Source organism: Engystomops pustulosus, chromosome 2, assembly GCF_040894005.1.
Source record: "Engystomops pustulosus chromosome 2, aEngPut4.maternal, whole genome shotgun sequence".
Taxonomy (NCBI): Eukaryota; Metazoa; Chordata; class Amphibia; order Anura; family Leptodactylidae; genus Engystomops; species Engystomops pustulosus.
The window spans coordinates 61,070,343-61,311,271 of NC_092412.1; the positions used below are offsets into that span (position 1 = coordinate 61,070,343).

At 42.0% G+C, this 240,929-nt stretch overlaps 5 protein-coding genes and 1 long non-coding RNA gene across 15 annotated transcripts; 3 read left to right on the forward strand and 3 right to left on the reverse strand.

Moving 5' to 3' along the window:
* Positions 1 to 20,778: 20,778 nt before the first annotated feature.
* PIP4K2C (phosphatidylinositol-5-phosphate 4-kinase type 2 gamma) lies at positions 20,779 to 43,596 on the reverse strand. Of its 3 annotated transcripts, none has more exons than XM_072134879.1 (10): positions 43,234 to 43,596; positions 34,451 to 34,548; positions 30,693 to 30,789; positions 29,141 to 29,287; positions 27,059 to 27,205; positions 26,539 to 26,577; positions 24,911 to 25,024; positions 22,237 to 22,483; positions 21,986 to 22,089; positions 20,779 to 21,617 (listed from the first exon to the last, which is right to left on the reverse strand). In XM_072134879.1, exons 1-10 carry the CDS (start codon positions 43,579 to 43,581, stop codon positions 21,537 to 21,539), a joined length of 1,422 nt encoding a protein of 473 aa, XP_071990980.1. In that variant the 5' UTR covers positions 43,582 to 43,596; the 3' UTR covers positions 20,779 to 21,536. The 3 variants fall into 3 exon arrangements, with proteins under 3 accessions (XP_071990980.1, XP_071990982.1, XP_071990981.1); XM_072134881.1 differs by having other exon boundaries at positions 43,563 to 43,581; XM_072134880.1 differs by having other exon boundaries at positions 43,527 to 43,545.
* Positions 43,518 to 59,185, forward strand: LOC140117794 (uncharacterized). Of its 3 annotated transcripts, none has more exons than XR_011853080.1 (4): positions 43,518 to 43,857; positions 45,742 to 45,795; positions 45,887 to 45,966; positions 58,874 to 59,185. It is a non-coding gene; the product is annotated as an uncharacterized lncRNA (long non-coding RNA). The 3 variants fall into 3 exon arrangements; XR_011853082.1 differs by lacking the exon at positions 43,518 to 43,857 and adding an exon at positions 43,890 to 43,968 and having other exon boundaries at positions 45,742 to 45,799; positions 45,890 to 45,966; XR_011853081.1 differs by lacking the exon at positions 43,518 to 43,857 and adding an exon at positions 43,892 to 43,968 and having other exon boundaries at positions 45,742 to 45,799.
* On the reverse strand, positions 48,332 to 132,324 carry KIF5A (kinesin family member 5A). Of its 5 annotated transcripts, none has more exons than XM_072134877.1 (30): positions 131,858 to 132,324; positions 93,034 to 93,121; positions 92,250 to 92,323; positions 92,025 to 92,129; positions 89,252 to 89,300; positions 85,367 to 85,422; positions 83,219 to 83,306; positions 81,848 to 81,972; positions 79,442 to 79,546; positions 79,197 to 79,345; positions 78,723 to 78,871; positions 77,274 to 77,449; positions 75,716 to 75,784; positions 75,126 to 75,332; positions 74,280 to 74,426; positions 73,811 to 73,999; positions 73,457 to 73,574; positions 72,334 to 72,392; positions 71,509 to 71,615; positions 70,803 to 70,904; positions 69,962 to 70,022; positions 69,797 to 69,868; positions 68,534 to 68,638; positions 64,652 to 64,672; positions 58,775 to 58,991; positions 58,118 to 58,271; positions 54,621 to 54,703; positions 52,148 to 52,175; positions 50,892 to 51,012; positions 48,332 to 49,637 (listed from the first exon to the last, which is right to left on the reverse strand). In XM_072134877.1, exons 1-29 carry the CDS (start codon positions 131,981 to 131,983, stop codon positions 50,934 to 50,936), a joined length of 3,108 nt encoding a protein of 1,035 aa, XP_071990978.1. In that variant the 5' UTR covers positions 131,984 to 132,324; the 3' UTR covers positions 48,332 to 49,637; positions 50,892 to 50,933. The 5 variants fall into 5 exon arrangements, with proteins under 5 accessions (XP_071990978.1, XP_071990977.1, XP_071990976.1 ...); XM_072134876.1 differs by having other exon boundaries at positions 71,509 to 71,618; XM_072134875.1 differs by having other exon boundaries at positions 72,328 to 72,392; positions 131,858 to 132,323.
* A 7,147-nt stretch (positions 132,325 to 139,471) lies between these two features.
* Positions 139,472 to 166,965, forward strand: DCTN2 (dynactin subunit 2). Of its 2 annotated transcripts, XM_072134884.1 has the most exons (15): positions 139,472 to 139,732; positions 141,930 to 141,998; positions 156,245 to 156,304; positions 156,418 to 156,514; positions 158,383 to 158,444; positions 158,648 to 158,746; positions 158,865 to 159,025; positions 159,397 to 159,547; positions 159,684 to 159,749; positions 159,828 to 159,866; positions 161,402 to 161,479; positions 162,066 to 162,137; positions 162,362 to 162,464; positions 165,646 to 165,737; positions 166,335 to 166,965. In XM_072134884.1, the coding sequence occupies exons 1-15, from the start codon at positions 139,697 to 139,699 to the stop codon at positions 166,419 to 166,421; spliced, it is 1,272 nt and encodes a 423-aa protein (XP_071990985.1). In that variant the 5' UTR covers positions 139,472 to 139,696; the 3' UTR covers positions 166,422 to 166,965. The 2 variants fall into 2 exon arrangements, with proteins under 2 accessions (XP_071990985.1, XP_071990986.1); XM_072134885.1 differs by lacking the exon at positions 156,245 to 156,304 and having other exon boundaries at positions 139,473 to 139,732.
* Positions 153,105 to 156,187, forward strand: LOC140117795 (uncharacterized). The gene is made up of 2 exons (XM_072134883.1): positions 153,105 to 154,083; positions 154,903 to 156,187. The coding sequence occupies exons 1-2, from the start codon at positions 153,123 to 153,125 to the stop codon at positions 155,985 to 155,987; spliced, it is 2,046 nt and encodes a 681-aa protein (XP_071990984.1). The 5' UTR covers positions 153,105 to 153,122; the 3' UTR covers positions 155,988 to 156,187.
* An 8,126-nt stretch (positions 166,966 to 175,091) lies between the features above and the next one.
* On the reverse strand, positions 175,092 to 207,495 carry MBD6 (methyl-CpG binding domain protein 6). The gene is made up of 13 exons (XM_072134886.1): positions 206,909 to 207,495; positions 192,136 to 192,315; positions 191,679 to 191,815; positions 190,600 to 190,702; positions 189,919 to 190,087; positions 187,582 to 189,252; positions 186,711 to 187,411; positions 185,741 to 185,933; positions 185,426 to 185,604; positions 184,395 to 185,141; positions 181,885 to 181,937; positions 181,594 to 181,669; positions 175,092 to 180,786 (listed from the first exon to the last, which is right to left on the reverse strand). The coding sequence occupies exons 3-13, from the start codon at positions 191,789 to 191,791 to the stop codon at positions 180,715 to 180,717; spliced, it is 4,077 nt and encodes a 1,358-aa protein (XP_071990987.1). The 5' UTR covers positions 191,792 to 191,815; positions 192,136 to 192,315; positions 206,909 to 207,495; the 3' UTR covers positions 175,092 to 180,714.
* Positions 207,496 to 240,929: the final 33,434 nt, after the last annotated feature.

Genomic DNA, 240,929 nt, shown 5'->3' on the forward strand with positions numbered 1-240,929 from the left:
TGTAGAAGGGGCTTAAGGTATAAAACTTTTTTTTTTATTTTTTTTTTTTATGTTTATCATTCTTTATTGTGAAAAGATTTCAGAAAAAGTGGTATACATACATTTTATAACATTTAAAGTTACATCTCATTAGATAAATAACTTGTATCAATAATAACAATGAAACAATTGTCAGACATTAGTGTGTAACCAGTGACATGCTCAGGTAAGGCGCAGGTGGTAATATGTTCCAGAGTAATGTGTCTAACCTTCTTTACATGTCAATATTTAAGTAATAAAATGTCTGCAAACTTCTTAATAGTAACAAAACTGGGTAAGGGACATTTTCTGTATCTTATGTCTGTCTTTCTCTCTAAAAAAAAACTGTTTGGATATTTGGAACCCTCTTTAACCCCTTTCCCCCAATGCGCTTTTTGTTTTTGCATTTTCACTTTTTTCTCCACTGCCTTAAAATTCCCAAACTTTTTAATTTTTTTATGTACAGAGCTGTAGGAGGGCTTGTTTTTAAAACTTGTATATAGATTTCCTTTACTAGATTTTAAAAACCTCAAACCGTTTGTACAAGAAAAAAACCTCTTACATACTTAGAGGTATGTGCCTGTTTAAGATATCATTTTTTGCAGGACTTGCTGATGTTATCACTGCTACTGTTTTGTGGACTTATTGTAATTTTTTAATAAACATTTGCATATATACATGCATCTCCAGGTTAAGCACAAGATAGGTTCCATAGGTTTGTTCTTAGGTTTAATTTGTATGTAAGTCGGAACTGTATATTTTACAATTGTAACTCCAGACAAAATTTGGATTTTCAAATTTTTTTTAATGGGACCAAGGATTAACAATAAAGCTTCATTCCAGACACCTTACAGCTGATCATTGCAGTATGGGACTATAGTAAAGCATCCAGAGAGCTTCACCAGACGTCACAGTGGGCAGAGGGGTCCGTCTGTACCTCTGGGTTGTCTGTAAGTCGGTCGTCCTCAATTAGGGGACCACCTGTATTTGCATATACATTTATCATGTGATGCAAAATGGTGAAAAAGTGGCGATTTTAACATTTGGGCCCTATTTTCCTTTTATATTTTGACACCTATTTTGTTTTTTATATTTTGACACCTCTCTCCTGTCCCCCTGCTTACATCAGATCACTTGCGCTGTGATCTCTCTTCATGCGCAAGTGAAGACCAGAAAGGTTAAAATAAGACAAAGGCAGTTTTGAAATGAACATACAATGGGCTTTTGGAGCCTGTCATCACATAAAAATGATCTTCAGGATGACAGGTCTCTTTAAAGGGAACCTGTAGTTTACTCTTACCCTAGTATTTTATATCCGTCTAGAATACCTGCTTATATATACACTCTTGCCCATTTACCTAGAAAAAAGAGCAATGTAAAAAATAAATGGAAAGCTGTCATCTTTTGCCAGAGACGAGTCATGCCCAGAGGCTGGAGGGGGACCATTCATTTAGATTATCTTGGGTTTCTTGGGTTCTACAGCAGCTAGTACCTTGGTTCTGGTATCATATTAATGAAGAGAATTTCACCTTTCAATCCACATCAGGTTAGTGGTTGTCAGCCAAAATATGACTCTTCTCTGCTCATTTTCCCATAACTTTGAAGGAGATTTTTCTATAGGTAAACTGGGAGATTTCACATAGAAGATGGAATTCTAGAAAGATCATTTATTTCTGTAACTGTATTTTGTCTTTTACCTGTGACAACACAAGACGTTTACAGGTTATTAGGTGGATGAGACCTTTTTGATTCCTAATGGCCAGACCATTTAACTATTGCACTTGTAACTTGATGGGCAATGTTCCCTGCAGAATGAAATACCAGGAATCCATTAGCCCTGGTTCCTATTGTTAATGTTGCTTTTCCCGATGAATAAGCTCTCCTATTTCCTATGACAAATTTAGTCTATAAAAATGCACAGGAGAGAATGTTTATTGAAGGGATTGTTCTTGGTACACCTTCAATAAATACTCTTTATTGCTTCCACCGCTCATTTTTATTATGGTAAACTGTAAATGTAAGTGAAAAATGTAATGATGTGGGCATTTAAGAGAATGAGATCATTGTTTATGATAAGATGTGGATATAATGAGTCCATTTATTAGAAACGGCACCAGTAAGTAAGGGCAAATACTGCGGCGTCCATCCAGACCTCAGCGCCTGACCCCAAGCTCTGAGTTCATATATAAATTAAATCTACATAAAACATTAATAAATAGATTGTTTTACCTAATTCCTATTGATCCAGTGTTACTAGTATTATAGGACTGAATTTCCACTTCTTATAATTAGAAGCAGGCAGTAAGCCTGTCATTAGACATGTCCATCTAGATCTGCGGTGGAAAATCTGCAGTATATGACACAACCAGGTGAAGGTAGAAGACCTTTTATCAGATCTAATCCTCTAATCAGATCTAAACTGACTGATCCTGATTTTACATCCATGTAATTGCTGATGATTTTACAGGTAAACACTCAAGTGTCTATATTATAACAATATCATGTAATTTAGGCAACACAAGTGTCTGGAGCAAAAACTCAAGATTGGTGCCGAGGGTGAGTGCAGTTACCCAATAGGTAAGGTGGTCAGTAACCTGTCCCCTCCATATATCTTGGACCTAATTAGCCAACACCATCCAACCAGATTCCCAAATTCTCACCTCCTGCTTCACTCTGGTACCATCCACTCTTCTCCTGGATGGCACCCACCTTGCCCTGGAAATCTCCACCGAATTGTCATATTGTTCCCCACCTTTCAATCTACACCCCTTTTTGTGACCACTCCACCTTGTCACAAAAGTGTAAAAAAAATGGTCTACATAAATGTGTCGGAAGGTGTTTTAGATATTTCTTTGGTGCAGGTGTAATAATGAATTCCCCCCATTGTGATGGAAGGGGTTGTCCAAGAATACTGGGTACAATGGCTTGACCACAAGTGCTGGCCAGTCTGTGACTTCCTTGAACCATGGTACACCTCCTCTTTTTTATCTATTCTGTTTTTATTGTTTTAGTTGAACAGTATATCATCTATTCGGGGCCGGTTCTAGACAAAGTCGGGCCCTGGGCAAAACTAAAAGTGGGGCCCCAAAATAAAACTATTTTATGACCAGTCACAGTCAGCAAGAGGCTCCATTTAGTATGGTAAAATAAACTGTAATATGGGAGAATTCTATAGGAGATAGATAGATGATAAATGATCAAATTATAGGAGATAGATAACTAGACAGAAAGATGATAGATATATAGACAGGAGATAGATGATGAGCATCTTCACCCGCGAATTCAACCAAGGGGTATTAACCATTTCACTGCCTGTTAACCATTTCACTGTTGCGTTATTGACCAGAGCAATTTTTACAATTTTGACATTTAAAAATAAAATCGAAATTGCAGCCTAAAAGAATTAAAGGAAACCTACCATTTAGAATGGCAGGGGTAAGCTGTAAGTACTGAGCACCAGCTCAGGGTGAGCTGGTGCCGGTACTTACTTTCGTTAGTGTTATAAACCGCGGTATCTCGGTTTTAACACTTTTTAAACTTTAGAGCAGAAGAGGCTTAGGCGCTGCGTGCCTCTTCTGCTCTAAAGTTTAAAAAGTGTTAAAACCGCGATACCGCGGTTTATAACACTAACGAAAGTAAGTACCGGCACCAGCTCACCCTGAGCTGGTGCTCGGTACTTACAGCTTACCCCTGCCATTCTAAATGGTAGGTTTCCTTTAAAGTAAACCCAACAAACCACATATTTTCTGAAAGCAGACACTTGCCCCATTTTCAAAATTGCATAAAAGAGTTTATAGACATAGTCGCCTTCGAGCAATTTTGATTCAAACTGAAACATTTTATAAAAAATACTTAAAATGTGACTTTGATAGCAAAAAATGTGCTCCAAACAGAAAATATTTACCTTCACATCTCCTAAATGTAATAGATGGACATGTGTAGAGTTCACAAATGCCCCATATTGGTACGTTCACATACTGTATATACTCGAGTATAAGCCGACCCGAGTATAAGCCAAGACCCTAATTTTACCACAGAAAACTGGGAAAACCTATTGACTCAGTATAAGCCGAGGGCGTAGTATACAGCCAGCCAACCCGCCCCGACGTAGCATACAGCCCGTCCCCGTGTAGCATACAGCCTGCCCCCTTGTAGCATACAGCCTGCCCCCGTGTAACATACAGCCAGCCGCCATGTAATATACAGATAAAAATAATAAACTTAATACTCACTGTCTCGTGTCCCCGATGTTCCTTGCGGCTCCCGGCGGCTTCCGATACCCTTCGCGGCTCCCAGCGTGACACTATGATGCAGCGCTGTCGTGGCAACAGCGTTGCATCACAGTGTGCGACAGCCGGCAGATCGCATGGAAGCGACTCTGCCGGCTAAAGGAGATAGAAGATAGAAGAGTGAAGAAGCCCCTGGGAGCCGTGAGGAACATCGGGAACACCGGAGGGTGAGTATAAAGGTTTTTTTTTTAATCATTGACTCGTGTATAAGCCGAGGTGAGGTTTTTCAGCGCATTTTTTGTGCTGAAAAACTCAGCTTATACATGAGTATATACGGTAAATAAATCCATATAATATTACTAAAACTGTAATAACTAGATATCTGCTTTTCAGCTACAAATTTTAAGACAGTCACAACCTGCAAAATATAGCAATAAAACAGAATAAAACCTATATAATTTTGAAAGCAGACAACCAGGCAAAGCATTTGGCAATTAACATTCAAAATTTCCTATATATACAAATCCAGATACTTATATGAAGAAAATATACTTTCCTAAAACAGTAAGATGTGAGGAGATCATACATATCCCACAACAAAATCCACAGGGGACACCAAACAATTTTTGCTGAAAATTGCACAGATCTATCATTGTATGCTTCCTTACACAATGGTAACCCAAATAAATAACAATTTATCCATAAACCAGGCTAATGAGATAATAAAAGTCACGTTTAGATGTCGCCATTGTATTAGCCGCACAATAACAGAACCCTCCGCGCTTCATAAGAATTTAAATGAGAACGTCATAACATAGGTGTAAATAATGGAGGATGGTGGGAAATAAAAATTTCACATGTGTGTCTTTTAGCTTTATGGACATGTTCTGGGTTACGGTGTTAATATATAATAGCAAAATTATGGGAAAAAACTCAAATGTTCATCGTATCAGTCAATTTTCACAAAAAAACCCGAAATTAAAGGCAATAAAAGAGAAAGTGTGTTCTTAGATAGTTCTGCATAGAGAAGGGTTAAAAACATGAACATTAGTTGATATTATCCCTTCTCAAAATGTAGTAACATATAAAGTGAATATTTCCATTATCTGTGAGGTGCAGCAGCTCCTGTGTGCAGCAAATTCTCCCTGTAGTCTGCTGGCTAAGAATCTGAAGGGGGCTACACTTCAGGGGGCTGTATCTCTGGCTCTGTGACACATAGAACCTCACTTCTTTTTTCCTATGAAAGAAGAGAGTCTCCTCTTATATATGAATCTATATTTGTGTTTCTAAGTGTCAGGAAAACGGAGCTATTAACTGTTAAACTGCCGCCGGGAGTGATTTATATATATAGAAATGGAACCTGATATTCTCACTTTAAACCAAAATATCTTTGGATCCATGGCACCTAGAAACAAAATTCAAGATTCATGTGAAAGAAGAGATTCTCCCCTTTCAGGAGCCCCTTGCAATGGGTAGGAGCCCCTACCCATAGCGCCGGCCCTGCATCTATTACAGCACGCAGTTAAGTATGCAATCAGCAGTCCTTGATGCTCTTCTAAATTGCCTATACATGGCCCAATTATAGATTAAATTAAGGCTAGACAGACAGAAGGGGGATGCGGGTAGGAAGGTGATGGGAGTTTTCTCTTATCCGCTATCTTGGACCCTAATTGGCTCTGTCTAAGGCCTCATTCAGACTCCCCTCTGTGGGGATCTACGATGGCAATGGCAGGCCGATGGCGGTACTTTTCCATGCCGTACACCAGGAAAATATAGAGCGTTCTCTAACTTTCCCTGTGTGTGCGGCCATGCGCCGCTGTTTTCTATGGAGTGGGTAGTGGTCACCTAGAGAGCGCAGAGCGGTATGTTCGCCCATCGGGCATACCGCCGTGTGAATGTACCCTAATATGTAGTAAATGATAGCATCCAAATTATACAAGTATACCATATACAGTCCACAAGATCTGTCTTGAAGAAATGTTCAGTTAGGTGTCCTAGCTTGTCTCTTTTGTCACAAGTCACACCCGATGGTCCGAGGAGGCCACTTTACTGACCAAATATGGTCCCACAACCTTTGGCACTTTTGACCGAGTCTTCAGTGGAAAAGACAGGAACACTAGCATGGCACTGGCAACAGAGTAAATACGCTTTTTTACCGTAGCCCCCAGGGAATCCTGAAGAATCCCTTTAAGTAACATAGATTTACAGGACCCTTGGAATCCATCGCCGATGATCTGTTACCTCCTCTTGAAATGCCAAATGGGCTTTTAACATGTTGTTTGAGGCTAGTGATATGCTGTGAGGGTATATATAATATGTATTATGCCAATAACAGAAAACTGTGGAACACCACTATTCCTCTGTTTGAAGGAATTCCTAGAAACATACTGCTGGTGTCATATTAAAGATAAGAAGCTCATCTTTCAGATCAAACTCATGGTTCCAAGCTACAAAACTGGACTTAGAGGCATTTAAAAAAATAGGTAGGGCTAAATATTTATCTACAACTTTGTCCTGGTGTAATTTTGAAGATAAGGATCTCATCTTTAAGGTCACCCCAGTAGAATGTTTCTAGGTGCTATAGAACAGAAGATATCCATTTGTGAAGTGACACTACCCCTGCAACCGCTAAACTTGATCTCATGTGGAGGTGAGAAGAGTCATATTTGCCTGACATTGGGGGATAGGTAAACAAGTGAGATTTCACATAAAAGAGGGAATTCTAGAAAGGACATTTCATACCTTACCTGAGGAGACTAGTAGTTTAGTGGGCTAAAACCTGGTGACAGGTTCCCTTTCACTTCAATTGCATATAGAGGTGTAAATTTCCAAATCAATCTGCCAAACAAAGTTAATAAAATTGTAGTGTGTTTTACCATATTACAGTGGTACAGCCTCCAAGGTACAAGCTCTTTGACATCCAGTGAAACACAAAAGCCACACAGCTTGCTACTTTTGGCATCTCCATGTGATGATCTTCTTTTCAGTGGCATTTTTTACACAGATTAGCACTGGTGAATAACTGAGTGAAAACCTTAGAAGCGATGACAAAGCCACTTCTTTCACTGTTGTCTGAGTAGGAGGGATATGACGTATATGCTGCATACTTGCTTTGTTATATTGTGTTATATTACCATCATTGAATTATGCTGTGAGACACAGAATAGCATCAGATGATTCAAAGAAACAAAGCAAAAACAAGTCATGGCCCCTGGAAGAGGTGTCTTCACAAAAAGAGCAGTTTGAGACAGAATTTGCCATAGACATCGTATATAATACAAGGTGTTGGAATAAATGAGAGGTGAGGTGCTGGACCACAGCACAGGAGAGAGGTAACTATTACTCCTTTACCAGACAACCCCTTTAACTTTAGCCATTTTATAGCAAAACAGTGCATGGGTTAGTACAGCTCAGCTCCCACTGAATGAATGAATATTCAGCTACAATAACACCATCTTAAGGGCAGGTCATCAATAGGAAAATCCTGGAAAAACTCTGTAAAGCACTGGAAACAATCATTGTGATATTGACAGGTCTGTGCCCGTGAATCTATAGAGATGTACAATCTTCTGATGAGGTTTTTTGTGTGCTGGAATGATGGTTTAAACTTTTGGGATTCATAGCTCATGTATTACTATAAAACGAGTTACACACTGGACTGTAGGAAAAGGGAACCTACCCACGGCTTCTTCCAAGTCATAATTTCTTGGGCCCCCTTCTTTTTAATATCAATATTAGTTACCCCATAAAGGGCTTATACAGCAGAGTTTCAATATGTGCAGATGATGCTAAGCTGTCCATAGTTATACTGTAGTTACCTATTAACTCAGATCCAATGGTGGGTCCTAAGCTCTAAACAATCTTCACCTCTTGCTGCGTCCTCAGCACGCTCCTGATAAAGCTTTTACTTGCATACAAGCTGTACTCACGCTGACGGCTTATTCTACCTCAGTGCATGCGCAGTAGCTCATACTCAGTGGCAGAGAGTAAGCGTGTATTATGACAGCCACTGTCACTGAAGGGACTACTGCGCATGTGCTGTGCTTGAAGAAACCAGTGCCGTGAATACAGCTTGTGCGCAAGCAATCAGTAGCACGCCGAGGACGCAGCAGGAAGAAGAACTGAAGAGGCTACTGGTGCGTGGAGTGGCCTTTGCTCCCACAGTCCAGAGAGGTTTCTCCATGCCCTAGTAGCCTCTACCAAAAATGTGAACATTAGTTTGATAAAGTTGAGAAAAGGTTAAGAAAAGATAGTTAAGGGCTAAGCATGTTAGGAAGACCGAGCCTTCAAATTTACCTTAAAGTGTAACTGTCATTTCCAAAAACTTTTGATATGTTGTAGGGCAGGTAATTTTAAGCCCTTTTGCAATTGGATTCGTTACCCGAATCTTGCTCCTTCCTCTTGTATTCTGCAGACTTCCCCTAGATGGCAGTGACTGCTCAGATAGCTGTTAGTATGGACATTCCGTCTTCATAAAGAAGCCAGACTACGGGAGGGAGAGACACGCCCCCCTTCCTGCACACAGCTGTTACCTCATGTCTCCCTGCACATAGCTGATTACCTCATGTCTCCCTGCACACAGCTGTTTACCTCATGTCTCCCTGCACACAGCTGTTTACCTCATGTCTCCCTGCACATAGCTGATTACCTCATGTCTCCCTGCACACAGCTGTTTACCTCATGTCTCCCTGCACATAGCTGATTACCTCATGTCTCCCTGCACACAGCTGTTTACCTCATGTCTCCCTGCACACAGCTGATTACCTCATGTCTCCCTGCACACAGCTGTTACCTCATGTCTCCCTGCACACAGCTGTTACCTCATGTCTCCCTGCACACAGCTGATTACCTCATGTCTCCCTGCACACAGCTGATTACCTCATGTCTCCCTGCACACAGCTGATTACCTCATGTCTCCCTGCACACAGCTGTTACCTCATGTCTCACTGCACATAGCTGATTACCTCATGTCTCCCTGCACACAGCTGTTACCTCATGTCTCCCTGCACACAGCTGATTACCTCATGTCTCCCTGCACACAGCTGATTACCTCATGTCTCCCTGCACACAGCTGATTACCTCATGTCTCCCTGCACACAGCTGTTACCTCATGTCTCCCTGCACACAGCTGTTACCTCATGTCTCCGTGCACACAGCTGTCACCTCATGGCTCACAGCTCACAGCTGATTACCTCATGTGTCACTGCCCCAGCAGTCATGTGCAGGGAGAAGCCCTCACTAATGTAGTGACCAAGCACCTAACTCTTATGTCTCCTCGGCTTTCCCTACACCTGTATACTGTATAAAGATGCCAGGGGGGCATCGGGAGGCGAGTACAGTGTTTGTTTTTTTTCCTAAAAGAATTGTACTAAGGGCAGGGGCTGGGCAGGCTGTATACTACAGGCGGAGGCTGGCTATATACTGTATGGCTGTGACCAATGCATTTCCCTCACTCAACTTATACTCGAATCAATAGGTTTTTCCATTTTTTTGTGTTAAAATTAGGGGTCTCAGCTTATACTCGGGTCGGCTTATAGTCGAGTATATATACGGTACAACATGTGACGTATTAAAAATCTCAAAATCACTAGTAAGTTAAAATGTTCAAAAGTTCTAATCATATAAACCAAAGCATGTGAAAAAAATGGGGCTGATCCTTAAAATACAAAATGGCTGCATCCTTAAAGAGAACCTGTCAGTGCGATTTCACAGATCCTTAGTGACCCGTGGTTTAGTGCTTCAAATCAACCTATATGAGGTTCTTCTTTAAGCCAGGGACTAAACACATTGCAGACATTCGAAAACTTAAAGGGGCTGGTCCATGAAAGGTAATTCTTAATTTTCAATCTCCTAGTGGTGTTTTCTACAATAAAGATCATTTTTAACCATTTACTTTACAATTTTATTCAGTGATAGGAGCTAAAACAGCAATAAAACTCATGGTGATGATCAGTGTAAAATTCCAGAGAGTGGACAGGGACTCTCTTAGCAGACACATTGGGGCTCATTTACTAAGGGTCGTGTTGCTCACTTTTGTCGGACTGTGCACCTTTTTCAGGGATAACATGGGCTGCACAGGTATTTAAGAAGTGTCTCCGCTGCACTGGCTTCCATGCGACACAAATTAGGGGCTGTGCCGTCGGAGAGTCCAACTGATTCAGACTGAGCACGGGATTTAACTTTCAAATTGTGTCGCACGCCCAAGCGCTTAGAAGCATCACTAAAAAGATGGTGAACCCTGTCGGACGTGAGGATGCAGAGAAGAGCTCAGTGCAGCGTCAGACAGGAGAATAATATGTCCTCCCGAACCTAAAGTCAGAAGATTAACAGTCGGATCCCTGGGCAAGCGAAATTGTGTACACCAGGACTAATAGAGACAGGTTGGAATGATATCTGTGAAATGCTGTATATTTGGTAATAAAAGTGAATTAGAGAATGTGTTATTTTGTTATCCTGAGTACATTTAAGAATCCTGTCTTCGTGAAAATACCCCATTAATCTTAGTTACCAGATGCAGGCGGCTGCTGCTAAAGCTACTGCAATTATGGCAGGCATCAAAAGAGGAATAGATTCTCATGATAATACAAATCGCTGGTCAGACCACACATGGAATATTGTGTACAGTTTTGGGCACCAGTGTATAAAAAGGATATAGTAGAACTGGAAAGGGTGCAGAGAGCAACCAGGATTATTAGGGGAATGGGGGGATTAGAATACACTGACAGATTAAAAAAATTGAGGTTATTCATCTTACAAAAAGGAGGGGAGACCTCACTACAATGTACAAATACCTGAACGGACAGTACAAGGATCTCTCCAAAGATCTTTTTATACCTAGGCCTGTGACCAGGACAAGGGGGCATCCTCTACGCCTAGAGGAGAGGCGATTCTACCATCAACATAGACAAAGGTTCTTTACTGTTGGGCTTCTTGCACATGGACTTGTGCTCTGCCTGGGCTGGCCCCCCAGTGTACATTCTGCTGAAGAGGTGGAGGGGTGAGCTCTCATTAGGGAGGCGTACTGCCGGGCCGTTCTTACAGCATGCGCTGTTTTTTCCAGCGATGGCATGGTACTATGCCTTGCACAATGCACTTCTATGGAGGCTGTATGCTAGCTGCCATAGGTACGGCACCATATATGTTCATGCGCAAGGGGCCTAAGAGCTGTGAGACTGTGAAACTCTATACATGTTCAAGAGAGTTGACGTTGATCCAGTGAGTTATTCTACCATATTGGGGTCAGGAATGCATTTTTACCTACTGTGGGCCAATCATAGGTTCTTCCCATGGAACACCACTTAAGGATTTGATAGAATACTAGATTTCCTTCACAATTTAGTGGCCTACAATGTGAGGTAATAATGATAGGCAGACGTGCGGCCCAACTCGGTGACGTTGCAGTGACACAACATGTGTCCATCGCACCGTCCCCGGGAGCCATAAAAGTCCATGGGGGCAGCGATCTGGTCACAAATCATGGACCCCACAACAGCTGTCTGAATGAGCCCTAATGGTGTTAGAAGTTGGGATGTACGTGTTTTAATTGATGCCGATATGTCTGTATATATTTTTAATGTTGTTTTTTAGGGGGCGAATGTCGTTACTTTCTGGTTTTATACAACCTGCATTTTTAACCCAAGTTTGTGAGGATATGGAAATTGATTATGAAGGATCACGCTGGGGTGATCTGCACTGTGCATGTCTAACTCTTGCAGTTGCTCAAAGATGTTGCTAGCCTCTGGGCGACAAGGTTGGTGTGAAGCAAGTTTAAGGAGATGGAATGCAGAGACAATGGGGGTCATTTACTAAGGGCCCGATTCGCGTTTTCCTGACGTGTTACCCGAATATTTCCGATTTTCGCCGATTGTACCTGTATTTCCCCGGGATTTTGGCGTACGCGATCGGATTGTGGCGCATCTGCCCCGGCATGCGTGCGAAGGAAATCGGGGGCGTGGCCGAACGAAAACCCGACGTATTCGGAAAAACCGCCGCATTTAAAAACCGAAGATGTGTCGCTTGGGACGTGCTTACCTTCACCTGGTCCAGCTCGGTGTGTTCTGGTGCGTTCAGATGCATTTCAGCGCAGCAGCGCCACCTGGTGGACGGCGGAGGAACTGTCATCATAAATCCCAGCCGGACCCGAATCCAGCGCAGAGAACGCGCCGATGGATCGCGAATGGACCGGGTAAGTAAATCTGCCCCAGTGTTACTTTTCCCCCAATGTGTTCTCTTACATTTGACCTCAGATCTTTCATTTATATAGCAGAGAGTTGAGTGACTTCTGCTTGTACTTGAAGCTTGTGTTGAATGCTCATTCATACTTTCTTCTACACTAGAATGAAAAATGTGCAAAAAAGGAGGTACCACATTGCACCCACAGATGGCGCTGGTGAATATGAATACATTTTCCTTATTTTATTTCTGAACAATTTGGATTTACTCTTTATGTTTTTTTTCTCCTAGATGTCGGTTAAAAATAATCACATTCTCAAGCCTTAGTACATGTTTAGGTTTCTCGTGGAAAAGGTAAAAATACCTGTAGATATGATCTGAACATGTAGTTTATTTCCTGCAGTGTGTGCACATTCTGAGCCTACAGGTTCCCATTCATCTTTTAAGAAAGCAGTTTCAGGGTTTTTTTTTGTTCCATTACTTGTTTTTCCATTTACAAATTTTCTTGGGGCATGGAGGCACGCTGTGCTCACAGTGCTTGGTATGGGGATCGGAGGGCTGCCCTACAGCCTGGCAGGTCTCCAGCAAGGTGTGTGTGCAAGAAATATGGAGGGAGAGGCTGATGCAATGGTTCTCCCTGGGGCAACCCCTGAGTGTCCGTAATATATGTCCCTGGGTGATGGATGGGGAGCCCGTGGTGGTACAGCCAGTGCAGACTGGGATTAGTTGTGTCCAGTTGTGGAAGCTGCAGCTCTTGTCCTGGGTTTAGCTGTATGTTAGCCCTGATGGTGGACTGACACTGTCTCTCTCACTCTGTGTGACAGGATGTGCTTTCTAGGGAGGGCTAGGGCTGAAGAACTCCAGTCCCTCCCTGTCCAGGTGTTTTTATTATCCTGGTCAGGTGGTGGCTGACTCTCCAATCACACTCCAGATTACATGGTGAAATACAATTGGCTGATAACTTACATCCACTTTATCCTGTATGTACAGCTGCTAATTACCTCAGACTTACTGAACTATCCCTTAGGCGAGTTGTGCAGGCTCACCTGCTGGGGAGAGCCAGATAGAGGGCCCTATTTGCAACTACCCATGCCTATGCTTTGGCAGGGGTGTTGCACAAAGATGGATGGGGGCTTGCTTTCTGCAAGTACAAATTGTACTTCTGGCATCATTATTATGTGTGATGGACAGAGAAGATGAGTAAACTTACAGAGAAATTAACAAAATGATTCCATTCTTGTTTCCTGTTTATATATCCTAGTACCATATCATCACTATGTGCATTATCCCTGTATTGTAGCATCAATGTGTTTATTATCACTGTAGTGTGTCAACACTGAATCTGTGTGTATTGTGACATCACTTAAAGAGAACCCGTCATGCAAAATAACCCCCCTAAATATATTTTCATAAACTGCCATTAGAGAGCATTACCCCTATCCCTTCATTGTCCCTCTATATGCCTGCAAACTTCAGCAATGAGGTCCTAAAGCTGTATGCAAATGACCTGTGAAATGTCCAATGAGTCATTTGCATATTCAACTGTCAGGCTTATTCATGAGTGGGAGGCACAGCCATACCCCCAGTGCTTGACTGACAGCCTGTATAATGATGTGAGGCTGTATAATGATGTGCTTCCTGGTGCTGGTGGCCACGCCCACTGCAGCCTGTGTGTGTATAGGAGAGATACAACAGCTCCAGGCAGCCATGTTATAGCAGAACATGTCAGGTACCTTTGTAGATGAAGTCTGGTGTCTCTGTGTATTAGGAGGATGCAGCATGTCAGCAGACACTAATTATGCTTTACTATACATTACACACAGACCTGAGGAGGAGAGGGGAGGGGTAACAGGAGTGACATAACTGCCTCTGACCATGTGACCAGCCTCATTTACATAATAAAGAATAGATGATTTTATTATGATTAATGTATGAAATAACTAGATAAAGGCTGGGATGGCATCCTTGTGAGCTGCTCCAACAGGTAGAGGTGACAGAACTAGTGACACAGACCTGATGACAGGTGTCATTTAATGTATTATCCCTGTACTGTGACATTACTGTGTTTATTATCACTGTACTTTGATATTAATTTGTGTATATTACCTGTACTGTGACATACACTGTATGGATTATCCTTGTACTGTGCAATCATGGTATCCAGGGGTAGGTTCACAACCGATTCGCTTGGGCAAGCTAGTTGTTAAAGAGAACCCCCTAAACTAAATATATTTTCATAAACTGCCATTAGAAAGCATTGCCACTATCCCTTCATTGTCCCTCTTCATGCCTGTAAACTTAAGCAATGAGGTCCTAAAGCTGTATGCAAATGACCTGTGAAATGTCCAATGAGTCATTAGCATATTCAAGCTGTCCAGCTTATTCATGAGTGGGAGGCACAGCCACACCCCCAGTGCTTGACTGACAGCTGCTCCATGTAATGGCTGCTCCAAGTGCTTGCTGGTGGCCATGCCTCCTGCAGCCTGTGTGTGCATGTGTGTGTGTGTGTATGGGAGAGATACAACAGCTCCAGGATGCAGCCATGTATATAGCAGAACATGTCAGGTACATGTGTAGCTGATGTCTCTGTCTCTGTGTATTAGGAGGATGCAGCATGTCAGACACTAGCAATGCTTTACTATACATTACACACAGACCTGAGCTGGTGGTGGAGATGGGAGGGGTTACAGGGGTGACATCACTGCCTCTGACCATGTGACCAGCCTCATTTACATGATAAAAAATAGATGATTTTGCAATGATTAATGTATGAATTGATTAGATAAAGGCTGTGATGGATCCTTGTGAGCCACTCCAGCAGCTAGAAGTGACAGAGACCTGATGAAAGGTGATGACTTGCTCACCAAGCCAAACCTGGTCAAAGAGCCGGCTCTGCCTACTGCAGCGGAGCATAAGAGCTTTCATAAGAGCTTTGAACTCCGTCTCTTACACAGCTGCCATTATGGGGCCATCAGTTTTGATGCTGTTTTTACTGTAATACTGGGCTTGGTTCTGGTGCTATATATGTATAGAACTTGGTTATGGGCTGTATTTAACATGGTCCAGGTTTTGGAACTTCACATCACAACATTTTAGCATTTATGGATTGGTAAAGGGACTGAATATGTCTATATGTGAGTTAAGTCATTTTTGATAATATATAAAATATTTAAATAGTATGTTTTAATAAAGTGCATTTAAAATATTGGAATTGAAGGGGTTTACCCACGAAGACAATATTAGCCGAATTAAATATACTCAGGATAACTAACACATTCTCTAATTCACTATCAACAAAAAATACAGCATTTCACTGATGTCTATCAGTCCTGTTGCTTACAATTTTGTTTGTCCCTGGTTTCAACCATAAATCTTCCACCTATGGTCAGATAATGCTCATGAATAGCTTTTGATGTCTGCACACTGCAGTACTCTCTAAATCCCACCCCACCCCCTGCATGACAAGACCAGCTTGGACACCGGAACTTCCTGCCAGCAAGAAGCATGCACACACTTACTCTTGCTACACGCAGATAAGGTAGGTGTATATAGGTAGTGAGTTAGCAGAGGTAAGAGTTTCTTTGTTCTTATCTCTGCTCAGTCTCCTCTCTCTTTTTCTAGGTTTCAGATACTAGTAGAATACAATGTGAAGCTAAATAAAAGTGTATATAAACCTGTACCCTTATTATCTAGGCACAATTTCAGAACACTATCTCACAGCAATAGAGGAATCATGAAGTGTCTTAGAGCAGTGATTTTCAACCTGTGTGCCGCGACACAAGGTTGAGTGTGCCGCGGGGGAAAGTTGCCCGAACTAGGCTGCCCCGGTGTCGAGCTGCCGCCGCGCCCCCGTATTTCTGCCCCATACTTACCTCCAAGCCCCGCGTCGGCGATCCGCCCGTCTTCTGTAGCTCCTGTACCGCGCGGCCCATGTCACGTGACTGACGCGACCTGACGTCAGGTCGCGTAAGTCACGTGGCCAGTGGCGCGCGGTGCAGGAGCTACAGAAGGTGAGCGGATCGCCATTAGGAGTGAAGGTACGCGGAAGACATCAAGGGTAAGTATATAGGGTTATTATTTGTATAAGGAAGGCAGCTAGGGTTTTTTTTTTTTATTAGTAAAGGTAGGCTGGGGCTTTTTATTTGTTAAGGGTGGCCTTTAGGGCCTTTTAATTAGTAAAGGGTGGCCTTTAGGGCCTTTTAATTAGTAAAGGGTGGCCTTTAGGGCCTTTTAATTAGTAAAGGGGGGGCTCTAGGGCCTTTTAATTAGTAAAGGGTTGCCTTTAGATTAGTAAAGGGGGGGCTCTAGGGCCTTTAGATTAGTAAAGGGGGGGCTCTAGGGCCTTTTAATTAGTAAAGGGGGGGCTCTAGGGCCTTTTAATTAGTAAAGGGGGGGCTCTAGGGCCTTTTAATTAGTAAAGGGGGGGCTCTAGGGCCTTTTAATTAGTAAAGGGGGGGCTCTAGGGCCTTTTCATTAGTAAAGGGAGGCAGCTAGGGGCTTTTTATTAGTAAAGGGAGGCAGCTAGGGGCTTTTTATTAGTAAAGGGAGGGCGCCAGGGGCTTTTTATTAGTAAAGGGAGGCAGCTAGGGCCTTTTTATTAGTAAAGGGGGGGCTCTAGGGCCTTTTAATTAGTAAAGGGGGGGCTCTAGGGCCTTTTAATTAGTAAAGGGTTGCCTTTAGATTAGTAAAGGGGGGGCTCTAGGGCCTTTTAATTAGTAAAGGGGGGGCTCTAGGGCCTTTTAATTAGTAAAGGGGGGGCTCTAGGGCCTTTTAATTAGTAAAGGGGGGGCTCTAGGGCCTTTTAATTAGTAAAGGGTTGCCTTTAGATTAGTAAAGGGGGGGCTCTAGGGCCTTTTAATTAGTAAAGGGGGGGCTCTAGGGCCTTTTCATTAGTAAAGGGGGGGCTCTAGGGCCTTTTCATTAGTAAAGGGAGGCAGCTAGGGGCTTTTTATTAGTAAAGGGAGGGCGCCAGGGGCTTTTTATTAGTAAAGGGAGGGCGCCAGGGGCTTTTTATTAGTAAAGGGAGGGCGCCAGGGGCTTTTTATTAGTAAAGGGAGGGCGCCAGGGCCTTTTTATTAGTAAAGGGAGGCAGCTAGGGCCTTTTTATTAGTAAAGGGAGGCAGCTAGGGCCTTTTTATTAGTAAAGGGAGGCAGCTAGGGCCTTTTTATTAGTAAAGGGAGGCAGCTAGGGCCTTTTTATTAGTAAAGGGAGGCAGCTAGGGCCTTTTTATTAGTAAAGGGAGGCAGCTAGGGCCTTTTTATTAGTAAAGGGAGGCAGCTAGGGCCTTTTTATTAGTAAAGGGAGGCATCTAGGGGCTTTTTATTAGTAAAGGGAGGCATCTAGGGGCTTTTTATTAGTAAAGGGAGGCATCTAGGGGCTTTTTATTAGTAAAGGGAGGCAGCCAGGGCCTTTTTATTAGTAAAGGGAGGGCGCCAGGGGCTTTTTATTAGTAAAGGGAGGCAGCTAGGGCCTTTTTATTAGTAAAGGGAGGCAGCTAGGGGCTTTTTATTAGTAAAGGGAGGCCGCCAGGGGCTTTTTATTAGTAAAGGGAGGGCGCCAGGGGCTTTTTATTAGTAAAGGGAGGCAGCTAGGGCCTTTTTATTAGTAAAGGGAGGCAGCTAGGGGCTTTTTATTAGTAAAGGGAGACAGCTAGGGCCTTTTTATTAGTAAAGGGAGGCAGCTAGGGTCTTTTAATTTGTAAAGGGAGGCTTCTAGGGGCTTTTTATTAGTAAAGGGAGGCAGCTAGGGCCTTTTTATTAGTAAAGGGAGGCTGCTAGGGGCTTTTTTTTAGTAAAGGGAGGCATCTAGGGGCTTTTTATTAGTAAAGGGAGACAGCTAGGGTCTTTTAATTTGTAAAGGGAGGCTGCTAGGGGCTTTTTATTAGTAAAGGGAGGCATCTAGGGGCTTTTTATTAGTAAAGGGAGACAGCTAGGGCCTTTTTATTAGTAAAGGGAGGCCTTTTATGACTGTTTTAGTGTCATTTTGTGCTATTTTGGTTGGTGGTGTGCCCCAGGATTTTCTAAGTATAAAAAGTGTGCCGCGGCTCAAAAAAGGTTGAAAATCACTGTCTTAGAGAGTCCCTGCCCACACTCCAGGATTTTACACTGACCATCACTGAATTACAGTAGCTAACACAGCAATAAAACTGAGTAAAATACTAAGGGGGTTAAAAATTATTTTTATTTGTGTAAACATCACTAGGAGACTAAAATTTCCCTTATGGGCAAACCCCTTTAACCAAAGCACAAGCAAGGTGAAAAGGAGGGTGGACAGAAGGGCACATTAGTGAAGACTTATCAAATCTTAGGCTAGCTGCACACAAACATGCTCAGGTAGTGGATAATGACCCCTAAACTGGTCAGTGCCCTAAAACCGAGCACAGAGCAGTGGATGAGAATTCTTGCATCAAACAGGAATATGATGTAAGGTCTCCATATTTGCCAGCAAAATTACATCTCCTGCATTATAAGCAGTGCATAAAACAGCATTGTATGTCTTCCTATTTCCCAATATGTTCCCAATTTCCCGTATGTTTCTAAGTACAGTTCACTGGAGAGAAGACGAATTCTGGATTCAAATATGTTGTAAAATATAAACTACCAACTCAATTGTCAACATTTTCTTTTAAATGAACAAAAAGTTGTGAAGTGGGTGGGGATATTAGTATTAAACCTGTTATGCCTGAATAGCAGACATTTGATAAAGTTGCAAAGAGGTTTATAATCTTGTCCTAAAGAGGTGGAACAGGAAGTGGAATAACAACCACAGGACAGACTAGAGGCATCACATCTATAAAATACCCATCAATTTAACTTATATCTTGAAGTCAATGTAGTCTCCAGCAAAACTTACTTTAAATGATAAATTCTCCTCAGTGTCACATATAAAATGCTGTTTTCAAGGCAGAAGAAGCTGACAAGTATTAACAGCTCTGGTAAATCATTGGAGATAAATCTTTTCTTCCAAAAATGAATCATACACGAAGACCTGAATCAAAAACAGTGCAGATATCCAATGTGGAATTGTAGAAGTGCATCATCCCGATTTCATTTTCATTAAACCAGAATGAAATACGCAGAATAAAAAACTCCCCCCAAAAAACAAAAGCAGGGGATGAAAAAAAAATCTGCAGTCAGTCCTGTATTCCACAGCAGATTTTAAATAAAATTTTATATCAGTGCATAACAGGCATTGTCAGCATTCGAAAGCATCCGATCAGGGGACGTTGGACCTCTCCTTCAATTCTGGGACTTGAAAAAGGCGCTGGCTTGCTCAGAACGTTTTTGTTAAAACGTTGCTTTCGAATACTGTACACTGTCTACAGGAGAGCAAACAGTGGGATCTGGCAGCGGCTTTGAGTTTCATTACATGCTTCAAAAGGAGTTGTGCCCCTTTATGCACAACCCTTAAAGATGAGTGTAAGATCACACCATTGATATGGCTTATTACCCTTGGTAAAATGAATAGGAGCGCTCTCGGTCTCTCCACTCTTTCTATATTCAGGCATTGTCAGCAGGTATCCTGAAGTTACCCATACATCTGATATATAAAGCAGATTGTGCGCCCAGTAAAGGAAACTGCACTGTCACATTTGCAATCCCTAAATCTTGCACAGGCGACCCCCTGTGACTTGGGGAGCATCGCAGTCTATGTTTTCAGTGGAAATTTTCACCCTGCACTTTACAAAATCTGCTTAATAGCACAAGTCTACATCCAAAGCTGCAGCCACCCATCGCTATATCATCTCTGATGACTGCAGCTCTGGCCGTGACTGGAGTATCAATTTGTCAATAGATCATCTCTGATACTCCAGTCACATCCAAAGCTACTCTCTTTGGTTAGTGATTTTAATGCGCAAAATATTTTGTTAACGCAATCTATTTTGTTATAGCAAATATCAGTTATTTATATAGGTTGTCTGACTATTAGAAAAAAAAATAAATAAATAAATAAATAGCTGTTGGGCTGGGGAGGGGGGTTCTAAAAAACCAATAATGCAGCTTTACTCACCACCTCCACCGCGCCCTGGGACCCAGGTTGTGGTCTGGCATAGCCATGTCTGTCTGTTAGCAGGGGCACAGCAGCTCTGCTCTGGTGAACTTCCAGGTGCCTGTCACACCCTCCTGTCCACTCATATCCCTCTTCTCCACTCATGGCCCTCCAGGAAGCCGCCCCATGGACCTGGCATGGAGTCAGGTAATGTATATGTTTTCAATCAAAAATCAATGGATTTATTCATAATGCTGACAAAGACATTTTTTGAATGAATATGCCAGAGGCTATGGGATCCTGTTGAAGGGTTCCCTTTAAACACAATGAAAGGGAAACCAAGTGTTCAATACAAGAAAACACACTGGAAACAAATAGAAGTTTTTATCCTGTAAAATACACCACAATAAGTCAGCTCCAAGTAATGAACCCAAAATATGCACACAAAAGATAAATTATGACATATGAATGTATACATCTATATATAAACAAATAGAATTTACTAAGAACCTGAAAAAGCTGATAGATATTTAGTTTTTTTGTACAACAAACCCCAATGTAAAGGCATTTAGAAAAACTGCAAATAACAGGGGCATATATAAAAGCTAAAGGATTATAAAACACACTTTTTGGCTCCTTCTCCCATCAATTTTGTTATGCCAAGAGTTCTCTTAGAAGAAAGGAGGGGAAGCGAGCAGGAACCTGAAACTAACCCAATAAAATCAGAACCAGAAGTCCACCTTGTATTATATGGCAGCTATGGAACTATTTCCATATATGGTCCCTCATATGGTTTTGTGGCCACCCCAAGGTAACTGGGTCTACTGCATCATATCTATAAAACCTGCACACAACGTTCAGAGAATTTCTTATGGCAGATTCTGGTGGTAACAATATGGGAAAGGCAAGTGTAGTGTTGGTACCCAGACATTTACAACTAACACTACTACTAGATTGAGATATTTTATGCCCAATAGACATATGCATCTTTCTCCAATTCCTGGGCCCAGAGTGGGCTGACATTTTGATTTCAAAAAAGGATTGTGCCATCAGCAATCGGAAGTTGTGTCAGAGGATTTCTTGGTCAGTCTTTATTTTCCTTGGATTTTTGAGTTAGGGGTGATGATTTAGGCAAAGATATTTGTTACAAACTCCAGGAATCGTTTTCCGTATTGATCTGGATGCACAGTAGAAATCTCAGCGCCGGCCTAAACACAAAAAAAGTAAAAGCATGCAGTATTACTGAGATAACAGCTGAGCCACAAACTAATATATAGCCAATGACTGATGTGGAAATGTAAAGCACTTATGCTGTACAGAACACAAGTTGTACTCGTTAGATCTTCCAAGGTCCTTATTCAAGCTTCAATAAATCTTATCAAGTTAAAAGTTTTCTCAAAAGGCTCCTAGATGAGAGCAGCCATATCTCCATAGTTCCTTGATATCATCTGAGGAATATAGTACACACAACCATGCACTCCCTTCTGATGTAGCATTGAAGTCCACAGCAGATCAGACAAAGCTTGGACTCCCAAAAACATTCAGGAACTACCCAAGGATTTAATAACATATTTACCCCATGCTTCACAGTTTTGGCTGCATGAGCGGCTTTCTTCTTTGCATCGTATTGTGTAAAAATGTCGATCAGTCCCATGAAATAGACTTCTTTCTGCGGAGCACCTGTAGGAAAACAAAGCAGATTCATATACAAAAAGAAAATCAAAAATTAAATGGAACCGGTTGAGGATAACTTATAGCTGCAATTCTACACCTCACAAATCTCCACGAATATTAACCCATTCATAAAAATAAATAATGGACCCTTACGCTCAGAACTTTTAATGGCATACACATCGATCATGGGGTCAAACTCTCCTGGGCCTAGAGGTTTATGAGAGTTCAGGTAGCCGGCTATTCCTTCAGGAGATGTACCATAGGAACCAACCACATGAACAGTTCCCTCATTTTCGGCCTCCTCCTCCTCAATCTCTTCTTCCTCCTCTTGCTCTGCTCGAACTACATCATTGATTCCCAGCAAGAGACTGTAATCCATAATTTTTAACTGCACCAGAAACTATAAAAGCAATAAAAAAAAATAAAAGAATCACAATAGTAATGATGTAATAGGTAAAGAATGGAAGTAAAGTGCTACTTGTTTTAAAGGTATTGTTTGTATTTGGAATCTATGGCATCCATTCTGCATGGCTCCCTGGAGCACGGCCACCATCCAATCCCATCCCATGCACGGATCAACTATAAGATAAACCAATAAAACTAAACTTTTTTTAATGGACTGTGAAAAAGGATGATACATGGACTAAACACGGCCAAACAGTGGAGACACTAAAGAAAAACTGTTCACACTAGAAGAACAAAAATAGTGAAGTACAATAGTGAAGTATTTAAGGAATAACGGAAAAAAATCCTTGAGGTCTCAGGCTACCTGAACATGAATATGCTTGATCTGTGGAACATGACCCATGTGCTGGTCAGATCCCACTGATCAAGCACAGTGCAATGGAGGGGAGTCCTTGATCATAGTGTTATATGATAACACCATGTCTGTCGGCTGATCAGCTGCTAAAACTAACACTGATTACAGCCTTAGGTCTCATGCACATGACTGAAGTCACCGTACGGTCTCTTCACTCCTCTCTCTCCACAGGTACCAGGTAGCCTTAAAACTGGCAAAAGATAGGACGTGACCTATATTTTGCGGTGAGGCTCCCTGGTCATGCCACGGTGCGGCGAGACACTAGATGTCACAGGGTGCCATAGGAAATTATGGTTGTGTGCAAGGGCCTCAAGCCTGCTGTTTGGCCGGCAGACAGAGTCCTTGCATCTAAATTTACTGCACTGTATGTGTTCCATAGGATTGAACCTGCACACAGGTCCGTTTCTCTCTACCATACACAGTCGTGTGCAGGGGGCCTGAATGCTACATTTTCCTATTGCAGATGATGATACAAGTTCAGCATGGATGATGTTGTTACTGTTGTAAAAATGGCCACCCATGAACATAGGTGCAGACAGCACCAAAACCTTTGAAATTTACATTCAGCAGGAGTTTTACTTTTTATGTACAAAGATTTGATTGTCAAGAGAAAAAAAAAAAAATCAGCCTTTCATGTGAGAATCACAGATATCTAAAACTGCAGCCCTGACACATGAATGTCACAAGACCAGTGGTTCCCGGCACTAGTGTTCTATATATTCCTACAGTGACAATATTTTCTTCTAAGTGTAAAACATTGTATGAAAGGAAATTTACAATTCGCCAGAGGACACAGAAATGGAACGATATGTATGAGAAATGTTTTCTTATACAAAACAAGCAAAAACAGATACAGAAAATGTCAAGCACGTTGCCCGCTGCAATAAGAGATGTAACCTTTTTCTCTTCATTTTATAAGTTATGTACTACCGTGTTGTACATGAAGAGTCAGAAGCAGCACTAAAAATAACTGCAGGTTATAGAGCTATAAAATATTATTAGATCATAATTATTTCATTAAAACTCTGTTCACACAGCCATTGGGTTTCCTTTCCATAAGCATTGGATTCTTATTCCTCCTCAAAGAAGAAAGAAGGGAAGATTTCCAAAGAAATTCTAAATTCAAGGGTAATTTGAGTCACAAAATGTTCTTGCATATTTTGCATTACATTTACATAATGCATGGGACACTTCTCACTTGGTACAAAAAGAGCTGTGGCTTTCTGAATGTATTTAACTACTAGCAGAGGTTTTACCTTGCGCCTCAGGCCAATCCCCATTTGCCATGCTTTCTGGTAACCATGGGAAACCGTATACAACAGCTGGAGATGACCGGAAGCTTGTTGGGAGGAGAAGTAGTAGAGGAGTGCTATAGTGATACAGGCATTGTTTGAATTGTTGTCAAAGGCTCCCTCCAGCTGTGCTACAACTTTGTCTGTAACCTCACAGTTATGCTTTAATAGTATTGATAACATCCTTGAAACAGATTCTCAAATTGAAATATGGGTGTTCAACACCTAGCACCCGCCAAAGTTCTCAGCTGCCGATTATGAAACAGCTTCATTCCTTCTCTAGTGGTCACTGAGGATTAGTTTCCATTTATTTCAATGGGAGAAGGCGGCTGCTTCATGTATTGGCTGCTGCAAACAGTGCAACAACCTCTGTAGCGTGAGCCTCTCCAATGAAGTTCACAACTACTGCGATGCCTTGAACCTTGCATTGCACAGTAGAATGAACTGTGGCTCTATATACTCCTTTATATGTCCAAGTGTACACTAACCTTCAGTATTATTATATCAGTCCCCATGAATTCTCCAGTGTCCTTTTTCTAGATTGCACTGCCAGAGCAATGGGCAAAACTGAAATGTGGCAATGGTGTTATACATGCAACTTGGTTGTAATCCTGCAATTTTTTGTTGTGCATCAACACGTGTGATAGTAGCTTAAAACAAGTGGAAAAAGAACGTTACAGAAAACATTGCACCGAGCATAAAACATTCATGTTACCTCAACATCCCGCTTCAGTTTCTCCATGAAGACTTTCTTTTGTTCCTCATCGACATATACTTTTTGGTTAATATTTAGAAAGTCCATGTCCTTTAAAGTTGGAAGTTCCTTTATCTTATGAGAAAATAAACAACAAATTGTATTTTAAAATGAATATTTATTAAACTTGGATGTTACCTTAAAGGGCCACAACCTCTAAACTTTACCAGGCTAAGTACAAAGCCCTAGTCCTGCTGCCGGCTGGTCCTGTGACTATCAGGCCAAGTACCATGTGGGTGACCCAAATAGAGCCCGGTAGTTACACTGGTAAAGTTAAAGGGGCATTCCCATTACAGCAAATTAAGGTTATTGTTTGTATTATAAAAAGTTAAACAATTTTGCTATATACTTTCTATATCAATTCCTAACGCTTTTCTAGATCTCTGGTTCTTTAGAAAGCTTCTATGTTTACTTCCAGCGGAGAGAAATATGACCATGGTCACACCGGTGCACGGCTCGTTATATCACACAGCTCTGATTACTCTGTATGATAGTAACGAGCCGTGCACCTGTGTGACCATGGTCAGATTTCTCTCCACTGGAAGTAAACATAGAAGCTTTCTATAGAAGGACATCAAGCAGAGATCTAGAAAAGCATTAGGAATTGATAGAGAAAGTATATTGGAAAATTGTATAACTTTTTATCATATAAACAATAACCTTAATTTTCTGTAATGGGAATACCCCTTTAAGCGATTGTGGCAAAACCCTTTAAACACACATGTATATAGGAACAGTAAGCTCATGGGGAGAGTACATTTGGTTTCAGTGGAAGATAACTTCCTATCAATCATGACAACTATAAAGTCAATACTTGTTTGATAAGTGATTAATTCATTGAATTTCACACAGATGTGCCCATCTTTGTCGTCCCTTTGAAGGCCTTAAAATGGTATTCCAGAAAAAGTCTCATTAAAGTTGGCACGATTGCTACAAAGTCTACTAACTATACAGCTAAATGTACAATCTTCATGTAAAAACTTAAAACCTTACTAAGTAGAACTAAGTAGGAACTATAAAACCTAACATTTTATCCAAACAGTAACAGTGTCACAACATTTCTGAAAGGAAAATGTGATTTCTGGAACTTGTGCCATTTATAGCAGCGCTGCCTCAACTTTCATAAACGCCGAGATCCAAATAAGGTATCCAAGTCATAAATTCTAAGCAGCGCACTAAAAATCCTACTGTGCCCATAACCAGGCAGGGGGGAGGAGAGAGAGGAAAAAAAAGAGTATAGGAAATGTCAGAATCCCAGACAACAAATGTCATCCTGGGTATCCAAAGACAGACAGGATTACAAGGCAACACTTCTATAAAAACATTACAGGCAGATAGCACAGGATCCACTAATGGCAAACAGGACACCGTGCCTACCCCTAAAAGATACTCAGCAATGAGAAACACAATAATGATTCTTATTCTACAAAAGGAAAAAAAAAATCAAACATGCAAATTATGGAAACAAAACGATTTGTTGTAGCAAAAAGTCTACTCAGACACATTTTAGCACATTTCTTAAAGCTTACAATTCAAACTACCATTTTGACGATGAAAAAAAAAGGGGCGAGGAAACTGAGGAAACATACCTTCTCTTTATCACTTGCCTCTCGAGACACTAAAGATCCCTGCAAGAGACATACAAAATATTAAAACAAGGAATGGAGCAATGTACATGTTTTGCACATTTTATTTTATGACCCACTCCCGCTTCTCTCGAACAGGTCTCTCGAAAAGGCAGTCCCAGGAAAGTGGGTATCTGATCAATGGGTCCCTTAGCAATTGTCAGAATGTGGGACCAAAAGCCAATAGGCCAATAAGCCACCAGGTGGAGGCTTTGCGAGTTGTTTGGTCATCGTTTTGCAGACAATTGACTTGTTCACAGATTGTTGCAAATATATTTTAGTCCATACTGCTCATTACCATTGCTAGCACGTGCCATACAAATTATATCCCCCCCCAATCATTTTGTAGAAATATCTTTTAGATAATATTACAAATGCATCCATCTTCTTTGAAGTGGATGATGACATGAAGTAAACAGCCTGCGGCTGTAGGGCTGTGCACCGTAAATACATGGATGCGAAAAGCCATAATTCACAAACTCACCTTTAGATCATACTTCCTGTGAACTGTAAGGCGATGGCTGAACATATTTCTCATTACCAGCATGTAAAAGTCTTCATTGTCTACACTCAAGCGATACATCCCCAAAAACTGAGGCAGAAGTGTGCTACCGTGACATTTCACTATATGCTAGAAGACAAAGACACACAGAAAAAAAAAAAATTAAGCTGAACTTGTGTGCGAGATATAAAGCAGTAGTGTAGGAAGTTATTTTTATATCTATCTGGAGTAATAGTTACAATCACGTACATACAGCAATGATATGATGATATGTATCTATTTATTAGCAGCAGGGACAACCTCTCTACAAACCCTCATGGTGCCTAAAAGAGGGTGTCTGGAGACTGAAAAACATAGCTCCTTTCCTCCAAAAACAGCTTCTCTCCTAACCATGGATAGTGAGTGATATTGCAACTCCAGTTACATTCATTTCTATTTTAGCGAAGTTGCAATACCATCATAAACCATGGTCATGTGTAGCACTGTGTTTTGGAGGAAAGCAGCCACAATTAACAACTTTCAGACAACCCCTTTAAATAGCCTTTTATGTGAAAGTAATAAAACGAAATAAAACCAAGATATCCCATTTATTTTATGCAACAAGGATAGCTGCCTTCTATGTGCTTTTGGGTATAAAGTTTCTCATAAAGACACTTATTCTTTGGATACACACACCGGTAAATATCAGACATATGGAAGTACCATATTTTCAGACTATAAAATGCACCACAGATTTAGTCATCCAAACAAGAGGAAAAATACATTTGACACCTAAAAATTCCCCGTTGGTCACACACAACTACAGCACACAAACACTGCTAACTACATCCATTCACTCTCACACTCAGGTTTGCTACATCCATTCACACACACACACACACACAGGTCCTTCTTCATACCCAGTCCCCAAGCAGCAACCATTTCTCAAGCCTTTTCATGTTGCAGTAAGAGGTCAAGATGGAGCCTGGGGATGGGCCTAAAAGACCTTGCAGTGATGCAGGAAGCATGTTATCAGTCACATACTTCTGCCATCACTCTGCGTCCTGCAGTACTGTAGAGACTTATGCCAAAATGGCAGAGAGAGAAGTGCAATTAAGAGAATCTAATCCATCAGAGACCGGCTGAAATGCTTTGTCAGCTCTTAAAGAGGACCTGTCACCTAAAATTTCGGCACTAGGTAAGATACTAAAGTAAGCAGCTCCTAGTGCTTGAACAAACGGCACAGTGTTCGAAGGATGGCGTTACCAGAAACCCCTAACACTGCGGCGGGGTACAATGTAAGCATCGGATCGCTCGCAAAGCGCTCCGATGTATTCATGAGGGGGCACGGTTGGGTCATGGCCTATGGAGCGAGCGGAGCGGTCCGGGGTAGAGGCAGCACCTCGGACCGCCCCCTCATGAATACATCGCTGCAGTGTTAGATATCGTTATCGGAGGTTTCCGGTAACGCTATCCTAACATTGCAGCGTTTGTTTAAGCACTAGGAGCTGCTTACTTTAGTAAGCAAACTTCTAGTGCTGAAATTTTGGGTGACAGGTCCTCTTCAACCCAAACCCCCGGGAGAGAGGTCAGAAGGGTCCAGCAATGCTAGATCCTTCTAATTTTAATTTTAAATGTTTTTCTTGCTAAAAGTGCTTCTTATAGCAGACATTTGGGCATATACAGGCGGTCCCCTACTTAAGGACACCCGACTTACAGACAACCCATAGTTACAGACAGACCCCTCTGACCTCTGGTGAAGCTTTCAGAATGCTTTACTATAGTCCCAGACTACAATGATCAGCTGTAAGGTGTCTGTAATGAAGCTTTATAGATAATCCTTGGTCCCATTACAGCAAAAAATGTTTAAACTCCAATTGTCACTGGGGCCAAAATTTTTTTTGTCTGGAGCTACAATTATAAAATATACAGGTTCGATTTACATACAAATTCAACTTAAGAACAAACCTCCAGACCCTATCTTGTATGTAACCCGGGGACTGCCTGTAGTGTATTTACAGTTGTATGCAGAAAGCTCTGCCCAGTGTCTGCACTGGAGAGGTGCAGGTTTTCGGTGTCACTTACTTGGTGGTAGTCTGATAGGATACTGTGCATGTTTGCCACGTCTTCACTGGAGATCTCCTTTACTGCCAGAGTCTTGTCATAAGACAAAAGAAACCTTCCATCATGAGCTTCATTTTCAGTGTACGGGGAACTACGTGTTAGAGAGACCTAAAAGAAGCATTAGAGATCAGATGTAGGGGACCTAAAATCATTGACAGAAGGGAGGAGAAACCTCCGGAGCATAGAATAGACAATCTCATCCATATATAGAAATAGATCAGTTTTGCATCTATTATAGTAGCTCTGGAATCATCCGAGATTTTCACAAATCTCAGAATTACCAGTTTTTTTCTTTTTGAATTTGTTTACCACAATGTAAAAAAAATAAAGGCGGCGGACCGTTATACCCCGGCATAATGCATTCCACTTACCAATATGACAGAATAACCATAAAGTGGATTAGTTTTGTGCTGGGACATGCCTTAAAACATTTTCCTGCTGCCACATCTACACTGCAGCTGCTAGAAATGCAAAGACATTTCATTATTCAACGATAAGCTGATTTGCTTTAATAAGAGGATTTTATGGATTCTTTTCCAAAAAGTAAGACAGGCTCATGAATATAAACTACTTGGCGGGCAACTTCAGTAGGGTTTAAAACGCAATAAGAGCATAAACCCCATTAAAAGACTTCAGAGATTACAAGTCATGAACTCAGCAGTCCCAACAAAGCACCACAAACTCTTAGGAAACTCTAGTTATGGCCAACGCTTTACTTACAGTTCAATTGCATTGAAGTCAACAAATCCCTTCCACTGGCTGCATATACATATGGCATCATATCAATTTCAGAGATTATTACACACAGAAAAATCTGCATTTGAACCACAGCAGAAATTTCCTGTGGGAGAAATTCTACAGGATTTTTGGCCCATGAAGAGCTTAGCCAGATTCTTGTAACATCCTGTTAGTCACTGACTTTATTGGGGACCATTTTTGCATGCGCTGTAAGGATAAGTTCACACCTGCGTTCAGCAGGTTCAAATACACCTTCTATTATTAAATCCAGGAAAAGATATTGCAGCAGTCAACTTTACTGTGTAAAGTAGGTTTTGCCTACTCTCATTGTGCACATGTTGATTGATCCATCAATAAAAGAGTTTTAAAAAAAAAAAAATATTTAAATAACGAATGGACCATGGAAGGTCCATTAAAGTCTGGGAAAGCCCAGACGAAGGTGTGAACAGGACCTAACACACAGGAGGGTTCCTAAGAAGGATGGAAGGGTTGAGCCGTCTCCAACGCCTATTAATATTGCTGTGATCCTGTTTTATCTTCCTTGTTTTATGTAGAGTTGTTATACGTTATCCCAATTCTGCTTACCAAATAGTTTAATATAGGTCTCACCTATAATACGGATGTGGTAATAGCTGGAAACCCAACATTATACATCACCTTATTAGAAAGAATACTAAGAATATATATTTTGTTGTAATTCATGCTGTGTTCTGCAACAAAACTAGAACAGATTCCTGGTATATCAAGTCCCAAGCGGCAATACTTTTCAGCTTACCTGATAATCAATGTCATCTATTCCAAAACGCTCCCGAAGATTTCGGAAAACTTGAGGACAGTAGTCTTTAAATTTGAAGTGACTAGGTAAATTCTCTCTAAAATACAAAAAGTCAACACAAAAAAAGGAAATTGTAAAAAGCTACTTAAAGAGAAGCCGTCAGGCAAATTAACCCCCAAAGCTAAATATAGCTTTATAAACTGCCATTAGAAAGCATTGTCTCTATCCGGTCATTGTCCCTCTACATGGCTTTATATTTAAAGGGAACCTGTCACCGCTGTTTGAAAAAATTAAGTTGCGGGCAGGTTCCCGTAGAGCCCTTATAGCATAAGGGCAAGCTTTCTTCAGGTAATAAAATCGCTGCTCCAAAAAGGGAAAAATGAAAATTTACTCTCTGCCTGGTAACCAGGCAAAGAGTCTAGTGAGTCGAGGTGGGGAGATACATACATGCGAGTCCGACGGCTTGCTCACAGCTCCTTGCCCTGCGTCATGCGGCTGTTGGCTGAATTATAACACATATGCCTACGGTGCAAGCGCGGAGGCAGGATGCTAAGCAGTAAAGCTGCGCATGCGCCGTAAGCATGATGGCTCTATGGGAACCTGCCAGCAAATTAATTTTTTCAAACAGCAGTGACAGGTTCCCTTTAAGCAATCAGGTCCTAAAGTTGTATGCAAATGACCTGATAAATGTCCAATGAATCATTATCATATTCAAGCTGTCCAGATTATTCATGAGTGGGAGGCACAGCCACACCCCCAGTGCTTGACTGACAGTCTGTATGTGACACTCCTGGTGCTTACTTTTGAATTACTTCAATTCGCAGATTAATCAAGTTTGTCTGTTTTAGTCCGCACACTGGAAGCAATGACTAGACGAAGTCTAAATGTGTAGGGAAACGCCAAATTGTCATATATATACACACACACACACACATTTTTTCAGTAGGGAAGTGCACCACATAGAGCTAAAAGTATACACCATTACATTCCGGTTTTGGTTATTTTTCATATATTAATATTTCACATATTGCAGAATTGGTGATTCATCTAAAATGCAAATATTCACCAGAACAGAAGTGTAACGCTTGGCTACAGGTCCCCAAGATTTGTGGCTGCCAGTCAAAAAGATTTGGGTCTGGAAGTAAGAGTTCGCCAATTAAGACTGCCTTAGAGGGGTGTGGAGACTTATAGCCATTGGTTTTTTTTTTTATTTATGTCACATGTATATGTAACAAAGGATTACTCAGCAGACTAAAAGTTCTACATATAACTGGAGTCATGTGAATACATCACAGTAACATCAGGCAGAGATGATTTCCAAGACTGATCAGAACTCATATGGAAGGCAGAGAAACCCATGAGAAAGCATTGTTATGCAAAGAAAAAATTAAAGAATATACAGTACACAATCCATTATTTATACTGCAAAGTCAAACCAGACCTGTGAAGGGCACTTTAAAGTTGGGTTTTAATGTGTATACAGATTAGTTTTTCAGTGCAGCAAAGGAAAGGTCATGTCTTCTGGTGCACAAGTTTTCTTCTTTTTATGCTGCCCAGCATGAGGATACACCATTCCTCAGCACAATGAATGACAATCCCTTGCAGAAAAATGGTGCAGAAAAGAGAAAACCTGCGCACTAACCTGGTGCAGAGAGAAAGTCATTTGCATAAAGATAAAATGATAGATTGCTTGGAAACGGACGTGTCTGGTAAAACACCCCAACAATGCTAGTTTTATTTGAGGGCGAGTTGGGTGGTGTAGACTCCCTTTAACAGACACCAGTCAGCTAACTAAAACAAACTAACTGCACTTACTAATGAAATAATTTACCTAACCTCTTCCAGTTGTGGCACTTGAAAATCCTAGCTTAAATCGGAACATACCAAAAAACTGTGGCATGTAGCAGACTGATTGACGGACGAATCTTCCAGCGGTCCGGCGTATTCACTCCAGTCTCACACCAGATGCCGGCTGTGACTGCCAGGCCTGATGCCGAATTCACTGCCCCCTCATGAATACACCAGGCCGCTGGAAGAGAAGGTCCATCGATGTGACCACTACGCGCCACAGCTTTTTGGTATGTCGCGATAAAGCTAGGATTCTCACAGTGCCATAACTGGGATAGGGCTAGGGAGATTCCTTCATTAGTAAGTGCCGCTCGTTCGTTTTATTTAGCTGACAGGTGTCCTTTACATGGGTTAGTTGTGGGTGTGTGGCTACTCCTAGTATTGCTACTGCTGGATTCAGACACTCATTGTATGGATGCTTTCATCACATAGGTGGAAAGTAAAACTTCAGCATATAAAGTAAATAGGTTAATGTAGGACAAAGCTAAATCTGTACAATGGTACAAGTTATCCAATGCCCCAAATAAAAACATTCATTTTGCACATACATGCACATACTGTATGTGTATTTCTAAATGGAAAACAACTGGGTATTACAGGAAAGGGAATTGAAGGATGAGAACGCCATCAGAGAAATCTCATGACAGACTGGCACAGGCCCTTGTCAGGGTATGACTGGCACGTCAGATAGCAAACCTTGCATCTGGATTCCAAACATTTTTGGAAGAGACAACTTGGCAGAGAACAGGACATTCTGTATCTGTACTCTCCACTGATAACTATAAGCAGACCCGCTCTCTATATATGCTCTGCACTGAAATCTGTTTTGTAAAACTGCTGGGCAAATGCTTGACAAATAAGAACAGAACAGGCCAGTGAGCAGCAGTCGGTCATTATAACAATGAAGTTGTCGTGTATCGAGTTTTCTTCTCACTCGGGACTCCTGACGGATTTAAAATGATTAATGGAATTTCCAACCCCAACAAAGTTCTACTCAGTAAATCCAGCAGACACATGCGGCCAATGTTGTCAAAATAAATTCACTATTTTGTAACTTCCCCAAGTTTGTATTCACATGCTGCACTTTAATTGTGTTTAATTGCAATTCAAAGGCTGCAGGGAGGGGCTTGGCCCAATTGCCGACGTGGGTACACCAAAGTCCGGAACAAGCACCACATGTTTTATGTTGTTTAGATGCAAGTTACATTTGTGACCCAAAAACACAGGTCCTTACCAAGCTGTAGTTAGTTAGACAAATGGTTTCATACACTTATAAGGTATCAGCGACTATTAGACTACATTTACACAAACATATGCCCGCACTGCTATGGCCAGGCGCGCATACGTCTGGCACCATGGAGAGAAGCAGGGTTGACCCCTCCCCTCTCCATAGTGATCCATGGTGCCATAACACGGACATGTCCCATCTTTTCCCCATGTACGGAGGGGTGCGGTGCCGCACGTGAGCAGCAACGCTCCGTGCGGCCATTGCCGTCTATGAGGGACGTATGTCCGGCCACAAGCTTGCAGCCGTACATTCCTCCCCCATGCTGTCATGTGAATGTAGCCTTAAGGAGTCTCCAGATTTGATGTTTGGTCATACAATTGTTTGAGTATGTCTTTGGATCACTAGATCAGTGGTGTTTTTTGTGTAATTGCAATACCATCTTATACAGATGAAAAAAGTTTGTAATACTACTCTTGAAAAGTAGTTTTTCCCTCTAGATATTTAGTAGAGGGTTAACAGGTCCTATGCAGGTATCATATCCCACAGTGCAAGCTCTATACAAGCTGCACTAAAAGGTAATAAATCTGACTTCATTGCTGGCCCAGGTTTGCCTAGAGCAAAGATGAAAAGCAAATATGATTTGTGTAACCACATGACAATTGTTCTGTTTTCATCAACCAACCTGTTAAAGAGGTGATTTGTGACCTTAATTTTTGAGTTTGCCTTAAAATCATCTGGTAAAAGCATCACTGGGACAGGAACTTGATTCAGCTCATTGACCTGGAAGACAAAAACATGTATCAGCAAGGGTCTTCTGCAGTCTTCCCCCTACAAGAAACTCTAATTCTATACCCCAGCCTGAGGATATGTAGATCTCTGATCAATAGGATCCCCTGCAAGTACCCCATGTGAATGAAACATACACTCACCGGCCACTTTATTAGGTACATCTGCCAACTGCTCGTTAACACTTAATTTCTAATCAGCCAATCACATGGCGGCAACTCAGTGCATTTAGGCATGTAGACATGGTCAAGACAATCTCCTGCAGTTCAAACCGAGCATCAGTATGGGGAAGAAAGGTGATTTGAGTGCCTTTGAACGTGGCATGGTTGTTGGTGCCAGAAGGGCTGGTCTGAGTATTTCAGAAACTGCTGATCTACTGGGATTTTCATGCACAACCATCTCTAGGGTTTACAGAGAATGGTCCGAAAAAGAAAAAACATCCAGTGAGCGGCAGTTCTGTGGGCGGAAATGCCTTTATGATGCCAGAGGTCAGAGGAGAATGGGCAGACTGGTTCGAGCTGATAGAAAGGCAACAGTGACTCAAATCGCCACCCGTTACAACCAAGGTAGGCAGAAGAGCATCTCTGAACGCACAGTACGTCGAACTTTGAGGCAGATGGGCTACAGCAGCAGAAGACCACACCGGGTGCCACTCCTTTCAGCTAAGAACAGGAAACTGAGGCTACAATTTGCACAAGTTCATCGAAATTGGACAGTAGAAGATTGGAAAAACGTTGCCTGGTTTGATGAGTCTCGATTTCTGCTGCGACATTCGGACGGTAGGGTCAGAATTTGGCGTCAACAACATGAAAGCATGGATCCATCCTGCCTTGTATCAATGGTTCAGGCTGGTGGTGGTGGTGTCATGGTGTGGGGAATAATTTCTTGGCACTCTTTGGGCCCCTTGGTACCAATTGAGCATCGTTGCAACACCACAGCCTACCTGAGTATTGTTGCTGACCATGTCCATCCCTTTATGACCACAATGTACCCAACATCTGATGGCTACTTTCAGCAGGATAATGCGCCATGTCATAAAGCTGGAATCATCTCAGACTGGTTTCTTGAACATAACAATGAGTTCACTGTACTCAAATGGCCTCCACAGTCACCAGATCTCAATCCAATAGAGCATATTTGGGATGTGGTGGAACGGGAGATTCGCATCATGGATGTGCAGCCGACAAATCTGCGGCAACTGTGTGATGCCATCATGTCAATATGGACCAAAATCTCTGAGGAATGCTTCCAGCACCTTGTTGAATCTATGCCACGAAGAATTGAGGCAGTTCTGAAGGCAAAAGGGGGTCCAACCCGTTACTAGAATGGTGTACCTAATAAAGTGGCCGGTGAGTGTACGTAGAACCTGGGAACACCGGGACTCGCGGATATAGGGAGAAGTGATAAACGGTAGGCAAAATAAAGTGTGCGGGAGTTAATTTGATTAGATTTTGTAGCAAAACACATACACATTTGCAAAAAGAACTAATGTTCTCCGTAACTCAAACCATACAGCATTTTGTGTTCATAAAAGTGTTATCTACACAACCAGTGCCACATTACTCTGCAGTTTTGAAGCTTGCAAGTGAAAGGACATTGTGTTGTTGTACCCAAAAGTGTTTGTACCAAGATTTGGCATGTTTGTGAATCCCAAGGAGGGTTGTGGTAAAACAGAGGAGCATTCAAGTTGATACTCCACTCATATCTGCTAGCAGGATGATACAGTAACATCACAGCTAGTCAGCATAGTATCTCTCTATGTAATAAATCTTCTTATATTAGTTTTCCATGGCCTCCTTTCTTCTAAACTCAATTAATTAGCTTGTAGGGCTCTAGGGTGTTAAAAGTTTTTAAAAGTTGATTTTAGAAGGAAGGAGGCCACAGATAACAAATATAAAGATATTACCATAGTCACGGTGCCTGGATCCATGAGTAAGTGTCTCTGGTATATCATGATGGATTTTTATGGTCGATTTTCTTTAAACAGGTTTAAGGGGTTTGAAAAAAAAAAAAAAAAAAAAAAAAAAAACACACCTTATCCACAAAAATAGATAAACTGACCCCAAGGCATCCAGATAACAGTGGTCCTGTCCTTACTAAGGGATGGAGTGGCTTGCAATGCTCCATTCATTAGTAATTGTCAGAAATAGAGTGAATAGGAGCACTGGAGATTGCCAAGTGTTGTGGTCCAGCACTCATACATACACATGCTGGACTTGCTGCTCCACCCAGCAGTCTGAATGAGATTTTTTTTTGTTCTCGTTATGGATAAAAGAAGGGGGTTCAGCATTTGAGCCCTCACACATGAGCTTGTTATTCCCCATCTTGTACATAGGAGACAACATGGAAACTTTGTACAACCCCTTTAATCAGTTTTTTGGCATTAGTTGACCAAAATAGTTTATGGGCACTAACCTTTAGTTTTGGTATTCCTGTTCAGACTATGTGGATTTTAACCCCAACATAAAAGGAAAAGGGACAATCAAATTCTTACCCTAAGGACAGGCCATGAATATATTAATCCTGGAGAACTCCTTTAACCCCCTTAAGGACCAGGCCCTTTTTCGTTTTTATTTTTCACTCCCCACATTCAAAAATCTATAACTTTTTTATTTTTCTATGTAAAGAGCTGTGTGGTGGCTTGTTTTCTGCGTAACAAATTGCACTCCATGCCGTGTACTGGGAATCGGGAATAAAAAATTCTGAATGCAGCGAAAATGATAAAAAAAGATATTTGCGCCATTTCTGGTGGGCTTGGATTTTACGTCTTTCACTGAGCACCCCAAATGACATGTCTACTTCATTCATTGGGTCATTACGATCACAGTGATACCAAATCTGTATAGGTTTTATGATGACATTTTCAATGTTTCTATATTTAGGACTGTACAACCTTTTGATCACTTTTAATAGAATTTTTTATATTTTTCAAAATGGCAAAAAAATGCCATTTGCAACTTTTGGCACTACTTTCCATTACGGGGTTAAACGCAGTGAAAAAACTATTCTATTTTGATAGATCAGGCATTTTAGGACGCAGCGATGCCTAATGTGTTTATGATTTTTACTGTTTATTTATATTTATATGACTTCTAGGGAAAGGGGGGCGATTAGAATTTAGTTTTTTTTAATATTTTTTTTTTTTTATTTTTTTTACCATTTTTCAGACTCCCTAGGGTACTTTAATTCTAGATTGTCTAATTGATCCTTTCATATACTGCCATATTACAGTATGACAGTTTATGGGGATTTTGCACACCATCTATTAGAACGTGCAAATCGCACATTGTAATAGATAGCCTAAAACATGATAGCCTCGGGTCTTTGTGTGACCAGAGGCTGTAATGGCATTGAATCGCTGCTCCCCGATGACGTCACGGGGAGCGATGATTGGAGCCAACATGGCGGCACCCACGTGTCGCCGGCCCCTTAATGCCGCTGGCAATCAAAGGGTCGACACCTGCGATCGGTGCTAGCCCATGAGGCTTCTTCATACTCCCCCATGCGCAGCATTACGTACAGGTAAGTCTTATTCCGCTATGGGGTTAAATAACTGGATACCCATGTAATATATGGATGGAAACCTATGATCATATTAACTCACTCTAGTAGAGCAGAGAGTCACAGTCTGTCCGGACAAAAGTGGATCTCTTAAAATTGTGTAATTGAATTTTGCAAAACATCTTAGAATTTCTTTGCCAACATCCAAGCCTGTAAAAGGGACATTAATAAAAATTTGGGTGGACAAAGTGTCATGTTATTGAGCCAAATAAATCCAGGACCAGGCAGGAAGTTACTCGGAGCTTGGAAAGATAAGAAGTGCCAAGCGAAACAACTCCCCAAAGTTACACATTCCCTGTTCTTTATTGGTACATTGGAGGAATTATTCCTGGGAAGTGTCCAGGACTGCGCTGAGGTTTCCAACTTGTGACAAGGTTTGCTTCATGCAACCATTTAGAGTAACAAGCTAAATTTAGAAAAATTCTACACAAACCTACATACAAGTCACAGTCGTACGACTTGTGTTTACATGGTCTTCCCTAAGAAGGTGCGTCGTGCCCTTCCTGGAGTCATCTGCTGCATCTGTAGGTATATGCATACAGCACACATCTTGTCAAATGCAACAATCTTCCATATGTTTAGGTTGAGGACAAACATTTGGCACCAACAGAGTTATTTGCAGGATTGTAACAAAACACTGAGACCTAGTTAAACAGACCTGAATACTGAGCAGCTGGCATGGGCACCGGGTACCAGACAGAAGAACTTCCTATAGCAATTACCATAAAGAGCCCTTTATAGTCTACAATAAATAATTCACTGCCCGCGCCTCACCAAACACGCGATTACCCGGAAGCAACCTGGCCACCAGGGGTGACACTTTCATACGAAAAGTTAGCATTTCTGCTGTGTTGTGCTGGTATACTAACATTTGTAGGCTGCTCCAAAGAGTAGGGTAAACTACACTGACACAGTATAAAAGACCTCACTAATCCTCACTACAACCACTGCAGGAATTAAGCAGCGGGAGGACGTTACAGTATGTTACCAGAAGTCGTCTATATCACTCAGATGGAGGGGTTTTCCAGGTTCTCATCCACTAGAATCAGTAAACTGTGGAGCTTGTATAATAATTATTGACCTGCAGACAAACACCTACAAGTGTTTGGGTTTAAAGGGGTATTCCGGGATTATAAAGGTCATATAATGGTATACATAAGTGAATAACAACAAAACTCAAGGTCACAACACGGAGCTTAAATAGTTGAATTTTATGATTCACAAAATGTTATGGGCTTTCTAAAGATGCTATCACCAAGATGGCCACCACTGGAAACTACAAGTCCCATGATCCTTTAGTTCTCAGTAACTCCTCCTCTCGCTTATGCTCTGCTCCCAGTGATGCTGTAATAGAATGTCCACCTCGGTTACCATAGTAATGATGGGTAACTGCCATCACCTCACTGAGATGGGTCTCACCAAGACACCAGCCATACTGGATGCACTGCAACCAACAGACTACATGATGATCACATGACCTGCCCAGGCCGGTGCAGGACATGTGATGGGGACATGTGACCAGTGGCCACCTTCTGTCCTGTGTCTGCTCCACGTGGAGGAAAATCAATGGACGGATTAAAAGGCCAGTAACATACAACATCATTTTTCTGCTTAGCAGAGCAATATTTTAAACAACTAATTACAAATGGCAGCCAAATTTTTACAGAACTGTACGAAGGCTTGTTTTCCAAAGGACAAATTGTACTTTCTACCGCTGCCATTTAATATTCCATGCACGGTTCTAGGATGTGGAAAATATTCAAAATGTGGAGAAAGTGACAGAAAAAAGTGCCATTTTCTTACTGGCCTTTTTTAATGTGTGGTGTCCAAATGAAACAGCCCTCTAACGCCTCCCCAAGTACAATCATGGAGATACCAAATAGGCATTAATTCATAATGAAAACTATTAAAAAACTAAAACATTTTAAAGAAAAACATTTCTCTATTGCCATATTATGACACCTGTAACAGATGTGAAAGGGGTCATTTTTTGTGGGATGAATTGATGTTTTCATGGCCACCATTTAGCGATTTGCATGACTTTTTCGATTTTTTTAATGGGTGGTGAAATAGCGGCAATAAATTTATATTATGCATTTAACTTAATGGATACCCAACATTTTTATTATAATAAGGATACATTTATTTGTATTTGCACTCTGGAGAAAGGAAGGATAGCCATACCCTCATAAGGTCATGGGAGCGACTACAATCGCATACACTATGGCAGTGGCAATCAAAAGGTTAACACCCGATCGTGGATGTTAGTGGAGGGGTATTGGAGGCCTCTCCATACCTTCTTCATGACACTGTGCAGCACTATTACAGCGTCATTTATAAGACAGTGTCATGAAGAAGGTATGGAGAGGCCTCCAATACCCCTCCACTAACATCCAGAGGCCTCTTTTCAGCTCATTTGCATGTCTTTTTTAGGTAAGGGGGAGACTATTAATATAAAAGAGGGAATGCTAGAGAGAATATTCCTTAAAGGGGTATTCTCATTTCGGTAAATTAGCGTTCCTGTTTGCATGATGAAAGATAATACATTTTTCCAATGTACGTTCTTTATCAATTCCTCAGTTTTTCAGATCTCTGCTTGTTGTCATTCTATAGTAAACTGCTATGCTTACTTCCAGTGGACAGAAATGTGACCGTGGTCACACGTGCATGACTCGTTAGTATCATAGAGTAATCAGGGCTGTGGGCTGCAACGAGCGGTGCACCTGTGTGACCATGGTCACATTTATGTCCACTGGAAGTGAACATAGAAGCTTTCTATAGAAGGAGAGCAAGCAGAGATCTAGAAAAAAGGGAATTTATATAGAAAGTGTTTTGGAAAATTGTATAACTTTTACTTATACAAACGACATTTATTTGCTGAAATAGGAAGACCCCTTTAAGAACAAGAGGTTATCCCAACTCTGGTTAAAAATTCATGTCTTCATGCAAAAGTATTTAAACTTTTTCCATAAAAAGGGAAAAACCATTGACGTGTTTCCGGCAAACATGTAGCATCCATTATACAGAGTCAATCATCATTGGAAGACTCTTAGTAAACAGTAAAAGCTCTAAAGCTTCCAACTCCCAGCAACAATTCCTGGGTATTCCTGCATTATATCAATGGGGTATCAAGCATCATATAATATGTACAACACATTGCTCCAGGGATCTGACCCTGGAACAATCATAGTCTCCATGAAATCCTATTAGGCCTACGACAAGAGCAGGGTATAGAGAAGGAATAGCGCGGAGCACTAAGCGTTCAAGCAAAACCAAGAGAAGGAGGGGACTGGAATAGGCTCCACTAAAGATCAAATGTGTTCATGGGGCACCACTAGCATCTAGAACCACAAATACATCACAGTGTTGTGACTTCTGTAATAAATGAGACCCATGATGTGGATGTTATTTCTTTGGTGCCTCTTGCACACAGCAGCACCACTGCAGCTCACACTTCAAGAATGAATGAATGAAAATGTAAGATACAAAATCTACAACAATAAGAGGATCTATGTCCGGAGCAGATCTGCATCACTGGCTCGCAGCTATGCATCCCTCTCCTCTGATCCTGCAGTTTTGTGAAGCAGGGGAAAAAAAAAGTGATTATTTCTGGTGGGTGAACGTTCACTATGACACCACTACTGAAAATATACAAATGATTGACCCAGAAACCAGCATTTAACCTTGACTAAACGAAGGCCTACAAAACTGAGAGAACCGGCATAAAGAATACCAAGCAAACGGCACCACAGTTGGCAGGTACCTAAGGGCCTACAAAGGGTAAGATCGAAAATCCAGGGGCATTCAACATGTAATACTCTGCACTAAAAGCCTAGAATTGCCACAACAAGGTTTATTATACGTCAGTGCAAAACTGTGTGTAGCCGAGGCTTCTGACCTTGCAGAAAAGCGGAATCCTCTTAATACTTATCCAATTAGTATCCGGAAGATATGATGCCGTGCCAAACTATGCCCCATCAGACAGCCCTCAGAGCGACCAGATACAGCACCAGAGACCTACACAAAACGGCCGAGCGACAACCAGGGGCCGCCCCCCGGGGACACCGAGCGACAACCAGGGGCCAACACCCCCCCCCCCCCGGAGATACTGAGGAACAACCAGGGGCCACAGCCCCCTACCCCCGGGGACACCGAGCGACAAGCAGGGGCCACCAAGGGGATACCGAGCGACAACCAGGGGCAACCCCCCGGGGACACTGAGCGACAGCCAGGGGCCATACCCCCCCCCCCCCCCGGGATACCGAGCGACAACCAGGGGCCACAGCCCCCCACCCCTGGGGATACCGAGCGACAACCAGGGGCCACCCCCCCCCCCGGGATACCGGGGGAGACCGAGCGACAACCAGGGGCCACCCCCCCGGGGACACTGAGCGACAGCCAGGGGCCATACCCCCCCCCCCCCCCCCCGGATACCGAGCGACAACCAGGAGCCGCCCCCAAGAAATACCCAGCCACACAACGCTAGCGCACTTTAAAATGCCTCCAAGTGAACCGCTCCAGTTCATGAAATGATCAGACATGACCGGCAGGCAGTCAACCCTTACCCCTGTACCCCATCATTTTACGCTTTATTATTCCACCCCTACGGTCTATTTAGAATTCCTGAACTATTCTCCATACCATAGTGAGATTTACTAAATAACAATATATATATATAATAACCACGCTGCTCTATACTATGTTTTCTATAAATTCACAGGACACACTATACTATGACCATGTAATAAGGTGGTGCATTAATATATAGGTTCACTAGACAATAAGCTCCATATAATTGGGGTGCGCCACACTATGTTGTATCACACACTTGCAGTCACACTGGTGCCCCCTCCTAACATACATGTAACACACTAATAACGTCCCATAGCTCCCGGCAGCAGGGACAACAAGTTTTCAGGGGCCCCGGCACAGCCCCACACAGGGGCCCCGGCACAGCCCCACACAGGGGCCCCGGCACAGCCCCACACAGGGGCCCCGGCACAGCCCCACACAGGGGCCCCGGCACAGCTGTATACAGGGGACCCTCCTATCCCCCGGTCGGGTCACAGCTCTACAGGTGCTCAGCACTTCTCCCCATCACCCGGGGTCGGGCCTCACCGAGTGGTTGACTCCCCACATGAAGACACTGACGAGCGGGTCGCTGGCCCGGAACACCTTCACTTTCTGCTGCACGAAGTGTTTCTTCTTGGTCTTAGTCTTGGCTGTGGTGGCGGGGAGAATGCTGACAGCTGCCGAGGAAGTAGCGGGCGCCGCGTTGGAAGACATGTCAGCACCACGGGGCCGCCAGCCGCCACGACCCCCGAGCCTCCTCCTCTTTCTCTTCTTCTGTCCCAAGCGGCTGCTCCCCCTCCCGCCGGGGCTGCTGCCGCTCTCCGCCCCTTCTAACTCACCTGGGCGCCGGGCGCGCCTGCGCAATAGCTCCCTACCTCCACCCAGCCGGCTCATGGGTCACGTGACTGCCCACCGGCCGCGCCCGCCTCACCATGGAGATTTTATCCTAACTGGAATGTCATTCAGCGGGAACCATGTTGGTTGAGGGCAGGATAGTGTATCACCTGCCCAGTGGTGTGCGCACTGCTGCCTCCTGGGGCCAGGCTGTGTAATCACCGCACTGTGCCGCTATCAGACAGGAAGCTCTAGTAGTTGTTTGTTCCCACCATATGTATCCGCCAATGCTTCGAGGAAATGTCATCCCTGATTCTTACTGGACATCACTTACAGGTTTTATCCAATAGATTTAAAGGTGTTGTCCAGCTGTTCAAAGAAAAAAAACTCCTTAAAACCTTGCAGCGCTGGGGTCGTGGGTTCTAGTCCAAGGTCAACATCCGTAAAGTAAATCAGTAAACATAGTAGCTCTAGTTAGGATATAGAACACTAAGGCCGGCGGCACACTAAGGGTTTTGAACCCGTTTTTGGGGCGTTTTTAAGCAGTGCATTAAAAAACGCATGTGTTTTTAAAAAAATGCATGCGTTTTTTGAAAACGCATCCATTTTTGACCGGTTTTACCAATGATCTTAAGTAAAACGGGTCAAAACCGCATGCGTTTTTTAACGTTTTTTTTAATGGACTGCTTAAAAAACGACCCAAAAATGGGTTCAAAATGCCACTTGGGCCGCCGACCTAAGGCAGGGGCGCTGATAGACAGCAGTAATCAGCTCTATGGGCGCATGTCTATACAGTTCATTATGAAGTCATGTAATATCTATTGGGATAGCGACTCCCCAGTGACAACAGTGGAAGCTTTGGAAACTGCCAGTGGTGCGGGGACAACAGTATTCCTGCCCTGCACACAGATCCAAAGCGTCTTCAGTGACTCACACAGGACGGGTACCTATACTGTCACTGGGGCTGCTGCAGGCCTGCATTGTGTCAGCAGTGCCACTGACTTGAGGACAGACAAAGTATGGGGGTTTGAGCGGTCAATGGGCCTTGTGGGCAGCCCATTCTGCCTATATGAGGTTTCCGCTATTGATTTTACAATTAAACAATACAAGACACTGGGTACTGGTTACAGATCGCATGCCCTATCGCATAGAAACGCATATACATTCGGGCCATGGCAAGCCCTGTATGCTTTGATTCCGTTTATAAACTGTACAGTGCGGTCACACAAGGCATTGTTGGTGCATTTTTTAGTTTCAAAGTTTTATTGAATAGAAAAACAGAATAGTGCCTTACAATAGGTCACACCATAACACATGCTGAATTTTTTAACGCACTGAAAACACATGTTTTTGATTGTTTCAATGCATTTGGTAGGGTACGTTCACACTTTTTGAGACAAAGTTTTAGAAACCAAAGGCAGTGGGGATCATAATGGGTGAGAACATATCATTAAGAGAAGCTGCTCCTCCTCTTTTTTCACTCCACCAAACTGGTTTGGACATCAAAAACTACATCTGAAAAACTGAACATATGAATGCACCCTGAACTTGAGGCAGTTTTTTTTGTTGAAGTTTTTAAACCCAAAATCAGCAAAAAGAAACAGAGCAGAAAAAGTTAAAAGTTCTCCCCACTTGGTGCCACTTTTGGTGGCATAAAATGAAATTACAGTGCACATATTTTGGGGGTAGATACAATAATGGACTAGTGTATGTACCTGTTTATTTTTTGTTTTTTTTACATCTGCCAACTGTAACATCTGTGCCCGTTAAGGCCTCAGCACCTTCCTCTGCCTCTGATTTTGTACTTAGTTTGCATTCTGTCCTGCACTATTCTGAACACTTATGTTTTAATCGGTTTGCACCACCCCTGTCTGTCTCCTGTTCACTCTGTTCTGTGGTGCAGACAGTAACAGTAGCTGTGATGGACAGGTGCTTCCTCCACTAATATTCCATCCCTAGTAGTCTGTTTTGTCTGGGGGCTGATCCAAACACTCTTTGGACCGTGACTCTTAATACTATTGTCTGCCCACTTCCCAGTGATTTTTTTAAGTCATCCTTGGAGCTTGCTAATGTTTCTGGACTTCCATATTTCGTATTTCTTAACCTTGGCTTGTTGGTTTTCTGACCATGTTTTTCTGTACTGCATAGTCCTCTTGGTTTTGACCCATATTTGTACGACCATTCTTCTATGTTTGTTTGGTCTCCATCTTTACACTTTAGCACAAGTACGGAAAGTTGACCAGTTGTCACCGATCGCCGGGATAATATCTGCAAGTAGGTAGGGACAGCTGAGTTGGTCTAGCTTTAGACCTCACTGTCTGTGCCTGTCCTTTTCATTCCCATCTTTTTGTCCATTTGCAAACAGCAGAATTACACTACCTTTGAAGATACTGTATCAACGGTGTGCCAGGCTTCTCGGAGCGGAGCGGCGTGGGATACCAGCAGGTGAGTAAAGTTTTACCTATTTACTTTTTGTTTTTCTTTATATATTAAAACTCGGTTTTCACTGAACTACTACGAGCTCAAATACATTTCTCAGTCTTACTCTGAACGTAGTATCACATACTCTAATACTGCATGGAGATGCCTCTGTGCCCAGGGCCCTAACAAGGGCAAAGAAGCATGGTTACACCCCTTCTTCATTACGTTTTTAATACTATTCCCAGGCTTCCCTACTACTCCTCTAAGTTTCCTTGCGCGTTTGTTCCCTTTGATTTTGTTGTAACATTGTTTTCTATGTAATTCATCAAAGTCCTGTGCAACCAAGTGTTTTGTATAATTAATAAAACCCTTTAAAAATTCAGCCTAACACAAAAAGTGCTAACCCACTGATAAAGTAGACATGAATGTGCATGTTCTTCAGCAGTGGTGATCCATGATCTCTCCATGTCTTCATGATCCATTTACTTGTAACATTTTTTTTTGCCTTAAAGGGGTTATCCACTTTCAGCAAATAATTGATATTCTTTGAGAAATGAAAAGATATACTAGCTTTTTTTTATATTTTCCAATATACTTTCTGTATCAATTCCTCTAGATCTCTGCTTGCTGTCCTTCATTGTTTACTTCATGTGGATAAGAAGGTGTCCGTGGTCATGTGATGTCACACAGGTGCACGGATCATTATAACACACAGCTCTGATTACTCTCAGTGATATAAGATCCGTGCACCTGTGTGACATCACATGACCAGGGACAGCTTCTTATCCAAAGGAAGTGTGAACCACAATTCATATGGAGTGCAGCTGTAGCTGAATTGCAGTGTAGACTGTAACTTCGTGTATGGACTGTCCCACACAGGCTCACCACCAGGGGAGATACACACTTCTATCACTTAGGCTACATGAACAGGATGTATGTAGAAGGATAGGACATCTTTCACGGCCCTGTACGCTCGTACAGGCCCTGAGCCCATAGCGATGTATGGGGGACGTATATCGGCCTTATATACGTCAGCCGTATATACGTCCCCCATACATGTGTGTGAATGTAGCCTTACAGTGTTGATTAAACAGATTCCTGTTACATAGTTCTAATAAAGGCTTCTACTTCCTGACTATATAATTACAGTCTCTTAGATAATTTATGAGATTATACTAGTGAGATTATATACTGTCCCTCAGTAGGTCGATATAGTCCTAGTTTCAACTGTAATGCTGTGCTGATACGTGTTGGAGAAATAAAGTGTGGGAGATGTGACGCCCAACATTCACAAAAACGGAAATCCTGTTTTCACTAATCGAATGAAGCTGCAGGTTGACTCCAATCTAGCGTACGGTGGGGATACCATTACACAGGCCCCCCAATCGGCTTGTTTTCCTTTATCTTGTGCAAATACAGAATTTTGATGAATTTTTCAGCCGTACACTAAGCCAACTATTATACTACACCAAATGTATCATTCTGCATCAGACACAATGATAAATATGTCACAGTTTGTGACTGTCCTACCTAACTTACTGGCCTACATTTATAGAAACTAGTAAAGTCTTTACTATGTGCAATTCGTCTGTGTAGTGTGCTGGGTGCGGCAGATTCATGAAAACTGGTGCATGGGCTTCATTAATCTGCCACCCCCTGCACTGCTAGGCACTATTTGTTTGGTGCACTTAGTTCATACTGAACTGTGGCACAGAGAGAACTGTGGTGCACGTCAGTCATAAATGTGGTGCAAACTCTGTCTAAGCACCAACACGCCCCTTTAGGTGCACATTTTTTCTGTCTTGCTGGACACAAAACTGGCGCAAGCACTTTAAAAATACAAGTGTAAGCAGTTTCCATGTTCTTTTCAGTGCAAAGTCAGACAGAAAACTGGTGCAAACGCTTTTAGACACATCCGATTAATCTCCTCCAATGTGTTGTGAAATAAAATTAAATTGGGGATTTTGATAACATATTTTTCTTTAACACTTTGCTCTCTATTGACTACAACATGAAACAGGTTACAGGGCCCTACTCTATTATATAGGAGACTCCAATGAATCTCTCTTCTCTACCAGCTTGACATAAACATATAATGCAGGATCCATCAGATTCAGCATGCTAATACCAATGGCATGTCCCAATGTTAGTGTTTTTTCCCAATAGACTAAATGGATAGCTAAAAAATAATTTTGTCTCAATGCTATTAAACCACTTATTACCTGAATGTGTATATCAAGGTTGTTTCTTTATCTGAATCGTATGTAGAGCGCTCCTTTGGTTCCCCCTAGCTGGATCATCAGATCCATGTAATGTTACTGACAAATGTTGTTGTTTCATTTTGTTTTTGAGATTCGTCGTTTTCAAAAAACAAAGTTATAAAACAAAATATGAGTTGAATTATCTTTATTGTAAATTGCCCAATTTGATCTATCAATAAAAAATAAAACAATAATAAATAGTATCTGTAAATTCAAGACACAGACATCCACCGGAGACAGGACACTGCAATGAATCATGCTCACTAAAAGGGAAAGTTTCATTACTTATATACATATACTTATATTGATATTTTATTAACTTCTGCCAGTACTAGTTTTCATAGTGGAAGAGTTTTAAGGTGGCCATACAGACTAGATAGATGTCAGCCAAACTGAATGATTGCAAAGGACCATCAGCCATCTATTATGTAGTAGGGTTGCACAAAGATTTTAATTTTTGACATTTTCTGTATTTCGATACCGATAATCTTCAATACTACGCTGCACTTAGCATCAGGTCCCTCCTGCTCATAGTAGAGAATTTCCCGGTCCTCTATATGACAGTAGGCATTGCATGGGCAGTGCCTAAAGTTTCAGAAGGGTGGGTGACCACAAGTGCTGCTTGGTGCTTTTTCATGAATATTGGAAGAGGTGGGTGTGGTAATGGATGTCCACCATGATGCCCACACAAACAATGTATGGTTGTCTTATACCACACTACGAACCAGTATCAAATTCCAAATTCTGGTATTGTGACAACTATAATCTATAGGGGGCCTCCAGACTGTCTTGCAATGACAGATGTTGGGAAAAAGATGGAACTATGATCCTTTCATTGTCAGCCACTACACATAACACTTAGGCAAGCCCACAGCTATCTAATATGTATGGCGCCTTATTCTCCATCATGAAGTAATATGCAATTCTGCACTCGCTGCAATTAATATTCCCCTGAGGTTATTATTTGCATTAGCTTGATAAATACCGGGGATTGAATGCAGAAGGATTGTAAATGGTTCTTAATCAAAAATAAAATATTGTTTTTCATGAAAATTTCCCTTTCCCCCATGTCGCTCATCCAGCATATTATCGAGGCCATAGCACTGAAAAGACAACGTTACATAATTTTTATTGTCACATTTTATTCCATTCCTTTGGATACATTACTAACCCCAGGTAAATGACAGTGCGTGAGTGGACGGGTATACATTAAGTTCTCCTAGAAGATTGAGATTAAAACACAAGTGGGTACATGATTGAGTGCATTGCAAAGGTATAGAATAAACATTAGCAGCTGTTAGTATACAGTACGTTAACAGAGCACGGTAGAAAGACATTGAGCTAGAGTCATACAGGGAAGATAATGTTTGGCAGCAGAGGCCACAGGAAGCTAACTTGCAGCATGCTGGGAATAAGCTTCAGTTCCTTTGGAGACTGGAAGTGGAAAAGAAGGAAGATAAAGCAGAGAGATCAATAGATTAGTGCATTAGAGGTGAAAGAACAGCGGTGTATTCCCGGGTCGGAAACTATTGTGTGCTTACTCTATCACCACTTAGCTAGATCTGAATGTCATCTGTGCAGGCTAATGCAAGCTGCTAAACCAAAGAATAACCATCAAATATAAACCATTATATACTTTGTGTTAAACTACCCTAAAAATGTACATTATGTTATATAAAATAAGGATGTATTCCTAACTTACACATGACACATAGAATTAGTGCTAGAATAGAAGATAGTGGCCCAAAAGTAGTGCTTCACTAATGTGCAGAGAGCGGCAGATTATTGAATACTGGCGCAGGTTCTCATTAATCTGGCGGTCACTGCCCTGTTTGGAAAGTGTGCACAAAGTATTTTTTTGGCACACCGTTCGATTTTACACCGAAATGCCCCTCTAGGTGCAGAATTTTGTGGTTCCAAGTCAGACAGAAAACTGTCGAAAACACTAATAAATGTGGGCCAATATGCCAGTTTTAAGAAATAACAAGAAGAAACCCGATATATCACGGGCTACTATTCCGGTTTGTATGAGGGAGTGTATCTAATATAACGGCACTTTCTGAGGGTTTAAATATATATACTAGTGTTTATTCTACTTTTTATAAATAATTGGAAGTATTTTTAAATTGGATGCTATAAGAGTTTTGTATGTTAGAAGAGTATTTAATAATATGGAAGCGACGCAAATGCCTCGCCCCAAAAGAAGCCGGTAGTGGCTAAACCCAGTTGGGGCTACATGTTTACTGGCGACTAGATGATTTTATATCTATAATATACATATTTTAATGTTCACTTGTGAGTATGAAGAAATAAAATATCCTCTTATTTTAAGCATGATTGGTCTGCCTCTAGCCTCGCAGACCTTTGCCTGGATTCCCAGGTGGAGTTTGGCGTGAACGGTGTCAGAGACAAAAGAAGGAAGAAAAGACACATTATATTTCTGAATTATTTCTCTTGTTTGTTCTATTCTGGGTGTGGTGAGCAAGTCTACGCTTATATGGTTTCCATAGCAACACTTAAAGCAGGGAGAACTGAGACTGGTAGGGAAACTTCAAAGTCTTGTTGATGGAGCAATGGCTATTAGTAAGTTGAGTATTATTACTTATTATAAATAAATAGTGTTTTTTAGGTGTATGGACAATCGCTTTAAAGGTCAGTGATATGTAAACCTCCCTTCAGTTGCCTTACCTGGAAGTGCAGGTGAAAAGACATATCTAGTGAATCCTGTTATTAGCTGGCTGCAGTCTCCTGGTGAAGGGGAAATAACTGGGACTGTTCATCAGCCTCACAGCCACATGGCAAGTCACTTCTGTAATAGATAGGGTACATTGAGTTCTCATAAATATTTAAAAAGGAATGTTGCATATAGAAAGTAAGACAAGTAAAAACAGTGACTCAAAAAACAATCACGATTGTGTTTATGTGTATGTATATATATATATATATATATATATATATGCAGTGATGAAAAAAATTGAATGAATTACTGTTAATGCACAATTTATTGCCATGCATAAAGTAACATGAATAAGAGGAGAAGAGATGAGCGGTGAGAGCAGTATTGCAGCTCTGGGTCATGGTTTACATTCCAACACTGAAACACTCAAGGCTTTCTTCTTCATATTCATACGACTGTTTCTTATTCCCACACAGGTATAATGGTAGGTTTGCTGGCAGCTATGGAATTGCCCGTGATTAGGAGGTAGGAAAATTAGATTTCCTTCGGGGCATGGAGCCATATGTGATTACAATCTGTGTACAGGGTTAAAGAAGGTCAGCACTGTATTATAAATAGTTGGTACAAAGTCTGGTGTCTAAGCTGAAATAGCCAAACCTCTTATATGTATGGGGCTCTCCAACAAAAGGCTGATATGGAGGAAGATAAGGGTCAGGCAATGGGAAGTTATTGGGAGATAAGCTGCTGCCAAAAGACTATCTCCAATCACTACACAAGCACTTGGGGGGTGGGGGGGGGGCATTTATTATTGGCTTTCATCCACTTTTTTGGAGTTATCTCTTTCTTCCTTGCTGCACTTTGTGAGTTGAATTACATAAGAAGTACACTTTACAATCCTACTATAGGTATTAGTTTAACAATGCAACACAGACATACAGTAAGTGTATATATAAAAGTTATACACTTATTGTATGTCTGTGTTGCATTGTTAAACTAATACCTACAGTAGGATTGTAAAGTGTACTGAACCGTGCTAATGGTCAGAGCATCACCTAGGGGGTTACTAGCCTCCCGACAACTATCTGGATTTTCATTGTTACTAGAGGAGCCCCATGAGCGCCTGTTTCCTTCTTTCCCTTTAGTTCTAGAGCATTATCTAGTCCATATCAGTGCATCAGCTTTTAGCCCAGTTCCACCCACTTCAAGCAAATCCCAGTCATGTAGAGAATAGTAACTCCTACAACAAAGATATATGCCTGTGACTCACCGGTTATCATTGATGTCTGTAGCGTTGCCTGTTGTCAGCAAAATGAGTAAAAAGAGCAGCATGTTAAACATTCTCCTAATACATCATTTATCTATGAACTGTACAACCTTTGCTTCCAGAGTATATGCCATAGAACAATATAGGATAATACACTCAGTGCCTTGTTAGTAAATATAAGACGATAGCAGGGAAATGTTTGGGCATAACTGAGATCAATAGATCATTGTTCTACATAACTTATCTTTTTACATGCCTTGCAATAATTCTCTGTCTTTACCCTAGTATAGCAGCTATATATCTGTATACATCTATATAGCTTTATATCTAACACGGGGGAATACTACAATTGAGGCTATTTTAGATAAGCTGACCTTCCTGATGAGGAACATTTCTTTCCTATCACTGCAATCTAATACAGAATGTGGGTAAAGAAGATTCATCCTCACAGTCTGCAGCACAGTGCCCTGTTTGCATGGGGCAATGTGCAGTGACAATGTGGAAACTTTATGGCCACAGCATACACTATTGTAACCTGTCACCAGGGGTGGGATCCGACTAGGTAACCATGGCTTGGGCAAACTGGTTGTTAAAAACATGACGGGTTCGCCATGGCGAAGGAGGTCAATGAAGGCTATGCTATGTGATATACTCACTAAAATAAAATCCTAAAAATTACCCCGGTGTGTGCCATGTTCTCTCTATGGATTAAAACGGATTGAAAATCCCACATTGAGCACCACCCAATCAATGGTGTGCGGTTACTATTGGTCTAGGCGGCACAGGATCAACATCAGAGGAAAAGCAGAAGGTCAGGGCTGGCAGCGGAGGAGCGTAAACGGGAACAGGTCCGGGGTCACAACAGAAATTCAATACACGAGCACAGGGCAACAATACAAGCTTTCTCAGAGGAATACAGCACAAAGATCCAGAAGGGTGTTCAGGGAGAGGCCGGCTTAAATGGTATTCTGGGAAATGGCCAGCGCCAAATAACAGCGCGCTGGCCCTTAAATCCTCTGAAGCCGGCACGCCCTAGGAGTTGGGAATCCGTGCGCATGGCCGAGGAAGCAGAGACAAGAGCAGGGATAGGTAAGTGGATGCCGTAGGAGACCGGGGCACATGGAGGGCCACGGGTGAGCCTGCAACCCAGGACATGAATCGCGGGAGCACCCGTGACAGTTCTTTTTCTTGTAATTTTATGTTTGTTTTTGTTTTGCCTTATTGCATGCATTTTGAATTGTCGCACTGCTGATTCATTTGCGCCTAATTTGTCGCAAATTATTCCCCTACAAAGCAGATCTCATTTGCAACCAATAGGGAAGCTAGATTGAGAAAGGGAGGGACAGAACATTCCTAGCTTCATTTTTGAACAAATAAGTAAATGCATGTACAATGTCCAGACTACATTTTGTTTTAAGTGCAGAGAAAAAAAGTTAAAGATGTGTAAAAAAAAAAAAAAAAAAAATACATTTTCTTGCTCAAATGAGTCTCTCTAATATTTTTAATTATAATTTATAGGAAGAGAGTCCGATAACATTTTTAGAGGCACACATTAAGATTGACAATAATCCCACTAAAAAAGACCACATCCTATAGAAAATGATGAAAGTGTCACTTGAGGACATTTTAATGGAAAGATGATGAAACTTTACATTTTAAAACTGCGCCGAAGTATTTTTTCATGTTGGATCCAGCTAATTTTTCATTTTGGAAGCGGAGACCTTTGTTTCCAGTAATGAAAAGGGTGTTTTTTTTCAAGTGCACCTGCTCAGAGCAGGTGAATTTTTGCGTTTTTTTAGGCGCAAAATAATGATAGATGCAGTGCAAACATCTGCAGCACAACCATTCACTATGTCAGATAAGGCTCAGACACTCAAAACCGCTAAGTTTGGAACTTTAGTCTGCACCCAAAATAGTTGCAAAATAGAGACAAATTTACTAACTGCGCCAAAAAATTGCACAAAAAAAATCGCCAATAAGAAGTGAAAAAATTATGATAAATTTTCCCCATAGTTCCTAGCAACGTGATTGTGATAATCTCCATATATTTGTTTTCCAGGGCCTTCTTTCTTCTAAAATCTGAAGATCTAAAAACTTTTAATTGTATGCTTATAAGGCAAAAGAGCTATGGGTGGTGTTACCAGAGCCCCTCTGTGCTGTAGCTTCACGAGCTGTTACACTGTGCAGATGAAGGGTGAGACAGTGTAACAACCTGTGAATCTACAGCACAGAGGGCTTCCAGTAGAACCTTTGTGCCTCATTAGCACAACTTTAAACATGTATTTTCGTTAAAAAAAAATCAGGTGACAAATAACAAACATAAGAAGATTACCACAGTCACGGTGCCTGGATCTATGAACAAATGTCCCTGGTTTATCATGATAAATTTTGATGGAAGATTTCTTTTACCAAAATTTATAAAAATGCTAAATTATTTCAATAATTCTCTGCCTTCCCTGTGCTGTAGTTGTCTTACCATTATCCACATTCATCTTCTGGTAGGGAAGCAGGCTGCTAATGGAAGAACTGCTTCTTGCAGTGGAACATGGGTTGGTGAAACTAGTGATATAGAAAGTAATCCAGTGTTAGTGCTGTATATAATCTTTGTATAAATAGTAAATGCAAGATGAAATTCTGCAATAAACAGATCAAATATCAGGGAAAAGAGAGAACTGTAATGACATTTAAAGGTTAATTGTCATTTCAAAGATTTTTTTTTTGCAAAACCCTGTAATATATGTTATCAGAGCACAATGCCTCGGCTTATCAGCCCTCTCCCCCCTGCTAAGCTGCTTAGTCAAATTCTTAGATCCATGCTTAGAGCATACAGAAATAAAGTCTATCTTGTGCCTATACAGGTTTCACAGGGTAAAATACACTCACCGGCCACTTTATTAGGTACACCTGTCCAACTGCTCGTTAACACTTAATTTCTAATCAGCCAATCACATGGCGGCAACTCAGTGAATTTAGGCATGTAGACATGGTCAAGACAATCTCCTGCAGTTCAAACCGAGCATCAGTATGGGGAAGAAAGGTGATTTGATGCCTTTGAACGTGGCATGGTTGTTGGTGCCAGAAGGGCTGGTCTGAGTATTTCAGAAACAGCTGATCTACTGGGATTTTCACGCACAACCATCTCTAGGGTTTACAGAGAATGGTCCGATAAAGAAAAAACATCCAGTGAGCGGCAGTTCTGTGGGCGGAAATGCCTTGTTGATGCCAGAGGTCAGAGGAGAATGGGCAGACTGGTTGGAGCTGATAGAAAGGCAACAGTGACTCAAATCGCCACCCGTTACAACCAAGGTAGGCAGAAGAGCATCTCTGAACGCACAGTACGTCGAACTTTGAGGCAGATGGGCTACAGCAGCAGAAGACCACACCGGGTGCCACTCCTTTCAGCTAAGAACAGGAAACTGAGGCTACAATTTGCACAAGCTCATCGAAATTGGACAGTAGAAGATTGGAAAAACGTTGCCTGGTCTGATGAGTCTCGATTTCTGCTGTGACATTCGGATGTAGGGTCAGAATTTGGCGTCAACAACATGAAAGCATGGATCCATCCTGCCTTGTATCAACGGTTCAGGCTGGTGGTGGTGGTGGTGTCATGGTGTGGGGAATATTTTCTTGGCACTCTTTGGACCCCTTAGTACCAATTGAGCATCGTTGCTATGCCACAGCCTACCTGAGTATTGTTGCTGACCATGTCCATCCCTTTATGACCACAATGTACCCTGTAACATCTGATAGCTACTTTCAGCAGGATAATGCGCCATGTCATAAAGCTGGAATCATCTCAGACTGGTTTCTTGAACATGACAATGAGTTCACTGTACTCAAATGGCCTCCACAGTCACCAGATCTCAATCCAATAGAGCATCTTTGGGATGTGGTGGAACGGGAGATTCGCATCATGGATGTGCAGCCGACAAATCTGCGGCAACTGTGTGATGCCATCATGTCAATATGGACCAAAATCTCTGAGGAATGCTTCCAGCACCTTGTTGAATCTATGCCACGAAGAATTGAGGCAGTTCTGAAGGCAAAAGGGGGTCCAACACGTTACTAGCATGGTGTACCTAATAAAGTGGCCGGTGAGTGTATGTACGAAGTGGATGGTCAACATTCAAATGGGGGGGGACACCTTATAGACATGAACAATGTCTCATTTTAACATATTCTAAAGCTAGGCGAAGCCTAAACCAATAAAGTTGCCATAAGAGGTGTCTTACCCATGGGCCAATCGACACCGCTCCAGTACTGGGGATAGCACCATCCCCGGCGTGCGTTTCCGCTGGAATCGCCTTCATCTGGACGGTGCGTCGGTGACTGTGTTATCCCCAGTACTGGAGCGGTGTAGATTGGCCCATGGGTAAGACACCTCTTATGGCAACTTTATTGGTTTAGGCTTCGCCTACCTTTAGAATATGTTAAAATGAGTTGTTCATGTCTACAAGGTGTTCCCACATTTGAATGTTGACCATCCACTTTGTACATATTTTACCCTGTGAATCCTGTATAGGCACAAGATAGACTTTATTTCTGTATGCTCACATGTATCACTGGAGATAACTCCTCTTCTGTGTACCATCATCTATGGCCTGATATCTTAATTTATAATTTATATTTAATTTTTTATATGTTTTCATGAATAAAGATTAATATGTAATACAAAAGAATTAATTTTTGTTGTCTTGATGCCCCGTCGTCCACAGTTTAGTGGGGGGCATTAGTGGTATCACTTTAGTCTTGGTGTCCATGACATTGCAGCGTTGTTGGAAAAGTTTGCTTTGCTTCCCCATATACATGGAGCAAAGATGCAAGAAATTAACTAAACACTGGCCCACATTTATCAAAAACAGTGCAAACATTTTGCCAGTGTATAGTGCAGAAGCCACCAGAATCAGGAATTATGCCACATGTTCTTCATGAATCTGGTGCCCCCTGCACTGCTCCGGCAGAGTGCACCAACTTCTTTTGGTGCACCTTTCAAATAGAGCGTGCAACACAATTCTGTCAGACACTGCATGATTAATGTGTCCGACTGTTCATCGGAACGCCCGTTTCAGTGCAGAATTCTGTGTTGCGTTGGGTACGGTGCAGCTTTATAAATACCTGTGCAAGCATTTTGCAATGGAAAGGATGTGACAGAGTAAGACAGAAAACTGGTGCAGGGGCTTTAATAAATGTGGGACACTGACTCTGATGCTGCATGACTGGGGACATACAGTTTAACACTAATCTTATTAGGTCATAAAAAGGAAGTAAAATGGTTCATTAAGATTGATGTAGCTTGCTTAAACACTGAACAGACTAAATAAATTACATGAAACTGGCGGAGTGCAGCATTTTGGAATATTTTGGATGTAGCAGTGCAACCTACAAATGACTGTGGGGCATATTTATCATAAGCTGCAGCTAAGTGTGCCAATGTATGATGTTGTCCCTGACCTGTGGCAGCTACTGGATTTATCAGAGGCTTCCTGCCAGGCAGGTGTGCTGTGCTGCGCAAGGGGGAAGTTCTATGCCAGGTCCAGCGTGTTGTAGAATTGTCCCTGTCCCCTGGCAGCCGCTGGATGTATCAGAAGGCTCTGGCTTCCTGCGAGGCAGGTGTGCCATGCAGTGCCGAGGGGGCATATCTATGCCAGGTCCAGCCTGTTGTAGAATTGTCCCTGTCCCCTGGCAGCCGCTGGATGTATCAGAAGGCTCTGGCTTCCTGCGAGGCAGGTGTGCCATGCAGTGCTGAGGGGGCATATCTATGCCAGGTCCAGCCTGTCATGGAATTGGGCCATAGCTAATGCCTGGTCAGGCACAGGCTAAAGCTTATGCGCATGACACAGGGAGACAATTATCTTGCAAAGTAGAATTATTTGGATATTAAACAATAACCTTTCCCATCTATTGCCACGGACACTGTAAGACATAGGATAAAACTAGAATATAGATATATAATATAACATTTGTGATACTTACTATGTTTCACTGGTGGGGCTGGATGAAGAATGCATATACATGTTTTGGTATTGCTGAAAGATGTTGTTAGTGTAACTAACGGAATCAGAATTACGGACTCCATAGGGAGTGGTGGGGGAGGAGGCAGGATAATGTCCAGGCCTGATTGGCTTGGCTGGAAGAGAGAAACGGTGATATATAAAATTGCTTTGATGTAGAAAAACCAAATTGATTGTGTAATGAAAAGCTAAGCAATTCTTCAAACTTCTCTAGATCCTTGCTTGCTGTCATTCTATAGTAAGTTTCATAGTTTATTTCCTAAAGATAAAGACCGGACTCTGGTCATATGGTGTCACTCAGACGATCAGCTTTTTACAGTAATCAGAGTTGTGCACCTGTGTGACATCACATGACCAGGAACAGATCTTTATCCACAGGAAGTAAACAATAAAGCTAACTATATAATAACAACAAGCAGAGATCTAGATATTTCTATTGGAAAGTTGTATACATTCTTATTATACAAACAATATGAATTGCTTGCTGAAAGTAGACAATCCCTTTAAAATATGAGTAAAGTCTGTGTAGAACACTCAGGTATCCAAATTACACTATAGGGGCACATACTGTTTCCGGTTTATATAGATGGCAAAGTGCAATTTATGTTGAATCTCTTACCAATCTGTGCAGTGTGTGTGCGCTTCACTGTATTCTTGTAGCGTACAGCCTCCTTGATGCGGTCCACCTCTTGCTGATACCGTCTCTTGTCCTTCATAGCTCCTTCCTTGGCCTCCTTCAGTGCACCCTCCAGGGCCTTAACTCTCTCAGCCGTAGCCCGAAGACGTTTTTCCAGTTTAGGAAGCTCACAACGAAGATCTGCATTGTCACGAACCAGCTAGATGGCAGCACAGAAAGTGAAAGATTACCAGGATGCATATTTGAGAATAACAACATCCATAGAAAATAGTGGATTTTTTTTCTAAGAGTTACTACCATATCCAAATGACAAAATCGATAATGCCATATAATTTGTTTGGTACAGTGATGTGGATATTGAGATCCATAAAATTATATATTTGAGTTATACTACATAGTATTAAAAATGATTAAAAAAAAACAAAACTTAGGCGCTGTATTTCACTGTATGGCTTCATATATTTGTAGTAAATCACCAACATGGCTTCTCATTAATCCTGCAACATCACCAGTAAAAAATTCCAGCATCGATTTTATACCATTGGAGCGACATCTGGCAGAATATGGACCCGATCTTTATATTTAGGAACACACCATGTACATGTGAGATACTTCAGGAAGCAAAACAAACAATACATTTGCAAAATATATTAAAATACTTTTCCTTTACTTTAAGGCACATACTGCACATATGGAGTCAAGTTGCTGTGCTGACCATATCATGCAAAGTATGGCAGTGGAGATGAGCATCACCTATTGTGAATGCTGTGTTTCTAAGTTATCTAGATACAGGTGTTCATGTTATTACAATCCTGTTTGTGCTGAGATGCTGAAAATTGATCTCAACAAAACAGGAAGTGTGAGGCTTCGGCCTACTGGCAGGCACAGAGAGCTAAATTAAATAGAAATTTTAACAAACATCATAATTTTTTTTTTTATTCAAAAATGTCATTAATAAATCTAATTAAAAAGATGATTAAAACAGTGGAACATTTTTCATTTACACAATCTATAAATCACGGTACTAATCCACAGAATTTAGGAAAAAGCTTCCATTTTCCGCCTGTTGCTGTTCCTGAGGCATTACAAGTCTCAACATTCTAACTAAATATAGAGGACCAATTTTAAGTAACAGCAACTATCTGTAATGTAAGGAACTGAGGAACCTCCATCACAGAACAGGTCACAATTCACAGTAGGGTGGGAAGCTGCACTATTCGTATGGCAAAAAAGACACCAAAATGTTAAATGATGTCCATAAGTGAACTCAGCATAGAGGTGTTTCTAGAGGTTATTTTATACATTTCACTCTCATTTAATACATTGATCAGTATTTTAAGCATACTAAACAATTTAGGTGTTTCTGCTCCAAGGGGGAGATTTATCAAGCTGTCTGCGCCAAAATTCTGGAGTAATTTATGTCTGAAATGACTTGCGCCTCATTAAGGGCTTTACACAGTTTTAGGCACTTTTCTGAGTACCAAAATTGGTTTTGCCTTGGGAAAAGAGCATGGCTTTGCGCCAAATGTCAGTGTTACGAAAATGAATAAATTTGGCACATTGAGCTATAATAGACCAGGGCACTGTACGGCCCAAGAGCCCCATCTGGTTTGCCTGAGCTCATTGGAAGATTTGAGCTTTAAATAATCTTTAAATAATGCTGCAGCTAGGTCCTCCATGTTTTCATTGAATCATTGTATTGTTTTATTTACTGTTTTCTTTTGTAGGGATAGGTTATATACCGAATACATTGGGGCTTATTTACTAAGGGTCAGCGGATTGCACTTTCGTCTGATTTTCTGACGTTTTCAGGTCGTGCACAGTTGTGACAGATATTTAACAGGGGATTGTGTCGCACGCGATAGGATTCATGCAACAGAAATTGGGGGCGTGCCGTCCGACGATCCGACTGATTCGGACTGAGCGCGGGGATTTAACTTTCAAATTGTGCCACAAGACAATGCATTTATATGCACCAGGAAGAAGAAGGTAAACTCCGTCGGACCTGAGCGGGGAAGCGACACATGCAGGATATCGGGCGCACGATCTTAGTGAATTGCGGCATTATTGTCGGACAATGCACTTTCTGTGAACTCCTCCGGACGGGTAAGTAAATGTGCCCCATTATGTAGGTATTGGGTAGTATATTAGTGCAGCCTTCTAAAACCATTCCAAGTTCCCATGTGGCCCCATGGTAAAATGAATTGTCCACCCCTGAACTAGACCAACTAAAAATTTAGCAAAGTACGACTCAACAGTCTTAAACAGCTTCAGATTTAACAGTCAGCATCAGACACAAAAAAAAATCTAGCATTACAAAAGACACTTGATAAATCTCCCTCAATGGGGCACATTTACTAAGGGTCCATGGAACGCGATTCTGTCGGGTTTCCTGACTATTTCTGTTCTGCGCTGAATCGCATAGGGGATTGTGTCGCACGCGATCAGATTGTGGCGCATCGGGACGCATTTCTGGCACAATATGACTCTTATCTGCTCATTTTCACATGACTTTGGAGGAGATTCTTTTTACAGGTACATAGATAAGATTTTATATGAAAGTGTCAATATAAGAAAGGACATTTCAAACACGAACTGAGGGAAATATTAGTTTCATGGGGTAAAATCTAGTGACAGGTTCCTTTTAATGTACAGCACCACTTAAGCTCAATATATGTTGCACAAAATAAGTGGTTTAGATGGTTTTGACTGTGGCTATCTTGGCAAGCTGGGAAATGTGAATATTGATGCATTATATATAAAGCGCATGCATTGTTCATCATGCTCTTTATTGCATGCAAGCATAGCAGCGCCACTTTATATGCACATCAAGCAGCTGGTGAGGATGCCAGCCAGTGGGGGACAGTGAAAGTAACAGCTAGACTGCCACCTCTTGCCTGGAATATGAGCAATAGAAAAACTGTAAAAGTTACAATAAATGACCAATAATATCATCATTAGTTTCAACACCTATGCTTGTCAATTAATACACTACTAGGATTGACTGGAAAAGATGAGTTATGTAGAATAAGTCACAGCAAGAATAGGAAAAGAGACCTAAAAAAAGCCTCTGCCCTTTTCACGAACAACCTTTATAGAATGTAATAACCCATTCACACAAGTCTATTTAAGCTACAGGATGGTTGTTGCACTGTGTGCTCTGTATGTGACTCCAATGTAAAGGGCATTTTATCTGTAAAGTGCATCTACATTGTTACATGAATTTCATTAGTAAAACTAAGCATTGAATTCCAGGGACAAATTTCTCCAGGGTTGTAAGTTACTCCAAGTGGTTTTGTCTCTAAACGACATCTAAGTAAGAACCCAGTCATGGACATTAATAAAATACATTGCTTGTGTAACGACAACTATTACTGTTTTACAGATTTTAACATCATTGAGCCGGCAGAACCCATTTAATTACAATCTCACTTTCTAGTCGTACCATCTTGTAGACTTACTGGTACTATACCATAGAATTTTGATCCTAAATTTTGGCACACATTGCCAAAACAAGGGGCAAAGGTACACTGTTGCTACTTTGCACACCAGACCACTGTAAACCTTCCTAGATTATTTATTCAGCTCTACATATCCCTACATAGTCCATGCCGCACCAAGTAAAGCCTGCACCTTGCAGAGCCAAAATAAAACTGGATTGCATAATGCAAAATTTCCTTTTCCTCCCATTCTATCTGAACGGCACTCTTTTCATTTATTAGGGGAAATCTTCCCCCAGGATTAAGTAATATAAACAGAACACACACTTACAAGCTGGGGTGTGCCCCTCAGTCAGGATCTGCTTTTCTTTTTTGTTTTTTTATGCCTGCGTTTTGCAAAATAATGGGGCAGATTTACTTACCAGGTCCAATCGCGATCCAGCGGCGCGTTCTCTGTGATGGATTCGGGTCCGGCCGGGATTTATTAAGGCAGTTCCTCCGACGTCCACCAGGTGGCGCTGCTGTGCTGAAGTTCCCCGGAACGCACTGGAATACACCGAACCGGGCTGAGTGAAGGTAAGTGCAAGCTCCGCGACACATTTTTTGTTTTAAATGCGGCGGTTTTTCCGAATCTGTCGGGTTTTCGTTCGGCCACGCCCCCACGATTTCCGTCGCGCCGGTGCGCCACAATCTCATCGCGTGCGCCAAAATCCCGGGGCAATTCAGGGGAAATCGGCGCAAATCGGAAATATTCGGGTAACACGTCGGGAAACCGCAGATCGGGCCCTTAGTAAATGACCCCCAATGTCTTTTAAAATTATGAAAATGAGCCTGAGGGGCTCTGGGGGGAGTCACCTATCTGGGGGGCTCTGTCATCTCTTAATGCACTCCTCTTAGCAGACTTACTGCCTACATCCTCCCTTTCCTGCTCTAGCCAGTAGCATTACAGGCAGTCCCCGGGTTACGTACAAGATAGGGTCCGGAGGTTTGTTCTTAAGTTGAATTTGTATGTAAGTCAAAACAGTAAAATTTGGCCCCAGTGACAATTGGAGTTTAAACATTTTTTGCTGTAATGGGACCAATGATTATCAATAAAGCTTCATTACAGACACCTTACAGCTGATTATTACAATCTGGGACTATAGTAAAGCATCCAGAAAGCTTCACCAGAGGTCAGAGGGGTCTGTCTGTAACTATGAGTTGTCTGTAAGTCGGGTGTCCTTAAGTAGGGGACCGCCTGTACTTGGCTTTTGCTGCACTGCAGAGACGACCCTCGAATGGGCAGGAACTGGCGAGAACCAGGTGATGTCAATGGCTGTCTGGCTGGGCAGGAGAAGGGCAGTAAGCCTACTAGAGGAGTGAAAAAATAATAGACAGTGCACGGAGGGTCTATGGGGGAATCCTTGGTTCATTTGTATAATTATAAAATATGTTTTTAAGCAAAGCAAGGGGATAAAAAAAAAAACTAAAAGAAGAGTGGATCCTGACCCTGACCAAGTGGGTACATACCAGCGTGTAAGTGTGTTTGGTTTATTTTACTGGATGCTGGTAGTAGATTTCCTTTGAAGGGGTTGTCCACGTTTATGAAAAAGCATAGAGGTGGCCTGGGGGGCTGTAAAAAAAACTCACACACCTTCTCCTTCGCTCCCAGTGTCTCGTGCCGCTGTCCATCAGTATGGTGTCCATGAATGTTTACAGAGGCAGACACACTCGGCTCCCACAACTTCTGCCCACCTGTAGGGCCCATCCGTACAGCATTAGTTTCAATGTGTATCAGGCGCTTAGACAGGGGACGGGTGGGCATCTTAGGCGGGCAGAAGTTGTCGGAGCCGAGTGTGTCTCGGGCCAGGGGCACAGGACATTGGAAGCCCCGGAGAAGGTTAGCACAAGTTTTGGATTTTTTTACAGCCCCTTTCCCTAAATTTTTAAATAAACTCGGACAACCCCTTTAATATATAATGCTGCAGCTGTTATTGCATCTATACAAACATGAACTTGTACCAAATCTTGCGTTATGTACCAAATCTTGTTTTTGGTGCATTACCAAATGCATTAGTTGTAAATAGGTACAAAATCAGGAAACCTAATTTGACCAAAACTGGATGGAGGGTGCCAAACAGCTTGCGGAGCCGTAAAGGGCTCTATTCACTAACACCACATGTGATAATTCAGAGCTGCTATCCCGACTCCATGTCAGCTGCATACATCATGATGTAATAATTGAATTAAAGTTTGGAAGATGGATGATTGGCTGTAAGCATAAAATCCCTTCCTTGCCATAAGAGGGGAGCTAAACGCATTTCTAACTTTTAAAGATAAATTTTTTTTATACAGCAGTACTGAAAAGTTGAGATATCAGGGAGAAAGGGGCCAGCAGACCTGGAGTTAGGCAAACATCTCTTTTAATTTCTTTCAGTACCTTGGAAACCCAGTCATCCAGCTAAATGGAAGGCAGCAAGGAGGGAATGGGGGATACAAATGGGAGTCATTGAAAAGAGATTGCTTACTTCTATATAGACTAAGCGTGCAAACCGAAAAAAGCAGAATGTGGAACAAATAGAAGTAATGGACGCAGGGTGATAACGCACTTGTAATGAAGACAGAGAACGCTGACTAAATATAGCAATATAATGTCAATTATTCATTGAATTTATATTGAGATGGTGGCTGGCACATGTCCAGGAAAGCTATTAAGCAAAAATGAGAAGATGTAGCAAGCTTTTATTCAGATTCTCCAAAATATTAACAAAGCGGATGAAAGTCAGTGACTAAAACTTTCAGAAAACAGATGAAATCTGCTGCCTGAGCGCAAAGCTGTGACATACATTATGTACAGTAATACCTGTTCTGTGACCAATATGCAAAGCAGCTTGTGTAATACTGTCAATAGAATAAGGATCAAGGAAGCTTAGTTACTAAGCCATATGTGCATATCCAATAAAGCCAAGGAAACTTAAAGAATTTCTCCAGTCAATTACCTACGTAGTGCAAATATGGTCTTAGTACTGTAATGGTTTTCATATGCATCACATAAACTATGTTGAATCATAGTTTATACGGTTGAAAAAAAGACACAAGTTCAACCAAGACCGTCTTTGGTGTAGACGGATAAACTTGCTAACCAAAAATACTATGCTGTTACCTCATGTCGGGACCTTGTGGTCCTTGTGGTAAGCCACCGTTCAGTCTCCTGTTGTTGCAAAAATGTGATACTCACCCTATCCCGTTACCCCTGCAGTAGTCCTCTGCTTTGCCACGGCTGTGCACGTTCTGAAGCACGAAGGTGCAATGTGATGACTTTATTATGTCTGCCGACTTCAAAGTCATGTGCACACCCATGGCAGAGGAGAGATGGCAGAGGAGAGACGGGGATAGGAAGGTGAGTATCAGATTCCCGTGGCATTGAACAGGCAGAGATAGGTTATTCACTCTTTACAGCTTTTAGGAATTCAGTATTAAATTTTTTTCATGAAATACATACATTTTAATAAAGTATAGGTCTACATAGGTGGTAATTCCCTAATAGCCATTTTCCGTAAGTGCAAAGTCTTATAAAATGCCAGCAAATCCAAGTGTAATGTATCCAGGCAGAATGCTGGAGAATGCTAACATATCTGCTATGTATCCTGTAGAAGTGTTAGGCTACATTCATATTGGTATCATAGCTGTATTTAGTCAGGGTTCTGTCGCACAGGATAGACAAAATAGAAGTCTGCAGATTTGTCATTTATCCTTAGAAGCCTTTGACACAAATGTGAACAGAGGTGCAGAAAAGAGTGTAATTAGCCCAAAATAAAAATAAGGCTACACAATGGGGGAGATTTACTTACCCGGTCCCAACACGATCCCGCGGTGCGTTGTCCGACGAGGATTCTGGTCCGGCACAATTCTTCAAGATCGTGCGTCCTAGTTCCTGCATGAGTCGCTGCTGCTCCGCCGAGGTCCGCCGGAGTTCGCCTGCTTCTTCCTGGTGCATGTGAGTGCTTGATCTTGCGACACAAACCCTTTTTTAAAGTCTGTGGTTTGTCCGAATCCGTTGGGTTGTCCAACGGCCCGCCCCCCCATTTCTGTTGCGTGCAAACCGGCGCTGATGCGCCGAAATCTGATCGCGTGCGCCAAAACCCCGGGTCAATTTGGCGCAAAACGTAAATATTCGGGAAACACGTCGAAAGTGCGGTGTTCGGACCCTTAGTGAATGAGCCCCAATATGTTTAGAGAAACACCTAAAATCAACTTCCTGGACCAATACTGTATAAGGATATTACGTGTGATGTCATTCATCTTGTATATGTTCTGTCTTTTCTTTTTTTCTTGACTGATTGGGACAAATACGTTTACGAAGAAGAATTTCTTTCTCCAACTTATCTGAGCAGCTCTTCACTCACTCTCATCAAGCCAACTTCTCACTATGCACTATACACATGTATCACATTACATTGCCACACTCCTAAAAATATTGCTACTAGGATGGAATACTGCACCTGTAGGAAGCACCATGTGGCATCAAACAAATTGGCTTCTGATTAACAAGATAAATCATGAACTTTCTAAGTACCAACACTGTGTTTCACAGCTACAACATATGCTGTTCTTGGTCTGTAAATCATAGACCATGTGGTGGATGGATTTCATGGATCATACACTGTGGATGGAACAACAGAATTGTACTGCAATCCTGATCACACTTCAGCACTGTTCTGCTATGTAACTAGGGCCACCAATAGGAAGTTATAGGAAGAATAGGAAGCAGGATGATAATGCGGCACTGTGTGCACAGTGAGTTACCTGCACCTGAGAAAGGCGGAGGGTTTTCTGTGACTTGAGGCCCCTGCTCCTCCTCGGGGCCCATTAACACAGTCATACTTAAATCCCCCTGATGGCAGCCCTGTATATAACTATGATGCTTGGAACAGCATTTGGTCAGTGAAATCAGGCCCCATTATAACCTCATTATTTTGAATAGAGTTGGCTGCAATACAAGATGAAGACAATCAATGGATGGTTAGATCCATCCTCTTATCCTGAAAAGCACCTTTAAGCATAGCTCAATACATTTACAAATGATTGTTTTGGTACTTTATTTTAATGTAGTTTTTAAATTTCTGTTATTTATGTATTTTTTCATAGAAAACAGAAAGGCTGTGGCTTTGTAAACAAACAGGAGAGGAAATCCTGTCTTCAGTCTGGTATATGGATCTACCTTGACAATGGAGAAGTAAAGCTGTTACTATGGGGCACTTGGCAGCGTGTTTCTTTACAAACTAGGCAGAATTTCTTAATGAAAATATATTATAAAAATGTTTACAACAACCCCCCCACACAATATTAAAGATGATCTGAACTGAAAGTTACTCTATAAAGTCATTCTATTAAACATAATTAATATTAGTTTAGTATTTGGTACTGTAATATATTATACACATGTGAAGGCAGCACTGGAATACACAGCACTTTTGTGATCTCATCCCCTTTACATTACATATTTATGGTCCTTTGATCTTTTGGTTCAGCATTTAAATGGGTTTTCGAATTAAGACTATTTATGGGGGGGGGGGAATTCATTAATGTGTCTCAGTCGCCGACAGTACAGAGCTGGTCACCACCAGTTTCATCATTGTGATAATGAATCTGATGTAGTATAAGACTGTCGTTCTACTTCTAGATCTGCTTTTAGTTGGTCTAAACTGTGCACCACATTTTGGTGCAAGCTCTCCTTGATTTTTAATTCCCATATGGACATGACCCTTTATCCCAAACCATGCCCTTTTGTGAGGCCATGCCCCCTTTGTTGACTGAGTGGGGAGACAGCCAAAAAATGATCCAAAAGGCTTCATAAATGCATCGGAAGGTATTTTAGAATTTTTCGGGTGAAGGAGCAATAATGAATTCCCCCCAATATGTCATAAATACGGTAGATAATAGATCTAGACTAATAGTCTAGATGAAAAAAACACTTCTAGGAAATACTTGTCTCCTGACACATGCTACGGGCACAGCTATGTTCCATGATATTGGTGCATTTACAGGGTGCACGTGACAAAAAACTAAATCACCTACAAATACAGTCATGCACTGAGAAGCGATGTTCCACCTCCGGCCAAGCATCAATGCCAGTTCTTCATGCTGCACAATGAAGCAGTAGGGACAGAACCTTTAAGTCATCTCCCAGTACAGTTTGCACACACAATGATATGAGGTGTTGCGTTTGTGAGCAACAAATAAACTTTTATTCAATGTATAGGTTTTTTTTTTGTTTTCAGGAAAGCCAGCATACTCACTTATACAGTCACTTTCCACCTACCTGTTTGTGAACCTTTGTAAGTTGCTCCAGGTTGTTCTCAAGAAAGGAAATCTTCTGTTTCTGGGAGTGAATCCCCCCACTATCCTCGGGTTCCATTTCAGCACTCTACATAGACACATTATAATAGAAGATACAGTATATTAGGCTCATTGTTTGAAATACTTGTATTGCTGTCCATATCTGCATAATTCTTAAAGGAAAACTACCATCAAAATCAAGCATGATAAACCAGGGACACTTACTCATAGATGCAGACGATGTGACTGCGCTAATCTTCTTATATTACATGACCTTCTTTTTTCTAAAATCAACGTTTAAAATTATGCTAATGAGCAGAAGGGACTATCCTAGCCCCTCTGTTATCTGGCTTTACAGACTGTTACAATGTCTCAACCCTCTGCTCTCACAGGACTTGTGCAGTGAGCATCATACTTGATTTCGATGGCAGATTCCCTTTAACAAATATTTATTTTTTTAATAGATATCAAATTCAAATATGCAAGGACACTTATAAGGGATGCCCCATCCTAATGATACCTATTGCCTGACATGTTAGCCTTATCTTGTGGAGTATAGGTATATTGCTAAAATTGTTATTAAAATACAAAAATTAGGTGGATGCATTCACCTTATTAAAATTTAACTACCGTATTTTCCGGGCCATTAGGCGCACCGGAATATAAGGCGCATTAGTCCGATGCGCCTTATATATGTAATAATTCCATATATAAGGCGCATCGGACTATAAGGCGCAGGGTCGGGGGCGTGGCGGAGGTCCTGGGGCGGAGTGGAGACCCGACGGGACGCGACGCCGAGAAGAGACGCGGCGACGCGGGGAAGGTGAGTGGGGAAGGTGAGGGGGAGGTGGAGGAGGGCAGTGGACCATACTTACATAGGTTCCCGCTACCGGAGACAGCAGATCTCCAGCGGGAACTGCAGACCACGCGGCAGAAGTTGTTCGTGCCGCGTGGTCCGCAGTTCCCGCTGGAGATCTGCTCTCTCCGGTCTACGGTAGCGGGGTCCTATGTAAGTATGGTCCACTGCCCTGTGCCATACATAGGGCGCACCGGACTATAAGGCGCACTTTGGATTTCCAAGGAAATCCAAGGCTTTTAAGTGCGCCTTATAGTCCGGAAAATACGGTACGTCAAATACTGCTGGAAATGTGTTCCCTGAAAACACTGTTAACTACAAACATATCTTTTAGTAATATTGTACAGCGGCTAAAAGTTAAGGATCCTTACTAGTATGAGGCTTACTTACTTTCTTGACTCGAGATGTGACGTCTTGAACAAAAAGCTTCCGAAGATTGTGGAGGGTCTGGAGTTCACGGGCCTTAATAATGGTTGCAGGAAACAGTTCAGTAATGATTCCGATTAGATTCTCTAGGACAATCATTCTAAGTCAGGCTGTACAATGTTTACTTACAACAGTCTCCTCGAGCCCTTTAAGATCCTGTTTGGACTGTTCGTGCTTCTCGTACAGAAATCTAATAGAAATATGTAGTACAAGTACTGTAAATAAAATGCACAAAACTGATCACACTTGACTTTTCAGTAATGCAAACTTCTGACACTGCTATAACACTACAGGCAGTCCCTGGGTTACGTACAAGATAGGTTCCATAGGTTTGTTTTTAAGTTTAATTTGTATGTAAGTTGAAACTGTATATTTTATCATTGTAGATCCAGACAAAAAATTTTTTGCCCCACTGACAACTGTAGTTTCCAAATTGTTTTCTGTAATTGGACCAAGAATTATTAATAAAGCTTCATTACAGACACCTTACAGCTGATCATTGCAGTATAGACTATAGTAAAGCATTCAGAGAGGTCACCAGAGGTCACAGTGGGCAGAGGGGTCCGTCTGTAACTAGGGGTCGTCTGTAAGTCAGGTGTTCTTAAGTAGACAGGACCGCCTGTATTTCTATTGGCTACCCACAGACATTGAGCTGTGTATTTTAGATGAAAATAAAATTTGGATACAGTATGGTACACTCTGCAGCAATTCTGGCCGCTGCAAAAAAAAACAGTCTAAAACATCTGACTTCACCCAGTTTTCAGACACAGTTGATGTCTTGGCAGATTTAGCTTTCAACCTTTACAAAATGATTATGTCACATGTGTCCCCGTCCATAAGCTTAGACATCAAGGGCAGCTTTAAATGCAGTGTTTAAAGCCATAGCAGGAAGATGAAGAAGTTCTTGCTCCAAAAGCTGCACCAAAAATTGCATGTGTGAATGTAGCTTTAATGCCTTCCAGACACTCACGTCAGCTCCTGCAGTTTGCTGCTCTTCTCGTGTTCCTCACTCTTCAGCTTCTCATAATCAGCTCTCAACTTCTCAAGCTCCAGCTGCAGCTTCTGGTTCAGACTAAATACAAAATACATTGTTTGGAAATGTATTACATGTTCCTAGTTGCATGGCATTATTGAGATGACTAGATCATCTCATTTAAGAATAAACTAAACTAGCACATTAGACTAATGCACAATAAATTTTTACCTATTTCTGTTGGAAGAACTTGACTTCAGTGGGTGCACTAAATTGGCTATAGTCACTAGGGGGATTTATCATTGGCTAGCCACAACGTTTTTGATGGTGAAAGGTAATATTGTGGATTTTATGATATTTTGACCACAAAAAATTGGCAGGAGCATTTGGCGCCAATCAAGCCAAAATGCACTAACAGACAAATATAGCGTTCTGTCAGCTTGTGCAGGGCCGAGCAAGGTTTATGGGAACAAAAGTAACAAAAACACTGAACAACATTCAGCGGGAAGTGTTGCACCATTAGAGCGTTAATAAGACCAAAAACATATTCACCAACAGACTGTAATATTACACCAGCTAAATATGGATGTCCCATAATGTAACATAACCAATATCAGCCAGAAGCAACTGTTAAATGTCTGAAACAAATCACAAATGAGTCTTTCTTATAGGATTCCTGATCTGCTTGTGTGCAACATCTTACTCTTTCAGTTCATCAATGATCTTCTGTTTCTCATTAATCTCATCCCGGAGACGGGCAAGCTGCTTGTGATGGGCCTCGCGGTGGCTTTCCATCTGCATCTCCAGGACCTTCTAATACAAAGGGGAATAGTGTGACATGATACTGTAATGATTGCTTATTCCAAGTAATGATACAAATAAGTTCTGCCGTATCACAATAATGGAACATGCTTAAAGTGGATGATTGGTGGATGATTGTTCGAATCCTGTTGATCTCTAAAGAAACTGCAGTGGCTTCTACTATCACCCATTTCTAATCATAGAGCACCATAGAAACATAAAATGGGTCTCTTCCCTACTGGGAGAACCACAAAATGTTCAGCATTTTGGTTTTACTCCTAAAATATGGTATTTATTCAGTAAAGAATGAAAAAGCCATGAGACAGTAGAGCTGGAACTCAAAGCATTATAAATCACTATGGTGTCTCGAGTTTATTCATGTCCCAGGCAATCACAACTCTCTGAATTGTCCCTCAAATTGTCCATTCTGACTCTTTACATCAACCACTAGGGGGAGTTACTGCTAGTACTAAACTGAACCGGAGCTGTATGTATCAGTGTGTTTAGCTGTTATGACAATGCCTAGCATGCCAACAAAGTACACCCTTTGGCCTGCTTCTTTGGTAGACATACTACTAGAAGCACGCCGGTATGGTACAGATACCACTGTGTAAAAAAAAAACCCAAATGAGACATGTAAATAAAAAAAATAACTGAAATCCCAATTGTAACATTTCCAGATGACTGACAATATACTGCAAATGTCACCCAATATGCTGACCTTCACCTCACTGGCTTCCATCGCATCCTGTTCTTTATCCTTCACTGCTACTTCTGTCACATTTTCTGCCAAGTAAAAGACAAATAGCTGATTATACATTGTGTTCAGTGACATCAATAATCTCAGATGTGTCATTTCCTTGTAAGCTCTGATGAGAAAGCACCCACACAGAACCCATTACTTGCCAGGCTCACATATAGCGTGGTCACATCCTGAACTAAAAAGAACACGCAGCCCATACATGTCCATACAGGTAAGTGGGGTCATGTCCGAATAATCAGATACAGTATGGCTTCTATAACATACAGTATGTACACTTTATTCTTTAAATGGCATATATCTATTTACTCTAAGTACAATACAAGTTCAAGTTCAGGGCAAAAATAGCTCATTTTGAAGCAGTAGTGACTAGCAGAGCTGATCTATGTATGACCTAGTCGCTCTCTTACGTGAGGGCCCCCTATAATCACTTGACCCAATAAAGACAGCCGCACCAGAAGTGGTTATAAATTAGTATTTGGTTTATCTCAAGGTTTGCAACCATGAGAGCTGCATATATATGATAATGTAATATATACATAAAAGTGAAACAAATTATATTGGACCACAAAAAAGAAATGTCAACAACAAAGCGGGTTCACTACGCACCAAAACAGTTTTAATTTATATTTAGGTTATGATTTTAACAATACCAAATAAAAGTTATGTTTTAGTGGGAAATTGGACTGTTTTGGTCCATCGTAGATCTCCTATGCCATCACTGGGCGCACTGGGCAAGTGCCTGGACCCAGATTTCCTGGGGTGGGGGGCATGAGGCTGTACATAATGAATCCATAGGGTGTGAGGGGGGATTATATAAAATAATCATTAGGGGGCTGTTTGGTAAGAAAAACTAGGGCCGGAGACTTTTTTAGTTTCTGAATTTTTATCGCCGCCATTTCGCTGCAAAGGGGCCCACTGAGGCTCTGTCCCCCAGGGGCCTACTGAAACCTTTAGTTGACCCTTTAGTTGATAATATGCATAAAAGTGACAGCATGTTTTGTAAAGTTTAGGTAATTATACAACATGGGTGTGTATAAAGTTACATGCTTCAAAATACACAAAAAATGGAAAAATGTCTGACAGGTACCTTGTGCCTGCATCTTGGCTAGCTCTTCGCTCAGAGTATCATAGGACTCCTCCAGCTGGCGTTTCTTCAGCTCTACACTGTGCATGTATTCAGTTAGAGATCTGATCTTGGCCTCATGCTGCAAAATAACAAATAAGAAAGCAAATGGAAATGAATGATCCCCCCTTATTAAAATTCTTCAGACTGACAACTGACCTACTGCAACTCTATAAAAGGTTTATAACATTACTAACGATACACTGCAATATGATTGGGAAAATGGAACATATGAAACCTTAGACATTGCAAAAATGCATAAACAACATAAATAATGCATGACAATGGGAAAGATGACAAGCAGAAATGGAAGTATACCTGTGAGATCAGCAGCTGGCAGGACGATAGCTCTCGTCCTGTCACTTCCATCTTACGGTGACACTCAACCTGAAGGTTCTCCAGCTGGCGGCACCGCTTCACCACTGACTTCACCTCAGATTTGATCTTACTGATATAGAGACGGGCCACAGTAAACTCTTCCTCTATGGCACCGCTTATCTCTACAGGCTGCAAAGAAGATATTATGTGCTACACACGCAACAAATAGAAGAACTTTTAACTGGGTTTGTGTGGGCTCAGATGTATTACCATATAAACTCCAATTAAGCCTAGTTTTTCAGCACAAAAAAAACCCAAACTCGAATTATACTCGAGTAAAAAAATTTAGGTTTTACCAGGTTTTTGTGGTAAAATTAGGGGCCTCGGCTTATATTTGGGTCGGCTTATACTCGAGTATGTACGGTACCTAGTTTCTGATCAATATTTTGTGGATCGTGATATTACTCACCAACTTAAACTCTCCATTGCCCACAATGACACTGAATTCACTAAGATCTTTCATGAGGCCATTAAGGACTTCTGCAATCCTCTTACGTTGATGGGTGCTAAACTCCTGCAGACGATGGAGATCAGTTTCCAAAGAGAGTAGAGTGGCCTAAGCATAAAAAATGAAATCCAATATTATATCTAAAATTGCTACCAACAAACCATTAAACATCAATTGCTACCAAACCATTACATATTACGTTTCACTCACATGACACATGTCCAATGCCTCTTCTCAGCATGCCATGTGACCAAGGTGTTGTCATCTTTATCCAGTAAGATTGGCAATGTCTACCTCATGTCTATATCTGATCACATGAAATCACAGCATGCCATGGAGTATGGGGAGGAGTAGAAGTCCATGGAGACATGTTGTCATTTCATTTGATCAGATACAAACATGGGGCAGACATTGCAATTATTATTGGATAAAGGACCTTAGATGACATCACCCTGGACACATGACATAAAATGCCCAATGATGTAACAGAGCTAGCAGTAAGACCTGTCAATCAGGAAGAAGGAGGCAGAGCAATGCAAGTAAAATGTGCAGGACTCACTTTGTGTCTTTGGATTCACATCAGGTGGCTGTATAAAAGTTTACATTACAGACATGGATTGGAGCCATTTAGGGATAAGGGTGATACTTTTAATGCAGTGTTTTTTGGGTGGGATAATTTAAATGGCAGATTTTCTTTAAATAAACCAGAATCCTTCACAAAGTATGCATGGCCTTGCAAAGGTGGCCTGCTAAAAATACAGTAATGCCCTAGTGCCACCTTGTGGTCAGATCTCTAAGGACACTTACAACTTTCTGGGACAGTTCATCAGCAAGTATCTTGTTCTGCAAAGTTTTGTCCTCCACCTCCTGGGATTTTTGGTCATAGTTGACGGCTAGCTCCTCTAGAGCCTGCAGAACTTCTTTGACTTCTTCCTTGGCACAATCATTCTCAGATTGTAAGCGACTTAGTTCCATTTGCACCTTGTCATTGTCTCCACGGGTGGATATTAAAAGCTGTGGAAAGTCAAAAGTTATGGTCAAGTTATTTTTTCTTGCCAAAATATGGGTAAAAGCCAACAATATGGAATTAAAATTAGTTACATACTGGTTGGGTTGGAATATGTGAGAGATCAGGCAGCGGTTATATGAAGTATATGAAATTGGTTGACATCTAATTATACTATAATTACATATGCAACTCTGTGTCCATCACACGACAAGGAGAGATTTTTATCTTATTTTCTGTAGAAAGTCATACCCTGTTCCATAAGTATTAGTATGCAAATTGCTTCTCTCCCTCTGGAAACTTAGTGCCACCTAGAGTCACCTAACCTGAAGAGACTTAAAACATGTGATATATGTAGGAGATGACTTTCACCAATTCACATTGTAATTACCTCTTCTTGGTCCAGCATTTGCTGCTTGAGTTTTTCAACTAACTGACTCTGCTGGTTGATCTCATCATCCTACAATTATAAAGAAAAAAATAAATTAGATTCATGATTAATAATTCACTAGTATCTGCAGTCAACATCCTGAGAGCACGTAGAGAAATGTTGTAATGGTAGTAGTTCTAGTCGATATGGCACATGTCTGAGGAAGGAGGAACCACCTCCGAAACGTCACAGGACACACCGGGCGTTCGGCGTCTCAGTGGAAGCCATGGAGCTCTAAGTGTGCACTTACATATGGACTAGGCCGGGCTATAGCCGAAGATTGGTGAAGTACCCATACCTTATGTCTTTTGAATTTATATATATAAAAAGAATTTTGTATCCACGTATGGTCTGAGTTATATTTGAATCCGTAGGTTGTCATGGCTTGAGAGGCCCTAAATATTAGACCAGTGTATACACTTGTTTCTCTTGTATACTTGTGGACTATTTGTTACTCTGCAGTATTTCTCATCATAAAGCCGACAGACTATAATGCTATACTGCTATTATCATGCTGTGGATTTCATTAACTATCATTATGCACTAGTATAATGTAGGTGCCTTTAGACTCAAGCTAATTCATAAAACTTTTTGGAGCACATTTACTATACTGTACTATACTACCTTGCCTGTGTATAGTGCAGAGGGCGCCAAATTTATGAATTGTGGCGCCCGTTCTTCATGAATCTGACGCTTCCTGCAATGCCCCAACTTTTTTTTTTGTGCACCTTTAACGTGGAGCGTGCGAACTCCACATTTCTGTCAGACTTTTCATGTTAATTGGGGCGCACGGTCCGACTGTGGACTGGAACGCCCATTTCTATGATGAAATTTGTGTGACATTTGTATAGCAGAGCTGCAACTCAAAGGGTTGCGTGCGACAGGTATGTGGCGCAGACACTTCTTAACTTCTTAAATACCTGTGCAAGCAGTTTGCATATAAAAGAACATGCAAAGCCCAAAACTGGCGCCCGGCCCTTAGTAAATGTGCCCCATTTACGTCAAAGTGAAAGTTACTGAAAAAATGTCCCAAAAAAACATGAAATAGGTGAAATGTACTTCAATCAATAAATCAATACAGATTACACACAATGGGGCTCATTTACTAAGGGCTCCGCGGCCGCACTTTCATCGGGTTTCCCGACAATTTCCGATTTGCGCCGAATTGCCCCAGGACTTTGGTGCATGCAATCAGATTTTGCCGTATTGGCACAGGCTTCACGCGGCGGAAATCGGGGGTGTGGCCGTCGGAAAACCCGTCGGCTTCAGAAAAAACCCGGTATTTAAAAAAATATTTGTGTCGCTTGACCTCGGAAAGAAGTGGGGCACTCCGGCAGACCTTGGCGGACCTCGGGGCAGCAGCGACACCTGGTGGATATCGGGCACACAACCTTAGTGAATCCCGGCAGGATGCGAAACCACATCAGAAAACGCGGGATCGCAAATGGACCGGGTAAGTAAATGTACCCCAATGAGAACACTGAATTTTCTTTTCCTGTAGGGACTGACTATTCCATACCTTGTCATCCAGCTGCTTATACATCTTACGGATCTCCTCCTCATACTTCCTCCTCTCTTCTTCGGAGATCCTGATCACAATGGAGGAGTTGTTATCATTGACCGGTGTCTCATCACAGGTATCCGGGATAATCTGCTCTCCATCACTCAGCTGCTCCGTCTCAGGAACATTCTCTCCTAGAGGAAGTGAAGTGCAGGGAGTCTGACCCTTGTAAAATTGATAACTATTCCCAGCAATAAGCAATTCAACATTGTGACCCCCAGCACTGTATGATTAAGGCCTTGGGGGTTGGTTTGATATTATTTGATATTGTTAATTAACCACTTATTGACCAGCCTGTTTTAGCCCTGTATGACGAAGTCATTTTTCTCATATTTCCATTTTCACTTGTCAAGAGTCCTTACTTTTTTACTCAATGTAGATGTAAAAGGGCTTGTTTTTTGCATGCCAAGCTTCAGTATTTAATGCAACAATTTTGGAGCAATATAACTGATTCATTTTTATTTACCTTATGGCTTAAACAAAAGGATAAGTTTATTTTCTGGCCCAATATGCCTACAGCAATACCACATTCATAGAGCTTTTTAAAAATGTTACTATCACTCACCTATTATTATAAAGAAAAATTTCCCATCAATGGTATTGTGTGAGGGCTTTTGTACTTGCGGGAAGAACTTACATTTATATTAGTGCTAGTTTGTCTTTTTGATCAAGTTTTATTTTATGTATTTATATCATTTTTTAAATTATTTTGGTGACCCATAGACCAAAATTAGCTATTGAGCCATTTTTTCCCCAATTTTTTCCGTGATATTTGGTAGTACAGTCTCCATGCAAGAGAGGGGTAGTTTTACACTCTGCATTGCAAACTTAATTGAGATTGTCGTGCCAGCCTATGACAGACTGTCGAAGTGAACAAAGTAGCCACAATCTGTGCTGTGTAGAGTTTAGAGTGGTTCACCTTCATGTATTGAGACAATTGCCCACATTTACTGAAAACCGTGCAGTCTGTATTATGTGCAGTTTGCCTGTGTATAGTGCAGAGGGCGCCAGATTCATGATTTATGGTCCCCGTTCTTCATAAATCTGGTGCTCCCTGCACTTGACAGAGTCCACCAGTTTTTTTCTGATGCACCTTTAAATGGGGTGTATGACACATTTCTGTCGGACACTGCATGTTAAATGTGCGGCACAGCCCAACTGTGCACCAAACGCCCATTTCAGTGCAAAATGTTGTGTTGTGACGGGTATAGTGCAGCTGCGGCACAAATGTGTGTCAGACACTTCTTAAAAACATGTGCAAGCAATTTGCACTGAAAAGAATGTGCAAAGTCTGCCAGAAAGCTGGTGCAAGGTCCTTAGTAAATGTGGGTCAATGTCTGGTCCGGAAGCAGTTACTAAGCATAAACATGCTTTAGGAAACTCAACTTTACCAAGAAATACTCTTACCATTCCTCCAGCGGGAAAGTTCAGCCTCCAGCTTTTGTATGGTTTCCTTCATTGTCTTGTTCTTCTCCTTCTCCTTCTCATACTTCTTCTTCCACTGCTCTGCTGTCAGCTCAAGGTTGACTGATGCAGTGTTCTTGATGGTCTTAGCTCTACAAGGATGATACAACTTACAATGTTCATTGTATATCAAACATCTATTGACATGTTAATGATCTATTTATAGGATGAAAGTCTTGACTAGTAATAGTTGACACTTGTAATTTACATAGAGCAACTATCCCATACATGTGTGATCCATCCAGAAATGACACTTCACATAGGACCCTCTATATGAGCCATAAAGAGAACACCTATGTTGGCAGATATGGATATTCATGCAGTAAATGATCAGCAGACCCCTGCATTATGAGTGTTTGGTATTGAAGCTGTATCTGTGCCAATTAGCTGTGCCAATCTGTTAAGCGGGGTTCGCACCTTTGGCCAAACATCAGAGTTGACTTGGTCTCTGCATCATTGTAACTTGATGGAGAGCAGCAGATAAACATAGTTGTCCTACAGTTTCCACCCAAAGAATCTTGCAGGATTCGAGTCATCTTGCTGTCTCTATAAGGAACGTAACCTTTCTAAAATGGTAAAAAAAAACAACAGAATAAATACTTGTGTAGTTTTGAAGACAAAGGGTAATTGTTTAGTAAAGCACATAAGTTTCTGTTACCTACCGATCCTTCTGCCAGAGAAGATATGACATTTCCCAGGGCAGACAGAGACTTATTTATGTTCTTGGCTTCATCTAGTACTGCCCCTTCAGCTCCAGTTTTACTGACCTATAAGTTTAAGAGATAACACCAAACATTTGCATTTATTTGGCAAACAGGGGTATCCTTTTTGCCTGCACAGTATACCGTATGATTGGCTGGCACACTGACACCCCTACCTACTATTCATGGCTGTGATTAACTGGCACACTGACACCCCTACTTACTATCCATGGCTGTGATTGGCCGGCATACTGACACCCCTACCTACTATCCATGGCTGTGATTGGCCGGCGCACTGACACCCCTACCTACTTTCCATGGCTGTGAACGCACCCGGAACCCAAAAAGTTTGAGTCCATTCAACTCTACTGCTGAACTCTGATTGTAAGAGAATCCCTATTACATGCATAACACACATTCCTGAACACGCTTTGTGATCTATTTTATAAAAAAGGAAATAAAAGCATGACTGGGAAGGCAAAGGGGGATGCAAACTGATTCTGCATCAGCAGACCTGGGAACAAAGTGGCTTCCACTGACTTCTAAGTCTTTGCCTCAAGCCTTATTTCTTAACACAGCTTTGAGTACGTACTAAAATGTCTCCATTCATTATTAATACAGCTACCCTATAAATCGTAATATTAGGACATCTACCACCAGGATGAAGGATTGTAAACCTGGCACACTGACTTACTGGTGTCTGCCGACTCTGCTCTTATCTAAGCTTCTTATGTCCTGGTTTTTACAAAAAACGGATTTTAAATGATGCAAATTAGCCTATAGGCTTCGGGCTACATAGATGTAAATGGAGCCTGGAGCCCCTCAGGCTAATTTGCATAATTGTGATGGCCTTTTTATCTTAGAAAAAATGGTAAAGGAAGCTTAAAGAATAGAAGATCATACCGGGGGAGCACACACCAATATGTCAGTGTAATTGATTTACAGTCCTTCATCCTGGTGGTAGATGTCCTTTAATGATAAACTCTTCTGTGTAAATGTAGACTAAAATTTAGTTATCAAATAAAACAAACTTTTATTAACCGCTACTCAGTAATATATAGTAACAATGTAACAAAACATATACGGAAACATGGAACATATAGAACTGAGAAAACGTATTTCTTATTATTATATGATATGTAATAATGATTAAAATCCTTTTTATACATTTAGTGCTGCAGGGAATAAAATGTAACAAACAAGTTATCTACTATTCATTTCCCTAACCGTAGTCTTCTGCAGACACTAATATGTGCATACTAGAGAAATCAATAGGTCTTGTTCTGTCTGAGTTCACATTGATTTTAGCTTATTCCATAGGACATAATTCCTGCTTTTCCAATGAGTGTGCAGAATGATCGCATCTTTCTACATAAAGTGTGTGCTTACAAACAAGACTATAAGGATCACAGATAAAAAATGCAGTCAAAACTAAATGTAACATTAGACGTCTTTTTAATCGCTACAAAAATTTAATTGTTAAGGGGATCAATTAACCTTCTATCAAATTAAAGGTTTAGTCTTGACTCTTTAGAACCAGGAACTGTATTAATAACTATTTTCTGTTTGTAGAATTTTTTTCATATGTTTTCTGTTCAGGATTATGGGGATTCCATCCCACTCAAGCTCTGGTAATAGTATTCAGTGCAATGCTTTATAGCAATGTCCTGCCCATAGATGTTAATGGTCTGGAATCAACTCACTGAAGTCTATGGTGGACATGTATCACTCCTATTGCATTCTCCTTCTTTTTTTGTACAAATTTTGCAGACTTTTTAGGTGCAGAATTAAGCAGCATACCAAAGTTAGCCGTATTTATCCTTTTAGCCCAGATGTTTGTTCAATTTGTGCGATTTTGGGGTTCTGAAATTGTCTCATTGTTGCACCTAACAGAGCATTATAGACCCAGACTTACTTTTGGGAGCTAGGACTAAAAAGTCACACACCACAAAAAGCTGCAAAAGTGAGACTAAACTGGCAACTCATCACATCTAGCCCAAAGGGGAAAAACATACATTGAAATGATTAAGTAGGCCAACTTCAGGAAACTTGAAAAAGTGGCAGCCGAAAAACTATGGTATATGTGCCCCACTGAAGTCTATGGAGAGTTTCCTAGGCATGCTATGTGCACAGGCTGGACTGCTGTTTCTGCAATGAAGCAGATACAAAACTGAGTAATGATCCAGGTGTTTCACATGGCAATTACCAACTTAATCATTTGTTAAATTAAACTACATGGCTGATAACATTTATTCCATTAAATAGAATATTTGAGAGAGTTCTCAAGTCTAAATATCCAAATGGAATCTTCACTAAATAATCAGAGATATAATAACAAACTAGTCATTGCATGATTATGAACGTGACCTTCTCACTGCCAGCCAGGTCGACCAAATACAGCTTTCCACTCAGCTTCTGCTCCGTCTCCACATTCTCCTGCTTGATGTTGATAAGGAAGATGCTATGACTACGGGAACTGTGCTCATTCATGTCTGAAAGAGAGAAAGGGCACAAGTCAAGCCCAGGACACAGAGACATCATCATTCACTAATCATTTTTATTTTCTTTACTAAAAGCATAATTAAAAAGCATAGTATAAGTTGCAACCTAACATATATATAAACATATAAACAATATATTCAAATTAAAAACCGGGTCCTTAGGACAGCTCTATGTCTATTTTTGGAGCTTTGCTGTCCATCAGTTTTATTAAAGTGGCTTAGACCCTTTAAAAAATGTCCATTTTGTCTACTTTCTGTCTGGGATTTTTTTTTTTTAAATCCCCAAAAAAGTCTAAAAATGCATAAAAAGTCCCAGCAGATACACCACTTTTGCAAAAGTCCCAAGTCATGAATCTGGCTTTGCACGGTGTTGCACTAGCAGTAGTTCTATGTTTACACCAGATTAATAATGTTGCGGAAATAGCCCTGGGACTTTTTAGCAGTGAAAAGTCCCCAAAAAACTCCATGCAACTTTTTGATACTTTTTTACGCCAAAAAAGCCAATGAAAATAATAAGTAACCCCCATAGAGATTACTGATTTAAACAGATACCTTGTTTCTCCAAAATATGAAAGGTCTTTTTTTTTGTTTGGAAACAAAGGGTTAAGGCTTATGCATGAACAAAATAAAAGCAACATTTATTTATCTTCTGAAGCATCATCATTACATTTCAAAACCAGTTAAATGAGCCCCTCTTTTGCATGTAGTTACTTGTAGCACATTGTCAGCTCCTTCCCTGCAGCTCCCTCCTACTTCTCCATGCTACCTTCATCTGACAGGCTGGTGGAGAGCACAATTCAACAAATGTAAGTTTTGTAACATGGCACCTTAAAACACAAACACTGAGATAAAAGAAAAATGGAGATTCTCCTCTTTAAAATGACACTAGAACTCTGGTTAATGGAGCAGAACGGTCATGCACGGCCGTCTGCTCCATTAGTCCGACCAACCTCTCGTTCTCGCAATCTGCGGGGATCTCAGCACTGAGACCTCCACTGATCAGCAAGTTAGGCCCTATCTCGTGGATAGGGCCTAACTTTTCTTTGTGAGAAAACCCCTTTAAGGGTTTCTTTGCTGCACTATTATTGGGTGAGAGGCATTTTTAGCCTAACAACACAATTAAATTTAGTCAAGAATTCTAATTTTAGAGTAATAAAAAGAAATGTAGACACATGGATCACATCCCCACACATAGAGAAATAACTTATTAAGTGGAATAACTTATGTCAGGCCTTACTTGTGACAGCGACATGGCGGTTGGACTTCCCTTCATCGATCACATCTAGGATCTCCTCTGGACTGGACACAAAACGCTCAGTACAGCCCTGAAAAGTAAAGAAGAATGAATCACGTACAACACATTAACCAATCACTGAGGGTTTATTAGGGTCCATATGATGCAGGTCTGCACAAAAGGTGCACCCCAGTTCAGCCAAAGCAAAGAAGACACATACAGCTCAGTATCCATTTCTCATGGTGGTCACTTAATGCTGCAAAAAGAGACTTCATCAGGCGCAATGGCTAGAAGCTTTCAGAGCAAGTACCAAACACGTCCACTTAACGTGGTCTAATCAAAGCTTGCATTATGTAATGTTCATATGGAATAAAAGCCCTAAATCTATATTAATGATTTGTAAAAAAATAATTATAACTATATTTTTTTAATTGTGACATTTATTTCCTTAAGATTATACTTGTAAATATGTAAATAGGTTTTGAAACTTTTCCTTGGGTCAATAATATTTGAGACACAAATCCTTCTTGCATTGTCTACAAATGCAATAAAGTGATTAATGATTAGTAAAATACACTATTACAAGACCTTGGTCTGTATAGAGTGTAGTGCAGAGATCATTAAGTATACAAGACACCATTAAATCTCCACACTCTGCTGTTTCTGTCTTAGTCTACACAGCAAAGCTGCCAGATGACCATATTACATGTACTCCATTGACCAGTATAGACTTGACTGTAAACATTTAGATTTTAAAAAAAAATTGCCTGCATGCATTTACATCCAATGTATGTCACAAAAACTGATTGCATTTTCTGATGACACATTCCCTTTAAATTACATCTGCAATGCAGTGCATCACATGGCCACTGAGAACCGCAATCTACTGATCCATATTAACAGAGAAAACATCTCTCTCAACCCCCAAAAAAGGAAAGGACAATTGCAATGTGAAGTGTTCTGTCAGTTACAGCCATACACAATGACATAATGGTATTAATTTAAGTAAAGGCTTTACTCAGTGACCCAACTATTATAATTATTAGAATATGTATTCTCATACTCTCAATGCGATCACTAAGGTCTCCATTTATAAACTCTTTGTGAAGGGCATAAACAGAGCCATGAAACAGCAGGAATATTATTCAATACAAAGAACATTTCGGCTCTGAAAAATGATACTAAGTATTTCATATTGTGCTTTGGCCTCAGCAAAACAGTGTGAAATCAATACTCTGTGATCAAGGCTTTCAGCAAAAACCCTCTGAATCTCTGTATTTGTTCTTACCACTGCAAAAAAGATTGGATTTTCGTCTTCCTGTAATAGGCATTTGGCACGTTAGCGCTCATTGGTTGCCCACCGCACTGGTCCAATCTATCTCCATATATACATAATGGAGCGACTGCTTCCAGTCATCTTCACATTATTTATGTATATTGATTGATAGTTCCATTAAATATTGTCCCAAATACCTTTACACTGGGAAATACAGGGCTAAAGATACTTTATTTAATACACTGGATGATCAAAAGAACATATATTCAGCAGTCCATAGTACACCTGAAGCCCATCTAGTCAAAGTCCCTCTAATGACTGATATAAGTTAATATAGGCACTTGAAATACAGACATTTGAAAGAGATTTGGAGAGGGAGGTATTAGTTCATCTTCCATAGACTTCCAAGTCAACTAATGGGCACTCTGCCTTGAACTAAGGCAATGAGAATCTACAATCCAAAACAGCAGATAAGTTCCTCCCTTGACATTCTGGCTATCTTGTAAAACCAAGGGTTAGACCTTGATCCATAAGGTTGCACCCATCCAACAGGTGGTACTAGAAACAAAACTAAATCTTTATTTTTGAAAGAAGAGAGCTGATTTGCTCACACTTTTCAAAAGGAGCATTGGATGGCCTGCAAGACTCCTTCAAACTCATGTCTACTTTGTACTATCCTTATGGAGAAACCATTTTTCTGTTTTTTTAAAACTATTAGATTATATTTAGCTTTTTAGATTGTTAGCATGTATGTATGTGTATATATATATATATATATATATATATATATATATATATATATATATATTGTACTTAACTCAGCATTCAACACCAAGAAGATCAGACAAAGAAAACAATGCAGTGTCCGCTCTCACCTTGACAAATGGAACACGGTTCTTGTCTTCATGCACGGAGAGGTTTGTTTTAGACACTTGAAAAAGGAAGGAGAATAAATTGATTTTCAAAAGCATTAAAAGGAAAATCGATACTTCCAAATAATTTACCCAGCTGCATTTACTCACACTAAAATAAAAACTCATTTAAAGTGTAGATGAAAAGAGAGATGTACAAAACCTTAAAGGGAGATTGGCTGCATTTCTAGGCAACAAACTTAACCCTAGAATGCATGACCATAGAAATCTACACTATTACATACCTGGGGCCTTTTAGGCCCGTGTGCAAATAACATGGAATAACTCAAATAAAAATACTTTTTAAAGTTTATTTTAAAAATGCAAAGTAAGGATGCATTCCTACTAGCGCTGGTGTCTGCCAGGAGGGGATCTGTAATGGATCTGACCTCCTGGTGTCCCCAGCTACGGCTGGTAGAATCCGGGCAATCCGGCAGCCTTAACTGGAATTACCAAGAGATCATATCCATTACGGATCACCTCCTGGCAGACACCAGCGCTAGTGAGAATGCATCCTAAGATGTGAATAATTCAAAACATTTTGTGCAAAAAAACCCCAAAGTAACTGAACGGGCTTAAAACGGCCAATATACTCATTCAATATAACTCTTTATAATAACGTTTTTTTGTCTAAAATTTTTTTTTATATATAAAAGTTGCAGTAAACATGCTGCAGGGATATCCCTTTTCAAAGTTTCCTTTTCGAATTTACTAATGACCGCAGCATCTTTCACATGTTATCTGTAATTCAACATCTGGAAGATGAAATTGTAGTATTTTACACAGGACTGTCTATCAAAAATGATTGCTTTGATTTCTTGGTTAGTCAAACCCCTGGATGTAGACTGTGCCATTGTAACCTTAGAAGTCAGTAAACTATAATGAAAAAAAATGATTACAATAAGGGTTGTAGACTCTTTGTTAGTGTCTGTACAGCCCCCTCCTCTCACCTTCAGCAGGTCACCACTTTCTTTTAGGTGAAGTGGAAATCTTTGGATTTTTGGCGCTCAGAGTTTCTTTTTCAAGAAACAAGAAAGCTGACTCCTTCCTCCTTCCTGTTCAGGAACTATGATGATGTCAGAGACGCATGACATCATGAGGTAGCCTCCTTCCCAAGATCACATGACCATGTAGTCAGGCACAATCCACACTCAGTTATTAAGACTAAGGCTACATTCACACGACCATATGGGGGACATATATACTGCCGACGTATATACGGCCGATATACGTCCCCCATAGACGGCAATGGGCGCACGGCGCCCTACGGGAGCGGTACAGTGCAGCACACGTGCGGCACCGTACCACTCCGTACCCGGGAAAAAGATAGGACATGTCCTATCTTTTCCCGTAATACGGCGCCGTGCGCCATGTATCCCTATGAGAGGGGCGGGGGTGAGCTGCGCTAACCTCCTCCTCATCTCCCCGCGTCCTCCTCATCTCCTATACCGAAATGCCGGTAACATAAAAATATATGAACAACTGGAAATGACTAACAACTATATAACCGAGGAATACCTAGAGTTTCAGAATTCTAACTAAAGTAATCTTGCGGTAAAAAGAAAAAAACTAACAGAGCGGGCCTGCGAGGCCCCAGGTATGCATTCTAGGGTTAAATACGGTAAGTTCTTCATAATTAAAAAATAAAATCTGCTATCCCACCCCCCTCCCCAAAACGCAGCACCACTTTGTCTTGTTAGGTTGAGATTGGTAAGGTAGGTCAGCTTCATTACCTAAATGGGAAATAGCTGCTTTACAAAAGATTGCTCATTTGAGGGAAAGGGAGGAGACCTTTTATTTTGTAAAGTTTTGACAAAATTAAATATATTATTAATTTTATATTGCTTATTAAAGAAATGTGTTCCTGTGCCCTTCATTTTCGCCTGCCTTTCTCCGTTATTTAAACCTGATAAAGTGTCTCATGACTTTACAGTTACTGGACAGTCTAATCTCCCCATACAGCTGAATCATTAAATAAATTATAGTTATGGAAGAGTTAATCACTAGCCTCCTTATCTGTCTGAAGTGGATGTATTTCAGAAAGATTTCAGATACACTGCTCACTACAGAAGCAGAAAAAGACAAATGAAAGTTACTTTACTTAATGAAATATGCAACACAGTTGACTTTTATCAACTGTTTTAATTGCTTCAAATGTTTAGTTACTCTTTGATGAAGTAGGACCTGTCTATTTAACATAATACACAACAAATCCCTATTAGGTAATATTAAAAGGGTAAACCCAGCTAAAAATATAATTGTAGATTTTATTTTTCTACTTTAAGACAAAAAATAAATTAATGCATTGACACAGGAAATACAAATCTACAAATTCTGCCATTTAGAAATGAAAATGAGGAAAACAATGTCTGTCAAAGCTAAGTTAAAGGGAAACACCACCAGCTCCAACCCTTTCCATTCCGATTCCAATACAATTAGAATTTGTTTTTTTAGCTCCCGCTGTTCCTAGGGCAGTTACGGTAATTTCAATATATTACTGTAAAATATGAAAGAATAAAGCACTGAAACACATTAAAATTGGGGACTTCCATTGTCCTATATGTAACAGATCTGACATCCAATATATTCAGTTTAAGATCATTTTAATAACACATATTTCATACATAGCAAATTGGCCGTGCTGGATTGGATGTGACACTGTCTTGGAGTCACTGTAGGGCATCAGATTACAGAAGCGCATCTTCACAGCCGCAAGCAAGTGACAGATCATAATCCATAATGAATGCACTAATTTGATACTCTAATGGATGAGACATTAGAACACTCTACCTGAATGTATAATAAGATTATAATTGCTCATTTGCATACACGTGCCATGCTTTATATCAAATGGGGCCGCCAAGTCATCTGCTGGCCGTTGTCTATTTTTATAGCATTCTGGCAACCCATTTATTGGATTCTAAACATAAAAACTGATGGTTTGGTGATGATACAACAAGATATGCATACTTATATCTTAGTTTTTTATTTTTAATTAATTTGTCAACTTATACATAGAATAGGACTTATAAAACAAGACACATTTGCTCCATGAATTCTAGGCCATGTAGTGGTTCGACTTCATGTACTTAACACAGTATCGGGGATGGGAGTACAAGCATCATACATGATATATATGATAGGAGGAGCCATCGCAAAATCATGATTACAGTTGTTCTGCAAAAAAGGGACTCCTTACATCATATATAATTATAATACTTGGAGTCCAGTCATCAGCAACACCACACAGTCCCTGAGCCACAGTGCGAGTTAGACTTGGTAGCTTTAAGGGAAATCTACCATCAAAATCAAGCATGACAAGCCAGGAACATTTACTCTTAGATCCAGGAAGCATGCCTGTGGTAATCATCTTATAATTAATTATCCATGGCCTCATGTATACTAAAATCAACTTATCAGAACATCTCCGACCGGTGGCAAAACTCCCTGTTGGTCTCAGATTACAGCAGGAAGAGGGAGGAGTGGGAGGTTGTTACAAGTGCTCCTGCACAGTGTAACAGCCTGTGAAGCTGCAGCACGGAGGGGCTCTTCTAACACCCCCCATAACACTTCTGGCTCATTAAAATAATCTTAAAAGTTGATTTTAGACGGAAGGATGCCATGGATAACAAATAAGAGAACATTCCCACAGTCTGCATGTTTATCATGTTTGATGTTTATGGTATATTTCCTTTAAATGGCATCAAACTTGTAAAATGGTTGATACTGCAAATGAGCTGAATATATTTCATAAAACAATACAGGATGATCTATATTATGTTTGTACCTACTATAAAATAAAACAGTTTTATTGGGAATTTGGTTATGTGTATATCTGTGTCTACTTACCGTCAAGCAGGTCTCTAATTTTATCCAAATAAATCTCAAAGTAGGATACCTGAAGAAAGGACAGATGTTATAAGAGATGCTTCTTAATACATTGCACAGTATATACTGTGTAGCCAAAAAATGTAGCATAACAAATATACTGCATCACTGGCTGATAATCTAATCAATCTGTAGTCTGATTATCTAGATCAAAGATAAATTAATTAGAATTGGTAATCAATTATCTCATTTCTGGTGTAATCCTGTTAATGAACATAAATTCACCTTACATGTTGGAATGGACACTTCAATTCCAATAATCTAGCCCTTAGGACTAGCAAGGGAATCAATGTTCATGCTACGGTCATCTGTCTGCAGGGGTGTATAAAAGAACCAACATTATGCTGGTTGGCTTGGTCTGATGGCACAGGGGGGGTGGTGGTCTTGGGCAGACTATATGACTTAGTTTATAATTTTATTAACCCCTTAAGGACGGAGGGTTTTTCGGCTAATTTCTCGCTCTCCAACTTCAAAAATCCATAACTTTTTCATTTTTACGTGTACAGACCTGTGTGAGGGCTTATTTTGTGCGTAACAAATTTTACTTTCCCGTAATGTTATTTATTTTAACATGCCGTGTACTGCGAAGCTGAAAAAAAATTCCAAATGTGGAAAAATTGAAAAAAAAACGCACGTGCGTCACGTTCTTGTGGGCTCAGTTTTTACGACTTTCACTCTTCGCTCCAAATAACACGCCTACTTTATTCTTTGGTTCGGTGCGATCGCGGTGATACCAAATTTATATAGGTTTTATTGTGTTTTAATACATTTTCAAAAATTAAACGAATGTGTACAAAAAAGAAAAAAAAATTTTTGCCATCTTCTGACGCTAATAACTTTTTCATACTTTGGCGCACGGAAATGTGTGAGGGGTCATTTTTTGCGAAATGAGGCGACGTTTTCATTGCTACCATTTTGAGGTCTGTGCGACATTTTGATCATTTTTTATTTCATTTTTTATGTTATGTAAAAAGGTGTAAAAGTCGCATTTCGGACATTTGGGCGCCATTTCCCGCCTTGGAGGTCACCGCCGGCCGTAACCGTTTTTATATTTTGATAGATCGGGCATTTTGGGACGCGGCGATACCTAATATGTCTGTGATTTTTACTGTTTGTTATGTTTTATATCCGTTCTAGGGAAAGGGGGGTGATTTGAACTTTTAATATTTTATTAATTTTTTTTATTTTTTAAACTTTTTTTTTCTTTTTTTTTTCACTATTTTTTAGACCATCTAGGGTACATTAACCCTAGATGGTCAGATCGCTCCTACCATATACTGCAATACTACAGTATTGCAATATATGGCGTTTTTGCAGGTCTTACATTACAATGAGCCACTGGCTCATTGTAACGAACCTGCATAAACCATGTAGCCTCGTGTCAAAAGAAGACCCGAGGCTACCATGGTAACCGATCGCCGCCCCCCGATGACGTTCGGGGGCGTGGCGATCGAAAAAAAGATGGCGGCGCCCGCGCGCCGCCGTCTTTTAAACGCCGCCCGCGACTTTGCGGGCGGCGTTTAGAGGGTTAATAGCCGCGATCGGTGCTAGCACCGACCGCGGTTATTAGCGGTGGGGGTTTTGTGCAAAATGCAAAAACCCCCACCTCTGTATGAAGAGGACTCAGCCCGTGAGCCCTCTTCATACATCCCTTATACCTCTGCGCCGTAGAGCTACGGCGCAGAGCGTTAAGGGGTTAAAGATATTGCTTTGTTTTTGTTAAAAAAGTCCTTCAAAATAAAATGATCATCCTATTGCAAAGACATCCACATACGTGCTGCACATGCCTGTATGACCTCCCTACAATGCCTTGTCATGCTCCATATGAGGCTGCGGATGGTCTCCAAACATACACAGCAAACCTTCTTGTCACAGCTCACATTTATATATCATCCTGGATGAGGTGCACTACCTGAGCCACTTGTATGGGTTGTAGAGTTTGTCTCATGCTACCATGTATGTGAAAGCACCACCAACATTGACCAAAACATCAGCCAGAAAGCACTGAGAAGTGGTCTGTGGTCCCCACCTGCAGAACCACTCCTTTATTGAGTGTGTCTTGCTAATTGCCTGTGAAATTGATCATCAATCAGTGTTGCTTCCTAAGTAGACAGTTTAATTTCACAGAAGCTTGATTTACTTGGAGTTATACTGTGTTAAGTCTTCCCTTTATTTTTTTGAGCAGTGTATATACAGTTTAACAGAGGACAAAATACAAGGGTAGGACTACCTGTTTTAGCAAGCAGTGAGTTAGTTACCTTGTGCTGGTCAATGGAAAAGGATGACCCGCACTTAATGATGCCTTATGCCCTAGATGGTAAAAATATTTCCCATGGAAGAACCATGGGCATAAGGGAAGCCCTAATTATATTAGGTGCAGACACACCCCTTGCTCTAGGAACCCTCCTACCTGAATCAGTTTCAGGACCCTGGAGGAGTTGTAGATTCTCAATAAGAAGTCATAGAGTCAGTGCTCTCATGGATCCGGATGAATCCCTGGATTACATTGATACAAGACATGACCCACTTACTATGCTCCCAATGAGAGATATTTATATCTTTGTGTCTAAGAATGCTAAAACCAACAGGTATGCAATACCCTGGCTATCCAGATTCCAAATATGTATATGGCCTTGGGCTGGGATGGATCATAACTCCATAACTGTCCCTAACTGATCCCCCTCCCCCCGATTGTGCATGTATGGTTCTATATTTCATCACAACATCTACATACCTTTATATGAAATTCCAAGTTTTCATCCATGGAATAAATATGATTGAAAATATCTCTAGCGATCCTCGGTATTATTCCCATCAGCTGAGGATCGTGCAGCTTACCCTGAGGGATAACAGAAAAGATAAGAACATTTTTTGATAAACAAATATTTTAGATCTAACATCCTTTTTTATTCAAAGATTATTTAGAAATTTTTCTTGCTGCTGGTACTGCAAAACTTACCTCCATGGTGTGGGTCTTTCCAGAAGCCGTCTGCCCATAAGCAAAGATAGTTCCATTGTATCCGGCCAGCACATCTGCAAGGAAAATAGGAACATGAAGCAATCTAGTACAGAAATGTTGTCCTTTTCAGCATAGTCAATTACAAGTTATTTATGGTAATATTATAATTATTATGTATTAGTCAGCACAAGTAAAGTGCAGGAAAGTAAACAGTTTAAATCATTATGATCATTAAATAATCAAAACAAAAAGTCTTACATAAATGTCAATTTAAAATACAAATAAATACAATGCATAAATAAATAAAATATATGCAATAATCCTAAAAATTCTGCCAACAATTTATAAAGCTATGCCTAAGAAGCTAAACCACAAAAAAAGATTATATTATCCAATGTGCATATTCCATATAAAAAAAATTAAAAGTGAATCAATAACTATTTCCGATTACAATTAATGTCCTAGGGAGATTTAGAAAAAAATTAGCTGCTAGTTGCAGGGCCCTTTTTTGGAAACGTCAACATTACACAGAGTAGTTACGCTAGTTATTAGTAGATATAAGTAGATGGTAGTATTAATTAATAATTATATATATGTGTGTGTATTCCACTAAGATTCTACAATAGGGACTATAACAAGGGTACATCACCTATGATTTTATTATTCAAAATTAGAGGGCGCTCTTACTTCAGGCGAGTCTTTCTTCATTTTAATAGAGTAGTATAAGGATGAACTAAGAGACCTGGTGGACTCATATCAGGTACAGTATGGAAAATAGTTTTACCTTTAACAATTTGCATAGCACAGGCATGGTAGACTTGCTCCTGAGTTGTATTTGGTGGAAACACACGATCAAAAGCATAAGGTTTTCCCTAGAATAAAAAAACAAAAAGAATAAAATTACATCTAGTTATATATGTATTTATATCTTTCTTATTATTTTATACAACGGTAACAGAAAGAAAAGAGAACAAATACCAGTAACGAGGTCTATTTGGGACATTAAAGCCCCCACAGATATGTATGGCAGGTTTAGGCTATTCTGAACGGTCTTTGAGACAAAAAAAATCTGTTTGTGCAGAAAATGTAATACCTAAAGTAGTCCATGAGTGGCAAATTTTTCCTAAAAACAAAATTAACGTGCAAAAGTTTTGGTTCATTACATTTTTCTCATCTATGAATGTTCACATAATTCCCAGGACCCCATACAACTAGTCCTCCAATTCCCTTACGGATGTTCACAGACCTGAAAGTCCCTTAACATTAGTCCACCCATTCCTCAACTAAAGTACACAGACCCACGGGCCCCCATAAAACCAATCCTCCCAAACCTACACTGATTTAACAGCCCCCATAAAAGTAGTCCTCCCAATCCCCCATGAATGTACACAGACCTAGCAGCCGCCATAACAGTCATCTTCCCAATCCCTCATGAAACACCCACCATAACAGTCATCTTCCAATCCCCCAAAGCTGACAGTCCCCGTAACACTAGTCCCTCGAATTACCAACCAATGAATACAGATATAACAGCGCCAAAAAAGTAGACCTCCCAATCCCCCCATGAATATGCATAGACCTATAACAGTCATCCTCCCAATCCCCCATGGATGTACACAGACCGTGCAGGCCCAGAAACAATGTTCTTATTAGTAAATCGTAGACTTGTGTTGACACTGATAATAAATACAGATTTGTCGATATAAGAACATCTTCAGTTTTGTCTGCACTATTTTGTACACAGGAGAAATACAGTAGAGCACAAAATCTGTCAGCTCCCCACACAACAGCCTCAACTCATCATGAGAGCTCCTATCTTTCCCTTCAGATGGATGTTATATTTTCACACTTTAATATTAATTACTAAATCTCAGTTCAAAGAAGAATCTCTGTTAATTACCACAATGAACAATTACCAAAAATATGAGGGAAGCGCTGCTCCCGAATGACTTGAGATCTAAGCGAATTTAATTAGTCTCCATAAAGCAAAGAAAGGCAGAGCGCCAGGCTTATACTTGTGTTCTGGCTTCCAATTTACTTTGGATCTGTGTACAACAGAGGCCAGCGGTACACAACAAAGCCTACTGGCTTATCCAGGATCCTATTACATCTGGTTTGCTGGCCGCCATTAGAGCAGATAAAAACAGTATCTTCAATCAAATGCTACAAAATCTAAATATTACTTATAAGTTGCAAGTAAACTTTGTTAATCGTTCTCTTAATTTCAACATTGAATTCAACCAAAACAAAGAGGACTCTCCGATATTGCCAAATTTTTATTAGGACATCATATCTGGTCTAACAATATAAGCATAAATGATAACAAAGTTATGCTCCATTATCCAATTGATACATATAGCCATCACATTTAGCCGGAAATATGCAACCACTGAACTCAACATATAAATGGACCACAGAGAGTCTTTTACGCAAGAAGATATTTTTCAACAATTCAGCAAGCCATCCTTGCTTTGTGATCATCACACTGTATGGGGTACACAATGGCAATATGATTGTTAGTCCTATACATTTTGAATTTGTTAGCCATATAATACGTTTATAGAAGGACGTATGCTCCCCACAAACTATTATTTTTATACCTTCATAAAATATAAGATCAATCAACACTAACTTATTTGCCAGGTACATATGAAAAGAGCAATGATTGGTAGCTTGAATGGCAATCAATGCATAACTTTCAGAAAGCCTATTGATATGGGATAAAAGCCAAACCAGTATATCTTTGCCAAAAGAGATAGACTGCAAACTGGGGACACTGCTGGGGACACTGATGATTTTGCATCTCATCAGAAAAGTGTAGGGAACAGGTAAGAAAAAAATATAAAATCCTTAAAGGTATTGCCATGAAGACAAGTTTATTAAATGTACTCAGGATAACAAAATAACACTTACTCTAATTCAATGTTATTAACAAAAATACAACATTTCACAGATATAATTCCAACTTGTATCTATCAGTCCTGGTGTACACAATTCACCACTATTCAATACAATTCACCAACACAGTTCAATTGTAAAGTAAGGGAAAATGATCTGTATTGTGTGAACATCACAGGGATTGAAATTTTAGCATTTTCTTTCATGGGCATTTCCACCACCTTTACGCCATACAAAGCCTTAACGGCCATACATGATCCACTGGGGATTCCGGATAATTTTTCAGTACTAACTAGTAAAGCAGCTCCCTTTACACAAAGCATGAAGTGCAGCATGCTGTAAAGGCTATGGTGTAAAGGGAGCTACTCAAGGTAGCCCTGAAAAAAAGTTATCCCTAAGGAAACCAAGTGACATGATGTGGGATAATGACCTAGAAAACATATTTGCATCTTGCCTCAAGATGGCAAGATGAAGCGCTGGTTCTAGCGCGAAACAATTTGTCCCTGTACAAAACCGCAATTCCCCCATCCACCCTCTCCCTCTGTGTATGCCGTTTTAAAGATGATCTAATAAAGAAAGAAGTTTTAAAGATATGGTGAGTGCCAACTTTTCTTCTATGATCCTCCCTCTGCCTGTGTAAAGTAGCAACAGCAAGAAGTGCAGCAGGCGGAGAGATCTGCTCTGCTCAGTGTTACAGTCTGTGAAGCTACAGGACACAGGGGCACTGAAAACACCCACCAGCCCTTCATGCTCATTAGAATAATTTTAGAAGGAAGGAGGCCATGGATAACAAATATAAGAGAATTACCACAGTTACCTACAGTGCCATTACTTTTAAAAGTTCTCATTTATATTTTAGGTAAGATATATGTGATAACAAACTAAGATGGCCATACATAGGCAGGAAAAATGAACTGTGACATAGCAGTAAAGAGCGCTCCAGTGTGTGCCCTGGGCCCTCAGCAGTTACAGGAGCGGAAATGTAGAAAAGAAGAATGTATGTGCAGAGATGGGAGAAGCCTCCAAGCTCACAAATGAGAGAAAATACACTCATACAGAAAGCTTGGTAACATGATTGGTGCTTCAGGAAAAAGCCATCTGTTACATTAAAATCATCAGACATGGTCATTACAGTGGAGGGGGGGGGGGTGTTCTTAATAGAAGAACACTGATAAACCAGATGATAAGCAGTCTACAGCAGGGTTAGCCGAATTCCTGGAGACTAAAAACTAAATAATATAATTTTATGACATAAACAAACCAGTAAGTTTAAAAATGACGGTGCTGATGAAAGATCTTTTATTTTATTTTTTTAATACTACTTTAGGATATTCAAGGTGCGGTCACACGTTTCAGTTAAAACTGCATTGCAATCAGCTTTGAGGTGGTTTTCGGTGCAGTTTCTTCAATTTAACAGGTGAAAGATATGAACTGAACAGGTGAATTTGAATGGGAAACCTGTTCCACAAATGTCAATCCTTGTCCTGTGTCAAGGATTTCTGTTACGCTCTTCTATAATAGAGATTGTAACGGGAACAAAATACAGAAGGAGAATAGAAAGCCTTATGTTTAATATTCCATTTGCCATAGCTTTCCATTTACAGAACAGTAGCTTCCATAACCCCTCTGTTATTTATTTTGGGAAAGAGATTGAGGACTGAAGCATTATTTTTACTGCTATTAATAAGGGAAGGGCATAACATGAGCTGCTAAATGCAAACGTGAGCTTAGCCTAAATCGTGTTAGGCGTGTCCGGTGTGCATCTGTACCCGCATCTGTTTGTTCACATCATTATGATTAGATACCCATTCATTTTTTTTGCGGATGTTAAAAAAAGCATATGGGTCTCTAAGTTACTTTTTGCCCTGCCCAGTTAGTTGTCTAACAACATTTAAGAAAAAAACAGACCACATATAGATGTCACTCGTGTGTCATTATTTTTTTTTGGCGGATCCATTGACTTCCTTGAACGTCCATGGTCTTTATGTGACATAAAAATAGTGCATGCTGCAATGTTCACCGACATGTGAACAGACCCATAGGAATCAATGGGCCCATATGCCATCCACAAAAAAACATATAGCATACGGACCTCAAAAACAAGGTTTTTGTATTACTAATCCATGTAGTGATTATATTTGTATAATATTTTGTAGTCAGTACTGCTTTAGTGACAACACCAACAACTAATCCAGACTGGTAATAAATTCTATTCCCTAAGATCACTCATACAAATGGAAGACACTATGCTCTGAGTGTCATCCTGTGGTTTTCCTATGTGAAGACTAATTACATTAGTATTCAAGGGAAAAATTTGTCATGTGTTATTCTAATATTCCATACAGTAGGGCTTCTCGTCACTTAAGAGATTTCCAAGGGACCAATTTACGTGAACATGTTGCTTCTTCCTTATTTCACTAGAGCAAGAAAAACCACTGCTACCCTTCTTCTTGGCTGCCGCCATACTACTATATATCAAATATATTAACCATGTCATTCCTTGTACTTTTCCATGTTCTAGTTCTAGAAACAGTTTCTATGCCACAACTCTTGGGTGATCTGTATAACTGAATTTTGCAGCTACATCGAGTTGCATGACTGATCTGTATGGGAGGAATTAGCATACTGCTGATTATAGATCCTCAGGGTAATGCTTCCATATTACATCCTTACTTACATCCTCGCTGATGATGAGTCTCTAGTCCTTCAGGCTGTGGCTGCCTGTGATAAGAAAAAGGCTGAGCTTGGGGAGCTGTCCAAGAGCTGAAATCTGTTTTCTCTCTCCGCAGGGACCCGGCCATCTCACCAGATTACTGGAGGCAGCTGCTATACAGAGCGATTGTGAACGCATTGGTTGTAATTAAAGTACAAGAAAGAAAAGCACAAGGGGCTTCCTTTTCTAGTTTTAATACATAAAAGTTAGTTTTATAGTCTGTATTCCCCCCACTTCCCTGTTCAGTTACATGAAGACTTTTTTTTTGCATCTAATACATATACATAATAGCAGCCACGGTATATGATAGTAATGCTTGACAGGTACAGGAGTACTAATACACTTTGACCTTCCTATGCATCCTATGCCTCCATAGATAACAACACAGCACCGCTTTCTGCTATGGCTGTGACATAATTCTTTCCCCAATGTGCAAAAAGACATACCTGTACGTCTTGTTGCGTAGGTGGGACAATGAAGCGGGCTCACAGGCTGAGCCCTCTTCATACTCGCCAGGTGTTTGCTTCATAATGAAGCAAACCCCCGTTGCTAACACACACGATCAGCTTCCGGAGATTTAAAGGGCCATTGTGCCGATAATTGGCGCTGGACGGCTGCCAGTTGTTAAATAGGCATCCGGTGTCAACCGCCGGATCTTTCTGCCTCACAGCCTTAATGAAAGCTTTGTCTGATGCCTTGTATTCTGTATTCCAGTTGTGACCCGGTCCTGTTATTGACTTTGATCCCGTGCTGCCTGTCCTGACCTTCCGCTACATCCCCGACTCTGATCCTATGCTGCCTGTCTCGACCTCCCCGTCCACAATCTTGCCTTATGACTTAGTACAACGCCTTGACAAAGTAGGGCCTGTGGAGCGACCTTGCGGTACCACGCCGCACCGAGTCCATCCCGCTTCGCGGCGGGCTCTGGTGAAAACTGGGTGCCACTTAGACCCCGCTCCCAGGTGTCGGCTTATGTCACCATCCGCATGGTCCAGTGGGTCCACTACCCCTGGTGCCTGACAAACATCAATGGAGTCCCTCAGGTTCAGCTCCATAATTATTAAAGCCTTTTGTAAAAAAAAATGATGGCATAAGGAGCTAAAACAGGAGAGGATCCTGCCAGTGAAGGACACCCACCAGTATGTAAGTGTGCTTGGTTTACAATCCTTAATCCTGGTAGTAGGTTTCCTTTAAGACCCCAATATCCCATCAACAGACCTTTTAGGGTAGATGCACAATGGATTTGCACATGGAATTGTATGTAAGAAATCCACTTTAAGGCTATATTCACACTAACATGTGGCCGCTGTACCATAGTACGGCGGGTACACGTCGGTGCCGGGGAGAGGAGGAGGGGGTCAGCGCTGCTCACCCCCGTCCCTCTCCATAGTTATATATGGCTCATAGCGCCGTATTCCTGGGGAAAGATAGGACATGTCCTATCTTTCTCCTGGCTATGGAGCGGTACAGTGCCGCACATGTGTGCCCATTGCCGTCTATCGGGGACGTATATACTGCGCATATACGTCAGCCATATATTTCCCCCATACGGCAGTGTGAATGTAGCCTAAATCTGTAATTTTAAAACATGTGCACAGACTGGAGCAGATTGATCAATTCTGCCATAATTTGCAGCAAAAACTCAAATAACTTTATTATTAGCAAGGGTTTAGACAGATTTAGACACTTTTAGAAATAGTACAACAAAAGAGAGGTATAGCTGCACAAGAAAAGGGGCATGTGCCAAAGATTTTGCAAATGTGTCAGGATTTTTGTGCATTTTTCTGGCATTAACTAAACCAACTAATAGGCGGTGCAAGGTTAGACTCAACGAGGGAGATTTATCAAAAGTGTGGGAGAGTAAACATGTTATAGTTGCTAATAGCAAACAATTAGAGCTCAGCTTTTATTACTGTTTCCCTGAGTAACTACAGTTTTGTTCTCAGACATTTCTGATAAATCTCCCCCTACAGTCTAATACTTTAGTCTTATAAATCTTCCCCCACTGTGAAAACTTACCGCGTAGAAATTGACAATGGTAAATGAAAAAAAAATCAGCAGTAGAGCTTGATCAAAATCTATGGAGGTATACATATATCACATGCAGATTCACTATGGATTTCTATTGGGTTTAGCTGTATATCGAGGAAGACAGCCCACACCCTTGCACCCTAAGCGGGCTGCACACGAACACAAAACAGACTCATGTGTTAATTTGATCACACATATTGAACACATTACACAGGACAGGAGTCCTTTCAAGCAGCACCATTACTATTATACAGATAGGCAGACAGACAGGGAGTCCTTGCATCATATTTCTGTATGATGCAAGGACTCCCATCCTCTGCAATGGGAGCAGCCCGTGGGATGGGCCCGTGGGCAAAATCAGAAATATATTCCCATCAAGTATCAATCTAATTTCAGGAGGCATGTGAGACGTCTATAAGACTAAATTTCTTAAACATACGGATCAGTTTCCATGTTTGCGTGAAGCTGGCCTTAAAGGTAGGAATAAGCAGACCCACATGCAGCTAGATTCTTTCAAGGGTATGGTTTCCAGTTGAAAGCATCCATTTTGGTACAAATATAGAATTTCTTACAAAATAAACATTTTCATGGAAACTAAGTCTCTATTTTTCATGGCACCAGCTATGGTATAACCATCTTTATAACTTCATTCTTTATTGTTAATATTAATGCAATAATGTCTAATTTTTTTGTCATTATATGTAGTAAGTGAAGGACCCTATGTACCAGGGGTGTAACTAGGAGGGGTTGGGCCCCATAACAGATTTCTAAAAGGGGCCCCTCTTCACGAGCCAGAAAGGGGGGTTGAAGGCACATATCTGTCCCATTAACTGCAGACCGCATGGGGGTAATAGACGGCAGGAAGCTAGAGATGAGAGATTCCTAGTCCTGCTGTCTCCTCCCCTGACATTTCTTATCTAAGGTGCAGATTCATGCTGTGTACTGTGGAAGATGTGCACTGTGAACAATGTACAGAATAATATGTATATAATGGTGCACATCCTCCACTCTTTAGTGTATCAGTTCAGATCCCGGGGCCCCTTGACACTGCGGGCCCCATAACAGCTGCTATGGCAGCTACCACGAAACCTGCTATGTACTATTTATGACCAGTGAAGAAATAAAACACAACTTCCAATTCCTTTATGCAGATATAGGTGAACAGTTCCCAACACATGATTACCCTGAATATATTCAGCTTTTTGCAAGAAGTAGTCACATGGGTATGCTAAATGGACGTGTGATCAGTATGAAAATAACAAGCTCCAATTCAGCCTAGAATGAAAACCAATTGTTAAAAGCAGTTTCAATCAATATGAAAGCAAATTACTACACAAAGAGGGGCTGTGTCTCCGCTATAAATGGATTACTGTGACATGTGAGTACTCCTCTGCTGCTGCTCTCCCTATACACAGCGGATAAGGACCATGTCACAGCCCGGCCCATCATCTGGTGGCCTGTCTAGCCATGTATAGTAAAATAAACAAGGCATGAACATGATTCATAGTGAACATCTTCTCTGATATTATAATGGATATTAGGAAACCTAAACCTACTACTACGGAGACGACACGCTGAAGCAATTTTAGCATAATAGCATATGTATTTCACTCTTCCGATATCTAACTATAACTCATCCGTCACTTGCGATTCATTGTCATGGCAACTCAATCCCGAAGAAGCAGATTATTAGGCTAATGCAACCAGAAACTGAAGGCTTATGTAACCCAGTGAAAACAGAGGTATCATCATCTCTAGATCCCTGCCTCACAAACACAGCTAAACTGTGCACATACACATGTGTATCACACTACTACACAGCAACTATAGAGTTAACTAAACAAAGCTGCTGTAGTGACATCACACAATATTGTTACAATTTGCAGAGACCAGTGCAGACCAGGTCCAGTGTCTGAGTTGTTGTAGTGTAGAGCAGGTCCAGTGTCTGTGTGGTAGTGCAAGAACCTGCAGCAGAAACACCTCAGCAAAGCTGGGAAGAGATTGCACATTAGTTGTACATTAGAAAGAGCCGGAAGCACAAGATATTTCTGTACAGGACAGAGAAAGAATATATGTAACTGCAGAAGCTACAGAGGATCCAGAGACATCTGCAGAGGGAGGACACTGGAGCACAGAGACCCCTCAGCCTCACACATCAGGTACTGAAGTCACTGCCCCAGACCTAAGAATCTGTCTTGGATTATTATTACTGTGATTGCTGACTGAAGTGTTCACACTGCTGAGAATAAACTGTTCAAAGAGACTGGAACATGTGCTTATCTATCTGGGCCTAATATCCCCTAAACTACACACCCTCAGAATCCTAAAAGAACTCGCCCCTGCTAGCCCATCGTGGTCTGGCGTGTGTGGCTGTTACATTGGTGGCCCGTACGGGGATTTTGAGTGGATTTGGGATGCCCCAGAGTCTCTTAAAGATACAGTACACCGCTAGTGAATCTCAGAACTGTGTATAAAGAGAAAGTGTCTGCTGTACTAACAATAGCCATGGATATACAGCAACAGTTAGATGCCATCAGTGGGTCTCTCCTGCCATTAACCCATGCAGAACTGGTGTCAGTGGCCAAACAAGCCAAGGTGCCAGAAGATAGAATTAATCAAGCCCGCACCCGCAGACATCTAATCACAGCCATTAATAGCACCCTAGATGAAGCTGAGGAGAGTGAAGAATCAGAGACTGTGATTGTGTTTTTGCAAAGACTAGCCCAATTTATTGCAAGCCTGGGAACTAGTAACTCAGATGATTGTTTGGTGCCTGAAGAGAACCTGTCATCCCCACAAAAGGTGCTGCAAGGATTAAAAGAACAGGTTCAAGCCCTACAACAGACTGTGTTAGAGTCAGCTACTACACTGGAAGGGGTATTTAGCACTGGTCCATCTCCAAGCAAGTCTAAGCCTGCAAAGAGAACCAGTCCTACTCCTGAGATCACCATCAGGAAAGAGTTTAAAATAAATGGCAAGATTGGGGAGAGAGAGGAAAGAGAAAGACTGTCCTATACTAATCTCATTCATCAGATAGATTTGGGAGTCCAGAAAGGATACTGTGATGAAGAAATTATTGAGGCAGTAGTGAAAGCCATCAGTCCAGGACTGCACCTCAGAAATATGCTGGAAATGAAAAATAATCTGACTTTACCCCAACTCAGAATTATCTTAAAGGGACATTACAAAGAAGAAAGCACATCTGACCTTTACCATAAACTGATCAATATCTCTCAAGACATCAGAGAATCCCCTCAAAACTTCTTGTTCAGAGCTATTGTGCTTAAAGAGAGGCTTTTGTTTGCATCCAGAGAAGATGAGGCAGAAGAAAGATTTGATCCAGGTTTAATCCAGAAGAAGTTTCTCAGATCTGTTTGGACAGGTTTATTAAGTGAAAACATCAAGTTCCAGTTGAAGCGGTATCTGGAAGTACCCCACATAACAGATGAGGAATTAATTGAGAAACTGAATGATGCTGTCAGCCTTGAATCAGAAAGGGAACAAAAATTAAAGAAGCACTCTGCAAGCAAAATGACCAAGGTGATTCCTCCTAAAACAGAAATGGTGGGTGGGCCACAAGGAGAAGTCAGAGAAACTGATCTTGTGCCTAACCAAGCACCAATCACCCCCAAACCACTACTTAAAGCGACAGTAACACCAACTGATTGGGAAGCAGTAGTGAGTGATCTTCGAGCAGAATTGGCTGAAGTGAAAAGAGCCTTAAGAGCAGAACCAGAACAGAGATTCAGGAGAACATGTCGAGTCTTTCAACACAAACCACCCCCGGTGGACAGACCACCTCCAGCTTGTGAAGATTGCATAAACTCCAATCAAGCTAGAGCCTGTTGCCATTGCCTTAAATGTGGTGAAGAAGGACATTTTGCTAAAGACTGCAGAGTACCTCGTTTCAAGCAGTTAAAAGGCAGAGGGTTGCTGGTGAGGGACAACCAGTAACCTCAACCCCAAAGAGGTCCCAAACTAATCACACAAACCATGCTATGTCTTTTGAAGCTACTCAGAATGGAGAGAGGTTGCGCCAATATTATCCACAAGTGTGTGACCGTCTTCAACAACTCCAAGCAAGAAGAAACTACTCAGTCACCAGGATTGATGGTGACACTTCTTCAGGCTATGCTCCATCAGAAGAAAGCATGTCAGAAGACCAGCCTAAACTAATTAACCTGGTTGGAGAAAAATGCATGATCCAGTGCACACTAGATGGATTTCCTTTTAAAGCTCTGTGGGACACAGGAGCTCAAGTCAGTATCCTGAATGAAGAGTGGAGGCGACAATACCTACCTCACACCAGACTCAGATCAGTACAAGAACTGGTAGGTTCTGGCCCATTCAGTGGAAGAGCTGCAAATCAGACTGTAATACCTTTCTTAGGATGGGTTGAAGTTACCTTTCAATTGTGTGCCAAGCAAAACAATTCTTGTGAACTGTTAGTACCTTTCCTGGTTACTAGTGACCAGCGAGTCGCAGAAGAACCTATTATTGGTTACAATGTTATTGCTGAAGTGGTTCACCAAACCAAGAGTCACACTCCACTAGTGGACTCAGTGTCTACATCCTTTGCATTACCTAACAGGGCAGCAGAGGGAGTGGTGCAAGCTCTCAAGAAGGCCGAAACAACTGTGTCAGTCCGAGAGGTAAGGATAGGCCTACGCTCAACTACCATTCCTGCTCATACAGCGGTGGGAGTGAAGTGTGGTGTCAGAGTGGGACCAAGGCCAAAGCCACAGAAGATGCTGTTTGTTCCTCAAGATCCTGCTCAGCTGCCTGAAGGAGTCATCACAGGTGAGACTGTGGTAAGCGTTCCTTATAGTGGTTTTGCCAAAGTGACTGTGCTAGTTATGAATTCCACCAAGCATGAAGTGAAATTGGATCCTAGAACTTCATTGGGACATCTTGAGGATATCAAGACTGTTTACCCAGCCAATGTGAGACCAATCCATTCACCACCTGAGAGTGCATCATCATCTCCTAGAGTGAACACCTGTCAACAAGAGAAACAGACACCTTCATCGAGAGAACATTGGGATCCACCGGTTTCCCTAGAGCATTTGGGAGCAGAAGAACAACAGATGGTAAGACGGATGTTGAGAGAAGAATGTCATGCCTTTGCGAAAGATGACTTTGATGTTGGTTGTATACCTTCACTGAAGATGAGGATCAACCTTAAAGATAATACACCAGTGACTAAGGGGTATACAGGAGTACCAAAACCCCTACACAAAGAAGTTAAAGAATACCTACAAGACCTTATCAACAGAGGATGGGTCCAGAAGTCAAAATTATCTTATTCCTCTCCCATTGTGTGTGTTAGGAAGAAGGATGGAACTCTTAGACTTTGCTGTGACTACAGAGAATTAAATTCAAAGACTATACCAGATCGTCATCTACCCAGAATACAAGATATGCTAGACAGCTTGTCCGGAAGCACTTGGTTCTCTGTCCTAGACCAAGGCAAGGCCTATCATCAAGGTTTTATTGAAGAAGCCAGTAGACCATTGACTGCCTTCATTACTCCTTGGGGTCTCTATGAGTGGATTCGCATTCCCTTTGGACTCAGCAATGCACCCGCCGAGTTTCAAAGAAGCATGGAAGCCTGTATGGAAGGATTGAGAGATGATATCTGCCAGCCATATTTGGATGATAACCTCATCCACAGTAAGACCTTCGCTGATCATGTGGAACACATAAGAACTGTTCTACAACGTTATCAACAACATGGAGTGAAGCTGACACCCAAAAAATGTGAGCTCTTCAAGAGAAAGGTCAGATATCTTGGAAAGATTGTATCCGGAGAAGGTTATACAATGGATCCAAAAGAAATTGCTCCAGTGAAAGCATTGAAAGACAAACCTCCATCTACAGTAGGAGAATTAAGAAAGGTTCTAGGTTTCCTTTCCTACTACCGAACTTACATTCAGAACTTTTCCAAGATTGCATCTCCTTTATATGCTCTCTTGTCAGGAAACTCCACCTCTAGTGCTGTGACACCAGAGGACAAAAAGAAGAAACAAAGCAGACCTAAAAGCAAAGGAAGAATATCAGCTTCTGCCCAACAACCTATCAACTGGACTTCTCATCACCAAGAAGTGCTAGAGGAACTAGTTGACTGTTTGATCCAACCACCAGTTATGGGATACCCTGACTTTAACACTTCATTCATCCTACATTGTGATGCTTCTCAAGTAGGACTAGGAGCCGTCCTGTACCAAAGACAAGATGGAAAACTAAGAGTTATTGGTTATGGGTCAAGAACTTTAACACCAGCTGAGAAAAACTACCATTTACATTCTGGGAAGTTAGAATTCCTAGCTTTGAAGTGGGCCATCTGTGAAAGATTCAGAGACTACTTATACTACAGTCCAGAATTTGTGGTCTACACAGACAACAATCCTTTGACTTATGTCCTAACCACAGCAAAACTAAATGCAACTGGTCAAAGATGGGTCGCGGAACTAGCAGACTTTAATTTCAGTATTAAATATCGTCCAGGCAAGTCTAACACAGATGCAGACGTCTTGTCAAGAATGCCACTTGAACCAGATGACTACATGCAACAATGTTCAGAAGAAGTGGGAATGGAAGACATTGTGAGTACTGTCCAAGCCATTCAAATACAACAAGAGGAATACATGCCCACCTGGTGTCCTCTTGCCGTGGAAATAACTGTAAAAGATCAGGAAGTGGACTCTACTGTTTCTATTCGTCAGTTGTCCAAAGAGACAATCAGAAAGGCTCAGAAAGAAGACAGAGTTATTGGAAGAGTACTTCATTATTTAAGTCAAGATAGACTTCCAAGCAAAAGAGAGAGAGAAGCTGAGCCACCTGCTATCAATACTTTACTGAGGGAGTGGCCTAAGCTCTATTTGACTTCAGATGGAATTCTACATCGAAAGAGAGGACCCAATTCACAACTTGTGTTACCAAGAGTCTACCACCATACAGTGTTTAGAGAACTCCATGAAGACATGGGTCATTTAGGAGTTGAAAGAACAACTAACCTAATTCGAGAAAGATTCTTTTGGCCTTATATGCAGAAAGACATTGAAAGATATGTGACCAGGGAATGTGGTTGTTTAAAAGACAAACGCCCTCATAAACCTATCAGAGCACCCATGGGAAATATCACAACAACTTACCCGTTTGAGATGGTGTCCATTGACTTCTTACATCTAGAACAATGTAAAGGAGGTTATGAATACATCCTTGTTGTCATGGATCATTTCACTAAGTTTGCACAGGCTTATGCAACTACTAATAAGTCTGGGAGAACAGCTGCCGAGAAAATCTTCAATGATTTTGCCCTCAAGTTTGGCTTTCCAACCAAGCTCCACCATGATCAAGGTAGAGAGTTTGAAAACCAGCTCTTTCATCACCTTGGAAGATATTGTAGAATTCAGAAATCACATACCACCCCATATCATCCAGAAGGAAATGGCCAAGTGGAAAGATTCAACAGAACTCTACTATCCATGTTGAGAACTCTTACCTCAGAAGAGAAAAGAGATTGGAAAAATTCACTGTCTAAGATGGTGCATGCCTACAATTGTACCAAAAGTGAAGCCACAGGTTATTCACCCTTTTATCTTCTATTTGGCAGATCACCCCGTCTTCCGATAGACATAATGTTTGATACACCAGTTTCAGACACTTACAAGACCTACCCTGACTATGTTCGTGCTTGGAAACAACGCATGACTGAAGCCTATAAAATAGCTTCTAAAGTTGCCACTGAAGGACAACACAAAAACAAAGACCACTATGATAGGAAATGTCATGGAGCTGAATTGTTACCTGGAAACAGAGTGTTGGTGAGAAATCTACTTGAAAAAGGTGGACCTGGTAAACTCCGTTCTTACTGGGAAGACAAAATCTACGTAGTTGTCAGAAGAAGGAGTAAAGATAGTCCTGTATATGAAGTGAAGCAAGAAGCGGGAAACAACAATAAAACAAGTATCCTACACCGAAACTTGTTATTGCCTTGTGACTACCTACCACCAGATAAATTAAATCTTGAATTAAAGAATCAACCTAAACCTTCAAGAAGACCTCAACTTGAAGAACAACTTGAAGAACCTGAAGAAAATTACTTAGACAGCTCAGATGAAGAAGATAATACTTACATCTTGAGAATGCCTACTAGGAGCAGTAATCCTCAAAACAGAAATACATTAAACCCTGAAGCCTCAGAGTTTACACCACAAACATCTTGTGAAGAAACTCATGAAAGTACTGAAATCATACCAGAGCCAACTACAGTTGAACCAGAAGCTGAAACAGATCAGGAACCTGAATTTGAACCGATTCTAGAAGTTGATGCTGATGATCCAATACCTGAGACTGTAATCAGATCTTCTACAAGAGAAAGAAGAAGACCTCTTACTTTAACCTATGACACATTGGGTGAACCAAGTGCTGTACCAAGAACTGTTCAATTGAAACAAGTTTCATTACCTGTTACCCAGGAATTACAACCTGAGTGGTACCTACCAAGCACTTGTTTTTCCGAACCTTTTTGAACACTAATTTTTGAATCCTTTTTCTCATATTTGTTTTGATGGACTAAGGACATACAAATGTTCTATCACTTAGTTAGTGTTAGCTTAGGTTTCAAGCTCCAAGGAACAACAGATCAACCCAACAAGATCTCAAGAAACTGTTTATATATATTCATGTAATGTTTAATTCATCTTTAACATTCTGTTTCTCCTTTAAGCAGGAAATTCTTCGAGAATGTTAGTTAGAATTTATAAAGTAGGATGTTATTGATTTTTGCTGTAACCTGTTTAAACCTACATCTGTTAATATGTCAGGTCATCACCTCCCTTGTCACCTCACAAGAAGGACAGGTCAAGCCATATACACCTACCACGGTGGAAACCTGGTTCACATGCCTTAAACCAGTTTACCAACTGGACCACTGGAAGTGTAGACGTCCACTACCCAGAGGAAGCCTTACCAGGGGTAACAACCCTATACCAGGAACAAAACTGGGAGGACTAGTTCCAACCAACCCTGTCTTCACCAGTGTAACTCACTGATGTCGAGGACGACATTAAATTCAGAGGGGAAGAGTGTAACCCAGTGAAAACAGAGGTATCATCATCTCTAGATCCCTGCCTCACAAACACAGCTAAACTGTGCACATACACATGTGTATCACACTACTACACAGCAACTATAGAGTTAACTAAACAAAGCTGCTGTAGTGACATCACACAATATTGTTACAATTTGCAGAGACCAGTGCAGACCAGGTCCAGTGTCTGAGTTGTTGTAGTGTAGAGCAGGTCCAGTGTCTGTGTGGTAGTGCAAGAACCTGCAGCAGAAACACCTCAGCAAAGCTGGGAAGAGATTGCACATTAGTTGTACATTAGAAAGAGCCGGAAGCACAAGATATTTCTGTACAGGACAGAGAAAGAATATATGTAACTGCAGAAGCTACAGAGGATCCAGAGACATCTGCAGAGGGAGGACACTGGAGCACAGAGACCCCTCAGCCTCACACATCAGGTACTGAAGTCACTGCCCCAGACCTAAGAATCTGTCTTGGATTATTATTACTGTGATTGGTTACTGAAGTGTTCACACTGCTGAGAATAAACTGTTCAAAGAGACTGGAACATGTGCTTATCTATCTGGGCCTAATATCCCCTAAACTACACACCCTCAGAATCCTAAAAGAACTCGCCCCTGCTAGCCCATCGTGGTCTGGCGTGTGTGGCTGTTACACTTACCCACTTCCATCCTTTCTGCTCTGCTCGGAAATGTGTTCTACATAATTACTGACAGCTTGGTCTAAGAGATTCTTTTTACTTCAAAGATTTTTTGCTCAGCTTGAATTCCTTACACCCTATTATAACCGAAGTGTTGGGTGATTTTAGGACAAGACCAGACGATTCTGGAGCAATATCAGAAATATATTCACATTAAGAATCATTCTAATTTTAGGAGACATGTGAGACGTCTTTAAGACTAAATTTATAGTTTGCCTTGCTGTAGCCATCTCTTTCTTAAATATTTGTAAATAAACAAAAAAATAGATGGCAATCTTTCACTGATGTTAAAGCACATCTTATATTAGAACACAAGAAAAACAATAATGTAGCTACTAGACCAATGTTGCTGTAGCTTCAGGACTGATCTTTCAACCTTTCTGTAGTTATATAGCTCAGCAAAATACCACTTAAAAGGAATGAGATGACAATCTATCAAATTTAGACTGATAAAGGGCTAAAGGAGAGGATTTTTTTTGTCGGTTCTGGGGGTCTCCAGTATTATTAGATTTCTGCTCTTGTGGTCACCAGTATTGTCTGCTATGGGGTCTTCGATATTTGTATGCACTGGGGAGCGTGGCCTATTTGAATGTTCTGTGCGCCAAAAATTGTGGCGCAGAGTTTAAACCACTTTAAAGTAGGTCTTATCCTGCACCAGATTCATTAACACAGTGATAAATCTGGTGCAGAAAATGACTAGGGTTTTCCTCCACTAAACTGGTGGAACGTGTGACACATTGATAAATCCCCCCCATTGGGGCAGATTTATCAAACTGTCTGAAAGTCAGAATATTTCTAGTTGGCCATGGCAACCAATCACAGCTCAGCTTTTATTTTACCAGTGCTCATGAATATTTTAAAGGGGAGCTGTGATTGGTTGCCATGGGCAACTTGAAATATTCTGACTTTCAGACAGCTTGATAAATCTGCCCCCTAGTCTCAAAAATAATAAATGCCCCCATTGTATTATAGGACAGAAACAAGATGACAAGGGACATGTATTATCGTATCTGCGCCCGTTTTTTTGCCGCTAAGTGTTGTGGATCATTTATAATGAGTTTGCGCCATAAAGAACAGATGTTTCCAACTATCCCAACTCCTCCGTATTTTCTTTGGTGCAAATGGGCGTGGCCTAACTTTTCCACATTATCTGTCACATTTATGTGTATTTTGTCTGTATTTTTAGGCACAACAAAAGGTCAGAGAGCTAAATTAATGTAAGATTTTGGCGCACATCTCAATGATGTCGACATTTTTATGGTGCACAACTGATTAGTTCCATCTACCCATTAATTACTTACAGCCGTTAGCCAATTAAATACATCGGGCTATGCTTTCCGGAGACTGATATCCGATGCCGACAGTCGTGCTTGCGCCAGAATTAGTAAATCCCCCCCTATGTGTTCTGAGATCTTCGAGTAACATACTTGGTCATTTACAATGCCCTGTTATTTTCATCTGTTCTTATTTTAGTTGAGATACTGTATTTTATATGTTTATGCTTTTATGTATTCATGTATGTATTGTCTTTTAGCGTATTTCTCTCTTTTATTTGTTTTCACAAAATTAATTTGCTATATATCCTAGGGTGTTTAAAAGGGCACTTAATCACCCACAGGTCCTTCTAGACCAGTGATGGCGAACCTATGGCACGGGTGCCAGAGGTGGCACTCAGAGCCCTTTCTGTGGGCACTCAGGCCACCCCCCCCAATTTCACTAAACAGGACAAAATCCACCAAATCTTCCTGCAGTCCCAAGCAACTTAAGGGATGCTGCTCTCAGCGCTATTTTAAAGCGACAATGCATTGGCTGTTTGAAACTGTGGGAAAAGTGAGAAGGTGTGGACAGAACTGCATTGTCTTTGGAGGTCATCCTGCTGGACCCACCATTCTTCCTGGAGAGAAGCTACAATGAGGGTCTGAACTTATTTCCCCACCTTCTTTCAACTCTATTGGTGGCCTCAGGAGAGCCAATACAATTGAATGATGTGGAAGAACAGGTAGCAATAAGATACTGCTAGAAATGCCATGTTGGCACTTCATGGTAAATAAGTGGATTTTGGTTGTAGTTTGGGCACTCGGTCTCTGAAAGGTTCGCCATCACTGTTCTAGACCATTGGTATATTGCCCCAAATTGCCCTATACCAAATCCTTAAATGGGTTCTATTAAAATAATAAAGTTAATACTTACCTTGATTTAGTGCAGCCCGCACCAGCGCAGTCGCACAGTAAAGCCGGCGTTCTAAACCTTGGCTTCACTGTACATGTGTCAAAATAACAGCGCTTCTAAGATGAAGCTGCGGTGTAGAACTCCAGAATGCCCTGGGAGCACAAGAAATGGGTCCGATGTGCCTCATCAGACATATCTCTAGATATTTTTTTATCATAGCAGCCACAGAGGGACAAAATGCTTTTTCAGACACTGAACCGCAAGTGCATAAGGACCTCTGGGTAGTTTAGTGTCCTCAATCTCCTCATTAAAATACAGTCCAAAATAATTTTTGAATAAAAAGTGATTAAAAGATAGTAATGTCCCCAAAATAGTAGAAAAGAAAATGTACGGTAAGCTTGTCCTCGCAAAAAATTACACCTTACACTGGTCCGTACAAGTATAAAAGTTACTAGTATTAAAAGGGGTTAATCAAGGGGAATCAAACTATCCCAGCTCTTTGCACCTTTTATTAGTCATTGCCCTACTGAATCCACTCCAGTTACAATTTTTCTTTGACCCACACTTCCTATTAAAGGGTCCTCTTTATGCACATTGAATGCACTAAGGTTCAGTAAACAATGATCCCCCCTTTTCAGAAGCAAACCAAAGTAAATGGAGAGGCATGCCTAGTCTAGATGTCTGGTTTTGGATAAGAAGTATTTGCATTTCAGGCTTTATAGTACGTAACCAACAAACTGTGATGCAATGATGGGGTGTAGTCTTCTGTGCACCCTCTGTAGGTGTAAAGGGCAAAGCTTCTGACAGATAAGATTTATTACATCGGAGAAACAAGTGGCAGAGAAACCGTTTACGACCGTGAATTTTATAATTACCTGCAAGCGGTCAGATATAGTCGCTCATTTATTACTATCACACAGATAGGAAGCTACATTTTATTTTAGCAAGTTCAACTATTAGCATGAATTACAATGTAAATGAACTCCTATAAATGTTGTAATTTATTTTAATAGCCTAAGCAGAAAGAATCCCCTGCGTGATATCTCGCCAATTAGTTAAGATGTATTTCAGTCCTCCTTCTTCATTGAGCTATCACAGTGTTAGGGCTCTTCCACATTGGCGCTGTTTTTCACGTCCGTGGCTCTGTGATTTCCACAGATGCCAAACAAAGCCAATGATTACTATGGGTGTTTTCACAATGTATTTTCACTGATCAGTTGGAAACATATTCTATTTTTTTCACGGATGCGGATCACGGAAGGCAATAGAAGTCTTTGGTCCACACAAAAAAAAAACTGATGAAACATCTGTTTTTTTCACTAATGAAGCTGAGAAACCAGGTGTGATGTTTTCAAGGCAATGTTAAACCTTCAGTTTTTTTTTTAAAAGGAAAAAAAGAGAAAGAACAGAGAAAAAATGAAAGGATGCGCAACTGAAACTGAACATCAACGCCAATGTGAAAGAACCCTGACATGAGGCAAGGTCTGTAGCTATTAGTGGTGCAAAAGAGAGCATGTCTTTAGATACTGACACATCACCTTCCTAATGTCAACTTGGCCCCATTGGTCCATAGGCAAACAGAGCAGGTTTGTGTTTATGGCCTAATTTGCAGTCTGTGCAGAAATAGGTCATCAAGATGTGCTTTTCAGCATGCTCTAGATTTTTATATATTATGGGGCACATTAACTTACCCATCCTGCGTGCTATCCCCGATTCCGGACTGTCTGACGATCCTGCGTTGTGGGGGGATTCACGTAGCTCGTACGCCTGATTACCTGCATCTGTTGCTTCCCCGATCAGGTCCGCCAGAGTTCACCACCTTATTCCCGGTGCTTGTAAGTGCATGTCTTGCGACACAATTTAATTGTTAAATCCTGCGCTTAGTCCAAGTCAGTCAGATAGTCCGACGGCCACGCCCCCGATTTCTGTCACATGAAAGCCGGCGCCAAAATCTGATCGCGTGCAACAAAAAACCCTGTTAAATGCGTTGCAAAACGGAAATCGTCGGGAAACCCGACGAAAATACGGTCCGCAGACCCTTAGTAAATGAGCCTCTATATATTTATTTTTCGCATAGATTTTGTTAGTTTATATCAGTGTCTTTGTTCTAATTTCCCACAATAGTTTGATACTTGATCTGTAGGGATCACTTTTCAGCAGTCATCACATCATTGTCTTATCCCAAAGCAAAGGAGTGAAACACTGCTGCCATAACCATGTACAAAAAACGAAATGAATAAATTAAAAAAAAAAAGTCAAATAGATATTTATTGAAGAGTAAGAACGAGTCCTGCACACATACTATTATATTATGCCACATAATATAATAATATATAATAATGATATTTAATATATATATATATATATATATATATATCATAATATAAGTAAAGGCAGTAACAAAGGCTGCTCTTAATCTTAAACTTGATACAGGCAGTCCTCAGGTTACATACAAGATGGGGTCTGTAGGTTTGTTCTTAAGTTGAATTTGTATGTAAGTCGGAACTGTATCTTTTATCATTGTAATCCCAAACAGAACTTTTTTGGTCTCTGGGGCAATTGGATTTTAAAAATGTTGGGTTGTCATAAGAATCAGGATTAACACTAAAGCTTCATTACAGACACCTGTGATAACTGTTACAGCTGATCATTGTAGCCTAGGACTAAAGCCCAATAAATTACCAATATCCAGAGGTCCGTTTGTAACTAGGGGTCGTATGTAAGTCGAGTGCTCTTAAGTAGGGGACTGCCTGTATATAAATGTATCTGTGTTTTAACACATATGAACATGTAATATGGCCTGATATTGTTGCAGCACAGCAGAACCCATTTTCTATGCAGAAATCTTGGCCAGTGATGTATTTACTGAGGTATAACATAAATTTATATACTGCTCTGAGAACAGGCCACTGAATAGGTGACAGATGCAACATATAGTGATAAAAATATTTATGAACATTATAAAATGAATGTGCTCCATGCATCATTCCTCATTCTATAATAGAAATTTTATTGGGTTTTATGAGCCTATTCAGTGCACAGCAGAGTGACGATAGCTGCCCTCCGTTTACACAAATTATTGGTGCACTCAACCAGCGTCAGATTTTACAGCTACGAAGGATATTTTATCCAAACAGATTATATAAAATCCTAATCAATTCATCTGATTTAGAATGTGGACTCAAGATTTCTTTGGGACAAAAACAATGAAGCAGACTACATTATTCTTAACAGAAGGCATGTGTAGGACTTTGTAGGTGATTTTTTTAGATGAGTTGTAACGCGAACCTGTCACCTATGTCACATATTTTTGGTTTCATATTAAAGATAAAATACTTATCTTTGAGATCACACCAGGCTTGTGACTCCGTGAGCTACAGAACCAGATATATACAGTTAAAGACGTGTATGGGCAGTGAGCTGCAGATAACAATCCAGTTCCCTCCTATTTCTTTAATTGCCTGTATTGTTTGGAATCCTTCATGTGTTTTTTTGCTAACTGTATGTGGCTTTCATATGTCTTGCACTGAGGAGAGGCTTTTGCCATAAAGCCCTGATTGGTGGAGGCTTCAGTGATAGTTGACCTTGTGGAACTTTCTCCCATCTCACTACTGCATCTCTGGAGCTCATACAAAGTGGTAGATATTACAGTTTACATGGCATTAAATACATGTGGAAGACAGGTAAAAAAGCAATACAGTTAAGGAAAGCTGTGGACCAGAAAACATAATATGAATTTCTGGGAAGTGTTTTTAACCCAGAGGTGTTTAGAGTCTATATTACCAGGTTTATCTCCCAGTTCAGCTTTTAATAAACTTAGTAGTTGCCCAGTAGTTGGCAAAGCTATAAACCTGAAGGTATTCAGTGTAACCTGTCAGGGCCTGTACGTTGCCAAATAACCACATGGAGTAAACGTTCCATTTGAGCAGCGTGTGACCTGCACACAGCAGGCAGGGTATAAGCTGGTAAGCGGGTTCTCCTTCAATACTCTTTTAGTTGTAGATTGTCATTTCAGTGTAAGCTGTTGTATTAACACAGCTGGATTGGTTATAGAAAGTGACCTAGTTGTTCTTAAGAGCACAAGCTAAGTCTATTTTTTGAGGCTAAAGAATTTCTAAGGACTGCGTACAGTATATTAAACTCAACACTATTAGAGAAGGTTACACTTCTCTATTACTTAGTCCACACAATCTTAGGCTGAATTTACACGACCATAGGGGGACGTATGTATGGCCGTAAGCTTGCAGCCATACATATGTCCCCCATAGCCCCGGTGCCATTCTGCTCCGTACATGGGGAAAAGATAGGACATGTCCCATCTTTCCCCTGTGTTACAGCGCTGTGCATTGCTATGGAGAGGGGTCACCAATCCTCCTCTCCATGGTGCCGTATGTATGATAGGTTTGTGTGAATGTAGCCTGTAGATCCACTTATTCCATATTGCAGTTCCAAAACAGAACTTCTTGTCCTTCCACCGTCAACTAATAGAACTATCCCTGATCTCTCCATTTCCACCTGTGATGTCCCCATAACCCAAGGCAACAGGCCCGCTGTCTTGTGGTTGTACTCCTCCTCTCCTTTGCACCATATATACGGTATTCAATCTATTGCTCTCTCTAAAGCGCTAATTGTCGTTCTGATTCACTTTTGTCTAGACTACTGTAACTCCCTACTAATCAGTCTTCCACTTACTAAACTCTCTTCTCTACAATCTATTTTTAACGCAGAAGCCAGGCTTTTCTTCCAGACGCTACACAAATTCCTCCAGTCAGCACCAGTCACTGCACTGTTTGCTCACCTTCTTCCAAATACAATTTAAATGAATCACTCTCATCCACAAAGCTCTGCACAATGCTGCACCTTCCTACCTTTCCTCTCTTATCTCTGTCTATCGCTCAACCCGTCCTCTTCAAACTGCCAGTGATCTTCAATGATTCTCTTCCTTAATTCCAACCTCCCACTTACGTCTCCAGGACTTCTCCAGAGCTGCACCAATTCTCTGGAATCAAACTAATACCCAACGACCAAAGCTTCAAATGTGCTTTTAAAACCCATCTATTTAGGCAGGCCTATCACACTCCCTAATTGCATGCAACTTTGCTCTCTTTTTATTATCCAATTCTGTGTACTCCCCTGCCATTTTGTATATAAGATGGTGGCTGATGGCTGGTTCAAGCAGCAGAGTTTTATATTTATTAAATTATTTGTATTCCATTCCCTTATAAAGAAAAGCTGGACCACTGTACAAGCTCTCATAGCTTTTGTATCATAGACTGTAAGCTCTCATGAGCAGATCCCTCATTCCTATTGTTTCATGTGACAATGTTATTACTCTGTAATGTCTTATTTTATTTGTATATGTTCCCCATAATCTGTAAAGTGCTACAGAATTTGATGGCGTTATATAAACAAAGTTTATTAATATTGTTTAACTTTGATAAATAACCAGACACAAGTGTGTCACAATACACATTATCATCCTGACAACACAGCAACAGACCAGAATAGTCCAAAAAACATTTTCTTTTGATGATATTATTCAGAATTGTTAAAATCTCTCCATATTATTTTAGTAAATAGTTGCTTTAGGAAAAGTTAGGAGCATCTTTTCCCAAACTCTAGGACACAGTGGGGGTCATTTACTAAGGGCCCGATTCGCGTTTTCCCGACGTGTTACCCGAATATTTCCGATTTGCGCCGATTGTACCTGAATTGCCCTGGGATTGTGGCGCACGCGATCGGATTGTGGCGTATCGGCGCCGGCATGCGCGCAACGGAAATCGGGGGGCGTGGCCGAACGAAAACCCGACGTATTCGGAAAAAACGCCGCATTTAAAAACCGAAAAAGTGTCGCTTGGGAAGCGCTTACCTTCACTTGGTCCGAGCTGGTGTATTCCGGCGCGTTCAGATGATTTTCAGCGCAGCTGGTGGGCGGCGGAGGAACTACCTTCATAAATCCCGTCCGGACCCGAATCCTGTGCAGAGAACGCTCCGCTGGATCGCGAATGGGCCGGGTAAGTAAATCTGCCCCTTTGTACATTCTGCTCTGTTCATCTTTCTCTATAAAATAATGGGGCACATATACTTCACGAAAGTGCATTGTCCGACGAACATGCACTGTGCCGCGATGCACTAATATCGTGCGCCCGATATCCTGCATGTGTCATTTCCTCGCTCAGGTCCGACAGAGTTCACCTTCTTCCTCCTGGTGCATGTAAGTGCTTGGCTTGTGACACAATTTTAAAGTTAAATCCCAAGCTCAGTCCGAATCAGTTGGATCGTCCAACGGCACGCCCCCTGATTTCTGTCACATGAAAGTCAGAGCAACTGCGACACAATCCGTGCAACACAATCCCCAGTTTAATACTGTCCTAGCGGCGCAAATCCGAAAAACGACAGAAAATCCAATGATCCACGGACCCAAAGTAAATAAGCCCCAATGTCTTCATATAAGAAATTCTGTATAATTGACTCGGCTTCTCCTGCTATATAACACACTATCTGCATATAGGACATGCTTGTGTCCCCGTGATGTTTTTGTGTCTCTTCAATGTGTACCTGTCTCCCTATGAATTATGTGCCTTTCCTGTGTTTATTTGTGATTTTTTTAAAAAGTCTATTTTTTATATTTTCCTAATCCTGGCTTTGTTTTTATTTAGGTTTTCTGTCTTTTCCGGCAAGTTCTGTGCTGGTCAAACTATGGTGGGACAACATTTATATCACTAGTGACGCAGATCACTACGGACTGTGTTTCCCCCTCTAAGTGTTTTTTTTCCAACTTTGTTGTTACTCCATATAGAACACTATGTACAATCCACTCAGCAACTCCTGCTATACAGTGGGTACGGAAAGTATTCAGACCCCTTAAAATTTTTCACTATTTGTTCCATTGCAAAAAAATTGGCAAGATCCCCAAAAAAATTTTTAAGCTCATTAATGTACACTCTGCGCCCTATCTTTATAGAAAAAAACAGATGTAGATAGTTTAAACAAGAAACACTGATTATCACATGGTCAAATGTATTCAGACCCTTTGCTGTGACATTCATATATAATTCACATACTGTCAATTTCCTATTGATCCTTCTTGAGATGGTTCTACTCCTTCATTGGAGTGCAGCTGTCTTTAATTAAACTGATTGGACCTGATTAGGAAAGGCAGACAGCTGTCTATATAAGACCTCACAGCTCACAGTCCATGTCAGAGCACATGAGAATTATGAGGTGTAAGGAACTACCCATGGAGCTCAGAGACAGAATTGTGGCAAGGACACGGATCTGGTCAAGGTTGCAAAAGAATTTCTGCAGCACTCAAGAGCACAGTGGCCTCCATAATTCTTAAATGGAAGAAGTTTGGAATGACCACAACTCTTCTTCAACCTGGCTGTCCAGTCATACATGCAATCATGGTAGAAGTTCCTTGGCTTTGGCCGTTGAAAAATCTGCTGGCAGTGTTCTTAAGCTATGTGGGTTGTTAGCACATGCAAAGTCTCAATTTGCGCTAAAGCTTGTGTCTAAACGGAAAGTTGCCAATCATCAATTCAATCCAAGTGTGAAAACTAGTCTATGCAAATAATGAATTTGTTGCGGGCAGGGTCTATGTCAAAGTGACTTTGCACTGTCCTATGGTCATTTGGCACAAAACAACATTTGTACCACAACTGCGCCAAAACAACACCAAACATAGACAAAAAAGATAAATTACCCCCAGTAAGCATAGTTGCTACAGTGATTTTAAGGCTACATTCACCTCTCGATTTTTGGACAGGTTTAGTGTACCCCAGGGAAGCTTGGGGCACGTATGCTGAGCATGTCCATAGACTTGTACTAGCAGGAGTAGGCTTCTTTGTTGCCTCTGCTTTTCCTTGGGACTCCTTACATCATATACATGGACATGTGAATAGCCACATGGGTCACATGGATCAGATCTGCAAACATCATGGATAACATATGGATCTGAAAGAGCCCTTAAAATGTTATGTGAACACACCCTAAATATAAATCCAAAAATCTGACATACATCACAGATGCAGACTGAAATTATCCACTTATTCCAAAGTTCATGCTTCTCAGGGTGCGTTCACACGTTCAGTTTTTCAGGTGCAGTTTTTGATGCCCAAACCTGGAATGGAGTAAAAGTAGGAGGAGGAGCAGCACCTTTTAATTATTTGTCTCAACCCATTATGATCCACACCTGCTTTTGGCTTCAAAAACTGCATCTGAAAAACTGAACCTATGACCACACCCTCAGTCTTTGGTAAGCAACCAGGCATGATGTGCATTTATTGCGCCAAAATGGCAATTCCGTTGTATTCATAAAGAAATAAGCCTATAAATGTCCATTATATAACCACCTAGCGGGGCCCAAATAGGTGTAACTGCTGGAGATTCCTATCTAAGATGCCTATACAAAATGTATCAGCCACACAGAGAGGATGACAAATCCACCGCCACATTATTTGGATGGTGAGTCAATCCAGGCGCCTTTTACTCCTTCCTCAGATAGAAAGTAATGGAGCTGTAAATAATGATTTTTTTCAAGGGCAAGCTGACAGGAACAAGTTTCTGTGGCTTAGGTAAAAACAGATTGTTTTATTGCTATAAAATACTGTCACACAGAGCAATCCCCCGCTCAGAGAAGGATGTATTTAAAGCCGGGGGTGACGTGACGGAAAAACATCTACACAATCTATTATGGAGAGAATTCAGGGACTGCTCCATAGCCGCCAGTTTAGTTTTATTATGGTATTAAAGAGGACCTGTCTTCTCTTCTGACAAGTCCAGTTAGGGAATTACACTGTTCCAGTAAATGTTTTGTATTAATGTTCATGTTTATTAGCTTGCTAATGTCTCTCCAAATATCACTATCACAGTAAATACTCGTATTCCCCATAATGCCACCAGTCCTGATCATCCCTCCTCAGATCTCTGCATTGTTTTTATCAAACTATGTGTCTACTGTATCTAATTGTACCTATCTAAGTGCAAATATAAGAACAAAAAACTACCCTCACTGTGTAGCATTGATATTGAGATGAAATTGTCATGCTCAGAATACACAGCTTGGATATATATGAAAAGTCACTTCAGGTAATGCTGCTTTTACACCCTGGGACTTGGGTGCACCATGCGTTCCGCTAGAGAGGTGGAGGGGTGAGCGATCTTCACCCTCCCCTCTTTGTAGGGAGACATTGGGTCATACATACCGCATAAGATAGAGCATGCCATATCCTCACCGTGCCGGGCACAATGCACTTCTATGTCGGCTGTATGTTAGCTGCCGTTCATATGGCATATATATATATAATGTGTATGTGAATGTAGCTCATACTGTATTTTTCCCTCTATGATATGTTCACCGCTAGGTGACTGACCATCACCCGATTCTGTAACATAATAACACACCAAATGTTTTTGTAAGCTCTTTTTATTAAAAGATAACGTAGTGCATGGATACAGATTTTAATTATTTGAGCCCATTGACCATGTAAATATCAGCTACATCTAAAGATAACATTTTATCTTCATAATCTCTCCTGGCAGTCTAAAACACACAATGTGATGGCAGCTACAAATACTAGGGAAGCAAAATTGTGAAATATTCAGTGGGCTTGTGGCATGAATTTTCCATCCGGGAAAATCTGTGCAAAATTCCCTTTTGCATAGAAGCCCTATATTTCCTAAGCAACTTTCAGATGTCTACTAAAAGATGGGTCGTGCCAAGTTGTCTGCTCCAGCTTTGGACCACCCATCTGACAGTTAAGTGCCCAATAAGTACAGTGGGTTCCCAATACTCTACTGTGAGATAAATGATCCAAGGCTGACAATTGCTTTGGAAAAGTACGGGCTGTAAGTCAGGAAAAGGGGAGCACAACCTATCATAGGATAGGATTAATGTTAGAATTGATGAAGGTAGTGAATGGTCATCTTTAACTTCAGTTCAGGTCAGTAAATCCGGCCTTAATAACCCTAGAGTGGACATGCATTTGGAAAGAGAAACGCTGTAATTTTTCATTGTAACTGGTGAACTTCCTTACAAGTTATTCCTTACAAGCTACAATACTTGTACAAAACTGCTAATTTTCACTCCTCCTCCTGTTTACAGGCTGGAGAAGGGTAGATAGATACCTCCTAGCCCTGCATTGTAAGCATATATCAGGAATCCGCCCAAGTATCCTTACAATGAGGAGGGGGGACTGTGATGAGTAATAGATCTCACACAGCAGTACACCAGATTGCTCCTAGTCCAGCTGCAATGCTGGAATCTAAATGCATTATACAGTCATGCTGCTACTAAAAACAGAAACACAAAATGTCGGCAGCTTTGTATGATCAAAGCTGCTGACAGATTACTTTTCAGCATGCTGTATTATAGATTTTATCCACAAATACCTACTCCACAAACTTGTATGGCATCTCAATGAGACATCATATAATGGATCCAAAAGTACCAACAGATTTGTAATATTATGCGACTGATGCAATCTCTAGGCTTTTATGCCTGGGGCACATAAACTGAGAGATAATACCAATCAGAAGAACAAGGGACACCATTGTTCATTATAAATAAGGAGATAGATCAACTTGCATAGTTACATTAAAGGTATTGTACAGTGAAGAGCACCTAGCATACCAATATATTTGTTGCAGGTCTGGGTAACCAGTGGATGACCTATGGAAAGCTCATACCTAGTAATATGAATAGGCTTGTTTATAGCGTACTACACTCACCGGCCACTTTATTAGGTACACCTGTCCAACTGATCGTTAACACTTAATTTCTAATCAGCCAATCACATGGCAGCAACTCAGTGCATTTAGGCATGTAGACATGGTCGAGACAATCTCCTGCAGTTCAAACCGAGCATCAGTATGGGGAAGAAAGGTGATTTGAGTGCCTTTGAACGTGGCATGGTTGTTGGTGCCAGAACGGCTGGTCTGAGTATTTCAGAAACTGCTGATCTCCTGGGATTTTCACGCACAACCATCTCTAGGGTTTACAGAGAATGGTCCGAAAAAGAAAAAACATCCAGTGAGCGGCAGTTCTGTGGGCGGAAATGCCTTGTTGATGCCAGAGGTCAGAGGAGAATGGGCAGACTGGTTCGAGCTGATAGAAAGGCAACAGTGACTCAAATCGCCACCCGTTACAACCAAGGTAGGCAGAAGAGCATCTCTGATCGCACAGTACGTCGAACTTTGAGGCAGATGGGCTACAGCAGCAGAAGACCACACCGGGTGCCACTCCTTTCAGCTAAGAACAGGAAACTGAGGCTACAATTTGCTCAAGCTCATCGAAATTGGACAGTAGAAGATTGGAAAAACGTTGCCTGGTCTGATGAGTCTCGATTTCTGCTGCGACATTCGGATGGTAGGGTCAGAATTTGGCGTCAACAACATGGAAGCATGGATCCATCCAGCCTTGTATCAACGGTTCAGGCTGCTGGTGGTGGTGTCATGGTGTGGGGAATATTTTCTTGGCACTCTTTGTGCCCCTTGGTACCAATTGAGCATCGTTGCAAAGCCACAGCCTACCTGAGTATTGTTGCTGACCATGTCCATCCCTTTATGACCACAATGTACCCAACATCTGATGGCTACTTTCAGCAGGATAATGCGCCATGTCATAAAGCTGGAATCATCTCAGACTGGTTTCTTGAACATGACAATGAGTTCACTGTACTCAAATGGCCTCCACAGTCACCAGATCTCAATCCAATAGAGCATCTTTGGGATGTGGTGGAACGGGAGATTCGCATCATGGATGTGCAGCCGACAAATCTGCGGCAACTGTGTGATGCCAACATGTCAATATGGACCAAAATCTCTGAGGAATGCTTCCAGCACCTTGTTGAATCTATGCCACGAAGAATTGAGGCAGTTCTGAAGGCAAAAGGGGGTCCAACCCGTTACTAGCATGGTGTACCTAATAAAGTGGCCGGTGAGTGTATGTTTTATGTATATGCTTTTGTATATTTTCAAATGCTGACAAAAAAAATCTCTCTTTATGACACACAGGCCTATGGAAATGCATAACCTATCTGTATTCAGCACAGTGCTGCCTGCAATAGATTACACTGATGTATCTCCGGCTGAGGAAACAAGGCGCCTTGGAAAACAAGTCTTGTGAGGAAAGATAATTGATGTGATACGAGTGTGCAGCTGGAAATCTCTGCATCTCCTGGAGCATTACTGCCAATGACTGCTCATTCATCTCCTGCAACTTGTTTATCCAGAGAACACAGGGAGAGTGCAAATATTGTTTCATTTAATAACTTGATATATAACAATTTTACATAATACATTTTTCACTTATCCAGAGATTGGTACACATCAAGGTCAATATGTCGTGTCTTAGAAGACATCAAAATGGATGACAAACTGCTGAGAAGCCTTCGGACCAAGCTATGGTGCTCACACACAAAGACTCAAGTTCCACATGACCACTTCTATTTACAGGTTAAAAAGAACTTGAGGTCGCTCAGTCCCGTGCCATGTGTGAAGAAGTCATTCGTCAAGGTCAATGATGATCTGCCCCTTGATTGATACATTGGGGCACATTTAATTACCCAGTCCCTCGGAGTTCCCGAACGTGCATTGTCCTGCCGCGATTCACTAACATCGTGTGCCCGATATCCTGCATGTCTCGCTTCCCCGCTCAGGTCTGCCGGAGTTCACCATCTTCTTCTTCCTGTTGTATGTAAGTGCATTGGATGCGACATGTTAAATCCCGCGCTCAAGTCAGAATCAGTCGGATCGTCCGACGGCAAGCCCCCCCCCCCCCCATTTCTGTTGCATGAAAGTCAAAATCCGATCACATGCGACACAATCCCCTGCTAAATACCTGTCCCAGCGGCGCAAATCCCGAAAATGTTGGGGAGTCCGACGGAAATGCGACCCATGGACCCTTAGTAAATAAGCCCTATAATCTTACTACCTGCACTGGCCAGATGTGGTCCACTGATGCGGGAACAGTGAATTTACTATAAATTTACTATAATTATTTAACACAAAATTATGTCCCCTTGGCTTGGAGATGACGTAAACTGGGAAATAAGAGCAACTGCTGGCGATTCTCTAGCAATGACGCCAGTTTGCTTGCATAGAGACCTTGATAAATCTCCCCCAGTGAATCAAGTAGTGTATGGTATTTTTACAACCCATAAAATCCTAATGGAAATCTACCATGAAAACCAAGCATGATAAACCTGCGACACTTACTCATAGATCCAGGCACCGTGACTGTAAAATCTTCTTATATTTGTTATCCATGGCCTTCATCTTTCTAAAATAAATTTTTTAAATGATGCTAATGATCTTGAATTCGCAGGTTGTAACAATGGGCAGGGACCACTCCCCCTCCCACTGTGTTACCACAGTGCCTGGATCTATGAGTAAGTGCTTGATTTTTTTGTTCTCGTGATCTGTGGGATTCTCCTCACTGAGACCCCCACCAATCAGCACATTAGGCCCTATCCTGTGGACAGGATAGCATTAACATAAATAATAGTTCATTTTCTCACCATACATTACTATTCAATACTAAACATGGTCCTGCTAGATTTTAGAAGATTTTAGTAGAAAGAAATTCAGTGGCAAGGAACATAACCTGCGTAGGACCTACCTTAGAACTATACACTGCGCTGACCGGGCCGCAGATACATCAAGAAGTAGTAGCCTTTTGATGTATATAGCAGTGCCGAAGGGTTGGGGATTTCCTCATATGATAAATCTCCCCACTCTCTCTAACCACTGACGCAGCTTATCAGATAATTACCAAATTATTAAAACTTGTCCATCTTTACAGTGCTTTCCCATATACAAATTAAATGTAATGTATTACACTCTATGTTCAATACAGGCGGTCCCTGGGTTACGTACAAGATAGGTTCTACAGGTTTTTTCTTAAGTTGGATTTGTATGTAAGTCGGATCTATATATTTTATAATTGTAGCTTCAGGCAAAATTATTTGGGTCTCTATGACTTTTGGATTTTAAAAATGTTGGATTGTCATGAGAACCAGGATTAACAATAAATCTTAATTACAGACACCTGTGATAACTATGGTAGTGGTTTATTGTAGTCTAGGGCTGAAGTACAGTAAATTACCAAAATCCAGAGGTCCGTTTGTAACTAGGGGTCATCTGTAAGTCGGGTGTTCTTAAGTAGGGGACCACCTGTATTCTTACTTGCACAGTCAATTTTATGTACTGCGGCTTCCAAGAAAAATTACAGACATTAACTAGAAGAATCAAGCCTCTAAGGTAATGATTTTCAAGCTTAAGCTATATATCGATTTTCATATTTTACAGAATATTTGCTGCATTTGCCTAAATAACTTGAAATGGTGGTTTATTAAAGGTTTTCTCTCATCCTATTGTCTGTACATACTGTCCATGGGAAATCACCTGATCCATAAAATCTTTTAAAACCTTTTAACAAATCATTGTTATTACAGTATATATGTTCCCTTAGGCCCCTTCCACACTGGCGTTTTTCACGCGCGAGTTCTGCGCGTGCATTTGACGCGCAGAACTTGCATTGCACTCTGTCCCATTGTATTCAATGGGTCTTTCTTCATTAGCGTTGGTTTTCACGCGCGTGCTTGCGTTCGTTTTCACGCGCGTCAAAATCGTTTTTCCCGCCCCATTCAAGTCTATGGAGATGCATCAAGAACGCATTGCACTCGCAATCATTACAAGTGCAATGCGAGTGCAATGCGTTTTAAACGAAAGGGTTGCTAGGTGACCAGAATAACAGTATTTCCCCTGCTCGAGAACGATCATTTAATTAAAAAAACACAATGAAGAACAGTGAAGAATAGAATAAAAACAGTGAACACAGGATCATTTAAGAGAAAAACACAGTGCAGAACACAGTGCAGAATAGATTACAGATGTTCGGCACATCTGCTTACTTGTCGGGAGATACGCGCGGAACGGTGCGCCCAAAATAGCATGTGAAGAACAATATATATGTGTGAAGAACACATTGCAGATGTATTTAAACATATGCAATGTGTTCTTCACACACATATATATTGTTCTTCACATGCTATTTTGGGCGCACCGTTCCGCGCGTATCTCCCGACAAGTAAGCAGATGTGCCGAACATCTGTAATCTATTCTGCACTGTGTTCTGCACTGTGTTTTTCTCTTAAATGATCCTGTGTTCACTGTGTTCACTGTGTTCACTGTTTTTATTCTATTCTTCACTGTTCTTCACATCTGCTAACTTGTCGGGAGATAATATACACGGGGAACAGTGAAGAATAGATCGCAGATGTTTGCAACTTATCAGAAGACATTATTTTTCAATTAAATAACACATTTTAATCCCAAACCATGGTCCCTTTGAAAAATGCTCGAGTCTCCCATTGACTCGCGCGTGAAAAACGCGCCGAAAACGCAAAAAAAACGCTAACAACACGCGCGTGAAAAACGCAAAAACGCTAATTACTCCAAGGAAAAATGGAACAAAAACGCAGCCAAAAACGTCAGTTTTTCACGCATTGCACCCTGACGTGAAATGCAACGCTAGTGTGGAAGGGGCCTTAGGATCACAGTGTGACCACTCCCAAAAATGACAGCTGGAAAATACACCTAATCTATAAAATGTTTCTATTGTGGGGGTAACCATTCAAGAGTCATAAGGTTAGCACATTATAATTGCAGGTTTTCTTATGCTTATTTTATATAACTGTATCTTTAATCTCACACTGACGGTTTTACTACCCCCTAGAGGTGTCTACACAATGATCTCTCAAGGTTAAAAGCACAAAGACACCAAAAAAATAATTGGTCTATAAATAGCAGCTTCACATTTGAGAGCGATCCACTAAAGCAGTCACCACAAAAAATTACATAGAACTGAATTTAGCACTTGGGACCATTAGGGATCCATATGATCTGCCGTCACAGGAGAGGGAATGTGATGTGTCCTAAATATATATATATATGTATATTATATTTATAGAATCTAATCTTTCCTACCTACTCCTGTATTCGTTTCATAGAAGGAACACAGGGATAGATCCAAAAACTTAATTAGCCGGATTGTGACAATAATTAAGCCACCACTGCCCTGGGCAATGTGTCTGAACACAGCCATAATTAGTAATTATTTCTCATACATGTCACATCCATGGAGTCATTTACTGCTCTACTGATATTTAATTGGAAGGTAGAGAGCTAGAGAGACCTATGCCGAACACAGGAGAGACAATAGACAAATGAAAATAAATAAAAATAAAAAATATGGATTTTTATAAACTCATGATAAGGTGTGGTCATGCTTCACCTCGTCATTTCTGATGTTATGTGGGTTTTCCCTGTATGTAAGCTTATACCCTACCCACAGGATGAGTAAGGCCCCTTGCACATTGTTTTTGTCAGTGCTGCGCATTAATTTAACAAATACATTTCTATGGGCATTTCATGTTGTTTCCATGGCCCCCTGTATGAGTCTACTTTTCTGCGATCAGCATGTGACGTCGATGGAATTTTTGCCACAAACAGCAAACCACAGGACAATGCACCCAGGTAGGCTAAAAAATAGAGATCCAACTATTGGGACTTCCCGTGACCACAAAAGTGAGGGCCTGCAAATGCCTAACGTGCTCCCTTCATACTGGAGCTCCATTCATATAGAGCAATTTGGAAAATGGTAGAACCCTATTCACAATATACTTGGGGTCCCAAAGATAAGATACTTTTCCTCAATTCTAAAATGGGGGATAAATGTACAAAGAGGGACAACAAATCCTAAAAGAATCTGGTGGAAAAAACTCTGCCATTAGCCACCATCACCACGGCCAAGTATTTCAACAACGATTTATGAGGGTTTGAGGTCATATTATATCATATATCTGGACAAGATTTTACTTATAAAAGGGATATGATTTGTAGATGTTGTATTTTATACCATATACAAAAAGATTTTTCAACAGAACTATTTTAGATACAGAAAACTGCTGTGTTTGCAGCCCTTCCACTACAGTCCATCTTTGGTCCTCATAGATGATGATACTGTTTCTCTTCATTAATAATAAATGTGAAATAATACATATTTGTAAATACCATCAAGTGTAAATCCCCTCAAGTGTTCAGTCCAGGTTGAGATCCATTGCTTGCACTTCTCTGCTATACTCCAGGTGCGAGTTTTATTACTCTACACCTCTAACTATCGCCCCGTCTCTCCTGCCCCCTCCCTTTTTCCTGAAATTTCTTATCAGAGCTGCCTATTCATTCTGTGTACTGCGGATGATGTGCACTGTTATATACATATTATACTGTACAATGTGCATACATACATATATTGGTGCGCATTCTCCATTATTTGGTGTGTCAGGTCGGATGCTGGGACCACCTAACACTGTACTCTCCATAGTGGTTGCTACAGCTGCTTGTGCTGTAGTTACACCCCCGATGGTATTGGAGATTGGGATTTTTTAATGGCACCGTTTAATGATTAATATAACAAAATCTTTGGGGGCTTGAAACCATTCAGCAATAATTTTTGGGGCATTACATGATACCTGGCTTTACTATATTTGTATTTTTTTCTTTATGGTTTACTACTTTGAAATGAAGATTGATTTTCATCCCTGTAACTTCTTTATAGTTTTGTCTACTGAGCTCTTTAAGGGTTCTTTATTTGACAAGCGGTTTTTATCCAATATTTTTCATGAAACGATATATAAAAATTGTGTTTTGCAGAATTATTTTTTTTCTATTCTGTTGCTGCATTTCCAGACAGATAGATACAGACATTTTTAGACTACTATACTATTTGTGTGCATTTTAATTTTTTTTTATGTTTTAATCTGAGTCAGATTGCTGCCAGGATCACACGCATCCGTTTCAGAATGGTTAGCAAACTACTTGTGCTTCAGCTAGCCCACAGCAATGTTCAGAAACAGGCAATTGATATTAAGAACCTTTTCACAGTAGCAAAAATGGTACAAATTGCTGGGGGTCCCACCACTCGGAAATCCACAATCAAAAGAACTAGTAGGGTCCAGTACCCATTGCATCTCATTTCAATGTCTATTCAATATTTATGGAACGATTCTCAAAGGCGGTGGGGTGGTCACCCATGCACATTACTGTTACATACACATAATGGACTCTTATGATCACTGGGAGTCCCAAAAGTCAGATTCCATTAAAGGCCACCAATAGTTGATTGGTGGGCGGCCAAACTCAGTCCCAACAGGGATCAGCTATTCAGTGCAGTGTAAAGTACAGCACACAGAGCCTACGCAGCTAGCTCCAAGCCACGACTTCTGTGATATCACCTTATTTTTAATTCGCTTGGCAGGCTGGCTGTATACTACTTGGGGGCAGGCTGGCTGTATACTACACCCCCGGCTTATACACGAGTCAATAGGTTTTCCAGTTTTTGGTGGTAAAATTAGGGGTCTCGGCTTATACTCGAGTATAAGCCGACCAATGGCCGCCTTTGTGGGAATTTGCAATCTTCTTTATTCACTGTGCTGTGTTTCTCCTGACCCCTATCCATTGAGCTTCTATGTACCCCTCTTTGACAGTCTGTCCATCTTGCTAGCAAGACAGAATTTCCTGGAAATTTTACCATGAACAGCAGATAAGTAAGGAAGAAGAGAGGCTGTTAAGAGCCAATGTAGTCACTTTTCTCTGATAAAATATAATACAGTGTAATATCTAATACTGGTTGTACTTCTGTGAAATAAGCACCAGCCATGAGTGTGGTGACCGGAGAATGAGCCATGGGTACCTTCGCTTCTGCCCCTCCGGTAACCTGATAAAATTTGATAAACTAATGTTTCTAAAGGGGGAAATGAACATAATACAATCATGTGTTACGTTCCGTATTCCAGAGCAGCATGAACACTCGCAGTGTGCTGAGCTGCAATCCCCCAGCACTGCTTGCTGAGTCAAGGTCTGGACACAGATTTTGGCAGGTGTGGATATTACCCTAGGTAATGTATGGTGACTAAATATCCCTCTGTGTTACAAGAAGCTTAAAGCTATGCTTGTCAACAAGCTTGCTGACTGCTTCCATACGCAAGCAGTTTACAGTGTCTGGGATCTTCTACAAGCCTCTGCAGCAGATTCCATCAAAAATGCATGTAATATGAGCAAAGCAGAAAGAGCGCTGGTGTCACCCGAAAAGACAGAACTGATATCTCACACTTTTTATAACAACCCAGATATGAAGGGGGCAGTAGGCCAGACCAGTAGCTGTGGCCTTTACATAGTCCTGAATGATTATTCCTTAATTGATTACTTTTATTTATTTTGAAAACAGAAAATGGAAGCATCGGGCGTGGAGACCATAGCAACCCATTCATCGAATAAACCTCTCTGACCAGTCAGAGCTATGGCCTAGTGACCTTGGGCAGGTCATATTCAACCCTGAATACAGTAAATCACTATGTTCTGATCCAGCTCCAGGAGATGTATAGATGCAGTGCAGTAATACAGGAAGAATATAACACTGTACACGCAATGTACAGGGAAGTGACCTCATGTCTCCACCCTATTGCTGCATTTACAATAGATGGTGATGATGAATGTGATGATGATGATGGAGGTAGTGATGGTAATGATGATGATGGTGGCTCTGCAGGATGATGCCATTATTACTGAAGGTTTTGTATGACAGGATGGAAGGGGAGTGAAGGGTGGTGGTGAAAGGGCAGATCCTCTTGGGGGCGCTGTTTTAGGTTTGACATAAACAAGGAAACAGCAATAACATAGAGGATCGTCTACAATGTATGTAACATGACATACACCCATCAGTATAACAGCAGAGAATCTAGTGTATCATACCCAGCCTGGAGTGCCCAATAAATGCCCCTCCAGTGCTGTACCACCTCTGCATTGCAGAGTGCAGAGGGAGGTAGGTACCAGGCGGCCACCATCACCATGATGACTGTGGAGGGCACTGCCACACCCTGCACACACAATGCACATCCCTCTCTATGAATGGCACCTCTGCCCCCACTACAATAGATGTCACTCACCCCGACCACCACGCAGTCGTCGCCCTGGAATACGGGCAGGTACTTGTCCCCTCTCTGCACCTCCGAGTTACTCAAGGGGCGAAACCTGCAGAGGACCTTGATGCTGCACTCATTGGTCTCGGCCATGATGGGAGATGCGGAGGCTCCGGTGGTGGGGGGCTGCAGGCAGAGGCGGGTGAGGATGAGGATGCACGGGCAGCTCCCGGAGAAGACGATCACTAGATCCCGCCCTCACTGCTCCCGGATGGAGGCTGCTGCACTAGACAGCGATGTGATGGATGGAGGTCGGGGCCGCTCGTCTGCTCTCATCTGCAGGCGGTGTGCCGTGCTGTGCCCCGGGTGTTGTCTCGGGAGGTGGATGGGTGTGATGTGGCGGTCGCTCCTCAGTCTTGCAGAGTGATGCAGCCGGAGCTCCGGGATGTGGATGCTGCTGGGTCACGTGATCTGCCGGGAGAGACTACACTGCAGCGCTTTGGAGGGACCACTAGAGGAGGAGGAGGGCGCCACCAGATACATCACACACACCATATACATCATACACACCAGATACATCATACACACCATATACTGCATATACATAATACACACCATAGACTGCATACACGTAATACACACCATACACAGCATACACATAATACACACTATGGACAGCATACACATAATACACACCATATACATCATACACACCAGATACATCATACACAGCATACACATAATACACATCATAAACATAATACACACCATACACATCATACACACCATATACATCATACACACCAGGCTCTCTCCTCCACCACAGTACTCACCTCTATCTGCATCCGGAGCGCGGGGGGCTGCCTGAACTGATCCAGGGCACAGCAAATGTCCCCCAGTAAATAGGCAAATGAACAAAAGCGGGCCTCGGCCCGATCACATATGCGTTTCCCAGGAAAACGCATGCGATCAATAACCTCATCCCATGCGTTTCTCTGTGCGCTAGCGTCGCATTATGAACACGACGCTAGCAGAACGATTGACCGCGGCCTAAGTCATATGACTATGTCTGTGATGTCTTGTAAAGCACTGCAGAATATAATGGTGCTACATACACTCACCGGCCACTTTATTAGGTACACCATGCTAGTAACGTGTTGGACCCCCTTTTGCCTTCAGAACTGCCTCAATTCTTCGTGGCATAGATTCAACAAGGTGCTGGAAGCATTCCTCAGAGATTTTGGTCCATATTGACATGATGGCATCACACAGTTGCCGCAGATTTGTCGGCTGCACATCCATGATGCGAATCTCCCGTTCCACCACATCCCAAATATGCTCTATTGGATTGAGATCTGGTGACTGTGGAGGCCATTTGAGTACAGTGAACTTATTGTCATCTTCTACTTTCCAATTTCGATTGTGCTTGTGCAAATTGTAGCCTCAGTTTCCTGTTCTTAGCTGAAAGGAGTGGCACCCGGTGTGGTCTTCTGCTGCTGTAGCCCATCTGCCCCAAAGTTCGACGTACTGTGCGTTCAGAGATGCTCTTCTGCCTACCTTGGTTGTAACGGCTGGCGATTTGAGTCACTGTTGCCTTTCTATCAGCTCGAACCAGTCTGCCCATTCTCCTCTGACCTCTGGCATCAACAAGGCATTTCCGCCCACAGAACTGCCGCTCACTGGATGTTTTTTTCTTTTTCGGACCATTCTCTGTAAACCCTAGAGATGGTTGTGCGTGAAAATCCCAGTAGATCAGCAGTTTCTGAAATACTCAGACCAGCCCTTCTGGCACCAACAACCATGCCACGTTCGAAGGCACTCAAATAACCTTTCTTCCCCATACTGATGCTCGGTTTGAACTGCAGGAGATTGTCTTGACCATGTCTACATGCCTAAATGCACTGAGTTTGGCTGATTAGAAATTAAGTGTTAAGAAGCAATTGGACAGGTGTACCAAATAAAGTGGCCGGTGAGTGTAAATATTTATTATTATAGTACATAAAGGATATAGGTAAATGGCGATACTATTGCAGAGAAAATGATGGTAATTAGTTGTTCCCCACAGCCCCACAAGTCTACCAATCACTTTCTGTTGCATCAGATTCCTAAAATAGTCTCTGTGTTCTACTGATGATACTATGAGAGCAGACACTTCTGTGAATAGAATATGATACCTAAATCATTCCAGCTCAGACAAAATTCACGTAATCAAGGAGAGCAGTCACATCACTTCAAGTTGGATACAGGGACCATTAAAAGGAATCTGTCAGCAGAAAGTAATAGGAGATGCGGAGGATGATTTAAACTTGTATGTTTATATCATTATTCAAGTAAAAAGATGTTTTAACCAGCTATGTACCAATAAAGTATCCATCTAGGGCAGTGATGGTGAACCTATGGCACGGGTGCCAGAGGCGGCACTCAGAGCCCTTTTTGTGGGCACCCGGGCCATCGCCCCAGCACACCAGTTAAGACTCAAAGAATCTTCCGGCAGTTCCAAGCAACTTAAAAGATGCTGCTTTCAGTCATATTTTGATACTAACTTCGCTACTTGGGAGTGTAGGAAGAGGGAGAATTAGACAGGGTCGAATTATTTTAGGACCTCCTGGTGGCCCCACACTCCTGTGTACAGAGGGACACTGGAAAGAAGCTAAAATGATGAAAATTTTCCATCTTTCTACTGTGTTGCTGTCCTCAGGAGGCCAATATGATTAAAAGTTGTTGAACAGGAAGCAATAAGTTTTGGGTTTGGTTTTGGGTTGCAGTTTGGGCACTCGGCCGCTAAAAGGTTCGCCATCACTGATCTAGGGGTCCACTACAGCTGTTACACACAGTACATGGAGGGGCTTGGGGAGCAATGAGAGCAAAAATCGGAGGGAAATTAAATGCTCTGTGAATGCCTATACACGGGGCCTATACACGCAGGCGGCAGATGCAGAGCCCTGAGGGGGGTGGCAGATGAGCCATTTTGTAAAGTGGGCCTAAATCACTCACCAGGAGTACAGACCTGCCACTAGCAAGTCTGTACTGTTCCAGTAATATCTCTTGCATCTGTGCTGCTCTGTTCCTATGGTTTACACATCCTAGCCACAGCCGGAAGAAGGAGATGACATCGACGTGGGACTAACTGTTTTATTTAATAATATAATTGTTTAATAATAAATTCTTAAAACTGCACCGACACAGACATATACTCCTCTTTACCTTGCCTGAAAAAAAGAGTTATAAACAGCAGCCCATGGCTGGTGCACCCCTGGCTACCCCCAAAGACTTTTGATTATGTTCAGGTGTGGAGACTAGCTAGGCCGCTACATGACCTTAAAGTGCTTCCTATGGGGCCTCTCTTTAGGTGCTCTGGTGGCGTGTTTACGGTCATTGTCATAATGGAAAACCCAACCACGACCCATCTTTGATGTTCTTACTGAGGGATGGAGGTTGTTTTCCAAAATCTTACTATACATGGCACCATCCATCCTCCCTTCAATACAGTGCAGTCTTCCATTCCCCTTTTGGAATTTTGGAATCTGAAACAAGGCCCATGTGTTTTGCAGTGTTTATTTGCAAAACCATAGCTCCCAACCATCCCGGATTCAGGGCGACAGTCCCGGTTTTTCACCTCTGTCCCGCTGCCACGGCAGCTGGGAGATTGTCCCGGATATTCCCTCCAGGTCCCGCACTGGCTGGGGTTGTCCCGGCTCTGTGTCCCGCCGCCTAGTAAATAATTTCAAAGCCTTACCCTGCCATACTGAATGGCTTCTATAGACATCTAGCAGGGAATCCTTTTGAGAGATGTGTCGGGTACACGTCATCAGGTTCAGATCACCATCTGTCCATATATGGTATCCACATCTCCTAGGGTTCCCCCCAGACACAAGGTTCGATTAACCCCTCCCTGACTTGCGCCGTACTAGTACGGCGCAAGCCTGTTCCCGATGCATAGCCGGTAACTCTTTGCTTACCGGTAACACCGATTGGTTCTAGCACCGATCGGGGGTGTTTTTCCGCCGATCGCCGCTGGCGGCTTCAAGAAGATGGCGGCGCATGGATCGTAGCTCCCCGTGATGTAATCGGGGAGTGCCGATCCGTCGCCATGACAGCCTCGGATCTTCCGAATACCCGAGGCTGTCTCGTTTTAACCCATTCATTACAATGTGCTATCTGCACATTGTAATGAATGAGGAGGAACATACCCATATAGTAGAATGGAAGTATATGATAGGATCGATCAGACAACCTAGGGTTAAAGTACCCTAGGGAGTCTGAAAAATAGTAAAAGTAAAAAAAAAAAAAGTAAAAAAAAAATTATAATTAAAAAAACCTAATATAAACCTGATATTAGTATTAATAAGCAGTAAAAATCATGAACACATTAGGTATCACCACGTAGGAAAATGCCCTTTCTATCAAAATATAATAAAGTTTTTCACTGTGTTTTACCCCTTAACGGAAAATAGCGTCCAAAGTCGAAAATGGTACTTTTTTGCCATTTTGAAAAATATTTAAAAATCTATAAAAAGTGATCAAAAGGTCACAGAGTCTTAAAAATTATAGCAATGAAAACGCCATCAAAAGTCTCAAAAAATTACACCACCCACAGCTCCGTACACCAAAATATGAAAAAGTTATTGGCGCCAGAAGATGGCAACATTTTTTTAAAAAATTTTGTACAGAGGTTTTAATTTTTGTAAATGTATGAAAACATTATAAAACCTATACAAATTTGGTATCCCCGTAATCGTACCCATTACGCAGAATGCCGGGTACTCAGACAAGAAGATTACATGGTAGGCGGAGGAACGAGGCTGCTAGGGTGTGGAGTAGCTGCGACTAGTAGCCTCATGTCCGGCTACTCCACGCCCCAGTAGCCGGTTAACAAAATTTGCATATACAAGCAATAAAGTTTACTAAAGCATAGCTGGGACGTGAGGATTAGCCCAAAAAGCCTGTTCTACCCCGTTCTACCTTTATAGGTAGAATCGTGGTGGTAGGTGCCCTTTAATGGACTGATATATAGAGAGGGATCTTCTCAGAGATTATTATTGTAATTATTGAGACAATTATTATTATTATTATTAATTTTATTATTTTTATTATTATGGAGACGAATATTAATAATAGCAAAAATAATAATAATCATCTCCATAATAATAATAAAAATAATAATTGTCTCCATAATAATAATAAAAAAAATAATAATTGTCTCAATAATCTCTGAGAAGATCCCTCTTTATATAACTCCAAAACATACTGTTAGGTTGTTTAGATTGTGCACCCCATGGGGACAGGGACCAATTTGCCATGCTTTGTTGCACCAATTCTCTGGAATGCCCTTCCCCAGACTCTCAGACTAATACAAACCCTCCAAAGCTTCAAACATGCTCTTAAAACCCATCTCTTTAGGCAAGCCTATCGCACTCGCTAACTGATTGAAATGTCAACTCTCCCTTTACTAATCCATCCTATGTCCTATCTCCCGTCTGTTATCCGGCACACAGCAGATATATACCAAGCTCCAGGCTTCTCTGCAGTTTTTTTCACTTAGGACCCTGTAAATAAGATGGGGGCTGATGGCTGGTTCAAGCAGCAACATAGTTGTTTAGTAAATTATTTATTAAATTATTTTATATTGTTCCCTTATAAAGAATGGCTGGACCATTATACAACCTCTTGTGTCACCCCCTCATCCTCATAGTCTATAAGCTCTTGTGAGCAGGGCCCTCACTCCTATTGTTCCATATGACTGTTTGTTCTTTGTAAATGTAATATAGTTGTATATGTCCCCTATGATTTGTAAAGCGCTACGGAATTTGATGGCGCTATATAAATAAAGATTTTTATTATTATTATTATTATTTGTGCAGCACTGCCTAATCTGTGTGCGCTGTATAAATAAAGAATTATTATTATCAGTGCATTAAGTATGTGTCACAGTGTAACAGTAGCAGTTAGCAGCTCTTAGTTACCAAAAAGCATCTAATTATTATTTTCTAAGCCTGTAGCCTAATGGATAGAGGCTCTGTGTCTTTTTAGCACATGAACTGTGCAGGTTCTGGGTTTAAGTCCGGCTCGTTCCCGATTGCAGGCGTTTCCATAGAAGCACCGATGCGATCGGGCTGCGGCCCGCCTCAGTGGGTGTGGCTTTGTCTGCGTTTGAAAACGCAGACAAAGCGGTGTTTGTGGCACAAGCCTTTGACATCTCCTTGGTCTAGGCCAGTGATGGCGAACCTTTTAGAGACCGGGTGCCCAAACTACAACCATACACACTTAATTATTGCAAAGTGCCACCACGGCAATTTAAGTAGTAATTCATTGCTACCTGTTCTACCACAACTTTCAATCATATTGGCCTCTTGAGGACAACAAAACAGTTGAAAGAAGTGCAAATTTTGACTAATGTTGTACCATCTCGCTATGGTCCCCCTGTACAGGAAGACATGTGGGGCCTAGAGGAGCTCTTAAGATAATCCTCCCTTTTCCACATGTTCTCTTTCTTCCTGCAGTCCCAAGCAATAACGAATGTGTGTTTTTTTTTTAAATAGCACGGCGAGCATCATTTCTTGACTCTCCTGGGACTGCAGGATGATTCTTTGAGTTCTATTTCGAGTGCTTTGTTGATGGCTTGGGTTCCCAAACAGAGGACTCCGAGTGCCATCTCTGGCACCCGTGCCATAGGTTCCCCTCCACTGGTCTAGGCCATAGTAGAGAGGTTGGAGTATGATTGATTATGTATGTGAACAGGTGGCTTTTATACAGGTAACAAGAACAAAAAGGTGCACGTAAAGCAGGTAATGAGTGCAGAGTTTCTTAAAGTATAACTAACAGGCCTGCGAGAGCCAGAATTCTTGCTGGTTTGTCAGTGATCAAATACTTATTACATGTAATAAAATTGAAAATCATTCAATGTGATTTACAGAATTGTTTTCAAATTCTGTCTATCATATTTAAAGTGTCCTTCGATAAAACAGACCTCTCCATTCTTTGTAGGTGGGAAAACTTGCAAAATTGGCATTGTATCATGTCCTTTGCAGCTCACACCACCAAAAGAAAAGAAAACACACTAGGCACAGTTTTCATTCGCTGGTGCTGATTGCGGCAGTGTATGACGGCGCCTCCGCCAGCTGCCCCCGCTTGTAGCGCTGCACTGGATTTGCCGTTGTACAGCGGGTCTGACCTGGCTTACAAATGCTCAGTCACCTGGATGGGCCAGACTGCAGGCAGTGCACAGGCAAGGGGCAGGGACACCCCTCTGACCCACGGCACTCGCCCCCCATAACACCCCCCCACACTTGGCGTGGGGGTGGCATAGTGGGGCAATAGGCACAATTCCTGAGAGTGCAGCTAATTTAAGGCTTGTATGACAGATTTTCGGAGTACAAGCCCTGATAAATAAGGTATCTTGGAATGAGATACATAAGAACACACAAGGTAGTGCAGACAACTTTGAAAAGAGGCAGCAGAATTACAATGACACATGTGCCCCTATGTATTATAGAAATGTAAATGAATATGAATGGGCCTGGTCAGCATACTGCCCCCGTCTGGCAAGTGTAAAAGTAATTTATGCCCGCTGCTTTTCTCTGCCACAAGAGAGCGCAAGGCCTGAGAACCATAAAACTACATCTCCCGGCAGGCATTGCGCCGCCTGTTGGCATTCTCGTACTGTCATCTCGCGAGGTTTTACGCTGCCGGTAATTGGTCCTGTGTAACGGCTCCGGCCGCTGTCCCCGGGGTTCCTCGCTGTATGGTGTCTTGTAACCCGGTCACCCGACCCCTCCCTGTGCACAGAGCCCGCCGTGTGTGTCCCTGGTGCCCCGAGGCCGCGTCATCCTCCCGCACTGTGAGCCGCGCCCTCCTGTCAGCGCAGACATGGCCGATCCCAAATACGCCGACCTGCCGGGCATCGTGAGTATCAGGGCACCACCCGCCAGAGCAGAGGCCGAGACGTGTCTGCTGCACACCACACACCTGGCAGCTGAGGCCTGGAGCAGGTTATGCTGATACTTGTAGTGCATCCAGTAGGGAGCCTCCCTCATCACCCTGCCGCTGTGTACTAGGGGAGATGCGTCATTATAGACGCCCCACGTCATACTAGTCACATCACATCACACCACTGCCTGATTTCTGGTTAGATGCTGTTCACACTACAATCATTGTTTCCTGCACCATTACGAAATGGATAGTATAGGTTTTCTATGGAGCTATCAGTTTAGTGAGAATGGACCCCTGTTCTGCAGATCACTGGGGGTCCTCTTCTTCTCATCGGCCCTCAGTGACCAACTTATAACAGGGTATGTGAATATTTGGTGCAACCCCTTTAAGGGTCCCAAGTCTTTACCTTGTCTGTGTTGGTGGCCACTTTCAGGTGATAAAGGTGGCAGAGGTCAGGCCACTTTGACCCTTGTTACAATGAATCCCAAAATCTACTGACAGCTTTCCTTTAGTGTGTGTTCACATGTACACGTTTTCAGATGTAGTATTTGATGTCCAGATCAGGAGTGTTGCAGAAAAAAAGAGGAGATGGAGGCGCATGTTTAAATGATAAGTTCTCACCCAGTAAAAACTGCACTTGCCCTTGGCTTTTTGAATGTGTGAACACAGCCTTGAAGCTGACCTTACAGCAATACTGGCCAGTCATCTATGACTACACATGCCACTTGCACGGTTCTATATTCCGATCTAGTGGGAAAAATCACAGCATGCACTTCTCTGATCTGAGTGGTGTGTGAAACGTGTAATAAGAACATAAACAATACTCACCTATCATCCTAGTGCAGTCAGTTTTTCACGCCAGAAGATGCTGAAAAAAGGACAGTGAAAGTAGGATATAAATATCTGACACAACTTGGATAACTACCACCATTTCAGTTCATATGGCACTAGTCATCTTCTCCGCAATCTCTCCCCCTCCCTCAGCCTCGCCCTTACTTGCTGCCACAAGCAATTCCCAGGTAATGTTAAAGAAACAATTAAAAAGTAGTGGAATTATTCAGATGAACACCATTTTTTAAAATCAACATGCCAGAGTCTATTGGACACTTGTCATCATGTAAATTTGATTTTCTTGATGACAAGTTCCCTTTAAGGTTCACCATTTTGGAACAAAAAGCTCTCCTATCATAGCCATCTGACGTTTACTTTGTAGGGTATAGCTGCTTAGAGCTGATTCAGATCACTGCTTTCTCAGCTCTTTTTTATTATACCCATAGAGAGCAATAAATACTGTAACACAGCCATAAATGCCCCATTCATCTACACTAATGTAACACCTCTGGTACCAGTCAGATGTGTTGGTTCTCAGCTGAGCAGAACTTTCTCTTCTCTCTATACTCTCCATTAGTCATCAGGCGTCTTGCTGTGGCCTCAGATTATAAGCATCAGGGTGTGGCTCACGTAGTACTGATGTGCTGTGAGAGCCGGCTCTCTACCATCTGAGAACTGGATCGTACTCCAGCTGTCCCATGTACTGGTGGCGTACAGACTGGACCGCATCAATAGCTATTTTAGTAGTGAGTAGAGGTCCGTGCCGTTGGACCCCTCCCCCCCCCCCCCCCCCACTTATCAGAATATTATCTGTTCTGTGAAGTATAAGGAATTTAGCATTGTACAGTAATATGTCTATGCTAGTGTAAATATTTAAGCCTCAATGAGAGGAGATATAAGCAAGAGCTGGGACCCTGCACATTAGTGCAATATTAGTGAGGCTCGTTCCAAAGCTCCTTACTCGCCATTTACTATTCACATAAGGAGCTTTATTATTGGATGCAAAAGCAGTATTGCTCTGCACCGTGCTCCCCGTGTGCTGGGAGAAGGCTTGCAAGTATTTATACGTGTGAAGCTTATCTGAAATTTTTCAATTGCCTGTTCCAGCACCTCTGAAGGACTTCTTGTATCATATATCACTATGGAGCTTGGAGTCCTGTTTCTGGCTTGGTGATCGGTCTGTGACATTGAGCCAGAGTGCATTGGCTTTGTTCGATAGATGTTTGGTTTTTTTTTGTCAGTGTATCTCTATCTTCTCCATTATCGCTGTGTGAATTTGTCTATTTCTACGTGAATGTACACATTTGATTCACAATTGTCTTTGTTTTGTTGACTACAGGCTAGAAATGAACCTGATTTATATGAAACAAGTGATTTGCCAGAAGATGACCAGGCGGAGTTTGATGCGGTAAGACATTTTATACGTGGTAATTCATTATTATTGCAGGGCACTTTCCATCTTGTATAGGCACGGTATATCATAGTTTACGAGCTTTGCATCAAGAATGAGCAATTACATTATAAAATGAGACAACTCCCCATTTGTTACCTGGATTAGCCGCAGCCCTATAAACATGGCAGCAGACCCCATTAAAAAGCACTGGGGTTTGTCAAGTGCGAAAGTGTCTGTAACAACTTGAATTACATTTTCCCGGTCCTATGATGGTACATGGGCTAAGTGTTGCATGAATAGTTCATTTTTTAAAACTCTGCACATTGTATCACTCACCTAGGAGCACGACTTATAAAAGTGCCTAAATTTGTGAATCTTACTAGTCACAACTCTTTAGTATATTGCACATGTGTAAATATGTCTAATATGTTTAACCCACTGCTGGAACCCAACATCGATCATTAGCTCATGGTGATTGTGTTAACCCTGCCTTTGTACTGCTGGTGAGGCTAGAGCAAGCCATAATCCGTGGGGAACAAAATCGTGGTTGGTCTGTGAAAAATGGACTGTGCTGGCTGGATTTCAAGGACCAAAGACAGTGCAGAGGACGAGATTCCAAGCATCATAATGGTCATGATTACAGTTTTGGTGCTGCTGATTTTGCACAGAAGCAGAGACGCTTTGCATCATATCTCACTGTGCTGTATAGAAACCCGTCCAGTATGGCGGTCATGGAAATCCGCACAATCCTTTTCCATAGACTTGACCACGTGTGCCGTCTGCCTTTAAAGGTTTGTCCAGCAAAGAATTGATATTGCTATATCATGAGTTGTACCAATTCCTCACTATTTTCTAGATCTCTGCTTGCTGTCATTATAAAGGATTCTTCTGTGTTTACTTCCTGTGGCTAAAAACTGGTCCCTGGTCATGTGATGTCACACAGGTGCATGAATCATTATATCACAGAGAGTAACCAGTATGATAGGAGCCGTATCATGGACCAGTTTTTAGCCACAGGAAGTAAACAATGACGCTTCCTGTTAAATAGGCAGGGATCTAAAACACAGTAAGGAATTGGTACAGAAGGTATATTGGAAAATTTTAAAACTTTTTATTACACAAACAATATCAAACAGTATTAATAATTTGGTAAAAGTGGACAACCTGAATGTTCACACTGGTGTTTGTATTGTGACATGAAGGAACTGGGTTCCTACAGCAAAACTTTTTTCCATTCAAAATGCCTAGAAAATTTTTTCCAATTAAATGTACTTTTCATTTTTAGCCTTGCCACAAGTTATAAGTTGGATGTACTGCTCTGTAATGTTCACAGCTTCTTTTTTTCCCTAACAGAGTAAAGAAACCATAACCCGTGAATAGTGCTATTAATACTGGGTATGGTATCCCAAAGCAAAAACTATGAATTCCAACATTGTTTTCTCACTGCCTTCTACTTGGTGCTACATTTCATGAATCATGTATTGTTTTGGGCTGCACTGGTGACTCCAATACAGGCCAACAGCCCCCAAACCTTCTTGCGATTCTGCAGTGATCATATCCCATGTCTTTAAGTAACAGCTACAGCTCATAGTTTAATGCTTTGGGAAACCATTCATTTGTTTAGCTGTAGAGAATCTTGCACCATGACAATTGTTCCTAACACTCTCACCCTCCCTTTTTGACCACCTTGCCTGGACACTAGTTTGCACAAGTAAGACCACCCGTGCTTCTTTACGTTGCATGCTTGATGTGTGTGTAATGATTGTAAATGCATGCAGTGGATGTCCATCTCAATTAATCTTGATTATCAGCGTCATAATCTTATAAAATCTGCAAAGTACAATCATGAGTTGTCTTGAAATCTTTGCTTATTTGATCAGGACCACCAATGATCCTGGTTTTTTTTTTTCCTGAAATTGTATAATAGCATTTCACCAATCATAAAAATCAAAATGTAATGTTATATTGTATTGTTTCTTAAAGGAATTCTACCATCAAAATCCATCATGATAAAGCAGGGACACTTGCTCATAGATACAGGGACCATGACTTTGGTAAACTCCTTATCTTTGTTATCCATAGCCGCCTCCTTTTTAAAAATCAACTTTTAAAATGATGCTAATGAGTCACAAGGGCTCTGGGGAGTGTTATCAGAACTCCTCCCAACTAAAGCTTAACAGGCTGTTACACTGTGCAGAAGCAATTGTCTCCCACTGTGTGAGATTACAGCAAGCAGAGGGAGGGGGAAATGCTGAGGGAAAGGAGATGGAGAGTAAGGCCCCTTCCACACTTGCGTTGCAGATCACGTCAGAGTTTGATCAGGGTGCGATCAGGGTTTGGTCAGTGAAAAACGCGCATTTTGCATCAGAGTGCCTCAGTGCCTCAGCCTCAGTGCATCAGTTTTCAGTCAGAGTTTGTTCAGTGTCTCAGTTTTTCACGCGCGTTTTTGATGCAATTTCAATGCAATTTCAAATGGACTCAGGACTGAGCTCTATCTTTTCTATGGCAATTGATGCGTGAAAAACGCATTGCACTTGCATTGCATTTGCAAGTGCCTCAGAGTGCAATGCGTTTTTGATGCATCTCCATAGACTTGTATGGTGCGTTTTTCACGCGCGTGACTTGCAAAAGTAGAGCATGCCGAGATTTAAACGCGCGTTAAAAAAAATGTGCGTGAAAAAAAATGCAAGTCTGAAAAGACCCCTTGGTTGCAATAGGTCAGAGTGCAATGCAAGTTCTGCGCGTCAAAAGCATGCGCCGAAAACGCGCGTGAAAAACGCAAGTGTGAAAGGGGCCTAACATTCTGTGAAGCTGCGGCATAGAGGGGCTCTGGCATCCACCCTTGTAGACTTTCAGGATCATTAACATCTTTGTAAAAGTGGATTTTGGAAGGAAGGAGGCCATGGATGACATTTGTAGGGAGGAGACAGACTTGGAGCCCTATTGTACTGTCATTTGCCTGTGATATAAAAACAAAGATACTGTATTCTCCGTGGAAAGTTCTTGTGAAACGCAGTGGACTGTGTGCCGCTTTAAAGGGGTTATCCGGGTTTAAATTTTTTTTTTATGTCCGGGCTGGGGAAGGCTAGTTAAACATAATAAACATGGACTTACCTCCTCCGGTGCCGCCGTTGTCCCGCGCAGCGGTCCCTTCGATCCGTGCCCCTGTTTGTTTACAGGGGCACGGAAGCAGCGCACAGGGAGCTTCCGGTCCACGATGTGGACGGCTCCTCCCATGCGTCCCTATCTCTCAGCGTTGTAAGCGCTGAGAGATGGTGCGCATGGGAGCTTCCGGCCGGCCGGAAGCTCCCTGTGCGCCGGTGTAATGAAACCGGCGCACAGAGAAGACGGGCTGCGGCGCGGGACATCGGTAGCACCGGAGGAGGTAAGTACATGTTTAATATGTTTAACTAGCCCTCCCCACCCCGGACATAAAAAAAAATTTAAACCCGGATAACCCCTTTAAGGGTGCTGTCACATGGTGCATTCTTGGTTTGTACTTGGTGTGTTTTTAAAATGCACTGAAAACACGTGTTGACCACGCCTTTGGCTGGTTTGAATCTTTTTTTTACAGCTGCTTAGGCCATGGTCACACATTCCACTAGTATGCCATCCGTAACGTAACTCTAGCACACGGGAATGGGCTTTGGTCCAGGGAAACGCATGCGATCAGTAACTAGACCCCGGTGTCTAAACAAATTGCTAGCGGAATGTGTGTCTGCGGCCTTACACTTCCAGAAATAAAGAAAAACTGATTTAAACCATCCAAACACATTGTAAACATGCAAAAATACATGTGTTTTCAGTGTGTTTAAAACGCATCGTGTGACAGCACCCAAAGGCTAAGGTCCATTACTGTCTGTAGGGGTTTCGGGAGCATTTCCAAAGTGGCAGGTTGTGCCATATGTTTGGGGTATGCAGTACACTAGCTGCAGTAATGTCTAATACACACTATTATTTATTGTTATGGAGGATTAGTGAAAGTCTATATATTCAGAACTATTGGTCATTTACTCAGGAGACGAGACGTCATGTGATGTGTATCAAAAGGGTCAGACGCTATGAGCTTTTTTTCATGGCTTTTAAGTCATGTTTCCTGCAGGCTCATCTCTACCTTGAACTAGTAACTGCTGAAAAAGAGATGACAAATCACTGCACTTGTTTTAATAAGTGAAATATAGGGACGCACAGGCAAAAGGTTGGACTTGATGGACTTGAAATGCTATAAAAATAAACAAGATGGCAAGTATCAATCTAAACCCATAATGACTGAAAATCATACAAATTTCCCTTGTATACCCTTATATTTTGTGCATATACATTGGTACGGTATATTGTCAAAATTCCACTCGCCACACATGGAAGAGCCTCGCACACCAACCTCACACACACTTACACACATCCATATGTCACAGTCTTAGGCCCTTTTCACACTTGCCGTGTGGGGACAGATATCCAGCCGAATGTTTGCGCAAGTATAGGCCCCCCCTAATCGGCAATAGGCGCCCGGCAGCGGTAGGTTCTACATGTGTCCTGAACCACGGGGAAAAGATAGAACATACTATATGTTTCCGGTCATCGCTATGAAGAGGGGAGGGATAAGCAGTGTGCTGCCTGTCCAGCGTACGTTGGGTGTGAAAGTAGCCTTAGGCTATCTGTTGTTTCAGCGGCTAGCACAAGTCCCCATGTATTTCTATGGGATTATACAAGTGCACGTGGATTCCACGTCCCCATATGTGAGCGGACTGTTTAGGTCACAAAAAATACAGGAAGTCCTATGCTTGTGGCTCAGTCTTTTCTTCTGTCATTGGTGCATAATGAGACCCTTACATGCTGATGAAACCACAGGTCCGATGTTTACAAGATTGCACACCTTTGTATACAGGTAGCCTGACTGAACGTACAATTCACAACCTGTACCCCTCTCCACCCATCAGTACAGGGTCTCTGTTAGACCACAGATCGATAACAGACTTTTTGATTTTGTGAGTTTGAGAAACTATTGATAAAGGGAACCGTTCAGAACATTGACGTAACAGTAAATTGGGAAGACTGACTCCTGTCCAGAGACTATACCAAAAGTTGATGCTCTGTACAATCTGCCATCTCATTTTCAGCACTATCTCACAAGACTGTATTAACCATTGCACTCTGTACGTGGATTGCTTTACCCTGCACTAATAAACCTATTGCTTTTGCTTGCCGCTTCTATGACAATGAATGCAGCAACTAATCGTACCTATTCACTAAAATGGGCATCTAGCACCTAACACTGTTTACCACGTCTACTACTAATGTGCCACCTCAGTATGCCAAATCACGTCTGAGGTAAAAGTATTTACCTCAGTAAAGTTGTACAGGAAAGCATGGTGACCAACGTTGTTAAACTCTAGTCTACCACAGGCATGGCCACCCAGTTTTCAGACTCGTTTCACAAATAGCATTTTATAGTTATCAGAAGTTTACGTTTTTGTTTTCATTCGTCCATTTTATTTTTGACTGACACACGAGTGGAGGGCGATGGTGAACTTAATACAAAACCTAATTTTTTTTTCTGTGATTCTGATATCTGGTGGTGCTGTTCACCTTATTACATTGTCGCATGTGTATTTCTAATATCAAATCTTCTTTTTTTTTTTTTTTCTTTTTTTTTAAACTGTTTATTTTATTTGTCACTCACCTCTTGGGGAAAACTGCAAGGAGCTGGTAAGGAGCCTGTACTTGTGTCTGCATCTTAGTGCATGTATTACTATGTCTGTTCACTCTCTACTAATGCTAGAGACTTTCATCCGTTCCCTACTTTATATCTTTACTATGACATGAAGAACTGAATGGTTTTTTTTACTGGTTGTGATGGGATGTGTGCAGGTCTGTAAAGCATTGGCATGTTATAGTTATGTTGTCTGTGTGCATTTAGTTTATAAGGGTGCATTTTATATAGGTCGTTAACATTCAGCAATGTTGTCATACCAAATTTATTTATTTTTAATATTACTGATTTATTTTTTTACACTGCTTAGGAAAATGAACTTATAAACATGTATATGATTTTATTTTTTGGGTATACATATATTTTTTTTATATATTTTCTAGTACTAGAGGGATGCAGCATCTCTTCTTCAGTGTGTGACTGAATGTTGTGAGAGATGTGATGGAGCAGGTAGCTCTTACTTTGTCTTACTGCTTGGGATAAGGGTAAGGAAAGGGAAGATAAGGGGAAAAAGTCCAGAACCATGGCTGCATTACATTAGATATGCATCTTCTGCTGCCAAAGGAGTTCTGTAATTTTTTTAAATAATGTTGAGTATTAAAGCTAGGTGTATTATACTTTCCATCCGGGATGCTGGAATTTTAACTATTCAACGTCCATTAAGGGGCAGCATAATGGAGCTCCTGTTGTGGATAAGAACTTGGGCCTCATGCACACAACCCTGGCAAATCACAAGGATGGCGTAGGGGGTTTGCTCACTTTCCCATTTCCATAGGAAACTCAGCGGCTATGCCTCAAATCCGGACTGAAATGGTACCTATCCTTTGTGGTGCAGCCGCCCTGCTCTGACAGGTTGCAGTGTGACACTGTATGCTCACTGCACCATGACCAGGTTTAATAGACCTCTATTGGGGTCATTACCAGGCCACACAGTGTGCCTTAGCCTAAATAACCATGATTTGTATTAATAAATAAGGACCAAGTATCATATAATGTAGACTACTAAAAAGCAACGAAAAAATATGGAGCAGCACAGTGAGTACAATGGATCAAAGCCCAGTATGGGTCCAAGCCTCCAACAATCCCATTCCAAAGGAATCTAACGGATGAAAACCCAGAAAGAGGCAGAGAGGAAGCACCCCCTGAAAGCTCATCAATTGAGCTATTTTCAAGCATACTGTAACATAATATAGTCTTCTGTTAGAAACATATTCCATGCCAATGCTCACATCAGATTTAAAATATAATCGTAGGATTTCGGCAACTTATATTTACATACATTGGTGCATAGATGTGGTAAAAACAAGGATTGGCCCCATTGAATCCTCCAGCATACATACATGTTGGACTCCATTCACACAACTGTAATTGTGACCGCGATCTGGCTGCACAATTTGCAGGCATAAGAATTTTACCAAGGACTTCTATGACGCCTGGTCACGGTGCAGTGAGCGCACAGGAAGGCGCACCATAGAATATAGAGTAGGTCCTGTCGTTGAGCCAACTTGCGGCCCAAACGCTCAGCTCCACCCGGCAGTGTGCTTGTCCTGGGTGAGCAGATGGTCGTGTGAATAAGGCCTTAGATTGTAATCTGTTAATGTTACACTAGTATTTGTTTAACAAAACTGTGTAAGTTCAGTGATGCTCCAACCTACTGTGCAAGGAAATACAGCATATCCACAAATTCGGGTAACTCCCTGTACTTCAGAGTGAAACATGATGCTCCATTCTGATAGATGGACACCAATTGTAATTTCATGATTAGTGTATCTGTCCTCCTTTCAGCCTTTCCAATCTCACATGGGTTTAGTAGTGGCATAGCCATCAGCAGAAATCTATTACATTCTTTAATTGTTATAACATTTTTGCATTCTAAAGAATTTAGTCCCACTTGTTCTCCTTTTTGGTGTTTGATGTTGGAAGGGTTAAACAGTTACTGAAACGGATGCCTTTTGTTTTGCATGCTGTCCTGGACTTAAAGGGAATGGCCACTTTACCTCAAGTGTTTTGTAATTTTCTAAAAGTGTGGGGGGTAGGATATTGGTTACCTTACTAATATACATCTATTAAATGTTCTACACCACTTTCTTGAACTGTAAAGCCCCTTGTTGAGAAATGTCTTTTACCTCATCAGCTGCTATTCCTGCCTATAAAAAGGCAGGAGATGGAGTGTCATGTGATAACTGGCCATGATCAATCTACCTTCCAGGACCTTAAAGGAAACCTACCATTTCAAATGGTAGGTTTAAGCTGTAAACACCGAGCACCAGCTCGGGGTGAGCTGGTGCCGGTGCTTAGTTTCGTTAGTGTTAAAACCGCGGTATTGCGGTTTTAACACTTTTTAAACTTTATAGCAGAAGCCGCTGCGCGCGACCGTGCGCGCGCAACGCCAGCTGCATTTCCTATGTAGGCGTGCGCACGCAGCGCTGAAGCAGTTTATCCTATAAAGTTTAAAAAGTGTTAAAACTGTGATACCGCGGTTTTAACACTAACGAAACTAAGCACCGGCACCAGCTCATCCTGAGCTGGTGCTCGGTGTTTACAGCTTAAACCTACCATTTGAAATGGTAGGTTTCCCTTAAGCTTGTTTTCATGAATATTGTGATCCGGTCCTGGAAGGTAGATTGGTCTTTAACAGTTATCGCATGACCCTCCATCTTCAGCCATTATATGGACAAGAATGGCAGCTGATGAGATCAGTGTATATTGGTAAATTACCTAATATCCTGCCCCCCCCCCCCCCCCCACACACACACTAGAGAAAACTTGAAGTGGGCAACCCCTTTAAGGATAGGGCTGTATCTAACACCTCCTTCATTTAGCTTTTTGATGCTTGTAGTTTCTCTTGCGTCCCTGTTTGCATGGATGTAATGCACTCCAGTGTGGGTAGGATAGAAGCCTCTTCTATATGACCTGTCATGAACATCTTTCTGGTAGTTGTGTGTTTTTGTTTTTTTGTTATTGGATGATGCTCTTGTTTTTCGGCCATCCAATGACCTGATGATGTCTGTATAGTACGATGCCATTCCTATATAGATGATGCTATTATTGTGTTGTAATGTATATTCATTCATAACCCATCATGTTTTCTATATCTTTGTCATTTCTCCAGCCTAGCTCATAATCCTAAAAAGACCAATCACTTGAATTGTCTAAAATACAGAAAATCAGTATTGATTCTTGTGCCAAGTTATCTGTTGTACCTTCCCCTCCTTCATGATCTCTTTATTTATTTTTCCACCACGTTCCATGACGGCCCCCACCTGGAGGATGCTCCTATATCCTGTAGGGACAGGAAGCGCAAGAGATTAAAAGCTCCTCCCTAGCACCCAACACCAGTGTCTTCCTGTCCCTTCGGGATATAGGATGCAAGAGAGTCTCCCTAGGGAGACACGAGTTTCTTTTTACTTTTTACTTTTACTTTTACTTTTACTTTTTTACTTTTTTACTTTAATGGGTTCCGCCTCACAACCGAGTGGGGGGAACGCCAAAATATACCTCCTCCCCGCCCCCCGTTCTGCCAGCCCAACCAACGGTCCCGGGAGACCAATGCTGGGTGGTTGCGGGGGGGACATGCAGCGGTACCTGTGCCGGGGCCCTTTCTCTGCTGGAGGACCGGTGTGTGAGGGGCATCGGTCCTCGGCGGTGAGGGATTCCGGCTCCGGTAGGTGTTTTCGTGCGCGCGCGCACGTGCTGCTGGTGTGCGTGGTCCGGAATGGCCGCGTACCGGAAGTCGGCCGCAGACGCGACTTCCGGTGTACACGTCAGAGCGACAGGGTCGCGTCATTGGGGGCGGACCCGAAAGTCGGCTCCGTGGACGCATGCGCAGTCCAGGAGCCCGATCGCTTCCGGTTTGAACCGGAAGGGGGAGGAGGGACGAGCCTCTCCAGAACGCGGGAAAAAATCAAATTTAAGCGTTCCTGGAGGGAAAACCTAGTCGGTGGCTCTGGTGCTTCCAGCAAAATGGCTGATGACGCATCCAACCTGTTCCAGGTCCTGGTACCCGTAAGTACAAGCCCTGGGCTGTCCTCTTCTCTCTCACCATACATTTCATACCTGTTATTAACTGTTATCATGTATGCTTCTCTTAGGGGAAAGAGCAGAAAGAACCTAAAGAGAAAGAACAGAGAGAGAGAGATAAACCCCTTAAAAAACCCTCTAAAAGATGTGGCTTATGTAGTTCTAAATTACCAGAGGACTATAGGAAAAGCCTGTGTTCAGATTGTCTGACCAAAATTTTAAAAGAGGAAAGGTCGTCATTAATGGACGAAATAAGGTCCGCAATAAAGGAAGAAGTTTCTTCCTCTATTGCTGCTCATTTACCCGAACCACCTAGGAAAAAACCTAGATACGTTCAGTCTTCCTCTTCTGATCAAGACTCAGATTTCCCTTCCTGTTCTTTAGATGATAGACCGGAAGAAAGTCTAGAGGGGGGACATTCAAAAGATCAGGGGCACACAAAGTATTTGTTTGCGTCCGAGGATCTAGACAGCTTATTAAAAGCCTTGAGAAACACACTAGAAATAGAGGATGTGTCTGAACCAACCTCTGTACAGAGTGATCTCTTTGGGGGACTCAAATACAGAAAGAAAAGTTTCTTTCCTGTAATTGACACACTAAAAGACTTAGTGTTATCAGAATGGAAGGAGCCAGAAAAAAGAATTTCTATCCCCAAAGAATTCCGAAATAGATTACAATTTGAGGACAATACTTTATGGGAGGAAATACCTAAAGTCGACATTCAGGTGGCTAAAGTAGTAAAAAAGACGGATCTCCCATTTGAAGATAGTGCCCAATTAAAAGACCCCCTTGACCGTAAATCTGATGCTTTACTTAAAAGGGCTTGGGAGACGTCTTCTTTAAATATTAAGACCAACATTGCCTCCACTTCTGTCGCCAGGACTTTATATTTCTGGTTGTCAGAATTGGAATCACACCTGGTAAATAAAACCTCTAGGGATTCCATTATAGAGTCTTTACCCCTCCTCAAATCTGCCACAGCCTTTTTAGCAGATGCTTCTGCTGAAGCTTTAAGGTTTTCGGCCAAAGAGGCGGCCTTGACCAATTCTGTCCGGAGATCTCTCTGGCTAAAACAGTGGGGTGGGGATACGAAATCTAAGTCTATGCTCTGCGGTATCCCATTCCAAGGTGAATTTTTGTTTGGCAGCGAATTAGACTCTATACTAGAAAATGCTGCAGACAGAAAAAAGGGGTTTCCGATTAATAGAATTCCCCCTAAAAAACCTTCCTTTCCCTTTCCCTTTCGTTCCTCCAGGGAAGAGAAACCTCCCTTTAGGGGCAAAGGAAAGACAGGTAGATGGAGCTACACAAAAGGAGGCGCAGGTCGAGGGTTTTTCTCTAACCCCGACCACAAGCAGAGGAAACAATGACGAACAGGTGGGGGGGAGACTTTCCCATTTCAGGCCCGAATGGGAAAAAATCTGCCAAAACCCTTGGATTCTCCAGACCATCCAGTCAGGTTACAGGGTAGAATTTCTCCATATTCCCCCACAACATTTTCAGAACCCAAATCTGCCAGAAAGTCAAACTCTCCATCTCTGGACCAACATCCAACAATTGCTTCAGATGGATGTGATTGTTCCAGTCCAGGAGATAGAAAAAGGGGAAGGATTTTATTCCCCTCTTTTTTTGATAAAAAAACCCAATGGGTCTTACCGTCTAATTATAAATCTAAAAAAACTAAACAAATTTATAAAGTACAAACACTTCAAGATGGAGTCGATAAAGTCAGCGACCCCCTTGATAGGAAAAAATTATTTTCTTTGTACGATCGATCTAAAAGACGCGTACTATCACGTCCCTATTTGCCAGGATCACCAAAAATACCTAAGATTCACAGTTCGTTCCCCGGGGGGAAAAATACTTCATTTTCAGTTCAAAGCCCTACCATTCGGGATCTCTTCGGCACCCCGTATCTTTACAAAAATTATGGCAGAGGTAGTGGCCCACCTAAGATTGAAGGGCATAATTATAGTTCCTTACCTAGACGACCTTCTTCTAGTTGCAAAGACCAAATCAGACCTAAAGACCCACCTTCAGTTAGTCATAGGTCTCCTCCAGGACTTAGGTTGGGTCATAAACAGGAAAAAATCAGATTTAAAACCAGAGATGGTGAAAAAATTTCTAGGGGTAAAACTAGATTCCGTGAAGCAGAGTTCTTTTCTACCGTTAGAAAAGATCCAAAAAATAAAGGAAAACATAAGTCTCTTCCAGAGGAAAGAGTCGTGCAGCATTCGAGCAGCTCTGAGTCTTCTGGGCCTTCTGACGTCCTGTATCCAGTGCGTGTCTTGGGCTCAAAACCACACAAGGACTATGCAGGCTTGGACTATCCGGGTGTGGGACAAAAACCCTCTACATCTAGACCACAAGGTAAAGATTCCCCTTTTAGTCAAACATTCACTATCCTGGTGGAAGAGTCCCATAAACTTAAAGAAGGGAGTTTGGTGGAATCCAAACCCAATCTTAACAATTCAAACAGACGCAAGCCTGTCAGGTTGGGGAGCTGCGTTGGCAGGCCACTATTTTCAGGGTCAGTGGGACAGCCAGACTTGTTCTAGGTCCTCAAACTTTCGGGAGTTAAAGGCAGTCCTAGAAACATTCAAAAAGGGCCACTTGCATATAAAAAATCAACACATAAGAATCCTCTCTGATAACACTACTACAGTAGCTTATTTGCGCAGGCAAGGGGGCACAAAGTCTAAATCTTTGTCTGAGTTATCACATCAAATTTTTAGGTGGGCAGAAACACACTTTCTATCCCTCTCAGCTATCCATCTCAAAGGTACAGAAAATATAGAAGCAGACTTCTTAAGCCGGGTTACATTAGATCCTCATGAATGGTCTTTAAACCCACAAACTTTCGGGGAAATCTGTCATATCTGGGGGACCCCAACCTTAGATCTTTTCGCAACCTATCTAAATAATAAATCCCCTAAATACTTTTCTTTAGACCATAGGGGCTCTCCTACGGGGTTAGATGCCTTCAGTCATACATGGGGGTCGGGGTTAGTCTATGCCTTCCCTCCCATACCCCTAATTCCCAAAATCCTGCAGAAACTAAGATCAGAACGGGCATTATTAATCCTTATTGCTCCATTCTGGCCAAAAAGAAGTTGGTTCCCGGTTATTCAGGAACTAGCTATAGATAATCCTGTTCATCTTCCTTATCGTCAGGATCTTCTTCTACAGGGTCCACTGTTTCATCAGGACGTGCGACATCTAAAGCTTACGGCCTGGATCCTGAGAGGGCATACCTAATGACCAAAGGCCTTTCTACCGGAGTGATCGACACTATTCAAGCAAGCAGGAAACCAGTGACTAACGCTATTTATGCCAAGATCTGGAAAAAATTCTGTACTTGGTGTGGGGATTATCCTCCTTCTCCAGAAAATCCAAACTTAGGCCAAATTTTAGATTTCTTACAGGCTGGGTTTTCTCTAGGTCTTAAACCAAGCACCCTTAAGGTCCAGATTTCGGCTTTAAGTATATATTTTGACTTTCCCTTAGCAGATCACAGATGGATCAGGAGATTCATTAAGGGCTGTTCCCGTATTAAACCACGTATACACAACCCAGTCCCTTCTTGGGATCTCTCTCTGGTCCTGAATATTCTCACAGAGCCCCCCTTTGAGCCTCTGGATTCTGCAAACATAAAAATCCTCACATTTAAAACTATCTTCCTGATAGCAATTACCACAGCACGTAGATTGGGTGAAATCCAGGCCCTCTCTCGCAGAGAACCCTTTTTAAATATCTTAGATGACAAAATAATTCTCAAACTAGATCCCCTCTTCCTTCCTAAAGTTGTGTCCGAATTCCACCGTAAACAGGAAATTATTCTTCCCTCCTTCTGTGCTAATCCTAAATCTGAACGGGAAAGGAAGTGGCAAACCTTAGATGTTAGGAGATGTGTTCTCCTTTACTTAGAAGCAACAAAAGAGTGGTGTAAAGATTCCAGTTTACTAGTTAACTTTGGGGGAAAGAATAGAGGGTTGAAAGCCTCAAAGGCAACCTTGGCCAGATGGATAAAATCCACTATATCTCTCTGCTACAAGACCACAAACACTTCCCTTCCGGGGGATATTAAAGCCCATTCCACTAGGGCCATGGCGACATCCTGGGCCGAAAAAAGGGGTGCATCTCTGGACCAAATATGCCGAGCAGCAACGTGGTCAAGTTCCTCGACATTTGCAAAGCACTATCGGTTGGATATTGCCTCCCAGGAGGACCTGGCATTCGGCAGGAAAATCCTGCAGGCGGTGGTCCCTCCCTAATAATGGGGTAATCTGGTAAGTCTCCAGGTGGGGGCCGTCATGGAACGTGGTGGAAATATGGAATTAGACTTACCGGTAATTCGGTTTCCACTAGTGACCATGACGGCCCCCCATTATTTCCCTCCCTTTCTTCCTTCTTGGAGATGGTTCTATGTGAAATTCCTTGCACTTGCATCCTTCCGGGTGGTACTTTGGTAGACACTGGTGTTGGGTGCTAGGGAGGAGCTTTTAATCTCTTGCGCTTCCTGTCCCTACAGGATATAGGAGCATCCTCCAGGTGGGGGCCGTCATGGTCACTAGTGGAAACCGAATTACCGGTAAGTCTAATTCCATATTTTATTCACCATAGTTTTTCTTTACTTACTTAAGTTTGAAAGTGAGTTCTTGCTCATCTCGGGAGTCCACTAACCGTGTGCCCTTTACTATGCAGGAGGAGCTGACCAGCACCAGTGTAGAGCACATTATCGTCAATCCCAATGCTGCTTATGACAAATTTAAAGACAAGAAGGTTGGCACTAAAGGACTTGGTAAGTGGAATGTGTTTTTTCCAGGACGAGTAAGAACAATTTGCAGGGTGTTTCCCACACATTTGGGTTTTGACAACATCTGGCTATTTTCTACCCAAAATGGTGTCACATTATCACATGTATTATCCTTAAATTGCAGTCTATTTCTAGTAAAGGGGTTTTTGTTGCATTGCTCTGTTACTTCTGCGTTAGAACCTTTTGCCTTGGAAGTGCCAGGGGGCCATGAGACCTGATGCATCCAAGGACGCCCCTCTTTGGTTTGTTCGGTGCAAGCCTGAGACTGTTAGTAAAAGAGCAACGTGGGATCTGAAGTTAGTGGACATTCGTGGCTTTCTTAATTTTTTTTTCTTGCCCCTGGGGGCAATTTTTTTTCTTGCCCCAGGCAACACTGCATCACCGGGTCCTGTATGAGACGCCATTTTATAGAAGCTCCTGACCATTGTGCTATTCATTTTGATGTCTTGCAGCAGATAACCTGTTTGCTTACACTGCAAAGAGACAATTCAGTGTAAAAAAAGGTGGAATATACTCGGTTTCTTAGCAGGTTACTATCCCCGTTTTTGCTATGTATCCAGACATATATTCATTCAATAGAATATGAAATTATTTTAGAGACAATGGGGGAGATTTATTAATCTGTCTACGACAGAATTCTGTTTTTAGTTTGCACTAAAAACAGTTTCTGCACCACATTTCTAAAGGGCTTTAGACCATTTTGTGGCACTTTTACGACTAGCTTGGCAAACGGGCGTGGTCTGTTATAAGGTCTGTGCACCAGAAATACACTTGACCCGACAGAATTTTGTCCTGACTTTATGGTGTAAAGTAAGCCAACTAATAGAAGGGGCAGAGTACGACTAGACAGTCTTATACTAGGACAGATTTATAATCCAGCACCAAACACTTCTATGAATCTGGCGCAGAATAAGACTGTCTAGTCTAACTCCGCACTGGATAACCTGAGGACACTTTTATATATATATATATAATTTCTATAGAAATTATACGGTTTAGTAAACTATGTTGATGTAGCATTGGGTTTTCTACAGGGTGAAAGGAAATAGTGTAATGCAGTGTAATAGTAGAGCATATGCTTGGAGAATATGGTAGATATGGCGTCCATCTGTGCAGATACACATCAATAATAATAGTGTCCAGGAAGAAACGGTTTTACTGGAATTTGATGATTTTACAAAACACACAGTAAGATCAGTCCCTGATGAGCAAGTAACCCACTGGGAACTTGTGAGCTGTTCTTCTCCTGTAGCAGAAGAGTAAAATAATCATCCAGATATGTGAAATACAAGCATGTGATGCCTAATAATAATAATAATAATAATAATAATCCTTTATACAGGCGGTCCCCTACTTAAGAACACTCAACTTACATACAACCCCTAGTTACAAACGGACCTCTGGATATTGGTAATTTATTGTACTTTAGTCCTAGGCTACAATAAACAACTATAACAGTTATGACAGGCGTCTGTAATGAAGCTTTAGTGTTAATATTGATTCTTATGACAATCCAACATTTTTAAAATCTAATTGTCACAAAGACCAAAAAAGTTCTGGCTGGGATTACAATGATAAAATATACAGTTCCGACTTACATACAAATTCAACTTAAGAACAAACCTACAGTCCCTATCTTGTATGTAACCCGGGGACTGCCTGCATAGCACTAACATATTCCATTCCAAGAGCTTACTATCTAGTATCATCTCCTGAAAGAGCAGCATAAAGTGGTGATGGACCCCATGTAATATAGAGTATCCTGAACCGTGACTAGATTAGGGGGCAGACCCTAACCATAATGAGAGTCCTTCTAATACATTGTCAACTTACATCAGTTTTTCTCTTCACAGATTTCTCCGACCGTATAAGCAAGACAAAGAGGACAGGATATGAATCTGGGGAGTATGAAATTGTGAGTTTTGTGACTTTAAAGTTTTCTAGCTAATAGAGTAATCACTTTTAATTTTAAGTTTTTAGGTTTTTTTTTTCTCCTCTGTTGCAAACTTATTGTTGACTCTTCAATTTTTGTATTATGACCAGGTTGGCTTTTTGTCTGATTTGACTTTTGTTAAATAGCTGAGACATCTTGCATTTCTTTCTTTTTTTATTTTGTAGCTAGGTGAAGGAATAGGAGTAAAAGAAACCCCACAGCAGAAATATCAACGACTCCTGCATGAAGTCCAGGAACTGTCCCAAGAAGTGGAAAAAATACAGGTAAGTGCCCCATTGACACAAGGCATATCAACCACACAGAAGGAAAATGTGATCAACTTAACAATTCTCTCTAAGGATTTATAAATCTCTATTGGTATACTCTGCTTCTTGCCACCAGAGTACGGTGAAGGAATCCGCCGCTGAGGAGAAGCTCACACCAGTCGCTCTGGCTAAACAGGTTGCGGTTCTGAAGCAGCAACTGGTGTCCAACCACTTGGAGAAGTTATTAGGACCTGATGCTGCCATCAACTTGACGGATCCCGATGGAGCACTTGCCAAGTGAGTAATCGCCTCAGTCGGGTTGACCTTCTATTCTACTACACTCATGGACAGATGCATCCAGTGAAGACGATGCAGTGTAAAGCGTATGCAACATATACAAGGGTTAAATTCTGCAAAGGTGGAAATGATGTAGAAATCCCATCCCCCATACCGTTACTGTAGTACACTGCAGATTTTCTCTTACTGATCCCTATGATTTTTATTGGATACACTCCCAACTCCAGTATTTGAGAGCAGCCTGCCTTCTGTATGTCAACATCCTTCATCTAAGAAACCTAAGCATCTAGTAGCTGCTGCTGCTCTCTATACAACTGATATGCTGTGTTTGTAGTGTTTGCCTTTATGGCACCTTCTATTTTCTCTCTTAGACGTTTACTCACTCAACTGGATGCTGCTAAAACCAGAAAGGCTCCAGAAGGGAAAAGCCCAGCGAAGCCATCGGCCCAAGATGCTGGAGGCTTAGTGACCTATGAATTACACTGCCGTCCTGAGCAGAACAAGTTTTCCCAATCTGCAAAGGTGCGTAGTGGATGTTAATGCATCAGATATGAAGTTTGTCTATAGGGCTGAGTTTTTAAATGTATGATACCCATCGTGTTATTGCTTATAGGTCCAGGCCACCTTTATGTAACTAATGTCCATCTTCTTGTTACAGATAGCAGAACTTGAGAAGCGCCTGGGTGAACTGGAAGCTGCCGTGCGCTTTGATCAGGATACACAGGTGAGTTGTGCAGTGATATGTTTTAGGGATCAATTATCTTCCAAAGATAAAACACTTACCTTATCTATTTCTTTGCAGAATCCCCTCACTGTTGGTTTACAAGGATCAAATCTTATGGTAAGTGCAGCCCATGGGTCATTAGATGGTGATGTCTGGTTTAATCTGCGGCCTGTAGTTTTACAGTGTTGTTCCAGTTCAGGGCAGAAGCCAGTTGTTGTATATTGCAGGAAAATGAATTCTTGATCTAATACGAGATTAAAGACTGGGGACACCTTTTGAATTCTACGCATTTTGGTCTTGAATATTTTTCCAATGGGCCTTTTGTTTAACATTGTTCTCAGTAGGTCATCTGTATGTAGCCTGGATATTTCTACATAAGGAACGGCCGGCTACAATGGCATGGGGGGAAATGCAGCAGGTGTAATCCTGAACAGGGTCACATATTATTGTAATTTTAGCACCTCTGATGAAGCATCCTAACGATATAATGGATGCAGAAACACATTGGGTGTAATATTGTGTGTTGGCAGGCCGATGATTTACATTCATCACTGCTTTCATCCAGTTGTGTGGCACTATATAATCTGTGTCCTGACAAACTGAGGGTTTCATAAGCAGGGATACTGCACAAACAAGTCTGACACATGCTATCCAAATCTAATACTATTAAACTAGTCCACAAAGCTGGTCAATGCCTGTTGAATTTTGTATTTTTCTAGTGGCTATTCTATTTTAGTAAAGAATTAATAAAGAAAATGCCATTAATGTTAAGAGTTTCTATCCAGGCAGGTGTTTCTATTGATATTTCTACATCCCATTCAGTCTGTAGCCCTTTTATCTGCCCACCGGAGGCTCAGAAATACTCACTTGAGTGGTCACTAGTTTTTTAACTTTGCAATAATCAGTGGTACAATATATTTCTTATATTTCTTATTAGAGACAAATGGCTCATTGTTCATATTTCTGGGTTTTCTTCTGTTTTCAGCTCCATTCTAAACTGACTTTCAGTCCAAAATCACAATTAAAGGGGTTGTCTGGAGGACTGGGCCAAAGGCTGCACTCACATGTTGGTTTCCATTATATGTTACATTAACACTGTTTACTTCACATTTACATACATGCAAAGTTGGGCCCCATGCACACAAAAATCTATTACACTTGGATATGGTGCACTTGGTCATACCCACCCGAGAGAGGATGTTATGCTCATTTTCTGTGAAACTTAAAGATTATCATAAAACACACACTACTCCGTTCTAGAACCTCCTCTCTGACTGTGGAGAGGATTACAATGGTCAGATACTAAGACTGATATCTCAGCAACCGTGGGAGCTAGGCAGAGGATTCAAAGTACTCCTGAATCTCTGGGGCATTTGTTAATCTACACATATGTGAGGCAGTAAAAAGGTGCCCTTTAACTGTATGATAACATTGTGTGGATTAACACAGTGTTAACATAAATCCTCAACACATTCAAAGACTCCGCTTTAAATTAAACTAAGGTCTCTAGAGATGCTCCATTCATTGTGAGCCACTGTGATAAACTTGACACACTTTGTCTAGCTCTAAAATGTCTAAATTCATTAAAAGATCTGCCCTGATGTATACATGTGTCACATGAGCATTCATAATACAGAATTTTCTCTTTACAGGACACTGTGGAGATCCTGCAAGCTAAAGTCAACATGTTAGATGTAGCGTCGCTCGACCAGGTGGAAGCCAGGCTACAGGTAACTCTAATATTATAATATAGTGACAGCTAAAGGAGGCATCCAGACATGTCAGTTATATATATATTTGTACACTCTATTTTCACCAATAATAACCATATATAGTCAAGTATAAGCCGACCCAAATATAAGCCGGGGGCTCCTAATTTTAGCACAAAAAAACTGGGAAAACCTATTGACTCGGGTATAAGCCTGGGGTGGAAATGCATTAGTCACAGCCTCCTCCCATTATATAGCAAGCCAGACCGCTAGCTCCAGCATATAGCAAGCCAGACCGCTAGCTCCAGCATATAGCAAGCCAGACCGCTAGCTCCAGTATATAGCAAGCCAGCCCCCTAGCTCCAGTATGTAGCCAGCCAGACCCAAGTATATATCAATCCCGGACATAAGAAGAGAAGACATTTGGTGGACGTTGGAAATGTGAGTATTGACTTTATTTTTTTTTTTTAATTTGTGTATTAGTCTGAGTTTTTCTGCACATTTTTTGTGTTGAAAAACTAGGCTTATACTGAAGTATATGTGGCACTAATGAAGAAATATTTGAACAGATCTTCTTTAGTTTTGTTCTATAAATTTTGTTCCGTAGAGTGTCCTGGGGAAGATGAATGAAATTGCAAAGCAGAAGGCAGCTGTGGAGGATGCAGACACAGAAAGCAAGGTACTGCTTGTAAATGGCCTCCCCAGGAGAGCCCAGACCATAGCAGAAGGATATCACACCCTCACGCATTGTTCTGTTAGCCTGGGCTTTACCTTATGTGTATTCAGAGCTTGTCAGAGTTTACATATCCCATGGCCTAGTGCAGTAGGGACTGAACAGACTGGATATAAAACGTGACTCTGAACTGTAGAAACACTTTACACTTTTGCCTTTCTGTTCTCCAGGTGCATCAACTCTATGACATTGTTCAGAAGTGGGATTCTATGTCTGGGACTCTACCCCAGGTTGTTCAGAGGCTGGTGACCTTAAAGCAGCTGCATGAGCAAGGTAATACATGCCTTTGATGCCATGTCCAAGTAGCCATAATGTTGTTTTTTTTTAATTCCTTCTGACATGCTGAAATCCTTATCAGCTGGATCTCAGATTCTCAGGATTAAAGGGGTATTCCGGGAATATGAATGTCTGACACAAAAACCCATGATGATATAAATAAATGAATACAACAAAACCCAATGTCATTAGTCACAAAATTGAGCTTAGATAGATTGATTTTATGATTCACAAAATGTATAGCCTCTCTAAAGTAGGTGGAGTTATCACTAAGATGGCCGCCTCTGGAAACTACAAGTCCCATGATCCTTTAGTTCTCAGTAACTCTTCCTGCCTCTTATGCTCTGCTCCCGGTGATGATATAACAGACTTTCCTGCTCTGTTACCATAGTAATGATGTGTAACTGCCATCACCACAACACTGGCCATCCTGGATGCACTGCAACCAACTGACTACAGCCAAACATAGTGGAGATCACATGACCTGCCCAGGCAGGTACAGGACATGTGATGTGGACATGTGACCAGCGGCATCTTCTGTCTTGTGTCTGCTCCGCGGAGGGAATTAACGGACTGATTAAAGGGCCAGTAGCATTTTAATTCTTCATTACAGTCCATGTCACCAGCATTTTCTGCCAAGGGGAGCAACATTTTAAATAACAAATAATTACACATTAGCTTATATTTTACTGACCCATTTGTATATAAATTATGCTGATTACTGGAATACCCCTTTAACCCTTTCCCTGACCAGCTTTTCTCAACAATTTGTACGAATAAAACCAAAAGTACAGCATAAAGAATTCTACTAAAGCAAATAAATCCTTACATTTTCTGAAAAGACACTTGTCCCACTTCAAAATTTAGGAGCATTTAAAGCACACCTGTCATCAGGTCTCTGCCACTAGTCCTGTCACTACTACCTGTTGGAGCAGCTCACAAGGATCCCATCCCAGCCTTTATCTAGTTATTTCATACATTATTCATTGTAAAATCATCTATTCTTTATTATGTAAATGAGGCTGGTCACATGGTCAGAGGCAGTGATGTCACTCCTGTTACCCCTCCCCTCTCCTCCCCCTGCTCATGTCTGTGTGTAATGTATAGTAAAGCATGGCTAGTGTGTGTGCTGCATCTGCTGACATGCTGCATCCTCCTAATATACAGGTGAGAGACACAGACATCAGCTACACATGAATCTGACATGTTCTGCTGTAACATGGCTGCCTGGAGCTGCTGTATCTCTCCTAAACACACACACATGCACACACAGGCTGCAGGGGGCGCCAGCACCAGGAAGCACATCATTATACAGCCTCACATCATTATACAGGCTGTCAGTCAAGCACTGGGGGTGTGGCTGTGCCTCCCACTCATGAATAGAGTGGACAGCTTGAATATGCTAATGCTTCATTGGACATTTCACAGGTCATTTGCATACAGCTTTAGGACCTCATTGCTTAGGTTTACAGGCATGTAGAGGGACAATGAAGGGATAGAGGCAATGCTCTCTAATGGCAGTTTATGAAAATATATTTAGTTTAGGGGGGTTATTTTGCATGACGGGTTCTCTTTAAGGAGTTTATAGACAAAGGCAACTTCATGCAATTTTGATTTAAAGTGTTAAATTTGATAAAAGAAAAATGCATCAAAATTAAGCCTAATGGCAAAAATGTGGTTCACACCTCCTAAATGTTATATATGAGCATGTGTAGAGTTCATAGATACCTCAGTCATATGTTCACATGAATAAATCCTCATAAAATCACTTAAACTAAAATAACAAAAAAAATCTGCAGTCAGTCAAATCCTGCAAAATATAGCCATTAAACAAATTTAGAAGTAAATACACCTCTAAAACTAAATGCATGTCCATCTTATCGCATGGACAGATTTCTATCCACTGGAAGTAAACAAAGAAGCTTCCTATAGCCTGACAGCAAGTAGAGATCTAGAAAACTATGAGGAATTGATAGAGAAAGTATATTGGAAAATTGTATAAGTTTTCATTACACAAACAATATCGGATATTTGCTGAAAGTAGACAACCCCTTTAAATCCATGGGGTGCATCAAACCATTTTCTCTTACACAAAGGTAATTTTAAAAAAAACTGTGTATATATATATATTTTTTTTTTATTTATTTTTTTTAATTATTATTATTATGCATAAACCAAGCTAATAAGATAAGCTAATAAAAAGTCACCTTTAGATGGGTGTAATTTGTGTGCCATTGTGTTAGCAGCACAGTAATGGAATCTCCCGCGGTTCACAAGAATTTTTGTAAGAAAGCCATGACATAGCTATAAATAATGGAGGGACAACAGGAAATAAAAATTTTATTCAGGGATGTGTATGCGTTTAACGTGTTACATATTAAAAAAGGTTCTGGGTTGCAGTGTTAACATGTAGCCACATTAGGTGCAGGGGATTTAATGTTTATACTCTCCCTCCATTACATTAAAAAAAAAAAAGATTGCTAAGTATTCGACCGAAAGTAGTGTCAGATTGTTTTGGGTAAGAAACTATATGATTATAAATTCATGTTATCCATTTACAAAATTTAGCTATCGATAAAACAATATTTACTTTATCTGTGATCTGCTCCTTTTTGTACCCCTTTTTGCTGCCCAACGATAAAGAAGCTGGAGGGGGCACACTTCAGAGGGCTATAACTTTGTTATCCCTGGCACCTAGAATCTGTTTTTCTTTTAAAAGAGGAGAATCTCCTCTTTTATATGAATCTATTGTGTCACTTTAAACATGAAGATCTCCAGATCCCTGGCACCTAGAAATACAATCTTGGAATCATATGAAAGAGGAGCTCCTCTTCTAGCTTTCTTCCAGTATTGTAGTTATCCCCTATCCTAGATGCTTAATGAGAGCTGACTACTGCGACCACCTTCTCTCTAGATAACGTGGATCCCTTTTCTCTCTGACAGGACGAGCATACGCCTTCAGCTCCATTTAAGATGTATAGGAGCAGTCAGAGATAACCAAGCACTGTGCTCAGCTATATCTCTCAATACTATATCATTCATACATTTTAATGCCCCTTCATTCTAGTGGTTGGTGGGGGGGCCTAGTGCTCAAGTTTCTGAATAAATGATGGATATTCTTTGATGGTGTTTAATATAGAAATACACTATTTAATATTCGGAGAAAACTTTCTTTCAGCCATGCAGTTTGGGCAACTGCTCACCCATCTAGACACTACGCAGCAAATGATATCCAACTCCTTGAAGGACAACACCACCGCTCTGGCCATGGTATGTAATCCCTACTTCATTCTGTCTAATCAGCTTGCTGTGCTCCTGCCTATAAATGCCTCTATAGAACTCAAATCTGATAGCCATTACTTTACTGGTTATCATCTTACCTTAAAATGGCATTTTACCCTTTCAAAACCAAGGGCCTTTGGTACCTGAATATAGAGGTCAAAAATTTGTAGATGTGAAAAAATATGGTCATTTTGGTCATTTTTCCTATTAAGTGCATCATCCAAACTTTAAGCTCTTTCCATTCTGCCTTCACAGGCTGGAGGGACAGACTTCAAAAAGCTATAACTAACTGGTGCACCTAGTTCTGGTGTCATTTTAAAGAGTATAATTTCCACTTTTTTATTGGACTAAGGGTAGCCCAGAATGCATTGTTACAGTAACGGTGTCACACCTGTGTATGGGTTGTGTCTGGTATTGCAGTTTGGTTACGGGGGCGTTTATGATATTATACTGTAGTGACACGCATCCTGTGGACACCTTTTTCATTGGCTGCTGGACAGTATATCTTGATGGAGATAGTAAAATAGAGAGTGCAGTATCTGAGCAGATTTAATTGAATAAATTACTTATTTCTTTCATCTGTAGGTCCAGAAGGCCATGAAGGAGAACCTGGCCACCGTGGAGGATAACTTCGCTAGTATTGACTCCAGAATAAAAAAGCTGGGCAAATAAGTCCCCAATTATCCTCACAAGCCTCAATGCCGCAAGGTGCAAGAAATGAGTTGCTGCAAACGCTGCACTAAGAAATTCCTCCAAATTCCCTAATGCGGAAAGTTTTACTATTGTGTAAATATATAGTCTTGTCAGCATCCACTTTTACCCATTCCTCTGCTCTTTCCCCTGGTTATGCTTAGAGTGCTTGTCCTATACCTGGCCATGCAAGGGACAACCTACCTGTACTGTACCAAGGGCCAAGCCCTCAGGAAGTATAGCATTCTTCAAGGTGTTGCGTTTGCATGCTGGTACTTGTGATGCGGACTGGGAAGGAGAACTTTCTTAGGCTTTTTATTTATATCTGTATGTCCTTATGCCCTCTGGTGCAGAATGCCCCCTATAGGTATATCTGAACAAAGCACCACGTTTACTATAACGGCATTGCTGACTAGAGGGAAACTGTTCTACACTAACTGTCCTCTAATAAACATAAGTAAATTATAAGGATGAAGATCTTGAAATATCTTGCTCTTTCTTACATAAAATAATCTTTATAAAATGAGTGTCCTGTTTATCTGACATTTTGTTCTGGATCCTTTGTTACAACATTTTCAAAGCATAGCTTTCTGGTATTGTGCATCTTGGTAAGTTTAAGTTTGCTGCCATAGGTAACATTTGTATTGTACCTATCGCATGTGCTTCTGTGGCAATGCATATGTGATCAGGCCAAGCCCTGGGCAGTTACACTGCATTTGTAAACGCAATGCAAACGCAACATGGCCGCACCCAAAGTGGTCGTTTTTGCCAGTGAGACGAGTGCTGCAAAAAAATGGCCCACGTGAAACAATTTTTGCTTAAGCTTTCCATGCAGGCCACAAATCTACATGAACTATATGTGTGTCCGTAGCCTTAGTGGTCATTAACATTTCAACAAAATACAGAAGTCATAAGTACGCAGACAGATGATGGCATGGCAGATAAATCCTGATGTATGTGGTGGGCATCTGCACTTTTACACCACATGGGTCCCCTCAGCTGCTGCCCTCTGCCCCTCCAAAACATCTTGGCGTAAGAGGACAATAATCACATTTACTAGCGGTTTGCAACTAATTGTGATTATTTCGGGGCTTGTGCACTAAAAGCTGGTGTACAAGGCCTAATAAATGTTCCCCATTTTAATATATCTTACTAGAGAAAAATTACTTCTTCATGTTTGAGCACCTTTTTTCTTCCAGACCAGATACCTCTGCTGAATCTTGTCAGGTTACATTGAAGCTCTGAGTCACAGCAGCTAGGTCTCCATGCATCAGCACAAGGATGGCTGCAGAGGGGAAAGCTGGGCAGAAGCTGGGTGATTCCTCATGCACTTGACTAGTGATTATTGACACTCTGATGCTGAATGACGTGTCTTAGAGGAAAACCTGAGGTTCTGGTATGTTTGTGAATGTTACTTTGATGACATTGGAGCAGACCGTGTACATGGCAGTTGAATTCTCTGATGACAATGGCCTCCTTTAGCAGGACAATTCTTTGTCACGATGCAAAGATGAGATGGTGGAAGAAATATGACCAAGAGTTCTGGGTGTTGGCTCCAAATTCTCCAGATCTGATGAAGCAGCTGTAGCAAATGACATACAATTTGAGGACAGGCCATACAACAACTGATAAGACCTGAACAATTGATAGCACAGTACATCTCCACATGTTCAGTGGAGCCCAAGCCTTCACAGGTAGAACGAGGTTTAGGCTGATCTGAATAATCCCAATTGGCAATACATTACAGGGACTCCTAAACTGTAACAACAGCTTCATCCTGTTTGCAGGTTTTGGCCACCATGGGCAGTGGATACTTTGGATGCGGCCAGCATGGTATTAAGGCTTTATAAAGTATTGCCAGGAATGATACTGCCTCGTTGATGGACATGCAAACTGATATAGTTAAGCTCTTTTCCAAAGATATAAAACCTACACCATGTCCACAATTAACAAGTGTCTGAATGCCAGTCTCATCACCGTGACTGAGTTTACAGCTTGCATAGAGCTTCTGGGTCCTGAGCGTGGGAAAGCCCCAACAGCTCATCCACATAGGAAAATGCTTGTATCCTCAGGTATTAGGGTAGAGATGGACACAAACACACTCAACCTTTTCTCTTTCACTGCTCTTTGAAGTATGTGACGGATTTCCGCCCATCTGAAGAGGGCTTGTATTTTTTGCTTTTTGAACCACTTAGCATCTCTGGCAAGAAGGAGTCATCCAGCCAACCACATCAGAAACGAACAACTGTAATACACCAGCACAAGGCATACCTTCTACATACACAGTTATATTGGTTAGCCCAATACAGGCGGTCCCCTACTTAAGAACACCCGACTTACAGACGACCCCTAGTTACAAACAGACCTCTGGATATTGGTAATTTATTGTACTTTAGCCCCAGGCTACAATAATCAGCTATAACAGTTATCACAGGGGTCTGTAATGAAGCTTTACTGTTAATCCTGGTTCTTATGACAATCCAACATTTTCAAAATCCAATTGTCACAGAGACCAAAAAAAATTTGGCCGGGGTTACAATTCTAAAACAGACAGTTCCAACTTGCATACAAATTCAACTTAAGAACAAACCTGCAGACCCTATCTTGTATGTAACCCGGGGACTGCCTATACTCAAAAAAGGGAACCTGTCAGCAGAAATTGACCTAATAAACCACTACCAGTATGTTGGTCATGCAGCTGACACACATTTCAGATCATGTTTCTTACATGACCCAGTGTGGTGGTCTCATCCAAAAAATCAACTTAGAGGTGAAATGGAAATTGGTTGTATAAAATCTAGGAGGAGGAGGAGAGTTTAACTCTGAAGTCAAGCTCTCTCTTCCTCAGAAAGCTGCCTTCACTGTAATTGATGCTCCTGAAACATCACTCACCCGATCTCCTTTAGTCCGATGCATGATGTCAATCACAGAGGAGAAGGTGTTCAGACGATGACGAATGTTAAACTCTCCTCATCCTTTATACAACCAACTTACTTCTCACTTCAAAATTGACTTTCTGGATGATACCATCACACTGGTGGTTATGCTGCTTGACATTATTCTGGTAGTGGTTTATTAGGCCGATTGCTACACAAGTCATTATACTTCAATTCAATCTTAGAAAGGGTATCTGAATTCTCTGGATAGATTACATGATAAATGGGCAGCTGAAATAGAGGGTGTTACAGAGGAAGCATAGAAGGAAAGCATCTCTACAATATTACCCGTAGGTGGTCCCAGTAAATGGGGGTTCAGACGCAAAATGCCATATAGCCAGCCCCCTGTTTGGCCAGCACATAAAAATATAACCGTAAATACTCACCATCCATCGCACACTATGACGTAATCAGCGGCGACACCGCTGCATTATAGTGTGCGCCGGCCGGCAGATCGCATGGCCGCACCTCTGCCGGCTGTTACAGCAGAGAGAAGAAGAGCCGCGCTGAGCTTCGGTATGTAAGGTTTTTTGTTTTCTTTTTTTATTATAGACTCATGTATAAGCCGAGGTGAGGTTTTTCAGCACATTTTTCGTGCTGAAAATCTCTGCTTAAACACGAGTATATACGGTACATTTCCCTGGCATAAAGGTGGACTGGTCCACAGAGATAATAGATAGCATGGCTGTGCTTAGGCGTATTGCTAGCACCTAACCAGTATCTTTGCATCTAGGCCTATCAACGGTATAGGCCGGTATGAAGTACACAAGGCAGGGGTGACAGTATTTAATATTCCATGCCGAGTACTGGGAAGCAGTTTTCTTGTGGGCTTGGTTTTATGGCTTTCACTGTTGGCCTCAAATGACAAGTCTAATTTATTCTTTGGGTCGGTACGATCACGGGGATACCAAATTTATATAGGTTCCATAATGTTTTCATACAGTTACAAAAATTAAAACCTGTACAATTTTTTTTATTTTGCCACCTTCTGGCACTATTTTTTTTTACGTAACAGAGCTGGTGTCATAAACAACTACAATAAACTGCTTAATAAAAAACTAAATTTGATTGATATACATTAAAACGCACTCAATGGGGCTTATTTACTAAGGGTCCGCGGATAGCACTTTCATCAATTTTTCCGACGTTTTCAGGGATTGCGTCGCTGTGACAGGTATTTAACTGGGGATTGTGTCGCACGCGATCGTTTTTTGGCGCAGCGGTGCCGGCTTTCATGCGACAGAAATCGGGGGCGTGGCCGCTGGGCGATTCGACTGATTCGGACTGAGCGCGGGATTCAACTTTCAATTTGTGTCACAAGACAATGCACTTACATGCACCAGGAAGAAGGTGAACTCCGTCGGACAATGCACTTTAGGGGAACGCGTAAGACGGGTAAGTAAATGTGCCCCGATGTGTGTAATGCTTCACCACTGGCTACAATAAGGCAGTGTGAGCTCCTATCAGCTGCCACCTAATAGGGCTGCCTGTAAACATAAAGTGCAGATAAATATGCAATTTTAAGCAATTTACACCAGCAAATAATGGTATGACATATTGTAAATGTAACTTACATGCATATCACCATGTTCCATGTAGCTGACGGAGGTTCTTGCGCCGATCTTCTGGCACTGATAACTTTACGGAGCTTTTGGGGGTGTAATTCTTTGCAACTTATGATGATGATGTTTGTCCTGTATGGCCTCTTAATCACTTTTTATAGTTTTTTTTATATTTTGCACAATCGCAAAAAGTGGCATTTAGAATTTCGGGCGCTATTTTCCGTTACAAGGTTGAACACCGGGAATATCCGTTATTTTATTTTGATAGATCGGACATTTTGGGACGCAGCGATACCTAACAGGTTTAGGATTCTTACTGTCTATTTATATTTGTATCAGTTCTAGGGAAAGGGAGTAGCTTTGAATGTTTAGTTTTTTATTTTTTAAAAATTGCGACTTTTGGGTTTTTTGTGACTCGCAAACAACCCTCACAGCAAAAAACACTGCCAGCTGATTTATCAAGAGCCAAAGCCACTTTAATGAACCTGATGGCAGGAGAACTCCAAATACAGAAATTAGAATTTCGTAAGGAGCCTAATGATAAATTACCCCCAATGACTGGAGTATATAAGCCCTAGGGTAGGAAATGCAGACAGTACTCTAATAAAATGTCCACCAGCAGATTCCCCCCGTTTACAGAAATGTCCACAGCAGAGTCCTCCCTTTAATGAAATGTCCACAGCAAGGATCCCCTTTAATGAAATGTCTTAATCGGTTCCCCCCCACCTTTGGAGAATGTGCAGAGCAGAGATTCCCCCCGATTAATGAAATGTTCACAGCAAGGCCTTCTTGAAAAAAAAAAAAAAAAACCCTATACTCACCTTCGGCTTCTCCCTGCTGCTCAGTCTTCTCCTTTTCTTACCCTCATGGCGTGTGCACACACTATGACGTCACGCGGCCGCGACACCACTGTGTCATAGTGTATGCACTCGGGCAGAGAAGACAGTGCCACAGGGAGAAGCCTGGGGTGAGTATAGATTTTTTTTTTTAAGACTGTTCAGAAAGTAGATTCCCATTGGAAAATTTCCTTTAAAATGTACAGTTGGCGTAACATTGTTCATTTTGGATCTATTTAAAAAAAAAAAGGGAAAATTTAGGTTCAAATCCACTCCACTTAACTGATTTATCAAGCAGTGTGAGCTGCTGTGATTAATCTCACGTGCCGAGGAGCTTCTAAGACTGTCTAAAGATTGGTGCACAGCAAATGCCCCCACCCTATTGGTGTGATGTTTATTTTGGGGGGTGGTATGTTCTCTAATTAATTAAATAAAACTTGAATAAAAATATAGTTAGAAAAACACACTTCTACCTAATAATAATAATCTATTTATATAGCGCCACCAAATTCCTAAAGATAACTAGAGGGCCTGATGTCCATCAGAATAGATTAACAAGTGGCCGTATATATATTCAGAGAGTAGTCCCTTTCAATCCAAAGCAGTAGCTAGTGCTTGCAGGAGCACACACAAACAGTAGTACCGTGCTTCCCCAAAAATAAGACAGTGTCTTATATTAATTGCTCCTAGGTTGCACTAGGTCTTATTTTCAGGGGATGTCTTATTTTTTCATGAACAAGAATTCACATTTATTGTGAATCAACATGTATGAATATACTCCATTTCTATTTGAATCATTGGCCCCAATCTCTCACGTTTAGCACTTTCCTTCAATGACCCCTTCTTGTTCAGGTCGCTGCTTGTAGTACATCTGCAATGCAACTAGCAGTAATTTTATCCCATGAATTTGTCACCCTTGTTACAACCTTCTGCAGTATCTTAATGATATTTAATTAGATGGTTCTACTATGGTGAGATAGCACAAGGTCCAGCAGGTCCAAAAAGTCCCCAAGTGCTGAGCTTTCTTCTTCTGGGAGCAGGGGTATAACTAGGAGAGATCGGGCCCCATTTCCCCTTAGAAAATATATATTTTTATAAACTCACGCATGTTTATACATTCACACCTTTACATACATTTACATAATTTTTAGACAAAAATACAGTAAACTAACATACAGTATATATAGTATGTGTCTCATATTATTATGATGACAACATGGGGGAATTAGAGATAAAAGATATCCTAGTCCCGTCGTTCTGCTGTCCCCTGAATTTCTTACCTGAACTGCAGGTTACTGTGGAAGATGTGCACTGTTTTTGCAGTATTCTGTACAATGTGAGGCATAATATGTACATAAATGGTGCAACTCCTGCATTCTTCAGTGTAGCAAGTCAAATGGCTGGGCCCCCAGACACTGCGGGCCCCATGGCAGCTGCTTTGGCTGCTACCATTGTGGTTACGCCCCTGTCTAGGAGTGTAGTCAAGGAGAATTTTTTTTTTTAATACCAAAAAAGAAACTTTTAACTACACTGCTCAAAAAAATGAAGGGAACACTTAAAAACACAATATAACTCCAAGGAAATCAAACTGTCCACTTAGGAAGAAACACTGATTGACAATCAATTTCACAGGTAGAAATTACTGGCAATTACCAAACACACTCAATAAAGGAGTGGTTCTGCAAGTGTGGACCACAGACCACTCAGTACCAATGTTATCTGTCCATATGCGGCTGGACCCTGGGTTCCTCCTATTGCAGAACAATGCTAGACCTCATGTGTGTGGAGTGTGTCAGCAGTTCCTGCAAGATGAAGATATTGAATCTATGGACTGATCTACTTGTTCTTCAGACTTGAATCCGATGGATCACATCTGGGTCATCATGTCTCACTCCATACACCAACATCACAGACTGTCCAGGAGTTGGCGGATGCTTTAGTTCAGGTCTGGGAGGAGATCAGTCAGGAGACCATCCACATCAGGAACATGAGCCTAATGTTGATTTAACAACAGTAAGATCAAAGATGGATCGACCTGTAGCGAGTTTTTCCACTTTTCCTCCATCAATTAATACATTTGATTTCCATTAGATTTTTTTGTGATTTTGCTGTCAGCACATTGGACTTTGTACAGAACAAAGGACTCAATGAGAATATTTCATTCATTCATTCAGATCTAGGATATGTTATTTGAGTGATCCCTTTATTTTTTTGAGCAGGGTATCAACAAAATTTTCCTTCCAAAATTAAAGTCGTCAATGACAATTAGCTGCTTATAGAGGCAGTGGTGCCAGTGATATCACACCCATAAGTCACAGCCTGGCTGCAGCACAGTCTCATTCAAGTGTACAGGACTGAGCTGCAACGCTGAGCACATCTTCTCTAATTCATTGGTTGCGTTCTGGTTGTTAGACCACTACCAATCTAATATAGGCAACCTATATACTGATGTACAAGCCCCAAGACTCCTACCAATCTGATATAGGCAACCTATATACTAATGTACTAGCCCTGAGACTCCTACCAAGTAGATAAAGGTAACATATATACTGACATACAAGTCCCGAGACCCCTACCAATCTGATATAGGTAACCTATATACTGATATACTAGCCTTGAGACTCCTACCAAGTGGATATAGGTAACCTATATACTGATGTACAAGCCCTGAGACTCTTACCAATCTGATATATGTAAACTATATACTGACGAACAAGTCCCAAAGTTCCTACCAATTGGATATATGTAACCTATATACTCACCTACAAGTCCCGAGACCCCTACCAATATAATAAAGGCAACCTATATACTGATGTACAAGCCATGAGACTCCTACCAATCTAATAAAGCCAACCTATATACTGATGTATAAGCCATGAGACTCCTACCAATCTGATAAATGTAAACTATATACTGATGTACAAGTCTCAAAGTTCCTACAAATTGGATATATGTAACCTAGATACTCACCTACAAGTCCCGAGACCCCTACCAATCTGATACAGGTAACCTATATATTGACATACAAGTCCCGAGATTCCTACCAATCTAATATAAGTAACCTACATACTGACACACAAGTCTTGATAAAGTCCTGATATGAGGATCTATGAAAAGGTTCATCAAATCAGCAGTATAATGTCTTTTTCACAACTGATTATATTGAAATTAAAATCATCGTCTTTGTGGTGAATGGATGCTCGTCGCTGCCACAATCATTCTGAGGCTTCCAGCTTAATAAGGCCTATACTTTTCATTATGTAGTGTGTATGGCTGTAGAGAGCAAACCAAATCCAGGAAAAAAAACACGGACGCATGTTAAATTTAAACATTACCACACTTTTCATTTTAATACTTGATACAAAATAAAAAGACCCCTCAATGATCCGAAAACATAAAATCTAAAAATGTTTCAAAATATTTTCATCTGTTAAATTAAAGTCAACTTCCATATAAAAAGCTAAAATTCACAATTGTAAAAGTTTTGTCTTGTTTTTCCTTTTTTATTTTGTACAAAAAAAATATTAAAAACTTAAAAGGAGGAAAATATTTTACAAGAAAAGGCAAAAAGTGATACAAAATCCGATTTTCTTGTTGACATATCGTTTCTTTTCTTTGTCTCATAGGTAACAAGACAATGGGACTATACAATATTTACAAATAATAGGTTATACATTTGCATAATTGAGTGTATACATTAGCTCCCTCCCAGCTGAAGAGGTCTGAAATGCATTCATTGAGAAGTGCTTTGCCATCAGTTAAGGAAGGAGAACAGAACTAAACCTATCTGTAGTGTGCAGTAACAGGGGGTCAATGCTACATTCTGGGATCAAGGCAGCAGATCTCACTGGGAATCCTGATCATTGATGGTCACCTCCATGCCCAACATGGGACAATAGAAGCCCTAATATACACAAAGGGGGAGATTAATCAGAAGTGTCTGAGAGCAGAATCGGGTCTAGTTACCCATGACAACCACTCAGAGGCTGGCTTATATTCACCCACAGCTGTTTATAAAACCTAAGCTGAGCTCTGATTGGTTACCATGGGCAACTAGAACAGTTTTACCTCAGACACTTCTGATAAATCTCCCCCATTATGTGCCCAACAACCTTTACACTTCGGGTCAGGCTGTGGCCTTTGCACTCGAGATGAGGTGGTTCAGCTCCAGATTCGGGATATTTCTAGCCATCTACGTGGGAACGTTTTTCCGATATAACAAACAACACACCGTTATAATAAAAAGCACTCCCATCATCTTCCAGATTGAAAACATTGACAGAATTCATGCACAGAAGTGTAGCGGTGCCAGGATTCATTACATGTCAAGCTACATTGTGCCCCATGACTATGGGGCTAATAAATAGAATATGGCTTTATGTCTCTCTTAAAAAGAGGCGCATTAAATAGGTTTAAGTCATACAAAAACGCAACTTGAGTAGATGAGACTTAACAGGCTTTTAAAAGGGGTGGTGTAGTGGAGGCAATGTTAGTATTATCAAATGTAAGTTACCACTGCTAGGTAAGAGAACTGAAGGCATAGTGTGACCCACTAGAGCAGTGATGGCTGACCTATGGCACTGGTGCCAGAGGTGGCACTCAGAGCCCTTTCTGTGGGCACTCAGGCCATCACCAGAGAGGACTCCAGGTATCTTCCTGCAGTCCCAGACAGCCCAGGCCTTGCTGTGTACAGAGCTATGTTAAAGTGACAGCTGTACCTGGGACTATTTTCTGCTTTATTGGTGTCCTCAGGGGCTGGTATCAAGGAAAACTGTGACAGAGAAGGGAGTAGAAATCACAAATTACATTTCTGTGTTGGCACTTTGCGATAAATAAGCGGGTCTTTGTTGTAGTTTGGGCACTCAGTCTCTAAAAGGTTTGCCATCACTGCACTAGAGCATTGGAGATCATGCAACTGCTAAACTTGACTCTTCTCAGGCAAATATGACTCTCCTCACCTCATTTTCCCATGACTATAGGGGAGAATTTTTGTAGGCTTGTAAAGATTCTGTAGTAGGAGTGGAGAAGTTATCCGCCCATCGGATGAGCAATGGAAACAATTCTAATATGATAATATGGATAACGGTAGCCATAGCACATAGGTGAAGATAAACCACTACGGTAATCTGCATTGATCACAGATGGAAGATAAGTACATATACATTCCCAAACAGCAAAATTCACAGGCTCACCTGGGTGGGGGGTGAAATTTAACAGAATAAGCCGCTCTGCTATTACCCTAGAAGAACAGAAAAATATTTCATGCAGCAGAAGGATCCAACTCGGATATGTGTCCGATATCATGAAAAACCTACTAAGAAATGCAATGTGTTGTTTGTGATTGGAAAGGATCTTGCTCATATCTACTAGAGGTTATCTACCCCAGGTGTTAATAAGCGTGTAGTGCTGCTAAATGACATTAGTGTTCTACTGGATGTTTCCCCAAATTCAACGAGGCTACTACTCAATGCTATATATAAGCGCACATGGTTTTATTGCATTCATTTGTATGGTTACCGCAAAAAAAAAAAAAAAATTTGATCAAAAAACCCCAAAACATACATATATTGGAAACGTGGCCTCGAAGTGGTGGTTGCGGGCCATATCACATTTGTGGAAAAATCACTATTATAAATCCGCTGCCATCCTGTGTGTAAGCAACCAGATATGATACGATGTGTAGGATACTGGGTTCCCACCAGAAAGATCCCCTCTGATATCCAAAATATTAAATGATCAGTCTAATATTCCATCCGTTGGCAATACCAGGCACACCAGTGTTTCCCATACTGAAAAACCGATATGTGTGGATTATATCTTGACTATGCCTCTACCGTAAACTTTCCATACTGTTAGAATACCGTCCTGAAGTACAATCACTATGACATGTCTATTTGTACGACAGATATGACAAATTTATATAATTCAGTATGAAATTGAAGGGAAAAAAAAAATAATCAAAAAAGTGAGGGAGAAAAACTCAACCAGAGTTGCATATGATTATTGCCTCTAGAATGACTATATACACCCTCCTGCCTCCTATGCCGCCCTCCTCCAAAGTCTCACTCTTGAGAGTGGCACTCTCTGGAGTGTATAACTAAAGATATATTCTGGCCAAAAACCAAGTAGAATAAATCACTGCAGTTGGGCTCACAAGTTGTGGCTGCATTATGGTCAAGGTGCACCTGAAACTTTGGAGACATGTATCCACTGAACCCATAACTAAAGGGGTTCCTAGGTCCCATTTCATCATACATACCATGATCCTCATGGTGCCAACTATTTATCTGAAGCCTCAGAGTACAGCTGCATGTGTAGTAATAAGGCATTGTTTCTTCTACCTCCGTTAGTCGCCCTGTCCTAGGTTATACCTTACCACTTGCAAGGACTAATGCATTCTGCTGCACTATTCATATGGACTCAATCAGTGTAACAGGAGGCCATGGCTATGCGGTGGGGTAGCGTTCAGAAGAAAACCCAAAATTTACCAGCCCGAGTTGTGGAGTCAAAAGTCTGGCAGTTTATGGTAGAAATATACAGACTATACCTAAAAACATTAATTTATCCGATGATGTTACCCTTTCACTAAAGTGCGTTGGTAACCACCATTTATTATAGGTGAGATTTATGAGGAAGTCAGAGGTTCGTCACACAAATTGCAATCCTTATTTTTTATATTTTGGGGAATAAAAATTGCTTTATTGTTTCTTATGCTGCTTGACTTGTATTTGTTATGCCAAACCGATGATGGGAAATATAGCATTCATTTGCTATGGTGCAGCCAATAGTACAGGAAAACAGCAGACTTATCAGATATAACTATGATTACTAATTAATGAGGATAGGGCAATTCTGAGCCAAACACTTTTGGATCATGTTCTGGCCGTTGTTTCAGGGGAAAGTGCATGTCCCATGTCTTTTTATGGGCTCATACAAATGGCCATGGTTTCCGACTGCATGATCCGACTGCCCGAGCCACAAATTACAATTAAATGCTACGTTATCCCTGGGCTTCATGCTCCCAAATGGAATGGGTACTGTGATCCAGCCACACTATATGCGGCTGGATCACGGTCCCAATAGAGGTCTATGGCATCCGGTCACTGTGCGGTAAATACACACTGTATCAACGCACTGTGACCAAGCACAGAAAAATATAGAACTTGTCCTATATATTGCTGTATAACGGCGCTGGCCGCAAGTGTTTCTATGAAGAGGGGAGGAGTGAGGAGCTTTCACCCCTCCACTCTCCTGCACCCGTCTGGATCCGTTCGTGTACATGAGGCCTAAGTAAAAGTTTCTATTTCCCATAATGTAACCATACTACAACATCTCTGAATTCTGTTTAGTACCTTTCCTCTGTTACAACCAGACGCTATCATTTCCATTGTCAAAAGGGGGTTTCTTACAGCATCCCTCACTGGATACATATATTATTACATATATATTAGAACCACAATTAGTCTTTTTCGAACACCCCACATTTAGTGTACACATAGGGATACTAGTTGCCACGATTTTAACAAAAGCAGACTGATAACCATCTGAAGTATGCGATCCACAATTAGGTCTAGTTTTTGCAAAATTTATATATATAGATAAAGATTAAAAAGTGCACTGCTAAAATCTTCATATATTTATAAGTGAAAGGTCACATACTATACAAGGGTCACTTGTAAGCTATGTGACCCCTGTGGTCAGATGATGCAGATGATCTATGAGGTCCGGCTCTTGAAACTGCCCTAAAACTATTGAGTTTTGTCCAGATTTGTCTGCCGCTTCCACAGAAAGATTTCTCTATTCTCAATGAGAGGGGAAAGATCCTCTGCAAATCTTCAGCATCATACCGACAAGTCATGGATTGAAAAATCCACAGAGCATTGCAAAGTTTACAGAATCTTTATAATAACTACAAAAGGTATTGTAATATGTATCAGGATTTCTACACGCAATATGTGCAAATACGGATCATGTGTATCTACCCTCAAATCCACAGGATATTTCATTTAAACTATATTTGATAGCTAAAGATCCCACCTCTGGAGAACTAGAGGTCCGGTGAGATGTAGCCTGTGCCCTTCTGCATTGAAGTCTATGGAAGTAGTAACATAAACCGTAAAGGTTACACACAAAAAGCACAAAGAAATTCAACCAAAAGTGATGTGAATTAGTGGAAGTGGACAACAACAGCCCTATAAAGTAAAGTTACCAAACCTAAAGTTGAAGAAAACATAGATATAAAATAAAGTATAAATAAATTAATATAGTGTAATGGACAATACAACAGCAGGTGAGAGGAAGTGGACAATGCAGATTGTGCTTTTGGGATCCTATCAGAATCACTCTATGGCTCATGTACTTCCTATCAGGTAGATGTAGGCTTCTAGTGGCCCAGCATGTATTATTAGGGATATGGCTGGCAGCATGTGCTGGGGAGTATACCAGCCATGGAGCCACTAGGTATCTAGATCCAGGTACAGTGTTTTTAGAGCACATTTCTTGTTATGAGCTAAAATATTACTATATACAAATGGGAATTTGGATGTGGGAAAAACTGCCTGCTCTTACCACAAAACCCTTGAAAACTGTAGAGATATGCCACCCCTCCCCCTCCTACAAAGAAAAAAGGGGGAGCTTTAAATATCTAGAATAGGTCAAAGCGTATATGTCTCATAACACAAGTGTTTTAAATCTCATATAAAAGATCCAAATTATACAAAGTCCTAGCACTAAAATAAAGCCCACCCTGCAGAGGAGCCCTGTGACTGTCCTGACCCTCCCATCTCACCAGTGCAGCCTCTCGGGACAGAACAAAATAAAATCAGAAATAAAAGCTTTGCCTCTGGCTAGCGGAGGGGAAGTAGACTGTGGCGGAGGCTGGGGAGCAGGGAAGTGCCATTGAAGTGAAGATTGTGGTCTGAAGGTAAAGAGAGAAATTCTTCTAAATGATCCTCCGTCGTCTGTTCTTGGCTGGGCGACCTGGGCGGTTCTGGCGGATAATGGGACGTTCAGCCTATACAAGAATAAAGGATTTCTGTTATGTATGTAGAAAAATATAAACCCCATCTGTACGCAGCCTAAGGGTGCATTCACACACACGTCTGTGGGCATGTATATGTGGCACCGATCTGCGCAGTACACCAGGAAAAGATAGAGCATGCTCTATCTTTTCCCGAGTTTGCGCCGTTGTTTCCTATGGAGGGGTCACCTCCTCTCCAGCGCATAGCGCCGTGTGAATGTGCCCTTAGGCGAAGTTTTACACTTCTGTGGTTGGTTCATGAATCACGAACTGGCAGTGACCAGAATGGCCACCGTCTATGGAAAGTATGATGCAAGGGGTCCCTGCAATAGAAGCACCAAGAATGTGCTCATGATTACAGTTTGGCCTTGCTGCTCAACAGAGAAACTGGGGTTCTATGCATCAGCTCTCACTGTGATGCAAGGAGTCATGTCCATAGCAGTTTGGTGAAACAGGACAGTGACGCTTCTGTGAATTATGGATTGACTGCAGAAGTGTGTAACTGCCCTAATATGGGCCTTAAGTGACTTGAAGGAATTCCCTACTACAGATTTCTAGGGACTACTGGGACACCCATTATTCATAATAACAAGCACCCAAAAATAAATATGGTGTTTGGAAACACACATGTAGCCAGACAGGGCTGTACTCCCCCTCCCTTTTTTATTATTTGTAGCCATAGTGGGAATTTTAGGACAAGGAACTTCTGAGCATTCAGAATTAAAACCACCTTCAAAAAGGTGTATTGCAAATGCTTATAAAATACACCCCGCTCTCAGAGCACTTTGGTACAACCCTTACATTTAGACCATTGGCGGGATCCATAGTTGGCCATTTTGCAGGAACAGCTTCAATACGTGAACCCATCCTCTGGGAGCTGGAACCACAAATAAATGAGACAATGTCAGAATCATAAGGCTGTGTCCCTATGTGCTCGTCATATACTACGGTCTTTAGAACACATTTGACTAAAATATATATATATACATATACACACACACACACACACCAAATATTGCAAAATTATTTCATAAAACAATAAACATGGTAGATACATAATATACAAAGGATGCAGCAAAAATTATAACCTACTTTTGGCCTCTTCTTCTTCCTCTGCGGGAGCGTTTCAGCAGCTGGGGTGGCACCTGGTGGGCAAAGAAAAAAACAGTTTCTAAAGGTATTTAAAAGGACCAAATATACTTGTCACACCTTCCCTTCCCCCCTTGTTCTTTCTGTTTCTTTCTAGAATAACTCAGTTAAACTTTTAAATACACTCAATTTAGAGAAACTGTGGAGCGCCCCGGTTCACCCCAATGCTTTCCTCTGGGCTACTGCATCGACTCCACCGACTATACAACTTTTAGGCCCCATGAAACATACCAGGTCCATATGGCTAAAATGCTGCAAGTTGTTCCCTCTGGAATCCACCCACTCCCCTATGACTTCATTTTTATATAATCCTGGTTTACCATCAAGTCTCACGGGGTCCATGTCCCGACCGTGGCACCTCAAGAGCTTGTTCCGTTTTGCTGACATTATTGACGCCGGCACTAAAACTCTACTTGACTTTCCAGACCTCATGGACAGATTTAATCTACCATCTTCAGCCATGTATAGCTACCTACAAATCAAATCCTTCTACGTTTCCCTACATAGCTCGCCGTCTATATCAAATCCTACCGACTTTGAACGACTTTGTAAATTAAATGTCTCTACTGCCGGACTTATCTCCACAATCTATAAAATATTAATTAACCCTGACCCCTCAAAGGTACCAAAACACGAATACATGAGGAAATGGGAAACTTTCCTGGGAAGGGAGCTTCCGCTGGAGACCTGGCAGATAGTATGGGAGAGGGCAGCTAAAGCATCTCAATGCGTCCAATACAAAGAAAACCAATATAAACTGTTAATGCTCTGGTACCATACACCGGCATTACTGCATCATATATATCCAGACTCACCTGATGTTTGCTGGCGGTGTGGAGCGGGGGGAGCAGATGTACAACACATTTTTTGGCTGTGCCCAACTATACAACCATATTGGTCCACAGTTACAAACATCTTATCCGCGGTTCTCAATTGTCAGATCCCTATAGACCCGAGTACCTGCTTATTGAACCTCTACCCAAAAGGGATGCGCAAACACGCCTCCAGACTACTCCTACATCTCCTCACAGCAGCAAAGTGCCTCATCTCTGTAAAATGGAAACAAGCCACAGCACCCTCCCGGGTAGAGCTTTGTACAAGAATACAAGAGATACGCACCCTAGAATACCTTACTGCACTCTTACATAACACAGTAGAAACATTTAACCGCATATGGGCCCCATGGGATGATTATTGGACGGGTCGGACGGTTTGCTAAAGAGATCGCTTCCACAAGGGGAAGCACCCATTATCCCGCTCATTTAGATACCACCCTACTCCCCCTTCCTCATGTCTCCAGTCTATTGTCTGTCTTCCCTCACTTTCTCTGTTGATTATATCTGTATATTGGACTTGTGGCCTTAGGATAACACTCTTAAGGGCTTTTATTGTTTTATACAAGTTGGTCTTTGTCAGTTGATAAGACCCTGTTGATTTACTATGTTAAAACCTAGATACTTTGCTAAAAATGCTACCTTTCATCTGTACGTAATGATATGAATGACATATAAACTGTAAAACTGAAAAACTAAATAAAAATACAGTTAAATATAAATACACTCAATTTAGCCTGAGCCATTTCCCCTCTGCCGCTTGAGTGGGTCCTGTGGGCGAAATATCTGGGAATATATGGTATTGTCCACCTTGTTGGTCTCCATAACCATATTCATTGATAGTCTTTTCACTTGCCATTCAACAACAGATTAGAAGGGAAGGAGGGAGAATGATCAGAGTCAAAGTAACTGGACATGAAGCACTGAGCTCTGATAAGATATATTGCAAAGTTTCTTGAAGTCACTTGCACTACTGATTTATGCAAAGTCTGTAAAAAATGTAGTGATCAGATAGGTTAATAGATAGAGATGAGTGGACCAGACATTCACATTCAGCCGCGCGAACAGTCAATGCGGCAAACTGAAGCCCCCTAGCAAACAGCCATTGCCGATAGGCCAGTGGCGGCCCCCTGGTAAATAATAGCCCTAGTCAGTTGCTAGGGTGCGCCAATTTTCCGCATTGGCTGTTCGGCAATATTTTCGGCTCCTCTTTTAGTTATCTCTATTTATGGACATAAAACACATTACCTCACTGAACAAATAAAGACCAGCACTGCAATAGCGAAGGACTCCGTAAGGGTGGTTGTTGATGAAGATTATTTGTTTCTCAGGAAAATCCCAGTCATTTCTAATGACCCAGATTTATAATGAATGATGGGCAGCATGTTTTGCCGTTTCTAGCACATTTGGAATATTTTTTTTTTCTAGTTCACGGCTCAGAATATTAACTGGTGCCATTTGAAAGTATAATTTGTCCCGCAGATAATAAACCCTCATACAGATACAAAAAAGCAGGATGAGTGAAAAACTTAATTGTAAAGTCAGGTCCTTCAAAGGATGAATAGTGTTATATACTATGTATACAGTATTAGTACATTAATATTTTTATACAATACATACATCCACCTCCTGCTCCCTCGGCTGTTCTCCTTCCTCATGCCAATGGTGAGTAAATGGAGGGATTCCCAGCACTGGTTGTGCAATTTCCTGGCTCTGTCCTGCCTCCTCTCCATCATTTTGCGAGGTATCTTCTCCGTTATATCTCCAGTAGGAGTGTCGGGCGCTGGATAACCTATCGCCACGTGGCCGACGACCATAAGATCTCTCGGCCCGTGAACGACCATTAAACCTATAGCCCCGCTCTTTGCCCTTAGAAATATCCATTTCAGAAAGATTTACTGTGTTTGATGGGTGAGGGGAAGCCATCCAGGGGAGTATGTTAGGGGATGATCCATTGGGGATGTCAGAGGGAATGACAGAATCAGTCAGCAGTCTGCACTTTTTCAGTGGAGATGCCTCTGGCTCCATCTCTGAGACAGGAAGGTCCATAGTTTGGAATAATGTGTCTGTTCTTGGGGGATCAGAAGGGGTGTCTGGAGGAAGGTCAGTGCGGACTGGTCCCTGAAAAGGGGGGCCTTTGGGGACGGGGCTGGATTCAAAGGCACTTGAGGTGTTTGAGACAAAAGAACCAGGCCGTGAGGGGGTAAGCGGCAAAGTTTGAGACTTGTTTGTCACATCCGCTCGTTGTGAGGAAGAAAAACTTGAGTCCGTAATTTGCTGAGCATTTGATGGGATTTGAGATGTGGGTGTGATGCAGATTTCTGGGTGAGGTGAAGGGTTGACTTCTTTCTCTGATGTAGAATGGTTCTGTTGCAAAGAAAAAGATATCGATTACTAGGCTATAAGAGGCCTACAAAAAAAAAAAAAAAAGCTACAACTTAAAGGGCTTTCCCATGAACTAACACTTATCTCCTATCCGCAGATTAACAAGTGTCTGCGTGCTGGGTTGGCCAAAAATTTATGGGAACATAGGTATCTCATCCCCTCTCCTGAATGAGGTAGATGTGCATGTTCATTGTATCATCATTTAACCTTATGGCATTGCAGAAGAAAGGTCAAGTACAGTGCTCTAGTGTCTAGATACAACTTACCTGGTTGTTGCTGCGCTGACCTTGCAAAAGAGCCTGTCCCTGAAAAAACTGCATTCCTAGAGCCCCTGGGAGTGAGGGTAAAAAAGCCTGTTGGTTTTGTAGCAAGGCGTGTGCCCCCAAAAGCGACTGGAGGCTTCCCATCTGGGCACTTGTGCTAGTGTTGAGCGCTGCGAGATCTCCTGTAGAAGTTTAAATATATATTATATATCTTTTTTTAAAAATAAAAAATCATGCAAAATCAAACATGCAAATAAAAGCATACAGGGACAACAGAAGACACAGCATAAAAAATGACTGCATTTCTTATTTGCCTACCTAACAATCCAGCAGTAAGCAAGGGGTTGAGCAGAGGCGGCATCAGAGTATTCAGCCTGCCAGGAGGCTGCGGCTGTTGGAGGTGGAACGGGCTGTGTGGTTCGGACGGAGGGAGTTTTCCCTCTGATAAGGCAGGTGAGTTAGTGGTTGTAGTAATGGAGCCAGATCCGCTACAGGAGGTATTGAGAATGCTCTGAAAGAGATATATAGAAGACGCTAATGTTAATGTTGTTCTTAGATAAGAACAGTCAGCTCTCCTGATCTGTATTAGTCAATGCCCTCAAAATGGAGCGTATTTGCCTAGACCTTTTATTCCTACTAGAAACGTATGAAAAAATTGATGAATGGATGTTACAGCAGCTGTGTGTGCGGACAATTGGATACTGTCCGATCAGTGCTGAAGTCGTGAAGGGACACTCCGCTTTTGACAAGGTTAATGGTAACATTTATCAATTTTTTCATAACTTTCTAGGCGAAAAAAAAAAGAGCAACAGGACAAAGTGGAACTGTAAGGCTGCGTTCACACTTTGCGTTTTATGACGCAATCCAAGGGCTTCCCCAGGATCATATGTAGAGGTAACATTGTGTTTCCATCGCATTTGGTAAACACAATGGAAATGCAATGTTACCTCAACACATAATCACGGGGGAAGCACTTGGACTGAGTCTAAAAACGCAGCCTGGCCTAAGGAAAGATTCTCCACTATAGATACTGTATGGTGAATACAAGTCTTCAACCTGGGTAGGTCCAATCTCTTAACATAATATAACATATGTGCAAGCAATGCTTGGAGAGCAGTGTATCCTGGCCGATACACTGCGACAAACATCTACTTCATGTTAACAAAACTTTTCTCAAATAAATTGTACTTTCTTCTAAGGGGATATATTAATGGATCTATACATCAGAAAATCTGTGCACCCGGTTATACCATGGTTTTCACCAGATGATATATACAATCTTGCTTACCTGTCCAGGGCAGGCAGAAGAGTCCACAGCCCCAAGACTTGCAGCCAGTAGTGCTGAATTCAACGCCATGAGGGCTGGAGAGGCAGAGACAGGTGGGAATAACAATGGCTGAAGAGCGTTTTCAGTGAAAGTCTCGGGCAAAGTGAGTGGCGACTCGTGTTTCTCCGTTGTGTCATTCTGCGGAGCAGGCAAAGAGTCCAACAAAGGTGCGAGGGATGATAAGAGGGCACTCTGCTGTTGGTTTTGTGGTGGCAGATCAAGTTGTGGTAGCCCAAGCCCTCCGAGTGGTAAAAGAGGATTTTGTAATAGAGAAGCCATTAATAAAGCTTGCACTGCATTGGAGTCAGGGTCCCCCATTGCGGAGGGCAAAGCCATAGGTGGGTTTTGGAGTCCCAACAGGCCAAGATCGGCACTGCCCAACAAAGAAGAGGAAAGTAAATTAAGTAAACCTTGGTTAAGAAGCTGTTGGTGCTGATTCAAGCTGAGGGGAAGCGGCAATGATCCGAGTAATGCCAAATTTAACAGGGCAGGGGTAGCAGAAAATGGCATGACGTGTTCCTGTCCCAAAAACGAAAAGCTATCACCAGCATTATTCAGAGAGCAAGACAACTCGCTGCTGCCTTCTGCAACATTGCTCTGGGGCAGGCTAGGGACAGGAGATTTTGGTATTGGGGACTGACTGGGTCGGCCAGTAGAGGATGCTAGAACAGAAATGAGAACATAGGTTACACCACTGATGACTTCATATACAAGATGCCAACACACACAACCCAACCCCCCTCCCTTCACATCCCATGTGGCATCTATGCCATCAGGTAATAAATCATCTAACAATAGACACATGCAATATTTCTTAGACATTTTGACTTACTTGGATTTGCACTAGTGGACGTAGATGGTAACTTCAGTGGTAAAGTAGTCCCTGAGTTCTGCTCCGTAGAATTCTGGACTAGATGCCCCACAAGGCCAAGAAGATGGTTGCCGATATCTTGGGAAGCTGGGGACAGGCTTGGAGTTTTGCTTTGGTTTGGGGACTCCTCTACTGATGGACGAGGCATTTGAAGAGAGAGTGGAGCGTGACCAGAAACAGAATGTGAGTGTATGGCTTTGGATCTCCCCGTTTCTTCTTCTGGTAGCCCCCCAGGTCCCGTTAACTTTGAACAAGAATTCAATTTGGAGAATCCACTAGGGCTAGTCGGGTTGTGCCCACTCAAATCCTGAGGACTTCCATCAGGGCCTGGAGAATTCCTTTGCCTTTTGCGCTTTATCAATAAATCCCTTTTCTGGGAGTGAGTCCTGCTGGGAAGGGCCCGACCTTCTTGTGTGACCGTTGCAGAAAGCAAAGTATTGGGGTTTAGCACTCGGTTGGGTAAAGTGCTAGAGGCTGTGGCTTCAGGTTTGGTTTGATTAGCCATTTGGGCCTTTGCAGCTGCTGTAAGAAGGCTGCTAGCAGGAAACGAAGCATTGGCTTGTTGACCCAATATGCATCCAAGGGGAAAGCCCAGTAATCCTTGCGCTGCTCCCAAAGACACCGGCGGTGCTGTTTTATTGCTTTGGTGGGTTAAGGCATGGCTGGCATTTGAAGAAGATCCCAGTTGGGCCTGCCCAAAAGAAGGGAGGCCTTCAAGTATTGCTTTCGGACTGTGGGGCACAGAGCGCTTAGGGGAGCTGACAGGTCGTGGAGATCTCGAGCTTGACCTTATGGGGGCAGGAAAGTGCTCAGAAGAGGCTGATGAATGCCGGGAACGCTGAGGGGACGGTTCCATGCTGCCGGCTGGAGATGAAATGGAGGATATGGAGGATCTAGTAGTAGAAGGAGATGTGAGAGCGCCACTACGAGTGAAAGGAGAAAAGGGAGGTGGTAGGGTTGTAGATGAATGGTTGACTGGGTTGTGTTCAGAAGTAGGGTGAGGGTTCATTAAGGGAACCTGAGACTGAATTAAAGGGGGAGAGTTCAAAACATGGTGCTTTGGGCTAGGTGGTCTGCAGCTGTTAGAGTCCAATATTCCCAGTGGATCTTTTTCAGGAAAGACAAACGGTCGCCGTGGGCCCTGAATATTTTCTTCAAGTGTCCGATTGAATGTACCACCTGGCACAAAACTACAGGAATTAAGAGCTAATGGTTTGGGGGACAGGCCTGAAAGTTCTTGACTACATGAGGGGTAGGAAGGCCGAGTCTGGGAAGACTTAAAAGAACTGGTACACAGCTCGTGAGATATGGCTTGTGGAGTCCTTGAATACACCTCGTAATTACCATTTGATGGCACTGGTGGACAGTTCCTTAAGGCATAGGACTCACCAAGAGGAGCCCCATGCTGCCTGGGTACAGCAGGCCGCTGGTTGGATCTCAAGTCAGAGTATCTTTCTCCATGGTGGGAAATATCTGACTTGTGATCAAGGGGTTTCTCCAAGTGATGAGCAGGCATGTTGTGGGCCTTTTCGATCATCAGTTTGGTGAAGATGTCAGGATCCAGGGAACAAGGGTGCTGCCCCATCTTTGGGCTGGTGGATGTTGTGTTAAAGTTCTGACTTGAGCCACATCCTGTCAAATAAACAGAATAAAATGAAAAGACTAATTGTACTTATGTAAAAACATTCAATGCGCATTCCAAAGGTTTCTGGATAAAACATTCAAACACTGAATACTGTAGGATATAATCCATACTCCAAGTAAGGGCTAGTTAACATTTGCATTTTGGCTTCTGGTAAAAAAAAAAGTGCATAGAGGATCAGTTTTTTCCCGTTTATTTAATTGGACTTGCATCAGTTAGTATCAGTTTTTACATCATCCGTTAGATCATCTGTTATTTGAGTGCATAGTAGGAATTAAAAAATGGCTCTAAAATAACAAATAACAGAAACTGACACTAACAGAAAACAAGGTATCTGTTAAAAAACTTGATACTTTGCCATCAATGCATCCGTCCAGACATCTGTTAAAATTACAATCTGTCTTTTATAAAAGCAGAAACTGCAAAATGGAAGACAAAATGCAGATGTGAACTGGCCGTAATTTGTGAATAATTTGTCGAGGGGGGGGGGGTCTCCATACACAGTCTGACAGCGTTCAGTCAAAGTTAACAGCCCAAAGGACAACACGCTTTGACACAAGAACTGCTAACACCCAGATGTCTATTTATTTATACAATTCCAGGAGGAATAACCAGTTTAATGAGTGCGCTTTATGGTAAAAGAAACTTGTGCTTACCAGCAGCTTGACTTTGTAGTGCAAGGGGTGTACTCTCAATGCTCTTGTACAGAGTTGCAAGGGCTACAATTTTCCTACGATGGTTACAAAGTTTGGTCATGTCTTCTTCAGCCTTCACGTCTTCCGCGCTCCGCCGTTTAACCACTGCTCTTGGGTCAAAGTTAAAAACCTGCAGGATAAAAGATGCATACATATTTAGACTCAGAAGAGGAAGCCTTTTTTTGTACATTGCTTCCTCCTCCTTAAGTAACAGTGCGTATGCAAATCCTTTCGCAAGTATAAGAACAAGAAAATAATTGAAGAATGGAAAGTGCTTATCAGAATTACAATACTGATGTCAAAGCCAGCGAGATTTGTAGGAGGTTCCAAATCCCTGACAATCAAGTGAATGGGGAATAGCTTCAAGAACATGTAGCCAACAAAGTGTCATAGTGACAACTTCTATCTTATCGAGATGACCTATGAACAGGCCTTCAACATTGAAAACTCCCCTCCATCTTGGTTACTTACATTTAAACAAACTTAATAAGTAAAAACACGGACTGGAATAGTAAAAATATAGGAGCCAGCATGCAAACGATCATGAACTAATAAGTTGTAAGGCTCTGCATGGTTTCCATCACTCTAAATTAGAAAAAAAACAAACAAAAAATACACACGCCTAACATTAGAAACACTTACCTTATAGATGTTCAGGGGACACTCCAGCCCACACTTACAAGTTCCATCAGTTACTAGGTAAGTCCGCAGCTGATCCATACAGGTAAGAATGGTGCCACTTGGACTAAAATGCAGGAAAATGATCAAAAATTACCAACATGATTTATCAGAACTTGTTTTTATTTTAACGGTTACTTAGTGCTGCCTAAATATCACATTGTATTTCACTATTAAACATATAAAATAGCTCTGTAAGTCATAAGCAGTATTGGAATGATAAGTAAATATAACTTAAGATGTAATACAACAACCTGGTTCACAATTTAAAAAAAAAAATCTAAATTTATTCTCACCCAGACAAAATAACCATCAGCCTCTCAGACTACACCAGTTACACTCCATAGTCGGACACATCCCCTCCGCTGAGCTGCTTAAACTAATAACAAAAAATGTATTTGCACATTTCCCAGAATGAAAGTCTCCACACACGGCGGCCTTAAATGCCAAAATCTCCTGAACATATTAACAGGCCTCTCACTTAGCAAAACCAGTTCCCTGCACTGTACCAACGAGATGCAAAGACATTAAAACAGTCTTGAGTCAGTCTCCTGGTTTGGCTTTTATCTCGCATCATGTTATTAGGTTTTCTGAGAAAGTCATGTTTGATGGCAAGGGGGTTGTCTTATAAGGTAGCCAAGAGGTAAAGTTTTCCTTGTCCCATCCTGGAAAAGGTATTTCCCAGAATCCCCTAGTGCAGCATCAAAAGCTTTAAGTCTCCATACACCTGCAGAGGGTGCCTTAAATGGACAAGTCTCCGTAAGAAGTCTTCTGGCTTCCAGAATAACCTCATCTAATAGCAGGCAGAGTGACCAAAGCACTGCTACTATAAGGTAGTCTGAGAGGCTGGTGAGCTGGCTACATACCAATATGAAAGAAAAAATGTAGACAAAATACAGTGAAGAATTAGATATGTAGACAAGGTTTCACTTGGATCAAGTATATGATGAACACTGGAGATTTAGCAGATATCCTGCAACAAACCATCTAGTTCCACTTCATCAATCACTTTACTGCAGTCACAGTTGTTGAGAGCTACTTACCTGACATAGACCACCGTGCCTGGCTCCACCCTTCTTTGCCAACCAATTGGCACCTGGACCATCGGGACCCCTCCATAGTTATCTCCTCCTCCACTTTCACTGCCGCCATTCATTTTGTTCTCTCTTCTCTCTTGTACCTAACAAATTAAAACGGAACATCACCAACAATTCATAGGGTTACTGTCACACAAAGAAATGAGATTTCATAGGAAACACTAACTTCAGCCACCACTATTGGCTTCACTATAGGTATAATACTGCAGTGTATGAGCAGGTATGACCGGATAACACATATTCATTAGAGCCTAATGGGCAAAGCAGAAATGTGTCCAGACTGCTCTAGTCAGTCATGCAGAAGTGTTTGCCCACTGTCAGCATATGAAAGTATTGTTCACAAATCCTTAGCTGCCGCAGCATCTGGGTGTCCTGACAGCATTGGACTTGTGAGTGACCCTACCTGCTCATTGCGGCACAGTATGGGCGTTAGGTCTGCATGCGATCCTCACAGCCCAGCATGGCGCAGTGTGTCAGGCTCCCGTGGTGGGAAGAGGCAGAGATGGGTGCTCTTCACCTGCTCCCCTAGTTTTGCTTGGAGCTGCGAGATGACTGTGTTACAATTGCCAGGGTTCCATCTTTTCTGAAAATAAAAGAGAAACAAAAAAAATGAAATATTTTATTATTATTTTTTTTTTAATTGAGAATAAGATACAAGTAAAACATCAGGAATCCAGGAAAGTTATAAAAAGGCTGAGATCTTTATCAAAGTTTTAAAGTAGTACATTTCTGGATCATGTGTTGTCAAATCAGAGCTCACAACCTGACACCAGGAAGAGGGTTGATGCCCCACGTGATGCCCGCACTGCTTTTAACCCATTACTCACCATCAAAATGGACAGCAACCCCCATATACTCCTCACATTGGCTGCGATAACCTCCCCCTGCCCTCACACAGCTGATTAATGACAGGACTCCATTACGACCAGGAGAAATATCCGGCCAGGAGCCTGTATTGTGGTCTCAAGCGGAAAACCCAAGGTGGTTATCGGTGCCATCTTGGTTTAGAAGGGGATTAGGGAGTAAGGTGCTTATGTCAGTGTGTGTGGTGTGACTGCATGGACAGGGCTGGGAGTGGATGGAGGGAAGAAAAAGATCATCCTCCACAGTCTCTCGCCTCCAACCAGATGAAATAACCAGGACAAAGAGGCTGCCAGCCAGTAAATTGATATTTATTACCCTCGCAAAGAATAGCAGTCATTCCCACAAGACAGAAAAGGCATCTGGAGGAGGAGTCGGGAAGGAAAGGGGGGGTCAGCCAGAATTAACCCCTCACCACCCAGAGGAATTTATTACCTTTACTTCAGACACAGGGCGGTTATGGTGTGTATCATAGTGCACACAAGGATCAGGAAGCTTACGTCGCAAACCAATGTTTATTTCCACAACACAATTGGCCTTGCATTACCTCCTGACGGGACAGAAACCCCCATCTATTATGGAAGCATATAGCGGAACACTACTAAGACATGACCAGTAGACAGTGAAGGGGTTATAGGAATTTGTCTTTAACCTTTTATCAATGGGTAACAAAAAACCCATCTATGGGAACGAGAGAAGCAACAAAGGTTATTCAAGTAAAGCATCTAAAACTAAACAGCGACAGAAGCGCCAGCGGGTGGCTTGGAGGGTGTGTGCCCACTAGTGGTTGGCACTGGCTGTCTAGTAGCGCCTCTATACAGCAGGGAGTGGTATTACCTGACACTAGGTAAGGGACAGCACCACGGGAGTGTCTGCCTCCAACACAACAGAGATTTACAGGGCCTGGCAGCTATTTTTGTGTATGAGGACTTGTACTATCCTGATTACTTTTCTGGCTATTCAATCTTTTTGTCATTATCGTATGACATTTTGGTGGCTTTAAAACCAATTACTAGTTTCTAATAGGGTTATGGTGTAAAATTTCTGTACCCGTCCTAGAACCAATTAACACTGTAATCAGAGTGTTTTATAATCGCATTGTCTTGGCATAAGTTCTCCTATCATAGCGCTGTGCAGCAAATTGTGCTCTGGTTTTAACATTGCCTGATCCATGCTGGTCTTAACTTGGCGGTAATTGACTGCAGCGGGCCAACAGCGCTGGTGGTGACCGGCCACAGTAGGCCAGCATTACTGGAGTACTGGACCCTGAATCACAGACACGACCAAAGCATTACCAGCAGAGTAACTTTTGTCTCCATATTTTACAAAGTTCTAAGCTACTTGCACTACATGTATAAACTGTATCTGAATGAATATGCACGTAGTGGCCGGTGTCTGGTATAGTAATACAATAACAAAATCAGCGCTCAGCCTTCAGTTTAACATTATTTTCTTCTCACGGAGGGAAAGTCTCAAATCCTTAACCAAGAATGATAGCGGTACTGATATTCCAGAGTCACGCTTCAGCCTCGCAGCACCGAAATCTCTCACTGTGTTGTGCCTGACAGGCAGAAGTAATCAATTGCTGCACCATCCCTCAGCTGCTGTGTATGAGACATCCAGCTAAGGTTAATTAGCCCTGTCTGGACAGTTCAGGAAGCTCCATGTAAGGCTACATTCACACTGCCGCAAGGGGAACGTATATACGGACCCATAGACGGCAATGGGCGCATGGCGCCCTACTGGAGTGGTACGGTGCAGCACACGTGCGGAACTGTACCGCTCCGTACCCGGGAAAAAGATAGGACATGTCCTATCTTTTCCCGTATTACGGTGCCGTGTGCCATACATCCCTATGGAGAGGGGCGGAGATGAGCAGCGCTCACCCCCTTCTCCTCTCCCCGCACGCTGCCGTTGCCCGCCGTGCTACGGTACGACGGGCTGAATGTAGCCTAATGTGTTTATGAATAGCAGGCTGAATGCAATCCAGCTTTCCCAAAGATCTGAATGTTAGAATTGCTTGCTCAGCAAAACCACGCAACTCAGGGATTAAACAAGATATGTTTCTGCATTAGTGTAGCTACAACATTCTCAAGGAATGTTTGGTTCATAATGCATTTACTAAAATGTTAGATTTCCTTTAAGAGGCTACACGGCATGGAGTAGCTGCGCCGTGAAGAAGGAGCCATGCCTACTTCACACCCCAGTAGCCTCTTTTGATCCCTCCTGTCTTCAGCACATGTGCAGTAGCTTCAGCTTCTCAGCCGAGTTCGCACAACGACAAGAAGTGCTCCAGGATCTCAAACAGTTAGCGCAGCTGCTGCGAGCTGCACGCTGCAGACAGGAGTGCAGAAGGGATCGAAGGCTACTGGGGTGTGGAGTAGTTGTAGCTCTTGCTCCACGCCCTAGTAACCTCTTAGATAACTTTTATCTAAGATATATGAACATTTTTTTTGAAGATCTGGTGCACAAAAAGTTTTAATAAAAAAAAAGGATTAGACAAAAATACATTATAGGAACCTGCCACCGGATCTACCTTAGTCGGTAGATCAGTGATGGTAGGTTTCCTATAATGGTAGATTTCCATTCCATTTCCAGGTAGTTGCCGTCACCATTTTGTCGCCACAAAAAGTTTTAATAAAAAAAAGGATTAGACCAGAATACATTACAGGAACCTGCCACCGGTAGGTAGATCTGTGATGGTAGGTTGGCTTTAAAATCCATCATGATAAACCAGGGACACTTACTCATAGATCCAGGCAGCATGACTGTGGTGATATTTTAATATTTGTCATCCATGGCTTCCTTCCTTCTAAAATCAACTTAAAAAATTATGCTAATGATCCAGAAGATTTCTAAGGGTGTTACCAAAGCCCCTTTGTGTTGCATATTCACAGGCTTTTACACTGTGCAAGAGCACTCCCCCTTCTCACTGTGTGAAATTACAAGATTACAGTGCTGAGGGAGCAAGAGGGGCAGTGTAACATCCTGTGCAGCTGCAGCACCAATGGCTCTGGTAACACCCACAGGAGGCCTTTTGACTCATTAACATAATTTTCAAAGTTGCTTTTAGAAGGGAGTCGGCCATGGATTACAAATAGAAGATTACCACAGTCAAAGTGCCTGGATCTATGAGTAAGTGTCCTTGGTTTGTCATGCTTGATGGTAGCAATGGTACTGTATTCACATGTGGGAACATTTATCACCATACAGTCTGTATTTGTCACCAGTACATTACACATTTACTAAAAAGACTGGTCACAAGCAAGGTGAAGCTGCTCGATCTGTTTTATATGCACAGAATAGTCACCCTTGTCTTACAGTACTAAATATGGATATATCACAACCCCCCCAGTGAGTCTCACATGGAGGGTATTTTATATTATTTAGATCTCACAGTTGTATTTACAGCGACATTTACTCCAATTTTAACCCCACAGAGTGATTTACTCTCATGCATGTTAATGCCATTTTCTCTTGCCCAGTTTCAATGACCTGCACCTTTTTTGGATTTTTTCTAGTTTCTCAGTGCATTGCATGGAAATTAAATGGTGCCACTATGAATTTCATGAACAAATTTCAAAAAGTTTAAGAAGTATTTTGGAAGGTAGGGAGTAATAAACAGAAACATAATAATGGAAAAGGAGAATGGATGAAAATCCTGAAAATGAAGGGGCAGCTAGACTTCATCCAATGGCAGTGCTGGAGCAGCTCCCCTAGTGGTCACAGCAGTGCCAGGCCTCCTGCCCACATGGCCATTATTAACCAAGAGGAACAAGTTTATTGTGAAGACTTGTGAATCCTTAGCAGCAAAGCATAGTTAGTAGAATATTCTGAGCAATTTAAAAAGAATAAGATCCCATAAATAAAAGCCAGTTAATAATAGAGAATTATTCTCAAAATATTCACTACAAAGCAACTAAAGCCACCGTCAGATAGGCCACCATCTGAAAACCATACCGAACCTGCAGCTGGATGTCAGCCATCCAGGGGCCACATTGTGAATCGTGCCCTAAAATTGTGACAAAATTTGCATGTGACATAAGTGTTTATATTGTGTTCTTTATTCTAACTAAAAGCAGTACACAGGTCCATAGTGTCATAGTAAAAAAGGTTAGAAAAAGACATCAGCCCTCAAGTACAACCTACACATTAGAAGGCGATTAGATTAGTCTGACAAGACCAATACTTCATAAACCCATGCCAAAATGTCAACTCTACAATAGGTCCATACTACAGTAATAAATGAAGGGACCCTTTTATGGAAACATGATCCATTAAGGTGTGTGCCGTTTTCTGCTAAAATCAGAACTGTTCGTTTATTACAGGCATATGACAAGACAATGCTAAAAATATCTGCTTTTAGAGAGAGATCTAACAGGGAGATATGGAACACAGAACCACAGGTCCACAAGGAGCGCCCCAAATCACACTAACAGGTTCTTTACCTACCACCTTTCTCACTAGATGGCTTGTCTGCTCTCCCTTTCTACACTTTATGGCCTATATTAGGACACATTCCCTGTGCTTCTCGGTTTCATATCTTGTTTTTTGTATACGCTCAGCGTATACATCGGAAAAGCTCCTGACATATATACTTTGCTAACATATTCCCATATACTTGCAGACAGAGACATAGTTGTTGCCTCCGTTTGACCACTAAACCTTGCATACGGACCCCATACAAGGACAGTGACATCACTGGGGTAACACCTCTGTACATCGGCAGCAGTCAATTGCCGGGTGCCGCCGTTGTGCACTCACCCCCCTACATTCATTGGGAAGGGTCCCCTGTACGACGTATTCCACTGTATAAGCAAACAGTGGGATATGTCCGTGCCATACATTGGCACTACTCCTGACAAAGCTCCCCCGGGCGCCGGACCCTCACTACCTAGGTCCCCTTACTCCAGTGCGCTGTCTGAACAGTCAGTGCTAAGCTAGCCAAAATAATGCGATTTCTTTCCATTTGTCTATGTAGTCATGTCCTATACCTGATTCCAGCGACCCACATTTGTTGTTTTTTTTTATTACCAATTTGTGGGTAAACCCTCCTTTTCTCTGAATTTTTAATGTTTTCCTAATAATTAAACTTTTTTGATTTACAATCTACAGTATATGTAGAGATGTTTTTTTTCCCCAATAACAAAAAAATTTGTTGGGTCTGAGATTTGGTAACCACTTGTTGGTGCTAATCTTGGGTGCTGTCTTTGGGTCACTCTTAAGAAAATGATTGTCCTGAGATAACAAATATTTTTTGGATGAAAAAAATCAGAATCCTCCTCGACATGTCCTTAAGACTTATGGCACAAAATGTGATGTGAAGCCAGCCTTTGACAAATCAGTGGCCATTTATAATACGTCAGTGAATGAGCTAAAGTCCCTCCTCCGCCATCAGATACATCAGGAGGCTGCGGCTCTGGGGGCTGCGATGGCGGATAATTCTACGTCAGGTCCTGCTGGGGTAGAATTGTGCAGCAGCCTGAGAACTTTCAGTCACGATGGTTGGAAGGTTATATCCAGTGCACAGCTTTGGGGCAGGAAAACCTATGCCAGCCCATTACACTGGCACCCGTGCCCCTGGCCCTTGCATGGAGGTGGCCTAAAGAGGGGAAATAATCACAATTCCCTAGTAACTGGCAAACAAGTCCTGATAAATCTACTGCATCAAGTATGAGTTTTTGTTAATGGAGACTGCTAGATGTACCAAAATTCACAGATTTCAATGGGCTGTGTATGCAAGAATTTACATTTTAGTTTCCATGGCAACAGTGGCTGCACACAGCATTACTTATCATGAAAGTCATATTAAGTGCTGCAAAATGATTTCATGCCAGTATAGCAAAATACATCATGCCACAAAGCTGGATAATGAATATAACCTACCGTAAGATAGCCGCTATATTCTGGACAGACTTACAAGGAAGCAACCCAGAGCCGCAGGGTACCTCACATTCTGCTATAAAGCCTCCTGTACATGAAGAAGAGTCAAAAAGTTTCATTTCCTAGTACATCCCTTTAAAAGGAAATCTACCACCAGGACCAAGGTTTGTAAACCAAGCACACTGACATACTGGTGTGTGCCCCACCTGGCAGGATCCGCTTTCTTAGTTTCTTATGCCCTGGTTTTTACAAAAAAGGCTTTTAAAATTATGCTAATGGGCCTGGGGGGCTTTAGGCCCCAAAGTTGCTAATTGTTCCTGAAATCCCTCAGGCTCATTTGCATAAATCTTAAAGCTATTTTAAAAAAAAACAAAAAACAGGGCATTAGAAGCTAAACAAATTAGCAGGTTCATGATGCAGCGTATGATGTATAAGGTCCCCTTAAAGGCAGAAAGCAAAGTGAGGTTTAAAGTAAAGCCAAACATTTACTTATCTAGAGATAAAAAAGCTGCAATAGTAATCTACATTATTCGCGTTATTCCAGGCCGTGTTGGATGAATCACTGCAGCCAATGTACAGCCTCACAGCCTACAAGTGATTGGCTAAAGAAGTATTTACCGCTGCCGCTCTCACTCATCTCTTATATAATCAGTAATACCACAAATTGCTCTTTTAAGTGATTTTTATGCCTAAAAAGTGCCAAAAATCTGTCCTCTACAATCTAATACTGATGGCTTTTATCTTAAAGGACATCTACCACCAGGATGAAGGATTGTAAACCCAGCACACAGACATACTGCTGTGCCCCCCCCCCCCCCGGCAGGATCTGCTCTTCTTTTAGCTTCATATGCCCTTATGTTTACGGGGGGAAAAAAGCTTTAACAATTATGCTAATTAGCCTGAGGGGCTCTTGCCTCAATTCACAGCTATAGAGCCCAGTGCCCCTAAAGCTCATTTGCATATTTTTTTGTAGAAAAACCAGGGCATAAAAAGCTAAAAAAAAGAGCAGATCCTGCCAGAGGGGGGACACACACCATTATGTCAGTGTGCTGCTTTTGTGTGAAAAGTTGCACAAAAGTCTAAAATTTTTAAGCAACCCCTTGCATATGTCTTGCACTGGACTTTTTATGTGCAAAGGATTGAGACTGTCATTGCACAAAAATTTTAAACTTTTTCAGACGTCCAATTGGGATTTTTAACCCCTTACCGCCGAAGCCACTTTTCACCTTCCTGACACGCCCCATTTTTTCAAATCTGCCCTGTGTCACTACAAGTGGTTATAACTTTGACGCTTTATCTAAGTGATTATGAAATTGTTTTCTCGTGACACTTTGAAGTTCATGTTAGTTGAAAAATGTTTGTGGCATGTTTTGCGTTTATTTATGGAAAAAAATGATATTTGGTAAAAAATTTTGAAAAAATTCTCAATTTTAAAAATTCTAAATGTTCTTTTTCCAGTCATAGTCATAACAGCAAAAAAACTTGACAGCTAACATTAACCTAATGTCCAATTTATGTGGACATTGTTTTTATGCATCCTCTCCTTTTTGGACGATGTTAAGGTGGCTTTGAACTTTAGGTGCGATTTTTCACATTTTCATTAAAAAAAAAAAAAAACCCACAAAGTCGCACTATTGAGGGACCTGCTCAGATTTCAAGCCACTTTGAGAAGCCTAAATAGAAGTAAAACCCAATAAATTATCCCATTATATAAACTACACCCCTTAACGTATGTAAAACATCTTTCATGAAGTTTGTTAACCGTTTAATTGTTTTACAGGGGATAAAACAAAATCAGATGCAATTTTGAAATTTTAATTTTTTTTGGCTAAATGAATGCGTTTTTCAAAAACTTTACACATTTTCAGTGGATAAAATACCAAATTTTCATACACCACATATAACATATGTGGTGGTAACCTGCTGTATGGGCACACGCCACACTGAAGGGAAGCTGCGCCATTCAGAGCAGATTGTGCATTGTCACTTTTTATGGGCTATACAATCTAAATTTTTTGGCAATTTGGGCAAGCTGTCTGAAAGTCAGAATAATCTTTGTTACCTATGGCAACCAATTACAGCTCAGCTTTCATTTCACCAGTGCTCATGAATATTTTAAAGCTGTGATTTGTTGCCATGGGCAACTAAGAATATTCTGACTTTCAGACAGCTTGATAAATCTGCCCCATAAGGGCTTATTTTCAGCTAGTTTAGTGGCACTTTACAAATACTTCATTTTAGTGGGTCATTAGCTTATTGATGAGATTTTATGAACTCGGATGTATGTAGGAAAAGAAAATAAGTAAATTTTGGTTTCCTTTCTTCTTGTATTTTTGGGGGTCATAAAGTATAGTATAAAAATGCTATATTTTTATTCTACAGATCACTAGGATTACAGTGATACCTCATTTATATAGTTTTTTTTAAATATATTTTGACAATTTTACTGAAGAAAAACCACAAAAAAGTACAATGCAGTGATATATAGAGAGATCTATAGAAGATCCATCTCTATATCACAGTGCAACTCTATGGAAGCTCTTAGTTAGATAAAATCCTCCCAGTGACAATCAGCAAGTCTACAGTCTATGTGATAGAGATTCTGTATGTATTTGGCAGGTAGAGAGTGGAGTTTGTGAGTTTAAATCCACGGCTGGCCTGATACATCTATTCCCGAGGAATCCCATGCAGACGGATACTAGGAGTCTGTAGAACTGGATAAGTCTTTCAGTGCCAAAAATGAAACAGAAACCCAGTATACACCATTCTGAGTATGAAAGAATCGAAAAAGTACCAAGGTTTCAATACACTGGACATCTACCAGGATTGAAGTATTGTAAACCAAGCATACTAACATACTGGTGTGCTCTGCCTTTACTGGGATCCACCCTTCTTTGAGTTTCCTAAGCTAGTTTTTAAGAAAGAAAAAGATTTAAAAATTATGCAAACTAGTCTAAGGGGATCTATTACTATCTATGGAGGCCGGAGCCCCTCAGGCTCATTTGCATAACATTTTTGTAAAAAGCAGGCTATAAGTGAACAGAGGGGGCACACACCAGTATGTCAGTGTGCTGGGTTTACAATCCTTCATCCTGGCGGTAGATGTACTTTAAGGCTGTGCTAGGCCCCAAGGACTGGAAGTCACATGCTGGTTTTGCTTGTGGCTAATCCAGGACAATATGAAATGTCTACAAAACCCATTCACACCCTGCATAAAATACAAGCATCATAAATCATTTAGAATCTGCAGAGTATATTGAGTGCGTAGTTCAATGCACAATGCAGTTTTACCTCTGCCACAGGTAAATTATTCTGAAAGCCAAAGCAGAGGTCGGCAGAAAGCCCTCAGCCTATCTACATGCACACAAATGTTTTTATCCATGTCCCATCGTTTGGGGGGGGGGGGGGGGGGGGGGGGGCAATGTGATGCACCAGCATATTCAATTGAAGATTATAGAAAACTCAGAGCAGGTCCTATTCCTGCCTGTGTTTTCAACTCATGCCTTCCCATAGAAGTCTACTGAGATGCAAAAAATAAGGATGTCACACAGATGACCCACCGACATCCATGTGCCGTCCATTGTTTTTTTTTTAGGCTGGTTAGCTCTCAATGTATATGCTAAGCGTACACATTGACATATACTGAAGAGTATTCTCACATCTGACCAGTACATGACGTTACGTCTTCCATCCTGCTCCCTCCTGCTGGGCAACATATGGGGTCAGCGGAGGCAATACCCTATTATTATTTTTATTAATATATTTGCATCCCTCACTGAGCAGATACGCCACTCAGCTGGAGGAAGGACACTTGTGATGTCACTGTCCATATAAGGAAACAACCCCATATATCGGCAGCAGCCAATCACCGGCTAAGGCTGTTGTGCAGTCGTCTCCCGCATTCAACGAGGAGGAGGAGTCACCAAGCGACATATGCCACCGTATAAGCGTACATTGTAAGGACATGTCGGAATACCCCTCCCCCACACGTGTCCTTACATTGTATGGAAAAAAAACGTGACGTGAACCCATTCCTATCCAGTTCCCTACATCAAAATAACAAAAATAAATAAATAAAAATTTTGAAAACAGGAGAAATGTCTTTTCCCAAAAGGTTACAATTTCTTTTATATTGTTAAAACATAACAACTCTATATGAATTTTCGTAACTGGGAGCGAATTTAGAGGATGTGTTATTTAGACAGCACAATCAAAGATGTAAAAACAAAAATGTGTAAGAAAATTTGCAAATGCCACAGAACAATAAATGGCGCCACCAGAAAGTATAACTTGTCCCGTAGAAAACAAGTCCTCAAACATCTCTGGAAATGGAAAATAAAAAAAAAAAGTTCTCGCTAAGGAGTTATAAAAGGTAACAGAAGTGGTTGGCGTTACTAAATGCTTGAGAGGGTGTAATCACCACCCTGATGTAGAAAAAAAAGGGGTTGCTCCAAATTCAGAAGTTATTCCTAATGCCCAGGATGGAAGAGACCTTCCTAATTGTTGATGGTCCGACAGCTAGAACCTGCACCAATCTGAGGATGGGACTCCCGGCAATTAGGAGGGATCTCATTCTTAATAATGGTTGGAGTGGCAGCTGCAACATTGAATTCTACGAGAGCAGCCGAAGATTGCTGGGCAGAGTGCTTGGGTATCTCCGGTACTCACATAGAGCCACAGGACGCACACTCAACCTGCCACTTCACCTATTTGTGAGAACAGGACCCCATTCTAATTGCTGGGGGTCCCTTCTCATGATCAATGGGATTCCCAGTTGTCGGATCATCACCAATTAGGAAGTTATGCCCTATCCGGCGGATTTAGTATAACTTGCAAAGTTGAGGCAACCCCTTCAACCCCATTCCAAACCATATGTACCCGGCCTAAATGGCTTTAATAGATTAAGCTTAAGCTTAAATCTGCTAATCAGGTTATATCAAACCTAAATGCAGGAGTCAGAATACAGCTCGACGCTGGGTATAGATCTGGCCCACATACCCCACGCTACAAGTAAAGTCACATGTACTAGCGCTAACTGAACAGAAATATTATGCAAGTAAAACACTTTGGGCATTATGATGTGCATGCCACAGCCTGTATTTCCCAAGCAGCTGGTGAGCTGGGTACCAACAGGGCAAATGTCAAAATATCAAGTCCTGATCCAGGGATCTACAAATTGTACTAGTTATTTTTCTCATCAGTAGTCTGGAAATAACATATCCAGTAAGGAAAGGCAAACATAAAAAGTAAAATTTAAACTGCAAAAAAAAAAAACAAACTTAATACACCCAGATATAATGGCAAAGGTTGGTTTCAATTCATTTAAAAGTAACTTTTCACATTGAATATGATCTGCCTCCAGAATGTTATAGAGCATGTGAAGCAAAGTATAAACTTTCCAGGGAAAAGATGGCTACCTGTACATGACAGCTAGGACGCGTCCCAATTCACAAGACTGGATTTCATAACACCCTGCATGAGGCGACTGCCAGAGACGCAAGAGATGGAGCAGGTCCTATTCCTGCCTGTTTTTGTGTTCCGGACAGACATTTTCAATAGTCATCGACATGTGAGCTAATTCATGGATGACACACGGGATGTGGAACCCTCGCTTGTGTGCAGTTAGCCTAAGACCGCTTGCCCACAAGCACTCCAAACCTTGTATCACTGGACGTATCACATGCCGAGTTCAGTCCAGTGATACGAGGAAATCCCACCAGCATAGAGCGAGTCTCCTTGGTCTACGCTCCAGTGCAACCATGCTCAATCCGTGTATCATGCTCCGTGTGCCACACAGTTATTCAGTTGTGCTGTTTTTCAGCCAGAAAGAACGGACTCCTAGCAGCATATTATATTCACAGACTGAGCACGGTCGCGTATAACTAGCTTAAGGCTGCGTCAGATTTATTTAGAAGTCACCAAAGCAGATTCCATCATGAAACGGTTCATGAAGAACTTTTTCACGTGGGAAAAAAGACAAACGTTATAGCGGATGTCCACAGACTCAATTATACTCAGCATAGTCCATCATGCTGAACATTAGTGGTCTCTATTATTCTTGGTGTACCTCTCCTAAACTGGAGCAAAACATTAAAATAGGAACAAAGACCTTCTTGCAATAAATCCATTTAAAAGTTAAGAGAAAACCCCCCCCCCACAAGTTTCTTATTTCCCCCTAAACCCACAGCCTCCTCCCTCTGCTATATGTACACATACAGGCGCCACATGACAACAATCCTCACCGTCACATAGCTCTTCAATATTATACTCCCATCACTGAAATTACATCAACTGACTACAAACACACAAAGGACATAGCAAACCCTAGGACAGTGGTGGTGAACCTATGGCACGGGTGCCAAAGGTGGCACTCAGAGCCCTTTCTGTGGGCACCCGGGCCATCGACCCAGCACACCAGATAAGACTCAAAGAATCTACCTGCAGTTCTAAGCAACTTAAGAGATGCGGCTTTTAATCATATTTTGATACTTACTTGGCTACTTGGGACTGTAGAAAAAGGGAGAATGTGTAGACAGGGCCTAATTATCTTTAGATGACCTCCTGCTGGCCCCATGATTCTCTGTGTATAGAGGGAAACTGGATAGAAGCTAAAATGATAAAAATTTTCCATCTTTCTACTGTGTTGCTGTCCTCAGGAGGCCAGTATGATTGAAAGTTGTTGAACAGGGAACAATAAGTTACTGCTTTAATTTTTGGTTGGCACCTCGCGATAAATAAGGGGGGTTTTGGGTTGCTTTTTGGGCTCTCGGCCGCTAAAAGGTTCACCATCACTGGTCTAGGAGATAAGTGAAAAGTAGAGATGAGCGCACCAGACGTTTCAACTACCAATGGCCATGAATGGCCAAAGGTGCACCCCCATTATAGCCATGGCTACTTGCTGGGGTTATCAATTTGCAAGATTGGGACTCCTCTGGCCAATCATGGTCAAGACTAGTTGCTAGTGATGTCAAAGCAACAGGGTCTCTTTAAATAATTTGTTCCTAAGAAACAGGTATTCTTTTTAAGTCAACGATTTCTGTATAGATGACGATTTGTAGTCTTTAGTATATCCCAATTCCTTGGTTCAACATTCAAATGCATTCTCTGCAGGTTTAGGATTAATGCGGAGTAACGTGCATGGATCTTCAGGCGCCGATCACATGATGTGTCACTTTTTTGTTGCATTTTTGACACATTCTGAAGGCTTAATTCGGGATCACATGCTGAGGTTAAATTGCAATCTAGCAAATGTAATGAAAACACAATGTAACCTGTTCAAGCATGTGTTCCAGGCTGAAGCCTTTGGAATGCATCAAAAATGAAACGCATCGTGTGAACGCAGCAAGAGACTAACACGCAGAATCTCAAGCTTGGATTATTTATGAGAGCCACATAACACATTGGGGTTTAAAAGCCGGAGTTAGGACCTCATTGGCAGATTGAGACAAGTCAAGGAACCTCCAGCACTAACACTATAAAGGGAACAGAGTCTTCCACTTCCGTCCACTGTATAGGTTCTGGCATTGGTGGTGGCCCAGAACAGCTGTACATGCCTTAATTAGGATGTTCGGGATTAGAATAAAGTTATATATGATATATGGCTGAGGGGAGTATATGAAAACATTAAACTACTTACCTCTTTCTCCCGTTCCATTTATTGTTTTAATACAACTCGCCCCCCCCCCCAGCCATATATAATTTTTTTTTCTAATCTCGGACAATCCCTTTAATATAATGTCTGTGTCTATTATTTCATTTGTTTTAAGACAGTTCCTATGCAATGGTCCATTTATCTACTGTTCTTTTCACAAAGCTCTAAAACAACAACAAAAATTGGAACCACATACAACAGCAAGAATAGCGATCAACACTACATTATTCTCAGTACTGAACCTACCCAAAACACAACCTCATTATACAAAAAGATTTCATTTTTGTTACCCAAGTTAGGGTAAAAGTAAAAAAGTAAGTAATGATGACGCAAGTCAATAACCAATCAATTCTTACAAAAAATTATCCGCAATGCAGCACATGTAGCTTATAAACAGAAATATGACGGGCACATAGTGTCATAGAACTTCACCCACTTTACAGCAAGAAAAAGTTGCGGTGCAGTCATGCCATGTATTCACCTAGGGCATCACAAGATGTAGAAATATGCCCAGACACTGACCTGTCAGGCAAAAATATAGAGTAAAACATTGGATGAAGTGTGGAGTGAGATCCTAGTGATCCCAGAGAGAGCGGCACATGGCAGAGGTGACAGTATACACAGTGTGACCTCCCTGCCCCCACACCTGGAGAGGTGACATGCTCCTACAGACAGGCAGCAGCTGCTAGATCCATGTGCCCCCTGCCAGTGCCAGGCTGTGCCCCCTGCCAGTGCCAGGCTGTGCCCCCTGCCAGTGCCAGGCTGTGCCCCCTGCACTCACCTCCAGCAGATGAAGTTTGCGGATGACAAGCAGCAGCACTCGCTCCCCTGCAGCAGCTGCCCCTTCCTCCCGGGCCTCTGGAGCAGGGGGGTAAATAAATGCCACAACAAAGAGCAATAAAGGCTGCCCGGGTTTATGGCTTCCCTCTCATTCTTGTTATTGTTGTGTGTTGCTGGAGGTTGTTGATGTCCTGGCAGCAGCAGCCCCTCCTTATTGGGCTCCTCTGGCTTGGCAGTGGGGGGTGCTTGTGTCACTCAGCTCCGTGCCTGGCTGCATAGGATAGCCGTGAGGTGCCCACACAACCTGCTTACCCCCTGCGGGTCCGCTCGCGTAGGGGCTAGGGGGCAGGTAGTGCAGCTGGCAGGCTCAGGCCTGTGCTTGCTACTAGATTTCCCAGCTACCCCTGCCTCTCTCTTCTCAGTGGCTGTTTTCCTTCCCTGGGCTCCACAGCCAGATCATGGAGTTTCCTGTTGCGCAGGCGCACGGCAGCCCTGGGGATCCCATGCCCACAATACACAACCCGCACTACGGGGGCCGGGAGGAGAAAAAATGCACCCACCGCCATTTTGGTTGTGGGCAAACAAATACGTAGTGTTTCCTTTTTGTAACTCAGTTTTACTAGCGGAGTCGGAAGAGGGTAATGTGGCCGGCCGGGAGTTCACACTAAGCATTTTGTAGTGAAGAATACATTACATAGAGGTGTGTGCTGTGGCGCGCAGCCGGACGTGTACAATAACAGCACAAAATGGCTGGTGACACACGGACGGTTTCGTGACATAAACAAGTATGATAGAAGGGGAGTGACAGGCGGGAGAGCAGCGCTGTGCTCGGGCCGTGCCCCAACCTGACATGGAGGCAGCGCGGGGACTCGCCGCACACTCGCTGTCATGTTACAAGTATGTGAGAGGAATACACAATGCAGCCACACAACATCAGCAGCATAGGAAATTCCTCCAGCACTCGGGAAATTTGTTAAAAATAACTTTTTTTAATTAATTTTATTAAAAGACAAGGATACACATCCTTTTAGGAAACAGACCTATGAGTTGTTTTGTGAGAAGAGGATGTATTGCTTTTTTAATAACCTTTGGTTGAATCCCCGAGTGAAGATGATAATGATCTTTCTCCTGTCTATATATATCTATCATCTATCTATCTATTGATCTAATTCAGGAAAGGCAGCACTCCAGTTTGTGAATTAATTCAGGGTTAATTCAAGGTAGCATCCTTGAAATAAAGATCACCCTGAGGGCGCGTTCACACGTTCCGCTATCGTCGCGTTCATAACGGGCTCGGGCCGATCGCATATGCGTTTCCCGGGAAACGCATGCGATTAATAACGCGATCGCATGCGTTTCTCTGGAAACGCATATGCGATCGCCCCAAACTCCGCCCCCTGTGCGCTAGAGGCGCGTTATGAACGCGGCGCTAGCGGAACGTGTGAACGCGCCCTCAATTAATTCACAAACTGCAGTGCTGCTACCTTTCCTGAATTTATCATTGGATCCTTTGCCACGGATGTAGAGATTTTGCACCCAGACAATCAGGTTGTGCTGCCCTGGACTTCCTTTTTCTATCTATTGATCTATATATAATTTACTTTATATTTATGCATCTATAAGTCTATTTAGAAATCTATATCATACTTCTTCTTGTATCATCATCATCTGTCTCCTATAACATTTTCCTACAGTCCCATATTACAGATACTTACCATACTACTGTGTGTAACTACGAAGTTTTATTACTGTGCAGGCTCCACTTTTAGTTTTTTCCAGAGCCCCACTTAAAACCACTAAAACCAACCCTGGTGGTCCCCATTCTTTTTGTATCTGGGGGCCAACTGCACCCAAAAATTTGGGGTCGGGTAACCAGCTTACCATGGTCCCTGGAAAAAAGAAAATTAGTCGCTCCGTAAATACTCCATATCTAACCCAAACCCATATAATGTACAATTATCAGCAGCACTTAGTCTAAAACACACCCTTTCCTGCAGCTATCCAATTTTTATGTAGCCCCCTTCTGATAGAACCCCCTTTTCTGTAGCCCCTCCTGATAGTGCTCTTTTTTTCTGTTGTCTGTCTATATAAGAATGGGGCTACAGAAAAGGGTACACTATAACACCCCTTTTTCTATAGCCCCCACACATCTAATTTACCCCTGTCTTTGACCTCTTCACTATTAAAAAAAAAAAAAGTATATACATAGCGTATATATACCCGAGTTTAAAGCCAAGGCAGCTAATTTTACCACAAAAAAAACTGGAAAAACATATTGACGAGTATAAGCCTAGGGTGGGAAATGCAGACACTTATTTTTAATAAAATGTCCAGCAGCTTACACTCATCAATGAAATATCGAGCAGCAACCTTCCCTCACTAATAAAATGTCCAGCAGCCTCTCCTCACTAAAGAAATGTTCAGTAGCAGCCACCTCTCACTAATGAAAGGTTCACAGCAGAGCCCCCCTTTAATGAAATGTCTACAATAGATCCCCCGTTAATAAAATGTCCACAGCAAAGCCCCCTTTAATGAAATGTCTACAACAGAGACCCCCCATTAATGAAATGTTCACAGCAGAGCCCCCCATTAATCCTTTAGCCCCCTTTATCTTTTTTAATCTTTAATTGTGGTAATATACCAAAGAGGCTACTGGGGCATGGAGTAGCTGGAGTTGAGGCTACACACCGCGGCTACTCTATGCCCCAGTAGCCTCCTTGATCAACCCAGATATCTTCAGTGAGCAGCTCCTCGTGCGCAAAGCAAGGGCGCTACTGGGGCGTGGAGGAGCCTCAGCTCTGGCTACTCCATGCCCCACTAGCCTCTTTGGTAAATTAGCATATTATCTCAATTAAAGATTAAAAAAGATAAAGGGGATTAAAGGATTAGCCCTAAAAAGGCAACTACCACCGGATCTACCTTTATAGGTAGATCCGTGTTGGTAGGTTTCCTTAAAGTGTAGACAGAGGTGGAAGTCCAACGGTGCGTGCTCGGGGGAATAAGGAGGATGCGGCAGCATCCTTCCATTTGGGCATCATGTCAGTTGTGAACTGGTGCATTGCCATGCAGAAGGCACCTTTGATGAGCATGCCACTTCTCTTGGTTTTGGTCTTTTTTGGTTTCCATAGTAGTGAAGCATAGTAGGCCCAGTGATCTTGGTACCCTTTGCTAGGAAATCCATCAATACTACTCTTTTCTGGTCCCAAAATACTGTGAGTATGACCTTGTCTGCCAAGGGTTGGGCATGTGTCTTCTTTGGAGGCTGTTAGACATTTTTATCTAGGACTCAAAACATGTTGTACAGGTGACTTTCACAATTAACTCTTTCATGACTGCCCCGGGGCTAGAACAGAAACCAAGACACGTCAGTCTCTTAGTGTATGTAAAGATTTTCTCCCTCGTTTAATCTCTCAAATGCATAATATTACAGACAGAAGAGTCATCAAAGCGGTGTGAATAGTATACTGCAATGCTATTGGCCATAATGAATTTACCAGCACATTTCTCAGAAAAGGCTAATAGACTTTGTTCACAGACATGTTTATACTAATTTCCCTGAGAAGAAGGAGATAAAGTGTCTCCAGAATCAAAATATAATGCAGCATGAAGGACAGACTGGCTTCCCATTAAAAGGGAATTAGTTGGCAAGCAAGCAAACCGGTTACATAAAATGAAATTTGAATCATGATATTAACTGGACAGTGCTTGACCCCCGGCGTGATCCCAAGCTAATCTCCTTAACAGAGGCGATGAGTCATGATGCTTCCATTGCATTGTAAAGATCCTCTGTGATCGGTTTGTTGAAAAAGTCCTCCTGGTTTCTATGCCACCAGTGAACTCAGCGAATGGATACCTATTACATGTGAAGATGGTCTATGATGATTTTTCTCCACGGACACCACACTAATTCTCTAAAATGTCAACATCCACTTGCTGGATGGTGTGTTCAGCAATAGCAAAATGTGTAGGTTTTGGAATTGGATCTGTTTGCAATGAAGTCCGGTCACATTTAATTGACAAATCGAGTTCTTGACTAGATCATATCATGGGGAATCTTCAGAATAAATCTCTGTTTGATATCATCGATTGTCAGGCTTCTGGGGTAGTGAACCCCCTGGACCACTGCGGACAACGACACAAGTCGACACCTGGGACTAGAATCTAAGTGGCACCCGGTTTTCACAAGGGCCCACCGCAAAACGGGTTGGACCGTGGTGGCAGCCAAGGACGGGGTACAGAGTCAAGAGGCCAGCTCATGGTCGGGGAGAGGCTGGAGGTCAAGACAGGCAGCAAAGGTTCAAGGTCAGAGAAGGAGCAAAAGGTCAGGGCTGACAGCGAAGGAGCGAAAACGGGAACAGGTCTGGGGTCACAATGGGGAATCCATTCACAGGAACTAGGTACAAGACAAAGCTTTCTCTTAGGCATTGAGTGCAAAAACCCGGCGGGGGATGCTGGGAGAAGCCGGCTTTTAAGGAATTCCGTGAAGTGGCCAGCACCAATCAGCGGTGTGCTGGACCTTTAAATTTCCGAGCCCCGGAGCCAGGACATGCGCCCTGGGAAGCCGAGACGGGAGCAGGAGCGTGGAGAGGTGAGTGTGGATGGGGGAGTGGCAGCCGCCATGGAGAGGGGCACAGGTGTGCATCCGTGACATCGAACGTCTCCTTTGGTGTGCGGCCTTTCAAGTAAAGGAACTTAATGATTCTTCTGTATTCCAATGGGTGGATCATCACCAATATCAATATTTATAATATTATCAGACCTCACAGCACCTCTAAAAATAAGTCGCAAACAGGCACGTAACTTTTGCATATGTGCAGTTATAGCTTACAATAATAAATAGAAGTGGGTAAGAGGAAATCTTTAATGTATTAATAATGTATTATTACATTGTTGGAGCCTAAAACAGAGATAGATTTTAACACACAAATTTACACACCGAGAGGAAATAATAACCACATAATAAATATTTATATACTGTAGCTCCATCATTTTCCGCAGCGCTGTACAGATAATGGGGTACATATGCAAAAAAAATAAGACAATACAGAATAATGACATGGTCATTTGAAGCAACTGGAGGGAGGACCCTGCTCACAAGAGCTTACAATTCATGATGAGGAAGGGGCGACATAGGAGGTAAAAGTGCTTATACATTGGTGCAGCCAATCTTTATAAGGGATCAAAATAAATGTTGCTGCATGAACCATCTTATAACGAGGGACCAAGTTAAATAGGAAAGCGGAGTAGCCTGTATAATGGTAAAATCTAGTTCTTGCAAGATAACATAGATAGGAAAGAGTTTAGTAAGTAGGGAATTACAGTTATTGAGACAGGAATGAATCAGAGCAAAAATTAGGGTTTAAGAAGTTTTCCTTGTAAGAAATGGAAATATTTTTTAGGTTCTTGTTACAATAGGGGGCAAGTGATTGGATGTACAGTGCAAAGGTCATAGTACAGCACAACCCCAAGACAGCGGGCCTGGCGCCTTGCTTTATGGTGATATCACAGACAGAAATGCAGATTGTCAGGGTTTGTGAATGGTGCAAAAACAAGAAATTCCGTTTTAGAAAGGTAAAGTTTCTGCTAGAGAGAGAGGACATGATGTTAGAGACAGCAGAGAGAAAATCACTAGTGCTCTACAGTAAGGCTGGTGATTCATGCAGAAGTATATAGTTGGTTATCATCAGAGTAAAGATGATACCAAAAGCCAAATCTCATGGTTTTTCTAATGGGGCAGTTTAAAAGGAAAAAGAGAAAAACCTAGAACGGAGTCCTCAGAAACCCCGACAGTGAGAGGAAGAGTAGAAGAGAGATCCAGAAAATGAAATACTGAAATTGTGTTCACAGAAATAGAAAGAAAACCAAGAAAGCCCTGTGTCCTTCAGGCCAATGGAGTGAAGAATCCTGAGGTGGTCCACAGTCTCAAATGCTATTGAGAGATCCAGAAGAATGAGGAGAGACTAGTCACTAACAGTCACTGTGAGAGTCCTAAAGAGGTAGTTAGTGATAGAAACTGATACGCAGAAGGGGAGAAGGAGGTATTAAAAAGGATGTTAAAGCCTCCAATGATGATGGATGGAATCTCAAAGGATAGGAAGTGGGGAAGATGTGAATTGGTCAAGAAACTGGTAAGATGAACCCGGAGGACAATATACTGCAATCACATAAGGTGTGTGGACCTCAAAAGAACAGATTGTGAGATAGGGTACAGGGGGCATACATGGAAATTTCACTGTGAAGAGAGGGGCCTTTCCCTCCTCTCTGCCTTTTCCCACATCTGGAGGATTGGGAGAAATCTAAGCCACCCTAAAACAAATCAGGAGAGAAGCAAGAGTGGAGAAGAAGAGGTACACTGATTCTTAATTAGGTAAGCTGGTAAGCAGTGTGGTAGAGAGGTTGGAATAAGAACCAGATGGGGTAAGTTGGTTAGAAAGATTATAATGTGCATGAGAGGAGCACAAGAGTGAAGGAAGTGGGAAAGATATAATGCAGGCTTTGGGAATGGTCAGATGACACAGACAGTGGGTCCTAACGCTAAACTCATTTCTAAGCTTCCGTACCGGATTGCCTTGCCAACCCTAGGGGTAAGGGACAAATGGTCAACAAAATTGGTTTCAAAATTGCATATAATTTATAAAAATAAAATATATAAAAATAATCCACTGTTCACACTAAGGTTCACAGAGTAAAACCTAATGATACAATCTGCTCATACTCAGCCATTATCCGTTGACAGAGTTTGATGTCACACAAGGACTGATGTGGATGGTGGACACAGGGAGGATAACTTTTGTATACTTTAACTTACCAAACTGATTTTGAGATTTTTTTTGTGTGACAAATTCTACTTTATATTAGTGGTAAATTTTGGTTGATATGTTTTGCATTTATTAAAAAAAATTATAAAAATTATAAAAAAATAATGGCAAGAAAAAAGATACAGGGTGTTGGTGAGCACTTCCAAGTAAAAAATGTATATACGAAAGGTAAGTTGATCTTTTGAGTATTTATTAGCTATCTTCATCAGACGTCTTCATAAAATCAAAGTACTACAAAGATATAAATTAAAAGTTAAGCTAATTCTATAGAAATAGTAACAATAATATGCATGACAAAAATAGATAATATTAAATTGAAACAGAAATTGATACATTTTAAAGGGGTTATCCATGTTTTAAAAAATACTGAGGGCACTGCTGGGGCGGGCAATTTAAACATAATAAACATGTACTCACCTTGTCCGGCGCTGCCGATGTCCCGCGCCGCGGCCGGTCTTCTCTGTGCGCCGGTTTCATTACAAGGGCGCACAGGCCGGAAGCTCCCATCTGACACCATCTCCTAGCGCTTAAAACGCTGGGAGATAGGGACGGATGGGAGGAGCCGGCCACATCGCGGACCAAACAGGGGCACGGATTGAAGGGACCGCGGCGCGGGACATCGGCGGCTCCGGAGGAGGTAAGTGGATGTTTATTATTTTTAAATAGCCCTCCCCAGCCTGGCCCTCACTAGTTTTTAAAACCCGGATAACCCCTTTAACATGTAAATAATAAATGAATGTACATTCAAAATAGTTAGATAAACATATACATAATAATAGTAATGATGGTAATAATACTAACTGTATGTGTAATAAGTGCTAAAACGAATCATTAGTAATTTTTTAATCTAGTAATTAGTATTTCATAGAAGTGATTATATGACCGCCATACATTTTTATGAATTTGATACAATGTGTAAATAGAGGTAAGACTATAAACAGGAAATAAATAAATTGTAAATAAACTAATTTGATACATTGTAAAAGTGATCATATGCAGAAAATATAAAAGAATGTAGAATTTAAAAGAATATTTAATCAAAAAGACTGTAATTTAATTGTGAAGTTGAAATTGTACATTCATTCATATTTTCTACATATGATCACTTTTACAACATATCAAATTAATTTATTTACATTTTATATATTTGCTATTTATTGTCTTACCACTATTTATACATTAATGTGGTACATTTACTTACCCGGCCCGCGGAGTTCACTGAGTGCATTGTCCAACGAGAAATCACTTCTGTCCCATGAAATCCGGCGCAGCTGCGCCAAAATCCGATCGTGTGTGACACAATCCAAGCGCAGACACTTGTTAAATACCTGTCACAGCCGCGCAAAACCCGGAAAGCCCGACAATTGCGATCCGCAGACCTTTAGTACATAAGCTCCATTGTATCAAATTCATTACAACTTGTAACTACTTTGAATGCACATAAATTATAACAAGTAAATGATAAATTAATCAATTTTGTTTCACTCTAATTAAATTTTTATCTATTTTTGTCATGCGTATTATTACTACTGTTTCTAGAGAATTAGCTTAACTTTTATTTATCTTTATCTTTGTAGTACTTTAACCTGATGAAGACACTGGTCTGGGGTGTCAAAATGCGTTGTCAAAGAATTTTAGCAAATAAATACTCAAAAACTTACCTTTTGTACATCCATTTTTCACCCAGAATTCACTTCCTACATATGGTACTAGAATCCAGCTTCTTGGGAAATGGAGGATGCATCCCTTCTGCTCGCTCTCAGTCTCCAGTTTTAGAACCTTTGGAGGACCTTCAAAGGTCCTGAAATGGCTCTTGTGTACATTTGTATTGAGAGCAGGAACGGATATAAAGATGAAGGAAACGCGCCCCAACACCCTGTAATTTCTTTCTTGCCACTATCTATCTCCTTTATGTAGGCTTCATTTTCAAAAGGTCATTTTATGTTATCAAGACTTTAGAGAGCTTACAAATGAAATAGCAATTTTCCAAATTTTAAAGAGGTTTTCAGAAATGAATTTTTGAGGATAATTTTTGTTTTTAATGAGCTTTGAAATAAATAATAGTAGAAACCCCCTATAAATCACCATAACAAAGCTGCTTTCACTCTGCAAATGTTGAGCAGGGTGTAAGGGGCTTTGTAATTGGCTGCCCCTCTTCCATGTATTAACCCCTGTGAACACAGATGCGTCTCCAGGTCCGGGGGTACTGCTCCCAGGTAAGTGTTTTGAGCTCCTCCATACAGGCAGTGTATTCCCATGCTGTGTGCCATGGCTCCCAGCACTGCTCATTGCTGGTCACTTTGCACAGAGCTATCGGTAGGATGTTCGGTAAGCCTGCGGCAGTGGTTGGGGCATCAGCGTGCGTGCCCACGGATAGGGTCCTCTCTGGCACGTGTGCCATAGGTTTGCCACCACTGCCATACATTATACACTGTAACAGAGAAACCTGTCCCCAGAAGTCTGTACTGCTCCTTTTTTTTGTCACCTATATATTTAAAAAAAAATGTGATGGAGAGGTCATACAGTTCTAATAATCAGCTGGATCTGAACACCGAAGAATAAAGATGTTATGGGGTGCAGAATATGGCCAAATAGATATTTTTTTGTTTATTTTAACAAAACAACACTATATAAATTTGGTGTGATGTATGTTTTATTTGGACCACACAGTGAAAGCATTAAAACTGTAAAAACTGTAAGAGTTGTAAGAATTTTCTTTCCAGATTTTTACTATTTTATGGCACCACTAGGAAGTACAATATTTTCCCTTTAAAGGGATACAGGCGGTCCCCTCGACTTACATACGACCCCTAGTTACAAACGGACCACTGGATATTACTGTACTAATTTACTGTACTTTAGTCCTAGGCTACAATAAATAGCTATAACAGTTATCAAATGTGTCTGTAATGAAGCTTTAGTGTTAATATTCCCCACTGTGCGTTGTCCGACGATCGTGGACTCCAGCGCAGTTCACTAAGATCGTGTGCCCGATTTCCTGCCTGTGTCGCTTCCCCAATCAGGTCGGCTGGAGTTCACCTTCTTCTTCCCAGTGTATGTAAGTGCATTGCTTGCAACACAAATTTAAATGTTAAATCCTGCGCTATGTCCGAATCCGTCAGATCGTCTGACGACCCCCCCCCCCGATTTGTGTCGCATGAAAATCCGATCGTGTGCACCACAGTAACATTTTAAATGCGACGCAAATCAGGCGTTTGTGCGGTCCGCGAACCCTTAGTAAATGAGCCCCACTGTCTGTGACGGAGATAGTATGGTGCTCATACTATAGAGTTGAATAGAGCAGCAGAGTGCATGTTCTGTTCATTTGGAGTACCACGGACCCCTGTACTTGTGATCTGTAGGGGTTCCACCACGTAATTACAGTAAGTTATTCTCTATGCTGTGATTAGGGGAAAAAATACATTTTCACTTTACTAGCTGGACAACCCTTTTTAAATATTAGTAAGATCTCATCAAATTTCAGTTATTTCTTGTAAACAATTTACAATATCTGCTGTAATCTTTGAAATCATCATTCATGTATAGCACAACTTCTGTGAACTACGGTGACAGGGTAAGTAAATGTGTCCCGTTGTGTTAGATGTATGTATTACTACGTTGATTACTTTTGAAAACCAAATAAACAGTTTAAAAAAAAAAAAAAGAAAGAAACACTCACCATACTGTTGCAATCCACCCAAGAAGCTGAAGTCGATAGTGACCTCAACACATAAGTGGTTTGACAGAAGAGGTTGTGTCCTTCAATCACCCCGGAGATGAATCCCTGTCAATTGGGTCGCTATAACAGGTGAGGAACCTAAAGCAGGTGCCTAAACAGTTCCTAAAAATGTATACATGTTATATCAGCTTCCCCTGGTAAAAGCAGAAAATATGGTAGAACTATGGTCAGCACATTTATTCCCATAAGAATAGCTTTTATATCTCACAGTGCACCAAGTAACAATACATAAATAGAAATACCATAGCACCAAATCCCCTCTTTCGATGTAAAAAAAGGCAAAAAAAAAAAAGTACTTTAGGGTATGTGAAACAAAATGGCATGGATATATGAGCCAAATGTCCAAAAATCACTGGAAGGGTACAGATGCGCTACATTGTAAATAGAAATATTTCACTTGAGCAGCAGGTGGCTCTCTGAGCCATGATTTATAGGTACATAAGTAGTGATGCATGTGTGAATTGTGTTAGAGAAGTGCACAACACTGTAGTCACTGCAGCCCAAACCCTCCACCAATTATGTAACCTGGCGGAACCACAGAGACCTGGCAGCTCAAGCTGGCAGCTCATTGTCTCATACATATTACACTTCATTCTTAACAGTGAAGTTCAATTGCCTGTGAGGTATTAGATAGTTTTGGCAGTACTATAACCAGAACTTGGAGGGCTAGGTTTCTTGGTAATTTGTTGTACACGGTGAATCTCAAAAAATCCACCCCCCTCCCACTCAACATTAAAATATATACAATTTGCCCCGATTTTATCATAAACAGCCTCCCCCACCAAATAAAAATTATTAGAGACTTTATGTGTGGATTATATGTGGAGTATGCCACACTATCCCGCTATGTTGGCTTAGACACTGCTCCCCCAAATTGATCCTAACATATATAGTGTCCCCTTCAATTAAAATCTGCAGTGTCTATCAAATTATAATAATGGGGACATTTACTTACCGGTCCAGAGGAGATTACAGAAAGTGCATTGTCCTACGATCATGCACTCTGCCGCGATTCACTAAAATCGTGCACCTGATATCCTGCATGTGGCGCTTCCCCTCTCAGGTCCGACAAGGTTCACCTTATTCTTCCTGGTGCATGTAAGTAATTGTAGACACAATTTTAAAGTTAAATCCTGCGCTCAGTCCGAATCAGTCGGATCGTCCGAATGCAACCCCCCCCAATTTCTGTCACATGAAAGCCAGCGAAACTGCGCCAAAATCTGATAGTGTGCGACACAATCCCCTGTTAAATATCTGTCACAGCCGTGCAAAACTCGACGAAAGTGCGTCCACGGACCCTTAGTAAATAAGCCCCACTGTGTCTGTCCTGCATTATTTGAACTCCTTTCCGCTCTGCGGCGGATATATCCACCACTAAGCGCAGTGACTTAGCGTTCAGCAGCGGATATATCCACCGCGGATTAGAGCCGAACCGCATCAGGATACACGGGATGCCGGCTGTAGCCAACAGCCGACATCCCAGTGTAACAACCGTGGTCAGGGAGGGCTCCGATCGAGGGTGTTTAACTTGTGCGGCATTTAATATGCCTTCCGGGGGTCTTTCCCCCACGATCGGCTCCCACGCGCCATCTTGAGGGGGGTGCCAATCGTTGCTATGGCAGCCCTGGGGTCCGATCACGAACCCAAACCTGCCTGTAGGCACTGCCTGAAAGATGGCGCCATGTGCATAGGCTGACACTGCTTATACCCTACAATACTTCAGTATTGCAGGATATTATCATGAACAAGCAATCAGATGATTACTTGTTCATGTCCCATGGTGGAACTAGTAAAAAAGTAAAAAGAAAAAAAAAGTTTTCAATAAAAAATAAAAGTAATCATCGCAAAACACAGTCTAAATCATAACACAAACCCCACATGTAGAATATCACCGTGTCTGTAACAACCCGTAGAATAAAAGTAAATAATGATTGAACCCGCAAGATGAACACCGTTAAAAAAAAACTGTTAAAAACCCAGCAAAAGTGATGATTTTTACCTATTGAATCCCACAAAACATGCTATAAAAAGTGAACAAAAAACATATGTACTCCAGAATAATACTGTTGCAAAGTACAACATGTCCAGCAAAAAACTAGCCATCAACCAGCTCAGTAGCCAAAAAAGTAAAAATGTTATGCCACTTGGAAGACGGTGATGCAAAAATGATATTTTTCCCCACATTAGTGTTTATTTGGCAAATTTAGTAAAATGTAAGAAAAAATATTCAAGTATGGCATCCCCGTAATCATATCGACCTATAGAATAGAGATAACATGATTATTAGGCTATACGGTGAACACCAAACAAATTGGTGCATAACAAATTGTACTTCCTAGTGGCACCATTTAATTTTCCATGCAATGTACTGGGAAACTGGAAAAGTTGACACAAAATATTTGTGCCATATTCTTGTGGGATCCAAATGACACCGCCCATTTATTATTTGAGTCAGTACGATCATGGTGATACCTCATTTAGGACTCATGCACATGACTGTTATGGGGGCCATGATTTTGTGGGCAGATCATGGCCCCCATAGAGGTCTATGGCACCCAGTCACAGTGTGGTAAGTACACAGGGGCACATTTACTAAGAATGGTTTAAACTGCACTAAGTGTGGCTTGCCTGTGTATAATGCAGGGTGCACCAGATTCATGATGCCTGGCGCACGTTCTTCATGAATCTGGCGTTCCCTGAACTGGCCCAACAGAGTGCACCACTTTTTTTTTGGTCTATCTTTAACATTGGATGTGCGACACATTTCTGTAGGACTTTCATGTTAAATCTGGCGCAAGGTTCGACTGAGCGCTGAAACGCCCCCTAATTTGTGTTGCATGATGCCTAGTGCAGCTGCGCCACAAAAGGATTGCGTGCAACAAATTTGTGGAGGAGACACTTCTTAAATACCTGTGCAAGCAGTTAGCACTAGAAAGAACATGCAAAGCCCTTAGTAAATGTGCCCCACAGTGTCTCACTGAGCCACTTGGCATTCTATGGAGAAGGGAGGGGTGAGGAATGCTTAAACCCTCCCCCCCTGCTGTGTGCTCACCAGGGTTATATCTCCTTTTTCAGCATTTTTGCACACATTTTGATTTTTGGAGAGTACAGCACCATGGGGCTCATTTACTAAGGGCTCCATGGCCAAACTTTAGTCCGGTTTCCTGAATTTTTCCGTTTTGCGCCAAATTCCGCCGGGATTTTGGCGCATGCGATCAGATTTCGGCACCAAAATCCCAATTTCACGCAAAATTTAAAAAACGAAATGTGTCGCAAGATCAAGCACTTACATGCACCGGGAAGAAGCAGGTGAACTCCGGAAGACCTCGGCGCAGCAGCGACACCTGCTGGATATCGGCAGAACCTGAATCCACGTCGGAGAACGCGTTGCTGGATCGCGACTGGACCGGGTAAGTAAATGAGAACCCATATATCTGCAGAGAACCCCTGTGCTCGGCCGCTATATAAATTATTCATGCTCCGATCCTACTTTGTCCATCTATATAGTATACAGAGAGCCAGTGGTTCTCTCTCCCTCTCTGGAAACCTTGCGCAGTGCATGCATGAGTTTTGCAGAGAGAGCTGGTGACGTCACCAGCTCTCTTTATACTATGTAAGTTGAACCAGACAGGGTGGGTGCATGATTAAATTATATAGTGGCGGAGCACAGTGGTGCTCTGCAGAGCCTTTTATAATGTATAAAGTTATATTTCTACTAAATGCGGCCATTGAAAGTTATACTAAAAGATCAGTATACCCGGGGACTGGACAGGAAGGTGAGTTGTAATCATCTACCATCATACCATCAGATAATCTGATGGTAGATGTTCTTTAAATACAGATCCCTAATTGATAGAGCATGAAGATCTCACCATCTTCTTGTGATGTCCTAAACAATTTCCGGATTCAGGGACCACTGTAATTCTCTTCTTCTTTGAGGCAGAAGGCTTAGATGGAGAGAACATTCTCTTTGGTCTACCTATATATCTTCTCTGAGATGTGAAGTAGTTTCCCTGATCGGGTACCTCTTTGTTTCCTGAGGTAAGCTACTGTTGTGATATCGTCCGAGTATATTCTTAAATGCTTTCAACTTAATTGACAAGTTGTCTACCTTAAAACTTCCCATACTGCAGATAGTTCCAGAACATTTGACAACTGTTTTTTCAGTGTAAGTGGCCAGGTGCCCTGTACAAACCCATCTGGCAGTCTTGCCGCCCCTCCCCCTTCAGTCCCGAACAGGAGTGGGAACCTGGAGAGGTAAGTCCACGGGAGTGGGGCCCGCGCCGTGGAGAGGGGCATGGGTGCACCTGCGATGTGGATCGCGGGGGTGCCCGTGACAGTACCCCCCACATTTCCGTCTCCCCCTCTTCTTCTTGGGCCCAAGAAACCTCTTCAGGCTCCCAGGATGTCTCTTCAGGCCCGAACCCCTTCCAGTCTACAAGGAAGAACCGCTTCGTCCTCACGATCTTCATTTCTAGAACCTTCTTAACTTCATAGACATCCAGGGAATCCGCCTCAGGAGCAGGAGGAGGGGATTGCTGAGAGAAGTGGTTAAGACGACTGGCTTCAGGAGGGAGACATGGAAGGAGTTCGGGATGCACATTGATGGAGGAAGGCGGAGCTTGTAGGCCACTTGATTGAAGCACTTAATTACCTCAAAGGGACCAAGGAATCGGGGACCAAGTTTGTAGCTGGGTATCTTAAGCCAGACGTGTCTGGAGGATAACCACACTTTGTCTGGGTCTTGGTGCAGTCCGTGGCTCGTAGAAGGGACTGGCGGGTCTGGTCCCAAATAGACTTGAGGTCCTGCACCAGATCCTCTACTGCAGGGACATCATAGGGAGTAGACAGCGGAAGAGGAGGGCGAGGAATACTTCCGTAGACCACAAAGAACAGAGCCAAGCCAGTAGACCCCGAGTCCAGGGAAATAAAGGAAAACTCAGCCTAAGGTAGCAGCCCAGTTTTCTTGACGCACTGAGAGTGGCGGAGGTAGCAGCCCAAAGTCTGGTTCACCCTCTCTTCTTGACCATTTGACTGAGGGTGGTAGGCAAAGAAAAAGTCAAGGTTGACTTTCAGCTGATTACACAAGGAACGACAGAATTTGGACACAAACTTGACTACTCGATCGGACACAATGGGGCACATTTACTTACCTGTCCCTGCGTGATCCCCGAGGTGCGATCCCCAACGAGAATGCACAGCTGCTGCGATTCACTTACAGCATGTGCCTGAGCATGTGTCGCTGCCCCGCTCAGGTCTGCCAGAGTTCACCATCTTCTTCCCGGTGTATGTAAGTACATTATATGCGACACAATTTTAAAGTTAAATCCCACCAGGTTTGTGTCGCATGAAAGCCGGCATGATTGCGACACAATCCAATCGCATGCGACAAAAAACCCTGTTAAATGCGGCACAAAATGGAAACTTTTCTGCCGGAAAGGAGGTCCACGGACCCTTAGTAAATGTGCCCCATTGTGTAGCGGAAGAACATGCAGCCGGAAGATATGTTTGAAGAACAAACCGGCAAGCTGTGGAGAAGAAGGAAAAATTAGACATTTTGGAAAACCGGTCCGCCACCACCCAGATGACAGTACTGTCCGAGGAGATTGATGACAAAGTCCATTGCCAAGCTGCAACAACAAGCTGGTCAGGAGAAATTATGTACCGAGGAGCTGGTTCTTCTCCAACAATATCCGAAGCACAGGACAAGGCATCAGCCTTGACATTCTTGTCAGCCGGACGAAAATGAATCAGCAGGTGGAAGCGAGAGTAGAACCATGACCAAAAGGCTTGACTGGGATTCAGGTGCTGGGCTGTCTGGAGGTACAGTAAGTTCTTGTGGTCAGTGTACAGCTCTCTGATCAAATAATTTATCTCAGCTGGTGAAAAAGTCTTGGAAAAGTAGCCACATGTGAAAGTTCGAGCCTTGGGTCCTTTCTGGGTGAGCACCGCTCCAGCTTCTACGGAGAACACATCCACCTCAAAATGAAAGGGTTTGTTCTTGCCAGGCCTAGCGAGTACTGGAGCTGAGGCAAAAGCGGACCGCAACTTGGAGAAGGCCTCTTCGGGCACGTGGATTGGCACCCTTCTTGGTGAGTGCCACGATGGGAGACACCAGAGTGGAGAAATGCGGAGGCCTTCTGGGCGTGGCCACTGTAGAACTTTCACAGGGTCCATCTGGACACCTCTGTCGGAAATTATATAACCACGGAATGGAAGGCTGTGCTGGTGAAACTGGCATTTTTCAAGCTTGCCGTAGAGATGATTGGCACAAAGTCGACCAAGAACTTGACATATGTGTGTCTGGTGGGATTCAAGGTCCCGAGAGTACACCAAGATTTCATCTAGGTAGACCACGACACACGTGTAGAGAAGGTCCCGGAAAATGTCATTAAAAATTCCTGAATGACAGCATGGGTATTACACAGTCCAAAGGGCATTACTCAATATTCAAAATGCCCGTCTTCCACTCGTCACCTTTGCGAATCCGGACGAGATTGTAAGCACTCCGGAGATCCAGCTTGGAGAACACCCTGGAACCACGCAGGCGATCAAAGAGTTCCGTAATCAACGGCAGGGGGTAGCGTTTTTTAACCGCGATCTTCTTCAGCCCACGATAGTCTATACAGGGACGTAAGGAGCCGTCCTTCTTTTTTTTTTTTTTTGTATAATTGTATTTTTATTATCATTTTTCAGAAAATATATAACAGACAATTTATCACGTACATATTTCACATTGAAGTTTTTTAACAGTAAAACAACTGAAAGACAGAATTTTTCCCCTCCCAAGGATATCAACATTTTAAATCTTCCATTTGCGTATCAAAAGGTTACGACTAATAGTGTAGTAGGTTTTCGATGCTAGAACTAGTACTAAAGATGGCATCAACATTATGCCTAACCGATTTAAAGGAGTTGGGGATAAGGGTACAGACAAAGACATCCAAACACACTCACTATGACAACAGATAACACTTGGGTAGAAACTAAAGGGGTGGCCATGTCACTCTCCTCCTCCTGCTCGCTCCTCTATGCAGTAGTGGTCCCAGCTCGCCCAAGTTTTGTCGAACAATGGGATACGATTGTTCAGGGAGGCAGTCAGATGTTCCATACTACGAATTTCCCTTACCCTGGAGAGAAGGTCCATTCGAGAGGGGGGGCTTGTCTCTTCCAGAATTGCGCTATCAGGCACCTCGCGGCTGTGAGTATGTGCAAGCTCAGTTTTGTGGTCGCCTTGGCCATGGGGTGCGGAGAAACATTCAGCAAGTGAAATAATGGGGAGAGTGGAATATCCACCGCTACGACCTCCCGAAGGAGAGTCTTTACCTCCTGCCAAAATGGCTGCACTAATGGGCATGTCCAGAAGATATGTTGAAGGGTTCCTCCAACTGAGCCGCATCGCCAGCAAGTATCTGGCGTATCCGGAAATAGTCTGTGTAGCAAGGATGGGGTATGATACCACTGCATCATCAGTTTGTACTGGTTCTCCTTATGTATGGCACACAAGGAGGTCTTAGCTGCCCTATGCCATATCAACCGCCATGTGTCTTGTGATATTGGTCCCCCTACTATGCTCTCCCATTTGGTCATGTAAGGGTATGCGATGGGTTCGTCTGGGTTAGGGTGTAATAGTATCATGTAGATATCTGATATAAGGCCAGAAGTTTGGGTAGCAGTTTTGCAAATGTGCTCAAACGTAGTGGGTGCCGAAACCACCTCCGCACTATCCAGAGATTGCAAGAGGTGCCTGATTCGGATGTAGTGAAAATTGGCCGCATGCGGGAGATGAAATTTATCCTGTAGGGCAGCGAAGGGCAGAATCTTCCTATCTCGGTAATCCACAATGTCTGCAAACCTAAACAAACCCTTCTCGTGCCAGGGTTTAATTTCTTGTCCAGCCCCGGCTTGTTGCATGAGGGGGGTGTGCAAGAAAGATTGCATAGGTGAGCACTGAGACCTCAGGGGGAACCTGGTCAGACAGGCCTTCCACAACTTAATTGTGAATGAGATGGGGCCTAATTGGGGGTCGGGTAGCGCAGGCGCCTCTTTGGGCCAAAGATAAGAGTTAGGATGGAAAGGGGCCAACCACAATTTCTCTATCTCCATCCACTTAGAGAATGCCAGTAAGGTAGACCATGCTGGGATACGCCGCAAATGTGTTGCCCAATAGTATCTGGTTATGTCCGGTACCGATAGGCCGCCTCTAGATTTATGAGCGAGTAGAACAGACCTGGAGATTCTGTGCCTCTTTTTAGCCCAGATAAAGTGTAATATTGACGCTTGTAGGGACCTCAGGGCACCCAACGGCACTGGCACTGGTAGGGTTTCAAAAAGATAAAGCAGCTTAGGTAAGATGGTCATTTTAACCGCTGCTATCCTGCCAAAGAGGGAAAGGGGGAGACTGTTCCAATTATCAAGTAGGGTCCTTATTTCCCGAAAACTGCCAGGGAAGTTCTGCCCATAGAGTGTATTGTAAGAGGGGGTCAGGAGTATCCCCAGATACTTAATAGCATCTGCTTTCCAATTATATCTGAATGTAGCTTTCAATTGGTCTACCAACGGTTGGGTAAGATTAAGAGGTAAGGCCTCCGTCTTTGAGGTGTTTACTTTATAGCCAGAGAGACGGCCATACTGCTGTAGTCTCGCTTGTAGATTGGGTAGGGAGATTAAAGGTTGAGTAAGGGTGAGTAAGATATCGTCTGCGAATAACGATAATTTGAATTCCTTGTCTCTAACCATAATACCATGGATATTCGGGTCCTGTCGGATGATGGAGGCCAAGGGTTCAATGCAAAGTATAAACAAGAGAGGAGAAAGTGGGCAGCCCTGACGTGTACCATTCCTAATCTGCAGAGGTGGGGAGGACGCATGTGGGAGCTTAATTTCCGCTGTAGGGTTTGAATATAACCCCCTCAAAGCCTGGAGGAAGGGACCTTTTATCCCAATGTGCTCTAGCACTTGAAACATAAAGGGCCAACTGAGGCGATCAAACGCCTTCTCAGCGTCTAAACTGAGAATCAGAGCCTGGTCATTTTGCTTATTAACTACATCAATAAGATCAATTGTTCTCCTTGTGTTGTCACCACCTTGCCGTCCAGGTACAAAGCCTACCTGATCCTTATGGATTACCTGAGGGATCCACTGAATCAGGCGGTTGGCCAGCAGCTTTGTGAATATTTTTAAATCTGCGTTCAAGAGTGCAATCGGTCTGTAATTAGCACAATCAGTTGCGTCTTTCCCAGGCTTGGGAATAAGGGTGATATACGAATGAGTGAAAGTTGTAGGCATGGGTTCACCTTGCAAGAATGCGTTAAACACTTTTGTCATATGTGGCAACAACACAGGGGAGAAGGTCTGATAGTACAGATAAGTGAGCCCGTCTGGGCCCGGGGATTTCCCATTAGGCATTCCTTTGATCACCTCCTCTATCTCCTCCGGCGTTAAGTCTGAGCTGAGCGTCTCAATGGCCTCCGAGGGGAGTTCAGGGAGGGAGCTAGAGTTCAAAAAATCTAGTAACAGTGTTTTTCTAAGGCCCTCATCTAGGGGTAGGGTGTTTGGCAGGGAATATAATTTAGCATAAAATTCTTGGAAGCGGGAGGCAATCGCTCTTGGGTCATGTAATAGATTCCCCCCAGAGTCCCGTATGATGTGGGGAGTCTGGTGCTCTCTCTTCTCCCTCAGTTGTTTTGCCAGGAGAGAGTGGTGTTTGTTCGCTTGCTCATAATATCTTTGCCTAGTAAATACCAATAATTTCTCTACTGTTTGACTCTGAACCTCCCGCAGTTGCTCCCTAACCTCAATTAGCTGTTGAAGTCTCCTCCTAGTTGGTTTAGCTAACAAGGCTGCCTCCTGTTTACCAATCTCCTTTCTCAGTTCTTTTTCCAGATGGGCTCTGTTCCTTTTCAACCTGGTGCCCTGTTCTATGCAATGACCTCTGAAAACCGCCTTATGGGCTTCCCACGTCAGAGGAACAGAGGGAATTGAATCTTCATTCAGCTGGAAATATTCCCGCAGTATTCCATTGAGCTCCTCCTGGATCAGGGGTTTTTTAAGAAGGGATTCATTTAAGCGCCAATGACATACCCTAGTTGTGGAGGGACCCTCTCTAAGCTGCAGGAGGACTGGCGCATGATCTGACCACGATATGTCTCCCACCTCTGCAGTGTGCATCATTCGCAGGAATTGTATATCACCAAACCAATAATCGATGCGGGTATGGGTGCCATGCGGTGCAGAGTAAAAGGTAAATGAACGGTCACCCGGATTGCCCACTCTCCATAGATCGTATAAAGCAAACCTCCTGATGACTCTACGGAAAGCTGCTGAAATAGTGTTCTGCGACCTAGTGGTGGGGCTGGGGTCGATTGCCAGTCGATCCATATTTTCAGAAAAAATGACATTGAAGTCCCCTCCTAACAATAAAGGTGCCGGTGGGAGTCTGGCTATTTTATTCAGGACTTTGGTAATGAAGCGGACCTGTGATGAATTGGGGGCATATATATTGCATAAAAGCACAGGCGAACCAAACATTTTACCCTGAACAATGATAAAGCGGCCCATGGGGTCTGACGTCACAGTTTCAGGCACTATGGGGCATGAGGTTGCGAACAAAATCGCCACTCCCGCTTTCTTGTTCTCTGTGGATGCCATATAAGAGATCGGGTAAAGATGCTTAGCAAAATTAAAATTCCCCGTCGCATCATAATGCGTCTCCTGCAAGAACACCACATCTGCTCTACTTCTCTTTAGCTCGTTAAGCGTGAGTCGTCGCTTACGGGCTGAGTTGAGCCCTTTTACATTTAGCGTCAAGAGCTGGACCATGATGAGCGCACGGACCAACGCTCCTAGGCAAGACCCGCGGCGTGCTCCTACGTGATATGCACCTGAACCTAGGGGGGGAGGGGATGAGAGAGGCTATATGTAGCTTCTACAGCAAGGCGTCAGTATGGGAGTGAGGAAGTGTGTTGGTGTGTGCAGACCTAGAATATCAGGAACACTAGGGTAGACACACAGGGAATGTGACAAGGGGGGGACAAAACTTGCACACCACAAGACAAACAATCAATACGAACAAAGAACAAATAAAAAAGGTTATATAAAAATAAACCCAAAACCAAGAATAACTTCCAATTCTATAACCAGAGAGAGGAGAAGCCTCCTGACCCTAGTGCAGGTCTGTTCAGCCGGTCAGCCCCTAAAGTAGGGGAGTATAGTCGGCTGATCCGGATTCACCACCTCCTATTTAGACCCTAAATCCGGGTCAGAGGACAGTATCCAGAAAAGACCCACCTAGTGGGGAAAACGTGGCTATGGAACCTGTCAAAGGAAAAGAATACGACAAGTACAGAACTGTACAAGATTAAATACTTTGATATGTCACTAACCCTCCAGAGATTAACCCCGATGCCGTTGTGCATATTACTACCCAAAAAATACTAAGGAAGGGATTAGCCCCCCGAATATGAGCAAACATAAGCATACATAAGACCCCCTTCAAACAATCAAGAACCCGAACTGTAAAGGATATATATTTAGCAGGCATTCTCCTCTAATCATAGGAGTCCTGGGATGGAGCTCTGGTTCGTGATCTTCGCCTCTTTTGTTGTGGTTGGTTCTTATTCTGCAGTTGGCGAAGTTGAGGGGGAAGACCCCCCCAGTCGTCCAGCCGTGGAATCGGGATGTTCCAGATGTCGCAGAATTCCTGGAGCTCCTCAATCACGGTGAGCGTTGCCGTTATCCCATCTTTGGTGGCCGACAGAGCAAAAGGAAAATTCCATCGATAGGATATGTCATTCTCCCTTAGAATGTCCAGCAACGGTCGTAAAATCCGCCTCTTCTGTAAAGTGATCCCCGAGAGATCCTGATAAAGCTGTATGACATCACCATTAAAATCAAAGTTCTTGTTTTTCCGCGCCGCAAACATGAGGCGCTCCTTTAATTCGAAGTCATGCACACAACAGATAACGTCCCGCGGGTTTCCTCCCAGTGTTTTAGGCCTCAATGCTCTGTGGGCTCTATCAAGCTTCACCTGTGTTCCTGGTTCCCTTAGTAGCGCTGAAAAGAGTGTTTGTAGTGTGGCTCGCACATCCTCTTTACCCTCCACCTCCGATAGACCCCTTACTCGAATATTATTGCGTCTTCCTCTGTTATCAAGATCCTCCAAGTGCCTGGCCATATCTTGTAGTGTAACAGATTGGGAATGCAAAGCATGTTGCGTATGTGAAATCTGACGCTTTGAGTCCGCCTGTGCAGCTTCCAGAACATCAATTTTCTGCGTCATACACTGAATATCACGACGCACTTCCGAGATTTCAGATTTGAAAGCCTCTTTGACTTCAGCAATTAGAGATTTAAAGTCCTCTTTAGTAGGCAAATTCTGGAGATGAACCTGCCAGTACGGTTCTGATGTCGATGGTCTCTTTTCTGCAGTAGCGTCCTGGCTGCATGGCTCAGGTGATGATGCCCACTCTGGGGAGGGCGCTGCATAGCGAGTGAGGGTGGGGGTAGCATTCAGCTCATCCTCTGACAATTGTGACCTAGGGATAAATGGGACCCCAGGGACAAATTCCCCTGGCTGTGATAGTTGGGGGGATCTTAGGGGGAGACCCTTGGGACACTTCCCCTGTCCTCCATTTCCTTCCTGCTCATCCTCTATGGGGCTTTGCCCTTTTTCTGGGGCTTGTGACTGGGGTGAGGTGCTCCTGCACGGTTTCTCACCTTGCTTGTGGTGCTGCCGGTCACCTTTAACTGGGGTCCGCGGGGAAGCCGCTGCTGTCTGGCGCTGCTGCGCCGCAGGAGAGCCACGCTGCTCCTTAGGTTGTGCGCCAATATGGCGGTCAGGCGCGGCCTGCATCGTGGTGGCGGGAGCCTGGCGCGCAGTATGCGGGAGCGGTGCGGTGGCTGCCGATGAACCGCGCTTACCCGCTGCTGGAGTAGGGGCCATGATGGGAGCCTCGATGGTTCGTGCCGGGTTCCTCGTGGTGCCACCAGCTTTCCTTCCCGTTCGCGGGTCCGTGCTGGCTGCGGCGGTGGAGCGGAGGAAGCGGGTGAGTAGCGTATCTCCCGTTCTGACAGGGTTCTGGTGTCCCGGGGTCTTTGCTCCCCTCCTGGGGGTCTTTTTGGCTTTGGGGGCCAGGGTATCTCCCCTCCTTACTGGCTAAATGGGCACCGGGGTACGGAGCTCACTCAATGTGCGGCCATTAGCTCCAGGGTCCAGCCACGCCCCCTTTCAGGAGCCGTCCTTCTTGGAGACAAAGAAGAAACCTGCGCCAGCCGGAGAGGAGGACTTGCGTATGAAACCCCTCTGCAGGCTCTCCTTGATGTATTCGGACATGGCAGCCATCTCGGGAACAGAAAGCGGATAGACATGACCTGGGAAGATTGGCATCCGGTAGGAGATCTACAAGGCAATCATAGGGATGATGCGGTGGCAAAGTCTCCGCTTGTCTCTTAGAAAAAACATCTGCAAAGTCCTGGTAACAAGCTGTCTGACCCCCCAGAGACTTGGAAGACACAGAAGAGGTCAGGACCAGATGTGGTGCCACCATGCATCGAGATTGGCATTCAGGACCCCAAGGCAGAATCTCACCAGTCTTCCAATTGAGGACCGGAGCATGGAGTTGAAGCCAAAGAAGACCCAGAAGAAGAGCTGATGTGGAGCGAGCAGGACATAGAAGGCCAGTCTTTCTTGGTGTAGGACTCCAACTTGAAGAAAGAAAGGCTCTGTGCGGTACTGGACCGGATCGGAAAGAAGCTGTCTGCTTACTGAAGAAATGACTAGAGGTGATTTGAGGGGCACCAGCGGAATGTGATGCAGGGAGACTAGAGCTGCATCCACAAAGTTCCCCATGGAACCAGAGTCCAGGAATGCTGAAACTTGCACGGGAGCGCCGGTACAGACACCGAGGAGCACTGGAACAGTCAGGCGTGGAGAAGCTGAATTCACACCTAAGGACGCTTCTCCCAGAAACCCTAGGTGCTGGCGTTTCCCGGACGTTGGGGACAGACTGGACGAGTCCCGATGAGGTGCTTGGGACTGGCACAGTACAGGCAGAGGTTTTCTTGAAAACATCTGGAACGTTCCCCAGGCATGAGTCAGGCTCTGTCAACCTGCATAAGTTCACCTGCGACCGGAGGCTGGAGTGGCTTTTGGAAGACCGGAGCTAACCGAGGCAGATGTGGAAGCCGGACTAGAGGTTGCTTGTGCCGCAACTCTTCAGCTCGTTTCAAGAACCGCACATCTATCCGATTGGCCAGGGTGATGAGACCACTCAGAGAAGCCGGCAGATCACGGGCGGCCAATGCATCTTCAACCCATGAAGACGGTCCTTTTTTGAAGGTCGCAGATAAGGCTGCTTCGTTTCAGGAGAGCTTGGACTTGGCCTAGAAGTGCTCCTTGGGCAGCAATGTGCTGCAACTGCCGGGCAACAACACCCGAAAGTTCAGCCAGTGTCCGACGTGGCTCATTGGCGGGGTCCATGGCCGGATTTCACTGTCAGGATTCAGAGTCTGTGGACCCTCTGGTATTCACCAGAGCCCGCCACAAAGCGAGATGGTCTCGCTACGGCGGGGTAGCACCAGGTGCGACTAGGCTGCAGTGGCAGCCAAGGTAGCAATACAGGAGACAGGCCGTACCCGGGGTGACAGCGGGAGAACAACACGGGAAGGTACACTAGGACTCAGGTCAGGAACACAGGAGCTGGCACATGGATCAGGAATGCAGGAATGGACTGGTACACGGATCAGGAACACAGGAACAGACTGGCACGCGGATCAGAAACACAGGAACGGAGCGGCACACGGGAACGCTGGAAACACACAGGAACGCTGGAGACAAACAGGAACGCTTGGATACACAGTTGGGCTTTCTCTTCAGAGGAATGGCTTGAAGATCCGGAGCCGCCGGATTAAATGCAGCCGCCGAATTAAATGCAGACCTGGAAGTGGCCAGCGCCAATCACCTGTGTGCTGGCCCTTTAAATCTTGAAGTACCGCCGCGCACGGCCCAGGGCGCGCGCGTGGGGCCTAGTCCGGACGGGAGCTGGGAACCTGGAGAGGTAAGTCCACGGGAGATGGGCCGGCGCTGGGGGTGACAGTGGGTGAGGTTTCTTTTCCTGAGTTCTGGAAGAAAGTACATTTGTTAAACTGATTCCAGGAGCACTCCCAAGAAAACTTCTCTTCTCTGGAACCAGATTGGAATTTTACAAGTTCATTGTCCATCGTAGATCTTTTAGGAAATTTAGGCAAAAGTCTCTGCTCTGAATTAGCGAAATTTCAGTGTCTGCTATTATCAATAGGTTGTCCAGGTAAGGCACTATTAGATGCCCCTAACTGCAGCTATTACCTTTATTATTATTTAGAAAGATTTGTGGTCTAGACAAAATTCCAAATAGAAGGGCTACAAACTGATAAATCGTCCCCTCTCACCTTAGTAGCTTTCGGGATCGATTGTGAATAGGGATGTGGCAATGCACGTTTTTTTTTTTTAGTTCAGGGTGCACATGAATGCATCATGCTTCATAATGGCTGTAGCAGATTTTACACTCTGCACTTTGAATCTAATGTATTAGATCCAATTGTTTAAATATTTGAGGTTTATTTTTAGTCTGTAGGAACTGTTTGGTTTCTTATTATAAATAATGGGGAATCATGGCTTTCCTGTTGCTGAAAATGAGGAACCTCGATTGCTACCCCTATGGTAACTAGTTCCTTTATTTTTGTCCACATTAATGATGTTAACTTGGCAGAATTTTGTTTGGATACTAAACATCTTGACGAAGGGGAGGATAATAGTTCTATCTGGTGACCCTCTTGGATAATATATTTAGAATCCCCCTGTTCTGGGTAACTGACTTCCACTGAGCATAGAAGAGCTGAAGTCTCCTCCGACCCGGGAGTCATTGGGGCTCATTTACTAAGGGTCCGAATCGCGCATTTTCGTCAGGTTTCTCGAATTTTTCCGAATTGCGACGAATTGCCCCGGGATTTTGGCGCATGTGATCGGATTGGGGCGCATCGGCTCTGACTTTCACGCGCCGGATTTTCCTACGGATTTGGAAAAACCGCAGAATTTTATAAAAATTTGTGCCGCAAGAATAGCACTCACATATACCAAGACGGAGAAGGTGAACTCCGGCGGACTTCAGCGCAGCAGCGACACCTAGTGGACATCGGGCGCACGATCTTAGTGAATCTCGGCAGAACCCAAATCAGCGTCGGAGAACGAGCCCCTGGATCGCGACTGGACCGGGTAAGTAAATCTGCCCCATTGTCTAGGTTCTGATTTCTTTGAGGTAGGGTTAAGGATAAACACTTTACCTCTTCCACATATCGGATAGCTCCATCTCCCTATTTCACTTTTTTCCTATATGTCAGAACCTTAAGGCGCGAAAGGATGATGTCTTTTTTTGTTCTTTTATCTCTGAAATCTCTTTTTTTTTTCTATCTGCTGCTCACTCTAGAATATCATCTAGATCTCGGCCAAAAACAGATTCACCAGTAAGGGGGACATTACAGAGTTTAGATTTGGACTTAACATCCCCCTTCTAGTGCTATAAATAAAGGGCGCTTCTTGTGGCATTTGACAGAGCCCCTTAAAAATCCTGTGGTGGATTTTAACACTTGTATGAAATCAAGGAAAACCTAGGTATCTTTTCTCTCATATGGGACTCTAATTCTTTAAACACACATATATAGACCTGGCCACAGATGTAGCTGCTATATATGTTTTTAAATTAATCATATCCACCTCCAAGCTTTTTTTAAGTAAGCCATTATCTTTACTGACCATAGGGACCTTAAAGAGAACCTACCACCACGATTCTACCTATAAAGGTAGATCGAGTGGTAGGTGGATGTATGGGACGTGAGGATAGCTCTTTTTAGAGCTAATCCTCATGTCCCCGCTAACTTTTGGTACATTTTATTGAGCTAATATGTAAATTTCGTTATGCGGCTACTGGGGCGTGGAGTAGCCGGCACGAGGCTACACAGCGCGGCTACTCCACGCCCCAGTAGCTACATTACTCCTCCTACCCTGTTGCGTGTGGCGCGCAGCTACGAAGAGCGTCCTTGGAGCTGGGGCTGCTCATGACGGACGAGGGCGCGCAGCTACGCACCGCACGCAACAGGGTAGGAGGAGTAATGTGGCTATTGGGGTGTGGAGTAGCCGCGCTGTGTAGCCTCGTGCTCGGCTACTCCACGCCCCAGTAGCCGCATAACAAAATTTACATATTAGCTCAATAAAGTGTACCAAAAGTTAGCGGGACGTGAGGATTAGCTCTAAAAAGAGCTATCCTCACGTCCCTTACATCCACCTACCACCCGATCTACCTTTATAGATAGATTCGTGGTGGTAGGTTCCCTTTAAGTTGGAAGGAATCCTGTAACGTCCATGCCAAAACGTCCCTCTATCCGTAGTTGGAAGATTAGGTTGCTGTTAATTCCTGTTTCCTGTGTGTGAACTGTGACTTAGCCATTGCTGTGTTTTGACTTATTGAGCCACAACCTGCTCTCTGCAGTTCAGCTCTGTCCAACAAGGGTTACTAGCCTGACGGACAGCTACTGCTGGAGGTGTGTCCAGGATCTGCTTTATATATCTGCTCAGTCCCATCAGACATGGCTGGTTATACTATATATCTCGACTAATTTCTTGTCTGTGCTTGTGCTATTGTATTCTATTGCTTAAAGGAAACCTGATTTGATGCATTATGAAGCAAACAATCCTTGAGAATGCTGTAGCTAAACTGATGCAGAATCATATCTTGTTTACCTCTCTGCTGAGTGGTTTTGCTAATAAAACAGATATAACATTATGATAATTAAGCTCTGTTCTGTATCTGGCTCAGGGCTTCACTGTAGGAGAAGATGATATAATCCCTGTGTTGTGCCTTAAGGCAGAATAATCAATTGCTGCACCATCCCCCAGCTGCTGTGTACGAGTCATCCAGCTCAGGTTGATTAGTCACGTCTTGATAACCACCGTGCCTAATGAAAAGCTCTGTGTGTAATGTGTTTATGTCAGCCACCCTGACCCAGCTTATAATTGTTTTTTTAAGCAAAACCACTTAGCTCAGGGACTAACCAAGATATACTCCTGCATCAGTGTAGCTACAGCATGCTCAAGGTATGTTTGCTTCATAATGCATCAAATAAAATGGCAGGTTTCCTTTAACTTTGATTTTGTTATCTCGGCTTTGTACTATCGTCTACTGACTTTGGACTCTGATTGTGTTCTGTACTTGCTATCTTGTTGTGAACTGGACTCCTGGCCTCTCTTTCGGTGTCGTTTGTCTGTTGTGTTTCGTGTCTACACTGTTACTTAGGGAGAGAACAACACCCATTTACTGCCCACGGCTAAGGGTAGGGCCAGTAAGTAGGCAGGTGACAGCTTGGGGGGCTTAGTTTAGGGCTCACTGTCCTGTCATCTAGATCAACAGAGGTAAAAAAAAAAGAATCTTTTATCTGTTTCCTCTATTTCTAATGATGGTTAAACAGCCACAGAATCTACTCAAAAGAGGGAGACAGCAGTGTCTTTCTTCTTTTGGTGGGGGGCTCCTGAGGGACTAATGCATTGGAAATGGAGGATTGAATTTTTTTCATCTATTAATGAGCGCAATGCAACCATAAAAGACAGAGTTTCCTATTTCATGACTTTAGCAATACAATTTTACATAAAGATTTTTTGTAGTTTCTAGCTGGAAAACACTTGTCTTTCCCTGCACCAGATTTATCACTGTGATAATGAATTCTGGTGCAGGACAAGACTGTCGGTTCCTACTTAAGACCTATTTTTAGTCTATACTGTGCGGCAGAATTTTGCCCCTTAAGTCGAGAAACTAGCGAAAAAGAGTCTAAAAGCCTTGATAACTGTGGTGTAAAGCATTTTAGACAGTGTTTTGGGCGCAAAACCACCAGAATTGTGGTGCAAGTGCGTTAAAAAATCCCCCCCCCCATTGTTTGGATGGTATTTCTTTTTAAGTCTCTTTCTCTTAGGCTTATGAAGAAGATCGTTTTCTACCTAGAGAAGAACACGAATATATATGTACATACATACTGAGAGAGAGAGACTGGGCTCCACCATTAACATTATAATCCCCTGGTTACTCATGATCAGTAGCTTAGGACTGTCATCGATTTAATTAGCGAAGGCAAATAATATGAGTGGAGACCTCAGATTAGTGCCACGGTTGGACTAGCATAGAGAGAATTAATACTTGCCGGCATCTGACCTCACTTTCGCTCCTGCCCCCGACCTCGGTGTCCCTTCCGCTCCCGATGGACTCTGTGCCACCACCAAAATGACGCCCGCAATCCTACCACTCTGGAAGCCCCTCCCCCTTTTTTTTGCTATGCAATGGCAGCGGAGACACAAGGGACCGACAAGAGAGGAAGGGATCTCCGAATCTCTCTGGGCTGACGCTCGTACCGGGGCATATGGTGACTGAGGACACCCCTGCCATGGACAGCTATCTGCCAAACAATCTCCCTCCCCCCATGATGGAGAGGAGGAGGCATTTCACAGTCTCTCCTGTAGGGACAGGAAACAGACACTGATGTCAGAGGACAAAAGGAAAGTCTTTAACCTGTCTCAGTTTCCTGTCCCTGCAGGGCGCAAGAGGTCATCCTCCACGTGGTCATCAGATGGGACGGCATGGAAAATGGGGGGTTCCCATTTATGATTTTAAAGTTGCCCCCTTGGGGTCGGGGTAGCAGGCCCAGTTTGGTATTAGTGAATAGATTTTGGAAAAATTTATATTTTTGACACATATATGTTTAGTTTTTCAATCTGATGTGTATTTTGGAAGATATCTCACCGTCCCAACTTTTTGTTGCACCCTGTATATAACATTTTAGGAACGTTACAGGAGTAAACTCTATAACAAAGTAGTGCATTATAATTGTAATAGTTGGAGAAACAAAAAAAAGACTTTTATATATTTTTGTATATTTCATTTTAAACTTAATTGTTAAGATCTGCATTCAGTTTTGAATCGCGGCAGCACCCTTTGAAATGCGTTTCAAATCATAATCAATACATCACGTTTGAATGCGGCCTGATTTATCTTTAATTAGGTAAATATTAGGACACGACTATATACATCATATGGACAGCTCCTCCAACAGACATATGCACATGCAGAGAATAAATCCAGGGTGTATGTCCACCTTTAAAATAAAATGTATTCACTTTTCTGCACATGAAGGTGGATTTAATAACTATACAGCACAATAATAAGTACTCATATGACTTGTCTGATAGGGAGTCTAGTAAACCAGATAAACTATCTGTTCTCCTTTCCACACGCATATCATAAAAGGAGCAGAGACTGCAAGACTAGGAGGTGTTCACTGTGACTCAGCAACTTTCATTCACATCCAACCTACACACGATTAGGGTAGCCTCATGTAAAACAGTGTGTTGTCCGTTTTTTTTTTTTATAATGGACAGCGTACGGCTGCTTTAAAGGAAACCTACCACTTCTGATGGTAGGTATGAGATGTAAACACCGGGCACCAGCTCAGGGTGAGCTGGTGCCGGAGCTTACCTTAGCTAGTGTTTTAAACCGCTATATCGCGGTTTAAACACATTTTGATTTACAGCCCCGAGGTAGCTTCGGGGCTGTAAATCAAAATGTGTTTAAACCGCGATATAGCATGGCCATTATTTAAATGGACTGTGCGACCGATCCAGTAATAAGTAAACCTTGGCCCAAATGTATCAAAACTGATGCAATCTGCCTTAGTGCATTTTGCCTTACTAATGTTCAGACTGCCCCAGATAACGTTATAGTGTGATTACGCACGCCCTTAGTGAATCTGGATGTGACACAGTTGCATTTTTTTTTGTGCACTTTGCTTCAGAATTTTGGCACAGCTAATTAATAAATGTGTCCGACTAAGCACTACCAAGCCCATTAGGTGCACAATTTTTTAAAATGTCGGACAAAGAGCAACTTAGACACAAAAGTGTCGCAAACACTTCATAAATACATGTACAGGCTCCAAAGACTCTTTTTCTGGTGCAGACACAATGGTATATCTGGGCCCTGTAAGAATTAGTAAATTGGACGGATCACTCATAGATAAGTTTATGGGGTCCATGACTAATGCAAATTGGCTGTGAAAAACAGATGAAACTGAAACTGCTTATGTATACACAGTGCGCCCCTCTTGTCATGGGGCTGTGTCTGATATTGGGCCAGTTTTTTTTTTCTACATATTCATTCTGAAAATGTTCTTTAGAATGTCCTGTTATTTCCAAAAAGAATCATTTTGGAAAAGAGAAATAGTCTCTTATCAAACAGAGCAAATATTTCTAACCTCTGTGCTTGTTAAAGTTCACCTCTCGTATCCTGTATTTTAAGGACTGGGACCTGAAAGGACCTGTAATAATAGGTAAATAAACGGAAGTAAAGTGAACGAAAATGAAGTGGGGTTTGGGGCCCCTGACTGGCAAATTTTGTGGGCCCCCCATAGAATGATCATCCACCCCTGTGTACATGGTTTTCTGTGACTTAGGGTCCCTTCTCCTCCTTGGGGCCCCCTGAACACAGCCAGCGATGAAGCTTACCCCAGAACTGCCTTTTCTGTCCATGTTTTCTGACCCTGTCTTTAAGTTAAAAACCAAAAAATAAAGTCCAATATAGGTGCCTGGTTAAATGCAATTCAATTCCGCTGTATGAACACGGGCAAACTTGTGAATTGTTTGTCATAAGTATTACAGTCACAGATAGCGCCAAGTGTTACCAACATGATACAGTGATTCCTCTGTTTCAGTCTCCGGTGTCACAGATGAAAGTGTATGTTATGGATGACTGCTACTCATAGTATCCTGTTAAGCGGCATCAAACACATATTTATATAGTTTCATCCATCTATAATTTTCTGTTGCATCATGTTAATCATGTGAATACTGGATTAACTGCTTTAACTAGGTTTAGTGCTCTCGTAACAATAAAGATAACACCCACATGACTTCCTATATATACAATGACATTGTAATGATAGACATTCTCTTCTAGCTGCATCAGTCAAGGTTGTGCGAAGGACAGCAGACATCACTAATCACTCTACTTCCTGCCATTTTACATTGTCATTGTTAGAAAAGTCAGAAATTCTCTGAGCTGCTAGTATATAACAGGACGCAGAGAACACCATTCTCCCCACATTACACAGACCATTAAAGGAAACCTATCATAAGGAATCTGCTATCAGAAGTAGATCTGGTGGTAGATTCTCTCTGCCTGTATTTGTTCTAATCTGTAATATAATAATCCTAGAACCTAACCTGACATGTTAAAAACTTTATTTTAGTAATATGCAAATTAACTGCAGAGGCTACTGGGGCATGTACTAGCCTGGCCGGGCACTGGGAGCTAAGGCTGCTCCACGCCCCAATAGCCTCTGCAGTACTTCTGGTTTATAGGTATGTGTGCAACCGAAAATTCTGGGGGTCAAGGGACCCGCTTCATCCACTAGCTGGCCCTCGCAGACAGCCTTCCGTTTCCAAGGGGGCTTTACTTCCTGTGTTGTCAGTCTGAGTAGGCCATCCATTGGATAAAGCGGGTCCCTTGTACTGATGGGTCATTCACTGATGAGTGATGGAAGTCGGCTTCTGACTGGGATCTGATGGTTCACTTCACCATGTCATAAATGGGTAACCACAAGCATTTTAATCAGATAAATTACAATTAACACTCGAGTTGACCTGGGTGACCAAGCACCAAAAAATGTTTCACCAAACATTTAAAGAAAATCTACCATCAAAATCTGTCCAGGGACACTTAATCATAGATCCTGGCACTTTGACTGTGCCAATTTTCTTATAGTTGATATCCATCATTCCTTCAAAAATCATCTTGTAAAATTATGCTAATGAGCCTAAAGGCCAATGGCGGTGCATTAGCAGAGCCCCTCCATGCTGTAGCTTCACAGGCTAACCTCAAAACTTCCTCCTACTAGTGATACAATCGAGTTAAAAGTGGAGTGGTGTGGGGAGATTTAATAGGGAGCCATTCAGGAGCCAGAAAAGCCGGCTCTTCTTAGTGAGCGGAGCCAGCTCACTAAGAAGAGCCGGAGTTCCCATCACTACCTCTGCCTGCTGTAATTTCACACAGAGCGAGTGGCGGAGCAGCCTATGAAGCTGCAGCAGGACACCGGAAACAGTCTCCCAGAGCCCTTCTGGCTCATTAGCATAATTTTAAAAGTTGATTTTTAGAAGGAAAGAGGCCATGTATAACAAATATCAGATTACCACAGTCCTGGTGTCTGGATCTACCAGTAGGGTCCCCTGGTTTATCATGATGGATTTGAATGTTAGCTTTCCTAGATAGGTGATCAAAAGTAGTCTAGATTATTCCTTTAAAGTGATAACAGAGAAATCTGCTCATCCTGACATAAACATAAGTAGTGAGAACATCAGACTACACATGCAGCAGCACATGTGGACACAGCTCGGAAAGTCC

Coding starts and splice junctions, on each gene's coding strand:
- LOC140117795 (XM_072134883.1), top strand. CDS start 153,123: ATGGGAAAAAATCTGCCAAAACCCTTGGATTCTCCAGACCATCCAGTC. Junction 154,084..154,902: donor CTCTACATCTAGACCACAAG/GTAAAGATTCCC, acceptor CTTCTTCTACAG/GGTCCACTGTTTCATCAGGA.
- PIP4K2C (XM_072134879.1), bottom strand. CDS start 43,581: ATGAGCCGGCTGGGTGGAGGTAGGGAGCTATTGCGCAGGCGCGCCCGG. Junction 25,025..26,538: donor AGGCAAGTGATAAAGAGAAG/GTATGTTTCCTC, acceptor TTTTCTCATAAG/ATAAAGGAACTTCCAACTTT. Junction 22,484..24,910: donor AACTGAAGCGGGATGTTGAG/GTAACATGAATG, acceptor TTGCTTTTATAG/TTTCTGGTGCAGTTAAAAAT.
- DCTN2 (XM_072134884.1), top strand. CDS start 139,697: ATGGCCGATCCCAAATACGCCGACCTGCCGGGCATC. Junction 162,465..165,645: donor AAAGCAGCTGCATGAGCAAG/GTAATACATGCC, acceptor ACTTTCTTTCAG/CCATGCAGTTTGGGCAACTG. Junction 165,738..166,334: donor ACACCACCGCTCTGGCCATG/GTATGTAATCCC, acceptor TTTCATCTGTAG/GTCCAGAAGGCCATGAAGGA.
- KIF5A (XM_072134874.1), bottom strand. CDS start 131,983: ATGGCCGAGACCAATGAGTGCAGCATCAAGGTCCTCTGCAGGTTTCGC. Junction 79,346..79,441: donor CTTCTCTGGCAGAAGGATCG/GTAGGTAACAGA, acceptor TTACCATTTTAG/AAAGGTTACGTTCCTTATAG. Junction 70,905..71,508: donor ATCATTGATGAACTGAAAGA/GTAAGATGTTGC, acceptor TTTTGTATTTAG/TCTGAACCAGAAGCTGCAGC.
- MBD6 (XM_072134886.1), bottom strand. CDS start 191,791: ATGAATGGCGGCAGTGAAAGTGGAGGAGGAGATAACTATGGAGGGGTC. Junction 190,703..191,678: donor GGCACGGTGGTCTATGTCAG/GTAAGTAGCTCT, acceptor CCTGCATTTTAG/TCCAAGTGGCACCATTCTTA. Junction 190,088..190,599: donor GTCCCCTGAACATCTATAAG/GTAAGTGTTTCT, acceptor TTTATCCTGCAG/GTTTTTAACTTTGACCCAAG.